The following is a 288,358-nucleotide window of genomic DNA, read 5'->3' as shown; positions in this document are numbered from 1 at the left end:
TGTTTATAAAATTATTTTATTAGTGTCATGTCTCATTTGTCAAGTAGCCAGCTTCTGACCATGAAATCATGATTTTATGACATTAATTGTATTTATTCAGATACAAGAAACGTGTAGTTTACCTTCCTTTTGTCAGCATTGGAAACTCCAAAGCCTTCCTTCGTCTGACAGACGCCCACATTTTATTTTTGACAAGTTGCATATATTTTTAAGGTGCTATATTATCCTCATTCATGTTGAAACAAAACTTTATAATATAATAAATTGTATACATAAAATTATTTTATTAACGTGTCACGTTTTTTTGTAGTCTTCGTAATAAAGACTATTTAGATCAATACTTGATCATCAAGCAATATTCAAAAACGGCTGCAGTAGTATAATTTTTCTGATTAACTTTTATTAGATTTTAAAGAACAGACAAAATTACTAAAATAAGGACTAATTCTGTCATGTGACCACATTTATTTGCATTAAAGCCCTTTTTCTCGACAAAAAAATAGTTTTTCGAAACATTTGAAGTATCTACATGGAATTTATACGCCAAAATTAAAACGAAAAAGATTGTGTCGACATTTGCTAAATAAATAAATAAATAAATAAGATTGATAATTGCCATTTCTATCAGCTATATCTGTAAACATTTTGATGCGCTAAACCTTTTTTTCTAGCAAAAAAAAAAAAAAAAAAAAAAAAAATCCTTGAATGGAACTACAATAGTTCTCTTTTTCAAATGTAATATAGTCCAGGTGATATGTGCTGAATCTGAGGTGAAATGTTCAGTTTTTCATAAAAGCATGAAAATTGGTACACTTGTACAGTTTGGGGCCCTGAACATGTTCAGAAATGGAGCCATCACAAAAACGCCTCGTGGTCACCATAGTGACCATTTTACTTTCCGCCATAACCAAATTATGTATTTTGTATCATATCTTCTGAATCAAACATGACACAGGAATATATAACACAGAAAAGGTGATGTCTACCCCTATGTTTTGATGGTCAAGGATTACAATGATACCATATGAAACATAATTTTTATATAAACTGTTCAGGTGAATAGTTAATGGTGAATTCAGTGACGTGAGAAGGAAATCACAGTATCTGAGAACCTAAGCTAGACTTTATAATATCATGTCTGTTGCATGCGTGTTGTGTAGAGTTTCAAAAGCTTAATCCTTTTGTTCATTAACCCTGACAATACAGTGACTGTAAAGAGTAGAATATTCAATATGACTTTAGCAATGTAGCTTAAAAAGAATTTCAGACACAAAGATTTACTTCAAAAAATCTATTTCAGGATCACATTTGTTTGATTTTGTTGTTGAACCTATTCTTCAGTCTTCTTCACAGTGTCCTCCACATTGACACAGAGCTGTGCACTTTAAGGAAGCTTTTTTTTTTACATTTGCAGTGCCGACCGGCAGCCTTTCTTGCAGCCACAGCTTAAGAGTTCAAGGATGGTCTGGCTTGGCTGTGGAAGAGTTGACCACAATGGTTTCCAAATGCTTGGGTTCAACCAACCCCAGTCCCAGTTGGGGGGATTTAGCCTCTGTTGTCATGTCATCTGCATTCTGCTGTCTTCTTGGCCCTGGTTGCAAATGTATATGCTGTGTCACAGCCATTGAAGGCATGAAAACAGAGGCCTTCAGTGCCCTGTCAAAAGCTCCAAAAAGCATTCCAGAGGAGGTGATTTCCACTTCACAATTCTCCTCTATGATTGCACCAGCAGCCAACTCAACATCGATCAAGCTCATCTTGCTTTGTTGACAAAGAAAGGAAGAGGAATGGAACAAATCCCCTCATCTAAGGATGCACTGGTGCAGCACCTCAAAAGAACAGTGTACCAAGGAGGACACTGTTGGGCACTTTAGGTGGAACCAAATACGCCATCTCAGTCTGGGGTTGGATGGACATAAGAGATTGGAATCCATTGTGGTCAACACTTCCACAGGCAAGCTAGTGGCGTGACCACATAAAGGGGATTTTTATAAGGCTGCTTGCTAAATTCATTGTGTATATATACAGTGGTGGTCAGAATTATTGGCACCCTTGATAAATGTGATCAAAGATGACTGTAAAAATAAATCTGCATTGTTTATCCTTTTGATCTTTAATTCATAAAATTAGCAAAAATCTAACCTTTCATTGAAGGAAAAGAATTGAAAGTGGAGGTAAAATCACACTATGAAATAAATGTTTTTCTCCAAAACTCGTTGGCCACACAATTATAGGCACCCTTTTATTCAATACTTTTTGCAACTCCTTTTGCCAAGATAACAGCTCTGAGTCTTCACCTATAATACCTGATGAGTTTGGAGAACACCTGACAAGAGATCAGAGACCATTCCTTCATGCAGAATCTCTCCAGATCCTTCAGATTCCCAGTTCCATGTTGGTGCTTCTTCTCTTCAGTTCACTCCACTCATTTTCTTTAGGGTTCAGGTCAGGGGACTGGGATGGCCATAGCAGAAGCTTCATTTTGTGCTCAGTGACACATTTTTGTGTTGGTTTTGATGTTTGTTTTGAATCATTGTCCTGATGGAAGATCCAACCACAGCCCACTATAAGATTTCTAGCAGAAGCGGTCAGGTTGTGTTTTTTTATCTGTTGGTATTTGATAGAATCCATGATAACATGTATCTGAACAAGATGTCCAGGACCTCCAGCAGAAAAATAGGCCCACAACATTAAAGATCCAGCAGTATATTTAACCGTGGACATGGGGTACTTTTTATCCATGTGTGCACCAAACCTATCTGGTGGGTTTGCTGCCTTTTTTTAGTTTCATCTGACCATAGAATCAGGTCCCGTTTGAAGTTCCAGTTGTGTCTGACAAGTGAATATGCTCTTGAAACCCTCCCGAACAACTTGTGGGGATGTAGGTGCTGTTTGATAATTTTTTTTAGGCTTTCTGAGACTCAAGACTCAACTAATCTCTGCAATTCTCCAGCTGTGATCCTTGGAGAGTCTTTGGCCACTCAAACTCCTCCTCACCGTGCATTAGAATGATTTAGACACACGTCCTCTTCCAGGCAGATTTGTAACATCTTTAGTTGATTGGAACTTCTTAATTATTGCCCTGATGGTGGAAATGGGGATTTTCAATGCTTTAGCTATTCTCTTACAGCCACTTTCTATTTTGTGAAGCTCAACAATTTTGCTGCACATCAGAACTATATTCTTTGGTTTTACTCATTGTGATGAATGATTAGGGGAATTTGGCCTTTGTGTTTCCTCATGTTTATACTCCTGTGGAACAGGAAGTCATGGATGGACAATTTCATGTTCATGATCACCCTGGTGTGCTAAAAAAAATGTAAATATGAATGGGAATATACTTCAGAAATATTTTACTCATAAAAAATTCTAGGGGTGCCAATAATTGTGGCCATCGTGTTTTGGAGAAAAACATTTATTTCATAATGTGATTTTTCCCCCCACTTTCAATTCACTTTTCAATTCCCTTCAATGAAAGGTTAGATTTTTGCTAATTTTATGAATTAAAGATCAAAAGGATAAACAATGCAGATTTGTTTTTATAGTCATCTTTGATCATATTTACCAAGGGTGCCAATAATTCTGACCACCACTGTATGTATATATATATATATATATATATATATATATATATATATATACCTAAAAAGATTGTGAAATTTGCTCTCACCAGCCTGTTTCCATCTAATTGTCCTTTTACCAATAAAATGGTGTGTGTAATGACGTCATCCCTAAAAAAAATGAGCATTGTTGCATAAGTTTCGTTGTGTCGCAAAAAAAATCCCTCAAGTCGTTAATTTCTCGTTTATCGCAAATAGGCCTACTGCTTACTGTTTTCACGAATAATTGGCCTACCCGAGTATTTGTGTTCCTGTTTTGTCTCACGAGAATTCCGCCACAATGCGCCAGGGAATCCCAGTGACGTCACTGGGATCAGCTGATTTTACATTTCCTATAAAAGAAGCGGACTTACTGGCGTTCTGGAGCAACGCTTAACAAGCTCAATTTTGGATTTAGCAACCAATCGCGCTTTACCCTTTTGGCTGTCTTTGTCTGTGGCTGCTGTTTCACATATTTTGGTAAATAAAGAATTTTTCAGATTATTTTCACATTGGGGATTTCATCACAGGACAGCGCTGTTCCTCTTCATGCTCCCGGACTCAAACGCTTCACCAGTGAGGCCGAACCATAACACACACACACACACACACACACACACACACACACACACTAGACTTTTATGGACAATTTACTCACACATACATTTTTGTATATATTGTATATATTGTTTTTTTTTTGTTTTTTGTTTTTGTGTGTGTGTGTGAGTGTCTTCTTGTATAATACACTCTGGGTTGGTATTTATTCTTCGTTTTTGTGGTTATTTATTGTGTCTGCACTTATTCGAACACAATTTTAGGAGGGAAAAGAACATACTTTATTTGTGTAACCTGCCTTATTTAGGCTGAGTGTTACATATTGGTGGCCCATACGGGGATCCTCTATTGTTGTGTTTGGATTTGTATAGTTATCCTTATGGATGTGACAAACGCTGAGACAGTTACTGATGTTCAAGTAGTGAATACCGAAAACCCATGTACACCTATAAATGACCAAGATAATGTTGAGCAGCCAGATATGGATTTTACAGCAGGCCCATTTGTAACAAGGCACAATCCCACAGCAGCAATAACATCTAAGCTCAGTTCATTGTACATTTCTGACTCTAACCAGTCTGATGATGATGATGATGATGATGAAAGAAGTTGTATTTTAAATGTTGGAATGGTACAAACAATGCAAGATGACATAACCCAGGTAAAAGTGGATTTATTGGCTCTGAATCAAAAAGTTTGGAACATGATTTCAAACAGTCAATGGACAGTACATTAAACCAGGAAACCAGTTTCAGGCAGGCCATGGACGCTAGCTTGGAAGATTATTTTGAAGTCCCTGGAAAAATTAGAAAAGGCCGTAAAAGATTGTTTTCTAAGGAGAGTGCTAAATGGGAAAGTCAAATGAAAAAGTTAAGACTCACTAGCACCTCCACACTCTCCAGATTACGGGCCTACTTACCAGCTTCCTCCCACATTTCTGCTGTCCATTATCCACAGACCCCAGTGCCAGTATCTAAAGACAAAAGTCCGACACATAAAACTCATAATGCTACTTATGACATTCATCCTCCTGTGCATATTCATCCACCTAGTGTGCTTACCTCCTCAGTTATGGCTGGTTCATCCTCATTCTGTGCTCGGCTTCCCATCCGCCTTGAGTTCCCCTCTTTCGCGACTCCTGCGAGACAGCAGATGTGTTAAACTTCATCGAGCAGTGTGAAAACTTCCTGGAGATCAGGCCCCTTCCCAGCGTCGAGCTCATCAGAACCCTAGCACGGTCCTGAAGGGACCCGCTCAGAGCTGGTGGAAAGCAGATAAGGTTAAGCTAACTGACTGGCAAACCTTCAAAAAGGCATTTATGGCTGTTTTTCTTTCAGACGATTACCTCTCAGAAGTGGAGGAGGAGTTGAGGACATTGGTCCAGCAGCCGCGACAACGTCTGATGGACTTCGCCTATGACTACTGGGCTCTCTGCTTGAAGAACACCGTGGAGTAGCTGGTGAAGGTCGGGTCAATGGTGGAAAAGTACTGCATGGGAGCAAAAGACTACTGCCAAAAAGTCGGTACTCAGAGTAGCAAAGACAAGCCCAAGAAGTCTGCAGAATGTACCAGCAACAAAAACCTGGCTGGAGTAACCCTGGCACAACCCCATCCAGTCACAGTGCAAGAGCTGTGGTGGTCTGCAAGCAATTAAAATTCATATAAAATTCATCAGACTTATTTTAATTATTTAAAATAAATGTGCAAGACAATATGTTTTAAATGTTTTGAGAATTAGTGACAAGATAGAATTTTCATATTGGCTATCCACATACCCGATCATCAACAAAACACCTCAAATATCTCTGCACTTTTTCAAGTGCAGCGTTTCTGAAACTTTCGAGACAATAAATGTCCCACATTTGACTTGGAAAATGGATTTCAAATTGACAATTCAAATAATTATGTTTAGTTATTTCAGCAATATTTTTTAGTAAAGTGAAGTGAATTTGGTGTTCTTCAGATAAACACACTGACACAGGCACTGAGAGTTTGAATATTGAGTTTAATATTGAAGAATGAAACAGTTTTCAATAGTTCCTCTATACAGTATGGCAGATCATTGTGTGTGTCTGTTATTAGAGAAGACAGACTGTTTTCTGCATGTGGTTAGTCATCAAATGGGATCAGAGGTTCACTGGCGGTTTTAGGGTGCTGGACTCCAGTCACAGTCAGTTCGCCTCCATTGCAGGGGAGAGCTTGAAATATCATCACATGAACGCACTTATCCACTCCAACGTACACCTGAGAGAGAGAGAGAGAGAGAGAGAGAGAGAAATCCACACAGATTTAAAAGGGATTTCTTCCATGTAAAACTGTTCACACTGATAGCAAACTAAATGCATTCATTTTTTCATGACCGCAAGCAAATTTCTGTGAGTTCTGTTACAGTGACCGTTGCTGACTAGATTTGTGTGTCCAGCAGCGCTACAAAGTTGAGAAAAGTTTTCTCTTGTACAGATGCAGAGAAACTTTAAACAGCGACATGATGCATTTTACCTTTCAGAGAGGACGGGAAAATTACTGGACACATCACACCCGTTTAGGACACACTGCCATTGTTGGCTTGCTGATATTAGAAACATACAAATTGTGCCTTGGAAGACTTTCAGTGATGAATTCACAAGCTCAAAATTCATAAAAAACAAAATAAAACACTCTCTTACCTTCGCCAGATAGTTTGTCCCTTCCGCAATCTGAGAAGCAAAGCTTAAAGGAATGTAAACATCAAAATTGGTTCCAGCCTTCTCCTCTATGTCTGACTTCACCTGAATAAACAAATGCACATTTTATATTCATCTATATTATTATTATTTTAATAAGATTGAATTTATTAGTCTCTAGAGAGTCACATCTATCATTCAGAAAACTTATGTAAAAAGTATTGTGACAACAAAAATGACAACAAATAATTTCCCCAACACATTTTACAGCACTAAGATTATTTTACTGTTTTAACAAAAACTCCATTTACTACATTTCTGTCTCATACCTCACGGCAGATCTTCTCCTCCTCTGGAGTGACAGGCTCCTCTGGGGTAAAGCCACCACATATTGGCATTGCTGCAGTATGCTGGTGATCAAAGCTGGTGATAAAATAACTGTCCCCAACAAAAACTGCGTTTACTACATGAGTGATTTTCTGTCTCCTACCTGACGGCAGATCCGTTGTCTATATTCACACATTTCTGCAGTGTGCTGGTGATCAAAGCCTGGATGAAATAAACTGTATTATCAGGCAGTCTGTCTCACAGATTGATTATGATCCACTATTTATGCTCCCAAAATCACATGACATGAGTCGTCATTGGAATACCATGTGATCACATCAAAGGAGCTGAATGAATAGGCGGAGTTTCACTTTGGGGCTGTTGTGTAATATTCAATATTGTGTAATATTCAAAAGCTGTTCCAATGGGTATACTTTAATATTTATGATATTTCCCTTATTGTGGGCGTGTCCTTAAGACAACGCGTAAACGAATGGAGCTGAAAATATTAGTGCACACTCCTCAAATCGCAACTTGTTTAGGCTAATGGATTATTTCTAAAACAGTATAATAAAGTCTCAAGTTTCCACCCAATGTTTGCATTTTATTTATCGACAAAGTGAATATACCTAAAAAGATTGTGAAATTTGCTCTCACCAGCCTGTTTCCATCTAACTGTTTTTTTTACCAATAAAATGGTGTACGTAATGACATCATGCCTAAAAAAATAAGCATTGTCACATAAGTTTTGTTGTGTCGCTAAAATAATCCCTTGAGTTGCTAATTTCTCATTTATCGCAAATACCGTTTTCACGAATAATTGGCCTGTTACTAAATTATGAAATATTAGGAAATCAGATCAGGGTGAAGTGGGACAGCTTGTCTGACAGGACTGTATGTAACTGCATTTATGTGATGAAGCCCATGGGTTTGGACTCAGGGCTGCTCATTTGTCCTGTATGCGAAATTTTAGGATCCATAAAAAAGATTGATACGGTGAAATGTTCGGTCATATGCAATCTTTAACGTATAAGCCTTGAACAGTCAAGCCAGTCGTGGTTTGATGTGGCCGAGAACGCATATATTCAGATCATACAAACAAACAAATTAAAAAAAAAAGTTATTTGTTCTGGTTTCAGAGTTCAAAACGATGAAAAAGATCAAATCTCTGGTAATTTTTTTTCTCAGAGACAGATGCAGCTGTGACCTACACAACCCCCCCACCCAAAAATTACAAAAACGAACTTCATTAAATTGAGAAAAACTTTTCCACGAAATTGAATTACATTTTTCCAATAAAATCTAATTTGTTTGAAATAATTTGTTGTAATTTTGTTGTATGAATTTAAATTCCTTTAGTCAAGACTAAAAAATGGTGTCATTCCTACTAAAGTTTTGCCATGCCTAATAGAGAAAATTAGAACTGATGACCATATGAAGACTGTAAACGGTGTGCTGGCCCTCAGACTACACTGTGTAGTTTCAGTCAATGCAACAGAAATTATTCATGTAGTCCCAACACAAATGGTTTAAGTTAACTTAACATTTAACAAATGTAATTTCATTTAAAGCAATAAAATTGAGTGCAAATGACAATTTAGTAAAAACTAAAGATTTGTGTTGTTTCAGCTTATTTTATTTAAATAAACTGAGCAAACAACTATATTTAACATTTTTAAATGCTTCATATCTGCCTTCTTAACAATTCTAAAGTTCGTTTAGAGCTTTTTGGATTCAACCCACTTTTTATCCTTAATTTGTTTGTGATCAAATTAAATGACATGTTAATAAATTGTTTATAAAATTATTTTATTAGTGTCATGTCTCATTTGTCAAGTAGCCAGCTTCTGACCATGAAATCGTGATTTTATGACATTAATTTTATTTATTCAGATACAAGAAACGTGTAGTTTACCTTTCTTTTGTCAGCATTGGAAACTCCAACAGCCTTCCTTCGTCTGACAGACGCCCACATTTTATTTTTGACGAGCTGCATATATTTTTAAGACACTATATTATCCTCATTCATGTTAAAACAAATCTTTATAATATATTAATACATTGTATAGGCCTACATAAAATTATTTTTATTAATGTGTCATGTTTTTTGTAGTCTTCAAAATAAAGACTATTTAGATCAATATTTGATCATCAAGCAATATTCAAAAACAAGTGCAGTTGTATTATTTTTCTGATTAACTTTTATTAGATTTTAAAGAACAGACAAAATTACAAAAATAAGGACTAATTCTGTCATGTGACCACATTTATTTGCGTTAAAGCCCTTTTTGTTGACAAAAATATTTTTTTCGAGACATTTGAAGTATCTACATAGAATTTTTATATATATATATATATATATATAAAGTTTTAATTTAAACGGAAAAAGATTGTGTCAACATTTGCAAAAAAAAAAAATAAATAAGATTGATCATTGGCATTTCTATCAGCTATATCTGTAAACATTTTGATGCACTAAACCTTTTTTTTAGCAAAAAAAAAAAAAAAAAATCATTTTACTTTCCGCCATAACCAAATTATTTATTTTGTATCATATCTTCTGAATCAAACAGAATAACAGAGAAAAGGTGATGTCTACCCCTATGTTTTCATTGACAAGGATTACAATGATACAATATAAAACATCATAAACTGTTCAGGTGAATAGTTAATGTTGAATTCAGTGACGTGAGAAGGGAATCACAGTATCTGAGAACCTAAGCTAGACTTTATAATATCATGTCTGTTGCATGCGTGTTGTGTAGAGTTTCAAAAGCTTAATCATTTTGTTCATTAACCCTGACAATACAGTGACTGTAAAGAGTAGAATATTCAATACGACTTTAGCAATGTAGCTTAAAAAGAATGTCAGACACAAAGATTTACTTCAAAAAATCTATTTTAGAAACACGTTTGTTTGTTTTGTTGTTGAACCTATTCTTCAGTCTTCTTCACAGTCTCCTCCACATTGACACAGAGCTGTGCACTTTAAGGAAGCTTTTTTACATTTGCAGTGCCGACCGGCAGCCTTTCTTGCAGCCACAGCTTAAGAGTTCAAGGATGGTCTGGCTTGGCTGTGGAAGAGTTGACCACAATGGTCTCCAAATGCTTGGGTTCAACCAACCCCAGTCCCAGTTGGGGGGATTTGGCCTGTTGTCATGTCATCTGCATTCCAGGTATCCACTGCGGTCTTCTTGGCCCTGGTTGCAAATGTAGATACTGTGTCACAGCCAGTGAAGGCATGACAACAGAGGTCTTCAGTGCCCTGTCCAGAGGAGGTGATTTCCATTATGAACCACTTTACAATTCTCCTCTATGATTGCCAACTCAACATCGATCAAGCTCATCTTGCTTTGTTGACAAAGAAAGGAAGATGAATGGAACAAATCCCCTCATCTAAGGACGCACTGGTGCAGCACCTCAAAAGATCAGTGTACCAAGGAGGACACTGCTGGGGTCAAGCACTTGAGGTGGCACCCAGGGGCGCAGGAGACATTTTCAAAGTGGGGGGGGACCAAACTGTAAGCAAAAGCCCAGATAGTAAGATCAGATTTCCAGATATCAGATCACCACTTCAGGCTCACCATTGGACCACCATCATATATTAAACTTGCCTGATCATTAACCTCATAAGCACTGGGACCATTTTGGGGATTTCCACCTGGATTTGGCATACCCAAATTGAAAAGCTTCCCATACCCACATACAGTGTTCCAGCTGCTGCTGCTGCTCACTAATCTTCAGAAACTGAAACAAAGAAATTACTGTTTTTACACAGTTTTTGCACTGTAATAATACTCATTTCACAATATCAAAATGTAGATTTACTGAAATGGTAATTCTATTCAAGTTTGCAGCCTTGCCATATCCCAAACGTATAGTTTTGACATTCTTTTTGGTCAAATAATAGTTTATCATATTGGTTGCTGTTCTTTCACATTTTAAAATAATAATAATTCAATCAAAAATGAGTATAAGCATTGTAAATGCAGTAATAGTTTATACATACCAAAACGCAGAGTCCTCTCCTCCCAATTGTGTCGCTGGGCGAGGCAATAATCACTTTTGTTTCGCTTTCAAAGATCTCTTTTATCGATGGCATCGATGCTTTTCCGTTGCTAGATGTGATTATCGAAATCAAAACAGTCCATAAACTATAAATCCTCATGAAAACTGTAACGAAGCGGGACTCAGGGTAGGATCCATTTGCAAGCTTTATTAAACAGTTCGTAGTCAAACAGGCAATGGTGGAACAACAGCAAACAGGTATGGCAGAGAGCAGGCAGAATCGTAGTCGAGGAACAGGCAATGGGTCAGGGCTGGCAGATAACAATCGTAAATCCAAAACAGAGCAAATAGTCCAAAGGGCAGGCAGCAGAGAATCGTACACGGGGAACAGACAGGATCAGTAACAGACAAGCAAACACAATGAAGAACGCTCAGAATTGCCACAAGAGTAAACAAGACCTCGCAAACTGTATGTGGATGTGAGTGACTTAAATAGTCCAGGTAATGTGCTGCAGCTGGGTGTGGTGATTACTGATGGGTGGAGTGAGTGCAGGTGATTGGCAGGGAGGATTATGGGAACTGGAGTCCGGGAATGACTGGAGCGTGACAAAAACTCACAAATACTATAAAATACTTCAAAAACATGACTTCAAGACAGCTTGCGCGTCAACCGGAACTGAATGGGAGAGATCAGCCTGTGTCAAATTTCTCTGTCTCTGAATGGACGGTTGGCTTGATTGACGTCCCCACGCAAGCTAACTTTCGGGCATGATTTATATACCATTGACATGTCCTCAGAAAATTTGCGTGTTTCATTCTGCACATCCACGACAAAACAGTTATTATTCAGAAACGTGAAAATGGTCTCATTTGAAAGAAAATATCCTAAACTAGTTTGTAGCTTTTTTGATACTGTTTTAGTTTGATACTGACTTAAGCAGCCCTTATCAAAAGTGCAGGGGTCAATTTCTGTCTTTTTAAAACTGCGGGGGTCCTGACTCCCCTGTCCCCCGTGCCAATTTTTGGCACCAAATATGCCATCTCAGTCTGGAGTTGGATGGACACAAGCGATTGGAGACCATTGTGGTCAACACTTCCACAGGCAAACTTGTGGCATGACCACATAAAAGGGATTTTTATAAGGCTGCTCGCTAAATTAATTGTACATATATAAAAAATTGCTGTAAAATTACAGCCAATTTCCAGTAAAATACTGTTATTTCAATAAACAGTTAAATCATGTAAATTTAAAGGTAATGGTCCTTAAATTAAGCACTTGCAGTAAATTTACAGTATTTAACAGTAAACCGAAAAAAAAATAAGGATGTACTGGAGGCAACAGACTGGGGTTGGTTGAACCCAAGCATTTGGAGACCATTGTGGTCAACTCTTCCACAGCCAAGCCAGACCATCCTTGAACTCTTAAGCTGTGGCTGCAAGAAAGGCTGCCAGTCGGCACTGCGAATTTAAAAAAGCTTCCTTAAAGTGCACAGCTCTGTGTCAATGTGGAGGAGACTGTGAAGAAGACTGAAGAATAGACAATCAAACAAATGTGTTTCTGAAATAGATTTTTTGAAGTAAATCTTTGTGTCTGACATTCTGTTGCTAAGGTCATATTGAATATTCTACTCTTTACAGTCACTGTATTGTCAGGGTTAATGAACAAAAGGATTAAGCTTTTGAAACTCTACACAACACGCATGCAACAGACATGATATTATAAAGTCTAGCTTAGGTTCTCAGATACTGTGATTTCCTTCTCACGACACTGAATTCACCATTAACTATTCACCTGAACAGTTTATGATGTTTTATATTATATTACTGCAATCCTTGACCATCAAAACATAGTGGTAGACATCACCTTTTCTGTGTTATCATGTTTGATTCAGAAGATATGATACAAAACACTTAATTTGGTTATGGCGGAAAGTAAAATGGTCATTATGGCGACCATGAGGTGTTTTTGTGATGGCTGAAAATGTTTTTCTGAAAATGTTCAGGGCCCCAAACTGTACAAGTGTACCAATTTTCATGCTTTTATAAAAAAAGTGAACATTTCACCTCAAATTTAGCACATATCACCTGGACTATATTACATTTGAAAATGAGAACTATTGCAGTTCCATCCAAGGATTTTTTAATATAAAAATTTTTAAATAAAATAAGCTGAAACAACACAAATCTTTAGTTTTTACTAACTTGTCAATTTTATTATGTTAAATGAAAGTACATTTGTAAAGGTAAAGGTAACTTAAACCATTTGTGTTGAGACTACATGAATCATTTCTGTTGCATTGACTGAAATTACACAGTGTAGTCTGAGGGCCAGCACACCGTTTACAGTCTTCATATGGTCATCAGTTGTAATTTTCTCTATTAGGCATGGCAAAACTTTATCTAGTAGGAATGACACAATTTTTTAGTCTTGACTAAAGGAATTTAAGTTCATACAACAAAATTACAACAAATTATTTCAAACAAATTAGATTTTATTGGAAATCTTGGAGAATGGACCACAGAGGAGCCTGTCACTCCAGAGGTGGAGGACATCTGCCTTAAGCTAGGAGACAGAAAATCACTCATGTAGTAAATGCAGTTTTTTATTAAAACAGTAAAATAATCTTGGTGCTGTAAAATGTGTTGGGGAAATTATTTGTTATTTTTAATAGAACAGTTTTACTTTTCACTTAATGTCACAATACTTTTTACATAAGTTTTCTGATATCTGAACGATTGACGTGACTCCCTAGAGACTGAATTAAATCTTATTAAAATAATAATAATATAGATGAATATAAAATGTGCATCTGTTTATTCAGATGAAGTCAGACAGAGAGAAGAAGTATGGAATCCATTTTAGATACACTCCTTCAAGCTTTAGGACTCTAAATCTGCTAGGAGGAACACACTATTTAGTGAAGGTAACTGAGTGTTTTGTTTTGTTTTTTATGGATCTTTGAGCTTGTGAATTCATCACTGAAACTCTTCCAAGGCACAATTTGTATGTTTCTAATAACAACAAGTCAACTATGGCAGTGTGTCCTAAACGGGTGTGATGTGTCCAGTAATTTTTCCCTCCTCTCTGAAAAGTAAAATGCATCAAGTCACTGTATAAAGTTTCTCTGCATTTGTAGCCTATAAGAGAAAACTTTTCTCAACTTTGTAGCACCGCTGGACACCCAAATCTAGTCAGCAATGGACACTGTAGCAGAACTCACAGAAATTTTCTTGCTGTCATGAAAAAAATTAATGCGTTTAGTTTGCTATAAATGTGAACAGGGTTTTACAAGGAAGAGATTACTTATAAATCCATGTGGATATTTTTCTCTCTCTCTCTCTCTCTCTCTCTCAGGTGGACGTTGGAGGAGATGTGTGCGTTCATGCGATGATAGTTGCAGCTCTCCTCCGCGATGGAGAGGAACTGACTTTGCTTGGAGTCCAGCACCCTAAAAACCCCAGTGACCCTCTGATCCCCTTTGATCACTAACCACATGCAGAAAATAGTCTGTCTTATCTAATAACAGACACACACAATGATCTGCCATACTGTATAGAAGAACTATTGAAAACTGTTTCATTCCTCAATATTAAACTCAATATTCAAACCCTCAGTGCCTGTGTCAGTGTGTTTATCTGAAGATGTGAACAACACCAAATTCACTTCACTTTACTCAAATATTTTTATGCTGAAATGATAAACAAACAATAATAATAAAAAAAAATTCTCATTCCAAATCTTTTTTTTTTAACTTTTTTTACTTCCAAAAAAGTAAAATAAAATAATGTAAAATAATTTTAACATTTAGTTGACTGTCTGCATGACTTTTTTTAAAACTTTTTGTAGTAACCTGTAAAATGAATCAAACTAGCCTAATACAGTGTTTTAGCATTAGCCTATTAGCATAGGTTATTCACTTATTGTTTGTTGTTTCCTTATTTATCTAAAATACCTGTAACCAATCAGGTAAAACAGCTCAGAAAATATATTACAAAATGTCTCAGGTTACGCATGTAACCATGGTTCCCCGAGAACAGGGAACGAGATGCTGCGTCAGAGCGCTAGGGGAACCGGCTCCACGGGAACCGGTGTCTGAAACACATATCCAATCTCGGCAATATTATATTGACCGGCGCCAGCCCATGACGTCATAACTATGAGCCCCGAAAGTATATAACGGGTACCCAGATAACATATCATCCACTTATCGTCTGAAGGGACTGTATGCAGGCAGGCCCTGAGGCATGGCTAAGAGACGCAGCGTCTCGTTCCCTGTTCTCAGGGAACAATGGTTACATGCGTAACCTGAGACGTTCCCTTTCGAAAGGGAACTCGCGCTGCATCAGAGTGCTAGGGGAACGATATATCCATGCCGCCATGCTGAGGGGAACAGGACTCAGCAAAGTGCTATCAACCCTTGCAAGCGAGGGGAGTAACTCTGCTCAATCCTAGGATCTACAAAGCACATATGTTTCAAGGTGCTAAGGAGGCCGCGCACTCTAAAAGGGAACCCTCGCGAGGGGAGTGCTCACAGCCTAAGGGCTGATCTAACTGGGAGACCTCGAGAGAAGCCTTCAACCTCTGACCAGACTTGGGGAGCTAAGTACTCAAATCTACCCCAAAGTAAGGGGAGTCAAAAGCTCGACCTATTAGATCGACCAGGCTATAGTTTAGAAAACAAAGGTGAACTAGGTTAGCCAAGCCAGCAACACATAGTAGCGTGCGGTCTCAGGGAGGCCGGAAAGGCCAACCACCTGAAAACAAGACTTTGCTGACCGATACCCAACTGCTGGGGACTCGCATCAGGGATGCCTACAGTGGCCAGCTACCTGGTATCAAGTCTTGACTGATAGAGAAGTACCCACGCTGTGAGGGAATTCACCTTCAGAGAGGCCCAGTAAGGCCAAACACGTTGATGGCAAAATTCACTGTCTGAATGTAGTCAACTGCCATGCATCCACTTATTGGGGGCTGGCTCTCAGGGAGGCCTGCTGAGGCCAGCTACCTGATAGCAAGACTAGCTAGCTGTCTAGGGCCTGCAACACTGGGGCTCACCTACAGGGAGGCCTGCTAATTCTCAGAGAGGCCTGCTAAGGCCAACAATTGAGAACAAGCATTCGCTAGCTGCCAGAAACCCACACAACTGGGGACTTGCCCTCAGAGAGGCCTGCTGAGGCCTACTATCTGAAGCAAGTCTACATGCACCTACCAGAAAACCCATTACTGCTTTGGACTAGCCTCCAAGGTGGCTCACTAGGGCCAGCTGCCTGGCAGCCAGTACTTCATGGCTAAATACAGCACCCACACTGCTGGGGCTCGCCTTCAGAGAGACCTGCTAGGGCCATACAACTGATAGCAAGCCAATGCTAGCTGCCAAGTACCCAAATACTGGGGATTCGCCCACAGGGAGGCCTGCTAAGGCCAACTACCAGAGCAAATCTTCTGGCTACCAAGTTCCAGCAAGATGGGGACACTGTTGGGGACTCGCTCACAGAGAGGCCTTCTAGGGCCTACTTATCCAATAGCAAGTCATTGCTAGTTGCTAGCTGCTAAGAGCCCCAAAAACATTGGGGGTTCGCCCACAGGGAGGCCCACCAAGGCCTGCTACCTGACAGCAAACCTCTGCTAGCTGTCACATACCCAAAGTGCTGGGGTTCTGAGTCAAACAGCTCAAGCCATTGATAAAGCTGCCAAGTCATTGTGTGGTCACTACTGTTGAAATAAAATGCTTTTATTGCATGAAAACATCACCGTTATTTTATATAAGATACAATAATAATGAAGTTAAGGAAATGGGTCATTGACATTACCTGAGCAGTTTCAAGATGCACATTTATTGCATGGATGGAGCAAACATAATGTAAGTGTCTAAATGCATACGCACAGTTCAATGAATGATAAATGAAATTATGAACTTAATGTCGTTTAACTGAATATGTCAAGGAAACTGCTGAAATAACTACAACATTAACAAGAATGACATAAGAGTGCGCAGTTGAACTAACATTAACAATGGACAAAAGTTTTTTTGTTTGTTTGTTTGTTTTTGCCCTTACTCTCTGACCTCCTGAAGGCTGCTGTGTAATTCTTACCCTGACTAAGACGCATTTAGGGAAGCATTTCAACAACCCTATGAATGCATATTAAAATGCAGAATCGAATCGAATTTGACCCGAACCACCAGGCCCAAATGCTGAACTCTCTTCCCTCGAGAAGAGACCCAGACGAGAACGGAGCATTCTTAAAGGAAAATGCTCACAGTTTGCACAGGCAGCTCCCTCGAGAACTTACCGTGCGTGCTCTTCCCTCCAGACAGAGGGTATTGGCATGAGAGTGCCAGATAATGAGGACACGGATCCACACACCTAATAAACTTCCTAATTTCTCTGTGCGTTTCAAAATTGCCACGATAGTGTTTCACACATAACAGTCCCTGAAGACGAAAAGAGGATGACATGTTATCTGGGCACCCCTTATATACTTTCAAGTCGCATGGTTAGGAGGAGGGGCTTTGTAGAAATGAGCGGTTTCAGAAGGAGGGGCTTTGTAGAAATGAGCGGTTTCAGACAGACTGGGTATAGAGAAGCTGCAATATGTCAGAAATAATGTGTTTTTTGAACATTAAAGCATATTAACCTATTCTATTACACCCAATAATCAAAATTATGAACTTTTAAAATAGCATCATATAAGAGTATAATTGTATAAGTAAGGCAAATCTACTGTACGTCTGCTAAAAATAAGAAAGTGGATATATGATAAGGGCAGGAAGTGACAGCTAGCAGGACGGCCTCCTCAAGATCTTGGAGAAGCAGTAAACTTGATAAACTCGCCATTCTAGAGAACAGAAAGAGAATGTGAGCATTACATGAGTTGTGCACCTCAAATGCAACAAGTTATGCAATGTATATATATAAAATATATATATATATATATAATTAGTTTTTGTTCCCTACCTGAGTTTGATATTGAGCCATCTGTTTGGTACTGAGCCGCCCAAGAACTCAACAGTCTACTCACATCCAATGGCCCTTGCCTAAATGTGAGAGAAGCCCATTAATAAAAGTTTACAGCATGGGTGTCCAATCCTTCTCCTGGAGGGCCACTGTCCCACAAACCCTGCGTTCTATTCAGAAGGGCTCATTCCTATGCCCTAATCCCTTCAAAGGCTTTACCCTCCAGAGTGAGAGCTTCGAAGGGATGAAGAGGGTAGGGGTCAAAAACAATCTTTTTTTGGAATGCACTTCTGCGTCATCTTAACGAGACAATCAAGGAGTAGATCGTGCAAGCTGCGCCTTTTGTTTAACGTTAGTTTATTTATTTATTTATTTTTGGTTTATCGCAGCATATTGTATATTGCGTCTATGTATTTGAAACATTTGCATGGACTGATAAAGGGAGCTAAAGTATTTTTGTTGTAGTACAATGTCGTTTTGACCATAATATTGTACCAAATCTAACTCGTATAAATATTACAGTAGTATAGAAAAATACTATACATACATTTATAGGTAAAATTGAACTCTGAACCTCCTGTACCCATTCTGTGATGACAAACAACTTCCCTGTGCAAAGGATCATGGGGGCCTGATGTGTCCATCAGTTGTACCCTTTGAAATCCTTCATTCCGAAGGGCCCTTTGAAGTGGCCAGTTTTGAGCACTTCGGTTTGGAACGGCCCTTCAATATGGCAGCCATGATTATTTTCACTCTGTAGTGCCCTTCGGAGGGCGATATATCCCGTTTGGAACGCAACAAAAGTTTAGCTCCAACCCCAATCAAGCACACCTGAACCAGCTAATCAAGGGCTGTGTTCGAAATCGACCCCAACACCCTTAAATAGGGCACTGTTTGAGGAGACAGCCAAATGTAGTGGTGTCCGAAAGCACAGTGGATGTTATCGAGTGCACTCATTCAATCCCATAATGGACCAATAGAATGATTTCTAGAAACTTCCAGGCAGGTGTGTTGAGGCAAGTAGAGCTAAACTCTGCAGGACAGTGGCCCTCCAGGACCGACTTTGGTCACCTCTGGTTTACAGGAAGCATCTTTAAAATATATTGCCATTTTTGTCATTGCTTTAACAATGCAGAACTCATTTTTTAAGCCAATGCAACACTGGATGTATCTCCATTCAAACAGTTATAAGAATAAAATGTCACCGGAGGCATCAAATGTTTGGTTATAATTCTGTATTCCACACAGATCTCCATCATTAACTCACCACTTCAACCCCAGCTAGCTGCAAAATCTCCAATCCTTCCAAGTCGCTACTCTCTGCAAGACTGTAAAACACATTAAAATTTCTAAATGGGCAATCATCGACCTTAACACAGGAAGTTCGTAAACTGAAGACAAACAGTTCTGGTATGTGCTCAATACACAAAACTGTACATACATTCTCAATTGAAAAAAAAAAAAAACCCCAGATATGCTCATATTTGTGACTGCACTTCTGTTGAACTTTAATGTGCCATTTAAAAATCCACCTCAAGCTTAATTATATTACTTAATGGAAAAATTGTAATGAAATAAATCAGTACTACAAAAAAGTACCACTACTGCTACTACTACTACTAATAATAATAATAAAACAGACATGGGTGTGTCAGGGACACAGACGGAGGCAGGCAGGTAAGTGTTAAACAGGTAGTTTTATGGAGACAGAGGCACGGACAATGGCAGATGGAGAATGCAGGTGAGTGAATGAATAAGCACTTTGGAGCAGTCACTTAGCTGGAGTGTAACAGATGATGTCTTTGTAGGTGAAGGATCCACAGGGAATAGAGAACAGACGATGGAAGACGAACGGATGAGGATACGGGAATCTCAGGTGAGTAACAGGTAAGGAGTCCAGGTAAGAGAGACGTAGTGCTTTCCATAGACGTTGTGCTTTCCATTGACGAGACCAGACAATGTGGTGGAGTGAACATGGGGCTTATGTAGTGGTGTGCTGATGAGTGTTAACAATGGTGATAGCTTGCAGGTGCAGGTGATTGGTGAATGAGTGCAGGTGAGGAACCAGAGGGATGCTGGGAAATGGAGTCCGGGGAAGGTGAGACAGACGGTGACTGTAACAGTACTCTCCCCTCCCGGTAGGTGCATCCTCGTGCTGTAGATGGAACAACCAGGGAGGTAGGGTGGGCATCCTGGAGTCTTGACAGGAAAGTGACGGTGCAGGTAGATATGAAGACTCCAGGACGGAGCCATGGCGGTGCTGGCCCTTTGGGAGGCCACGGCGGTGCTTCGGCCTTCGCCATGGCCTTGGCCCCCTGGACTTGGGATGAAGGAGAGAGTCGCCTCTGGACTCTGGTAAGGGACTGGAATCATCACAGGACTGAGGTCAGGGACAGGAACCAGGATGAAGAAGAGATTCATAGCTGTGGCGGCGGCCGTCGTAAATGAAGGCTCAGGTGAAGCGGCGGCCATCTTGACTGAGGGCTCAGGCATGGCGGCAGCCAAACTGACCGAGGGCTCAGGCGTGGCGGCGGCCATCTTGACCGAGGACTCAGGCGTGGCGGCGGCCATCTTGACCGAGGGCTCAGGCGTGGTGGCGGCCATCTTGACCGAGGGCTCAGGCGTGGAGGTGGCCATCTTGACTGAGGGCTCAGGCGTGGCGATCATGGTGACAGGAGTGGATGAGGGTGACTGTGGTTGAGTGGCGGTGGTGTCTTCATCAACCTCACCGACTGTGAGGGAAGAACCACTCAACCACAGCACATAATCAACATACTGTGCCAGGGAACATGTTGTAGCTGCTGCTGGGACCTGCTGGTATAGTTGGTCGTCTAACCCACCCCAAAAGACGATCTTCAGTGTGTCGTCGTTCCAGGACACCAAATGAGAGAGATCGAGGAACTCCATAACATAATCCTCAATAGGGCGGTCATCCTGGAACAGGGTGAGCAGACAATGAGCAGGCACGGTGTGACATGCGGCAGATGGGACCGATGGTCGATCCACACCAGAGTCTGTGGAGCTCTGCATGGGGTCTGGTCTTCTGTCAGGGACACAGACGGAGGCAGGCAGGTAAGTGTTAAACAGGTAGTTTTATTGAGACAGAGGCACGGTATTTGGCAGATGGAGAATGCAGGTGAGTGAATGAATGAATAAGCACTTTGGAACAGTCACTTAGCTGGAGTGTAACAGATGATGTCTTTGTAGGTGAAGGATCCATGGGGAATGGGGAACAGACGATGGAAGACGAATGGAAGAGGATACAGGGATCTCAGGTGAGTAACGGGTAAGGAGTCCAGGTAAGGAGCCCAGGTAAGGAGCCCAGGTAAGGAGCCCAGGTAAGGAGCCCAGGTAAGGAGCCCAGGTAAGGAGCCCAGGTAAGGAGCCCAGGTAAGGAGCCCAGGTAAGGAGCCCAGGTAAGGAGCCCAGGTAAGGAGCCCAGGTAAGGAGCCCAGGTAAGGAGCCCAGGTAAGGAGCCCAGGTAAGGAGCCCAGGTAAGAGAGACGTAGTGCTTTCCATTGACGAGACCAGACAATGTGGTGGAGTGAACATGGGGCTTATGTAGTGGTGTGCTGATAAGTGTTAACAATGGTGATAGCTTGCAGGTGCAGGTGATTGGTGAGTGAGTGCAGGTGAGGAAACAGAGGGATGCTGGGAAATGGAGTCCGGGGAAGGTGAGACTGACGGTGACTGTGACAGTGTGTCATTTATCAAATTGCTGTGTCCACAAGTTTATAAAAGCAATAAGAGAAGGACTGATTGAGAAGAAATGTGTGTATATAAATGAGACCTGCGCAACTTCATTCCAGCATCAACCATTTCATCCCGGGAAAAATGAGCTCCAGTCTTCCTCAGCAACTTCACAACATCCTTGTGCCTACAGACATAGAAAAACAACATATACAGCAACATGTGTTTAATTGACTTTACAAGTTGTACTGGTGCTCATCAACGGCAGCTGTCACATTTGCTAGGCCATCCCATTTAACAATGCTCATTTCGACCTTCGTGGACTTCGAAATAGAGTTGTCAAAAGTACTGACTTCGGTACAAATTGGTACAGACATTTTAAAAATGTGACGCTTTGAGCGCTGTTGAGTGGATTAGTAAACACGTCTGATTGGCCATTGTGTTGATGAGCTCATCGGATATGTCTGTGATTGGCTACAATGATCAACGCACGGGAGTGTTCGAAAGCACACGGAAGTGTTTAAATTTGAAAGCGTTTTGAAAGCAGGAGTCTATCAATGGACTGGTCCGTGATAGATGTCTGCTTTCCAACGCTCCCATGTGTATCTGTGTAAGCGCTCGGTGAAGAGCGTCATTGATAACTATTTACAACGTTTTTGAAGCATTGATCATTGAAGCCAATCACAGACATATCCGATGAGCATGTGAATACAATGGCCAATCAGAGGTGTTTACGAATCCACTCAACAGCGCTCAAAGCATCACATTTTTAAAATTTCAGTACCGACTAGTTACCGAAGTCGGTACTTTTGACAACTCTGCTTCGAAGGTGTGGCCTTTGAACTTTGGACTCCTCTAAGGATGCAGTCTCTGAACTGGAACACAGCTATTGTTTTGGAATGAGGGTGATTAAATTCTATGCTAACTATAAATTATTATATGGTGAGTTGTATCAGAACAGACTTGTGACTAGGGATGCACAATATATCGGCCACCATATCGGTATCGGCTGATATATGTTCATTTTTAATGTTATTGTTATCTCCCAATAGGAAAATTTGGCCAATAAATAATGTATTTCCTTCAGCTGAGACACTTCAGATGCACACTGTTCATTATAATGGTTTTGAATTACTTGAAAAATGACTGAAATCCCTTCAAAAAGTACAACATGCAGCACAAGTTTGTCATATTGGCTACTTAAAATTATAATTGGGTGCTTGGGACATGGCTTTTAATGATGAGACTTTTGTTTTTGTAATCAGGCTCTTAAAAATATAAAAATGTGGATGTAAGTTTATTTGAAAATAAAGAATTATTATTATCCCTTTATGGGTCGCAACTACCAGTTTAAAACCAGTGGTCTTGTCTAGTTCACCTTAAAGACTGTTTGTATAAATTACGTGGCAAATAGTTAACTCAAAACTTTTGGTGGCCCTAAAAAGTATTTGGACACTTAAATCAGTACTACCTGAAGAAAACAGCACTGCGAAGTGGTGTATCACCAAAGCGATCTCTGGCGTAGACTGTGGCCCCTTTACTCAGCAGATACTCCACCACTTTCAGATGACCCTCACATGCAGCGACGTGGAGAGGAGTGCGGCCATCATAGTCTGCCATGCTCAAGTCAGAGCCCTATATAGAAAGATATGAATCATAACCCGTATCCTGATTTTCTAGACTGCATCTAATACTGCAAACCAGCAAAGCTGACTTGTTCGCATGCTCCATTTTTAATATAATAAAAAACATTCAAATACAAAAAAGTTGCAGGCATACACCACCACAAACTGTAAAAAGTTTGGAATAGGCTGCATTTATTTGATTCCACTTTTACAGGCAGTGTTTGCCCTTTTAAATGGGTGTCCAAACAGGTATCAATATCTTACCATTTCCCTTATGGCCTCCAAAGCTTCGATGTCTCCAACCTTAGCAGCAGCACAGGCCAGAGAGGGAGTTAGTGCATCTCCTATGGCATCAAGTTCCTGTGGACATCAGTAATATTATAGTTGATCTGTACATCTGAGTTTCTTCTGATTCATTATATGGTTGTAGTTGTACAATTTTGTCATCATAGTTTACACTAAAATGCAGTCCACCAAACTGGCACAACTGTTTAGTGAAACCACTCCCAATTAGGGGTGTACACTATATAGGGGCTGTGTAGCATTCAATAACGTCAACAATGCCACGTTTAAATAAATAAATTAAATAATAGTTCAAAGGCGACCTCTTATGCCCCTTTTTACAAGATGTAAAATAAGTCTCAGGTGTCCCCAGAATGTGAAGTTTCAGCTCAAAATACCCTATGGATTTTTTATTATACCATGTTTTAACTGCCTATTTTTGGGTGGGAGAAAAAATGTGCTGATTTGGTGTGTGTACTTTTAAATGCAAATGAGCTTGTGCTTCCCGCCCCCAAGCTCATGATTCCAATACACCAAAGCATAAATAATACAGGAGAAGCTCACACAGCAAATATAACTCTCAAAATGGATCATTACAAACTGTTTGTGATGCAGCATATCAGATCATGTAGGTATGGCATGTATTTTGTGGATGTTTGCTAACATTCGATTCTGAAAGAGTTTTGATGGCGTGCTGCACGGCTAACATGGCTAAAGCTACACACTGTTGAAGAGACTCAATAAGAATGGAGTTGCATTTATGAATTATACATACTGCAAGCGTTTTTAGGTTAAAAATGAAAATAATGACATGGCTCTGGTCTCCGTGAATACAATAAGAAACAAATGGTAACTTTAGCCAGGAATGGGCAGTATTTATGATACATGTATTTCAAATATAAAATAGTATTTTGTAATTTGTATTTGATAGGGTTGATGAAAATGGCTTCATATTTTGTATCAAAATACTTTATAGAGTAGGGTCTAAAATACTATTCGGTATAGTGAACCTGCTTGTTATTTCTCCCTAGTCGAATCGATAAATCTTGTTCTTTATCTAAACGCTTCTAATTTTGAAGTTGAAGAAGTTAAAGTAAAAAAGTATCCTCCTCATCCAGTCCCATCAGAAACAAACAAGGGCTATCCGTCCCCGAACTTGGTGGCCAAGCATGGGGTCTGGGCCAAGGCCACGGAACCAAAGGAGCCTGACCCGCCGTGGCGTCCCGAGCAGCCAGCGCCACTGTGGCGTCCCGAGCGGCCAGCACCTTCCCTGCACCTGCACATCCTCATCAGCACTCCCTTTAAAGACTCACTCCTCCTGCACTCCCTTGTCTGTCCTCGTCAGTGTTTAGTTGGTTGTTTTTGTTCCTGCTCCTGAGTGTTTTGTGTTATAGTTATTGTCAATAAACCTTTGCTGCTCAACTAGATCCTGCATCCTCACTTCGTTGGCAACCAGCCCTGACAAAGGCTAGATTACTGTAACGATGTACTGGGTGGTTGCCCTGCATGCCTAATAAACAAACTCCAGCTGGTAAAAAAAAACAGCAGCTAGAGTTTTTACTATAACCAGGAAGTATGACCATATTAGCCCGGTTTTGTCAACACTGCATTGGCTCCTTATTAAACATTATTTACATTTTAAAATCTTTCTAATTACTTACAACGCAATAAGTGGTTTAGCTCCTCAGTACTTGAGGGAGCTCTTAACACATTATAGTCCTTCACGTCTATTGCAATCTCAAAATTCTGTTAGTTCCTTTTGTGCAGGGTTAGACCCTACTCTGAAGTAGAAGCCAATTTAGTTCCCCAAAAGGCGTTCCTATAGCTAAAATCATTCCCAGTTCCTGCGGTGCAAAGACACCAAAAGCCTGTACTTCTGCCAAAAGTTATAACACTATGTACGAAATACAGCGGTTTTGTTACAAAATGATTCAGTGTTTTTGAACGAAACATTAGAGTGAATGACTCAATGACCCGTTTATAAAGACACTGCATCCAAAATCGAATAGGCCTAGTTCCCTACAATAGTATGCAAAAATCAGTAAGCCAACATAGTAGCAAGTCCAAATACATAGTATTCGAAAAACTAGGCGACCCGAATGACTTACTACTTCCATTGAGATTCTGTAAAGCACATTCGATGGACACTTTACTATCTCATGATGCTACGGGAGATTTGTGAATGGCAGTGAAGCTGACACTAATGAAAATATGGTTAATGTAGTACATCCAAATTTCATTCATATTACACACATACTATACAAAACATATTAAAAGTACGTTTCTAATTAAATGTGGCGAGTGACTTGCTCAGTTTCTGAACAAATCAGTCATTTTGAACCTAATGACAGATTTAGTTTCAAATTTTAAAATAACATTTAATTTTTAAAATTATTTCATATTTTCAATATTCAAAATTCTGTTTTTAAAACACCATAGTATCTTATTATTCTAATTTAATTTATTGAATAAATGTAAGAATTTGACATAAAAGATCATGTATATGTCTAATAAGGTTAGAAAAAAAGTTGCATGTATAAAGTCCATTTAAAATGGAATTCAGTTTAAATATAAAAATTAATTTTGGTCACTGCTCTGAGCTTACCACTGCACAGAATATGAATGGTATTTCTGAATATTTTCAGAAGTCAGCAGTCCACGACACACCTAAACCAACCAAGTTACCAGCACAAATAAACACTAAGCTAAATATAATCCAATTACTGTTTTCAGCAAAATCCCCAGAAAAATTGGGGACAAAGTTAGAAAGAGAGAAAGTCCAGGTTACATTACCTCTTTACAGCAGCTGCTGAGGGACTTGGCGATGACCTGAATAAAGCGACTGTCGCTGAGAGAAAGCTTTGGACCGACCAGGTCATCTGTCATCTCACCACGCAGATTTTGACTCATCATCTTATGAACAAATAACATGTTTAATTAATAAGTGATCTAAAACAAGTAATAATTATCTCATTATTATTATTATTTACAATAGAACTACTGCTTATTATTATTATTATTATTATTATTTGAATTAAACTCAAATTTAAAGCTGCTGTCTGTAAGTTTTGCCTCTTTGTTGCTATCTCTGTTTGAAACTAGCAATTGCAGTTATTTGCAGAATTATCATCTTTACGTGGGTTGTGCATCGGCACGGCTCCTCAGAGTTGATGAATCTAATGTTTGCCGTCAGTCACCACATCGGTGTGGATACTGTACTTCAGAATCACAGACTGTAGTCTGGAAGTATGACCAAAATAAGGAATTTTAAACAGAAAATATCATCTGAACAAGTAATTAATAAATCTGCCACTTTTATTCTGACCAACTGAAAAAAAAAAAAGCATTACAATAAATTGCGCTACCAATGGTGATTAATCATCAACTCATATCACATCAAACCGTGCAAATTATTATTATTGTTATACTTTGTTCTCAAATAGTTAATGTTAACAACATCAGCATTGCGTGACTATGTGTATTTAGCATGTATTAGTGTTACCTGTAGATTTCCATTTCTGTATCCACTCCAAAGTCCGAAGTCTTTTGCTTTTGACTACGGGTGAATCTCCAGATGTCACTGATGATTGTCATTTGGACCTTTCTGAATTACGCTTCTGGATCATGCTTGAATTTCCCACAAAAAAACCCCCACCAGTACCGATTTTATTAGAAAACATTATTACAAGCTTACCGTTGTGAATCAGGCTAGATAAGGAGATAGTTTTGAACACTGGCTGGTTATGTACTTGCTCAAATTGACTTTGGATCATTTTTAAACAAAAAAAAGTTACGGACTGCAGCTTTAAATCAAATTCATGTGTTACAACTAACAAACTACTAACAAAAATAATTAAAGAAAAGGTAATAAAAATTAGCTTGAAAAATATATTGAAAACATTTTAATTTTAATACTTGGCATCTGCATTTTATATTTGATTTTTCAAAAAAAAAATTTTTACTAATACACTACCGTTCAAAAGTTTGGGGTCGGTAAGATTTTTTCAATGAAAGAAGTCTCTCCCGCTCACCAAACCTGCATTTAAATTGCTCAAAAAATATATTAAAACAGTAACATTATAAAATATTATTATATTAAAAAGTAAAATTTTTAAATATCACGGTTTTCAGCTGTGATATATTTTAAAATGTAATTTATTCCTGTGACGGCAAAGCTGATTTTCAGCTCCAGTCTTCAGTCACATGATCCTTCAGAAATCATTCTAATATGGCGATTTGGTGCTCAAGAAACATTATTATTATTATCAATGTTGAAAACAGTTGTGCTGCTTCATATTATGTGGAAAACGTGATACAAGATTGATTACTGACCCCAAACTTCTGAATGATAGTGTATATGTTATTGACCCAAATGTGATTTTAATGTATTTTTAAGAGACATTTTTCCATACCTTCTTCTTCTCTTCTGTACTGAGGTCTTTTGCCAGCACATAGGAGAGTTTTGAAAGAGCAGCTTCTGGGGTCATATCACCTCCAGCGATCACACCGGCTTTATACAGAGCCTGCGAGGGAAAATTAAATTACACACTCCTGGAATCCACCCACATAAGGCCTTTCTTAAGCAAACTCCCAAACCTGGCCAGTTTCATATGTGCCTTTGACCGTGCCCCGGAGGCACTGGGTGCAGTTGATGATGATGACTCCTCTATCGGTCGCTTTTTTGATCTCATCCAGCAGGTCATCGCGGTCAGGAGCATTACCGGTGCCGTAAGTCTCCAAAACGATCCCGTCCATAGGAGGCTGCAAGAAGGCCTTGACCTGATGAGAGAATGAATCTCATTTTAAACATCTGAAACTCCCAAAATTTCGGCTGAAAATTAAACTGTCAGTATTTACTAAACACTGTAAAAATAATGAACATTGTTATGGACAGAATGAAGAGATTTGGGAAAAATGTGTGGCAAATAAAGGCAGACTTAACCACATGGCCTTACCGTATCAGTAGTGATTCCTGGGAATAGTCGCAGGACACCCACATTACTGTTCAATTCTGTGCTGACAGTGAATTTGTCCACTGTACAGGATCGCCACACAATGTCCCAGTCAACTAAAGAGTAAGAAATTAAGCATAATCCTCAAAATAACATGTCTGAATGAAATAAATAACACTACTTGAAATTTAATGTCAACTCCCTTATTAGTGATGCTGCAGTGTCCTGTAACGTAACATAATATACTTCTCTAAAAATTAAACTTTTTTTCTTAATCATTTGTTTATATGTAGTTTTTATTACATATGAGACACAAAGGGCTTTTTTCTGGTCCTTTACTCAATTTAAACTGTTTTATAATTATTTTTATAACAAAAATTATGTCATAGTTTACTCAACCTCAAGTTGTTCCAAAACTGAATTGATTTTCTTTCTTCTGCTGAACACAGAAGAAGATATTTTGAAGAATATGGTTTGTTGTGGGGCACCATTAACTTATATAGTATGGAACTATGAAAGTCAATAAAGCCCATCAACTGTTTGCTTATAAACATTCTTCAAAATATCTTCTTTTGTGTTCAGCAGAACAAAGAAAATAAATTCAGGTTTGGAACATCTTGAAGGCAAGTAACTGATGACAGAATTTTCATTTTTGGGTGAACTATCCCTTAAAAGCCTCAGTTCCAAATCATTGTAATTGCATAGAAAAGAGCAACCAGTACATACTGAATTTCTATGGCAGAAAACATTTGTGTAAATTTTCATTTTTTAGGAAAACTAGTCTATAAATAGACTTATATGGCACTAAGATTGTGTATAGATGTTGGCAGAACTGTAATCACTTATGATGTCGACTTCAAGACTGGCTAATGGCCGCAGGTTTGGTGAGGTAAATGCGCCAAAGCTTTCAGCGTCCACTTTGGTGACACGATTGCCCCTGTACAACTTTTGATAAAAATACAGGCAAACCTGTGAAGAAAGACACAAAGGGTTTTTTTCTGGTCCTTTACTCAATTTAAACTGTTTTATAATTATTTTTATAAGAAAAATTATATCATAGTTAACTCAACCTCAAGTTGTTCCAAAACTGAATAGATTTTCTTTCTTCTGCTGAACACAGAAGAAGATATTTTGAAGAATATGGTTTGTTGTGGGGCACCATCAACTTATATAGTATGGAACTATGGAAGTCAATAAGGCCCATCAACTGTTTGCTTACAAACATTCTTCAAAGTATCTTCTTTTGTGTTCAGCAGAACAAAGAAAATCAATTCAGGTTTGAAACAACTGATAAATGATGGGTAAATGATGACAATTTTCATTTTGGGTGAACTATCCCTTTAATAATGCCCTTTAAAACTATTTAATAGCCAACATTCTCCAAAACATCACAACTATTTGAAGGTATCTTGCACATACTGCATTTGTAATGGCTACAAAGGGTCAGTCTCACAGAGAATAAAAAAACTCACCTCAGGGATGATATACTGTCCTGCTAACAACAGCGCCCCCAAGAGGTTATCCCTCCCATCATTCCTCAACTCATAGATGGGCACCTGCAACATATAAGATGGTTGAGAAGCTAATAGGGAATTTAACATGATGTGTCTTTTGATGACCACTAGATAAATGTTAATATTGGAGGTAACTTTAAAAGGGGTCCTATTATGCATTTTCAACTTTCTTTAGAGCGTAATGTTGCTGTTTGAGCTTGAAAATGTCTGCAAAGTTACAAAGTACAAAGTCACTCCAAAGGGAGTTATTCTCTATATCAGTAAGCACCGATTCTGAACTCCCTGAAATGCCTCCTTTGTAGTCTTGATTTTCTTTTGAGAACAAACATGTCACCATATCACTCATTTAAAGCCCCCCTATCCTTTAAAACTAATCTTTGATCACTAAAATGACATATTTAAAGTTTTTTTTTTTTTTTTCATGTGAAAACATTTCTTCATGCTTTAAAATAGCTTGAATGTAACTTTACACCCTTGCTTCATTTAGTATACCATGAATACGCTAATTAGTCCTGCCTCCACTCACACGCATGAGCTCAGAGATCCACTTGGTCAACTTACTGAGGTAAACACTGCACACTGGTATCGTTTTTTTACAGCATCGGACACATAACGGTAATTAATATGATTAGCCTTGTGCTTGACTACATTATCAAACAGCTAATAATGTGTTGCTAATGTTAAAATATACCAGGATAACCTGGCTTCTTGAGACTCCCCTGCTTCACAGCACAGTTCATGATACGCTAAAGCCCACCCGCACGTTGATGTGATTGGTTACAAGGTAGCTTTCTGATGTAAGAATCACCAACAATTTCAAACCGTGTTTTTGAGACTGTCTTCAGATCACTGCAGTTTTAAAGAGAAAATACTCAGCAATGGTGCTGACTTATGAATTTGCACATGGTTTGTCTTAAAGCATATTAAAAACACCACATAGACATATAAACAACATTAAAAACTTGATTTTCACCACAGGGGGAAATAATTCATATAATTCAAGATATACTCAAAATAAAGGGGTAGGGCCTGGTTGAGTTAGTGTGTTGAAACTCGTGGTTATGGTAAGGGGCGGGACATTTTCCAAAAACACACTCAAAGCAGTTGACCAATCACAACACACTGGTCTAGTATAAATAGTCTGAAATGCTCAATATGTGCAACACAAAGGTGAGTAAATGATCAATTGAAAATGTCACATGTTACCTGTGAGCCAGTGAGGACGACAGGCTTTCCCAGATTCTCACACATGAAGGATAAGGCAGAAGCGGTGTAAGCCATGGTGTCTGTGCCGTGCAGGACGACAAAACCATTGTATTGCTCGTAGAATTTCTGTGAACACAGGGAACAAACTTTGAAAATCTCAGTAGTGATTTTGACATGCTAACTAAAGAATTGTTGAACTGTTCACTGATCTACCTTCAAGAAATTCAAAGATTATCTACAATTACAAATTTACAAAAAGTTCATGTTTTGTAAAAAACAAAAAACAATTTATCAGATCAGTTCTGTTCACAAATCAGTATATTCAGTCATGTCTCAGTACTCGACAGTGCGACTGTTTTATATCAGTTTAAAAAAAAAGCCCTGAAACTCATAAACATAAAGATGGTTAAAAGGGAAGCACCTCAATGTCTTTTCCAATTTTAGCCCAGTCATCTGGGGTCATATTAGAGGAGTCGAGGAGGGGAGAGTACTCTAAAATGGTATATACAACCCTTGGTTTCTGTTTGGAGGGTCTGGGGTGAAAAAAAGAGAAAGAACATGTTTAAAATACAGCAAAATCTTTAAGTTTATTCTAAAATAAAATCACCCAAGCACTGAAACAAGCTCTAAAAGTAAAGCAAAACTTCTTATTTAAACCAGCAAAGACCATTGGGCACATATGGGTTAGTTTAGCTAAATTAACTAAAAAAAAAAAAAAAAGATATATATTATTTATTGACAGTGAGATTCTGTTTGGTTTCTGGGGTGTCTCCTCTATTTAAAAGTAAAACTATTTGTGCGTCAACAGATGAGTAAATGTTGTGAAGCAGCAGACTTCAGACTTCGCTCATCAATCTGTGGAAACATGGTGTAGCCTAGTTAGGAGTAAGGAAGAGGGGATAAAGAAAGTTAATAAATAAATCAGTTAAATAAGTAATAAGTTAATAAATAATAAAGCTAATACATACAGAACTAAGGCATCAAACATAAAATTGACTTTCTTGCTCCTTTCTATGACAATAATCTTAACCCATACACTTGTAAAATATAGGCTGGTATATATGCAACATTTCAAATTCAATTTGCTTACATAATATACACTGATCAGGCATAACATTTTGACCACTGACAGGTGAAGTGAATAACACTGATTTTCTCTTCATCACGGCACCTGTTAGTCGGTGGATATATTAGGCAGCAAGTGAACATTTTGTCCTCAAAGTTGATGTGTTAGAAGCAGGAAAAATGGGCAAGCGTAAGGATTTGAGCAAGTTTAACAAGGGCCAAATTGTGATGCTAGATGACTGGGTCAGAGCATCTCCAAAACTGCAGCTCTTGTGGGGTGTTCCCGGTTGGCAGTGGTCAGTATCTATCAAAAGCGGCCCAAAAAAAGGAACAGTGGTGAACCGGCGACAGGGTCATGGGCGGCCAAGACTCATTGATGCACGTGGGTAGCGAAGGCTTGACCTGTGGTCCGATCCAACAGACGAGCTACTGTAGCTCAAACTGCTAAAGAAGTTAATGCTGGTTCTGATAGAAAGGTGTCAGAATACACAGTGCATCACAGTTTGTTGTGTGTGGGGCTGCATAGCTGCAGACCAGTCAGGGTGCCCATGCTGATCCCTGTCTACCGCCGAAAGCACCAACAGTGGGCACGTGAGTATCAGAACTGGACCATGGAGCAATGGAAGAAGGTAGTCATAATGTTATGCCTGATCAGTGTATAAGGTTTTAAAATAAAGTTATAAAACCTGTGGAACCATATATATATATATATATATATATATATAATTCATGTAATATTACTTATTCAAAAACTGTGGTGCATGTAACTGTGGAACATGTAACAAAAACACACGTATTTCATGTATTAAACTTAGTACATTAATATTATATTGAAGGTCGAAATGGCCACTGTGCCCTTCTGTGCCTCCACTGTGTGATTGTGCCGTTGTGATTTAATGTGCTGAGTGAAGTCATTTTTCCCACATGTCCGATATTAAAATCAGTGTGACACTCTTTGCAAAAGGCGTGGGCATTGTCAACATGGCTTCGAGATATGAAACTAAATTCTTCCGACCAGCTGTTGTTAAATTTACATGTATATTTTACAAATACCGAGTCTTCTCCCTTTCATTTCTATCATTGATGCTTGATTCAACTTCCTGCGTCTACTACCTGCACAGATATCAACAGCGCAACTGGGCTGTAGGTTGCCAGGTTGATGTCACACATGGGTTGAAATTTGTATGATGTACCGATAGGTTGTTTGCAATCACGTGGTTCTGGTGACGCACAAATTTAATGTGGAGGGCAAGCAGTGAAAATTAGAATGGAAGAGATGGTGTAAAGTCCATACTGTGCTGGTGTAGAAAGGTATAAACAGAAAATCACAACATATTTTGGATGTGAACCTTATGTTATTAAGAGGAGCAATTTTTCTACTGAATTGAAAGACTTGACTGCCATCGAGGTGGTAGATATACACTGCGTTCCAAATTATTATTCAAGTGACATACCAGTAAGATTTAAGTACAAACCCGATTCCAAAAAAGTTGGGACACTGTACAAATTGTGAATAAAAAAAGGAATGCAATGATGTGGAAGTTTCAAATTTCAATATTTTATTCAGAATACAACATAGATGACATATCAAATGTTTAAACTGAGAAAATGTATCATTTTAACGGAAAAATAAGTTGATTTTAAATTTCATGGCATCAACACATCTCAAAAAAGTTGGGACAAGGCCATGTTTACCATTGTGTGGCATCCCCTCTTCTTTTTATAACAGTCTGCAAACGTCTGGGGACTGAGGAGACAAGTTGCTCAAGTTTAGGAATAGGAATGTTGTCCCATTCTTGTCTAATACAGGCTTCTAGTTGCTCAACTGTCTTAGGTCTTCTTTGTCGCATCTTCCTCTTTATGATGCGCCAAATGTTTTCTATGGGTGAAAGATCTGGACTGCAGGCTGGCCATTTCAGTACCCGGATCCTTCTTCTACGCAGCCATGATGTTGTAATTGATGCAGTATGTGGTCTGGCATTGTCATGTTGGAAAATGCAAGGTCTTCCCTGAAAGAGATGACGTCTGGATGGGAGCATATGTTGTTCTAGAACTTGGATATACCTTTCAGCATTGATGGTACCTTTCCAGATGTGTAAGCTGCCCATGCCACACGCACTCATGCAACCCCATACCATCAGAGATGCAGGCTTCTGAACTGAGCGCTGATAACAACTTGGGTTGTCCTTGTCCTCTTTAGTCCGGATGACATGGCGTCCCAGTTTTCCAAAAAGAACTTCAAATTTTGATTCGTCTGACCACAGAACAGTTTTCCACTTTGACACAGTCCATTTTAAATGAGCCTTGGCCCAGAGAAAACGCCTGCGCTTCTGGATCATGTTTAGATATGGCTTCTTTTTTGACCTATAGAGTTTTAGCCGGCAACGGCGAATGGCACGGTGGATTGTGTTCACCGACAATGTTTTCTGGAAGTATTCCTGAGCCCATGTTGTGATTTCCATTACAGTAGCATTCCTGTATGTGATGCAGTGCCGTCTAAGGGCCCGAAGATCATGGGCATCCAGTATGGTTTTCCGGCCTTGACCCTTACACACAGAGATTGTTCCAGATTCTTTGAATTTTTGGATGAAATTATGCACTGTAGATGATGATAACTTCAAACTCTTTGCAATTTTTCTCTGAGAAACTCCTTTCTGATATTGCTCCACTATTTTTCGCCGCAGCATTGGGGGAATTGGTGATCCTCTGCCCATCTTGACTTCTGAGAGACACTGCCACTCTGAGAGGCTCTTTTTATCCCCAATCATGTTGCCAATTGACCTAATAAGTTGCAAATTGGTCCTCCAGCTGTTCCTTATATGTACATTTAACTTTTCTGGCCTCTTATTGCTACCTGTCCCAACTTTTTTGGAATGTGTAGCTCTCATGAAATCCAAAATGAGCCAATATTTGGCATGACATTTCAAAATGTCTCACTTTCAACATTTGATATGTTATCTATATTTTATTGTGAATAAAATATAAGTTTATGAGATTTGTAAATTATTGCATTCCTTTTTTATTCACAATTTGTACAGTGTCCCAACTTTTTTGGAATCGGGTTTGTACAAACATTCAGATTTTAGTTTTTCTAAAAATGAGTCTTCATGTATTTCTAAACCCACTGTAAATGTTTCTCTTTGTGAGGTTTGGTTAGAGGTGGCTGAAATGCAACTTTACACACAACTGCCAGCCTGCATGGAGAGCTTCTTGAGACTCCAGAGACACCAGCAGCTTCAAATACCTGTTTGCTGCTCAACACTGGCTTTTTTTTTATAGCTGCCCTTTTAATACAATTAATTTTTTTGACAGGAACTTTCATTAATAAGCCTTTATCTGACCGAGTTCTGCTGTGCTCTAAATCACTCACAAATCTTATGATAATTCGATAATCTCCATTCAGTTTTCACACAATATTAGTTGTTTACATGCCTTTTGCACAACATTGGACCATTTCATGCTTTTCATCTTCAGAAAGATCTTTCTTCCTCCCCATATTGCATGAGAACTGTGACTTGCTTAATAATGTGGAACAACCTGTAAGTAGGGTTTCCATAGACCTGGCAAATTATTTTGTCTGAGATTGATACCAGTTATCTAAAAAGACATGGATAAATAAACAAACATTTTCTTAGAAAAACTAAAATCTGAATGTTTATTGTACTGAAATCTTACTGATATGTCACTTGCATTATAATTTGGAACGCGGTGTAGAGAATGTGAAGCTGCCGTCACGCCATATTCAGTTCTAGTCTGGATTGTTTATATCGCACTGCCTTTCTGCTAGTTACATTAAGGGCAATATTTTTGATTTTCTGTCGTGATTGTGAAAAATGTCGCCATTGTAAGTCATTTATGCTGAATCGAGAATTGCAACAGGAGCTCACTTCATCGTTCAGGGAAAAAACTGGACGGTGTAATACAATTTTCGTCTTTTCTACGTGTAAAAGGACACTAAGGGAAGCAGTTTGAGGAGGTGATGGGAAGACGCTGTATAGCAAATCTAATTGAACCCAATTTCTATCACTCAATAAAATAATCACATATTGAGTGTTTTTGAAAGTGTTGTATTTTGTTTGGTTTAATGATCAGTGAGTATCAGTGGTGGAGCCAGGACTTTTTCATAGGGGTGGCCAGGCAGGGGCCAGCAACCAGTCTGGGGTGGCACAGAAATCTTCATTATTTCAACATAAAAATGAGTCTGACTATAATGTACTGGACTGTGCCTACAACACAACTGAATACAGTTAATTTGTAGCCTACTTAATTGTAATTGAGATAGTGAATTAGAACATGGAATGCTGAGTGAATTCCTCATTCCTCACTTGCAGGCATATTAATAAAGGGCATCACACTACAGCTAAATTTCAACTTGTTCAGTCAGTTCTGGTTCTCAAAACCCCCAGTAGCTTGTTCTCCATTGTTGCATCTTCATGGATGAGACATGTAGATAATACTGTAGTTCAAAGACTATTTAACCTTCATTGAATTTTATGTATAATCAATGAACTTCAACAATTCTGAGTTTGTCTGTTTCAAAAACTAACCAAAAAAAGTAAACGCTAGATGTTTAACTTTCTATATTGTCAAAATAAATAATTGCAACAGTTCTATCATACCTAAATTAAACTCAGTACAAAAAAAAAAAAAAAGTGTTCTCTTTTGAATTCCCATTTGCTGATGCGGAAGCCAACAGCACATAAATGCCAGAATGTAAATTAATTATTTTATGCATTTAAAATGTGATACATTTGTTTTGTACTTTATAAATTAAAGCAAAATTAGCATTTTCTAGTACAAATGCACTGTAACAATACTGAGAGACGAGGCAGAGAGAGAATCCACTTGCACACACATTTAATGACAAAACTCCACATGAATAAACAGGACCATCAGACCCAAAATACAAACATGCTCCACCAACAGCATACAGCGACTAACAAAACATAACTGAAAACCAAGGTCTTAAATACACAGAACAATGAGTAGCTAATTAACCGCAGGTGTGTTCAATGATGGTAACTATAACAACTAATGACCGCAGGGGGAGACAGAAATCAAACAGGAAAAGAACATGGAAACAATGATAACAGAGAAGACACTTCAACATAAGTCCATACAAAAACAAAAGACACAGAACTGGGATTTTGACATAGCCCCCACTCAAAGGAGTGGCTTCCAGACGCTCCTAAAAACCAGATGTCCAGCGGAGGTGGAGCGGAGGCGGACCTGGGGGCGGGATGGAGGACTAGGCCCGTGGAGCAGAAGAGACTGGAGCAGAGCGGTTGACCAGCAGGCTGGGCAGTGGGCCTTGCAAACGGGCTTGAAGACCCCCACGGCGAAGCAGATGACCACCACAGTAGTGCAGTCAAGGCTGAAGACCTCCACGGCGGAGCAGAAGACCACCACAGTAGTGCAGTCGGGGCTGAAGACCTCCACGGTGGAGCAGAAGACCACCACAGCAGTGCAATCGGGGCTGAAGACCTCCACGGCGGAGCAGAAGACCACCACAGTGCAATCGGGGCTGATGATCTCCACGGCGGAGCAGATGACCTGGACTGGAGCTGTCTCAAGAGCGGATTCATGGACTGGAGCGGGCTCTGGAGCGGATTCAAGGACTGGAGCGGGCTCTGGAGCGAACTCTTCAACTGTAGCACAGTGCACAGCCCAAACACTCCCAATGGCTGTGGCTATAATGGCCAGTGCTGCAATCTCTGAGGGCTCAGGCGTGGCAGCCATCTCGGCTGAGGGCTCAGGCGTGGCAGCCATCTCGGCTGAGGGCTCAGGCGTGGCAGCCATCTCGGCTGAGGGCTCAGGCGTGGCAGCCATCTCGGCTGAGGGCTCAGGCGTGGCAGCCATCTCGGCTGAGGGCTCAGGCGTGGCAGCCATCTCGGCTGAGGGCTCAGGCGTGGCAGCCATCTCGGCTGAGGGCTCAGGCGTGGCAGCCATCTCGGCTGAGGGCTCAGGCGTGGCAGCCATCTCGGCTGAGGGCTCAGGCGTGGCAGCCATCTCGGCTGAGGGCTCAGGCGTGGCAGCCATCTCGGCTGAGGGCTCAGGCGTGGCAGCCATCTCGGCTGAGGGCTCAGGCGTGGCAGCCATCTCGGCTGAGGGCTCAGGCGTGGCAGCCATCTCGGCTGAGGGCTCAGGCGTGGCAGCCATCTCGGCTGAGGGCTCAGGCGTGGCAGCCATCTCGGCTGAGGGCTCTGGAAGATCTGCTGAGACGTGATGAGGCTCCGGAAGATCTGCTGAGACGTGACGAGGCTCTGGAATGGTGGCCATCTTGGGATGAGACTTTGAGGTGGTTGCTGTGACAATTGGAGACTTTGGTGTAGCGAGTAGAGTGGATGTCACATTCCTCCTCCACAACATTGTGAGCCGCTTATTTGTAATGCCAAATTGATATAATGTTCCAGAGTCCAATTTGGGTCATGTAATGGCATAACCGAGTTGAGCGGCTCAGAAAGACCACCACGAAAAAAAATCATAAGACATACCATGTCCATTGAAGTTAAGTGTGCCAGTTCAATAAAATCCATGGTATATTCCTCAATTGTCCATTTCCCCTGACGAAGGCGCATGATCTGTGCGGCTGGATTCATAGTTGGTTAGTCGTTCTGTAACAATACTAAGAGACGAGGCAGAGAGAGAATCCACTTGCACGCACATTTAATAACAAAACTCGACATGAATAAACAGGACCATTAAACCCAAAATACAAACATGCTCCACCAACAGCATACAACGACTAACAAAACATAACTGAAAACCAAGGTCTTAAATACACAGAACAATGAGTAGCTAATCAACTGCAGGTGTGTTCAATGATGCTAACTATAACAACTAATGACCGCAGGGGGAGACAGAAATCAAACAGGAAAAGAACATGGAAACAATGATAACAGAGAAGGCACTTCAACATAGGTCCATACAAAAACAAAAGACACAGAACTGGGATCGTGACATGCACAGTTCCCTCATGTATTTATGCATTAAAAAATTACATATCAGTTTGTGCCTTATATTGTGATCTCACATAGCAGAATATATAGGCCTACATACATGCATGCACAGTTTTAACGCAGCTTTAATCACCTTTTTTGGTTATTTCATGACTTAATGGACGTCAGGACTACGACATTGCATGCTTGTAGTTTCTCTTGCGGTTCATTTATAGTGCGTAATATACAGCGCTATATTTGCGCGTGATTGAAAAGTGCACGGTCTCGCAACCCACTAGTTCAGAAACATTTATGTAAGCTATATATAATGTTTGCCGTTCACTGTTGTTCTGCTGAAGCTCATTCGGCACCTGTATCATTTCCGCGTGCGTTTGACTTGCGCCTGGTGCTGAGGCGAAGTTGGAGTGCGCGTCTGAAAAGTCTCCCGTTTTTTGTGGTCTTAAAGAGATGGTTCTGCATTTAAATAAACGCAATTCTTGTCAACAAAAAAAGTAGACAGAAACAGCAGTTGTGAGCGGGGTGGCCAAGATTAGGCCACGTTTTATTAAAAGTCCCCCCCATCCCCCGTGTATTCTACGCCCATGCTACATCCGATCCCGCATGGGCAAACATTATGCTACCAGCATGAAACAGAGGATCAGCTGAACGAGTGGACTTCCTGTCAAAATACTATACATTTTTACTGTCTGTAATATTCTCAGATGTGTAAAAATGAAAGAAACACCATCCTCCATGGGCTATATAATACAATTTCAATAATTTCTTTACTTTATTTTCATTTTTAATAAATTTTTAGATTTATATTATAAAACAGCACGTAAAAAAATGAGGGCAAGTAATGACAGAACTTTCATTTTTGGGAGAACTATTCCATGAAAACTGTAATAAAATTAGAAACCAACAATTCAAACCGTTTTTATTTTTATTTTATTTTTACAAATAGATCAATTCCAATATTGTCTAGATCTATAAATAGGAAAACTTCTGATTTGATCGCATATGTGTGTGCATCTGCGTGGAAACTTACGGCAGCACCAGCGTGAACTCCGGATAGCGCTCATACAGTTTTGTATCTTCCGCGTACTGCTCATCATGCAGAATAGGGAGTGTGCGAAGAAAATAATAAAGAGCATTTGGTTCTGGTTTCAGACCTGCAAATATAGAAGAAAAGCCTGTAAAAAGTTGCACCAAATATATATGCACACCACCATACAAACTTATGGATTTTCATGTTTGCATCCCTCGGGTTCTGTTGACCAGAATTCAGCACAGCAACGAAGCCAAAAAGACCATATTTTGATCAACATTCCCTTTTACAGTGTAGAATAAAAAAAATATTTAGTTTTCCTAATTATATATTATTTATGCTGGGAGTTGAAAAAACGGTTTACATAATCACATTTTGCCAGTCAATATAATATAATTAATAAATAAATAAATAAATAAATAAATAAAACTGTACACAAAGTAGGCCTACATAAAGACAGTCAAAGGTCTTCCTTCATACAAAATTAAGGTTTGTGGGTTTAATCAGACTGTATTATTATATTATATTATATTCCCAAGTAAAAAAAAAATGTATTAGGCTTAAAAACAGCGGATTTAAGCAGTAGCCTAGACTATTGGGCAGGAAATGGTACTAAAACCCACTGTCGGAAAAGGCTAATTCGTACGAAATTGTACGACCTCACTCGTACAAATTCGTACATTGTTTTGCCAAATTCGTATGAATTTGTACAAATGACCTATCCCTAACCCCACCCTTAAACCTACCAGTCACTGGGGTTTAGACAAATCGTATGAATTCGTACGAGTGAGGTCGTACGAACTCGAACGATTAGCCACCTCGTAAAATACAGAAGAACTGGTCATGAGATAGCGTTGCAAAAGATGAACTGTTTACAGCAGGCAAATATTTGATCATTCTATTCATAGAATTTCCTAATTAAGTCATAAAACAAGATCAGCATCCTCTTCAAGCACTCTTCCCATTCCCATTTATTACTTTACATAATCAAGTCACAATATGTGCATTATTCAGAGTTTCAGCTGTGTAATCCATTCCTGTTTTTAATATTCATTCATAACCCGATAATGCTTAATAAGCCGACATTGCACGTGATCATGTAAATGTGTTAACCCGTTTTGCTTTATCAGAGTAAGGTCATAAACAGCATAAACCGATCATCACAGCTAGATTTTTGCCCCTTTCGCCGATTTTGCCCAGCATGTAGGCTAAACACATTAAAGTGCTTTCTTTCGGTTTATTGAAGTGCGCATGTGAGATATGTGACAGGAACGAGCGAGATACAGACAGAGCGAGCGTTTTGAATTAAGGGAGGAGGAAATATATCGCAAACTAAGACTATTTCTTCACCCCCCAAAAAAGTAGGCCTATAAAAGTGTTCTCATCTTGTGCAGCTTTTTCGGTTTTTAATGCTTTATTTAACATCTCAATCCACATAAATTAAATACTCGGTGTCAGAGTTTTTGACGTCATTACAGGGATAAAAAACCTGATTTAATAAAAAAGTCATATAAATTCAGTAAACCTTTTACTGCAAGTGTTGTTGGGTTATTAGTTTGCATGTAAACCCGGACAACAGATTATTTCAATAAGCTGATATTTTACGAGTTACTGGTACTGGTGTGCATATAAACATGCTCATTGATATACATCCTTCTACACTGTTAAAAATAAATGTAATTTTACAGGTAATGGTCTGTCATTATACAATAAAATACCTGTTGTTTTACAGATATTTGTTGTAATTGAAATAAACAGTAATATACCGTACAACACAATGCATTCTGGGTAATATTTGTTGTTTTCGAGAAAGTAGCCTACAGCAGTATAACTTGAATTAGCAGCACTCACAGTCGACACTCAGAGGCTGTGTCCCAAATCACACCCTATACCCTCATTCACTATTCCCTACATTAGTTTACTAATAAAGTCCACTTGAGACAGTGAATTACACTGATGAACACCTGCTGTTAACAAGCAGAATCAGTGAAGGGAAGAGAAGAAGCACAAGGAGCAAATTCCAAACTGAAGTGAGCATACCTGTGCCCTACTCTCTTTGAAGGGCAGAGCCCTTGAAGCGGGGACTTTGGAGTGAGCAGGGCACTTTTGTGCCATTATGTAGCTATTTGGAATGCACTTGGCGAAGTGAGCAATGACAGACAATGGAATTTCCTCATTATCTTCACCTGGGATGTTCCCATGACAATACCATCAGGTGATTAGCTGTTCTTACAACTGAAATTTCTTATTATTGCTGTTATCATAACTGTTGCAAATAAAGATAGGCTACATATATAAAAAGTTTTAATATATGTGTTATTATCTGTGTGTGAGAGTGTATTTCACTGCTCTCAACTTCAAAACTTGCTGTCTCATCTTTTGGACCCTGCATTACCTAACACATTTCTTACTTATTTAAACATAGGTCTAACATGACAAAAATGTGTGAAATATATCACCAAAAAAAACAACAATTTGAATTGCTCTGGGGGGTATTCCAGAAAGCAGGTTATGTGACATACCTGGGTATGTTTAAGAGTAAGCAGATACCAAAACAGGGGTAACTTTCAGGGTATGTAAGTAGCCATAGCAACTTGCTCTCTGAACATAACCTGCTCTGTAGTAGCAAGTAGGTTATGTAAATCGCCATTAAAGAAAAGAAGAAGAAGGAAGTAGAATGGCACGCTTTTTCTTAGCGTCTGTTTCCATGGTGAATAATCGATTCGTCGCTCGGTTGAGAATGTCGTGTGTGTTAACCGGGAACATACTCTGGGCTGGCTGAACTTATTCCCGAACGCGTTTTTGGAACCAGCATACCTCGAGTATATACCACCCACCCGTTGCTCACTTTCGTTTGGAACACTCCTCAAATGGCGTTCCCTTCCCAAAGTGCCCTTGAAGGGTGCAAAAATGCCTTTTGGAATTTGCCCAAGAACTGCAGCTGACTTCAGCCACAGCCTTGGATGAAATCAACTGAAGAGGAAATAATACATGAAAAGTTTCAAAATCTGATTAACAACTCCACAAACAGCATTACCAGCTTCACTTATTATTAACCAGACTGACTTTATTTTTGTCAAACATCTACAGAAGTTCTCATTAAGATTTAACAGAGGTTTAGATATTGATGTTTTATTTTATGTTACCATTGTGGTAGTCAGTGCTTTCTTTGGTTGGGCTCTTGACCCTTGACTTTTCAACATTAGTTTTTCCTTGTCTGTTGTAACTGTGTGTTTAAGGTACATGTGTTATAGCAAAAAAGCACAAAAAAAATGTGATCAGATGACATTGGCTGTTTATTAACAGTCACAGTCATCTAATGGCCTGGTACACTGATATCTCTTTCTAATCTGTAATTATATGGGTGATGTTTTATATTTTGATATTCCTGTGATTCTACAGCATGACGTACATCAGTATCATGACAATCAGATAATATGAAACATTTTAAAAACAGCTTGTACTTAAAATATTTTGAACATCTGTAACATTCAGGCACACACAGACATCAAGAATCAGCATGAATCTCAACAATGGTGACAAGCCATGCTGGGTACCAGCATAATACAAGACTCATTCATGACTCCCAGCATGCATTGCAGCATGAATAAATTATGCCGCTGAGTTGTCCTGTTATTTTCTCTTAAATCTTACTATTTGCTTTTGTTTTTTGCTGTTGTTTTTGTTATGACGTTTTAGTAGCTTGTTTTGTGATATTCAGAGCTAATCTGTTTATCTATTTTGTCGATTGTCACCATCGTTGAGATTCATATTCTGATTCTTGATGTCTGTGTGTGTCTAAACAGCACAGTAGTTCAAAGTTTTTATTTTTGTGAATGTGTTTAAAAGCCTTTCATAACTGGTTGTTTAAAGACTGCTTTTTTATTTTTTTGCTGTAGAATCACAGTGGTGGTAGCAAGATAAATTTAAGGTGTATTAATTAAACACTTTTGCTAAACATTCAATGAAATCAGTGAATCATGCTTTACAACATGGTTATGTATCAGAACATAACCTGAACACATTTCTCCTTGAGCTTTTGCTACAACAAATGTGTCTCAAAAACACACAGACACAGCAGCCAAACAAAAACTAATGTTAAAAGTTAAGGGTTAAAAGCCCAACTAAAGCAAACACTGATCATAAAAATGGTAACTGAGGATTTTGTTGTGGGGTTAAAGGTGTAAGATGTAAGGTGTAAAACAGGGTGAATGGTAATTTAACAGTAATCAATTGTAAATTAATTTATGGCAATAGACTTTAGAAAAACAGTAATTTACGGGTGCCCCTGCTTACCGTAAAATCAAGGAAAAACAGTAATTATTTTATTATTTCCATGGCAACACGTCACTGCTTGTCACGTGACACTGCAGCAACAACAGCACTGGATGACTGATGGATTGCTTTTATGTAATTTTTTCTTTTTTTATTTAAAATATTCACAAACTTGTATGTCATGAAATAGCTGATCTTCCGATTGTCAAATATGTGTAAGTGAATGTATTTTGTTGTTTGAACACCTTTATAATGATCGCGTTAGTTGAGCTGTAGCCTATGCGCGATGGGCGCCGCCATGTTTGTTTATGCCGCAGTTCAGAGACTCGGATCTGAAACGTGAATTCATCCGCTTCTTTCGAAATACATGAATGTAAGTGTCTGGTGAACTGGGAGAAGAACAGAGTAAACTTTACAGTTGCTTACATAATACGTACCTGATGTTAATATAATGCGTCGTCTAATGGAACGGATTATTTTTGCTGCTTCCATAGACATAAAATTATGTTTTGATTATTTCCCTGTTACACATTCAGTGTTTGCAGTTCAGTTTTATGTTAAGAAATAATCCTTTTCATTGGATTCAAATGAAATAACTTGACAATTCTAACAACATATAAATACTAGTTTATTTTTTAATGTCATGTGTGTTACCATGATGGTGTTTAGTGTTTGTGTGAATGACACTGTGCACCTTCTATTAATGTACACACTTTGGAAAAGCTTGTGATGTGCTTTGAGTCATCATATGACTTTCTCATTACCATTTGTTGTTGGTGATTTTATGTAGGATTATACTAACAGTTATTATAGGATAAGAAATTATTGTATTTTATATAGTGTATTTTATATATTATATATATTCAGTTTATCTATGTTTTTTTTTTTTTTTTTTTTTTGACAGTGTTTTTCTGTTTTTAAACAGACATTTTCTGGCACCACTGCTGCTGTTTTCTTTTACAGTGTAGCCTACATCCACATTTTATAAAAAAATGAATAAATAAAACAAAAATGTTGTCATCAATAATCATTAAAATCATTAGACAATGGCAATTTAAAGATGAAGTTACCAAATCATCCACCAAATTAATGTATAGCTTAATATAAAAGGTTAATGAAAATCTCAAAAATAAGCAAATAATCCAACACAGACTATCCCAAAGAATACTTATGTAAACATAAAAACACATTTGTGCATAATCAAGTGGCATTTATTGTAAGATATATAATATGTTCAAAAATATTCTGAAAATAAATAAGTAAATAAATAATATATTTTAGTTATATTAAAAATAATCTTGGTACAGGTTAGTTAAGTCATGGCATGCTCAGAAAATTAGATCTAGAAATGCCGAGCATCATTTATTTACTGATGTCAACTGGTTTGAAATGTATCACATATAGTGGCATTAATATATTCTAGGTTCATCCTAAATATATTACTTTCCAAAGACCCATACATTAATATTTACACCGACCATTTAAACTGCCCCCTCTTAATCAGTTTTTATATATATATATATGAGATCAGCAAACAAATAATCCCATAAACGTCTTATACAACATAATTACACAACATAATACTGCGTAGTGCACAATATTATTCGTATATAAACTCTCATGCAGACAGGTGTGTGAGCGCTGCTGAAAGTGTTTACCTCCTCCAGAATCCTTCATTCCAATGGTTCCGCCGGTGTATATGACCAGGACACTCACCTCCAACTCGTAGAGCGGAGATTTCAGCGCCCGAATCGCATCAGGTCGACTTAACCTGCTTCGAGAAAGAGCTTGACCCAGAGAAGACATGCTTGTTGAAGATGAAGCCGGTGTGTTTCCATTCTGCCATATCGGACTCACTTATATGGTGGTGGCAAACACCTCCCTCTGAAAATCTCTAAGACCGCCCTCAAAAGTCTCAATTGTTCAAATATGAAAATAAAGCACAAAGAAGTCTCCATATGTGTAGCTTATATATATTAGGGTGAACAGACGTCCCCGTTTTCCGGGGACAGTCCCGGTTTTTGATGGTCTGTCAATGACTGTAGCTGTCCCCGTTGTACAGCACGTTAACTATGGAATTCCAAGTCTGCCAAAATTAAAAATAAATAAATACATAAATAAATATACAAAGAAATGTAAAAAAGCAAAAATAAATAAACATAGGAAAGCAAAAAATATTTATAATAGCCTATTTATTTTTTTCCACATTTATTTATTTTTTCTTTTATTTATACATTTATTAATTTCGATTTTTATTTATTTCCACATTCATTCATTTATACATTTCTTTTTTTTTTTTTTTTTTTTTACATTTATGTATTTCTACATTTCTTTATTTTTACATTTATGTATTTTTACATTTCTTTGTCCGTATGGTAATGAGGAGGGCGTGGTTTACCTCAGACATAGCAATCGAGCTCAGAGTAGGCGAGAGCGAAGCGTTGAGGCCACAGTGACACCTTGTGGTGTGCCCGAAATACAAGAAGTGTAGCCTACTGACGTTGATACTGTCTGTGATGAATGACTTGGATAGGTGTATGACCAAAATCTTATATCACGTGTTAAGTAATATCACCCTAACTGTACTGTGTGACATGGATAGGCTACTCTTTATTCCAGACATGGCCGTATAATATCATCTGGTCTGGATTTAGCTATAAAATGTCCTGGGCTGGCAAACAGATCTGATAACAGGGACTCTGAAATGGAAGCGCTTGTTATTTCCCATTATTAATCATTTGAATGAATGGGCTTGTGTACACAATACACAATATACCGTAAAAACAAATTTGTTCAGTTTACTTAATTCAAACTTGTTGCCTTAATTCAATTAAGTAAGCTTTACTTAATTTTATTAAGTTGATCTTACTTAAACCATTTAAGTTTTGTCAACTTAATTCTATCTGTGATCTAAGTACTCCCAGAGTGCATTGCGGCACAAATAAAGTAAACGCTTTGTTTTACTGTTTGTGGCTTTATTTTAAAATTTTATTTGCTGTCTTGTGTCAGTATTACCCCAACAACAACAGCAAACAAAATTGTAATGGTCTTATTAATTAAAAAAAAAAAATTAACTGTTACCATTGTTGTGTTTTGCATGCGCATGCAAAACACGGCAGTTTGCTACTTTAAAAAATATTGCCTTGGTTTTACTCAAAAAAATTGAGTTTGCATCAGACTTCTAAGTATTTTGAACTCATCTAATTTGTGTTTGACCAACTGGCTTTTACACGTCTTCAACATGCACCCTTAAGTAATTTCTACTCAATTTTCCTCATAAAAATAACTAATAAACATAAATCAACTGAGTTTACACCCATATAACTCCAGTAAACAGACCACAAATCATCATATATAAACATAACTTTTTTAATATGTAATAAACAGTTTGCTATACATGCAAACCGCATTACAGTTTTAACATTAACAACTTCTCATTAAGTAGAGTAATTCATATGACGCGTTACATTAACCTGTCGTCAAGCTTACGTCAGGCTCCATTCGTCACCACGACGGTAACTCCCAAAACTCCCAACATGACAAAAAAACTTTTCTAAATCCCACCTTAATAGAACATTAAACAACAAGACTTTTACTTGTTTATCTTGCTTAAAAACACATGAAAATAAACAAATTCAACATTTTCTCTTCGAATTAAATCCCATGCAAAGCATTCTGGGAACTAGAACCCCAATAAGTAGATTATAAAATTAAGTAAATGTTCATTTAAATGTAATATTGAACAAGCAGCAAACATCCTCGTTTTAAGTGAGTGCTTCCATTTCAGTAGCAAAACTAAAAAAAAAATCCATGACTTTCCAAACAATGAAATAAACAAAGACAAGATTACAGCAAAATGCGAGTAGCAAATTGCGACGCGTCAAAAGCAAGACACCATTACAATCAGTGAACTATTACGATGCGGTGCAGCGCGATGAGACAGTAAACGGATGCCCTGTATACCTGAGGTAATGCACAGTTGCGAAGCTTCCAACAGCAGTCAGGATTTGTAAAGTTCGCATTGATGCGTTGCACCGCTATAGATGTCTATGGATGGACCGCTTCAAGCTGTTGCGGTGCGGCGTGAAACAACTACGGTCACGGCTGTTGTTGAAAACGCTGTTAAAAAATTACCCTAAAATATGAAATATGAGAAAAATTGCTAGATTTATGTTGCATTGTAAAAAAAAAAAAAAAAAATATGTCGTCACTATGTGAAAAGGGTTCGTTGCATCAGCCAAATCCAGCAGTAGCCTAAATATTTTAAGTAGGCTAAATAGTATGTTGGAAATGCACATGTCTACAAAGCCTTGTCTAGATTACTCAAGATAAGACGTGCGATATATATCTATACAAAATATGTTTTTGCTACAAATCCAAATTAAGTGAGCTACTCAAGTTATCCAAGTAAATTAACAAACAAATATTTATTTGTAAAAAAATAATGAATTTTTTTATGTTACACTTACAGCCTCAATGATTCATTTTTATCAGTACTTACGTGACGTTATCCCAAACGTTTTAGTTGTATCGATAATTTATGCAACTAAAGAAAGATAACTGCAGAAGTGGAGAAAATGAGTGAAAAGTCTATAAGAATTGCCCCGCCTTAAAAACCTGTTGCCCTGCCCTTTTTTCTTTCTTTTTTTTTTTTTTTTTTTTTTGCTTGACGAAGTGGTACTCAAACCAGTCAAGTAATTTTTACTTGGGTTTTCTGAGTAACAAAGCATAATTACTAAATTGTTTTAAGTAAGTTCAACAAATTCTCGGACATTAAGTAAAGTTTACTAAAAAGGGTTAGTTAGAACAACTGTTAGGTTTTACAGCGTAGGCTACAGTGAAGTCGACACAAGCATATTGATCAATGCATTTGAAACGAGACCAAAAATTCACTTCACATTCATATTTCCTACTTTTACATGCCAACATGTGACAAACGCTAATGCCACGCTAATTCCAGTCGATAAATTCAGTTAGATGACAAGGCTGTAGGGCAGTTACCAGTAAAATGTAATCAGAGCTTTATCAGAGCCATCAATACAGAAGAGAAGTGCATAAACATGTTATGAGATACCTAAATGTTTTACATTTTGAAGACAGAAATATGACATGATGGAATCAATGAAATGATACGTTTAATATGAAACTAAAACAGACAGCAGGTGGCGGCATGTCACTGTCTTCACGAGTGAGTTCAGTCCATTCGTTTGATTCCTTCAAATACGCTGATTCAAAAACAACACAACGTGTTGCAGCGGTTCAGCTGTAGATTTGTTTCTGTTTCTATTTAGGCCTAATGCGTTATTTAAAAAAAAATACATGACCAATATTCAAAAAGGGGGCAGAGAGAGGTCATGTTCGGGGGAACAACATACACTCAAAAAAATGAATTGTTGGATTACAAATAACAATTTAGTTGTATGAACAAAAGATATTCAAGGAAAGCTGACAAAATTTCTTGGAGTAAATACAAATCATTTGAATTTGTCACTGTTACATAATATTAATATGTGCAGTTTACTTAATAATGTTATGTTTATTATTTAAGGTGAACATGTTTATTTACTTCATTTACCTCATTAAATGAACTATTTGCTCTACAAAATGCACTCAAAAAATAACTCACTGAACAAACGCAATTGAATTGAGAGCAGGAATTCCATCCTAAACAAGCTATATGAGTGCGCACAGCCTAAACACAGGCACCACTCTTCTGCATAATAGTAACAAAATTCAAAAACATTACAGAAACTCCTCTAAATGTACAACATAACATAACATCTTTCCCTTTACTGAAAAACATAAAATAACACTTTAATCCCTAAATTTACTCTCCTAATGCAGTCCCTTGCAAAGCATGCTGGGAACTACGGATACACTGCCCAGTTAGTTATGTCAACATTAATTTGTGCATTTCACTCAGCAATGTTAAGTTGACTGAACAAACACTTATTAAGTAAAGCTGACAAAACTCATTTTTAGTAGAAACAACGCAGTCAAATTAAGTTCATATAGTTACATGAGTTTTTTAAGTAATGTGAACAAGGGTGGTTTAAGTGAAACTAACAACAGCGAAAGTAAATTGTTTTGAGTCTAATTGTTGATAGGCTATTTCTCGTGGCCATGAGTTTAATGCACAAACCTGCGTGACCATAGCAACTATTCAGAAATGGAAATTACGAATGCATTAATATTTTGTTTTGAATTTCAGAAAAGTCGATTGAATATCTTCTTCTTCTTACTATTAGGCTATTGTTATTATCATCGTCATACTGCCCAAAATAAAATTAAATAGACTATATGAAATAGGCCTATAGCCTATGTTAAATTCCTGTTAAATTCCTTCTTTTTGCTAAGTGAAATATATTTCACTTAGCAAAAAGAATACTAAAAATTATTTTATTCTGTTATTTTTTCTTAGTTTAGAGAACGCAGGTGCGTGCATGTGATGTGTGAATTATATATGTTCTTTGCGCATGTAGGCCTAAAAGGATATAAAGCAAAAAAAAAAAAATATATATATATATATATATATATATATATATATATATATATATATATATATATATTTGTTTTTAATACACTCATCCATTCAAGTCCAACTCTCTGACCATTAGGCCTTGTAGTTATTGTGAATTTACACAAATAAAAAGACGCTTTACAGTTGTGTTTTGAATGTCTTATCTGGATGACCATAAATGACACAGTATTAAGTCGTTTCTGCTGCTGAGGAAAAAAAAACAAGCGATCGCGCCGATGCGCGCTTTACGCGCTCACGCAACAAAAAGCCTATATCAGCTAACTAGCATTGCTATGCCTTTCATCCTGTTCATTATCAAAACAAAATACAGTCAACCGAACATATAAGTTATTCTGGTTAATTTCCCTTGTCAAAAAATCCTATTGGAATTTCAGTTTATCCTGTAGGATCTTATTGGATTCTTAGAATAGCCTACTATTGGACATTCAGATGTTTTTTAGTGGAATTTCATGGAAACAAGATAATAAGTTGTAGCCACTAGATTATTTTGTTAATACGTTTTCGCGATAAAATCTTTGTCAAACTTTGTCATAATTTGTGTTCCAAAGATGAATGAAGGTCTTAGGGGTGTGGAACGACATGAGGGTGAGTAATTAAAGGATTAGTTGACTTTCAAATGAAAATTAGCCCAAGCTTTACTCATCCTCAAGCCATCCTAGGTGTATATGACTTTCTTCTTTCTGATGAACACAATCTGAGAAATATTAATAAATATCCTGACGCATCCAAGCTTTATAATGGCAGTGAAGGGGATCAACGAGTATGAGCTGAAGAAAATGCTTCCATCCACATCCACCCATCCATCACTCCACACGGCTCCAGAGGGTTAATAAAGGCCTTCTGAAGTGAAGAGATGCGTTTGTGTAAAAAAAAAAAAAAAAATCCATATTTAAACAAGTTTTGAAGTAAAATATATAGATTCTGCCAGACCGCCTTCCATATTCAAGTTACAAAGAAAGTGTAAGCTGGCATTGCGTCAGTTACACTTTTTACATAAGTTGAATAGGGAAGGCGTAGGACGTAGGGTAAGCTTTGTGAACTGCAAGAGTTTTACACTTTCTTCGTATGTTGAATACGGAAGGCGGTCTGGTGGAAGCTCGATATTTTACTTCATAACTTGTTTTAAATATGGATATTTTTTATGATGGATGGATGCGGATGGAGGCACTTTCTTCAGCTCATACTCGTTGATCCCCTTCACTGCCATTATAAAGCTTGGATGCGTCAGGATATTTATTAATATTTCTACAATTATGTTCATCTGAAAGAAGAAATTCATACACACCTAGGATGGCTTGAGGGTGAGTAAAGCTTGGGGTAATTTTCATTTCAAAGTGAACTAATCCTTTAATGACAGAATTTTCATTTTTGGGTGATATGACCCTTTAACTGGCATTTAAGTAATATATTTATCATTTAAATGGGTTCAATGACCCTGTAACATAGTAATAACATTGTTGCCTGTTAGCTGAACTAATAACAGTAACAATTGCTTAAATGTACATTAAAAGTTTAGACTTGTTGCACTGCAGTGACTAGGCTTTATTATTATTATGTATCCCAGTTAACTTCGCCAGTAGTAGGTCAGTAGACTGTTGAAGTGATGTGGTAAACTTAACATCTGTATTAGTATTAGTATTATTATTATTTTTTAAATTACTATTTTTATACTATTAGATTTGTCAGTAGATTTTTCGAACGGTTTAAAATGTTCTCTAATCTAGCCTTACAAGTATTTTTTATATATTATTACAGATTAAACAGCTGGTGATCTGTTGGTTTAGAATTTTGGGAAATGTTGAAATGTTGTCTTATTCAATTTTTTTTTTCTCCCCCTTACCAGCTGAGTTTACTAGGTTATTTGCAGTGTAATAACCAAAGCAGGACAAGGCGACCTGCAAGAAACACACATTCACTTCACACTTACACACACACATTTTGTTGCCTTGGACGGAAAGATACAAGTACTGTGCCAAGTAGGGTTGGCAAAGACCAACTCCAAAGATCGGGGGTGGGGGACAAGCGCCTAGTCTTTCGAGGTTTGTCTTCTGACAAAATGTATTTAAAAACTGGTCACCGCTGGGATATGTGATTTAGACATAGATCATTACCTAAGTGTAATGTGAAAAACAAATATAAAACTAAGTTGACTTGTCTTTACAGGCAATCAAGACAGTTCATCAGAGTTCATGGAGTTCATTCTCTCTTCTTACCCAAAGCTGAGAGATGCAGGTGGTTTTGAGTTACTTAAGATATCAGGAACTACTCGTAATCATCATCTGTCCTTAATCCCATGCCCTAATCAGGGTTACACTGTTACATACCTGAAAGATCCTGTTCTCCTGGTAATTCATATTATTTACATTCGCCCACTGCAGAGAAATCTGAATATGGAGAATATAAGTCTGCATTTACTTTTTTACTTTTGGATGAAATGCTTGTTTGTCTGAAAAACAATGATACATACAGTTATTCTATTTCAAAATGTGTGTTCTTGTCAGTAAGGTTTTTGGTTTGGTCTGTGTGATCCCGCCCACTGCCAATTTAGCCAACAGCATTACAACAACCCAGATTGCCAGTTCATGGAAAACAACGTGTGTTGCAGCCATGGAAGCCAACAAACAAAGTGGATCAGAGATTGCAGATTCTACCTGACCTAAAAAGCCGTGGCATTTGTGAACATAGCTTCTAAACCAAAAGAGTAAAAAACAGATAAATATTACAGTGTAAGGCTTTTCTAAAATCTTCACTCACGCAGGGTATTATAAACGTTTCTTCCTTTTGTTCGCTTTTAGGCCTAATATATTCGCATTCTTTACTGTGGTGAAGTAGAAAGAACACTATAGGACAGAAACCTTTTTGCTGGCATGTCAATTTCTATTTAACACAGTTTACGCTTGTTATTAGACTTTATAAGGCGCGTCAAGTTTATTTGTATAGCGCGTTTCACACACGCCGTGATTTTTAGTTTCGCTTTCTCTGGCAGCGCTAAATCAAATATAGCCTGAATGTCTTGCCCCTGCTGAAGATAAAACTCGCTCTTCAGACCTTTTACAACAAGTGTCAGTTGCTTGTAACATCAGGAGATAACATGAAGATATTATTAAAGAGAAATGGTCTCTTTTCTGCTCGTGTCCCTCATCCCTCTCAAAGAGCAGAGCGGTAGGCTATATGATGCATCTTTGCATGGAAATAAAAAACTAATGTTTTTTAGAATAGTACTTCACTTTCTTATTATTTAGGTTACCATTATTTACCGATATTTATTTCTTAGTTTTACAGGCTGTAGTGTGTCGTTTCACTGAAGGAATAGCTCAAATAAACATGCACGCCTGTTTCAAAATGGATGTTTGAGCATTTGTTTATTTTTATTTTTTATATTTCAGAATTTATTTCATTGAGGTATATATATACACACACAAACATAAACACACACCCTCCAAATATTTATATGTATGATAACCATCATATTTAATATGTTTTTTAAATATAGGCTAGTTCAATAAAATAGTAAAATAGTTCCAACAGATTTTCCTGTGGTACCGAAATTGGTATTGAGAACCGTAAAATTTTACTGGTAGGCTATTGGTACCGACTACTGGAATTTTGGTACCTTGACAACACTAACAATAAACATTATTAGCTCCATTGGCACAACGACAAGTCCCATGATTCCACACTCATGCACTGCATCGTCAGTCTGAGTTTATTGTTTTGAATCGGTTAGTAGCGGAAAATTACATATTGTGCATTTAACATGAGTTAATGAAAATATTACTAAGTATTTCACACAATGTATTAATATTAACAAATGCAATTTTTGATTTCAATAATGTATTAGTAAATGTTGAAATTAAAGATTAAGAAATGCTGTATAAATAGTTGATTATTAGTTCAAGTTAATCAATGTAATTAATTAATATTAACTAATGTAACTTACTGTAAAGTGTTACCTACTTTTTCTTCTCAGGAGTGAAAACTTTGCTCTTTGAGGGAGAGCAGGACCATCTCATTCCTTCCACCTCTAAGGCGCTTTTGGAAAGCAATTTTTTTTTTATTGTGGCTGTACGCATTATTGCGCACTGTTTTTTGAACCGAGGCCCACATTTTGCTGGACTGAGCCCTGCAATTATGCATGTGTTATTCGGGGGAGAACCAGAGACCGCAACAATAACAGAATCGGACTGTGTGGACCAGGATGTCCGGGAAGTTTTACAGTTGGTCTGTTGATGTTTTTTTTCCCCCCTAATTTATAAATATCTTATAGTTTTTATCTTTAGTGTACATACAAATCCCTTGCAGATTATGCAGGATGTTTTTTTTTTTTTTTTTTTTTTTTTTAAAAAGAGGGATCATAAAACATTTATTATATCTTGGCAAAGCAATTAAGGATGTACTCACACTAGGCACTCTGAATCATGCCCGAGCGCGTTTGACCCCAAAAGCCCGGTTCGTTTGACTAGTGTGATCTCTCCGAACCATGCCCGGGCAAAGTAGTACCTGAATTTACACAGATGAACCAGTTCTTAAGTTTATATGCCATTGTTTCATCAGTAAACAATCTGAATTGAGAAAAGCGCTATATAAATGATGACTTGACTTGACTTTCATAACATTGTTTGTCCTCAAGCATCAGTAATTGTTTGTAGCCTTGCGTGATAGCTGGGTATGAATCTTTGGGCAGTGAATCTGTTCAAGGATTTTTTTTTTTTCACAATTAGCTAGGCTACTCTATCTCTGTCTTACATGTTCTGCTTGTTTGAGTCTTCAACCACATGATGTTTGATCCAGCTTTGCCACTCAGGACAATTGAGTCAGTAGGTTCAGATATCACACTAGGTTGCCAGTAGTCATTTGTTTTCAACGAGTCAACATATTTTCTTAAGACTGTTTTGTTTAAATACATGGTATGTAAACCTGCATAGAACAATTAAATTGTTTTGTCTTGTGAAATGTATGTAAATATCTGTTATTGCATGGTAAGGCTCTGTTTTGATTGAGCTCTGTTTTGCACAGTTGGAAGAAAACAGCAACTTCTCAGAGGAACAAAAGGCAAAAGTTCTCTCTGTGACCCCCCCTTGGGATCTCCCCGGTGTTACGGCAGAAAACAGATGGTGGCTGAGGAAGAAAATTCTTCTTCACTCTGTAAGTTTATCCTTCTACAGTAGAGCACAGTGAATGTAAAGTTGTAAGAGAAACCAGGAAAAAAACACGTTCCCTTTCAGTCGGTCACGTTCGACATACGTCAGAAGTGAACCAACGAATTGGGATATCGCATGAGAGCCCTATCACCTTTGAGTGTAACTAAACGAGCCAATGGACATTGGCGTGCGAGCTTTGCATCACACGCACCGCCCCCGTGAGTGGGTATAAATGTGATCTTTCGCTGAGGAGACGAGCATGTAGCCCGAACTCAGCGGTGGCACAGGAACTGTACGTCTCTGTTCCCTCCTTCAGGGAACGAGTGTCACATATGTAACCAAGACGTTTTACAGCATCAATTTAAAACGTGTATATGTGTGTTCGTAAAGTGTGTGTGTGTGTGTGTGTATATATAATGAATTATAAATAAAATAATATAGCCTTCAAAATAGGTAGTATTTCTTTATTAAAGGATTAGTACACTTTCAAATAAAATTTTCCTGATAATTTACTCACCTCTATGTCATCCAAGATGTTTATATATTTCTTTCTTCAGTCAAAAAGAAATTAAGGTTTTTGATGAAAACATTCCAGGATTATTCTCCTTATAGTGGACTTCAACTGGCCCCAAACAGTTGAAGGTCAAAATGACAGTTTCAGTGCAGCTTCAAAGGGCTTTAAACGATATACAGCACGCCAAATACGCTTATTATTATTATTATTGATCGACTGATATTGATTTTTTATAACCGATACCGGTAATTTGTGTGTTTATGTGCCCGATAACCGATATGCAGAACCGATATTTATTTACTGTTATACTTCTGTTTTTGACACAATTACAACACCACTGAACTGAACAAACCATTTTATTTATAACGATCACTCCCTCCTTGCATACAAATCAAAACAAATCTTATTTATACACCAATAAATAGAGGGGTATGAAAGTGCAAAAAAAAATTAAAAAAGTGCACTGTTACTAAACTGTTTTTGTTGAAAATTAGTAGTCTTTCATGTTAATTTTAATCTTCATATTACAAAAATAATTTTATTTATAAAAAGCATCAGCAGCAACACTAACGTTAACAATAAGCAAAATAAATGTACAATGTCTAATGTTTTCAAATGAAGAAAATAAATTAAAGACAGGAGTCATATCAACTTTGCAGAAATGTATTACTTCATTTTAAACTACAGTTTTAGTAGATTTATAAGCTGTTTAATGGGCTAAAGAATGAAGAATAATTAGCTGGATAATGTTAAATAACTGAATAATATTCTCTGGAATATTGGAATATAACAAACAAAACATCGTATCTTATTGCATTTCTCAACTGGTATGTTATAGCAGAATTATTAATAATGTTTTTGTCATTCTAGATTATGAATAATCTGCTGACAAAGCGCTGTTTATCTATGCATTTACACAGAACTATTCTTAAACTGCGACCGCTCGCAGAGATAATAAATAATTAATTTCCAGAGAGTTGCGTTTACTTGGATGTTTATTCGCGAATTAATGGTTATATACACCGCATTCCAAATTATTATGCAAGTGACATATCAGTAAGATTTCAGTACAATAAACATTCAGATTTTAGTTTTTCTAAGAAAATGTTTGTTTGTTTATTTATCCATGTCTTTTTAGATAACTGGTATCAATCTCAGAAAAAATAATTTGCCAGGTCTATGGAAACCCTACTTACAGGTTGTTCCACATTATTAAGAAAGTCACAGTTCTCATGCAATATGGGGAGGAAGAAAGATCTTTCTGAAGATGAAAAGCATGAAATGGTGCAATGTTGTGCAAAAGGCATGAAAACAACTAATATTGTGTGAAAACTGAATGGAGATGATCAAATTATCATAAGATTTGTGAGTGATTTAGAGCACAGCAGAACTAGTTCAGATAAAGGCTTATTAAAGAAAGTTCCTGTCAAAAAAATTAATTGTATTAAAAGGGCAGCTATAAAAAAGCCAGTGTTGAGCAGCAAACAGGTATTTGAAGCTGCTGGTGTCTCTGGAGTCTCAAGAAGCTCTTCATGCAGGCTGGCAGTTGTGCGTAAAGATGCATTTCAGCCACTCCAAACCAAGCTCACAAAGAGAAACATTTACAGTGGGTTTAGAAATACATGAAGACTCATTTTTAAATAATTTTATTCACTGACTAATGCCGTACTACAATGGATGGTCTAAATGGATGGATTTCTGCATGGTTGGTGAACGGCTACCACGTTCCAACAAGACTGCGACGTCAGCAAGGAGCTAGCGGGTGATGATTTGGGCTGGAAAGCAGCAAAGCAGCAGACGTGCACGCCGTTATCTTGTCTCCCCTCAGATGTGCTGTAATGGCGATCCTGCGTGCAATTTTCAAAACACCCACAATATGGCGGCGTTTATTGGTAAATTGTTATGGTAAAATGCTTAAATATCAGGGAAAATATCGGTAAATCGATATATCGGTCAATCTCTAATTATTATTATTATTATTATTATTTATTTATTTTTATTATTATTATTATTATTTTCTGCAGTTTATTGCAGTTATGAAGAAAATGTTCAGCACCCAAGACTCTGTCACTACGGCCAGTGTCTTTGGGCAGATTGCTGAGGTGAATTGGCAGCAACGGGGATTAGGGGGATTAGGATTGCTTGTGATTTGGTCTTAGTGATTTAGGAGTCCTCTTGACTACTCCTGACGTTTCACAGATTTAGGAGCTAGTTTTAGCGCTAAAATGCTTTGTGAAATACTCTTAAAGCAAACATTTAGGAGTCCTAAAATTAGGACTGACACGCCCATTATTTTTAAGAGTTTCTCCTAAATCGGCAAGTTAGACGCTGCTTTTAGCCTTAAGATGTTTTGTGAATACGGCCCCTGATCTTCACTAAAGTCGCAAATACCAACAAACACACTATTTTTAAGCTGATAAAACACAAGCAATCATGATCTTTCATGTATTTATTGAACACACCCATTAAAGGTGCAGTAAGCGATTTCTGAGAAACGCTGTTGAAAGTGGATCATCAAAACACACTTGTAGCCAATCAGCAGTAAGGGGTGTGTATACTCATGATGGGTGAGGTGCCTGTGCTGCAGAGCATGATAGTGAATTCGGGGGTGGAGCTATCAAGATAGCAGCGTGTTTGTTTTTGGTGGTTTCAAATATCAACAGCATTTCTCAGAAATTGCTTACTGCACCTTTAAACATACAAAGTAATGGTGGGAAAAGTAAGTGAAACCGTGCTTATAATAACTGGTTGAACCACCTTTGGCAGCAATAACCTCAAGCAAGTGCTTCCTGTAGCTGTGAATTAGACCTGCACAATTTTCAGGAGTAATTTTGGACAATTCTTCCTTACAGAACTGTTTCGGCTCACCCATGTTCTTAGGATGTCTGGTATGAATGGCTCTCTTGAGGTCATTCCACAGATTCTCTTTTGGGTTAAGGTCTGGACTGGGCCACTCCAAAAGATGGATTTTATGTCTCCAAAGTGTTTATTTAGTAGATTTTAAAACAATGTTTAGAGTCAATATCCTGCTGCATCACCCAGCTTCTTCTGAGCTTCAGCTTGTGGATAGCCACCATGAGATTATCCTGTAGAATATCCTAATAATCTTGGGAATTCATTTTCCCCTCCACAATGGCAAGCGGTCCAGAGGCAGCAAAGCAGTCCCAAAGCATGATGCTCCCTCCACCATACTTCACTGTTATGGATCATATTAGTATGCTGTTTTCTTTGTATGGCATACATAAAGCTGCATGTTCTTTCCAAAATGTTCTATCATTTGTTTTAGAGTTGTGGAGTGTGAAGGTGGTCTTTGGCAAACTTTAAGTATGCTGCAGTGTTTTGTTTGGAGAGCAATGGCTTCCTTCGTGGTGTCCTTCCATGGATACGTCTATTTAATGTTACCGCGACCGAGAAGACCAACTGAAACTTGCCAATTTTGAAATGGCGACACCTTGATTCTCATTTTATTGATTGGACTCCCGGTTTGCTAACACCTTACTCCAACTGGAATTTAGTGACACCAGAGGCCTAGGCTTTATCCCAAATTCCCAATATCCTCATTCACTATTCCCTACATTGGCCCACTAAACATAGTTCGCTTGATGGAGTTGTAAGACTTGATTTTCCTGCTAAGACAAAAACTGAGATCAAGCACCCTGCAATAAAGCAATAAAACTCATCTGGAGAGAAGATCTCAAAGAAAGAGCATAGGACAACGCCTTGCCCTCACACATCTACAGGATGCAATAGCCCTCCCCCCAACACACACACACTGTAAAAAATATTCCGTAGTTTTTACAAAATAATTTTGGCAGCTGTGGTTGCCAGAATAATTTTGTAAAAAACACAGAAAAATTGTAAACACCTTTACAGAACAAACTGTCAATTTTACAGTATAAAACTGTAATTTACAAACAAGAAAATTTGAATGTAAACAAGTAAATTCAACAATGCACACTACTACTAAAATCTGTTTTGTACCTTTAACATATACTGACAACCACCATAATAATGCAGGTGGTAAAGGAGAAAGCCACATGAAGAATCAGAGTTCATCACAAATAGCTTTTCCACGAGCTGAAGTATATACTAATGTAAAGAGGGTGCAAAGAGTCATTCACGCAAACGCAAAACACCATCATGGTAACCCACAACACTTACATAATGCAATAAACATTCATTAAACAACAGAAGATGTAACATAAAACCCTAATGTACATAACTGATAACAAAAACTATTAAGAAACTTGATTTTTTTAAACAAAATACTTTCAAATGTGGAGTGTCACACAGGGAATTGTGGGAATATCAGTTTACAGTTTTTGACTGTAAATTATACATTGATTTGTTCTTTTTTACTTCTAAAAATTGTAAAATTTACAGCATTTTACTGTGAAAATTACATAAAATGTCTGGTAAGAGCTTTTACAGTTTTTCCCTGTATATAGTACTGGAACTTACTGTTAACCTATTTACAATTTTTTTCCGTAGCGTTTTTACAATATTTTACTGTTAAAATCACATTCATTTTTTATAGCTATAGCTATTTTTGAGTTCCAGCTCTGTGGCCTGTTGCACAAAGCCGGTTTCAGTTTCTACCCAGGTAAGTTCAAGATTAGTTTGAGTAAAATATGTTTTTTTCGGGCTTATGAAGGGGGATTGGTTTTTAGCGGGTTTCATTGCTATGGTAACTTACACTACACGGCTAACCTGCTCAGGAGCAGGTTTTATTCTTGTCATGAATATGGCTCCCACGGAATATTGACTCTCTGCCATTCGGACTCCATTTCCCATAGGCCCTCATTCCTGGGACTGATTGCACTCTCACCTGCACTACATCACGCGCACACTATTTAAGACATGCACACACACCATATCTTTGCGAAGTTTTGATTTGCTATAGTGGTCATTTCTGAGCGTTAGTCTGTGGACTGATATCTTGTTATTACCTGGACTGTTTGTTATCTGTGAACCTTTGCCGCCTGTCCTGAACTTTGCCTGTACTCTGGACTGTGATTGTTTGCCACCTGTCTTGATCCTTGCCTGTGACCCGTCTCTGATTCTTGCTGCCAGCCTCGACCCCTGCCTGTCCCTGTTTACGGTATTGCTCTGTCCTTGTCTGTATCTCTGCTATCGTGAATAAAGCTGCAAATGGATCCACTTCCTGTTGACCCTTCATTACAATTCTAGGTTAGAGATCGCAAACCCAAACTGGACCAATCAGCTGTGAGTAAAGTGACATGTATCTGATGCAATAAAGCCACTCCCCCTGTATCTCTTGCTCCAAATTAAAGCAGTTTATAGTGAAAACATTTTAGAGACAAAATTGCTCATCTTTTGCTGCTAATTATTTATTAATTTATATTATGAATTATGTATAATTCATATAATAGTATATTCATATAACTATTATTATTTGACAATTAATATTTAACTTTGCTTTTAAATTGATATAATACATGCATCGGTATATAAAACTTTTAAACAAATTAAGCTTGTGAATTCATTTGAGCTCTTTGTGAATCTAATGTAAATTACTACATTATAAATTATTAGGCATATTTCTTTGATTCACATGCATTGACATAGTCAGATATTTTCTGTCAGCTGCCTTCTCAAACTTTCACTGCAGCAGTGTTTATTCCTGCCTTGTAAATACATTTAATTTCATGATATTTTTCATAACGATCTAATCTTCAGAAGAGAAGTGACTCAAACGGACACTCTGCATGTTCCGTGTGATTGGCTGTTTGCCGCACGTGTCACGCTTTCAGGTGCACACGCTTCAGAGTTAATCGCAAACTCTGGATTAAACCTGAGTTGACAGAGAAAGTTTATACCGAGCGTTGTGCAACATCTGATCCTGATCTTAACCAGTTTGGATTTATCTGGATTTGTCAACTCTAAACCTACTCTGAAACTCAGAGTTTGTTCAACTAGCTTCATGCAACAGGCCACTGGTGATTGTATTAAAATGTTCACTGAACAGAGTTGCTCATGAGTGAAGATGGCAGGATTCAGGTCACACACCTCTAGCTGAGCACCTGTCTTGATTCTAATCTGAAACTGCAACAGTAGAAATTGAAAAGATGAAAGACTGTATTTCATGCTCATTTTAAATGTGCACATTTAACATTATTTAAACTTCCAGCCTTCCATGCAATCTTTACAATAAATCATAGTGCATGAAAGTGACAATCACTTTGAAACAACGTGTACTGTGAAACACGCTACACAAATAAACCCGAAACTCTTTCCAGTGTTACCATTTGTCAGTCGCTTCGGAGAAAAGTGTCTGCTAAATGATCAAATGTAAATGTATTCAGTGCAGTCAGTATCAGTCCAGTCATTCAGCTCTAAGCCACATTTGGCATCAATAAGATTATGACTTAAAAGATGTTCTGTTGACAAAATAGACATCATGTGATCACTTTAAAAATGATCTTCATCTTCTGCAGTGCCAAATTTAAGTGTAAACAATACATTCCATGGCAGTTTGGAGGCATTGCAATAAAAATATTACACTTACATTGAAAGGATTTTTAATTTAAGTCTAACTTATGAATTAAACAATAAATTCTCTCCTGTTACACCGTGCTTGATCCTTTACTGCTTCCTGTACCCAGTATTACTAAACTCTGCTTAGGGTGTGTCAGACATTTCTATTTGACCACCCATTTCAAATGCGTCCAAATCCAAGAAAAAAAAAAAAAATGACTGGAGCTCTGGATTGACCAATCAGCATCCAGGAACACAACTATCAGTTTTGTAATAATGAGCATTTGCGCTGTTTGCTATATATCAAATGACCAGGACAAAACCTTATTTATCAAGAGCCCTTTATTATTCATTGGAACAGAACCAATGATAGGCAAGAGTGCAATATTTGTTAAAGTAATACATATATTTTTAATCTGCAATTACTGTTGTCATACATGCAATCCAGTCTGTTATTGCTGATTTGATTATTAATGATCAGATATTTATTGCTTAATGAAGGTCAATCGTGAAGAAACAGATTGAAACATGCAGAAACATTTTCAACATTAAACAGAAATGAAGCGCAAACTTTATCAATCTCTGATGCTGTTATAATGGCACACAAATCACATTTTGCAGAAAAGGTAATAATGCTGATCAATGTTAAGAGATAGAAAAAGAAACGAAACACCATTTATTGTTAAATCAACTACATGCAGATCAGTTTAGTCTGTATTTAGATACATCACTGTCATGTTGTGTGTAAGCTTTTCTTTTTTTTTGCTCAACGATTGCACGAATCACTTTCTCCAACTTTTCTTTATTGTTTGCAATGTTTTTTCCAGCTTTGTCCATAAGATCAGTGATCATCTCAGCACTGTAAGATCCTTGAAAAGTCTTATATTTGCTCCTGCTCTCCTCAATTTTATCTGATGGATCAGTAACACGTTTAAATCAGAACACAGTTGATATTTCAGTTTTATTCAGGACATTGTAAGATTTTAACTTGCCTCCACAGTTGACCACATTAAAGAGAGGGATGTGTATCACAGTTGGAACATTTTGGCCTTTGAACACATAGAAGTCCTTCAAGTCCCCAGGGGGTATGATGACTTCAGGGAAAGGGATGTTTTGTTCCCTGCACATCTCAGCAGCTTTCTTCACTGTCTGTAGTGAAAAAGCATTGCAGTGTCACTCAGTTAAAAGTATTGCAGCATCACTGTGGAAGTACTAATGAGTCAGCCGAGAAACTGCCACTGAGATGAATGGGAATGCTAACAGATAGCTCTCTCCATGTATTAGATTTTTGTATATACCATGTAAAGATGTTTAAATTTAAACATATTTAAATGGTTTTCAGCAGGATTCTTCAAAAAAATCTCCTTTTGTGAAGGGTTTGGAACAACTCAAGGGTGAGAAAATTATGACTGAATTTCCATTTATTGGGGAATTATTTCTTTAAAAGAGCTTATATGAGAGTATGTGTACATTATTAAATTAGAGAGAATTATATATAATACCATGAAAGGATCATCATCACTGAAATCCAGGGAAATGATGAGGTCAATCTTTCTATCTTTTCTCAGCACTGAGAAGTAGGGTGAGTTGAGCAACAGTCCAGCGTCTATATAGTCCCTCGTCTCACTTTCCAGTAGAGCGACGGGCACGGGTTCATCTGACAGTATTTGAGTGAGAGATCACAGTGCAAAATGAGTCACATTGAGTCACATTTATTATTCACACTGAAGTGCAAGTTATCAGCAAGTCTCTTCTCACCTGTCATGATGTGGAGAAAGTCATATTTCCTGCCCCAAATCCACATAGCCATGCATCTAATAATGCTCAAGCAAAGATCTGTACAACAAATACATTCTTCAAAATAAAGTTTCTTCAGTGATTCTTTGGTTCCCTAAATGGTTCTTAGGACAGTCTTTGCCCATATAGGGTTCTTGACTTGACTATAAGTCTCTTTGGAGATTAAAAAAGTTACTGATGTTTCATTATAGGTTCTTCAGATCCACGTTTTGTTTTTGTTTTTGCTTTAAAGAACTACATAGCTGATTTTCTAAAGAACTAGCAACATGAATCAAGTCTTATGATTCCTTTACTGATGAACATTGCAAAGCATAAAGAAAGGAAATATGCGTTAAAATGCCCCAGTGAATGTTTGTGTAAGCGTTCTGTGAAGAACATCAAAGGTTCTGTAAGAAATTTTAGTCTTCCTCGACCCAGATTCCACTCCAAAGTATCATCCAAGTAACTCATCCCTAAAATAGCTTAAAAATCATAGAGAAGAATAAAGTCAACAGTTATATTGTTTCTGCATCATTTGGGTAGATCACATCCTGAAATTTTAATTTTAATGTTTAATGTGTTACTTTGTTCTTTGTTACTATGATATGTCCTGAGAGTGATTATTTTGTATTTAATGAATAAACAGTTTTTTTTTTTTTTTTGCATTCATTTTGGATATATTGTCAGCACTTGGCTCGTAGTTCACATAGGTAGGGTACTTTGTACTGTGTGTGTTTGTGTGTGGATGATCGTGTTTGTCCACCACCACCAAAGACTATTTTTGACCCAGGAAAAACCCTGACAATCCTTATGCTGATGCAATGAAACTGAAAAGTAGCCATTCTCAATCTAATGATATGACAAGGAAAACGAAAATGTTTACTAAAGGAGAACAAATGCAGGTTTTTCTCCTCATATTTACCTAAAATGTATTCTCAAGATAAATAATACCTCTCTAGGGTCCTAGTATGAGAAAGTTTGGGCATTAGGAATTAAATCACACTGGTTCAAACTAGAAGATCAGTTATGGTTGTGTAAAGTGCTTTATGCATTAATCTGGCTTAAAAATTAAAAGTGAACTACATTGTAGGCTAGGCTATATATCAGTTCAACCTACCGAATGGCCAGAGTTTGAACCAAACACTCAAATTGTTGGATACATCCATGGTGTAATGCTCCATATACAGTTTTGCAGCTTCTTTATCAGTAAGATTCAGTTCTCCCACTGGAAAAATCAGCTGACTTTCGCCTCCAGCGAGATCTGTATAAAACAGGAGAACATTACTGAGTTCTTCTTATCTAACAACATATAGTTCTAGTCTGTGTAACTACAAACATAATTTACAAACAATTAATTTTTTTGTTGGCCAAAACAGTGGTTTTGTGAAAAAGGCTACTTTCTGTTTGACCAATCAAAATATGCATCGTCACCACTGATTCAGGAAGTGGAGCAGAGGTGCTGAGCAGATGCAGTGAAAGTGAACTGTATCCAGATTCATCTGCTTCATCTCATGTTTGTTGGCAGCATCTTGAGCTTACTGATGTAATATAGTGTGCGTGCATATAAAAATCACACTTATTTGCATTTGAATTATCATCAGTAAACTTATTGAAAGAAATTCTGGGGTCTGCACAATGAATTTCCTCAACTTGATGTCTTTACAAAGTTCTGTCTGCAGGGGTTCAAATCAACAAATCAATTTAATGCTTAAATTAAAACCTCAATCACAGTTTTGATATTTTTGCATTTGCCATTTCTGCTGTTGCACGAATTCTTTGTTTTGTGTAATATTTTTGTTGAATCAATTTTGATTTAACAAATAATCAATTTTGTTGAAGAAACAGTAAATGTAATACATTTTAAACACAGTTATGATGTGAAATAGGGCCAATTTGAATTGAAATTGTATTTCATATTTCAAAAAATAAAAGGTATTCTTCTTAAATCAGTGTTAATAAACAAAATCTCAAGAAAACATGCACTCTGAAAATCTGACAGCATAATCACTGAACAGATTGTACGTCTGTCCCTAACAGCCTCATTTTCATTGGCATCAATATTAAATATATTTGTTGGGCAATAACAGATCAAATGTTCAATGTTTGTTTGTGTCTCTTCAAAAATAAATTTTTAAAAATGGAATGCCAAGAAATACATAATTTCTAGCACACTTTAATAAAAGGTTTACCAGTCAGCGTTTTTCTGATGGATTCATCAAGAGCAGAAGGATCTTTGCCATCCAAAACATAGAGATTCATGTCCACAAGGTCCGAGACCACCTGGCAAAACTTGTCTGCAGGTGGAGAGTCTGGATCTTCTCAAGAAAACACACATTGAACAAACATGAACACAATGAAAAATGTTTTTATCAAATATTTTACTACATGTAATCAATAAATAAAAGCAACAAGAAATGCATTACCTTTCCCCATTTCCTGAAGCATTTTTTTTATTTGAGTAAACAAACGTTGAAAGAAATCTGAAGAGAAAAAAACAGAATTCATAATATGACAATGACAACCCCTACCCCCCCTCCCTTATTTCAATGTTGTTTTAACTTTTGTGGATATTTCAGCTAACAGTTTGCTTCGTACATTGTTTAACAACATTAAGTTAAACTTACCTCATGTTCTCAATTCATGCATTAAATGCATGTCCTTAAAAGAGAGCATGCAGTTTTCTAACGTAGGCCTACTTTGACTTCTCATGTAATGTCAAAGGTAAGACCCATTTCAGATGCGGCCAAAATTACAACAACAGTGGCTGCAAATAAATATATTTTAATTGTTTGAACAAAATTATTGCTAGGGACAATTCAGTAGTCACTGCATATTGGTGGGGACATGTCCCTAGTGTCCTTTATAAATTCAGTGCCCTTGATGAATTGACTGACAGTTTTAGGCAGAAGTGAATCTTTAGAACAAATGCAACTGCACCTTTTATCTTTTGCCAGATGAATTTCACAATCTCTTCTCCATCAGCTAAAGCGCTGCCACACAGAGCTGCAGAAAACACACAATATCAACAAACAGGAAGTTTAAAATAAAAGGAACAAAGGCCTAACATTTTTTTTTAAATAAATAATATACTGTATATATGTATATGCTTGCATTTATAAAGTTTCAACACATTTATTTAATAATTCTGCTTGACTTTTCATCAGAACAATTGTGACATTTAATCAAATTTTAAATGATCAATTGTTTTTGATCTGTGAATTGATTTTAAGTTGGACATTAAAGGTTTTGGTAACACTTTAGTATAGGGAACACGTATTCACTATTAACTATGACTTTTCCCTCAATAAACTCCTAATTTACTGCTTATTAATAGTTAGTAAGTTAGTTGTTAAGTTTAGGTATTAGGTAGGATTAAGAATGTAGAATAAGGTCATGCAGAATAAGGCATTAAAATGTGCTTATTAATTACTAATAAGCAGCTAATATTCTAGTAATATGCATGCTAATAAGCAACTAGTTAAAATACCCTAAAATAAAGTGTTACCAAGGTTTTTATGTCAGTTTGTTAATCGGGGATATATAATGCATTTAATCCCAGTTCACACCATTTCTCAAGTGCAGGCAAGACAGGACAGAGAATTTCTGGAGCTATATCTAGCGTAGCGTCAGTTCTGGCAGGTCACGTCAGTCAAGCTCGCATCAGCTGACTCCCAGGTGACTCACGTCTACCTATAGGAATACGACGCCTATCACAGCATCCATATATAAGTTTCTCAGTATAGAGGGAATGCATCGACGTCACTTTCCCGCCGGAACACGCTCCCTCAGCTGAACTGAGTGGTAAAAGAACCTGCTGCATGACTGGATTTAATAGGGGAAACTGCGAAAACGCGAGTAAAACAAACGATTACTCTAAACCTTGGGCTCGAAAGTGTTCCTTATAACAAAGAAACCTAATCCATGGATATTGATATGCAGCCAGGAATCGTGTTTACTGAAATTTATATGTGCCTGATTTCGACACTGGGGAAATACATAAAGCAAATCTGCCAATGAAAGCCTTATATAACTACAATATAGGTAGGTCTAAATTGGAGTTATGACTTATATCAATGTTATATATATTGTCATATCGTCCAGCCCTAAAACTTGTATAGTTTTTGTCAGTGTTTATTTAAAAACACCCAATTATGCACAATATGAGATGGTAAATAGTTAATTGATGAGTTGTCAACACAATATATAACAATACAATATATATGGTATGATTTTACCGCAAAATCCAACATTTTGACACAAAATGATAACTGCAAATTCATGTTTCACTCCCTGGAGTCCAGTTGTTTCTGTAAATTGCAGTGACCCATTCGCTTCTTTTTTTCTGTAGCTTTCGGCAGTCTGTAAAAATATACCTCAGATTTTGTGTCAAAGTTGTTTGTACAGTCAATCTAAAAGCTCTTTCCCGTTTTGGATGTGTTTGTGTGTTTTTTGCAGCATTCACGCTAAAAACCAATGCTGCCACTCAGTCTTTCTGCCACTCAGTGGGCGTAACCGCAGTCATGATGGCCGTCGGTGACGTCGCGTGCATACCCTCTATAGAGGGAATGCATTGATGTCACTTTCCCGCCGGAACACGCTCCCTCAGCCGGACTGAGTGGTAAAAGAACCTGCTGCATGACTGGATTTAATAGGTGAAACTGCGAATACGCGAGTACCAGACTACCACTAGTTTAATACTAGTCTGTGATTTACAACATGCTTGTTGTATCAGATTTGCTGCTGCTAGGGGTGTAAGCTTGCCCCATTTTTAAAAAATAAAATAAAATAAAAAAAATCTGGGTTTTTACAGGCCTGGGCTCATTCAGGTAACTGCATTAAGGAAACATGGCATTCAGTTTTTCGCAGTCAGTTTGTTGGATTTCAGCATATGATTTTGTTTTTGGGGGGTTATTGCTGCTCTCCCTGCTCTTATCTATGCTAGGCTGCATGGATGCGCAGGGAGCTCTTGCCCAAAACAGAACCATACCGCCAATACAAACTCTATGTAATTTTCAATCATATTTGACGATAGCGGTCCTGACAGGATTCACTGTTCTATATGATTTGTTTCTGACCACATACATGGATTTAATAAAATTATGCGTGGAACAGAAACTGTCGTCAGTCTTAGTGTTTGATTCATACATTCTTAGTTCTCATTAAGGAAACACTTTACGGTACGGATGCACTAATATGCATTAATTCATGCTAAACTAATGCATAGATAATCTTGAGTTAATGTATGTGTCACATGTTTGGACTTTCAGTTTGTAGTTTGATTCGTTTCTGTGCTCCTTTGTTCAGTTTCCTGCCGCTACTTTGTGTCCACGGTTACCATCATCATTAGTTTAGTTGTTTCAGCTGTTCGTCATTAATAATCTCATTTCTGTCAATGATTTAACCTTCACTCTTTCCTGCACTCTTTGTCCTGTCTCTGTTATCTTTAGATGTTACTTTGCCTGCCTTTGAGTTGAATTATAGCTTTTGAGTTTTGAATAACCTTATTCCTCTGCCTTCTTTGGATTCCCTGCATACATCGTTACAGTATGACTCATGAAAAACTAAGCCATTCAATAATGACTGCAGCATCAGCAAATACAAAAGAGTTTGAATCTGATTAATAGATTGAAATAGCAACATATTTCAAGTTCCAGCTGTCTGTTTTAATGAATCATTAGCTAATGATTTGCAAAGATATCATTATATTAAGACTTGTTGAGGCACATGACTATTGGACCAAAGCCTTTCATCTCTGAGCCCTCACCACGAGAACACCACTTCTGCTTTACTCCCCTATTTTTAACTTTGTTTATTTTATGTTCAAAGAAATGCCTGTCTGAGGCCTGGTGCCACCCCGCAACAGGTATTAAATATTATTTTGATTTTGATCTTTGGTGTAAGAGGCTATTCTGTTATTGAATTGGTCTGCCATTATTTGACTATTTAACTATTTTGTCAAAATACATACATTTACACAGAATATTTGATTTACTATTTTACATTAATTACACACATTTAAAAAAAAAAAAAAAAAAAAGCCATTAAAAGCATATATGTATTTTACATATTCTATAAAAATAATTGGGATAAGTTTACCCCAGGTGGCTTCTTGCCCTAGGTAGGATGTTAGTTTTCCCCATTAGTGGGGCAATATGGCCCCGTTTTGAGTTCAATTTTGTGTAATTATTAAATTAGCTAAATTACCAAATGTTTTCATTTATTTCCCCTAATAATATAGTGGACATACTAAACTCCTCTCCAAATACTTAATGTGCTGTTGAAACTGATGTCAAACGATTTTTGAACATTTCTGGTCATAATGTTATTGTTTACATTTCAGTTTTGACTTGGAAATGAGTAACTCCTATAGACCTGATCACCGGATCAATACATAACAAAAACTATTGATCTATTAATTTGTTACCTTGCAGGTACAGCATGTCAATTTCAGGCTGCTCGTTCATCATAGAGCCTTTTTTAAACTGACTGCCAAAGTTGGAGACTCTCATAAAGGCTCCAATGAGGGAATAACCTGCCTCTTGTGGAGTGAACTCGAACCAGGGATCTGCAGACAGAAACAAGTCCATATAACAGCTGACACAAGCACTTTAACTGTCTGTCTCTTTTTTTCACACAAACAAACAGACCTGCTTCCTTTTTCTGTTTGCACTGCTTGTCGATCACTGTGTAGATGGGAAACGGGTCTTTACTCTGCTGGTTCCACTGCTCTGTGAGAGTGTGTTCATCGATCTTAAAGAGGACGCATTTCTTGTATGTTATTGTAGAGGAGACCAGGGGTAATTAGAACAGTTTCTTCAATCACAAATGATTTCAAGCGATAAAACTTACTCAAGTTATCTTTTCTTAAGAAAAGAATTTAAAGTAAAGGCTCTTGTAATTACTTAAAAATGACTCAATATAGTATTTTAGTGTATTACTGTTGTACTTGTCTCTGGTGTCCCCAGAGTGTGTGCAAAGTTTTAGCTCAAAATACCCCACAGATAATTTTTATAGCATTTTAAATTTGTCACTTTTTGAGGGTGAGCAAAAACACTCCGTTTTTGTGTGTGTCACTTTAAATGCAAATGAGCTGCTGCTTTCACGAAGAGGGCGGAGTTTCAAGAGCTCCTGTTAGCAGCGCCGATTACCTCATGCAGAGGTATTACTGTGTATTACTGTTGTACTTTTACAATGCATTTGCTTTGATTAGCGACCTAGAAGTGCACAATCTAAAATGTATAATCTTATATTACTAATGTTATTTTACATATTTATATTTATTTGAAATGACAAAACTTTGTTTATTTCCAGGTTAAAATTAGATTATGAATCCCACATTTTCATTTTGTTTTTCTTGCATGTATATTTCCTTTACCAAAGTATGGCAGGTTTGTAGTACTTTGTAATCTGAACAATGTTACAATATTCATAATATTAAAAATATTCAACACAACTTTGACCTAAATAATGACCACCTCATAAATCATGTAAGTCATGGAGGGTGTGTTATGAAGAGTTACAGACCTCTTTCACAAATGTCGTGACGACCATCGCTGCCCAGAAGTCAGTCAAGCTGAAGATGTCTTTCTCATAGTAATATTTCTTCAGTTTGGCAAATGCATCTGTCCAGCTGACTTTAGGGCCGCTGAGTCTCTGGATGATCTTGTCTTTCACAGTCTCTAGTTTGGTGGACCAGTCTGGTTCTTGATATAAGGAGGCCATGCACCTACAGAGAACATACTGCTCTCATTTTTGACATTCACCCCATCTTTGTGTGTGTGTGTGTGTGTGCGTGTATGTGTACAGGTTTACATTATATTGTGGGGACCAAATGGATTAAACCATTACGTCTATGGAGAGTCCCAAGGATGGTGAACCAGACATTAGGGATGCACGATATTGGATTTTTGCCGATATCCGATATGCCGATATTTTTCAACTAATTTTGGCCGATGCCGATTGAAAAAATGAGTTAGCTGTTGGTAGCACATTCTCATTGCAGTATATTGCTGGTTAGGTTTGAAACCCACCACAGGGTGTCCGGTAAGAGACTAGGGCAAAGATGGTTGAAATATGGGAGTAACCCGTTTATTTGTCACCACAACAACTCAGTTATTAGTAAAAAGTTGAAGAGTCGTCTTAGTTGGGTATATTCAGTATGTGTGTGTGTGGTTTTTTTTGAATAGACGCACAACACCCGAACAATGAATAAAACTATATAAGATATATAACGTAAAAGTTCAGCATCCGCGTCAGCGCTCCGCCGGACTCGCTTTCAACTTTGCACTAAGCGCTATGGGCGGGATGATCGCCTGCACGTCGATCCGTGAGCGCTGATTGGCTGCTGTGCTGGATGCTGCGTGCCAATCAATCTCGGCAAAACAGAGAGAGATTTAAATCAAAAGGCATATTATTCTTATGAATATAATGGCCTTTTTAACAGCCGCCCCCAGATTCTGGGGACAGAATCTGTACAATTACAAAAAGGGCCTCTAAGTAACATATTGGTGTACAATCTTACATTACTCAGAAATGCTAGGCAATTGTATAATACGTGCTATTGGGCGTGTGTATGTCTTTTCGCCCACCTTAATATTAGCTGTCCTCACTCTACCGTCAGCCCCAGGGAAGACTTCTGACACTCGTCCCACTGGCCAAAGTGCTCGAGGCAACTGTGGGTCGACGATCATCACTGTGGTGCCAACTTGAATGTCAGATATGTCCCCTTGCCACTTCTGACGGGTTTGCAGACCAGGAAGGTAAAACCTCAGGAAGTGTCTCCAGAAGTGGTCTGCAAGAACTTGGCTGTGGCGCCATCGCCGCCTGCTTATAAGCTCAGACTCTGGGTATACCACTGGAGGTAGAGTGGAATCTGGCCGCCCCATCAAGAGAGAGTTTGGAGTGATGGGGTCTAGGTCCGCAATGTCAGAGGAAGTATAACCCAAGGGTTTTGAGTTTAGAATTCCCTCAATCTCCACTAACACCGTTTGTAGCACGTCAAAGGTTACTGACTGAGCTCCGATGGTGGCGGTCAGTGCTTGCTTGAGAGAACGTATTTCTCGCTCCCAGCAACCTCCGAAGTGAGGAGCATTTGGGGGGTTGAAACGGAATTCAATCTGTTGTCTGGCTAGATGTGCCTGAAGTTCAGGGGCAAGAGCTGCAAAGGCTTCTCTGAGTTCCCTTTCTCCTCCCTTAAAATTGGTACCCTGATCTGATATGAGTTCAAAGGGGGTTCCGCGCCTGGCAGTGAAGCGTCGGAGGGCCATGAGGAAAGAGTCAGCATCGAGGTTATGTAGAACATCAATGTACACTGCTCGAGTGGTTAAGCACTTAAAAATGATACCCCATTTCTTCTCAGTCCTCCTACAAACCTTGACAGTATAAGGGCCGAAACAGTCCATACCTGTAGAATAGAATGCAGGTCGGAATAAGCGTAGTCTGGCTGGAGGTAGGTCTGCCATTTTGGGGATCTCTGGATTCTTCCTCCATTTCTGGCACTCTACACAGCTCCGTTGAAACCGCTTAACAGCTTCCCTACCGCGGAGAATCCAGTACTTGCGTCGAAGTTCAGCAAATACTCTCTCATATCCTGGGTGGTGGAGTTTGGCATCATAACTTTGTATGATGAGCTGTGTGATTGGGTGCTTTGGATCAAGAACGATGGGGTGTACAGTGTCTCGCTCAAGGTAGGGACTGTGACGTAGGCGACCTCCAACTCGAATTAGCTGGGTCTCACTGTCAAGTTCAGGTGCCAAAGCTTTTAAGCGACTGTTATGAGAGAGAATTTTACCAGCCCTTAACTGTTCAAGGTCTAAGGGGAAAGACTCTTGTTGGGATTGTTGTAGAAGAGTGACTTCAGCATCTCTGTAGGCACTAGCTGTCAGGCTGCAGGCGGCCGCCCCGTGAGAAGCCTTGGACTCTATCAACTCTTGGAAAGTCTTATGACGATCAGGGTTAAGGACTGATGTGCTGGTCGTGAAGCATGCAAGTGTGCACAAACCTGTTTTGCGCAGCTCATCTCCATTTACCTCCACAGGAGGTGGTGTTTCAGGCCACGAACTGGGAGAGCCTTTTAAGAATGATGGTCCCTGATACCAGTGGCTGTCTGGACCAAGCTCATTCAATGTTCGTCCCCGCGTGATGTCATCAGCCGGGTTACTGGAGGATGGCACAAATCTCCATGTGTGCTGATCCGTGAGATCTTGGATCTCTGCCACTCGGGTGCCGACAAAGACCTTAAATCTACAAGACTCAGACTTGAGCCAGGTAAGGACGGTGGTTGAGTCAGTCCACAAAGTGATGTGATGAATGGGCAAGGTTAACTCAGAACTTACAACTTTGGCCAGTTGAGCACCAGTTAGCGCAGCGCAGAGTTCTAGGCGGGGTATGGACTGCTGTTTTTTGGGCGCTACTTTTGATCTGGCTGTAAGGAAAGAGACCTCCACATCCCCCTGCTGGTCTTCTGTCCTTAAATAAGCAACTGAACCATATGCCCGTTCAGAGGCATCACAAAAGATGTGGATGTCTTGCTGACTTGTTTCTTTGTCTTTAGCCGGACCAGTGTAGGATCTTGGGAAGGCAATGTGCGAAAGAGATGGTAACTCTGCCTCCCACTCTGTCCAAGTTTGCAATAGATCAGGGGGAAGGTTTGGATCATCCCAGTCCCTTTTTTTGTCCCACAAGCGTTGGACTATGAGTTTTGCCCTGGTGGTGTATGGAATGAGGTAGCCCAGGGGATCATATTGACTGGCCAGTGTTCTGTAGATGTTACGCATAGTGATCTCAGTACTCTCTGTGGGACGATACCTATAGGAAATGGTGTCTGTTTGATGGTTCCAAAGCAGTCCCAGAGCAGATTCTTGTGTATCTGTCTTGCCATGAGAAATCCAGAGCTCGGCACTGGCCGATTTCAACTCTGAGGGCAGGTGTTTTATGGTTGATGGCTGATTACTAGACCACTGTCTCAATTCGAAACCACCATCTGCCAGTAAGGTCCTGAGTTTGTCGACGAAGCTTTTAGCTTCTTCCGTCGTAGTGAAGCTTTGCAGGCAATTGTCGACATAAAAGGACTTCAAGACTGAATGCCTGACATCTTCTTCAGGTCTGCTGTGATCAAGGACATGCTTTTGAAGGGCGTACACTGCACAACAGGGACTGCAGGTGGTCCCAAAGGGAAGGACCTGCCACTCAAAAACATTAGGTTGTTCCTGTACCTTGAGATCTCGCCAGAGAAAACGCAGCAGTGGTCTGTCCTCTGGGAGCAACCTGACCTGGTGGAACATCCCACGTATGTCACTGCTGACTGCAATGGAGTGTTCCCGGAATCGGAGCAGAACAGCTAGTAGAGACGGTCCCAGTACTGGCCCTGGGAGCAACAGCTCGTTGAGGTTTTGGCCCTGATAATTGAAGGAGCAATTAAAAACTACTCTGTTTTTCCCATTGTGGTGGACAATATGGTGTGGGATATACCATGAGTAAGCAGAGTCCTGTTCAGCATGCTGATCCAGCTTAACAGCATAGCCTGCTTGGTCCAGTTTGTGGATTTCTGCTGAGTAAGCAACTGCTTGTTCTGGATTTTTAACCAGTCGCCTCTCTGTAGCTCTCAGCTGTGAGATCACTGCCTCTTTGGGAGCTTTCAGCTGTGGCATATTTTTGACCCGCAACAGAGGAGTGGCATATCTCTTTACCCCATCTACTTCAACCCTGACCGTCTTGGCATCAAGGAGCTCGATTGCCTCACGGTCTTGTTTGGATCTGGTGCTGGTCTTCTCATTGCGCCAGGGTAGCGCATCCATCTGCCACAGTCTTTCAACATGCTTAAAGAGATCTGTCTCAGGAGATGAAGTTGAGGTAAAGAAACAGTGTTGTTCGTTGGTTTCCCACTGGAGATGCTGCACAGGCCCCTGCAATGTCCATCCAAGCCGCGTCTTAACAGCAGCCGGCCCTCCTGGAGGTCCAAGGCGGACCGGTTCCACTGGAGTAATCAGATGGGGGTAGTCTGAACCGATGAGGAGCACAGGACGCACAGTCTCTAGGTGTCGTAGTGGAAGACCCCTCAGGTGTTGATATTTCTCCCTTAAAGCTTTGACTGGATGTGTATGTTCAGCCAGGCTTAGCTGCTGGGCTGTAAATGCACCTTTAATGTGAAACACCTTCTTGGGCTGTGACAGAGGAGAGATAGAGAATGACACCGCTGCACCACTGAGGACTTGGAGCTCCTGTCTGACTGTGCGGAGCGGTAGGTCTTCTGGTTTACCTTTGAGGCCAAGCTGTTGAGCAGCACTGTGAAGAAGGATGGTTCTTTCTGACCCGTCATCTTGGATAGCATAGGCAGTCATGTGGTGTTTTCCATTCCTGAGTATTACTTTACTTATCTTCAGCAGGACTTTTCGGCTGGCAGGAGGCTTACGAATGAGAAGAATCTCGTTCATGGTATTAAGAAGGCAGGAGTTGGTTGCAGGAGTGGAAGCAGGTTCAATTGGCACAGTCTGTGAGCTCTTAGCACTTTTCACTGTAATGTCGTGAAGAACTAGCAGATGTCGACCGTTACACTGCTTACAGCGCATTTTCAGACTGCATTCCGTTGCTTGATGGCTCCTGCCACAGCGCCAACAGCGATTGTTCTCCTTGACCCAGTTACGCTTCTGATCTGTAGTGAGTTGCTTGAAATTTGAGCAGTTATTCAAAGAGTGCTTATTTTGTTCGCAGTAGGGGCAGTAGGGTTTTGGAACAGTTTTCACAGTAGGAGCTGAGGTACTCGTGTCAAGCAGGGCTTTCTCAGTGTTCAGCAGAATGTTTGCATTCTTGTTAAAGGACTTGTGGTCTTTGATTACCTCTCTGGTCCGTGCAGTGGGCCCTCTAGGTTGGCTGGTAACAAATCTTGACGTGTCCTCCTGTACTTGGATTTCATACTCCAACCATTCAGAAAGATCCAGAAGTGTTGGAATTGGAACACGGTGTGGATGTGCAAACCGGCGAAAACTTGACCTAAGATCATGTGGTAATTTCCCCAATAATCTGGAGACATGGGAGCCACACTGCAGTTCAAAGGTGCCCTTCTTTCCGAGCTGCCCCAGCATGCCAACGAGCGACCAAACTTTAAGTGCAAACAGTCTGAATGCTTTTATGTCCCCGCTGCTGATATTTGGGCCATCCATAAGTTCTGCTATTCGTTGTAATGCAAGCTGGTGTGGCTGACCATACTGCTGGTCCAGCGCAGCCATCGTTCTTGTGAAGGGGTATTGAGAATGGCTGTACGAATCAGCGATGAGTAACGCTTCTTCTAGCTTGAGATGGTCTGTAAGAATCTGAAATTTATACCTCTCCGTGGCACTAGCAGGGAGTGTGTTCTCTAAGGCGATCTTCAACCGTGAAAACTCTCTCGGGTTTGGATGTACAAAGTCTGGTATGGTGGGAGTAGGGCCTCTGTACATTGACTCTGGCTCAAACTGAGGCACTTGACTTGGTGAACTATGGGGCATTTTGTGGCGCCAGCCAGAATCATAAGGTGAGGAGGTTTCATACTCCCGCTGGTATGAGGGATAATAATCACGGTCATGGTGGTAGCATTCTTCCTTTGGGGCCCCCCAACTGGGTGGCTGGGCACTTGGAATGTCATAGGGGGAGTACATTTTGTCTCTGGGAGCAGCCACCAAAGCTGGGGATTGTTCTTGACTTGAAGAACTGTCTCGCCTGAAGCGCGGTGCTGGTACTGGCCTGAAGCTTCTCTCCGCAGACTGCACGTGCTTAACATGGCGTGGTGCCGGAATAGGTTTGCAAGGATGAGGTTGACGGGCAGGAATAGCAGATGGATGGGGCTGAGGTTGTTGTTGATCAACCTGAATTTGTAGCTGCTGCATTTGACGCTTAAGCTGTGAGAGCTCTTGAGCAAACTGCTGATTTGTCTGCTGCAATGCATCTCTTTCCTGTTGCATCATCTGTACAGTGTGACGCATGTTCTCATTTGCATGGCGGAGATTCCTGTTTCGTTGCTGAAGTATGGCATTCTCAGACCTGCCTGGGTCTGTGTCGGACCACTCTTCTGAACTGTGAGGCTCATCACCTGGAATCGGCGGAAGACTGAATGCCATTGCACCCTCCTCTTGGTCTTCACCTTCTGACAGGTTGGAGGGTATCTGAGTGTGTGGTGACATGGGTTCTGGATACAACGTAGGCAGGGCAAAGCCAGTGAGATCATAATCCTCATATCGGGCGGGAAGGGCAGTCTTCCTTCTGACGCGCCCAGTTGGCTCATCTACTGCATATGTTGACATCTTATAAGCCTGCAGCAAGTCTCAATCCGGCTCGAAGGACCATGAAAAAATGAGTTAGCTGTTGGTAGCACATTCTCATTGCAGTATATTGCTGGTTAGGTTTGAAACCCACCACAGGGTGTCCGGTAAGAGACTAGGGCAAAGATGGTTGAAATATGGGAGTAACCCGTTTATTTGTCACCACAACAACTCAGTTATTAGTAAAAAGTTGAAGAGTCGTCTTAGTTGGGTATATTCAGTATGTGTGTGTGTGGTTTTTTTTGAATAGACGCACAACACCCGAACAATGAATAAAACTATATAAGATATATAACGTAAAAGTTCAGCATCCGCGTCAGCGCTCCGCCGGACTCGCTTTCAACTTTGCACTAAGCGCTATGGGCGGGATGATCGCCTGCACGTCGATCCGTGAGCGCTGATTGGCTGCTGTGCTGGATGCTGCGTGCCAATCAATCTCGGCAAAACAGAGAGAGATTTAAATCAAAAGGCATATTATTCTTATGAATATAATGGCCTTTTTAACACCGATATAGATTTATTTTTTCCCTTTGTTTGGAAACAACACCAAGTCTCTCCTGAGCAATAATTATAAATGCATTATTTCTGAGGTCTCCTTACCAAAATGTTACTTGTTAAAGATAAATAAATGTTAGTACAATTATTTTTATAATAAGTGTACATTAAAAGCTCTGAAAATAGCAATAATAAAGTCATTTTAAAATAATAAAATAAAAACATTTTTCCCTCAGACAGATGCATTTGTAACCTAAATATTTTATTGTTGGATTTAACATTTGTAGATGATCTAGAGTAATGGAGTCGTCAACACATGAAGTGCGGGTGGCATGACTTCAGTTGATGCTCTTTAGCATCAAATAAAAATTCTAACAATTATTTTATTATATAACAATTATTTTAGAGCTCCTTGGATTCAAGTTATTTTCATCATCCATTTGATTAAATTTTATTACAGATGAATAAACTGTATATAAAATTATTTAATTTACAAGTGTCATGCTTGTGATTTTTGACATCAATTACTGCATTATTTATTCCGAATCAGGAGTAGACTAACTTCAAGTTATTTGTGTATTCTTCATTTTATTAGTATAACAACAGCACCCCCACCAAATAAATATAACATGGGTGGGCACTAGGACCTGGAGGGGGCTCTGCTGCTGTGGAGGCTGCTGCACGTGCTAGAGAGTGACTGTTGACGGTATCGCACAACGGATGCGTCTTTCTGTTCTCACATTGACAAATTCAAGGCAGCAATCGAAAACTGTGAATCTAATCACCATACATGCAAAAGTTCACTTTAAAGGGGTCATATAATGACTTTTACAAGATGTAAAATAAGTCTCTGATATCCCAAGAGTGTGTGTGCAAAGTTTTAGCTCAAAATACCCCACAGATAATTTTTATAGCATTTTAAATTTGTCACTTTTTGAGGGTGAGCAAAAACACTCCGTTTTTGTGTGTGTCACTTTAAATGCAAATGAGCTGCTGCTTTCACGAAGAGGGCGGAGTTTCAAGAGCTCCTGTTAGCAGCGCCGATTACCTCATGCAGACTCACTGAAAATGTCAGAAACTGTTTAGCCTTTTGTTTAAGCCGGAGTCGGACAATGATGGAGAGACTCAAGAAGAAGTGACAACATGTAGAATGTAACAGGACGTTTCTGAACGGTTAGTTGATTAATTTATGTAGCTGATGTGGAGTTAACTATCTTAAAGTCATTGATTAGCATATTCTGTCATGATAAACTATAAATCGCTTGTGTGGGAACTGTTGTAAGATCCTACAGAGTTGGAGAATTTACGCTGCATGAAGATAGAACAGGTATAGTTTAGTTTAATTACTTATGTTGTCATCTTGCTTTTATGACATGATATTGCATTTGTGTTACATACTGTTTTGCAATAACATGGCCTCACCCCTTTGTTGTGTGTTCTTGGGGGCGGGGTTTATGTAAATTTTAGGGTTAGTGATGTCACTAACCCAGGAGGAAGCTCGTTGTAGTCCCTACCATCCATTTGTTGTAGTCCTTAAACAAAGAATTCTTTAAAAGAAAATACCTCCCTTTGCATTGAACTTTGAGCGTCGTAACTTTGCAGATGTTGTTTATGCTCCAACAGCAACATTACACACTAACTAAAGTTAAAAAGTGAAATCATAATCAACCACCCCTTTAAGAGTAACCACACTGCTGACGTGATCGTATCGCTAGCACTCCTTACACACGCGAGTTATTGCAGGTGCATATCAACACAATATCGTATCTGTAAGGCATATCGGCATATTTTTTCATATCGGCCGATCCCGATTATTATATTTTAAGCCTTTATTGGCCGTTTCCGATGTCGTGCCGATAATATCGTGCATTCCTACCAGATGTGTGTATGTGTGTTTATTTGGGTTCGTACCAGGTTGATCCAGAGACTCCGCTCAGATAAAGGATGGAGTCCAGAAGTCCCACTTTATGGAGCTGAACCAGGGATCCCAGCAAACCCACCATGGCTCTTTGTCCTCCTCCAGAACCCAGTAATGCAATGTTTGGCACATTATCCTGAAAAACAAATGGTTTGCTTTTTAACAAACATTTGATGTTCAGCTGCTACAAAACCATTTTGTAGGTTATTTCAAGAATGTACAGTCAGACAGATATATGAAGTATAAGATGTTTTACCAGACTGCAGTGTATCCTATGCTTCTGCAGGCATTGCTGAACAGTGTTTCTCCTTCTGAATATAAACTCCTCCTCATTCTTATTCAGAGAGTGTTTGATTCTCACCTCACTGTTGGTGACAGACCATGAACATCATTACATACTGCTATTTAAATTATTTGGCTTTCATTCCTGATTTGAATATAATTTAATCTAATGTTCATTCTGGACAGTTATTCCCTGAATGATCCATTTTGTTATAGACTTAAATGTAAAAAGAAAAAGTAATGCAGCAGTACTATGTAATGAAGTGCACTGCTTCAATAATTGCAGGAATCTGAGCAGGATTACCTTTCCTGGAGTTTGGATGCGCTCATCTATAAAACATTAGAGTTACAGTTTTTTCTTAATTGTTTTGGCGCATGTTGGTTTTCCATGTTTTATGGGGACTTTCCATAGACATAATTATTTTATACTGTATAAACGGTATATTCTATCTCCTACCCCTAAACCTACCCATCACAGAAAACTTTCTGCATTTTTACATTTTATAAAAATATCATTTCATATGATTTATAAGCTGTTTTCCTCATGGGACAAAAAAAATTGCCCAAACAAGGTCTACAATTACTGGTATTACCATCCTTGTTGGGACATTTGGTTCACAATGCAGTGTTTACTAGGACCACACACACACACACACACACACTTTAAAAATTGTGGTAATCATCTAAGATAAATTGCTTATAATTCATTACATTTGATTGTCCATATCGGAAATTGCAAATAATTTCTATAGAACATATGCCTATAGAATCAATATATATATAGAAATCTATAGGTGTACCAAATGATCCATTGATTAACCATTAAGTTCAGTTGGATTAAATAATAGACAAATGTATTTAACTGAACAAAAAGAGATGCAAATCAAAAGTTTGATAATAATAGCATTATGAAAGGCAGTTACTGTGCATGAAACATTTATATAGATGAAACGCTTTGTGTAGTGAAAAGGATACTTTGTGATTTTGTGTATTGTACTAAAACAATTGAAAATATGCTGAAATGTTTGGAAAAAAAAATGCACTTTTGATGATCTGTTGTGATATTAGTACTAAGAGTTTTGAAAATGTACACCTTACTTGTGAAAATAGTACCAAAGCAAATTAAAAAAACTGTAATTGTTTTGGCGCAATTTTCACAACCAAGTTTACAGTTTTTTTTTTTTATTTGCTTTGGTACTATTTTCACAAGTAAGATGTATATTTTCAAATGCCATCTGTCTCCTTTCTTCTGATGCATCTTTGATCAATCTGATGTTATACTGTACAGTCGTTGACTGTTTCTTTTCCCTTGTACTCTGTCCTGCTCTGTTTGCAAATTTCAAATCCCTCTGTATCTGTATCTGTTAGGGGTGTGCACAAATAGTCGAATATTAGAATATTCGATCTGTAATTAATATTCGAAAAATAAAAATACTATTCGAATTTTACTATGTTGCTTTGCTTGCCGTGAATGCAGTGAATCCATGATAAATCCTAAGCACTAAAACTCGCAGTTATAACTAAATGCACCGGGTGGCGCTGTGGAGCTCGTTTAACAAGTTAATTTTATTTGATCATCACATAATGTTGTCGAAGTTTGGAATTACTTAGATGAAAATGATCCTACAAAATGGAATTAGTTTTGATCAAATGAATTAATGAAACCGAGTTATCATAATATCACCACCATATTGAGAAAGCACATGAAATCAAATCGAATGAGGAAAGACAGCTGTCCATCACTGCATTCACGACAGGTAAGCGCAGCTGTCCCTCCGAGTGAGCCGAGAAGATAATCTGATAGCAAAATGATTTTGAGACATATGCTTCCTTTAAGTTTCGTCGAGGGAGATATATTTGCGAACAGAAAACACAAAGTGCTGCTGTTAGAAACTTAGCTTAGCATACCGTTATGTATTATCGTTATCTTTGTGTTTCTGCAACGTCTGTCAGCGCAGCGCGTTTTCTCACCGGACCATGTGGATATTGTTTTTCTCAACATGAACATGTGAAACAATATGAAAACGATAACCATATACTGACTCGAGTGTATTATGTTTACGATAACTGACACTGTCTGCTTTATTGGCGTTTTTCCCGTTCGCGCTGCTTGAGCTTAAATGCTTTTTGTTCTTTATATATATATATATATATATATATATATATATATATATATATTTGTTTGCACATATTGTTTAATGCTTTGAACTAAAAGAAAAGCTTAAGATGTAAGCTTGTTGTGTATATTGCCTAATCGTAAGCTTGTTCAGAAATGGTTACAAAATCTTGATGAATTTAAAAAAATAAAAAATAAATAACGTCCTTCTCATTTAACCTCATTTAAATAAACGAATATTCGAATATTCGTTTTTTACAAGCCCAAATATTCGAATACAATATTTTGGAAAAATGCCCATCCCTAGTATCTCTCTCTCTCTCTCTCTCTCTCTCTCTCACACACACACACACACACACACATTAATTTTTCCATGTTTTATGGGGACTTTCCATAGACATAATGATTTTTATACTGTATAAACGGTATATTCTATCCCCTACTACTAAACCTACCCATCACAGAAAACTTTCTGCATTTTTACATTTTATAAAAATATAATTTTGTATGATTCATAAGCTGTTTTCCTCATGGGGACCAAAAAAAAATGCCCAAACAAGATTTAAAATTACTGTTATTACCATCTTTGTTGGGACATTTGTTTTCACAACACAGTGTTTTCCAGGACCCCACACACACACACTTTAAAAATTGTGGTTCTCATCTAAGATAAATTGCTTATAATGTAAAAAGTATTCATTACATTTGGTTATCCATATCAGAAATGGCAAATAAGTTCTATAGAACATATGCCTATAGAATCAATATATATAGAAATCTATAGGTGTACCAAATGATTCATTGATTAACCATTAAGTTCAGTTGGATTAAATATTAGACAAATGTATTTAACTGAACGAAAAAGATGCAAATCAAAAGTTTAAGAGTAATAGCATTATGAAAGGCAGTTACTGTGCATGAAACATTTATATACTGTAGATGAAACACTTATCTGTGTAGTGAAAAGGATACTTTGTGATTTTGTGTATTGTGCTAAAACAATTGAAAATATGCTGAAATGTTTGAAAAAAGTGCACTTTTGATGATCTGTTGTGATACTAGTACTAAGAGTTTTGAAAATTTACCAATTGCTTGTGAAAATTGCACCATAGCAATTAAAAAAAAAAACTGTAAATAATAAAATTTTAGTCTTCAATGACAACAAATAATTTCCGCAACACATTTCACAGCACCAAAATAGATAATTTTACTAGGCGGTGTTTTAACAAAAAAACTCATTTACTACATGAGTGATTTTCTGTCTCCTACCTTAAGGCAGATGTTTGTCACCTCTGGAGTGACAGGCGTCACTGAAGTAAAGCCACCAGGCATTGTCATTGCTGCAGTGTGAAATAAACAAAACAATCAAAGCCTGGATGAAATAAACTGTATTATCAGGCAGTCTGACTCACATATTGATTCTGTTTCACTATTTATGCTCCCAAAATCGCATGACGTGAGTCGTCATTGTAATTCCATGCAATCACATCAAAGAGACTGAATGAATAGGCGGAGTTTCACTTTGGGGCTGTTGTGTAATATTCAGTTCCTGTGGAAAAACTGTTCCAGTGGCAGTGGGTATACATGAATATTCATGATATTTCCCCTATTGTGGGTGTGTCCTTGAGAATTGCAACTTGTTTGATGGATTATTTCCAAAAGATAATGAAGTTTTGATGTTAAGCATTAAGGGCAACAGATCACATTTTCAAATGTAATATGTAATATTACATTTTGTAATGCACAGTAAAATCAGCAGTGTAAAAATTGCAGTGTTAAACGTTATTATTACCCAAAGAGTTGAATTAACAATCTACAGTGTTAAAGTACTCCTTTTCAGTGTTACAGGGTGCTACATGGTGTAATTTTATTTTTACACTGAAAGTGCAAAAAAAAAAAAAAAAACGCAGAAATGTCTTGACTCCACCCTTTGATGACTGCTGCCTCGCAAAACGCCGCCGCTGCTATTGTATCTTCGTGCGACCAAGACGGTAAGTTTGATTGGTTTTCTCTTCCTAAAATTAAATAGGAAATATATTCCTTTAAACATTTTTAGTTAAAATAAGTGGTGGTGACCACATTTTAGAAATGACTAACTAAATGTGTTTTTTGTCAAGGTTAAGGGCGCTCGTTAAAGTTAAGTTCATGAGAGGCAGAGATGTACAGAATAATGTAAAGCTTCTCATGCCGTTTTGATTTCCTGGATGAAGGTGATTTATGTCACGAATACGGCTCCCGCGGCTCCTCCTCCCGGCCGCCAGAGGGAGCCATCACCTGAGTTCTGAGTCACTTCCTTGTGGACTACGTTACCCATAGGCCCTCATTCCTGGGACTGATTGCACACACCTGCATTACATCACACTCACACTATTTAAGACGCACACACGCATCCATACACTGTGAAGTCTTGATTTGCCCCGGTGATCACTACTGAGCGTTTTCTTGTGGACTGTTATCTTGCTATCGATTGGACTGTTTATCATTTGTGAACCTCTGCCGCCTGCCTTGAACCTTGCCTGTTTCCTGGATTACGTTTGTCTGCCGCCTGCCCTGAACTCTGCCTGTTGTAAGTCTCTGTTTGTCTGCCGCCTGCCTCGACCCAAGCCTGTCCCTGTTTTCTGCTACTGTCTTGCCCTTGTCTGCCTTGTGCTTTGTTGTCACAATAAAGAAACTGCAAATGGATCCTCACGCTGTCAGCCCTTCATTACAGAAGACTTCGCCATCAAACGATCCAGCAGTTCTCCTGCAAATCTCCACCGAACTCTCAGCACAGGCCTCTCAGCTTGCCGCGCACCAGCACCAGCTGACTCGTCTTGCGTCACTCACCGAGGAGCTGGTGAAAACCCTGCAAAGCCTGCGACTTCCCTCTCCTGAAGCCATCACGCCGCCTCCCGCTATCAATGTGAGTCAAGCGTTTACTTCTCCACCCGCTGTAAATCCACGCCTCGCTCTACCCGAGAAATTCGACGGCAGTCCAGCCAAATGCAGGGGCTTTCTCCTTCAATGTTCTTTGCTTATAAACCAGCAGCCTTCGCTGTATCCCAACGATACCAGTCGGATATCGTTTGTATTCTCCCTACTCACGGGCAAAGCACTTGACTGGGCCACAGCAGTATGGAGAGAAGATAGCTCTGTGTTCCCCACGTTTACGGCCTTTCTGCAAAGCTTCAAGGAGGTGTTCGAACATCCAGAGGGCGGCAAGAGCGTCGGCGATCAGCTGCTTTCCCTAAACCAAGGTAAATCTACCGCCGCCGAATTTGCATTGCAATTTCGCACATTGGCCGCACAAACTAACTGGGTGGAGGATACACTGAAATTACTGTTTCGCAAGGGCCTGTCTCTGGAGCTTCAGGCCGAGCTCGCTTGCCGTGACGAGGGGAGATCGCTGAACGCGTTCATTGAGCTGGCCATTCACATCGACAACCTCATCCGAGGCCGACGACCCGTTCGCCAACTCACGCCAACCTCTGCCGTTCCTGAGCCCATGCAATTCGGATATACTCCCCTCCTTCCAGAGGAACGAGAGAGAAGGCGCCAGCTGCATTTATGCCTATACTGTGGCCAGGCAGGACACATCAAGCTCAACTGTCCCATTCGACCCAATGCTTCTAATCCCAAAGCGGTGAGTTCAGCCCAACATGTCGACTATTTGCCCAACTGCCTTAAAATCCCCATCCAACTGACCAGTGACATTCAAACTATATCTACCTATGCTCTTCTGGACTCTGGTGCAGCAGGCAATTTCATGTCAGACACATTCATCCGTCAACACAATATACAATTAACCAACTGCAACTCTTCATTAACAGTGGAGGCGCTAGATGGGAAACCTATAGGAGGAGGAAGAGTGGCGCACATTACCTCAGCGCTGGGTCTACAAGTCGGGGCGCTGCACCATGAGCAAATTCAGTTCTACGTCATCCATTCACCTAACAACCCTATCATCCTCGGATTACCTTGGCTTCGAACACACAATCCGCATATTTCCTGGAAGGAGGGTCAGATCGTCCAGTGGGACCCCGCCTGTCATCATCGCTGTCTGAGTCCCGTTACGCCATTACCCCTCCATACCATCTCTGTCGACAAGACCCCAACCGACCTCGAACCTGCTGTACCAGCCGAATACACAGATCTGTCCATCGCTTTCAGTAAGTCCAAATCCACGGAACTACCACCTCATCGCCCCAGTGATTGTGCAATCGAACTATTACCTGGTACCACTCCGCCCAAGGGCAGGATATTCCCTTTGTCACAGCCCGAGGATGCAGCCATGAGATCTTACATTGAGGAGGAGCTGGCTAAAGGATTCATTCGGCCCTCAACATCACCAGCTGCATCCGGGTTCTTCTTTGTCAAGAAGAAAGACGGCGGTCTACGACCCTGCATTGACTATCGCGGCCTGAATGACATCACTGTAAAATTCCGCTATCCGCTACCACTGGTCCCTGCAGCCCTCGAACAACTACGTCAAGCCAAGTACTTCACCAAGCTGGATCTACGCTGCGCATACAACTTGATTCGCATCAGGGAGGGTGATGAATGGAAGACCGCTTTCTCCACTGCCACTGGCCACTACGAGACCCTTGTCATGCCCTTCGGCCTGTCCAACAGTCCCTCAGTCTTTCAATCCTTCATCAATGATGTCTTCCGAGATATGCTCAACCGCTGGGTCATCGTGTACATAGACGATATTCTCATTTATTCCAACTCCTACGACGAACACATTCAACACGTTCGAGCGGTGCTGCAACGTCTAATACAACACAAACTTTATGCCAAGGCTGAGAAGTGCGAATTCCACCGCACCTCAACATCCTTCTTGGGCTACGTCATCAGTCGAGATGGAGTGGCAATGGACGATAGCAAGGTAAAGGCGGTGTTCGAATGGCCACAACCACGCACACTAAAGGAGCTACAGCGGTTCCTGGGGTTTGCCAATTTCTACAGGCGGTTCATCAGAAACTTCAGTGGGGTTGCCGCTCCCCTAACGTCCATGACTAAACGCCAATCTTCTCGACTCGTCTGGTCACCCGAAGCAATAAGTGCGTTCCAGGAATTGAAGGAACGTTTTACGTCAGCACCCATCCTACGTCACCCAGACCCCAAGCTTCCCTTCATCGTGGAGGTGGACGCCTCCAGTACTGGCATTGGCGCAATCCTTTCCCAAAAGCAAGGTAATCCGGCCAAGATGTTCCCCTGTGCCTTCTACTCTCGCAAACTATCAGCGGCAGAACGTAACTACGATGTGGGCAACCGAGAATTACTCGCGATGAAGGCGGCGCTGGAGGAGTGGTGCCATTGGCTGGAGGGGGCAAGACACCCGTTCACTATTCTCACTGACCACAAAAACTTGGAGTACCTGCGCTCAGCCAAACGCTTGAATCCACGACAGGCAAGATGGGCAATGTTCTTCACACGCTTCCACTTCACTGTTACTTACAGACCCGGCTCCAAGAATGTCAAGGCGGACGCACTATCAAGGCAAGCGGAGGAGACAGGACGGAGTGAGGGTACTGAAAACATTCTGCCTGAAGCCTTGTTACTCGCTCCAGTACAGTGGGATGTCATGACGGAAATTTCACAACTCAACGAGCAAACCGCACCCCCAGTAGCATGCCCTCCAAACCGCACCTTCGTCCCCAGTCAGCTCAGGGATAAACTACTCCATCAAGTCCATGATTTCCCGAGTTCTGGCCACCCAGGCATCACAGCAACGTTGCAACTCCTCCAAAACCAGTTCTGGTGGGAGACCATGCTCGCGGATGTCACTAAATTCATCAACAACTGCATCGCCTGTCAAACCACCAAAACCTCACGTCAAGTTCCTGCCGGTCTGCTTCAACCTCTTCCCATTCCCCAACGTCCTTGGTCCCACATTGCAATCGACTTTGTCACGGATCTCCCCGAATCCCAGGGCCACACCACAATTCTCACAGTCGTCGATCGCTTCTCCAAAGCATGCCGCTTACTGCCACTACCCAAACTACCCACAGCTCTAGAGACCGCTGAACTCTTGTGCAACTCGGTCTTTCGTTTCTACGGCCTGCCGGAGGATATAGTGTCGGACAGGGGTCCTCAATTCACCTCCCGTGTCTGGGCCGCCTTCAAGCAGCTCAATGTTAACATCAGCCTTACCTCTGGGTACCACCCCGAATCCAACGGCCAGACTGAACGCTTGAATCAGGAGCTGACACGATTCCTCCGCACCTACTGCCATCAGAACCAGGCCGACTGGAGCCGATATTTAATGTGGGCGGAGTATGCTCAAAATTCCTTACGGAAACCTGCCACCGGAATCACACCCTTCCAATGCGTGTTGGGCTTCCAACCACCTCTCTTCCCTTGGTCAGGGCAACCATCTGACTTGCCCTCAGTCACAGAGTGGATGCGTCGTAGCGAGGAGACCTGGGATCTGGCTCATCACCATCTCCAGCGCGCTGTAAGGCGACAAGAGACTCAGGCAAACCGGCATCGACGTCCCAATCCTCACTACTACGTGGGACAGTGGGTCTGGCTGTCCACCAAGGATCTTCGCCTCCGACTTCCATGCCGCAAGCTCAGTCCCAGGTTTGTAGGGCCTTTTCAAATTCTTAAACAAATCACTCCTGTATCATTTCGACTCGATTTGCCTGCTAATTATCGTATTTCTCCCACCTTCCATGTATCTTTGCTGAAACCCTCCGGGGGTCCGAGAGAGGAGCCAGTGGGAGCTGAGACCCGCAACCCCCCACCCCTGATCATCGAAGGCGAGGAGGCTTATAAGGTTCGAGAACTGCTCGATTCCAGGCGCCGGGGTGGAAGGCTACAATATCTGGTGGACTGGGAGGGGTACGGCCCGGAGGAGCGATCTTGGGTCAACAGGGATGATATTCTGGACCCATCTCTTTTTGAAGAGTTCCATCGGACGCATCCGGAGAGACCGGCCCCTCGTCCACGTGGTAGACCTCGGCGCCCACTCCCTCGCGTCTGGAGCCGCTCGCAGGGGGGGGGCTCTGTCACGAATACGGCTCCCGCGGCTCCTCCTCCCGGCCGCCGGAGGGAGCCATCACCTGAGTTCTGAGTCACTTCCTTGTGGACTACGTTACCCATAGGCCCTCATTCCTGGGACTGATTGCACACACCTGCATTACATCACACTCACACTATTTAAGACGCACACACGCATCCATACACTGCGAAGTCTTGATTTGCCCCGGTGATCACTACTGAGCGTTTTCTTGTGGACTGTTATCTTGCTATCGATTGGACTGTTTATCATTTGTGAACCTCTGCCGCCTGCCTTGAACCTTGCCTGTTTCCTGGATTACGTTTGTCTGCCGCCTGCCCTGAACTCTGCCTGTTGTAAGTCTCTGTTTGTCTGCCGCCTGCCTCGACCCAAGCCTGTCCCTGTTTTCTGCTACTGTCTTGCCCTTGTCTGCCTTGTGCTTTGTTGTCACAATAAAGAAACTGCAAATGGATCCTCACGCTGTCAGCCCTTCATTACAATTTACAAGTAAAATAAATTTGTTGGAATGTCCTTACAATTTGTTACATATACTTTAAGCGTCTTTCATTTTGGCATTTCCGCCTTCAGTCACGCCGAGGCCTGGTTTTACTACGAGTCTGACACTGAGGCTGATGAGGAGGTCTGAAGCACCACATTTGGGTGTTTTTCTGCGCAGATGAGAGAATTCATCAAATGGTAATTTTATACTTGTTTTTGAAAGCACTAAGTGTGGCATTATGGTGTGCCCATGCTTTGAACACTGTAAAAGTGGCACTGTTATACATTCACACATTATCAATTCCATTTTTTTGACTCATACTCATTAACTACACCGTGTTTAAGAGTCTTGTCGCGCACAGTGCAAATAAGAAATGCAGTTTTTCTGCAGACTGAGGTGGGGAAGTGTAGAACGTGGAATTGGTTTGCGGTTACCATGCAAGTTGCGTTATCTAATGCAAAACTATGAAGTTAGAGCATTGCAATGCTTCCAGGTTCTACGTCAGAACGCTGGCTCAGTATTAGCTGGCTCCTGTGTCAGCATCAAATGCATGTGTTGTGCTGCTCATGTGACCAGAGCCGGCCAATACTGAGCCTGCGTTTGGACATAAACACAGAAGCTCTGCAACGTAAATAGCTTAGCAGAATGACAGGGGAGAGACGAATTTGTTGAATAAAGTCATTATTTTTGTTTTGTTTTTGCGCACAAAAGGTATTTTCATCGCTTTATAATAATAAGGTTGAAACACTGTAGTCACGTTGACTGTTTTAACAAAGTTTTACTACTTTTCTGGACCTTGGTAATTACGTTGTAAGTATGTAAGTAAAACTGAACATATGGAGCTGGTTAATGATGCAAACTCCAAAATATGTTTGTTTACAAATCATGCACTATGATAGTGTTTTGAGGTCATAACATAATTGTGCAAGGAGCTGTGTGAAAACAAGTCTTTACTGATCCATAATCTGCCCCAGTAATCATAATTGTGTGCGAAAACGATCAAAAGTGCTTGCTGTTTTACTGCCTCTAGTGTTCATTTCTGTTGGAAACTGCAGTGATATGTACATATTGGTACATATTTTGCGTTTTGCAAAAATGTTGCCACAGGTACGTTTTTCCAGTGAGCTTGTGTTGGCCGTTTTACCACTTTTAGACAGGATGATGATGTTCTCTGGCAGAATGCCTTGCTTCCGAGAAAACGCAGTGAACTTGTCCAAAACAACTTGGCTCAGGTGGGGTGTTCTGCCTACAAAAAAAAAAAAAAATACAAGCACATCAAAATGTCACAGAAACAATTCTGACTAAATCAATGCAAACTGCAGTAAATAATTTAATTAATTGAGCTAATGTTTTTTACAGTACACATTATAGGCTGAAATTTAAGTAAGATTAGAAACGGCATTCATAATCCATTTACTTCCGTAACATGATGTTTCAGAGAGGAATAAGATGTTCAACAAGAAACATTTTAAATTAAATTAATTACAAGAAGTAAAAAGAATTTCTCAGGGTGCAACATTAAAGGATTAGTTCACTTCTGAACTTTCCTCACTTTCTGAAAATTTCCTAATAATTTACTCACCCCCATGTCATCCAAGATGTTCATGTCTTTCTTTCTTCAGTCAAAAAGAAATTAAGGTTTTTGAGGAAAACATTCCAGGATTTTTCTCCATATAGTGGACTTCAGTGTGGTTCAATGGGTGGAAGGGCTCTACACGATCGCAGACGAGGAATAAGGGTTTTGTCTAGTGAAATGATCGGTCATTTTCTAAAAAAAATAAAAATGTATATACTTTTTAACCACAAATGCTCGTCTTGCACTAGCTCTGCGATCCGCCACGCATGACGGAAGTACAGATTTAGTGTCTACAAAGCGAACGTGCAAAGACTAAGTCAAATGGCCTTTACAAAAAAAAAAAAGGTAAAACAACGATATTGGTTGATTTTGAAGTTGGAGAATCGCTAGATAAGACCTTTATTCCTCGTCTGGGATCATGTAGAGCCCTTTGAAGCTGCACTGAAACTGACATTTTGACCTTCAACCTGTTGGTAGCCGTTGAAGTCCACTATATGACTTTACAACCAGCTGGCAAAAACTTGGCAGGAGAATAGCTATGGGGTGCTCAATTTTCCCCATTTTATTCACAGCAGCCTTTGAAGTCATCCTGATTGGAGCAAGGACCATGGCGAGGGGATTAAAGGAACAGTGCAGGATTCAGGTTGCCTCCCCTCCGGTGCTTCATGGATGATGTCAAAATCCTGCTCCAGACAGCGGCATGCACACACAGCACAGCTCATCAAGAGGCTGGAAGAGCTGCTGAGCTGGGCCAGGATGAAAATCAATTCGGCCAAGTCCCGTAGTCTCTCTATCCGCAAGGGAAGGCGAGTGTACACAATTTCTTTCCAAGAGGCAGGGGAAAGAATTCCAGTGCTCTCTGAACAACCAATAAGAGCCTGTCAGAGTAATTAGCTGAGCTCACAGATAAGCATATGGCAACCACAGTTACTGAATGAATGAATGGTATATTTATATAGCGCATTTCCTATGTACAACTGTATACCCAAAGCGCTTTACAATCATATCAGGGGGTCTCTCCTTAACCACCACCAGTGTGCAGCATCCACTTGGGTGATGCGACGGGAGCCACAGTACAACGGCACCAGTGCGCTCACCACACACCAGCTGTAGGTGGAGAGGAGAAAGAGTGATAGAGCCGATTCAGTGGATGGGGATTATTAGGAGGCCATGATTGGTAAGGGCCAATGGAGGGAATTTGGCCAGGACACCGGGGTTACACTCCTACTCTTTACGAGAGTTAGTGCAGAAATGCCCTAGTTAGCATAAACCATCAATCCTGGCCATTGGCAGGGACTGATTATTTTGAGCAGACCTGGACAGGCGGCTGCAGTTCTCCGCTTCTATCGCACAAACCACATTGAGACCAAACAACAAACTGCGATGCATTGTGTATTCTGACACCTTTCTATCAGAACCAGCATTAACTTCTTGAGCAATTTGAGCTACAGTAGCTCGTCTGTTGAATCGGACCACACGGGCCAGCCTTCACTCCCCACGTGCATCATTGAGCCTTGGCCGGCCATGACCCTGTCGCCGGTTCACCACTGTTCCTTCCTTGGACCACTTTTGATAGATACTGACCACTGCAGACCGGGAACACCCCACAAGAACTGCAGTTTTGGAGATGCTCTGACCCAGTCGTCTAGGCATCACAATTTGTCCCATGTCAAACTTGCTCAAATCTTTACGCTTGCCCATTTTTTCTGCTTCAAAATGTTCACTTGCTGCCTAATATATCCCACCCACTAACAGGTGCCGTGATGAAGAGAAAAGCAGTGTCATTCACTTCACCTGTCAGTGGTCATAATGTTATACCTGATCAGTGTATAAACGATATAGAAAAAGTTAAATCATACAGTCCTAGCAAACAGTAATGCTTAAACACATTTGACTAGCTAGCTGATAAAACCAACAACCAATTAACTATCAAGACTGACTGGCTAACACTGTTTTTCTCATTTGCCAATGCTCTTTTATTCCTTCATTTTAACTAAAGGCATATCTGAATGATGTTCGTTTTAACCTTCATCAACAAGTAGAATCAACCATGACATCGTAACCTTATCCTATTCCTTTTTAACGCAGATAATTCACTCACCCAATCAATGCAACCCCATGAAAGTTGGGGTTGGCCGACTTGAACTAGTTGATACAGGAAATCAGCAGCCTAATAAAGGCTGACTGGCATAAAGTATTCAGAATATAAAAAATAATAAACTTAAATGTATTTGAATCAAATACACATGTACTGTATCTGAAATACTGCCCCACCCTGCCCGGGGTTAAGCGCAGCGTGAGAAGTCATGCAAAACAAAGCTGAACCAAACCACGTGCAAACATTAAATTCACAGCCTGCTACAAATTCAAGTTAATTTTAAGGTGTGTAAATGCTGGAGCTGTTACCGCAGAGTTTGCTGACCACTGTAGTGGAGTTGTCCTTGGTCTTGACAGTGTGGATCAAAGCATATTCATCATACTTCACATCAACAAAAGTTATGTTGTAAGTCTCCCAGCCTGTGGAACAAACATTTTTCATTTGAGTCCTGTATAACCCACTATACTGTATTTCATGTCTAGGTGATCATATCTTCCTTACATTCACTGCAGTAGCTGAATATTCCAGGAAAATCAGACTTATTAACGAATTGGTTCATCCTCCAGCATGTGCCATCAGGACTGGAAAGACAGAGGACAAATGGGTAAAATCTTTGCATTATCCAACATGGGAAAGTTTCATTCATAGTTTCTTATTTTTAGTGATCAGTTTATCTTACTTGAGACTGGAATATGCCATCTCCAGATCTCCTTCATCAGTCGGTGTCAGCATGGCGACTCCCATCTTCATGTCTGCCTTACAGGTGACAAACCACTCAGCACTGGTGGCAAAACCAATCAGGTACCATTTCCCAGCCATCTATATAAAGGACACAGACATCAACATTTTCCAAAGGATATTCTGGTCTCTAAATATAGTTCATGTCCCTGCATCATTACAAATCTGTGGGCTACACATATAGGCTAGATTCCTCCTCTCAGCATCTTGCAGTCTTACACTCTTGATTTTGAAGTCGGGCTGTGGCGTGACACCAGAACTAACGGCAAGGGCACAGAGCAAAACTCCCAACAATCCCAGCATGGTGGTTGGCATGACTACTGCAGAGCTCAGTCCAGAGTGTGTGGGAATCTGGGCCTCGAGGGGTGAACTCTGAGCGGAGTCCCACGACATGCCCTTATATAGCGCAGCCCTACGTTACATAAATACATGCCCCTTACACATGCACACACCAGAATGCACTTCAAGGTTACTTTGAAAATGTAATAGGTTACAGATTACAAGTTACCCTATTTAAAATAGTATCATTACCATTTCAATTACTTTATCAAAGTAATGTAACTGATTACATTTGATAATTTTTCTCAACATTTCTAACAAATGTTTTCAACTGTTAATCATTTTCAAACATTTAAACCAGGCAGGGTAACACCTAACAGTATAGTACTCAAGACTGATTACTGTCAGACTTTCAAAATCCTTCATCACTTATAATAATTTAATTTTAAAGCACAGCCACCACAGAATTAGACTTTAGCACCTCTTTTTACTTTGAGATCATTCTGAGGTTAAATACAGATTTAAAATCATAACAAGAAATTGTTTAATATCTATGATACTGTTTTTGAAATCAAATCTTTGCATAGCTATGACAGGAAACACTGGAATCTAACAGTGCCTTGGAAAAACAGTTAATCTTAAAAAATAAAGCATATACATAAACTCAAGTAAATCTGTTATTGAATACACTTGTCCTATTCTGTGTCCTAAACTCCTGAAACATTGGTGTCTCATATTTGAGAGCAGTCAGTGCAGTTTGGGAAAGAAATCAATTAAACAAATAAACATTATTCAACATATCCTATAGCTGTAGATGCAAAGTCCTAGATTAACTTCACTGAACTCATCACATAAGTCAGTCAAAACAATTCCGTAAACAAGTAAGAGTTTAATTGAAACACAAAAATACAAAAATATACAAAAATCCTGTTGATTCTTGTATCCTGTGATATTACACTTGTTAAACCTTCATCTTGTGTTTCCTTAGTTTAAACACAAGTTGTATCCATAAAGGACAGCAAAACGGTAAGAAAACTGTTTCTCCCTTATTTCCCTGCCTGAACCTGTTCAATCTTGCATAACAACAAGTGGGCGTCATAAAACAATTTTAGTAAAGTGAAGTGAATTTGGTGTTGTTTACGTCTTCTCACAAACACACTGACACAGGCACTGAGGGTTTGAATATTGAGTTTAATATTGAGGAATGAAATCTCATTGTGTCTGTTATTAGATAAGACAGACTATTTTATATGTGGTTAGACGTGTTCAGAAGCGGATCAGAGGGTCACAGAGGGATTTAGGGTACTGGACTCTAGTCACAGTCAGTTTCCCTCCATAGACGGGGAGAGCTTCAAATATCATCGCATGAACACACACATCTCCTCCGACGTTCACCTGAGAGAGAGAGAGAGAGAGAGAGAGAGAGAGAGAGAGAAATCCACACAGATTTATAAGTGATCTCTTCCATGTAAAACTCTGTTCACATTGCTAGCAACCTAAACACATTCATTTTTCATGACAGCATGCAAAGTTCTGCTACAGTGACCGCTGCTGACTAGATTTGTGTGTCCAGCAGCGCTACAAAGTTGAGAAAAGTTTTCTCTTATAGGCTGCAAACGCAGAGAAACATTATACAGTGACTTGATGCATTTTACCTTTCAGAGAGGACAGAAAAATTACTGGACACATCGCACCCATTTATTATACACTGCCACAATTTCAAAATCCATAAAATACAAAAACAAAACAAAACACTCTCTTACCTTCACCCGATAGTTTGTCCCTTGCACAACCTGAGAAGCAAAGCTTAAAGGTGTGTAAACCTCAAAATTGGTTCCAGCCTTCTCCTCTATGTCTGACTTCACCTGAATAAACAAATACACATTTTATATTCATCTAAATTATTATTATTTAAATAAGATTGAGTTTATTAGTCTCTAGGGAGTTACATCTATCATTCAGACATCAGAAAACTTAGGCTATGTCAAAAGTATTGTGACATTAAGTGAAAAGTAAAGCTGAGTTCTCTTTAAAATGACTTGAAATTAAGCTTTGTCCCCGTTGTGGCTGAATCACAGAACTTTAAAGAATATATAAACCTATAAAGAATACTTCAGTTACATATACATCACTGGACATTTATGCATCATTTGCTACATTGCACACACACACTCCTGTACCAAATATTGCTCAACCCATGTCTCTCCTCAGCACACCTATACAGACACACCCTGACTTCACAAAATATATTATACAATTTAATTATGAACATTAATAAAAAATAATAATACTGAAAATAACATTAAACAATAAAATTTCAAGTCTTCAATGACAACAAATAATTTCCACCAACACATTTCACAGCACCAAAATAGATAATTTTACTAGGCGGTGTTTTAACAAAAAAACTACATGAGTGATTTTCTGTCTCCTACCTTAAGGCAGATGTTTGTCACCTCTGGAGTGACAGGCCTCACTGAGGTAAAGCCACCAGGCATTAGCTTTGCTGCAGTGTGAAATAAACAAAACAATCAAAGCCTGGATGAAATAAACTGTATTATCAGGCAGTCTGACTCACATATTGATTCTGTTTCACTATTTATGCTCCCAAAATCACATGACATGAGTCGTCATTGTAATTTCATGTGATCACATCAAAGAGACTGAATGAATAGGCGGAGTTTCACTTTGGGGCTGTTGTGTAATATTCAGTTCCTGTGAAAAACTGTTCCAATGGCAGTAGGTATACATGAACATTCATGATATTTCCCCTATTGTGGGCGTGTCCTTGAGACAATGCGCAAACGAATGGAACTGAAAATATTAGTGCACACTCCTCAAATCGCAACTTGTTTGATGGATTATTTCCAAAAGATAATGAAGTTTTGATGTTAAGCATTAACTGCAACAGATCACATTTTCAAATGTATTATGTAATATTCAATTTTGTAATGCACAGTAAAATCAGCAGTGTAAAAATTGCAGTGTTGAAAGTTATTAATACCCAAAGAGATGAATTAACAATCTACAGTGTTAAAGTACTCCTTTTCAGTGTTACAGGGTGCTACATGGTGTAATTTCATTTTTACACTGAAAGTGCAAAAAACCCCACCCCGAAATGTCTTGACTCCACCCTTTGATGACTGCTGCCTCGCAAAACGCCGCCGCCGCCGCAATTTTATCTTCATGCGACCAAGACGGTAAGTTTGATTGGTTTTCTCTGCCTAAAATTAAATAGGAAATATATTCCTTTAAACATTTTTAGTCAAAATAAGTGGTGGTGAACACATTTTAGAAATGACTAACTAAACGTGTTTTTTGTCAAGGTTAAGGGCGCTTGTTAAAGTTAAGTTCATGAGAGGCAGAGATGTACAGAATAATGTAAAGCTTCTCATGCTGTTTTGATTTCCTGGATGAAGGTGATTTTACAAGTAAAATAAATTTGTTGGAATGTCCTTACAATTTGTTACATATACTTTAAGCGTCTTTCATTTTGGCATTTCCGCCTTCAGTCACGCCGAGGCCTGGTTTTACAACGAGTCTGACACTGAGGCTGATGAGGAGGTCTGAAGCACCACATTTGGGTGTTTTTCTGCACAGATGAGAGAATTCATCAAATGGTAATTTTATACTTGTTTTTGAAAGCACTAAGTGTGGCATTATGTTGTGCCCATGCTTTGAACACTGTAAAAGTGGCACTGTTATTCACACATTATCAATTCCGTTTTTGTGACTCATACTCATTAACTACACCGTGTTTAAGAGTCTTGTCGCGCACAGTGCAAATAAGAAATGCAGTTTTTCTGCAGACTGAGGTGGGGAAGTGTAGAACGTGGAATTGGTTTGCGGTTACCATGCAAGTTGCGTTATCTAATGCAAAACTATAAAGTTAGAGCGTTGCAATGCTTCCAGGTTCTACGTCAGAACGCTGGCTCAGTATTAGCTGGCTCCTGTGTCAGCATCAAATGCATGTGTCGTGCTGCTCATGTCAAGTCAAGTCAAGTCACCTTTATTTATATAGCGCTTTTTACAATGTAGATTGTGTCAAAGCAGCTTTACATTGATAACTGGTACATTGTTTGGCTGCACAGCAGCTCTTAAAGAATAGTGTCAATGCATGTGACCAGAGCCGGCCAATACTGAGCCTGCGTTTGGACATAAACACAGAAGCTCTGCAACGTAAATAGCGTAGCAGAATGACAGGGGAGAGATGAATTTGTTGAATAAAGTCGTTATTTTTGTTTTGTTTTTGTGCACAAAAAGTATTTTTGTCGGTTTATAATATTAAGGTTGAATCACTGTAGTCACGTTGACTATTTTAACAATGTTTTACTACTTTTCTGGACCTTTAATGTGGTAATTATGTTGCTTTAAATGGAGAATAAAATTTTTTTTAGATTTCATCAAAATATCTTAATTTGTGTTCCGAAGATGAACGAAGGTCTTACCGGTGTGGAACGACATGAGGGTGAGTAATTAATGACAGAAATTTCATTTTTGGATTAACTAACCAGCTGAGCTACTAAGCAAGCTTAGTATGTAAGTAAAACTGAACATATGGAGCTGATTAAGTGAACTCCAAAATATATTCGTTTACAAATCATGCTGGTTAAAAGTGTTTTGAGGTCATAACATAATTGTGCAAGGAGCTGCATGATTTATTGATCTATTATCTGCCCCAGTAATCATAATTGTGTGTGAAAACGATTAAAAGTGCTTGCTGTTTTACTGCCTCTAGTGTTCATTTCTGTTGGAAACTGCAGTGATATGTACATATTGGTACATATTTTGCGTTTTGCAAAAATGTTGCCACAGGTACGTTTTTCCAATGAGCTTGTATTGGCCGTTTTACCACTTTCAGACAGGATGAAGATGTTCTCCGGCAGAATGCCTTGCTTCCGAGAAAACGCAGTGAACTTGTCCAAGACAACCTGGCTCAGGTTGGGTATTCGGCCTACAAAAAAAAAAAGTAATGTCACAGAAACAATTCTGACTAAATCAATGCCAACTGCAGTAAATAATTTAATTAATTGAGCTAATGTTTTTTACAGTACACATTATAGGCTGAAATTTAAGTAAGATTAGAAACGGCATTCATATCCATTTACTTCCGTAACATGATGTTTCAGAGAGATGTTCAACAAGAAACATTTTACATTAAGGTTATATTGGTCAACATGATTTAACATGAATAACATAAGCTAACAATGAGAAATACTTCTAAAGCATTTATTAATCTTAGTTCATGTTCATTTCAATATTTACATTATTAAGATCAAGTTATACCTGTTAACTTGAGCTAAATGAACTAACAAAGAGCAGTTTAACTAATGTTAACAAATAAGAAATAGGCCTGTAACAAATGTAGTGCTCATTATTAATGCATTAAATAATGTTAACTTAATGGGACCTTGTTTTAAAGTGTTACCAGAAAGTCATTTCAGAGTTGAACAAGTTATTACATTTTGACCAAATTGATGAAAGAATAACACGAATAATTTGCACTAAGAGCAGGAACGAAGAAGTAAAAAGAGTTTCTCAGGGTTCAACATTAAAGGATTAGTTCACTTCTGAATGAAAATTTCCTGATAATTTACTCACCCCCATGTCATCCAAGATGTTCATGTCTTTCTTTCTTCAGTCGAAAAGAAATTAAGGTTTTTGAGAAAAACATTTCAGGATTTTTCTCCATATAGTGGACTTCAGTGTGGTTCAATGGGTGGAAGGGCTCTACACGATCGCAGACGAGGAATAAGGGTTTTGTCTAGCGAAATGATCGGTCATTTTCTAAAAAAAATAAAATTGTATGTACATTTTAACCACAAATGCTCGTCTTGTACTAGCTCTGCGATCCGCCACGCATGACATAATCACGTTACAAAGGTCACACGTGACGTATGCGGAAGTACAGATTTAGTGTCTACAAAGCGAACGTGCAAAGACTTTACAAAAGTCTTTACACACACAAAAAAGTGCCAAGCTGTACTGAAACCGACATTTGGACCCTCAACCTGTTGGTAGCCGTTGAAGTCCACTATATGGAGAAAAATTCTGGAATGTTTTCCTCAAAAACCTTAATTTATTTTCGACTGAAGAAAGAAAGACATGAACATCTTGGATGACATGGGGGTGAGTAAATTATCAGAAAATTTTAATTCTGAAGTGAACTAATCCTTTAATCTGGGACCAGATCCAATTCGCTAAGAGGGACGAGAAGGATCTTAATGTTGTCTGGCTGGATTTGGAGAAAGCCAATGGCTCTTTTCTCACATTGGTTGATTGACTTTACCCTGGACTTTTTCCACGTGCCTGCATGTGTCAATACCATCATCCAAAGCTATTTTGTGGATTTGAAGATCTGCCACTCATTACATGACTTTACAACCAGCTGGCAAAAACTTGGCAGGGGAATAGCTATGGGGTGCTCAATTTCCCCCATTTTATTCACAGCAGCCTTTGAGGTCATCCTGATTGGAGCAAGGACCATAGCGAGGGGATTAAAGGAACAATGCAGGATTCAGGTTGCCTCCCCTCCGGTGCTTCATGGATGATGTCAAAATCCTGCTCCAGACAGCGGCATGCACACACAGCACAGCTCATCAAGAGGCTGGAAGAGCTGCTGAGCTGGGCCAGGATGAAAATCAATTCGGCCAAGTCCCGTAGTCTCTCTATCCGCAAGGGAAGGCGAGTGTACACAATTTCTTTCCAAGAGGCAGGGGAAAGAATTCCAGTGCTCTCTGAACAACCAATAAGAGCCTGTCAGAGTAATTAGCTGAGCTCACAGATACGCATATGGCAACCACAGTTACTGAATGAATGAATGAATGGTATATTTATATAGCGCATTTCCTATGTACAACTGTATACCCAAAGCGCTTTACAATCATATCAGGGGGTCTCTCCTTAACCACCACCAGTGTGCAGCATCCACTTGGATGATGCGATGGCAGCCACAGTACAACGGTGCCAGTGCGCTCACCACACACCAGCTGTAGGTGGAGAGGAGAAAGAGTGATAGAGCCAATTCAATGGATGGGGATTATTAGGAGGCCATGATTGGTAAGGGCCAATGGAGGGAATTTGGCCAGGACACCGGGGTTACACTCCTACTCTACGAGAAGTGCCATGGGATTTTTAATGACCACAGAGAGTCAGGGCGTCGGTTTAACGTCTCATCCGAAGGACGGTGCTTGTTACAGTATAGTGTCCCCGTCACTATACTGGGGTGTTAGGACCCACACAGACCACAGGGTGAGCACCCCCTGCTGGCCTCACTAACACCGCATCCAGCAGCTACCTAGTTTTCCCAGGAGGTCTCCCATCCAGGTACTAACGTCCCTGAACATCTTGGTTTGGCATGCAGGTGGATCATTTCCTTGTTGTACTCGCTTAGAGCATTAATATGTGCATGTTTTTTTTTTGTTTTTTTGTTTTTTTTGATGAACTGTATGAAAATAGCCAGGATCTGCTCTTTATTTCTCCCAGTGTGCACATTTTTAAAGCATTAAAATTTTTTGTTTTGTTAACAAAATGTGTATTATAACAACATTTGCTTAAGTTAAAGAAGTTAGATATCAGTTAAGAGGCTAGTTTGCTAACTTGAACTGTCTGAAAAAGCCAGCATCTGCTGTTCTTTTCTCTCAGTGTGAGTGTGCACATTTTATAGCATTTATGGTTTCGTTTTGTTAATTAAATGTGTATTACCAGCGTTTGCTTAAAACCTGTTAACACCCAGCACACACTTTGATTACATTATTTCAAAGTTACTACTAGGTTTAATGTAAGTTATAAATGTAACTTGACAGACTATGCATTATTAAAAAGGTCTAAGACTCAGCTTAAATTTTTGACTTCTGTTTTATTCAACATATCTTTTAGTGACAGAAATTTTTTAATTTGTGTAAAAAAAAAAAAAAAAAAAAAAAAAAAAAAGTTTAAAACATGAAACCAAAAAAGTTATAGAAGTTTATGAAAATGATTTATGAACAATTTTTTATATAATATTTATTTTATAAAACATGTATAAAACATGGGACAATAATATAATTTATAAAAGTAAACAAAAAAAATCATCAACAGCATAAAATCTTGCACAATGACAGAAATAAACAGCAGATTTCAGGCTATTTCAGGAGTAGCCTCAAAGACTTTAACCAATCTCTGAGTATTAAAAGCTTTTAATACACATTTAGTTAACAAAACAAAACCATGCACATTTTAAAGTAAAAGTGTGAGTACAGCAAGAAAATGATCCACCCGCATGCCTCTCAGCCATGATGCCTTGATCAGTTGTTATCTGCGTCTCGAGCAGATGACGTCACTAGGAGGGAGGTGTGGACAGGCCCACTGAACACGCCCCAGTTTCTTGACTCCACCCCATGTCAAAACAATGCCATGAAGTGAACGCACTAACTTATTTAATACTTAATTCTTCTGCAAACATATGTGGCATTATATTGACTCCACACAAAACTGCTTTGGCTCAGGGCCGCTATAAGTGGTGCCATGACCAGGTGAGGAAGTTGGCAGAATGCACAAAAAGAGCAAGAGCGATGGCAAACAAGAGGCCCCAGAGCCCTAAGAGGCAGCCTGTCCAATTTGTAAGAGCAGGTCAGTTAGTGCAGAAGTGCCCTACTTAGCATAAACCATCAATCCTGGCCAGTGGCAGGGACTGATTATTTTGAGCAGACCTGGACAGGCGGCTGCAGTTCTCTGCTTCTATTGCACAAACCACATTGAGACCAAACCCTGTGTTGTGGTCCGAGACGAGTAAGCGGGTAGTGCTAGTGGAATTCACAGTGCCCTGGGAAGAAGCAGCACAGGATATGAGGCATATGAGCAGAAAAAGTCACGATACACCGACCTGGTAGCGGAATGCAAGGGAAAGGGATGGAGAGCAACAACTTAACCAGTGGAGATAGGCTGGCTTCGTTGCTCAGTCGACCTGCCACTTCCTGAGGCACATCGGCTTCAGCTCTGGCGAGGTCAGTAAGAAGTAAAAGATCTTGCCGAAGAGGCAGAGAAAGAAAGCTTTTGGCTATGGCTGAGGAGGACTGACAAGAGCTGGGATGCTGAGAAGCCTCAAGGCATAAGAACCTGAGATCTAAGTTCAGCGGCAGGGAGACGTCCCTGTCCGCTGCCCCACTACCCTGAGATGTTCTGGGACATAAGGGGCGAAACATCGGTGAAGGGTGGCTCCCAGCTGATGACCCTGCGGCTGGCAGTTTGGCACCAGCAGCGGTGCGTCAGGCAGTAATGCCCCGCAGGTTTTACCACCAACCTGTTTCCAATTTTACTGCAAGTGTGTCGCTCAAGCGCACAGGGGCACCATTACGGGGGTGCAAAGTATGCCAGGCATATGGGCCCAGGTTGCTAGAGGGCCCCAAATCATGACTTTGGATTTTTTTGTGGGTTTTTTTTTTTTTTCTTTCATTAACAAATATTTTATCTAATAATATTGTAGTAAAATAAAATAAAATCAGTGAATTATAGAAAGTAAGAAGTGTATGGAGGACAAAACCTGCAAAAACAATAAATAAATAAATACGTAAATAAATATACGAAGAAAATACATCAATATACAAGGAAATGTAAAAAAATAAATAAAAATAAAATAAGTATTTATACTTTTATTTCCTTATTTAAGTATAATTGTATTTTTTTCCCACATTTAGTTATTATTTTCATTTAAATAATGTTCATTTTAGGCTGCTGTAACTTTAAGAGCTTATGCACGGACCCAATATATTGATATACATCAAATTCTCCCATTTGTTTACCTTTACTCAAGACATAAACTGGCCGTGTTTATGCAAATACTCAGATTTTGACATTTTTGTGTGCATTTGACTGTTTAGCCGTGCACAGAAAGCTGCCTGTCAGTATGCGAATACTGAATATTAGTTCTTATTTGTGGAATTTTGCACTTTCTTTTTTAACATTAAGCACGTCCCACTCTTTATTACTCATTTGTTCATGTTTCTTTTTTGCTCTAACGTGTCAATAACTCCTGCTCGCTAAAACTTGTACGGACATGCATATGCGTGTATATGCGGTGTATAACCGATCAGGCATAACATTATGACCACCTTCCTAAAATTGTGTTGATCCCCCTTTTGCTGCCAAAACAGCCCTGACCTGTTGAGGCATGGACTCCACTAGACCCCTGAAGGTGTGCTGTGGTATCTGGCACCAAGATGTTAGCAGCAGATCCTTTAAGTCCTGGAAGTTGCGAGGTGGAGCCTCCATGGATCAGACTTGTTTTTTCAGCACATCCCACAGATGCTCGATTAGATTGAGATCTGGGGAATTTGGAGGCCAAGTCAACACCTCAAACTCATTGTTGTGCTCCTCAAACCATTTCTGAACCAGCTTTGTGGCAGGGTGCATTATCCTGCTGAAAGAGGCCACAGCCACCAGGGAATACCGTTTCCATGAAAGGGTGTACATGGTCTGCAACAATGCTTAGGTAGGTGGTATGTGTCAAAGTAACATCCACATGAATGGCAGGATCCAAGGTTTCCCAGCACAACATTGGCCAAAGCATCACACTGCCTCCGCCGGCTTGCCTTCTTCCCATAGTGCATCCTGGTGCCATGTGTTCCCCAGGTACGCACAGGACGCACAGGGCCATCCATGTGATGTAAAATAAAACGTGACTCATCAGGCCAGGCCACCTTCTTCCATTGCTCCGTGGTCCAGTTCTGATGCTCACGTGCCCACTGTTGGAGCTTTCGGCGGTGGACAGGGGTCAGCATGGGCACCCTGACTGGTCTGCAGCTATGCAGCTCCATACGCAACAAACTGTGATGCACTGTGTATTCTGACACCTTTCTATCAGAACCAGCATTAACTTCTTGAGCAATTTGAGCTACAGTAGCTCGTCTGTTGAATCGGACCACACGGGCCAGCCTTCACTCCCCACTTGCATCAATGAGCCTTGGCCGCCCATGACCCTGTCGCCGGTTCACCACTGTTCCTTCCTTGGACCACTTTTGATAGATACTGACCACTGCAGACCGGGAACACCCGACAAGAGCTGTAGTTTTGGAGATGCTCTGACCCAGTCGTCAAGGCATCACAATTTGTCCCTTGTCAAACTTGCTCAAATCTTTACGCTTGCCCATTTTTTTCTGCTTCAAAATGTTCACTTGCTGCCTAATATATCCCACCCACTAACAGGTGCCGTCAGTGGCGCAAAAATGGGGTATGCAGTATATGCAGTGCATAGGGGCGCCGCGCGGAGGGGGGCGCCATTGTGCCAAAACTTCTTTGAAAATCTTTTTGAATAAAACGTTTAAAATAAACTTAAAAATTATGTTTGTTGAAAAATAATGTTTGTTTAGCATTTTAAATTTGTAAATATATATATATATATATATATATATATTATATTAAGTGATATCAACTGCTCACCATTTCGACAAGAGCCGTTGCTCTGTTACGGACAGTCACATCTCCAAAATGGACAGAGGAGGGAAGCGATTTGGGACACAGAACAGAAAACGTAAAAAAGAAATTGAAAAACAGTGTCTTAAAATGAGGACATCGATGTCCATGTGGATAACAAGAAATTGGTAAGCGTAACCTATATCACTGTAAGTCTTTGATGTCTTACACCGGTCGGTCTGTGTGTAGCGCCGCTTCAAGTCTTTTATGAATGATCCGCTGAATCACTTTTGTTACGTTCAAAACGCAGATTCAGAAATGAAACACTGCTGTGTGTTGCGTGGAGATGAACAGTTCTGCTTTGTCTTTATAGTTTCACTGGCAAATTTGAACAAAACAGACAATATGTTGTCTAAAATAACACAATATAAACTTATTTTAAACACGTATAAAATAAGTATTGCATTTTGCACTCATTTTATTTGGGACAAAAACAGCACTCGTGTAATATTGAAATCCATTACTTTTGTGATACTGCTTAACTCATATGATAAATATGAGACAAAAACTCAATAAGGGGCATTTTTGCTCCAATATCTTGAGTTTTATAGACATTCTAACTGCATTCTGTAAGCTCTATCCATCGCATAGTGAGCTGTTGCCCTGCATTATATTCCTTATATTCCATCAGATGACCTACATTGGTTTGGGGCGGGGCAAGACAGGGGATATAGTGTGGCAAGAATATTGAATAATGTGAGAAAATGTGAATCCTTTGGATTTTCTGGATTAACTGATCATATCAATTGATCAATGTCATATTCATTAAAGTCACAAGTAGACAAAACACAATGTAGTTAACATAACATACAAAAATAAAATTATGTCTTTATTTAAAATCCCATTAATCTTTTGAAAAAAGCAGGCCTAAGTGAAAAGTTTAGATTGGGCAGTTTAACTGCTCAAGACAAACAAGGACTCATGAACAACAACCACAACAGTAAAAAAAAACACGTGGGTCATCCTGGTTAAAAAAAAAAAAAAGTCACAAGTTCTGTTCAATAAAGGCATTAAAGAAAATTATTGTTTGTGTTGTAGTGTGTCACATTGTGTTTCGTCTATACGTGTGGTGTGACTTTGATGAAGATCAGATAACAATTTTATGACAAATTAATGCAAATTAATGTTTTCTTGCCACTGTACTACAGAATATATATATTGTGTGTGTGTATGCTAGTTCCTGGTAATATTATATAATATGTAATATAATTAGGCTAATATATACGATTATATACCTTTTGTTGTTGTTGTTGTTGTTTTTTTGGGGGGGGTATGGGGGGGGGGGGGGGGGGATGGGGGGGGGCGCCAACAATGATCTTGCATAACCTTCAGCAAATGTGCAGTTGCGCCCCTGGGTGCCGTGATGAAGAGAAAAGCAGTGTCATTCACTTCACCTGTCAGTGGTCATAATGTTATACCTGATCAGTGTATAAACAATATAGAAAAAGTTAAATCATACAGTCCTAGCAAACAGTAATGCTTAAACACATTTGACTAGCTAGCTGATAAAACCAACAACCAATTAACTATCAAGACTGACTGGCTAACACTATTTTTCTCATTTGCCAATGCTCTTTTATTTCTTCATTTTAACTAAAGGCATATCTGAATGTTTGTTTTAACCTTCATCAACAAGTAGAATCAACCATGACATCGTAACCTTATCCTATTCCTTTTTAACGCAGATAATTTGCTCACCCAATCAATGCTAGATGTCGTACAGCTGCAGCTCATGTGCATGAAAGGTAAGGTTGGTGGTCTGAACTAGTTGATACAGGAAAGCAGCAGCTTAATAAAGGCTGATTGGCACAAAGTATTCAGAATATAAAAAAAATAATTAACTTAAATGTATTTGAGTACTTTTTTTCAAAGGCTTTAAAATACAAAATAGTATTTTGTTTCTCAAATATGCATGTACTGTATCTGAAATACTGCTCCACCCTGCCCGGGGTTAGGCGCAGCATGAGAAGTCATGCAAAACAAAGCTGAACCAAACCACATGCAAACATTAAATTCACAGCCTGCTACAAATTCAAGTTAATTTTAAGGTGTGTAAATGCTGGTGCTGTTACCATAGAGTTTGCTGACCACTGTAGTGGAGTCGGCCTTGGTCTTGACAGTGTGGATCAAAGCATATTCATCACACTTCACATCAACAAAACGCATGTCATTGTCATTCTTCCAGCCTGTAGAACAAACATTTTTCATTTGAGTCCTGTATAAACCACTATACTGTATTTCATGTCTAGGTGGTCATATCTTTCTTACGTTCACTGCGGTAGCTGAATTTTCCAGGAATATTAGTCTTCTTAGCGAGTTGGTTCAACCTCAAGCTTGTGCCATCAGGACTGGAAAGACCTTTGCATTATCCAACATGGGAAAGTTTCATTCATAGTTTCTTATTTTTAGTGATCAGTTTATCTTACTTGAGACTGGAATATTCCATCTCCAGATCTCCTTCATCAGTCGGTGTCAGCATGGCGACTCCCATCTTCATGTCCGCCTTACAGGTGACAAACCACTCTGCGTTGCTGGCAATACCAATCAGATACCATTTCCCAGCCACCTATATGAAGGACACACATCAACATTTTCCAAAGGATATTCTGGTCTCTAAATATAGTCCATGTCCCTGCATCATTACAAATCTGTGGGATACACATATAGGCTATATATATATAGATTCCTCCTCTCATCAGCATCTTGCAGTCTTACCCTCTTGATGTCGAAGTCGGGCTGTGGCGTGACCTCAGAACTAACGGCAAGAGCACAGAGCAAAACTCCCAACAATCCCAGCACGGTGGTTGGCATGGCTACTGCAGAGCTCAGTCTGTGTGGGAATCTGGGCCTCGAGGGGTGAACTCTGAACGGAGTCCTATGACACGCTGTTATATAGTGCAGCCCCCCGTTACATAAACACACAAAAACATTCCCACACAAACCAGAACGCACTTCAACATAATACTTAACCAGTGTTGGGAAGGTTACTTTGGAAATGTAATAGGTTACAGATTACAATTTACCCTATTTAAAATGTAATAAGTAGTGTAACCATTTCATTTACTATTAAAGTAATATAACTGATTACATTTGATTACTTTTTTAGTTTAATATCTATGATACTGTTTTTGAAATCAAATCTTTGCATAGCAATGACAGGAATCACTGGAATCTAATAATACCTTGGAAAAACAGTTAATCTTATATAAAGCATAAACATAAACTCAAATAGGAAATAAATCCGTTATTGAATAATCATGTAATAACCTATTCTGTGTCCTAAACTCCTAAAACATTGGTGTCTCATATTTGAGAGCAGTCAGTGCAATTTGGGAAAGAAATCAATTAAACAAATATACATTATTCAGCATATCCTAGCTGTAGATGCAAAGTCCTAGATTAACTTTACAGGTATTACAGTGGCAGGAAAAATGGGTTCTTACTCATCACAGAAGTCAGTCAAAAATCTGTAAACAAGTACGAGTTTAATCAAAACACAAAAATATACAAAAATCTTGTGGGTTCTTGTATCCTATGATATTACACTTGTTAAACCTTTATCTTGTGTTTCCTTAAACGTTTAAACACAAGTTTTGTCCATAAATGACAGCAAAATGGTAAGAAAAGTTTCTCCCTTATTTCCCTGCCCGAACCTGTTCAATCTTGCGTAACAACAAGTGGGCGTGGCTGTTAAAGAAACAGTACAGAAATTATACATCAGAAAACAGGAAAAAATACTGAAATATACAGAGCCCCGTACATGACATGCAGGAAAAAAACAGTATGCTAAATCGTGCACACGATTTATTAATTCGTTCCCTCGATTTACTAAAACGTGCGCACAATTTAGTAAATCAAGGGAACGAATTAGTAAGTCATGCACACGATTTAGTAAATCGAGGGAACGAATTAGTAAATCATGTGCACAATTAAATTTTTTTTCTTGCATGTCATGTAGGGGCTCCATAGAAATATATATATATATATATATATATATATACAGGAAATATCAGAATTGCTTTAAGTTATTACTTGCAAATCAACACTCTAAGCAAACAATAATAATATACAAATTATTGACATATTAAATTGGCTCTTACATACCAGCCCCTAATTGTCTTTGTTCAAAAAAACAATTACCAACCTATTTATACCAAAGAGCCAAACAAATTTCTTAAAGATAACATATAGTCTTGGCTGAATCTCTGAAAATGAAATTTGTTCCATTGTCAGGTCTGATTGTTTGAACCTGACCCCTTCTAGAAATGAATCTCCTCAGTGCATGAATGAACGAGTCAGTATCCAAAGAGCTAGCAATCTCAATGCGAACAGCTCTTCACGTCAGGCAGCCACAGATGACAAACAGTCATCCACATAGAAATTCCCAAGGACTGTCTGAATTACCTCTGATCTGTGCTGTGCACTGTTGTCTTTTGCACAGCTTTGCAAAGCGTAGATTGCACAACTTAGGGAGGATGTAGCACCAAATAAGTGAACAATCTTTCTGCATTCCTCCATTTCCTGAGCAGTGTCCCCTTTTGGTCACCAAAGGAATCTCAACAGGTCTTTGTCTTTAGCAGGAACTCTGATCTGATGAAACATCCCTTACACATCTGCTGCAAGGGCTATTGGCTTATGTCTGAATCTCATCAGCACACCAATGAGAGAATTATTCAAGTTGCGTCCTTATAACAGTTGAAAGTTGAGTGATTTTCCTTGATAGGTAGCTGTGCAGTCAAACAGCACTCAAAGTTTGTGTTTTTGTGGGTGATACACCCCGTGGTCTGGGATGTACCAGATTCTGCCAGGGTTTGCTTCAATTTCACTTGCAGGAATTTTTTCAGCATGACCTTTGAGTAACATGTCCTCCATGAAACTACAATAGTCCTAGTGGAAAGCTGAATTTCTTTTGAATTTCCTTTTCAGAAATTGAGCACGCAGAGAAGTAACAACAAATGCTACATCCTTTTTCTTCAATGGAAGGTCAATGTCCATCAATAAGCTCTATGGACTGTGATACAGACTGTGATTAGGATAGGCAGTTTATACATACATAAACTGCCTATCCTCTATAGACATTTTCATTTTTTTTTTGCTTGCTTACACTCAGGTAAATCATAACTCAATTGCTGTTGAATTAGGTTCTCCAGGCTTACCACTGAAATCCTGTTTGCCATCACCTGTGGCCATCCTGTGTTTCTGTTAGTTTGGATGTTTTCTCTCTCCAAAAGCCATTTACAATCCAGCCAAAATCTGCCAGCAAACAATCCAGCTGTGAGAATCTGTTCCCCACCCCCATGATGAGAGATGACAATGTAGTAGCTAAAAAGATGCTGATTCTATTCAGTGTGTGGATGGAGTTTAACGAGCATCAGTTTGATAATGCTAGAACCTCACTGTGTAAGAAACAGGGTGGGAAAAAAATCTGCCAGAAAACAATCCAGCTGTCAGAATCCGTTCGCCACTCCCATGATGACAGATGCCTTTTATTGTGATAGGACAGTATGTAGACAGGAAGCAAGGTGGGAGAGAGAGAGGGGGACAGGATCAGGAAAAGGCCACAAGCTGGGATTTGATCTCAGGTTGCCCAAAGCACAAGGGTGCTATAGGTCAGCGTGCTGCCTACTAGGTTATTGGCATCAACTAGCCAGGCTCAGTTTGATAAATATTAGAACCTCATTGTGTAAGATCCATGTGGGGAACAGTATCCGACAGGAAAAATACAGCTGTCAGAATCCGTTCCCCCACCAATGTGATGAGAGCGGTTGATGTAGTGACTTAAAAGATGCTAATTCTATTCTGTGTGTGCATGGAGTTTAACCAGCATCAGTTTGATAAATATTAGAACCTCACTGTGTAAGAAACAGGGTGGGAACAAAATCTGACAGCAAACAATCCAACTGTCAGAATCCGAAGTACTACTGAAGCACAGAGGTTTAAATAGACATGTTAACAATGGGCTGATAAGGGACAGGTGTTGGTGATTTGATGTCATGGTAACTAAAGAGGGTAACTATAGCGACACACAAGGTACAAGGCAAAACAGGAACCAAACTCAGGAAGTGAAGACAGAAACGAGAACTAAGATTACACTTCAACATAAAAGTCCTACAAAACACAAGACAGCACAGGGATCATGACAGTACCAGTCAAAAGACTATTAAAAAGACTACTATTATAATATTTTTAAAAGAAGTCTCATGTTCATCATGCTGTATATCAAAAATACAGAAAAAACAGCAATACTGTGAAATATTATTACAATTTAAAATAATGGTTTTCTATGTTAATATACTTTAAAATAGAATGTATTTCTATGATGCAAAGCATCTGAACATTCATGTTACCTCTATGGCACTTCATATAGGCTTTTAGCTTAAAAGCATGCATATTTGGAGAAATATTGATGGATTATCCTATGTTTATGTCAATTTTCTATACAGATAAGTAATATTTATTCACTGTTTATTGTCATCACTATGAGCGCTGGATACTGTGTTTTCAATTCATATTTGCAGCCGGAGGGCGCTCTGTGCATTTAGTCCACAAACAGATCACGCATCATGTTAGTTTTCTTTATTTTGCAAAAAGCAAAACATTTTGTTTTTACTCTGAGTGTACACAAATAAAAGAAGACATTCTATAGTTTCAATTGATATATTACTTCTGTCTCTATGACAAAAAATGACTCAATGAGTATTTTAAGTCTGTTTTGCTGCAATGTGAAAAAAATCCTGCAAAACGCGCCGGTGCGTTTCCCGACTCCAGAGGGTTAACCAACATCAGTTTAAAGATTTATTTTTTGCTGTTTTTGGCTTTTATTGTGATGGGACAGTATGTAGACAGGAAGCAAAGTGGGAGAGAGAGAGGGGGACGGGATCAGGAAAAAAACACAAGTTGGGACTTGAACTCGGGTTGCCCAAAGCACAAGGGTGAAATATGTCAGCGTACTGCCCACTAGGCTATTGGCATCGACTAACCCGGTTCAGTTTAATAAATATTAGAACTTCATTGTGTAAGATCCATGGGGGGAACAGAATCCAACGTCAAAAATCCATCTGTCGGAATCCGTTCCCCCACCAATATGATAAGAGATGTTTATGTAGTGACTTAAAGATGCTGATGCTGACAATATATACTTCTCCCTCTATCGTCCTTCAGCAGTGTGTTCCAATCCACTCAACCTTAATGGGACACACTCATCTGGACAGAGTACTTCACTTCAGAACCTGAATGGACATGCGGTTGACACATCCCACAAGGACAATGATAACACCATGCAGCCACAACAACCCCTGCTCACAGACACAATCCCGGCTGAGCCTGGCCCACAGAGCTCACCACAGACAGACTGTGATGTATTAGAAATGCTCCAAGATTCATCACCCAAGGACTACTTTCTGGAAAACAGCCAGGGAAGCCAGAACAACATACTATAGCCTCCGGTAACACCAGAGCCACAGCCCTTCTCACCAAACACATTATCCCTCTATCCAGCATCCCCACTTCTGAGCATCTCAGAGAAAATGGAGGAATTGGTATATGCTGGAATCAAACTCTCCCACTCTTTTGCTGTGAGCCATGAGCTGGGACTTGAACTCAGGTTGCCCAAAGCACAAGGTTACTATATGTCAGTGTGCTGCCAACTAGGCTATTGGTATCGACTAATCAGGCTCAGTTTGATAAATATTAGAACCTCATTGTGTAAGATCCCTGGGGGGAACAGAATCCAACAGCAAAAATCCAGCTGTCGGAATCTGTTCCCTAACCAATATGATTAAAGATGCTGATGTAGTGACTTAAAAGATGCTGATTCTATTCTGTGTGTGGATGGAGCTTAACCAGCATGTCTTTCAAGATTTATTTTTTGGTGTTTTTGGCTTTTATTTTGATAGGACAGTATGTACACAGGAAGCAAAGTGGGAGAGAGAGAGAGGGGGACGGAGTCAGGAAAAGTCCATGAGTTGGGACTTGAACTCGGGTTGCCCAAAGCACAAGGGTACAAGGCAAGGGAATCAACCTCAAGCTCATCTCTAAATGGAAAGCACATGAATGTAGTGACTGGTTCAAGTAAAGCAAAGTTTTGAAAACATTTGTCTGTCCTGATCTCTTCAATTTGCTCAATGTAGCACTCACTGTTAAGTTGTGCAGGTGTAGTCATATAGGTTCAAGTAGTCTTATCTATGTATTGTTGTTGTTATTATTATTATTAGGTATAATTTATTAAAGGGCACCTATTATGCAAAATCCACTTTAACATGGTGTTTGGACATAAATGTGTGTTGGCAGTGTGTGAAAAAAAATCCACCCACTCCTTTTTTTTTTTAATCCCCATTAAACCAAAGCAGTCTCATTAAACATGCCATTTTGATTCTGAGCAGTGTGATGTCACACTGCTCAGGCCCCTCCCACAGACGCTGACTGACAGTCCCGCATTACCATAGTTTCCGCCCTCTGTCTGCCATTTTCTCCGCGCTCGAGCAGCTAAAGTGTCAACAATGTCTCATAAGCAATCCCGATTTTCTGCTGTTGGATGTAAGATTGAACATACGAGCCCTCATTTTCTCCCAACATCTGAGCCACTGAGGACACAGTGGATTAGTTTGATTTTTTAAGGTAATGCGCTCTAAAATCTATTACTTAAATTTGTTTATGTCTGTGCAAATCATTTCACTCCAGATTGCTTTGTGAACGAGGGGCAATACAAGGCAGGCTTTGCTAAAAAGTTGGTACTCAAGGATGGATCTGTACCAACTGTTTATGATCCAGTTTCACACTGTTTATTTTTTATGATTTTTGAGCAAATCACTGTTTCAGTCGATGTGCCTGTTAGCCAGTTCCACAACAAATGCGGCTAAAGCTATTGTTGTCTTAGAGACCATATGTCTGTTGTTTATTTTAAACCTTGTTTATATATTGTATAACCACACTTTTGTAAAGAACAGTGTAAAAGGTGATTGTCTTGAAAAACTGTGTACGTTTTCTGTAAAGACAAGAAATTAAAAACGCTATGTTTATTTTCAAAGGCCAGCATATTTATCCACTAACCATTCAGAAACATCCAGTTGCATTCTAAAAGTTAACTTCTTCCTGAGTCTCTCCATCAGTGTCCGACTCCAGTTTGAACAATGTAAGGCTGAACACCATTACTGACAATCATCATTTTGGCTGCGTGAGATTCTCCAGCTTTGTTGTTGGTGAGTATCCAAAGAACAAGCTGATAAAACTCTGCCCTCTTCTGGAAAGTGGGCAGGGAGCAGCAACTCATTTGCATTTACAGGGACACACACAAATACACTGTGTTTTTGCTTACACCCAAATAGGGGCAAATTTGACAAATTATAATAAATTATTTGTGGGGTATTTTGAGCTGAAACTTCACAGACACATTCTGGGGACACCAGAGACTTATATTACATCTTGTGAAAGGAGGCATAATAGGCGCCCTTTAAGTAGGCTATACTGATGTCTATTTTAACATCACTTAAACAAGTGATACAAGTAGCGAAGCTACTAGCTTAACTACATTTTTCAGTAGCTTGTCAGTAGCTCAGTTACAGTGTAAACAGTGTAGCTTTTCCAGTAGGTAACTACTTTTTTTCCAGCAAGTAGCGGTGTATTGCAACCAAAAGCTACAATCCGTTTTTTATTCTGACCATAGACTGTAAAAAAAGATGGACAACGCACCTTCACTCTCTTCCATTGTAGTAAAGTGAACCTGCTATTGTTCCAATATGGCGCTGACATCTTGGAACCTGAGTCTGCTCAGTAGTCTGCGCAGTAGTGAGCATGAAGTTGAGCCGCGGTATCAAGACCGCGCCCACACTCCTGCAGAATCGCCCTTACAAAAGATTACTGCAGTTTTTACATATAGAAAACTGCAGTTTTTTGGACACGAAAAAACTGCAATATTGCAGTACAGCTGCAATACAACTGCAGTTTTACTGCATTATACTGCAAATGTATGGTTGTGCTTAATTATACTGCAGTTATACTACTTTGTACTACAGTTGTACTTCAATATACTGCAGTTCTTTTTTTTAAGGGCAGTTAGTACAGTTTACTGCAGAACAACTCATTATGTTGGTGTGAAATAAACAGTTGTGGGAATGTAGAAATTAAAGTTAAAGCTCCAGTCTCCTCCCAAAAACCCAGAAAAAAGTCTGTTGGTGCCTCAGTGACTACTTCGCTCAGAGAACTTGTCAATCTCAGCTGTCAATCATGATGTCACACCCCCGTTTTAATAGCATCAAATAACTAACTAAAACCAAACTTTTTTTTTTTTTTTTTTTAAACGAACACTTACATCAGCATGATAAAAACTTCCTAAAATGACTAAAACCATCTTTGGAAAAAAAAAAAAAGTAATTTGAAGTGTAATTTGATTGTTTAGTTTGTCTCACGTCCCATTAGATTGCATGGAGAGGGCGGGGTTATGTATGTATATGTAGGGGTTATGTAGTCTTATGTATGTATTGTTGTTGTTATAATTATAGTTATCATTTATTAAGTATACTGAAGTTTATTTTAACATCACTGAAACCTGCGTATACTGGCGGGTGGCGCTAAGGGGCGGTGGTGTTGGGGAGTAGCTAGCTACAAGTTGCGACGCTACTAGCTTAAAGGGGATGTCTAATGCTATTTCATGCATTCTGACTTATTTACACTGTTAAGAGTTGGATTCTCTTGCTAAACATGGCCAAAGTTTAAAAAAAACGAGTTGGACTTATAACAGAGTATTCTGTGCCAAATACACTTCTTCAGGGTTTGTATACGTTTCATAAAGTTTTTTTCGAGTATGGCCCTGTATGATGTCATAAAGGACGGAATTCCTTGTATGGGTACTTCTCCGGAAAGAGTGCGTGCACACATCAACCAGAGCGAAAGAGCAAGAGCACGCCCATCAACGTGCTTTGTTCGGGTTACGGAAGTCGTCGGGAGTGCTGCACAGGACTTACTCAAGAAAGATTTGTCACTTTGTTTTTAGACCACGAAGTCAACAATGTCACCAAAGAAGTGTGTTTTTGGTTGTGAGGGAAAGATAGCCTTGCTTCCCAAAGAACCCAGTGTTAAGGGAACAGTAGAGCTGAGAGATTTGTACTCACCCATTACATTGATTCGCTCTCGACATTTGTCATTAAAATAATCATAGAAACTGCCTGAAATTAACTATCAAAATAAGGATAAAGTCGTGTCTAGTAGTTGCAATCACTTTTTTATTGGTTAAAATGAATGGAGAATATCTTGTGTTTTCTGTGGCTGCTAGAGCCCTCAGGATCAGCGCTTATGGTTTTATAAACAAAGCCCAGTTCTACGCTGGATTTACAGATCGTTTGAAACAGAAAGATGGAACGGTCCCAGCAATAAAAGATCCCGGTCATGAGTCAGAACCGCAGACGGTAAGTAAAACTGCATCAAATGTCTGTTTTTGCTGGCAGTCGGCGCCTAACTACATATAATGTAAACAACATGAAAGTATAGTGAATCAAAAGCAATCCAGGGATAATGCGATGGTGTATTGTGTGTGTTTAAATACATTTGTTTAGCTGACTATCAATAACCAGACGATCGCTACGCAAAATCTGTGCGTGCTCGTGACTCTTTAGCTTCACCCACCCGCCTCCAGGCGCTCAGCTGTTTTCGGAAAGAATTGGTACAGCGTATCTATCTTTTAGAAATCTGATAAAACTAAAGACTCTTCGGAGATATGAAGGATGCAATGCTACTCTATAGGTACTCAAGATTAACATGAGATTGGCAGAAACTGTGTACCCTTTAACTACATTTTTCAGTAGCTTGCCAGTAGCTCAGTTACTTTTAAAACAGTATAGCTTTTCCAGTAGCTAACTACTTTTTTCAGCAAGTAGTGGTGTAGCGCGAACAAAAGCTACATTCCGTTTTGTGTTATGACCATAGACTGTAAAAAAAGATGGACAATGCACCTTCTCTCTCTTCCATTGTATCTTGAAAAAGGCGGTTGCTAACAAGTGTCTAAATGGGACATTTAGCACACTGAACAGGAAAACTCATCTACTCACTCGTGTTTATAATCACACTATTGCAAACTATTATAACTCAAACTTTCAGGGAAAATATTTTTTAATGAAGCTTAGTGATTGTGACGTTGAAGTCATGCGACTTGGTGTAGTTTGTTTATAGCCTACATTTAGCTTTTTACTTCTGGCGATTGTATTTAGGTTTCAAAATTCATAAAAAGTGTATTTGTGAAGATTATACAAATCATAAACTTTTGTTGATCACAGAGATTATTTTCTGCAGTAATCCAATAGTCAGTAGAAAAATCTAATTGAGTTTTTGTTAAGGGAACCAGGGTGACTTCTGAGTTGGCCTACAAAAATGTTGTCGTTGCAGAAGATGAAGATAATTTTTCAAGAGATCGTATGATGTCTATTTTGTCAGCAGAACCTTATTTTTCAAGAGTACTTTATTAATTCATTGACAAGAATACAACATTTGTAAAAGTAATACAATATATTTATTTTAAAAATATTTTAATCTGCAATTATACTTGTAATCCAGTCTGTTATTGCTGATTTTTTTATTAATGATCAGCTATTTATTGCCTAATGAAGGTCAATCATGGAGGAACAGATTGAAACTGAATGCAGAAACATTTTTAACATTAAACAAAAAAGGAGCAGAAACTTTACCAACCTTTGATGCGCTTGTTATGGCACACAAATCATATTTTGCAGAAAAAGTAACAATGTTTTTTCCAGCGACCTCCATAAGATCAGTGATCATCTCAGCACTGAAAGAACCTAGTTGAAATGTGGTATATTTGCTCCTCCAGTCCTCAATTTTGTCTGAAGAAACAGTAATGCACTTAAATCAGAACACAGTTGATATTTCAGTTTTATTTAGGACATTGTAAGATTTTAACTTGCCTCCACAGTTGACCACATTAAAGAGAGGGATGTGTATCACGGTTGGAATGTTTTGGCCTTTGAACACATAGAAGTCTTTCGGCTCCTCGAAGTCCTCACTGGGTATGTTGACCCCAGGGAAAGGGATGTTTTGTTCCCTGCACATCTTGGCAGTTTCCCTCACCGTCTGCAGTGGAAAAGCATTGCAGTGTCAATCTATTAAAAGTGGAAGTACTAATGTGTCAGCTGAGAAACTGCCACTGAGATGAATGGGAATGCTAAAGGATCGCTCTCTGCAGGTATTAGATTTTCTTTCTATATACCATGTAAAGATTTGTTTTGATTTGATTAAAACATATTTAAATGGTTTTATTTCTTTATTTCTTGTTTATATAACAACACTCTCCAACAGCAGAATGTTATTTCAAGAAACTAATTCCTAGTCAAATTAGAATATCTTAATTTTACCCAGAGCCATTGAAAATCAGTTACGACACTCCCATTGACTTCCATAGGAATTGAAGAATGCATGTTTCTTTAACACACTTGCTGGTGTGTTGATGAAATTACAGAATTTTTGACATTTTAACACAATAATTGACCTCTCAGGAATCTTGCCAGTAGTGGTATTTTTTTTTTATTGCTTTTATAGTTAATGTTTATCGTTAGATAATAGATAATAGACTTTAATTGCACTTAGTGTGAGCAGCACTTCAGTAATTACCACAACCAGATGCTATTGTCATATTTCTAGTTGTCAGTCTTTCTAAAAACTGTTAAAAATATGCATTTGCATTCATTAATATTCACTTGTTGTATATGCTAATGTGAGTATCATAAAATAACATTAGGATGTGAGTAATTAAATGTGACATTTAAAAAATCTAAACATAACAACCTAGTGTTTGATAATGTCTAAATATATAATCAAATGCAACACCTAAACAAAAGTATGCAAATATGATGAGCAAAACTCTGAACAACTAGTGCTATATACATGCATAGCCTCTTTAACCTCATCTAGTGGTTAAACCATGGCATTACATATAATTTTTTTTTTTTTTTTTTTTTTCCGGCTACCAGATGCATCTATAATTTGCCTCTTTCTGAATTGGTATTTAAAAACTTTTTCATCTGGGAGCCCCATCTCATCAATAGGACACCACCTCTGCCTTGACTTCCGTATTTTGAACTCTTGTTTATTTTATGTTTAAATGAATGCCTCTCCAAGGCCTGGTGCCACCCCACAACATGTGACAAATATTAGTTGGTGTATGTCATAATTATGTTGTGCAAGTTTCATTTTCATTGACTTTTAGTTTTGTATTTCCTCATTTACCTGTTTGCTGTGTTGTCATGGTGATTCATTTAATATGCAGAGCTGTCTTCTTTTCCCTCAGTCCCTTAGTTTGCTTCAGACGTTGTCCAGTATTGTTCGTGTTAAGTTTGATGCATGCTGTCTCATTCAGTTTGGAAGCTACCTGAGTTTTGTTTAATAAATATCTACTTTTTCTTGTGATTTTATCCTTCTTCATCTTCATTGGACTAAAGTGTGACAGAACACTGAACCAAGAAACAAGGATGGATTTGCCAGGGTGGGACTTTCGAATGGTCTTTGATGACGGGACCCTGAAATCGCTGTTCTGGGTTGGGGCGAACTACCACCAACCAAGAGACCTTCCAAACATGTCAACAGGGACATGGAGGGAAGCGATCCTACGCTGTCTGGAGAGTCTCTACCCCCAGTTCATACCAGTGTCTATAACCCAGAGCCCAGCCAACCATCACCCCGCACCACAGAGACGAAACCAGAGCCCACCACAGATGGAGAGCTTCTGCCACTTCTGCCCTGCCTGTGAGGATTACAGCACCGACCAGAGCCGAAGCCCAGCAGTTAGTCTGACCAGGTGTCCCCTCATAATCACTGGTTCTGTCCAGCCATGAGTCGTCTTTGCCCTCATCGTTGTTGGTCTTGTCCCGCACAAAGACTATTTCATCACCGTGTATTGACATTGCGTCATCATAGCTGGTCCTGCCCAGCATAGAGTTTGGGTGTACTCACACTAGTTGTCACACTAGTGACTAAACTTACTCAACAAGTTATCTTTATTAAGAAAAGAATTTAAAGGCTTTCATTGTAAAAAATTTTAAAAAAATTCTCATTTGGGGTTCCTCAGATCGCCAGACAAGTGAAACCCTCTGAAGAGGAACATCTCTGAGGAACTTGTCCAAAATCTCCATATATGTTTCTGCAATAACTCTAAAAAATGTCAACATTAATTAATATGTACTTTATAAGTATGGTCCCACTTTATATTTAGTGTCCTTTACCATGTACTAACATTACTTTTTGTAAATACATTTCTGTAATTATATCTATAATTACACTGTTGACCCTTCCCTTACACCTTAACCCACCCTTAAACCTACCCATACCACCAAACCTGTCCCTAACCTTACCAGTATCCCACCTTCAACCCATTTTGGCAAACAAAATGAATACAATAAGTACATTTTACTTTTTTTTTTTTTGATGTACAGTAAGTACATAGAAGTTAAGGACACTTAATATTAATTGGGACCATAAGTACTAATACACAGCCAATATCCTAGTTATATGCATGCTAATAAGCAACTAGTTAAGAGTGAGAATTGTACCCCAAACTAAAGTGTAACCAAAATATTCAACAAATAGAACTTGTTAAACCTGAATGTAACCACCTCACAAATCAAGGAGGCTGTGTTATTAATAGTAACAGACCTCTTTCACATATGTCGTGACAGCCACCACTGCCCAGAAGTCAGTCAAGCTGAAGATGTCTTTGTTATAGTAATATTTCTTCAGTTTGGCAAATGCATCTGTCCAGCTGACTTCAGGACCGTTGAGTCTCTGGATGATCTTGTCTTTCACAGCCTCAAGGTTGGTGGACCAATCTGCTTCCTGATATAAGGAGGTCATGCACCTTCAGAGGAAGAACATACTGCTTTCATTTTTGACATTCACCCCATCTGTGTGTGTACCTCTGTTTGTTTTCTCAGGGTTCGTACCAGGTTGATCCAGAGACTTTACTCAGATAAAGGATGGAGTCCAGAAGTCCCATTTTATGGAGCTGAACCAGGGATCCCAGCAAACCCACCATGGCTCTTTGTCCTCCTTCAGAACCCAGTAATGCAATGCATGGCACATCATCCTGATGCAAAACCATGTTGTAGGTTATTTCAAGAAGATTTAGCCAGGCAGACAGATATTTTAAGTATAAGATGTTTTACTTGACTGCAGTGTATCTCATGGTTCTGCAGGCATTGTTGAACAGTCTTTCTCCTTCTGACTATAAACTCCTTCTCATTCTTATTCAGAGAGTGTTTGATTCTCACCTCACTGTTGCAGCGACAGACAGACCGACCATGAATATCATCACGTACTGCTATTCAATATATTTGGATTTCATATATTCTTGATTTGAATACAACTTAATCTAATGTTCATTTTGGACAGTTATTCTCAGACTGATCCATTTTGTTATAGATTTTAATTGTGTAAGTAATGAAGCAGTACTATGTAATGAAGTGCGATGCTTTAATTATTGTAGGAATATGAGCAGGATTACCTTTCCTGGAGTTTGGATGAACTCATCTATAAAACAGTAGAATTAATCAGTTATTCAAAATAGCAAATCAGAAACTTCTGAAAGAATGTTTTCACAGGACAAAAACGTTTGCTGTTACTAAAAGATAAACATGATATGAAATAATTAAGGTGACTTTTAAATATAATATTAAATGGCCATAATAGAGCTTAAACTCGTCCATTCTTGGTTCAAACTTGCAGCAGTATGTTTCAGACAGTTATTTATAGAATATTTAAGTAATATTGTACAGATGCTGCAGGGAAATGAGAAATTATGCTTATTTTTCACCCTCATACTGATCATGTATTTATGCACATTTGTTTGTGTGCAGATCATTGATGTTATTTAATTGGTATTAAATCTAATTACTGAAAAAATCTGTATGGATTCATTCAAGCTACTTGTGTCACATTTCAATTATATGTTAATTACCCTACTATTGCTGAAAAGACATAAGCTACATAAAGCTTTAAATAACATACTCACAATTTTTGTAGTATTGTAAAAATCCTGAGACTTTATGAGTAACACGGCAGCCGTTGTCTCTCTGACAAGACAGACGACACCCTTTTATAGGGCTCTGAAACTAAATTGCATCATTAGGGGTGGAGATTAAAAAAACCTTAAAAAAACATACATAGAGTAGGAAAAGTTTGACATTACTTCTTTGTAATTTACTTTGTTTGCCGCATCTCACTTTAAATTTGATATACATGTAGCCAATTTGCAGTAGAACACGTGGTAAATTGTTGCACTACATTTAACATTTAAGTCAAACCACCTTTATTTATATAGAACTTTATACAATACAGATTGTTTCAAAGCGGTTTTATAGTGATGACAGAAAAATGATTCAATGATGCAAACAGTTCATTTCGGCTGTACATCAGCTCTAAAAGAAAATAGTGTCATTGTTCAGCTGAAGTCAGTTCATTGTTGATTCAGTTCCATTGTAAAGATCATCGATTAAATTAATTTCATCTATAAAGCAGTTCTGCAGAAAAAAGTAATGTCATCATCCAGCTCAGTTCAGTTCTCATCCAATAGTGTTGGTGCAGTCAAATCAATAATACTGTTAAATAATATATAGTATTTACATTATCATTTATACTATAGCTACATTTTTATGTCCCAGTGTAACGTGGCTGGTACAGACAAGAAGTGTTGGATCCAAATGCAGTTGAAATTGATTGAAATAGGGCAACTGAAATAACTTTAGACAAGGAACAAGATAAACCCAGGCACATGAGCATGAAGCTGCAACAAACACACACGATACAACCATATATCGGCAACGCTAGACAAAGAACATAAGAAACACTGGGGTATTTATACACAAGGGGTGATTGGCAAACAAGAAACACCTAAGAAACACCAGAAAAATTACAAAGGACTACAGAACATGTCACAAGACAGAATATAACACAAAAGTCCTCACACAAGACATGGGAACACAGGCTGGGATCATGACACGCATTGTTTATTTCAGCTTTTGTCTTTTTGTTAAAGGAAAGTTACAATACTGTCTTGGAAACTTGTTACCTTAATCCCTTTTTTTCTGTTACTTTAAACTTGTCTAGATTTTATTTTTTTACCCTTAAAAATCATAAAATCATAAAAAAATGACATTTTTAAAACTCTGAACAAAAAATAAAATAAACATGGCATAATTAAAATAATTAAAATTGAATGGCATAATTTCCACAAGCAACAGTTTTGCCCCTAATAAAATTTTGCGTCTCACCAGTAGGGCTGGGTATCGTTCAAAAATTTTCGATATCGATACCGATACCAATACCTTGACTTCAATACTGATTCCTGAACGATACCTTTTTCGATACCAATTTTATCAAATCTGTTTTAAAAAGATTACATTACCTCAAAAATCTTTGGTTTTATATTTGTTGACTTTTTTTTTTACAGACTCAAAGACTCATCCACTGCACAAAGGAATAAAAAAACACAAATGAACAAAATGTAACCAACACAATAAATCAGTGCAAATAGTTTTAATAAAGTTCAAATAGTTTTCAATGCAAAATGAACAGTTTCAAGTCAGTATGTGAGGCGATATACCCGCAATCCGCGCATCATTATCGAACAGTTCGAGAATGGACACAGGCCCACAACAGAACCGTGTCGGTGGAAAAAGGGGAATCTGAGCACGTGATTGCCTGTCTGAGTTTTTTCAACAGGCGGAGGTGGCATGAAATTTGTAATTCTCTATGCAGGAAAAACCCTATATATATGTCAGCTTTTTCAGGAGAAAACCGTTTGAAAATGTCCGCTCTGAGGGTGTGGATGATGCTTGCACACAGTGGCAGTATCAGGAGGATGCTGATACCCCTTTTCCACCAGAATTGTTCATGTTCTGAAGCCAGAATGTGTGCTCATGCAGGCGAACTAGAGCCCGTCACGAACCGGTCGTGTGTTTCCATAGACTTGAGGAACGAACGCTGATGTAACGCTGCTGTATGTTGTACCTGCCCATAACTAGTCTAAAAAACTTTGCACGTCCCGCTGTTTGTGCAGGCAGTGCGGCACTTCTGTTTTCTGTTCACAGTATCTGGAGTGACTGTAGTGAACCTACTGTTCACATAAACAGCAGGTACTCTCACCTGTCCTTTTTGGAGATAAACTGAAAGTAAAACCATTGATTCACTCGCTCTCTCGCACATAGGGTCTCTCTCGTGCGCATAGTTTTATATATTTAAATATAAATAACAATGTAGTGCAACGTTATTACATTGCTCAATAATACAGCGACAGCATTTCTCTGCCCCCTCTCCCTGGCTTCGCTCGGAGGTATCGAAATTTGGTACCGAATGACAAGACAGTTTTTGAAACTTGATAGTATCGAGGCAAAATACCTAAAAAGTATCGAATTCGATACCCAGCCCTACTCACCAGCCTGTCTCAAAGCCTGTGCTGTCCAGCTGTCATCCATCTTCACACTGATCTTCAACATCTGGACAAACCAGGGACTTATGCTAGTCCTGTTTGTGGACTTCAACACCATCATCCCAAATACCCTCCTGAATAAACTGACACAGCTCTCTGTACCCACCTCTATCTGTCAATGGATCATCAACTTCCTAACAGACAGGCAGCACACTGTAAACCCTAACTCTAAAAATAGTTAATCAGTTTGAGTAAGACAAACTTAAATTTAACAAATAAGTTCAGTTAAATGAATTTTTATGAGTATTTAGAACTTTCTTTTTCTTTTGAGTTCACAGCACTGACATATTTCAAGTAAATTGAACTATTTCATCATTTTGAGTTGTATGAACTCATTTATTTTAATTTATACTAACATAAGTTTAACTAAAACTGGGCTGGGATTTCAATTTCCCAGCATGCTTTGCCCATGGCACTCGAAAGGAAGAGTAAATGCTAAAATTAAGTGTTATGTCATATTTTTTTGTGCAAGATTAATGGTAAGGGAGATTTAGTAGTGATTAATGTTTTGTTATGCTAATTTAGAAGAGTTTCTGTTAATGTGTTTTTTTTTGGAGAGTTACCATCATGGTGACAAGTGGCACATGCTGCTTGGTTTGAGAACAGGTAAGTTACATGTTTTAAGTTGTTGTACTCATTCAGTAAGTGCTATACCATGCTATTGTTAACATGCTAGAAAATTAGCAGGTTAACTTTTTCTGAATTTTCTATTAGGGTTTACAGAGAAGTAAATAACTCATTTAATTTGCAAGAACTCAAAATAAAAAAATAAAAAGTTAACTAAATATTTTATGTTAATTGCTATCAAAATGTATGAGTTAGCTAACTCAGTACTTCAATTTAGGAGCAGTTACCATGCATGTACTACAAACTCAAAACTTGATAGTTCTGCTTACTTAAAATTGGGAACATCATAAGTCAAAAAATTCGATGTAACTGATTACCTCAAATTTTTTGAGTTAGCCCAACTTTGTGTCTTTGTGTTGAGCAGGGCTGGAGCTGAACTCTGCAGGAAGGTAGATCCCCAGGAACAGGGTTGGGCACCCCTGGTGTAGATTATGAATCCCATATTTTCATTTTTTGCATGTATGTTTCCTATACCAGAGGATGGCAGTAGGATTTGTAGTACTTTGTAATTGGAACAGTTGCGATATTGATACTATTAAATATTTATATTACAACGTATTAAAAATATTCAACACGTAGAACTTGTTAAACCTGAATGTGACCACCTCATAAATAACGTAAGTCATGGAGGCTGTGTTATGAATAGTAACAGACCTCTTTCACATATGTTGTGACAGCCATCACTGCCCAGAAGTCAGTCAAGCTGAAGATGTCTTTCTCATAGTAATATTTCTTCAGTTTGGCAATTGCATCTGCCCAGCTGACTTTAGGGCCGCTGAGTCTCTGAATGAGCATGTCTTTCACAGCCTCCAGTTGGGTGGACCAGTCTGGTTTCTGATATAAGGAGGCCATGCACCTTCAGAGGAAGAACATATTGCTCTCATTTTTGACATTCACCCCGTGTGTGTGTGTGTGTGTGTGTGTGTGTGTTTGTGTGTTGTGACACAGCCCAGAAGATCTGCTTTATGGAGCTGAACCAGAGATCCCAGCAAACCCACCATGGCTCTTTCTCCTCCTCCAGAACCCAGTAATGCAATGTTTGGCACCTCATTCTGAAACACACACAGTTTGATTTTGCAAACATTTGATGTTCAGCAGCTACAAAACCATTTTGTAGGTTATTTCAAGAAGGTATTGTCAGAGGTCGTGTTAACCGAAAGTTTTCCGCCATTGACAGAATTTTTTTAGCAGACTAAACATCACATACTATTTAGGATGGATAGTATGCACATTGGGATGTAGGCTGCATCTCATTTCGAAGGCTGCATCCTCCGGAGGTCGCATTTGTTGGCTGCACACGTCTTCGAGTAGGTCTCATTTAAGAAAATCAGCCGTTAGATTGCAAAGTAAGAAAGAAATTACAGTATTTTACAGCTCACAAGGAATAACAGTCAATTTTATTATGGTTACTTTTCTTAAATAAGACATTGTCGATGATGTATGCAGCCTACAAATGCGACCTCCGGAGGATACAGCCTCTGAAATGAGACGCACCAGAAAAGTCTGTCCAGGCTGATGCATTTGATTACATACAGGTGCGCACCCAGTTCATTTTATAATAAAGTTATAATGCTTATACTTACATAATTAAGTTCCCTTTCGAAAGGGAACTCACGCTGCGTCAAAAACGCTAGGGGAGCACCTCCGCGTGAACCAATGTCTGAAACACTTATCAAATCACGGCAATATCATATTGACCAGCGACAGCCCGTGACATCATAATGGTGCGACCCGAAAGTATATAAGGGGCGCCTAGAGATTCTTGGCTTTTCTTGGGCACTCTCTCTCTCTAAAATGAAATATTATTACAAATTAAAATAGCTGTTTTCTATGTGAATATATAGTAAAGTGTAATTTATTCCTGTGATCAAAGCTGAATTTTCAGCATCATTACTCCAGTCTTCAGTGTCATGATCCTTCAGAAATCATTCTAATATGATGATTTGATGATCAAGAAACATTTCTGAATATTATGTGTTGAAAACAGTAGCTTAAAATTGTTGTTATACATTTAATTTTTCTGGATTCTTTGATGAATAGAAAGTTCAATGAACAGAATTTATTTGCATTTATTGTCACTGTCACTTTTGATAAATTTAATGCATCCTTGATGGATAAAAGTATTTCTCTCTTTTGTTTTAATCTTACCAAAAATGTTGAATGGTATCATGGTTTCCACAAAAATACAAAGCAGCACAACTGTTTTCAACATTGATAATAATCAGAAATGCTAACAAAAACTGCAAAATAACAAGTAGAAAAAAACATTTGCAAATGCACAAAAGGCACTTATATGGAGATTTTCCATCTACAGGTTTTTCCCTGACCTTGTTTTCTCAGTAAAGTAAGGGTGCACGCTTTTGTCAGATGTCCATATGAACAAAGACACAGATTTAGCAGTCAGATATGACCTGTTGAGGTGTCTGTTTTTACAGAGGCGTGTTTGAAAAACTTGAGCGCCGCTGAGTGCAACAGTCAAACAAACACGTTTCCATGGAAAAACAGCGCAGTGGAATGCAAAAACGAGTTTTCCATGAAAACAAACTAGACACTCGCGACTGCCGCGTCCTGTGTGAAACTAGCTGCGAGCGTGCACCATTTCGCGCTGTCATGTTTATATTTGCACCAGTGGATTGCGGAAACTGAGTGCATTTGCACTTATTCTTCCAAACTGTCTGTAGTTGTCAGGAAAACACTATGACAACTCGAATGGCACATTTTTCTGCCTGTCGATGTCAGCTCTGTATGAGCTTTCGCTCATTGGAGAGCAGACGAGATGACAGAGGCAGCACGATCAGCAAAATGTCGGTGACATTTATTTTTGTGTAAACATAATGGGCAATATATCGTGTCACCAAAAATTATTGAGGTCATGTCCATATATCGTGCGATAAGTCGATATATCGACTATCGCGACAGGCCTACCAATAAGGTCTATACTATATTAGCCAATTGAGCAGCCTTTTAAAAGCGTTTTCTTTATAATTGATTTCTTTAGGCGGGTGCACACTGCGATTTATAACAGCCCTTTACGATTTTTGCTTGTCAGACTGTACGAACATGATCCTCATGTCACACTGTGGGATCTCAGCTGTCATTTATGTCAGACTGTATGAAAGTGAATATGCGTTAAAAAGGGACGTGCGCATGAAAACTTGTCTGGAGTTTTACATCATCAACCCATACAAGTTCAGTGACTGTGAGCTGCATTACATGTGTGCCTGAAATGGTGGCTAACAAAGAAATCTAACAAAGAACATGGTGGCTAACAAAGAAATTTTGATCACGGCTTGTCTTGAAAAACAAAGTCAATTTGACGCTCATCGAAGAAGTCACACTGCAGGACTGTGCGCCAAATCTTCTGACACTGCCAGAATTTTGTCTGAGGTAAAATTTGATTGCAGCTGTCATTAATCGACACAAAATGGGGGAAAATGTTTTCGATTTGAATCCCATTTCCTGCATTCACATACATTTAGAGACTATGGTGATACAAAATCCAGGAAAATTAAGTTGATTATAATGATAAATTCTGCCAAAAAGAATAGTAGTCTAATAAACTATGCATGAAAAAAAGATTCTGTTGTTTAATAGGGGCCGATCGCCAAGACTTGAGAGAATCATTTTATAAAGTCAAAAATGATCACCATTAATGTTTGGCAGCGGCTATTTGCACTAAGTGAAAATAGCATATTTTCTTAGCGATAGATGCTATTACACTAAGTGCAAATAACAATATATTCTATTTACCCTAAGTGACAAAAGTGTGTGCGGAATAAGAATTATGCACACCTGAATATAAGGCGTTTTTCATTTCCAGCCTTCATGAACAATTATATATCACTTATAAATTATTATATACAAAATTAATAGCAGTTATTAATATTGATGTGGTTTGGAATTGGTAAAATGTGCCTGGAAAAAAAATATGATCAGAAAATCAACTTGCCTAATAATTCTGTCAGTTTTCACACTTTCGTGTGGGGAAAAAAAAGCTTCAAAAATTAAATATTTATTGTGCACTTTAGTTAGATTCATTGAATAAAACGTGAGTTTTCACAAGTGTGCTGAAATCATTGAGCTTGCGCTACACTGACTGACAGCTGCTGTGATTACAAAGAGAGAGCATGGTGCTCGCTTTGTGTAATTCATTCACAAAGAAAGTTATTGTTTTTCATGAGATTTTGTGAGTACTTCATACTTCACATTGACAAAATGTATTTTTAAACCTAGTTATTTTATAATGTTTAATATTTATTCAAAAGCGAAACTAAGTGAAAAACTATTACAGGAAATGGCTAATATGCGCAAATAAAATGGTCCTCTGCCGCCACCTGCTGGTTATAGTGGTAATTAACTTTTTTTTTTTTTTAAATAAGTGTTTTCTATCAAACGTTGGATTTCCTACATTTTGAAACGTTCGGTTTTACAATGGGGACAATCTCAGAAGGATGAACAAGTAATGTTTGTGGTCATCACATTAAAAATAACATTTGAAGTGCTGGGAAAAAAAATGTGTGTGTGTCTAATTACAGACACGGCATTTCTTAAACGTTCCCAATAGCTTTGTCTTTATTGCAATCAATAAAAACTGGTTTATTGGCAAATTAGGTAAATGTGATAACTGCATTAAAATATGAATACAAGATTAAAAAGTCAACCACTGATGGTTTTGTGTCAATGTACAACGAGTACAGAATGATCAGCTAACAGTTCACCGGAAATGCCCGAGCTTGCTTAGCAACAACCAGGAATTAACCGTGCATATAGTCAGTTGTTTAATTTGCATAAGTGGCACGCAAATCACCATAGGCGCGTTCACCAGCGTGCTCCAAAAGTGTTAAGATTTGCACAAGCCGTTCCATGCGACGCTGATGATAAAATATGCAACCCATTTGAATTCTATTGAGAATATAGTAAAACGCTACGGAGAAAGTCGAACATGATCTAAAGCCACTAAAATGACTGATGAAAGACAGGAAAACATCATCCTGCAAGCTTTTTAAACTCATAATGACCACATTTACTAGAATTTATCACGTTCTATTTTATTTATTGTGGCAAAATTTGACTAGTTGTAGAATTTATAATCTGTTAAGGGAATAGATTTTTCACTAAAGATTTATATTACAACTGTGGCTTGTTATAGCTATAGTTTCTAACTGTGTTGCTATTTTTCACAACAAATGTTATAGATAAAAAGAAAGAAAAAAGGTAATGAGGAGCCTGTAATTATCTCTTACCTGTAATTATATCCTTATTGTAACAAATGCTATAGTTAAACAATTACAAGAACTATGTTACTTTTAAGGCCGAGTACAAGTTAGAAAGAGCTTTAAAATATGGACCTTCTTGAATTATTGACTAAACAATTGGTTTTGTTTAAGAATGTTGCATTTTCTATGAATATTTGATTACTGTACTGTATTTTTCTATTACATTTATATTTGCATAATAAATCATGCTAGTTACAACCATGGTAGGTCTCTGACTAAATACTGTTACCTAGTGATCAAAAGCAATAGCAAAAGTAATAGATCAGTATTATTAAATTGCAGACAAAAATTTTGGATAGCTAGGTTTGCTTGTATGTTTGGTGTGGAATGGGTGCAGTAGGGGGCCCAACCTCATATTCTTTCACAGGTTCCAAAATTGCTAGCGGTGCCCCTGGTGAATTCTGAAAGGTGATTGTGGACTATTATATTTTTAATAATGAAAATGTGTGTGAAATTATTTGAATTGAAATATTCACCGCTTAAATATACGACCATGTTGAATTTTAGCCCATAAAAATATAAGGCCTAAAAATACAAAGCATTAAAATGCAAGCACTGTTAATGCAGTGCAATTCACCAAGCTTTTTTGTGTTTGTTTTGAATACATTTGTCATTATTTTACTTCCATATTTGGAAGTTTGGACTCATTTTTATGTTAGTAACTTTTGAACCATAAAGGTTAGAAAAAAAAAATCTAAATTGTCACCTCTGATTCCTTGGCTCCAGATGATTCGATTGCACCCTATGACGTCATTTTCCGTCATGAAATTTTTTCTGCCATTTTTAATTTTCCCAAAAAAAAAAAAAACTTTTTAAAACTTCTCCTAGACAGTTGCTCTGATTTTCACAAAAATTTAATCAAATCATCTTCAGACCATGCCGACAAAAAGTTATGGAATTTAAGTTGATTCGTCAAACCATTCTCAAATAATGTACAAATTCATCAAAGAGCATGCCAAAATGAATGTGAGGCTATCTCCCCAATGCTTTTGTGTATTCTGACCAAACTTGGTGTGAGTTATGACAACCATGACCTGAGGATACCTGCACATTTTTGGCACAGTGCCACCTAGTGGGCAGGAGATATGGAAAAATAGGCATTTTTCTTATAACATCTTAACATTTTGGCTAAAAATAACAAAACTGATCTCTTCAGCAGCATGCCCAGTCAAATGACATTTTCCCAATTTTCCCATATCTGCATTTTTGGGCATCGGCCATTTTGAATTTTGTCATAAAATGCTATTTTTTACGTATGCATTAGTGTATCGTTACAAAACTCTGTAAGTGTCTTCAGCAGGGCCGGATTAACATAAGGGATAGGTGAGGCTGCAGTGTGATATTAATATTTAACACATTTGCAGTATATTAAAAATATCTATTATTATTTGTTTCTGTCCTTTATTTAGCTATTCATTGATTTATTCCAGTGTAAAAAGCAAAACATTAATTTATATTTAATTTCAATATTTAAAGTAAACTGTTTAAAAGTAAACTATTTAAAGTAAACTTGTATTCTCAAAAGTTTCTGCTTTTTCCTGTTTGCTTTGACTTCATATCTGGTGTTAATGTATTTATGCTGTTAATGTGTTGCAGCCTGGAATATACAATAGGCCTGCTTATTAAAATGAAATATTCATTACATACCCATTGTATTTTTGTGCATTGAAGATGTTGTGGCACCAAGATAGGCAACTATGAAGCTATGACCACTTTGTGGACGAAAGTTTTAATGGAATTTCCAAAAATGCTAATAATTTTTTATTTAAATTAGCCTATTGTTATGAAGCCTATTGTATTGTACTGGTCTTAATAGATTCCTTGGGTCATGCTGAGAACATAGATACCAATTTTGCCACAGTCAGACGAACTTCCTGTCCGCCATTTTGATTTTCTTTAAAAACTTGTCTTTTCATACTCCTCCTGTCACATAACATGTAGTGGAAACAGCACGAAGACGAAGGAGAAGGAGAACAATAATAACAGGATTTAATGACAAAACGCAGAATACTCACACATCTAACACTGACAAGAACGGACGAGGAATGAGGGAGAACACAGGGTATAAATACATGGAGCAAACAAAGGGAACTGATAAGGTAATTAACAGAACAGGTGAAGGTGATCAAACAATCAGACACACTGGGAGACTGGGTCACAGGGAGACACGAGACATGAGAACTCTGACACCTCCTAGACCATTTGACTGGTTTTCGCCAAATTCGAGACAGATCATCTCCAGACCATGCCAGTAAAAAAGTTATGGATTTTGTGTCGATAGACAAAATACCGCATCAACGAATTTGATGGCATGATGCCAAAATGACTCTGAGGCTGTATCTCTGCTGTGTTTTTATCATATTGACACCAAACTTTGCATGTGTCATTGTCACCTTACTGTGAGCACACCACATCAAATTGCACCACCTATTGGTTGAAAGTGATAAACCATTAAATCATATTACTAGTGACTGTAAATGATTTTTCAGTTTGTAAAAGTTCTAATGAAATTAAAAAAAAAAAAAAAATGCTAATAGCTTTGTAAGAAATTAGCCTATTATAATGAAACTGGTCTTACTAGATTCTCTTGGTCATGCCGAGAAAACAGATACCCATTTTGCCATATTTGGCTGAACTTCCTGTCTGCCATTTTGATTTTCTTTCAAAACCTACTTTTTCTTAATTGCATTTACACTCACAGTTAAGACACTTACGATTTCTATTATTATTTCTATTATTATTATTATTATTATTATTAATAGAAAAAAATAACTCTGATGTTTAAACCCATCTTTGCCATGTTTCTGCCATGTTTCCAACACCTGGCCCCACCTCGATGCAATGATTGACACGACGGGGCGGGGACGTGATCAGCTCGGATTGCATTTTCAATTCCGAATTGAATCTTGCTACATTCATTGCGGGACATTTAATGAAAATGCAATTGCAAGTGTCTTAACTGTGAGTGTGAATGCAATTAAGAAAAATAACAATATAAATGATCATTTTGCAACAATTTTTGCTTGAACATGTTAAAGATCATCATTTCTGTAATACATTTTCATTTTAATTTTGCAACTTATAAAATGTTAAAATATATTTTTAAATTATATGTTAAAACTAGTTAAGGAAATAGCAAATGTAAATTATATTACTGAATTTGAATTAGCATTTTGCTCCAAATGATGCACATTTGGTATGGAAAATGTAAATTTGAGAACTACATTGCCATTTTACATATTGCATTGCCATTTTGCATATTACATTTCAAATAGAAAATTGCTACCCATAAGTTTCCATAATATTTAACATATAATTTAAACATATATTTTAACATTTTATAAGTTGCAAAATGAAAATGTATTACAGAAATGATTATGTTTAACATGTTCAAGCAAAAATTGTAGCAAAATTATCATTTAAATGTTATTTTTCCTAATTGCATTTACACTCACAGTTAAGACACTTGCGATTAGATTTTCATTAAATGCTCTGCAATGAATGTAGCAAAATTCAATGCGAATTGAAAATGCATTCCGAGCCGATCACGTCCGCGCCCCACCGTGTTAATCATTGTATCAAGGCGGGGCCAGGTGTTGGAAACATGGTGGCAGCAGAGCTATTAACAGCGAGACATTTACTGGCAGATGAAGTGGAGCAAGAACAGAGAAATGTCAATGTTCCTAAAGATTATGCACGTCCGTCAGTGAACCAGTACGTTATTATAACCATAGATATTTATGGTTAGAACGTCTCGCAGAGAACGCACCTGGTGCACCTCATAGCGCAGTCGTGTGTCTGTTGAAGCACTGAAACGGCCGCGGCACCACTAGCGAGCGGTGCTATAAAATAGGTTTCTTTACTCATAGAAATAATCTTAGACAAGCTGTCAGGGATTATTGCTTGCTCTATCAGTATGTATGGTTGTATGTTTTTTTGTTTGTGGTTTACTATTCTGATTGTTTTTATGCTTGAATTATATTATCCAAAAGTGTCCATCTGGATGCTAAGTGTTATTTACAATAATAATAATAGGCCTCATAATAATAATAACAACAATAATTTCATAACTCTGGAGATGTCTAAATCCATCCGTAAAAATCTGCTAAACATTTGAACATTTTAATTGCTGATATTAAAAGATGAACATGATCTGAAAATAAGTTTATATTTAAAAGTCACCTTAATTATTGTTAAAATAAACTTTTTCAGATGGACAGAGCTGTTCAGTTGTGATGTCATATACTCATCCATGCCAGTTGTGGTCTTTAACAGAGTCAGATAAATTAATACATTTTAAAAATTCTTCGACTGATTTATGTTCTGATTATTGGTTCAAAATTGCAGCAGTATGTTTCAGACATACAATTATTTATAGATTATTTAAGTAACATTGCACAGGTGTTGATGTATGTAAATGTGTTATCCTGAGAATAAAATCCTCCACAATATTTTTCATCCTCATACTGATCGTGTATTTATGCACATTTGTTAATGTGCAGATCATTGTTATGTTATTTAATTGGTATTAGATCTAATTACTGAAAAATGCTACATGATTTAATTCAAGCTACTGCTGTCACATTCCAGTTATAATGACATTAAGCCTTTTAAATTGGCAAATGTATAAATTTACAGCGCAATAACACAATCTTACAATTTTGGATTTAACCCAAGGAAATACTCAATACATTCAGTAACAAAACTCACTTAAAGTGTGGGCCCACATTCATGCTCTCACTCACACACCCACCCTACGTTGCAGGCCTGGGTAGGGTTGCACCAGCCGTTCGTAAGTTCTTTCTTAAATTGTAACGTAAAGTCCACACTAGTGGCTTAGTAACTACTAGCTAGTTTGGAACTAACTCTGTACTATTCGGTTGCACCATAGTAGCTCGTAAGGTCTCCGTTGTCACAGACACGCCAGGCTCCACCATCCACCAATCATAGCGCACTCCATCTCCTGAGTTCTGATCACCGGCACCTGCACCTCATCAGCACCCCATCACCACCAGTATAAAGAACACTCACACTCACAACCACATTGTCCGGTCTCGTTTGCATCTAAACTTACCTGTATGCTTACCTCAAGGACTCCTACCAATCTACTTACCGGTCTCCAGCGTCTCCTGTTCTCCTCGTGTGATCTCCAGTCTGTGTGTGAGTGTTCTCATTGTCCAACGTCCATCTTCTCCAACGCCATTCAAGATCTTCACTTCTACAACCACAAAAGGACAGTATCACTTATCTTCACTCCAGTTATTCACGTTTACGTTGCCTCATACTCACCTGCACTGCTGTTTTACTCTGCTGGTATCAACAAACATCCCTGTCTGTGATCTCCTGTCTCCGACCCTTCTGTGTTGTAACATCCGTAAAGTAATGCGTAGTCGCATAATATGACGTTTACCCTCAGTAATCCTTCAAATACATGAGCAGAAGTTGTTGAAATTCCGTGAATTTCAGTTTATCCTTCATTCCGACTTATTTTGCCTCACGTAGCTAACAGTAAAAATAAGTTTCCATTAAATATAATAGCCTACTACTTAATCATGAATGGTTTTTATATGTAAATAACATTCAGAAACTGTATTTGAAACGAAATTAATAAGGATCAATAAATAAATACTGATACAAAAAAACATAAGAAATGACATTTATTGATTATGACTGATTTTATTTGACATGCACAACACGGAGTGATGGGACCGATGCGCACAGCGGCGCGCTGTTTAGGACGGGTTCGTGTTGAAGAGTGGCTAACAAAGTAATCTTTTCACATAATGTTCTCTTTCTTAAAATGTAAGAGAGTGTAAATGTCAGCAGCATCATATATTTGTAAAGAATGAAGTCTGTCAGGTAAAACAAGAGATTATTGATGCAGTTCAGTCAGTCTGCTATTTTATTCCAACCGTTACTCCTGATAGGAGGCTTCCGTAAATATTTAGTGTACACGTAGAGTTACGCTTTAACTAAGTTTAATGGTGCAACACAAAAATATTTAGTAGTGCGTAAGTTGTAACTTTGTGCCCATTTACGTCAAAACTAGGCTACGCTGTAACTTACTGTACCACACTTTGAGAACCACTGCTGTAGTGGAAGAGAAATTGCGCGATAGAGCATCAGCATCAATGTTGTTTTTTCCAGGTTTGTACTGTACATTAAAGTTGTATGTTGACAGAGTAGCTAACCACCTGTGACCATCTGCATTGAGTTTTGCAGTGGTAAGTATGTAAGAACAGACCCTCTTACTTACGGTAAATCGTGCACCATACAAGTAGTCATGAAACTTGTCTACCACTGCCCATTTGACTGCTAAAAACTCAAGTTGGGGGACAGGGTAACGCTGTTCAGATGCTTTCAGCTTGCGGATGGCAAATGCTACGGGCCTTAAGCCTTCTGTGTACTCCTGGTTTAAAACCGCTCCCATCCCATTCTGGCTGGCATCTACATGCAGAACGTAGGGCTTGGTTGGATCAGCAAATGCCAACACGGGTGCGTTAGGAAGACACTGGATGATTTTCTGGAATGCCTCTGTACATTCTTTCGTCCACCTATCCCCAAAAGCTTCAGACTCCTTGAAGTACATCCCTTTGTTCTTTACAGCTTTCTTACCATGCTGGGTAGGTAGATATTCCTTGGTAAGTTCAGTAAGGGGTCTGACTATAACGGAGTAATTAGCTATGAAGCGCCTGTAGTACCCGCAGAATCCCAAGAATGATTTCAAGTCAGTGGGTTGCTTCCAATTGGTCACAGCTTCAACCTTAGCTGGATCGGTGGCAATACCCTTCTAGGAGATTATATGCCCCACATATTTTACCCGAGGCTGACAAAACTGGCACTTGTCGAGTGAGACTTTTAATCCACTTTCTTCAAGTCTATCGAGGACTTTTAACAGACTATCCTCATGTTCTTCTAGTGTTTTGCCGAACACTATGAGATTGTCCAAGTACACAAGTACTTCCAGCAGATTCATGTCCCCTATGGCCTTCTCCATTAATCTCTGGAATGTAGCAGGGTCTCCAAAGATTCCTTGTGGCATCCTCTCAAACTGATAGAACCCAAGCGGGCATATGAAAGCAGTCTTGTCCTTGTCTTCATCAGCCATCTTGATCTGATAATAACTGCTCCGTAGGTCTAAAACGGAGAACCACCTGCTGCCCGTAAGACAGTCTAAAGCCTCGTCAATCACTGTATACTGATCAGGGATGGTTCTTGAATTTAGGGTTCTATAGTCGATACACATGCGCACCATTCCGTTCTTCTTCCTAGCCACAACAATGGGGGAAGCATATGGACTCCTGTACTCTTTGATGATTCCAGTAGCCAACAACTCAAGAAGATGGCGGCGTATATCATCAATGTCAGCAGGTGCAAGTCTACGGGATCTCTCTTGAAAAGGTGTGTTGTCACTCAGGCGAATGTGGTGTTCCATTCCTTTAGCAGATTCCACATCCCATTCATGGAGTGAAAAGACATTCAGTCTCTCAGAGTTTTTGGGATAACCTGGACCTGGACCTGGCCATTGAATTTCAGCCACCGCATCTTCTTGGTCTTCTTGTTCTCTGACTTCCATTTCAGATGTCTTTGACTTCTGAAGATTTACTGGCATTGTGCAAACAATGTCTACTCCAGCAGACCCTTTACAAAGCTGGGCTAACCTCTGGAACAAACTGGCATTGGTACCGATGAGTAATGGGACCTGTTTAGGTCCATGAGGCTCTGGGCACACTAAGGCCAATTCACTGATGGATTGCTGCACTCCTGTCAACTATGGAGTGAATTTTTTGCCATAATTAAACAAACAAATCCAGCATTTTGCAAACAAACTCAATCTGCTTTGCAAAGGGAAAACTCGACTCGCAAACAAACAAAGGTCAGTTTGAGCGAGAACGCAGAGGAGTAACAAATGTATTGTGCTTTACAAATATAAATAAATAGAGATATAACTATTTATATAAAGAAAAGACTCGCGCTCCGTGCTGCCGCCTGAACTGAAGCGTTACAGCGATCTGACACGTCACATATAAGAGCATCAAAATGCCATTTATTGTTTGAACTTCATGATAAAATGGACAGAATTTGAAAACTGAAACTTTTATTATTATCAGACGTATTTATTATTGGATAGAAGGCGCTACATATAATATTTGATGTAGGAAAAAAAAAAGCAGACCTGGCAACCCTGGCTTGAACTACGGGTGATTCATAGGGTCAAAAAGAGCCTACTTTAACGTCACTATTTTTAAACTGTTCATGCGTTAAAATTCAACACAAGAGTGATTTTCTTCACACACAGTATGTATGAGTTGCAGTTTGAACACGTTTTTCCGCACCCTTTTGATTGACAGGATATAATCAGCCCTGATCATCAGCAGTTTTTAAACAATTGGCCGATAGTGATAATAATAGCTTTTATCGGCCGATACCGATTGTTGGCCAATACATTGGTGCATCTCTAATATATATATATATATATAATGTATGTACGCTTGCGTATATACTGCCTATCGGCCGCTGGGCACTCCTTATGTGTGTGCATGTTCTTTATGGGAAGATGCTTATGCAATTTAGCTTTTTGGGTTCATATTCTGGTCGCATCTGCTTGCTGGTATATAATATGCATCATCAAAAACAGTGTAGTTTAGAGCAGAAACAGCGACAAACAATCGTGGCACCTGGCATGAACTCTGAAAGCTGTCTGCAAGACATGGCAAACTCTGGCAGCTGATTCATCATAATAATAATAATAATAATAATAATAATAATAATAATAATAATACACGTGTTTGCCTCATTATTTTAAAACACCACCGCACGCCACTGAGAACAGTGTAGTTTTTACAGAGCAAACAGCAGAAACAGCGACAAACTCAGAGGAAATTCGTGGCATCTGGGGATGCCACTGGAAGTGGCGCTGCTCTCTCTCTCATTCAGTGCTTCTCCTGGGAGACTAGTGCTAAATTGATCCCCTAGCATAGCGCCATCTGCTGTTTTGGAAGAGGAAGTTGCTCAACTGCATTTGTGAGAAAATCTGCCGGGACACAATTTTGAGAAAATCGAGCTGAGAGATCTCATAAAAAGGCAAGTGTCTCACAATCGTAATGGACAGGTATGCATTTATATGCTATAGGTTTGGTATTTGTTCACAAGTTATATGCAATTTGTAGGATGGTTTGTATTTATTTATGAAATATTTATTTATATTTGTAAAGCACAATACATTTGTTACTCCTCTGCGTTCTCGCTCAAACTGACCTTTGTATTTGCACATTGCTTTCTGTTTGTTTGCGAGTCAAGTTTTCCCTTTGCAAAGCAGATTGAGTTTGTTTGCAAAATGCTGGATTTGTTTGTTTAATTATGGCACAAAATTCAATCCACCGTCAACTTCTCCGGAAATTGCAGCTCTACTTCCACATAGCCACGATAAGGGAAACTGGAATCACTCAAGCCCCAGACAGCTAGTCCAGAAATGGGTTGAATCAGAGTGTCAGTCTGGTGTTTATTATACCATTCCTCAAAGATAATGGTTACTACAGATCCACTGTCCAGTAAAGCTTGACATGGCGTTCCATTTACCTTCACCGGAATAACCAAAGATGGTCCCACTAGTCCTTTAGGAATACTTGTGGTTGGTTTGTCTTGAACTGCGCTTCTTTTCACAGAACGGTTATGTTCCTCTACATGAGCCTCCTCATTCTTCTGTTTTCCTCTAGCTTTTTGCAGAGATTGAATGAGTTTCTGAATCACTTTTTACTCATTTACCGGAGCTCTGCATTTTGAAGCAATGTGTCTGTCACCCCCACACCTGTAGCAGAAGAAATCTTCTGAGCTTTTAGAAGATTCAGATACTTTTGACCGGGTGAACTTCACTGGACATGCTTGGTTTCCCTTTGAAGCCATTTCTTTCTCTGCTTTAGATGTTGGTTGTACAGCCAGCACTTTCACTTTCTGTCTGAGTTTTTTCACTTCTTTCTTCAGAGCTTGTACTTCATAACTTTCATCAGTGAACTCTGATGCTGGCTGACTTTTCTGTTTCTTTCCAGAAATCGCATCATCCTTTGACTTAACAGTTAACTCTGCCAAGTTTGTATTTGTCCTTGATCTCAGTTGCAAGCTCTTGAAAGAATGGGTCTTTGGAATTTTCACTTCCAACTTGCACTTGACAAACTGTTGGATTAGACTTTCGTCTTTCAGCTTCTCTTACCTCCTCTTCCTAAATCTCATGTAGCAGATCTAGGAAATCAGGCGGGTTATTATTTCGTTCCCTTAGGCGTAACTGAAGCAGCATGATGTCAGACTGGGTTGCTCCTCTGATGAGTTGCTCCAGATGTGCTTTTCCAGCCAACTGGGCAGATAGGCCTCCTCTTTGTACAACTCTGATCAAGATTTTCTCAAGTCTCCTCAGGAAATCCAACAAGCATTCTCCATGACATTGTGGTAATGCTCTGAACTTGAAATACAGATCTTCACCAGACTCTGAGATTCCAAAAGCACTTTCAATAGCTGCAAGATACTCTTTTGGAGATGCTTCTGAGTTTGTAAACCTTACCGCTTGGATAATCTCCAAGGCTGGTCCTTGCAAACTCTCCACTATCCTTAACTTCTTTTCTTTTTCGGAACAATCACTTTCCTCAACCATGAGCATTGCTTGTTCCATCCAATTCTCTAAATTATCCTCTCCAGCTGGAATGGGAGTGATACCTGAAAAGGTCTTTAGACGTGTAAAGGAACTGCTATCGCTTGAGATTTTGGTGATTTTTGCAAGCAAATCACCTACCGCTCTGATGATAGACTCGGGCGTAGAAGCATTCGACAAGATTCTTGATGTTCTTCTCTTTGCCCAGATTCGTCAGGCGAGACAAAACTTTCCCCTCCACCATCTAAAGCAGTACCCTATATTCTATTAGCACTCCGGATCCATGGGTCCGATCCATCAGAAGGTAATACATCAAGAGGGAGTCTCTCTGCATGCACCTTCTCTAGACATTCACAGAGCACTATCGGAGACTGTGACTCTTGGCTATACATCCATCCTCTTACCCTGACTCTTCCAAGGGCTTTGATAGAATGCCTAGTTTCTTCAATTTTAGAAACATCTGATTCTTCTGGAATTCTACTCACAATGATGGCATAATCTGGGTCAATGCCTTCACCTCAGCACCAACTTTTCAAGTCAATGAGCAATAGCTAGAGCTGAGCCACTTAAACTGTTACTTTGTACTAGAAAATTTAAAATGTGTGTGTGTGTGTGTGTGTGTGTGTGTGTGTGGTTTTTTATTTTTATTTTTAGTTACTATTGCTGCTGCTGAAATAATAAGGGAAATGGATCCCAGCGGTGCCTCCAACTTATGTAACCCCAGTAACGACACCCGCTATGTTAAAGCTGGGGCCTGGGTAAGTATTTATTTCACTGTTATGATTAACTGTAATAGTCAAATATTTTTTTTCTTTTCCCTTCAGCAGCAATAAAGACTATAAAATCCAATACTGGTTGTATGAGTATTTTTTTATATATTTAAATAACCCAATGAATTCAGTAAAGCAATGTAAAAATAATAAAAATGTGTAAACAAATCTTTTTTGGGAATTTAAAATGAAATACAATGTCAAATTAAAGTAAATCCTTTTAAAGGAGTGACAATATGAAATAAACCTTTATATTCACAAGTGTTAACACACACTTCAGGGGCCGTATTCACAAAACATTTTATCTTACCACTAAGAGTTCTCCTAAACAGCAGTAAAAGTTCTTAGTTAAGAGTTTTCTCTTAAAACCTATTCACAAAGCTGCTTTTACTAAGGAATAGACAAAAGTCTTAAGTTAAGAGCAGGAGTGGACTGGGACAAAAAATCAGCCCTGGCACTGTAGCCACACCAGCCCACATTACTAGACTATATTGCAAGTAGCATAGCATACAGCAGTCTGTTTACCCTAAATCCCACCTAATCTGCTGATATTTCAGTCATGGAATGTAGTAACAGGCTAGCTAACACTTGTAACCAATTATCACGAAGCAATGACATTTTAAAATATACGGGGGTTGTATGCTACGCTTACAATTGTTTAATACAAAAAAAAAAAAAAACACTGAAGCAAACTGACAGAAGTAGCGTGAATTGCGTGAAAATGACTTGAGCTAGCTGTATTTTCTGTTTTTTCTTACCTTTACGGCACTGTCCTCCGCTGCAACAGCCGAATTTAAATGCTTTGATAAGAGTTCGGTTAATTTTAGGCATTTGGCAGCGTCGGACTTAAGAGCCCTTTTTTTGCTTTCTCGAACCTTTTCTGCACCGCCTTTCCTTTTTTTTCTAACTTTTACTGACAATTTGCTCGTGTTGCGCTCTCTCTCTCTCTCTGATGATGTGCTTTATTTTGACTGAGTTTGATTGACAGGCGATCTAACCAATCATAACGCTGTATCCACATTTATGTCCGACAAAGCAGTTAGATTAACGTCGTGGACTTGAATTTGAAAAATGTGTAGTGTCACGGGCTGCTTGAACTGAGGTGCTACAGCAATCTGTCAAGACACATTAAAGAGCCACAAAAATTTCTCTTCTCTGTCTACGCATACAGTGTCCTCTTTGTTACAATGTATTTTTCACTCTGAGAGAGTATGATGTGTGGCGTGAGAGCGGCATGTTTTGTCGGATATACATAGCAACAGTAACTAAAGTGGGCGGGTCAGTCGGCCCATCTCGGAACCGGGCCGGCCGTTGCCGACTGTGCCAAATGCTTAACATTTATTATTAATAATATTATTATAATCATAGTGAAATCGTGCTAACAATAAAAACCCGTCCTATGCGCTGTCGGACTGTAAAAACTGTTTATTTATATATATTAAAAATAAAACTGACCGGCCCACATTTAATCATATAAATATTGTAGAATGAGGTATCATGTTTCCATATTAAAATAATGGTTTTAAAAACAAATGTTGCCCTATTCAAAAAGATTGTTTAATAAAAAATGTTGCTATATTCAAATAAAGGTTTTAGAATGTAGGCTAAGTGTCACTAATTAAACTAGTAGCCTATATGTTCAGCTAATTGTCGGCCTCCTACATGTCTGCGTCTCGAGAGATTCAGAATTCAAGCAACAAATTATGTTTTATAAAGTTTGGGAGGAGCGCATTCAAATGGTCTGTCTAATCAGCTCGATTGAAGGTATATATACACAGATGAGAGCCGACTCACCTATAGTTACCTCGACAGTTTTCTGCATCCCTCCGCAACCCCGTTCCTTACTTACTCTCGGCTGCGATACGAGGCAGAACTCTGGGTTTGGGCTAAATTCCAAGCTCGGAGCCCTCCATTTGTGAATACGGCCCCAGAGAATTAAACATGATATTTTACGCTATTTACAACCCGTTTTACTTCTGTGAGTCGATTACATTTTACTAAAAGATTATGACGACTATAATGTACTCTAATGAATTGTGCACAAGACCAGAAACGTGTATTATGTGAGTAAATAAGGTCCACTTTGATTTTATGTGACTACTCCAGAGCAGCTGTTATAAGCACTTATTACGCGGCTCTCTGAAATGCTTGATTCTGATTGGTCAGTAATGACATTCCGCGGTCTGTTATTCCATGATAATGATCATCGTCAATTGCAGCGCTGTACAGTGACCGCTCATCCGGGTATTTAAGGCGGCGCTTCTTTCATGTCTCTCGTATCACACTGTGGACATAGTGGCGCCTTGTGCCTCAATTATCAATTGTATTTGCTGTAAAAGAAGGACTTCAGTTACAATATTACAGTACGCCTACTATTAATACTTAAGTGTTTGTCTTGTTGCTAGAATTAGATGATAAGATAATAAACAAGTACGATTTTAAAACGGTTTCTTCTCAAATCAATAATTTCATGTCCCCGTCATTATTTACTTGGTGAAGAGCTGTGAAATTAGTGATACCACACTATACGTTCCTTAAATGTTTGAACTTGTTCATTTCTCTATGCTGAAAGCTGCTTACTAGGAACTGTTTTTCTTTGTGGAAGCTTTGCGTTTAGTGAGCTAATAAATTTCAACTCAAATCCGTATCTTTGTCTAATTATTTACTTATGTGGCAAGTATCCGTGTAATAAGCAGGATAATGTACATCTTGTCTTGATAATGTAATGGATGTTATCCAAAAAAAAAAAAAAAAAAAAAAAAAAAAACCTTCAGGGTGATGCAAGATCCCTCCACTTCACATCGGGGTCCTGATTACCCTGTCGGAGTTTATTTTGCCTGAACTTGAGACAGGAAGGGTGGGCTCAACACAGGACCATGTGGGTTACTGGGCATCTCAAACTGACTCTTTATGTAGTACTGCTCTGGACCCGGGACACCCTATAAACACACACACACACACACACACACACACACACATAAAGATGCACACATAAGAAAAAGAAAGCTTATTTGCAGCACAACAGAAAAGCATTCATGCAGAAATACATCTAAGCTTGAGCTCAAGTCTTGTTGCAATAGTGCCCTCTACAGGCTAAACACAACCTCTACATGTCAAATTTACACACGTCAGTGTGTTAGGGACAGGGGTTTTCAATCTTTTAGATGCCACGGACCCCCAAATATGATCATGCTTTTGTGTGGGGGGGAACCCATCCTAAATTTTAAAAGGCATCTATCTTTTAATCTTCTAATAAATTACATTATTATATTACATTTTTATAATTTTTTATAATTATATTCTCATGAACTGCGTTGTTTTATTGTTTTATAATGTTTCCTGGGTTGCACTTATAATGTTAGTATGCTTTTTACATCTAAAATTGTCATAACTTAGAAATAAAAGGCATGATTTCATCCCTCTGTTTTGAACGCTCTGTTTTAAGGGGCGTGTCTGCTGTGAGACTTCAGTGTAAACGCCCACTGCTGTGATTGGCTGACATCTTTCCATTTGAAATAGCTAAGTATTACTCTCTCTTTTAGCGCGTTTTTACTATTACAGCTTTCAAGGTTAACTAATTGTGAAAAGTGTTGCATTACATTTAGATCTACAGCATTATATTTAGATGGTGGCATGAAAGGTTGCAGTGATGAACACTGTAGTCAATCACAGACATGTTGTTGAGCGCATGAAAGCAGTGATCTCATCATTGCAACTCAATTTCTGTACACTAACAAATGCTTTCATCTTCACTAACAGTGCAAACGTGATATAATTAAGAGATTCATTGAATAAAACGGGAGTTTTGCGCGTGTCAGTCACTGATAAACTCGCGCTGTTTGATTGACAGCTCTAGCGATTGTAAAGGGAGCATTCTTTGATGCTTTCTTTATATAATTTAATCACCGTTAAATAACATATTATTTTCATCCTACTAAGAGAAACAACGTGAAGTTGTTGTTTAGTCACTGGTTTGATTTACTGACACATAGACAAAGAACATCTGACTGTACATGAAACATTACATATCAGATCAGGCATTAGAATTAACACAGTTACTTACATGTTGCATTACTGTCGAGTCCAGGCACTGCACAATATTTTGTAATCCTCAACGGCATGTTTATTGCTTGGTGGCTCAATCTGGTTTAGCACTACGTAGGCCTATGTTACTTAGGCTACCTGTTCTATTGCATGTCATACGCGAATCGGTGGGCTGAACAGGCAGTGATGAAGTAGGCGTTGATCTTCTTCTGCAGAGGCGGTGCTTGCTGCCCTTTGACGTCATAGATCCCCACTTTGAAAAACCTGTTGTTTGCTGGGTCTGGTGTCAATAAAAGCTTTTATTGACAGGATATTCTTATAGTATGATGACCTCTTATATGTCAAAAGCTCAAGGAAAAGTTGATTTCTCAATTCATCACCCCTTTAACCTTCTTTTTCTTCTGCAGAGCCACCAGCTCATGGTAGGGAGGGATGACCACAAACTCAATCTTTTTTCATCAGTAAAAAAAACAGTAAAATACATCAGTAACTGTGCTTTTTAAAAAAAACAGTTGCTAACAAGTGTCTAAATGGGTCTACTGAGGTTGTCGGTGACATTAAAGGTCTTCATACTGAACAGGAAAACTCTTCTACTCACTAGTCGATTTCACAACCTCGTTGTGTTTATAATCACACTCTTGCAAACTATTTTACCTCAGACTTTCAGGGAAAATATTTTTTAAATAAAGAGTTAATGAAGCTTAGTGATGATGACGTTGAAGTCATGTGACTGTGGTGTAGTTAGCCTGCGTTTAGCTTTTTACTTCTGGTGATTGTATTTAGGCTTCAAAATTCATAAAAAGTGTATTTGTGAAGATTATCATGATGGACAGTGTGTGTACGAATCATAAACTTTTGTTGATCACAGAGCTTATTTTCTGCAATAATGCAAAAGCGATTAGAAACATCTTACTGGGTTTTTGTCGAGGGAACCAGGGTGACTTCCGTGTTGGCCTACAAAAAAATGGGTAGCACTTTATTTTACAGTCCTGTTAACTATGTACATTTATGTACTTATTACAGTAATTATAACAACTGGGTAATAACTAGGTACTAACCCTGAACCTACACCTAAAACTAATCTTAACCCCTGTAGTTATCTTATTACCCAGAATTTTCTTAGATAAGTACACTGTAAGTATATGTAAGTACACATACTGTAAAATAAAGTGCAACCAAATTCCTCAAAAAGCCTCGAAAGCATATTATATCAGCCCAGTACCTGATATTACTTACTTCCATTATTTGCAGAAAAGTCAGTCAAGCAAATTAGATTTTAATAGATCAAGGAAGTGCATTTGAGTTTTGTGTGCAGTATGCATCAGACGATCAGTGAACAGACTGTGGGTCAAAATGAGACCATGACACGAGATGTCCGGCCTGACATCTTCCCGAACTGTACACCTTTATACTTCTGAGAGGATGACAGCTCCTCCTGCAAAACATCAAAGATATAAATATATGTACTTGTGTGTGTGTGTGTGTGTGTTCTTGTATATATGGTTTATGAGGACACAAATGTGTATAATAACATGGGTATTACAACGTAAACATTGTTTACGGGGACACTTCCTGTGTCCTCGTAAACCTAATGGCTTAAAAAACATACTAAACAGTGTTTTTTTTTTTTAAATTCAGAAAATGCAGACAGTTTCCTGTGATGGGTAGGTTTAGGGGTAGTGTAGGGCAATAGAATGTACAGTTTGTACAGTATAAAAACCATTACGTCTATGGAGAGTCCCCGTAAACCATATATACAAGTGTGTGTGTGTGTGTGTGTGTGTGTGTTTTCTTCTTCATTTAAATCCTTTCACATTGAGTGTTTTGCACTGTATTGTGTCTGAGCTCAAATATTAGTTCACAATTATCAGCATTTTTACTGGACATAATAATACAGATTTATGTTTTGATAGTCAAATGTCATAGAGCATACTTTAACATTCAAAGTCCAATTATTGAAACTAAGCTGCAAATAAACCCAATTCATTCAGAAATAATCATGGTTTTGTGTGTGTGTGTGTGGTCCTGGTAAACCCAATGTTGTGGGGACACAAGGATAGTAATGCTAGGAATTTTTGACCTTGTGGAGCCAATTTTTTTTGAAAATGTAAAAATGCAGAACGTTTTCTGTGATGTGTAGGTTTAGGGTTAAGGGATAGAATACACAGTTTGTACAGTATAAAAATCATTATATCTATGGAAATTTCCCATAAAACATGGAAACGTGTGTGTGTGTGTTTTAATATATAATGTATATGTACAAAAAATAACATGTTGGTAAAAGAATTATATATATGTGTGTGTATGTGTGTATATACAGTGCTGCTTGAAAGTTTGTGAACCCCTTGCAGAATCTGCAAAATGTCCCTTGTTTGATCTGAGCAGTTAAACTGCCCAGCGTTCTTCAGAAAAATCCTGCATGTCCTGCAGATTCTTTTATTTTCCAGCATCGCCAAAAAAACAAAATAACGACTTATATAGTGATGGCCGATTTCAAAACACTGCTTCATTAAGCTTCGGAGCGTTATGAATCTTTTGTGTTGAATCAGCGGTTCGGAGCACCAAAGTCAGCAGTTTCAGCAGTTTGGCGGTTTGACACGCGATCCGAATCATGATTCGACACAAAAGATTCATAACACTCCGAAGCTTAATGAAGCAGTGTTTTGAAATCGGCCATCACTATATAAGTCGTTATTTTGTTTTTTTGGTGCACCAAAAATATTCTCGTTGCTCTATAATATTAATATTGAACCACTGTACTCACATGAACTGATTTAAATATGTTTTTAGTACATTAATGGATCTTTAGAGAGGAAATGTCATTGCTGGCTATGCAGGCCTCACTGAGCCATCAGATTTCAACAAAAATATCTTAATTTGTGTTCTGAAGATGAACTAAGGTCTTACGGGTGTGGAACGGCATGAGGGTGAGTAATAAATGACATTATTTTCATTTTTGGGTGAACTAACCCTTTGAAGTCCCTGTGAACCGGAAGTTGAAAACGACTTTTCTCCAGTGTTGTGACGTATATTTCCAAGTGAAACGGAATATTAAAAAGAGGGCAGGGTTTTACTTTAGTGCTCCTCCTCTCCATCTCTCGCTCATAGAAGACTAATGGTTGGGGGGGAGTGGTTTAAGCGTGTTCAACCCAAGCCGTCAAACTGACGTCATCAGGGAAGGAACGCCATTCCAGTCTGGAAGTAACTTTTCAGATTTTGATTAAAGATTACCACGACAAACAGTTTTTTTTTCTGTGTATTAACTTGCACGGATTATTTGTTCACCACAAGACTAGTAATATGCGCTTACAAAGTAAATAGGGTCAATTTTGATTTCATGACGACTTTAATACTTTCTGTGCACAAAAACAAAACAAAAATAAGGACTTTATTCAACAATCTCTTCTCTTCCCTGTCATTATCCTTACGCAGGTGACGCAGTAAGCACAGTGAAGGCTTCCGTGTTTACGTCAGAACGCCGGCTCAGTATTGGCCAAAGCTGATCACGTGATCAGCACGACACATGCGTGTGATGCTGACACAGGAGCCGGCCAAAAATCAATCGCCGTTCTGATGTAGAACCTGGAAGCGCTGGATGTAAACAACGTATGAGAATGACACAGAAGAGAAGATATTATTGAATAAAGTTGTTATTTTTGTTTTGTTTTTGCGCACAAAAAGTATTCTCGTTGCTTCATAAAATTAAGGTTGAACCACTGCAGTCATGTGGACTGTTTTAACAATGTTTTTAGTGCCTTTCTGGACCTTGAAAGTGTTGATTATATTGCTGTCTATGGACGAGTCAAATATCTCTCAGATTTCATCAAAAATATCTTAATTTGTGTTCCGAAGATGAATGAAGGTCTTACGGGTTTGGAACAACATCAGGGTGAGTAATTAATGACAGAATTTTCATTTTTGGGTGAACTAACCCTTTAAGCTTTAAAAAAAATGACTTTATTTCATGTCAAAATGAAACTTACTGCTTTTGCCGCTCAGAGACCTGCTGATATAAGATCCTGGTCCAATTTCAGAAGTGGTGTCGCTTGAGCTCGATCATACATGTTGATTAATTACTTATATATTGTACAATGATGAAACTTGTTTAATTAACTAATGTAATATTGTGAGAGCAGTGAAACGTATTTCAGTCATTTCACAAACTCCAGTCACTGGAGCGTGTCGCAGCGTTGCGACGAATACGTTGATGTTCATGAATATTAATTAGGTAATGGAGACGGACGCCAATTACGAACGAAAGTATAGGCAAAGTCCCTTTAAGACAAGTCATTTCACTCGGCGGCCATCTTTGAAACGCCTCTCGGGCATTCAAGTGCAGCTCCTATCTCTTTGAATGGGGAAACATCAAGTTCTCCAAAGCTGTTGGCCAAGCTTTCGATTAAATTTCATATTTGAAATCACCAATGAAATCTGACAACAACTGTCTCATAAATTTTGTTTCTAAATGCTCGATTCTAGTGATGTCCGGTTCGTGAACGAAACGTTCTTTTGAACCGGTTCTTTTAAGTGAACCGGTTGAACCAGTTCACCAAATCGGACTGAATCGTTCGAAACAGTTCGCATCTCCAGTAAGCAAACACTAATCCACAAATTACTAAAGTTATTCACTTTTTGACATGCCTGACACTCGCTCTGACTCGAAATAAACCAACATCCTGGAGTTATTCAGTTACTCCAACAGTACACTGACATAACCTGCTGTGAAGAACTGATGATGATGAGCACGAGCAGCAGAGCAGCTGATATACTGAGTGAGCATGCACGGCGTACACGAACGAACGTACACGGCCTGTCACCGTTCTCCTTCTCGAGTCAAGAATCGGTTGCAACGGTTTTCGGATCACCAGTACACAACCGAGAACTGCTTCTTTCGGACATGTCCGATTTGAGAACCGATGAGCTGATGATACTGTGCATGCGTGTAACTTTTTAAGAGAACGAAAAGCACGTTAGTCAAGTTTTGTTGAACATTGGAAAGTGTGATAATATAAAACATACTGGAAATATGTTTATGACTTAATTCAAAATACAAAAGGTGTATTGTGCTTTTCCAAATACACCATAACAGATTAATAGCATACAAAATACTGTACATAATACTGTACATGAGAAACTACATGCCAACATGAACATAAATATTTTGTACACAGATCAAACTATCTAATGTTCAGAAATAGTTCTACAAATGTCTTTTTCTATATTAATGTTATTTAAAAAGCATTATTGTAAAAGTTGTGCAGTTGTGCTTTCAAGTTAATTTTTTTTTAAAGATTGGAAACAATTAATTGTTTGTAAAACTATCAAACTAAACATTTATTTGTTTCATAAATAATCCATGGACAGCTTATTTAATTTCTAAACAAGGCGATATAAAGATAAAAATGACGTAATCAAACTACAGCGAGAGCAAACAAGCGACTCCTTTTGAATTGCTCTCGCTCTCGCGGTTCTCGAATCTCAATCTCGTTCTCGAGTAGAATCGGTTGCAACGGTTTTCGGATCACCAGTACGCAGAACTGATTCTTTCGGACATGTCCCATTTGAGAACCGATGAGCTGATGATACTGCGCATGCGTGATTCAGCGTGTGATGATCTGAAGCTACCGAACAGTAATGACTGTCACAGCACCGGTTAATTAGGACAACTGATGCGAGAGGACTCGAATGAGGGGCCAATCTGGCGAAACGTAAGTTTATTTAATTACAAATTAATCGTAATGTAAGAGGATAATGGTTTCTGCGCTGATGAAGACTAATTTATTCACTTTATAACTGTAAAACTTCCTTGTTTGCACATCACTGCCTGTATATGTGTTTGGATGCTTTAGATGCAAAACTAAATTGTAAGAAACGTTTCAGATTATAATGATGTTTTAGTTGACTGATGTTATGATTACTGACTTTATATATTTGAATGTGTTAAGTGTTTTTTCATCCCTGCCCGCGATAGACGACGTCATCGCGGTTGACGTCATTACGTCGGAGCGTAAAATAACCGTTTTTTTCAACCGGTTTATTGAAACGAACTGTCCGAAAGAACCGGTTCGCGGAAAAGAACCGAACTTCCCATCACTACTCTTGGGTTCTATACTCTTTGGTATTAGCTGGCTCCTGTGTCAGCATCAAATGCATGCGTCGTGCTGCTTATGTGACCAGAGCCGGCCAATACTGAGCCTGCTTTTGGACATAAACACAGAAGCTCTGCAACGTAAATAGTAGGGCTGGGTATAGACTTTATGTAGCCCCGTCCCTTTTCAGCGCTGCGCTCGTTGTCTTTTGACTTCCGGCTTGTATTTCCACAGCGATCTTATGTATTTATGAAAGAACTGCTCATTTTAAAATCTTCCCGGTCTACTGACATTTGTTAAGACATCTGCTTTAAACATAACAATGCTCATGATAACTTTCATTAACTCTACAACAGGTAAATCCACTTCACCAGCTAATTATTCTTCAACAGCGATGCCATAGAAATATACAGAGCTACCGCAAAAACAGAAGTTCAAAGACAATATTCTAAAGATAGCGGCGCGCTTGTTTCTCTGGTAAATAAGGTCTATTGACAATTTTCACGATTCGATTTGATTACTATTCACATGCTTTCGATTCGATTACGATTTCGATTTGATATGGATGTAGTATTTCAGTTAAAGTACATGGCAAATTTTCTAGAGGAAAAAAAATCTCTCAACTAATGCTGTAAACTACACATGTAAGTCAGTTGGTACTACTATAATAATATTAAAGGTTAAATTAACTTATGTATATACAAACACTTAAATTACACTCAATTAGCCTATGTTTTTATTATTTACATTTACATTTACTCATTTGGCAGACGCTTTTATCCAAAGCGACTTACAAGTGAGGAATACAACAAGCGAGTCGTCATGACGAGGCAAATAGACACAAAAAGTGCTCACAATACAAGTCTTAGGTAATGCTCAGAGTATCATAAGCTACAATAGAGAGGGATTAGAGAAAGTGAAAGGATAGGTATATATATATATATATATATATTTTTTTTTTTTTTTTTTTTTTTTTAAGATGAGGTTAAGTGCTCACGAAAGAGATGAGTTTTCAGCTGTCTTTTGAATATTGCCAGGGATTCTGCATTCCGGATAAAGGCAGGAAGATCGTTCCACCAGCAAGGAACAGTGAACGAGAATGTTCTGGAGAGTGATTTTGTGCCTCTCTGTGATGGTACCATGAGCCTTCGCTCCTTTAGTGAGTGTAGGCTTCTGGTAGGGATGTAGACTCGTAAGAGTGAGTGGAAGTAGGAGGGTGCATAGCCTGTGGTAGATCTGTAAGCAAGCGTCAACGCCTTGAATTTGATGCGAGCAGCAATTGGTAGCCAATGAAGAGAGATGAAGAGAGGCGTGACGTGTGCTCTTTTGGGCTCGTTGAAGACGAGACGTGCTGCAGCGTTCTGAATCATTTGTAGAGGCTTGATTGTGCATGATGGCAGTCCAGCCAGAAGAGCATTGCAGTAATCAAGCCTAGAAATGACCAGGGCCTGGACCAGAAGTTGTGTTGCATATTCTGTTAGAAAGGGCCTGATTTTCCTGATGTTGTATAGTGCAAATCTGCATGACCGAGCGGTCTTTACAATGTGGTCTTTGAAGGTCAGTTGGTCATCAAGGATTACTCCAAGATTTCTGGCCGAATTTGATGGGGTAATAGAAGATGTGCCTAGCTGGATGCTGAAATCATGATTTAGAGTCGGATTGGCAGTGAAGACGAGAAGCTCATTCTTTGCCAGGTTGAGCTGTAGATGATGTTCCTTCATCCATGCCGAGATGTCCGCCAGACAGCTTGAGATTCATGCAGCTACTGTGGGATCATCTGGTTGGAATGAAAGGAAGAGTTGTGTGTCATCAGCATAGCAATGGTAGGAGAAACCATGTGCCTGAATGATGGGACCAAGTGATGTAGTGTAAATGGAGAAGAGGAGGGGTCCAAGCACTGAACCCTGAGGAACCCCTGTGGTCAGTTGATGAGCTTTGGATACCTCCCCTCTCCAGGCAACCCTGAAAGACCTTCCTGTGAGATAGGATTCAAACCAGAGAAGTGGAGTACCTGTGATGCCAAGTGATGAGAGGGTGGACAGAAGGATCTGATGATTCACCGTGTCAAAGGCAGCAGATAGATCGAGCAGAATGAGAACTGATGATTTGGAATTAGCCTTTGCAATCCGCAAGGAACTGACAGTAGTGCAGTCTCGGTCGAGCGGCCACTCTTGAAACCAGACTGATTGACGTCCAATTGGTTGCTCTGTGAGAGGAAAGATGACACCTGGTTGAAAACAACTCGTTCAATTGTTTGTGCTATGAATAGTAGGAGAGAAACAGGTCTGTAGCTGTCTACAAGAGACGTGCTTAATGTGGGTTTTTAAGCAGTGGGGTTACCCGAGCCTGCTTGAATGTGTTAGGGAAAATGCCAGTGTGGAGAGATGTGTTGAAAATGTGTGTAAGTGCTGGTAAAAGTGTAGGAGCGATGGCTTGTAGAAGGTGTGAGGGATGGGATCTAGAGGGCAGGTGGTGGGATGGCTGGAGAGGAGAAGTTTAGATACTTCTGTCTCAGTGAGGGGAGAGAATGAAGAAAGGAGGTGTGTGGCTGTGTGTGTGATTGGTCTGAGTTCCTGTGTGTGTGGAGCGGAGAACTGACTGCTGATGGTAGATGTTTTGTCAGTGAAAAAATTAGCAAAATTTTCAGCAATTAGTGATGAGGTGGGTGGTGGTGGAGGGGGACAGAGGAGAGAGTTGAATGTTTTGAAAAGTGTGCGTGTGTTTGAAGCACTGTTGATTTTGTTGTGGAAATAGGTAGATTTAGCAGCATGAATTCCAGCAGAAAAGGATGAGAGCAGAGATTGATAGCAACCTAGGTCATATTGGTCTTTTTGATTTGTGCCATTTCCTCTCCGCAGCCCTGAGTTTGGTCCGATGTTCATGAAGAACATCTGATAACCAGGGATTAGAGGGAGTAGCACGTGCAGGCCTGGATGACAGAGGACAGATACTATCAAGAGATGAAGTTAGGGTGGAACATAAAATGTCTGTTGCTTTATTCACATCCAAAGATGAGAACTGTGTGGGTGAGGGAAGGGAGGATGACACGACAGAGGAAAGATGAGAAGAAGAAAGAGAGCGCAGGTTTCGTCTGAAGGTAACTGGTAGAGGGGTTGGTGGTGAACAAATAGGGAGTTGTAGATTAAAAGTAATGAAGAAATGATCGGAAATGTGCAGAGGTTTTACCAAGATGTTGTCAGTGACGCAGTTGCATGTGTAAATGAGGTCAAGTTCGTTGCCAGATTTGTGAGTACTTGTGGTGATGAGCCGATTAAGATCGAATGAGGCTAGAAGAGAGTGGAAGTCTGAAGCATAAGGCTTCTCTAGATGAATGTTGAAATCGCCAAAAACTACAAGTGGGCTACCATCCTCTGGGAACGAGGACAGCAGCATGTCCAGTTCCTCTACAAAGGTACCCAGTTGGCCTGGGGGGCGATAAATTAGTACGATATGAATTTTGGCAGGATTTGAGATTGTAATAGCATGAAACTCAAATGAATTGTTGTTGCAAAGAGAGGAATGAGTCGAGTATTTCCAATTGTCAGAAATGAGAAGACCTGTGCCCCCACCCCTCCCAGACTGGCGAGGGGTATGAGAGAAAGTGAAGTTGACTCAGCAGGGGTTGCTGAGTCCTCTGGACGAATCCAGGTCTCAGTTAATCCCAAGATATTAAGAGAAGAATTAGTAGAAAAGCCTGGAATGAAGTCAGCTTTGTTAACTGCTGACTGACAGTTTTCATAGACCCACAGAGACAGAGAGAGGAGTATTAGTGTTAGAAGAGGAGTAAATAGGGCGCAGGTTAGAAGCATTGCGCTGCCTTTTACGTGGGTTAGTGGAGCGTTGCCGAGAGACAACAGGAATGTATTGAAAGCACATGCTGATGATGAAGGAAAAGTGTGAAAGGAGGAAGAAAGTTAAGTGCCTACCGGTGTCGTTGCTCGGTGGAGTCGCGCAGGTAGAGTCGCAGGTCTTTACCCGAGGAGGCTGAACGCTCCCGCTGACGCTTCCACGACAGCGCACACACACAATAAATATACAGCTTATTAACACGTGATTAGAAGAGCTACGCCCGCCTTGCAAATTTGCGCTGCAAAAGCCTAAAGCCCGTGAATGGCTGCGAATCTAAACGAAACTCTGCTCAATTACGAGCAATAACACCAATAAAGTCTGCAAACGTGCCTGTTATTCTAAACAAGTGCAATTAAAATACAATTAAAGTCAAGGTACAAAATAGGACAAACACAGATACGAATTTAAATCCTTCCTGGTAGCAAATAATAAACGAAGCTAATGACCCACAACAGATATTAAGCAAAACACTTACGCGCTCCTGCCGTCACCACTGCCAACTCGCTACTCTATAAATAGAGTAGCGAGTAGCGAAAATAGAGTATAAATAGAGTTTAGAATTACATAATCATATTTCTACTCCAATTCGTTTTTTTGAAATATAAACATTTGGCTGTCATAACTGATTTATTCAAACATGCAGTAAATATTGAAGAACATTAAAAATTATAATGAATATTTAACGGTGCATAGCTATATTTATCAGAATTTTGCTTTCTAGAGTACACTTTTCTAGCTGACTAATGAGTTTATGGTCACTGAATATGTTATGAATGTGACGTTACGTGACATTGTTTACAAGCTGTTTTATTGACGTCTTTCCGAGGTTGAAACACTGATTGAGCGATTACACAAGACATGATACGGATTTCGGTAAGTTGTACTGTATATTTTAACATACCTTCAGATGTTTATTCATGTTTATTTCACGCTGTAACTGGTATTAAAGCGGAGGAGAGGATGTTCACATGCACTCCGTGCTGCCGCTTCTCTTTAACTGAGGCGCTAAAGCGATCTGTCACGTCACATTAAACAGCGCCAAAACGGTATTTATTTTTTGAATCTCCTAATAAGATGGACGTCATTTGAAATCTGAGACTTTGCTTCATATCAAAAGTAACAAAGCACAATAAAAATGAGAATGGATTAAAATCGAGAAATCTATTTTTTTTTTTTACCCAGCACTAATAAATAGCTTTGCAGAATGACAGGGGAGAGACGAATTTGTTGAATAAAGTCATTATTTTTGTTTTGTTTTTGCGCACAAAAAGTATTTTTGTCGCTTTATAATGTTAAGGTTGAATTGATGATTTACTACTTTTCTGGACCTTGGTAATTACGTTGCTTTCAATGGAGGATAAAATAAATCTTTCGGATTTCATCAAAATATCTTAATTTGTGTTCCAAAGATGAAAGAAGGTCTTACCGGTGTGAAATGAGGGTGAGTAATTAATGACAGAAATTTCATTTTTGGATTAACTAACCAGCTGAGCTACTAAGCAAGCTTAGTGTAAGTAAAACTGAACATATGGAGCTGGTTAATGATGCAAACTCCAAAATATGTTTGTTTACAAATCATGCACTATGATAGTGTTTTGAGGTCATAACATAATTGTGCAAGGAGCTGTGTGAAAACAAGTCTTTATTGATCCATAATCTGCCACTGTAATCATAATTGTGTGTGAAAATGATTAAAAGTGCTTGCTGTTTTACTGCCTCTTGTGTTCATTTCTGTTGGAAACTGCAGTGATATGTACGTATTGGTACAAAAATGTTGCCACAGGTACGTTTTTCCAATGAGCTTGTGTTGGCTGTTTTACCATTTTTAGGCAGGATGGCGATGTTCTCCGGCAGAATGCCTTGTTTCCGAGAAAACGCAGTGAACTTGTCCAAAACAACTTGGCTCAGGTGGGGTGTTCTGCCTACAAAAAATAAAAAAATAAATAATAAAAAAAATACAAGCACATCAAAATGTCACAGAAACAATTCTGACTAAATCAATGCAAACTACAGTAAATAATTTAATTAATTGAGCTAATGTTTTTTACAGTACACATTGCAGGTTGAAATTTAAGTAAGATTAGAAACGGCATTCAAATCCATTTACTTCCGTAGTATGATGTTTCAGAGAGGAATAAGATGTTCAACAAGAAACATTTTACATTAAGGTTATATTGGTTAGAGGTACAATATGTAATAATTTTGTCCGCTAGAGGTCGCTAGAAGGCTATTCAAAACAAAGGCGTAGCTTGATGACGCCAAGTTTTAGAGCGGACGGTGCAAAAGAATAGGGATTGGAGTCGGGAAGAACTCATGTTCATGGATGAGATTATTAACGTTACTGTAGTATGAAGCAGCGCAGGACCGAGCGTTGTTGGAGTTGAACGAGGCCGCTGGAGTGATTGCGCAACACACGTCTCACGAGCAGCAGAACTTTTATTATGACACAGTCGCCGGCGCTGCTTCTGCTTTTCCGGTCATGAGTATGAGGTAACAGCTCTGTTTATCATTTTAGATACATTTGAGAGTGTTGAAAATGATGTTATAACGTTACTCTGAGCGTTCGCTCGGTGGCTGCTGTGAGACACTGTTGCACAGTGCAGTAAGCTGATCGATTTTAGAATATAAAATATTGGATGTCTTGTGTTGATAAATGGCATGCAATTAATTTTAAAACGTATGATGAAGAAAATTATGTATTACTGTTAATAAAAATATAGCTGCATCTGATTATGCTATGTTAGCTATTTGACAAAATAGTGTTTTTCTCTGAGGCATGGTAAAGCATGGTACTCGAAAAAAAATCAAGAAAATTGATTTAAACAATAAGACTAAACGTGTTGAGCTATATAACAATTCGTTTTCTGTCTATAAATATATCAAAACAGTTATATATTAAAGCGTCTTTGGTGTTTCCATGGTTTCTACAAAATAAAACCGGAAACTGAGGCAGACCGAGGGTTAACCGCGGGTATGACGCAATTGACAGGCGACTCCTCACACGTCCCGGAGCCTTGGTTAAAACTGCAATTTTCTCACGATTTACAAATAGTTGAAAACATTTGGGATATTGTAAGTACTCAAGTGAACAAAATATATAACACTGGCCTAGTGGTTTTTTGGATATTTTACTGCAAAAATATTACATATTGTACCTTTAACATTAGTTAACATGAACAATGAGAAATACTTCTAAAGCATTTATTAATCTTAGTTCATGTTAATTTCAATATTTACATTATTAAAATCAAGTTATACCTGTTAACTTGAGCTAAATGAACTAACAAAGAGCAGTTTAACTAATGTTAACAAATAAGAAATAGGCCTGTAACAAATGTAGTGCTCATTATTAATGCATTAAATAATGTTAACTTAATGGGACCTTGTTTTAAAGTGTTACCAAAAAGTCATTTCAGAGTTGAACAAGTTATTACATTTTGACCAAATTGATGAAAGAATAACATGACTAATTTGCACTAAGACCAGGAATGAAGAAGTAAAAAGAGTTTCTCAGGGTGTAACATTAAAGGATTAGTTCACTTCTGAATGAAAATGAAGAAAACGACTGAAGAAAGAAAGACATGAACATCTTGGATGACATGGGGGTGAGTAAATCAGGAAATTCTAATTCTGAAATGAACTAATCCTTTAATCTGGGACCAGATCCAATTCGCTAAGAGGGACGAGAAGGATCTTCATGTTGTCTGGCTGGATTTGGAGAAAGCCAATGGCTCTTTTCTCACATCGGTTGATTGACTTTGGCCTGGACTTTTTCCACGTGCCTGCATGTGTCAATACCATCATCCAAAGCTATTTTGTGGATTTGAAGATCTGCCACTCATTACATGACTTTACAACCAGCTGGCAAAAACTTGGCAGGGGAATAGCTATGGGGTGCTCAATTTCCCCCATTTTATTCACAGCAGCCTTTGAAGTCATCCTGATTGGAGCAAGGACCATAGCGAGGGGATTAAAGGAACAATGCAGGATTCAGGTTGCCTCTCCTCCGGTGCTTCATGGATGATGTCAAAATCCTGCTCCAGACAGCGGCATGCACACACAGCACAGCTCATCAAGAGGCTGGAAGAGCTGCTGAGCTGGGCCAGGATGAAAATCAATTCGGCCAAGTCCCGTTGTCTCTCTATCCGCAAGGGAAGGCAAGTGTACACAATTTCTTTCCAAGTGACAGGGGAAAGAATTCCAGTGCTCTCTGAACAACCAATAAGAGCCTGTAAGAGTAATTAGCTGAGCTCACAGATAAGCATATGGCAACCACAGTTACTGAATGAATGAATGAATGAATGGTATATTTATATAGCGCATTTCCTATGTACAACTGTACACCCAAAGCGCTTTACAATCATATCAGGGGGTCTCTCCTTAACCTCCACCAGTGTGCAGCATCCACTTGGATGATGCGATGGCAGCCACAGTACAACGGCACCAGTGCGCTCACCACACACCAGCTGTAGGTGGAGAGGAGAAAGAGTGATAGAGCCAATTCAATGGATGGGGATTATTAGGAGGCCATGATTGGTAAGGGCCAATGGAGGGAATTTGGCCAGGACACTGGGGTTACAGCTCTACTCTTAATGAGATGTGCCATGGGATTTTTAATGACCACAAAGAGTCAGGACCTCGGTCTCATCCGAAGGACGGTGCTTGTTACAGTATAGTGTCCCCGTCACTATACTGGGGTGTTAGGACCCACACAGACCACAGGGTGAGCACCCCCTGCTGGCCTCACTAACACCGCATCCAGCAGCTACCTAGTTTTCCCAGGAGGTCTCCCATCCAGGTACTAACCAGGCTCAATCCTGTTTAGCTTCAGTGGGAAACCAGTCTTGGGCTACAGGGTGAAATGGCTGCTGCTCTGATGAAAGATGGCCTTAAGAGAACTGATCAGAGCTGCCTCCCTGAGCATCTTGGTTTGGCATGCAGGTGGATCGTTTCCTTGTTGTACTCGCACATAGCATTAATATGTGCATGTTTTTTTTTGTTTTTTTTTGGTTAACTAAATGTTAAAAGATGAACTGTATGAAAATAGCCAGCATCTGCTCTTTATTTCTCTCAGTGTGCACACTTTTATAGCATTAAAATTTTTTGTTTTAACAAAATGTGTATTATAACAACGTTTGCTTAAGTTAAAGAAGTTAGTTAAGAGGCTAGTTTGCTAACTTGAACTGTCTGAAAAAGCCAGCATCTGCTGTTCTTTTCTCTCAGTGTGAGTGTGCACATTTTATAGCATTTATGGTTTCGTTTTGTTAACTAAATGTGTATTACCAGCGTTTGCTTAAAACCTGTTAACACCCAGCACACACTTTGATTACATTATTTCAAAGTTACTACTAGGTTTAATGTAAGTTATAAATGTAACTTGACAGACGATACATTATTAAAAAGGTCTAAGACTCAAGCTTAAATTTTTGACTTCTGTTTTATTCAACATATCTTTTAGTGACAGAAATTTCTTAATTTGTGTTAAAAAAAAATTAAAATGTGAAACCAAAAAAGTTATAGAAGTTTATGAAAATGATTTATGAACATTTTTTTATATAATATTTATTTTATAAAACATGGGACAATAATATAATTTATAAAAGTAAACAAAAAAAAAATCACCAGCATAAAATCTTGCACAATGACAGAAATAAACAGCAGATTTCAGGCTATTTCAGGAGTAGCCTCAAAGACTTTAACCAATCTCTGAGTATTAAAAGCTTTTAATACACATTTAGTTAACAAAACAAAACCATGCACATTTTCAAGTAAAAGTGTGAGTACAACAAGGAAACGATCCACCCGCATGCCTCTCAGCCATGGTGCCTTGATCAGTTGTTATCTGCATCTTGAGCAGATGATGTCACTAGAAGGGAGGTGTGGCCAGGCCCACTGAACACGCCCCAGTTTCTTGACTCCACCCCATGTCAAAACAATGCCATGAAGTGAAACACACAAACTTATTTAATACTTAATTCTTCTGCAAACATATGTGGCATTATATTGACTCCACACAAAACTGCTTTGGCTCAGGGCCGCTATAGGTGGTGCCATGACCAGGTGAGGAAGTTGTCAGAATGCACAAAAAGAGCAAGAGCGATGGCAAACAAGAGGCCCCAGAGCCCTAAGAGGCAGCCTGTCCGGAATGCCAGGGAAAGGGATGGAGAGCAACAACTTAACCAGTGGAGATAGGCTGGCTTCGTTGCTCAGTCGACCAGCCACTTCCTGAGGCACATCGGCTTCAGCTCTGGCGAGGTCAGTAAGAAGTAAAAGATCTTGCCGAAGAGGCGGAGAAAGAAAGCTTTTGGCTATGGCTGAGGAGGACTGACAAGAGCTGGGATGCTGAGAAGCCTCAAGGCATAAGAACCTGAGATCTAAGTCCAGCGGCAGGGAGACGTCCCTGTTCGCTGCCCCACTAACCTGAGATGTTCTGGGACATAAGGGGCGAAACATCAGTGAAGGGTGGCTCCCAGCTGATGACCCTGCGGCTGGCAGTTTGGCACCAGCAGAGGTGCGTCAGGCATTAATGCCCCGCAGGTTTTATCACCAACCTCTTTCCAATTATACTGCAAGTGTGTCGCTCAAGGGCACAGGGGCACTATTACGGGGGTGCAAAGTATGCCAGGCATATGGGCCCAGGATGCTAGAGGGCCCCAAATCATGACTTTGGATTTTTTTGTGGTTTTTTTTTTAATTTTCTTTACTTTTTTTTCTTTCATACACAAATATTTTATGTAATAATATTGTAGTAAAATAAAATAAAATCAGTGAATTATAGAAAGTAAGAAGTGTATGGAGGACAAAACCTGCAAAAACAATAAATAAATATATACGTAAATAAATATATGAAGAAATGTAAAAAAATAAAATAAATAAATATACGTAAAAAAAAAAAATTAAAATAAGTATTTATACTTTCATTTCCTTATTTATGTATAATTGTATTTTTCCCCCACATTTATTTATTATTTTCATTTAAATAATGTTCATTTTAGGCTGCTGTAACTTTAAGAGCTTATGCACGGACCCAATATATTGATATACATCAAATTCTCCCATTTGTTTACCTTTACTCAAGACTGGCCGTGTTTATGCGAATACTCGGATTTTGACATTTTTGTGTGCATTTGGCCGTTTAGCCATGCACAGAAAGCTGCCTGTCAGTATGCGAATACTGAACATTAGTTCTTATTTGTGGCATTTTACACTTTTATAAACTCTTTTTTAACATTAAGCACGTCCCACTCTTTATTACTCATTTGTTCATGTTTCTTTTTTGCTCTAATGTGTCAATAACTCCTGCTCGCTAAAACTTGCACGGACATGCATATGCGTGTATATGCGGCGTTTTGAGTTTGTTTTTGATCTGTTTTCATGCTTTTTCGCTGTCTTCAGTTTCATAGTCAATTTTCTAGTTTGTTAATTGTTTCAGTTTGCCTGCATGTTTGTCTCCTTGTTTACTGATTAATTAATGTCTTCAGTTCAGGTGTGTCTTGTTAATTTAGTCTCGTTAACCCCTTGTTTGCTGTGTATTTAAGCCCTCAGTTTATGTCTGTCCTTTGTCTAGCTTTGACTATGTTATGTCAGTTGCGTTTCTACTGTCACTTCCGGGGCTTGATCGTGCCTCGTCGGGGCTTCCTCGGGGCCAACAGCCAGGGTTTTTCAGCTCACCGAATACCTTGGTCCAAAACGGGCCAGCTCGGGCTTGAGGGAGTGGTTACGAACAAAGGCGTAGTTTATCTGTGTGTGGAGACGGAGGCGCCATGGATGATTACATAGGTTACCAGCTAACATCAGCATTAAAGACTTTTAAAAACATTTTAGCTCAAAGCTCACTTTCAGACAGCAGCAAGTGTTTGAAATAACTTCTGTTTGTGATCCGATGTGGATGCTGATCACCAAGACTATGCTCGTTATTACCATAGTAAACATGGTAAATACGACGGCTTGAAGAAATCAGACAAATCATATACGTAGGCTATCACAATCATGTATTTATTTTATCTGTCAGCACGTCTCGTCTCTTAACGGACTGTCTGATATCCATATTTAGCTCCGCATATTTCTTAAATTAAAGCAACTCCAGTTCCCTTTCGAAGGGGAACTCTACTCTGCGTTTACCGCTATGGGGAACCGTCACTCGTGACAGGTGTCCGAATGCCAAAGAATCACACTACTCCAATCCTATTGGCCAGCGACAGCCTATGACGTCATCATAGCGCGAATCCGGAAGTATAAAAGAGCGCCTGGGGAAACAGTATCTTCTCGTCTTTCGGGACTGTTCTGTCTATGCCTTTGTTTTCTACACTGGTAAGTAATTACTCTACAACATGTCTGACAAACGTTTCAGGAAGTGTGCTGATCCTTGTCCTAGGTTTTTAACACCGGAGGACACACACAACCTGTGCGTTTTCTGTTTGGTCAAGGAGCACGCGTGGACAGTGCTTGAGGGCGCTGTCTGCACTAACTGTGAGCATCTTTCCATGAAGACGCTCCGTTCTCATCTGGCCCTCTTCTCGAGGGAAGAGGCATCAGCGCCTTTGCCCTGTGGTTCCGGCCCTGCTCATGCTGAGGCAGAGCGGCGGCTGAAATCATGGGGCTCTCAGGTAGAGCTCGCTGAGGAATTTGAGAAGGGTATAAACCTGTCTCAAACCGAAGCGGCTGACGAGGACGCACTCCTGGATGACGATGACGTTTTGTCTTTGACATCAACGGGTCCAGGAGCAAGCGGCAAGCCCCAGAGAGCAGGAGATGGCCGTGGAGGAAGAAGCGGGTGAGCCCGCGGCTCCTTCCAGGCCGCACTGCCCAGCGTATGCAGAGTTATTGAAGGTTATGGAGCGCGCTTCGGGCAGGCTGCAGCTGCCTTGGGAGCGCGTCAGGAAAGAGACCGTGCGCGGCAGGCTTGACAAAGCGGTGGAGGTATAGCGAGGGTGAGTTGCTCCCAGCGTTTCCCTGAAACTGCTGGACGTTTGTCTAGTCATTTGGCATGCACTCTCCTTCAGCATGGCGGAGTGGGCATTTCGTTCCCCATAGCGGTAAACGCAGAGTAGAGTTCCCTTTCAAAAGGGAACGTCTCAGGTTACGTATGTAACCATGGTTCCCTGAGAACAGGCAACGAGACTCTGCGTTGCCTTGCCATGCTTCAGGCTGCCTGCTGAACAGTCCCTCAAGACGAGTAGGTACTGACTGTTTCCCCAAGTGCTCTTTTATACTTCCGGGTTCGCGCTATGATGACGTCATAGGCTGTCGCAGGCCAATAGGATTGGAGTGGTGTGATTCTTTGGCATTCGGACACCTGTCACGAGTGACGGTTCCCCAGAGTTTCGTTCCCTGTTCTCAGGGAACCATGGTTACATACGTAACCTGAGACGTTTTTCGGGATTCCTCTGTTTCTCAGACTGAAAATATAACTGTTGGGACTGTCACTGGAGAGAGTGCTAAAGCTCCTCAGGTCGTATTTTTGGTGGAAAATTTGTAGAAATTATCATTCTTTGTAAATGTGATGTAATCATATGACTACAAATAACATGACTACAAATAAACAGAAACAGACGCAACTGAATAAGTGCACGTGTCCTCTTTCTTTTGTGAAATAACAGTAAATACCACTTTATTTCTGTGACTAATGTTTAATCTTGACACACATTAATTCATTATGATCAATTTGTTTGGTAAAACATTGATGCTTGGGGTTTAAATCTTTAAGTAAACAACAAAATGCCAACAAATGCCTGCTTTTATCATGTTCACTTTACGATCTCGCTAGTTTCCAGTTTCCAGTGATTTATTTTTTATTATTTTTCTGATAAAACTTCCATTTGTTTGTGAAATGACGGGTTTGTGTGACGTTGTTCCAGAGAGGCGTGTCACGGGCGGGTTTTAGTGAAGCGCTGCGGAGCTTCTGGTCCAATGGTGGAAATGCAGCTTGATTTTGGGATCGGTGCTACAAGTCCGGGGCTATTAGCCTAGCCTGGCCCGATGGATCGGTCCATTTCTGTCTACTGGCATTCCCCCGTGCACGTAAATGGGTGTCCAACATTGTTCAGCGCTGAAGTCTGCTTCACTCCATCCATCTGCAGTTCCTAAGACCATCTGGGTCCTCAGTCCAGAAAATAAGATTGCCACCATCCCAGAGACTCGTCCCAAGATGGCCGCCATCCCAGAGCCTCGTTCCAAGATGGCCGCCATCCCAGAGCCTCGTCCCAAAATGGCGCTGCTCCTGAGTCTCGTCCCAAGATGGTCACTGCCCCTGAACCCTCAGCCAAGATGGCCGCCACGCCTGAACCCTCAGCCAAGATGACCGCCACGCCTGAGCCCTCAGCCGTTATGGCCACCACACTTGTGCCCTTCGGCATTCTAGTGGAGTATGAGGGGATGTCTTGGGGTCCAGAGATGGCTCCAGCCCTTGAGTCTGCTCCACTGCCCCAGCCCCTGACCAGTGTCCAATGATGGCTCCAGCCCCTGACTAGTGTCTAGTGATGGCTCCAGTCCCCTGAGTCTGCTCCAGAGTCCACTCCAGCCCCTGAGTTTGCTCCAGAGTCTGCTCCAGTCCCCGAGTCTGCTCCAGAGTTCGCTCCAGCCCCTGAGTCTGCTCCAGAGCCCGCGCCAACCTACGAGCCTACTCCTGGGTCCATTCCAGTCTAGAAACCCATAGCTATGCCCAAGAAAATTTTGCAGACGGGGTACCTGTCTATGGCCAAGGAGGCCACCCCTGAACTGCCGGCTTTGCCATGGCCCCCTTAGCTGCCGGCACCACCCTGGGCCCCAGAAATTCCTGCACCTCCCTGGATCCCTGTACCACCAATAGCGCCCTGGAGGCTTCCCGCCTTGCCTAAGACTCTCTTAGTCAGTCTCCAGGGCACCCACCCTCCCACCCATTGGACTTTTGTTTGTTCAACGGCCTCCTCCCTCCCTCCCTCCCTCCCTCTGTTGGACTATCTTTTACGGTGCGAGGACGTGCCTTTTTCAGGAGGGGGCGTACTGTCACGTTTTGAGTTTGTTTTTTATCTGTTTTTATGCTTTTTCCCTGTCTTCAGTTTCATAAGCCGTTTCTCAATATGCGTTCTTGTCTGTACTTGTGTTCTTGTGGACTTGTGAAATGTCATCAGTCGCTGCCTAAATACTGTTCCAATTCAAAGTTCACATCTAGCCAAGTACAGTTCAAATCCCCGGATATGTTCTTGATCCGCCCCTTTTATCGAGGATGCATCGAGAGGTGATTTGTGCGGACTTGAGACAGCCAGGAATCCCAGAATGCATCTTGCACTAACCAGCAAGCGTCAATAGTAAAGGAGAAAACCTGCGTAATTTAAACATATTACTGTTACGTCATGACATGTAGTTTTAAGAGTTTTCAGGTGAGAATGTACTGGTTTAAAGCTCACATTTGTGGTTTATTGATAAAGATGGCGCCTTTCTGAAATTTTGATCTGACGTTGTCGGAGTTGTGAGATCCAGGCGATCAACGGGTGCTCAGTGCTCATGTACCCTGCCGAGAACAGCCTTACCTCGGCTAGTCCTTCTGACGTTTGTCGCTGGCTCTGATGTCTCTGTAGTGGTTTAACATGACATAATTCGTCTTTTGTATATCTAACGGCAATCTTTGGTCTCATGAATCTATAATTTGTTCATTTTGGCTAAGGGCAAAGTGACGTTTCATAACTTTATTTAGGCTATTTAACTTTACCGTTGTAGCCTACTAAAGCACTAATTTTGTACGTTTGACTGAATTGTTTGCTTTATTTCTTATTGTATATTCTTATACCTTTAATAATGGCTATTAATTTATAATGGATCATTAAAACTGACATTTTACAAAAAGAGACAGGGTTGTGTTTTAGTCTATGTTATATTTCATTTTATTACTGTGAAGATCAGAGTATGCACATATCTTAATGTTTAATATTTTTGAAATGTAAATGAAAAGAGGCAGGGTTGTTTAATATTTCGTTTTGTTATAAATACTGTATGCAGACATTGAAGATGAATGCATTTCCTGAACCACATTTGTGATGCTATTAATGTTGTTTTTTTTTTTGTTTTTTGTTTTTAATAAAACGAAAAGAGGCAGAGTGGTGTTTTATAACCCGTTTCATTTTAATGTTGCCTAAAATATACATACAGAGATAAACGGAGTAGCCAGAGCAAGCTGAGTGATGTTATCAGGCACGCTGCTATGCCATTTGCAGAATCACCGGGCTTGCGTCCTCCTGTCCACCGGAGTCCGTTTTCCTGAGTCAAACTTAACAAGTCCTAACTACCAAGGACGTAAGTCCGAACTTTGCGAACTTAGTATTGAGAAACGCCTCTAGTCAGTTTTCTAGTTTAATTGTTTCAGTTCTCATTGTGTGCCTGTCTGTTTGTTTCCTTGGTTACTGATTAATTAGTGTCTTCCGTTCAGGTGTGTCTTGTTAATTTAGTCTCATTAACCCCTTGTTTGCTGTGTATTTCATCACACTGCCTCCGCCGACTTGCCTTCTTCCCATAGTGCATCCTGGTGTCATGTGTTCCCCAGGTAAGCGACGCACAGGCACCCGGCCATCCATATGATTTAAAATAAAACGTGATTCATCAGACCAGGCCATCTTCTTCCATTGGTCCGTGGTCCAGTTCTGATACTCTGGTGCCCACTGTTGGCGCTTTCGGTGCTGGACAGGGGTCAGCATGGGCACCCTGACTGGTCTTCGGCTATGCAGCCCCATACGCAAACTGTGATGCACTGTGTATTCTGACACCTTTCTATCAGAACCAGCATTAACTTCTTGAGCAATTTGAGCTACAGTAGCTCGTCTGTTGAATCGGACCACACGGGCCAGCCTTCGCTCCCCACGTGCATCAATGAGCCTTGGCCGCCCATGACCCTGTCGCCGGTTCACCACTGTTCCTTCCTTGGACCACTTTTGATAGATACTGACCACTGCAGACCAGGAACACCCCACAAGAGCTGCAGTTTTGGAGATGCCCTGACCCAGTCGTCTAGCCATCACAATTTGTCCCTTGTCAAACTTGCTGAAATCCTTACGCTTGCCCATTTTTTCTGCTTCTAACACATCAACTTTGAGGACAAAATGTTCACTTGCTGCCTAATGTATCCCACCCACTAACAGGTGCCGTGATGAAGAGAAAAGCAGTGTCATTCACTTCACCTGTCAGTGGTCATAATGTTATACCTGATCAGTGTATAAACAATATAGAAAAAGTTAAATCATACAGTCCTAGCAAACAGTAATGCTTAAACACATTTGACTAGCTAGCTGATAAAACCAACAACCAATTAACTATCAAGACTGACTGGCTAACACTGTTTTTCTCATTTGCCAGTGCTCTTTTATTCCTTCATTTTAACTAAAGGCATATCTGAATGTTTGTTTTAACCTTAATCAACAAGTAGAATCGACCATGACATCGTAACCTTATCCTATTCCTTTTTAACACAGATAATTCGCTCACCCAATCAATGCTAGATGTTGTACAGCTGCAGCTCATGTGCATGAAAGGTAAGGTTGGTGGTCTGAACTAGTTGATACAGGAAATAGTATTCAGAATATAAAAAGAATAATTAACTTAAATGTATTTGAGTACTTTTTTTCAAAGGCTTTAAAATACAAAATAGTATTTTGTTTCTCAAATATGCATGTACTGTATCTGAAATACTGCCCCACCCTGCCCGGGGTTAGGCGCAGCATGAGAAGTCATGCAAAACAAAGCTGAACCAAACCACGTGCAAACATTAAATTCACAGCCTGCTACAAATTCAAGTTAATTTTAAGGTGTGTAAATGCTGGTGCTGTTACCATAGAGTTTGCTGACCACTGTAGTGGAGTCGGCCTTGGTCTTGACAGTGTGGATCAAAGCAAATTCATCACACTTCACATCAACAAAACGCATGTCATTGTCATTCTCCCACCCTGTGGAACAAACATTTTTCATTTGAGTCCTGTATAAACCACTATACTGTATTTCATGTCTAGGTGGTCATATCTTTCTTACGTTCACTGCGGTAGCTGAATTTTCCAGGAATATTAGTCTTCTTAGCGAGTTGGTTCGACCTCAAGCTTGTGCCATCAGGACTGGAAGACCGAGGACAAATGGGTAAAATCTTTGCATTATCCAACATGGGAAAGTTTCGTTCATAGTTTATTTTTAGTGATCAGTTTATTTTACTTGAGACTGGAATATGCCATCTCCAGATCTCCTTCATCAGTCGGTGTCAGCATGGCGACTCCCATCTTCATGTCCGCCTTACAGGTGACAAACCACTCAGCACTGGTGGCAAAACCAATCAGGTACCATTTCCCAGCCACCTATATGAAGAACACACACATCAACATTTTCCAAAGCATATTTTGGTCTCTAAGTATAGTTTATGTCCCTGCATCATTACAAATCTGTGGGATACACATATAGGCTAGATTCCTCCTCTCATCAGCATCTAGCAGTCTTACACTCTTGATGTTGAAGTCGGGCTGTGGCGTGACACCAGAACTAACGGCAAGGGCACAGAGCAAAACTCCCAGCAATCCCAGCCCGGTGGTTGGCATGGCTACTGCAGAGCTCAGTCCAGAGTGTGTGGGAATCTGGGCCTCGAGGGGTGAACTCTGAGCGGAGTCCCACGACATGCTCTTATATAGCGCAGCCCTACGTTACATAAATACACGCCCCTTACACACATAATACTTAACCAGTGTTGGGAAGGTTACTTTGGAAATGTAATAGGTTACTGATTACAAGTTACCCTATTTAAAGTGTAATAAGTAGTGTACCCATTTTAATTACTTTATTAAAGTAAAGTAATGTATCTGATTACATTTGATTACTTTTTTAGTTTAATATCTATGATACTGTTTTTGAAATCAAATCTTTGCATAGCAATGACAGGAAACACTGGAATCTAACAGTGCCTTGGAGAAAGATTTGCTCTTAAAAAATAAAGCATATACATAAACTCAAATAGGAAATAAATCTGTTATTGAATACACGTGTCCTATTCTGTGTCCTAAACTCCTGAAACATTGGTGTCTCATATTTTAGAGCAGTCAGTACAGTTTGGGAAAGAAATAAATTAAATCAATATTATTCAAAATATCCTAGCTGTAGATGCAAAGTCCTAGATTAACTTCACTGGTATTACAGTGGCAGGAAAAATGGGTTCTTACTCATCACAGAAGTCAGTCAAAAAATCTGTAAACAAGTACGAGTTTAATCAAAACACAAAAATATACAAAAATCCTGTTGGTTCTTGTATCCTATGATATTACACTTCTTAAACCTTTATCTTGTGTTTCCTTAAACATTTAAACACAAGTTTTATCCATGAATGACAGCAAAATGGTAAGAAAACTGTTTCTCCCTTATTTCCCTGCCCGAGCCTGTTTAATCTCATGTAACAACAAGTGGGCGTGGCTGTTAAAGAAACAGTACAGAAAACATAGGAAATAATAGGTGCAGGCCAGCGGGGGAGTGGGGAGGGTTGAAAGTTGAGTGATTTTCCTTGGTAGGTAGCTGTGCAGTCACACACAACTCGAAGTTTGCATTTTTGTGGGTAATACACCCTGTGGTGTGGGATGTACCAGATTCTGCCAGGTTTTGCTTCAATTTCATGTCCTCCATGAAACTACAATAGTCCTAGTGGAAAGCTGAATTTCTTTTGAATTTCCTTTTCAGAAATTGAGCGTGCAGAGAAGAAACAACAAACGCTACATCCTTTTTCTTCAATGGAAGCTCAATGCAGTGATGTCCATCAACAAGCTCTATGGACTGTGATACAGACTGTGATTAGGATATACATACATAAACTGCCTATCCTCTATAGACATTTCCTATTTTTTTTGCTTGCTTACACTCAGGTAAATCATAACTCATTTGCTGTTGAATTAGGTTCTCCAGGCTTACTACTGAAATCCTGTTTGCCATCACCTGTGGCCATCCTGTGTTTTGTTCATTTGGATGTTCTCTCTCCAAAGGTCCATTTACAATCCAGCCAAAATCTTCCAGCAAACAATCCAGCTGTGAGAATCCGTTCCCCAATCCCATGATGAGAGATGCTGATGTAGTGGCTAAAAAAAGGTGCTGATTCTATTCTGTGAGTGCATGGAGTTTAACCAGCATCAGTTTGATAAATATTAGAACCTCACTGTGTAAGAAACATGGTGGGGAAAAAAATGTGACAGCAATCAATCCAGCTGTCAGAATCCATTTCCCCAACAATGTGATGAGAGCGGTTAATGTAGTGACTTAAAAGATGCTGATTCTATTCTGTGTGTGCATGGAGTTTAACCAGCATCAGTTTGATAAATATTAGAACCTCATTGTGTAAGAAACAGGGTGGGAACAGAATCTGCCAGCAAACAATCGAGCTTGTCATTAACATCTCTTGTCATGTTCCCCCATCCCCATGACAAGAGATGTTAATGTGGTGGCTAAAAAGATGCTGATTCTATTCAGTGTGTGGATGGAGCTTAACCAGCATCAGTTTAAAGATTTATTTTTTTGGTGATTTTGCTTTTTATTGTGATAGGACAGTATGTATACAGGAAGCAAAGTGGAAGAGAGAGAGGGTGACAGGATCAGGAAAAGTCCACTAGCTGGGATTTGAACTTGGGTTATTTGGAATATTTGCTTTATAACTCGTATACATCCATAGATACATTATGACCAGTTCAGATGGGAGGGTCTGAAGCTGACTAGCTGAAGACGGTACTGTAAGCTTTCCCCATTAATATTCACGGTAGCCTACTTCATTGAAAATAAAGTCCAGCACAGCGCTGCAACAACCATAATAAAAATGAGCCTTTCAGATAGATAATGCTTAGGCTACACTGAACTCTGTCAGAGAGCTACATATGATATGCCAATTTATCTGTTCAATAAAATAGCTTAATCACCTGTTGAGTAATAAAAACGCCATCTCCTGTTTTTTACAAAAAAACAGGTGATTCCAGAGGTTTGAGGTTTCTCGTTTGTTGTGACAACTAACAGGCAAATGACGTATCACGCAATTTCCCGTGAAAACAATCCCGCCCGGTCTAGAAACACTTATAATAGTCTTACCGTAGTAAACTAATTTGAACAAAACAAAGTTCGATTTTTATTAAATAAATAAAAATGAATATCAATAAACTGTACAGATCTTTATAGAACTGTATAACAACATCTAACCCTCCGGTTTAAATTAAAGGTGGACTCAGTATTATTTCAAATACACTATTTGGAAGTTAGTCTGGCCGATACCAACAACAAACTTGTAACCAATTTGCATTAGGGGGCGTATGGCGGTCGAGGAGAGAGAACAAGCTAGAAGGAGATTTGAAAATAAAAAGAAAAAAAACTGCAGAACAAGAGATGGGAGACCATACAAAACAGCTCAAAAGAATAACACTGGAATGAAGGTTTATGACTGGGCAAGTGCTTTAGGACCCGCGTTTATATTAGAACAGCTTTCCAGCTAAGTGGGAAGGCCTGAAAACAGGCTGCTTTGATTCCTTATCATGTGCGTAACACTGGGTTTTGATTGTCTGGAGCTGATGTGCTGTTGGCGATTAACAACAAACCCTTGTCTGTATTTACTCTGGTGTACTGTACATTCATTTTTTGTGCTTCCTTGTCATTCGTTCATCATTTGCGCTTTATTTTTCGGGAAGCATTTTGTTGTGCGTCAGCTGTAATAAACAGACATCCACTTGCATTGCGTGTGTAACAGTGGCCAAATAGTGAGAGTTTTGCAGTTATACTACTGCACACTGACGACTGTTAGAGAATGAGGTGTTCAGCGTCAATAGCTATGTTTCCATCCACCTATTTTAATGTGCATTTTGGAACATCACATAAAAAAACGTTGAATTTCTTGATGCGCATCAAAAAAGACGTGACTTTGCAATGTAACAGCATAACTGGACCAACCAGCGGACCGATCTCGCTGCACAGCATCTGAAATGCTGTTTTTGGTCATTCTGTAATGCCTGAGCAAAGTCTGTCATTAAAGTGGTTCGGTTTAATTCCCTCCAGCGCCTCACACGATTGCGTTCACAAATACCAGGCATTTGAATGCAAGATAACATGACAGTGTTTATTGTGTTTCATCTGCGCGGTCTGAGCATAAATAATTTATTATAAATGAAAATTATTATATACAATGGCTTCTTTTGCAGAAACTTCCCTTTTTCCTAGTGATATTTAGCGCCAGTGTATCAGGAAGTGACGTTTTTGTTCTCTTTGACTCATTGGATGGAAACACTGCTTTATTCGCAAATGTTTTTTGCGATATTCAAAATTTGCGCATAAGTTAAAAATGCAACTTTGGATGGAAACATAGCTATTGATAATGCATTTGCCTCGCATGCCAGCAGCGATCGGGCCGGGGTTCGAGACCATTCCACAACATATTATCCAGAGTGAGTTAAAATACATGAAAATAAATGAATAGCCTAACAACAGCCAACATGACTTACTCTCTGCTTCTTCACCTAATTCTCCTGTAACTGCATTTTCCAAACACAAACATCTTTTTATCACTGACCTACTGTAAATTCACTTTTAGAAAGGTTTTTACACCTTGTATCTTGTGCTTGTATCTACTGATATCTGTCAAGTCAAGTCACCTTTATTTATATAGCGCTTTTTACAATGCAGATTGTTAAAGAAAATGATGTCATTGTCCAGCTTAAGTAAATTCAGTATTGATTCATTCCATTGTAAGAATCAATAGTTATTAATTTAGTTAATTTATCTATATCATATTTATATCTATATTTTAAATACCCAGTTATACAAGTAATATGAAGAATACAAATTATTTCAGGAAAATAAAATATTTGCCATATGCAATTCATATATGTGTACATTTATTCTTCTGTTACATCATATTGATATTCATACTGGCATTTATGCCATAGTTTAATGGGTACATTTATTTATCACTGAGATAAATTCAACACACACACACACGCACTATTAGGCTTTTATTTGAGCACTTCCGACGAAGCTTCTTTCACAGAGTTTTGCCTGCTTTATTTTTTACTAAACACCAGATGGCGCTGTTTTCGTTTTGAATCTTTTCCCGAAACAATGAGGGAGAAGCCTCAGTGCTTCATGAGGCTTCATTTGCCCATCACTAGTTAGCATTGCTTCTCGCATCGCTGCAACTGGACTAGAAGTTGACTGACTCAAGAACAAGTTCAGATGGATCTGCACTCCCCGCATGAAGAAGGTTTCAAGAGAAGATCAAGCATCCACGTCACAGCCGGCTATTTCACTCTCCTTCATCTCTGAATGCTAAGCTAAGTTCCTTTTAATGCTCATTGTTTTAAAGCTATCAGGTATTGGCAACATGCTGTTGCTAAGGCTGTCAGTGTTGCTTAGGCTTCTAGTCATTCTCAGTAAAAATGTTTGTGCAAAGAATTGCGATCGTATTTGGCAATGTGCGTTACTTATCTGTTGTCATTGAGGGGGGGAGGGGAGAGGGGGTGAGCAGGGACGATGTATTTCTTTGTTGACCACAAAAACCTTTATACCATCAAGAAATATCAGTCTGTGCAATAAAAAGAAAAGCAACCAGAAGTACTTTTTGCCTCACCTATATTTTATTTATGCGTCACCAATGAAGTCCCTGTCTGAGTCTCTCAGCAGCTTTTAGAAAGGACATAGTAGCCTCTATATTATGTCAACAAATAACATTCTCAACGGACGCGCCAAATGGATTAAACAGGAATCTCAAGATGTAAATGTTCCTGATTCACAGTCTAGCCATGCTGTTGATCCTCTTTTTGAGGTCAGCGCTCAACAACACAGAGTTTCTGCTACCGATGATCTTAAATCATCCGCCCAAGTAATGCCTAGTCATTCTACCCCTTGCCATGTTAACTTTATACCTGTGTCATCAGTAATGCCTTGCCCTGTATTACCTGCTGTACACATTACTGCTTCAGTAGCTGAACCCCCATTCAGTTCTGTCACCTCAGCTGCCGAGGTAACCCAGCCCAGCATAGTTACAAGGTCATCGGCTTCGCTAGTTATTGCACAGCCCACCTTAATGTCTAGGCCAGATTATGCTGCTCCTTTACCCTTTAACCCAGCTGCGGTGGCCAGACCGCACCATTACTCAGACATCTCTGTCACCTATAGTCAGACACCCTTTGTTAGTGTCCTACCTACAGCTCCACCTACAGTTCCTGTAACGTTAGGGGCTCCCTTACATACTCAGTCCTACCAAACCACGAATCCTAGCCCTCATTGGACAGCAGTACCGTATCCTGTTCCCCCGCCTGATGCCTCTCATAGTCAGCCAGCATTGTACCCCTCCCCAGCCCAACCACCTGGTCTGGAAATGCTAGCTGCCTCAGCTTATGGTGTCCCAAAGCCAGCTATCCCATACTTTGACACTGGCAGGGAAAGTGACTTTGCACTACTGAAGATGTCCTTAGACAATGTAATGAATAACCAGCCTCATTTGAGTGAACATTACAAATATCAGGTCCTTTTAAGTCACTTAAAACTTCCTAGCGCTCTACACAAGGCCATACACAACTGCATTACAAGCACAAGCAAAATATGGCCAACCTAGTCAGCTGGTACAGTCCGAATTAGGTGTCATACTGAATGCACCAGCAGTCAAGTTCGGTGATGCAGAAGCGTTTGACTCCTTTTCCTTATCTATCCAAACACTAGTAGGGATGCTCAGAACTTTGGAGGGCCCAAACGGATACGAGCTGCGCTGTGGCTCTCATGTTGATCGCTTGTTAAGCAAGATGCCACCATCATATCGCGATGGGCTCGTTGAGTACTGTTTCAGCCGAGGTATTCTGCAAACTGACACAGACCGCACTTATACATTACCTGATCTGTCTGCATGGCTGCAGATGAAGTCACAGGCGAAGCGCATCTCCAATAAAGCAGCTACATTGTATCAGGCTGATACTGCTAGATTTGCCAAGAAAGATCAGCAAAGGTCACTACCTTCTCGCCCAATCGCCCAATCTTGTATTCAGCTGAGGCTAGTTCAGTCTTGCAGGGACAGATGAAATCTAAGACCCCTTCTAAGATGCAACCCTTCTGCCCATACTGTAACACCAAAGACCACTTCCTTAATGCTTGTCCCAAGTTCAAGAAACTGACCACAGAGCAAATAGTACAGTGGATATCCAAAGAGAAGCGCTGTTGGAAATGTGGGCGAATGCATACTCCAGACAGTTGTACTCTGAAAAGAACCTGTACAAATTGTAAAGAGTTACATCTGACCATCTTGCATGATGCAGCCTTACAGATCCAAAAGAGTGTGCTGTTGGTTAATGTTCCAACCCCTCAGGTCTATTTAGACCAGCCTAACCGATCTCAAAGGGTAATGTTGAAGATAGTCAAGGTCTTACTGCACAATCAAGAGAAAGTCATGGAAACATACGCAGTGCTGGATGATGGTTCAGAGCGTAGTATTGTTCTGTCACAGGCTGTAGACCAGCTGAATCTCCCTACTGAACCTGAAACACTCATTCTATGCACTGTCCATCAGGATGTAGTTAATCTGCATGGAGCCACTGTTTCCCTTCATGTGTCACCCTTGCACAAACCAGGCCGGAAATACCTGATTCATCATGCTTTCACCGCAGATAACCTGAGACTTTCCGAACATTCTTACCCTGTGTCTGCTCTTCAGCACAAGTATGAGCATATTAGGTCCTTGCCATTACCCTTGATCGACCGAGCCCAACCTCCATTGCTCATTGGGTCTGACATGCCTCACCTGCTTACTCCTGTTCAGTCAGTGTGCGTGGGACCCGCCAAAGGACCGATTGCTGTCTGTACGAGACTTGGTTGGACCCTCCAAGGTCCCATTGGGCTCAGTCAAACCAATCTTTCCTCCCCACGGTGTTTCCACATAACCACAACCACACAGAATACCGAGTTATTCAAGAATGTGGAACGCCTCTGGCAAATTGATACTCTGCCATATGTTAATGAGAAGACAGCCGCTCGTTCCAAACAAGACCAGTATGCCCTTGCTCTTCTCCAGACACATACAACAAGGGTAGAAGTCAGCGGAGTTATGCAATATGCCACTCCCTTGCTTAGACGGCCCAATTCTGAACTTCTTAAAGCCCCAAAAGAAGCAGTAATGGTGAACCTTCGAAGCACTGAGCGTAAACTTGCTAAAGACCCTAGGCGAGCTGAGTCTTATTGTTCTGAAATGAGAAAACTGCAAGAAGCTGGCTATGTGGCAGAGATATCAACACAAGAAGCTGAGTAGTCTCCTGAGTCATGGTACATCCCTCACCATATGGCGACGCATAACCACAAGGACAGAATAGTTTTCAACTGTTCTTATTCATACCAAGGCCAAGCTCTAAATGACATCCTCCTGCCTGGGCCCGTTCTTGGTCCGTCTTTACTTGGTGTCTTGCTGAGGTTCCGCGAATACCCTGTAGCCATCAGCGGAGATGTGAAAGGCATGTTCCACCAGGTTTGCCTCTTGCCAAGTGATAAGCCTATAGTGCGCTTTCTGTGGAGAGACATGCAGAGGACAGAACAGCCTAAGATCTACAAATGGCAAGTCTTGCCATTTGGCACAACGTGCAGCCCGTGCTGTGCCATATATGCACTCCAGGAAATCGCTCAGAACCACCCGCAAGTAGACCCAGCTCTGGTCAGAACAGTCAAAAGTTCCTTTTATGTAGACAACTGTCTACATAGCCTTCATACAGTTGCTGAAGCTAGAGCATTAGTAGACGACCTACGGCAACTTTTGCTCACCGGTGGATTTGAGCTCCGCCAATGGGCCAGCAACAGACCCGAGGTAATCCAGCATCTTCCCTCTGAAGCAATATCACAGAATAGTGAACTCTGGCTATCACAAAAGAGTACTGACCTTCTGGAAGGTACACTTGGGTTACTGTGGAACTGCCTCAGAGACTCATTCAGCTACAAACCCAGTCAATCCGGATGCCTTGAACCCACTCTGCTTAATGTCTACAGAGTTTTGGCATCACAATATGATCCCCTGGGTTATCTAATTCCATTTACTACCTGAACCAAAGTGCTGGTCCAGGATTTGTGGAAGAACAATCTTGGGTGGGATGACCCAATCACATCTGACAGCCTGTTAACCAGATGGCAAGACTGGCAACAAGAGCTCCAAAGTTTGAATCAGATTGCAATCCCAAGATGTTACATTTCATTTGAGGAGCATGGGGAAATCCTCAATCGGGATTTACATATATTCTACGACGCATTGGAGAGGGCTTACGGCTCAGTGGCCTACATGCGCACAGAAAACAATGAAGGATGTATGTGCATGTCTCATTTGTGTTACTCGTTCACGAGTGGCACCTCGTAAGCAAATGACAATTCCTCGGCTGGAGCTTAGTGCGGCACTTACCGGAGCGCAGGTGGCTAATATTCTTCAAGCTGAACTAACTGTTGACATTAATCATGTCATTCTCTGGTCAGACTCATCTTCCGTCCTCTAGTGGCTTAAATCTGACTCATGCAGATACAAAGTCTTTGTCGGGACATGGGTGGCTGAAATTCAGTCACTTACCGATATTGATTCTTGGAGGTTCGTTGATTCAGCGAACAACCCTGCTGATTTCATAACAAGAGGTCAGCCATTAAAGGATTTAACCCCACCTTGCCGTTGGATTAATGGACCAAATTACCTGCTTCAGCCAGTGTCATGTTGGCCCACTTTGCCAGCAGATGAACCTGAACCAGAAGCAGAGTTGAAAAGGTCAGCAATTTGCCTGCATGTATGCACTAGTTCAGACATTCCCCTTCCTGATGTAAACCAATTTAGTACCTGGACTGAGCTACTAAAGGCTACAGTGACACACAGTGACCCTTCATGGGGCGGCTATATCTTCCACGCAGTCAACAGATGATTCAGATAGTTACATCTCAGCAGAGAAGCTCCTACTACAAAAGGCTCAGAAAGATTCCTTTCCTGATGAGTTTAAGGCTCTCGCCTCTGAGCGACCGTTACCATACAACAGCAGATTAGCATCCTTATCCCCCGAGTATGACAAAGAAAGTGGACTTATCAGGGTTGGAGGGAGACTAAGACATGCTAAGCATATGGAATTGGATGCAATACATCCCATTGTGCTTGATCCGCAACACAACCTAACCAAGCTTCTGATCAAGGACTATGATGCCTCCCTTTTACATCCTGGACCAGAAAGAGTCTTTGCTGAGCTGAGAAGACGATACTGGATTCTGCGAGGAAGGGAAGCTATCAAGAAGCATCAATATACGTGTATGGACTGCCAGAAATGGCGTGCCAAGCCTAATATACCCAAAATGGCCGACCTCCCACCAGCATGTCTGTACAAACCCCCATTCTATTCCACTGGAATGGATTGCTTTGGTCCATTCACAGTGAAGATCAGCCGGCGAACAGAGAAAAGATTGGGAATAGTTTTCAAATGTCTGACCACCCGTTGTCTCCATCTTGATCTCTTAGATAGCCTTGACACAGATGCATTCTTGATGTCTTTCCGCAGATTCATAGCTCGAAGAGGGAAACAATTTGAGCTTCTTTCCGATAATGGTACCAACTTTGTTGGAGGAGACAAAGAGATGAGAGCAGCCTATGAAGCCATGATGCCTCAACTAAAGGAACAACTCGCAGAACAACAGATTTCATTCAGATTTATTCCACCTGGTGCCCCTCATTTCTGGGGAGCTTGGGAACGGGAAGTTAAGTCAGGAAAGCAAGCCCTAAAGGTAGTACTGAAGGATCAAACAGTGACTGAAACTGCACTGTGTACTGTGCTCACTGAGGTAGAGGGCATCCTAAATGCCAAACCTTTGGGATACGTGTCCTCCGACGTGTCGGATCCAGACCCAGTTATGCCTAGCATTCTCCTAATGGGCCGACATGATTCCTCACTCCCACAAGTGCTCTATGATTCAAGTAATCAATTGGGAACCAGAAGATGGAAACATAGCCAGGTACTTGCTGACCATTTCTGGTCTAGATTCATCCATTACTATCTCCCGAATCTGCAAGAAAGACAGAAGTGGCGTAAAGATGGAGGAGAAATTGGTCTAGACCAGGTGGTACTGATAGTGGACCCACAACTTCCACGTGCATGTTGGCCAGTAGGTAAAGTGACGAATATTTTCCCTGGACTTGATGGACGTACCAGAACAGTTGCAGTTCAGGTACACAATCGCACATATGTGAGACCTGTATCCCGTATAGTCCCACTCCCTAAGCTTTCTGATGATCACCCTTTTGAGCCTACTAATTAGTTAGGGTTTCTCACTGTTTCAAATGTCCTTACTCACATTTGGGGGCGGCTATGTGAGAAAGCCCTAACACGCCCCCTAGTGGAATGTAGCATACACAGCTCATTCAGGCGCAAACGTGCAGAGTCGGTAGCTGAATTGCGAGTATGAGTCAGGCTGGCTGGACTGTTTATTCCACTTTGTGTATGTTTTCTCCAGTGCGTGAATGACTGCTGGTGAGTTTTCATCTGTATTTTGCCTTTGTGGTTGATATTGTTGTTCTGAATGTTGATATTTGCCCGTGGATTGAGCGCATTTGGAACTGCGTCACAAAGTGAAACCAGGGTGTTTTCATATCGGACTTTGATCTTGAAAATAAGAGTTTTTCCATTGAAGTATGGATACTATGTTCACTTACTGGTTGCATATCGCCCACTTTGTTCAGTGTTGTTTGAAACTGTTGAATTTGATGACGTTGCATATATTCCTTGTAATATTGAGCATATGTCATTGTTTATTTAATTATTAAATATAATCAGCACACAGTTAAACAATTTATGTTAATTAATATATTACTTAATAACTGAATGTTTATGTCATTTTACTGATATATTTACAACTGTTTTCCTTGTTTCTCTTCTGTTTATTATAGACCACATGTGTGAAGTAACATATACAAACCTCCTTTGATTAAACAAGTTAAACTGGGATTCCCTCTCGTGTTTTTCTTACCGGAAACACACACACCCCATCTTAGGTGCACTACACCTGAACCCCCTGAGCGTCCCATACGCTCGTATATGCATGAAAGTAGGCTAAATTAAGTTATATTAAGTTACTATGGAGATTTGCTCCAGAGCAGGCTAACAACCAGGCTAAGATTAATCCTAGTGATTTATCTGTTAGTTCTGCTGTCAATCCTACTAGAAATTAATGTGTTTTACAGTCACTCCAAGGTCTTCTGTAAATATGTTGCATCATTTTAATTATCCTACATTAAAATACTAGATATACTGTCAATCATATTATTATGCCTACTGTTATTTTACTGTTATTATGAAGACTGCTGTTCATATTGCTGTCAGAGGCTTGATGAATACATATATTATTACAGTTTGTTTTGATTTAGCCTATCCTTTAATAAAGGATAATGTATGTCACTCTTTCATGTGTACATGCATTTTATTTAGCATTGGTAGCAGTTTATCTTCCCAAATTCTAGTTCCACTTCACTGGATCAATAACTATGTAGTGTACTGGACATTCATGAAAAAGGTAGGAAACCACAATGTTTTTGGAATTTTTTTTTTATTTTTTTATTTTGCTGTCGTCACTTGTCAGCTTGGAGCTTTGGAGAGAAAAAAAAAAAAAAGATGATTAATACATTGTGTTACAGTCATGGTTCAGTGTAAATATGAGCCTTTTTTTAAAATGCTAAAATCAGTACAGACAATAAAATGTGTCAGCAGACACTATTCACCTAATTTGTACATTTTTACACTTACCAGCTTGCAAAATGTTCTTGTACTTAATCTTGACTTGCTGCCAGGTCCTATTTGTCCAGACATGTTTGTTCTTTAAGAAGGATAGATAGATAAGAGAGATAAAATAGATAAATGTTTAGATAGATATAAATAGATCAAATTGTCAGATTATAGATTGGATGAAATCAATTAGGAAAAAAACCTAAATAGATAAAAGAGTAGATAGATGAGATAGATTAAATAGATAAAATAAACTACACAAATAAAAAGCACATAGTGGATAAGTATTTGCAATTAATCTTCATGATAAATTTCCTGAATAACATGCATGTCCACTGGTCACATTTAAGGCAAAGTGTACAACTGTTAATTTGTGGAAATTACAAGTAACTCCTTGAATTGTAATTATGATGGTTACAGTGGAGCACTGGTTATTTAGAGCGTGTTTTTATCTTATACCTATAATTGTTGTTCAGTTAGGTACACTGTAAGGTACACTTTTTTTTTTTTTTTTTAGAAAAACAGAAAAGATTCTGGTAATTTTACTAGTTAAGAAAATACATAAAATGTAATTCTTCAAAAATGTGTAACTGTTCAATAATTCAATGTTGAATTTAAAAATACAAATATCTGATCATAAAGATGTTGTTTATATTACTTTTACAAATAAAATATATTTTTATATTATTTTTTATGAACAAATCTAAATGAACATATTACAAAATCATATTTTTTATGTGTATACTACGCAAAAACACTACGCAATGACGTGGTCTGTTTAAGAATGCCGTGAACGTGCACTTATCCCAACTGTCTAAACCTGGCTTGACATAGCTGCACGTATTCATCCTGGCTCAGCAAACGTGCAACGGACTAAGCCAGGATGCGCTGATTAAACTAGGTCAAGCCACACTTTTTCTGTTATCCTGGCTTTCTTAATTCTTCTTTTGTGCAATACATGTCACCAAGTCATTAATGACAGAAATTTAATTTTTGGGTGAACTAACCAGCTGAACATATGGAGCTGGTTAAGTGGTGCAAACTCCAAAATATATTCGTTTACAAATCATGCACTATGGTAAAATGTGTTTTGAGGTCATAACATAATTGTGCAAGGAGCTGCGTGAAAACAAGTCTTTACTGATCTATAGTCTGCCCCTGTAATCATAATTGTGTGTGAAAACAATTAAAAATGCTTGCTGTTTTACTGCCTCTAGTGTTCATTTCTGTTGGAAACTGTAGTGATATGTATGTATTGGTTTGTATTTTGCGTTTTGCAAAAATGTTGCCACAGGTACGTTTTTTCCAATGAGCCTGTGTTGGCCGTTTTACCATTTTTAGGCAGGATGACGAAGTTATCCGGCAGAATGCCTTGCTTCCGAGAAAACCAAGTGAACTTGTGCAAGACAACCGGGCTCAGTTCGGGTGTTCGGCCTACAAAAAACAAACAAACAAAAAAACAGTTCAAGCACATCAAAATGTCTGAAACAATTCTGACTAAATCAATGCAAACTGCAGTAAATAATTTAATTATTTGAGCTAATGTTTTGTACAGTACACATTACAGGCTGAAATTTAAGTAAGATTAGAAGCAGCATTCATAATCCATTTACCTCCGTAATATGATGTTTCAGAGAGGAATAAGATGTTCAACAAGAAACATTTACATTAAGGTAATACTGGTGTTACATCTGTCAGCTGCGGATGCAATTGTTTACCAGCAGATGGCAGCCTTCCTTATTGTCACACTGTGTTATTCCCGGACTCCATTTCCCAGAACTCTCTGTTCATTATTAGTTTATCAGTCTCAGCTGTGTCTTGTTCATACCATGTAATTAACTCTGTCTATTTATACTCCTTTACTATGAAGTCTTGTTTTTGTGTTTCATGTTACTGACAGTTTTCTGAGTGGTTTTGTTGTTCCTGGTTCTGTTTTCTGCCTTGTCATGGATTTGGACTGATAATTTGTGCTTTGACCCTCTGCCTGGTTTTTGGACTGACTGTGGATTGTATTTTCTCATTAAACTGCATGTGGATCCTCACTCTGTGCTCGGTGCTGTCATTTCGTAACAATTGGTTAACATTAAATCTCATTAACAATGAGAAATACTTCTAAATCCTTTATTAATCTTAGTCCATGTTAATTTCAATATTTACATTAAAATCAAGTTATACCTGTTAACTTGAGCTAAATGAACTAACAAAGAACAGTTTAATGTTAACAAATAAGAAATAGGCCTGTAACATATGTATTGCTTATTAATGCATTAACTAATGGGACCTTATTTTAAAGTGTTAACAGAAAGTCACTTCAGAGTTGAACAAGTTATTGCATTTTGACCAAATTGATGAAAGAATAACACTGCTAATTTGCATGACTAGGAATGAGGAAGTAAAAAGTTTCTTAGGGTGCTCAGAGCATGCAACAATAAAGGATTAGTTCACTTCTGAATGAAAATTTCCTGATAATTTACTCACCCCCATGTCATCCAAGATCTTCATGTCTTTCTTTCTTCAGTCAAAAAGAAATTAAAGTTTTTGAGAAAAACATTCCAGGATTTCTCTCCATATAGTGGACTTCAGTGGGGTTCAACAGGTGGAAGGGCTCTACACAATCCCAGCCGAGGAATAAGTCTTGTTTAGTGAAATGATTGGTAATTTTCTAAAAAAAAAAAAAAATCACGTTACAAAGGTCACACGTGACTTATGCGGAAGTACAGATTTAGTGTCTACCAAGCAAACTTGCAAAGACTAAGTCAAACGCCCTTTACAAAAAAAGATAAAACAATGATGTCTGACGATTTTGAAGTTTAATAGGAGAAAATGAGATGGAGTTTTTCGCCCTACCGTGGTACTTCCTCATACTTCACACGTGACCTTTCCAACCTGATTACATAATGCATGCGCATTGCAGAGCAGTGCAAGATGAGCATTTGTGTTTAAAAAGTATATAAATTTTTATTTTTTTTTAGAAAATGACCGATCGTTTCGCTAGATAAGACCCTTATTCCTCGTCTGGGATCACAAGAGCCCTTTGAAGCTGCACTGAAACTGCAATTTGGACCTTCAACCTGTTGGTAGCCATTGAAGTCCACTATATGGAGAAAAATCCTGGAATGTTTTCCTCAAAAACCTTTTTCTTTTTTTTTTGACCGAAGAAAGAAAGACATGAACATCTTGGATGACATGGGGGTGAGTAAATTATCAGGAAATTTTAATTCTGAAGTGAACTAATCCTTCAATCTGGGACCAGATCCAATTCGCTGAAAGGGACGAGAAGGATCTTCATGTTGTCTGGATGGATTTGGAGAAAGCCAATGGCTCTGTTCTCACATCGGTTGATTGACTTTGCCCTGGACTTCTTCCACATGCCTCCGTGTGTCAGTAACATCATCCAAAGCTATTTTGCGGATTTGAAGATCTGCCACTCACTACATGACTTTACAACCAGCTGGCAAAAACTTGGCAGGGGAATAGCTATGGGGTGCTCAGTTTGCCCATTCTATTCACAGAAACCTTTGAGTTCATCCTGATGTGAGCAAGGACCATTGCGAGGGGAGTAAGGAATAGTACAGGATTCCGGTTGCTTCATGGATGATGTCAAAATCCTGCTCCAGACAGCGACATGCACAGCACAGCACAGCTCATCAAGAGGCTGGAAGAGCTGCTGAGCTGGGCCAGGATGAAAATCAATTTGGCCAAGTCCCACAGTCACTCAATCTGCAAGGGCAGGTGAGTGTACACAATTTATTTCCAAGTGGCAGGGGAAAGAATTCCAGTGCTCTCTAAACAACCAATTCACAGATCAATCACAAAAAATCACATATAAGCATATGGAAACCACAGTTAATGCTCAGCTGAAAGATGGCCTTAAGGAAATTGACAAGAGCTGCCTCCCTGGTAAAAACAAACTGTGGTGCTTCCAGTTCACAGTCTACCAACATGTGATGTCGCAGCTGAAAATGTCTGGAATAACAGCAACAACAGTGGCAAGGCTGGATGCCATTTCCAACAGCTATATCCACAAATAGCTTGGGCTGCCGCGATGCCTTTCTGATGCAGCACTGTTCGGAAGAAATGCTCTTCAGCTTCCACTAAAGAGCATTTCACTTGTGCACTGGCGGGATAAGACCAGGCTGGTACTCGAGCTTAGACAATCAAGTGAGCATTTTGTACGAATTGTTTGTGCCAAGGTTCAGACCAGCAGGAAGTGGAAGGCAGACGTCTACATCGACAACACCAATGCCAACCTAGAGCACCAAGAGTATGTTGGGAGAACCAAGCAGGAAAGATAGGGTCTTGGCTGGGGAAAGCCACACAAATTCTAGTCAAAAGCATCTATAAAGGAACGGAAAAAGCTAGTGGTTACAGAAGTGACAAGACTGGAAGAGGAAAAACTTGGCCAAAATCTGTTGGCCAAGGTCAACAAGGCCAGTGGACAAAGTGGACAGACATCCTGCCAAGGTCAGTCAGTTGGAGTGACCTTTGAAGAATTCCTCAAGCCATGTTAAGTTTCATTATTAGAGCCACTTACGATACACTTCCTAGCCCAGTCAACCTGGCACGGTGGTTTGGGTCTGAAGAAATCTGCAGCCTGTGTGAAGCGGCTCTGGGAACCCTCCACCACATTCTGTATGGGTGCAAAACTATGGAGTCAATATAATGCCACATGTTTGTAAAAGAACTAAGTATTGCAAAAGAAAATAAAGAATTGCAAAAGAAAAGTAAAGTATTGAGAGAAAAAAATAAGTTTTGCAAACACAAATAAAGTTTAAGTAATAGTATTATTCCAGTACTGATAATAAGTACTGGAAAAATAAAAATATAATTAATTGCAAAAATCAATTACAGCTGTAAAAGAAGCTTAAGAACTTTGATCCTATTTTCATTTTTCTGTGCGTTTCAGTTCATGGCACTGTTTTGACATGGGGTGGAGTCAAGAAAGTGGGGCGTGTTCAGCGGGCCTGGCCACGCCTCCCTCCGAGTGACATCATCAAGGCACTTATCAAGGTACCATGGTTGAGAGGCAAGTGGGTGGATCGTTTCCTTGTTGTACTCACACTTTTACTTTAAAATGTGTGTGGTTTTGTTTTGTTAACTAAATGTGAATTAAAAGCTTTTAATACTCAGAGATTGGTTAAAGTCTTTGAGGCTACTCCTGAAATAGCCTGAAATCTGCTGTTTATTTCTGTCATTGTGCACGATTTGATGCTGTTGATTTTTTTTTTGTTTACTTTTATAAATAATATTATTGTCCCCACGGCTCTGTTTAGTTTCAGTCTCTCCTGCACATATATGGCTCTAATATTCTTTAAAAAGAAAGATTGAAATGATGTTTAATGACGTCACACACAACTTTTTTGCTCAATACTTTGTTTTTCTTTTGCAATTTTTTATTTTGCTTGCAAAACATTGTTTTTTTGCTCAATTTTTTATTTTTATTTTGCAATTCTTAATTCTTCTGCAAACATATGTGGCATTATATTGACTCCACACAAAACTGCTTTGGCTTAGGGCTGCTACAGGTGGTGCCATGACCAGGTGCTAAGGAAGTTGGCAGAATGCACAGAAAGAGCAAGGGTGATGGCGAACAAGAGGCCCCAGAGCCCTAAGAGGCAGCCTGTCCAATTTGTAAGAGCAGGTCAGTTAGTGCCAGGGAAAGGGATGGAGAGCAACAAGTTCCCCAGTGGAGATAGGCTGCCGTGACTGTGTTGCCCAGTCGCTCAGCCACTTCCTGAGGCACATCGGCTTCAGCTCTGGCGAGGTCAGGAAGAAGTAAAAGATCTTGCCAAAGTCCTAAGAGGCAGAGAAAGGAAGCTTGTGGCTATGGCTGAGGAGGAATGACAAGAGCTGGGATGCTGAGAAGCCTTTAAGGCATAAGAACCTAAGATCTAAGTCCAGCTGCAGAGAGCGGCAGGGAGACGTCCCTGTACACTGCTCCACTACCCTGAGATGTTCAGGGACTTAAGGGGCAAAACATCGGTGAAGGGTGGCTCCCAGCTGATGACTCAGCAGCTGGCAATTTGGCACCGGCAGAGGTGCGTCAGGCAGTAATGCCCAGCAGGTTTTACCACCAACCTGTTAATAATACTGCAAGTGTGTTGCTCAAGGGCACAGGGGCGCCATTACGGGGTTGCAAGTATGCCAGGCATATGGGCCCAGGATGCTAGAGGGTCCCAAATCATGATCTTTTTTATGTGTGTGATTTTTTTTTTTTTTTTTTTTTTCTTTCATACACAAACATTTTAACTAATAATATTGTAGTAAAATAAAAAAAATCTGTGAATTATAGAAAGTAAGAAGTGTATGGAGGACAAAACCTGCAAAAACAATAAATAAATAAATACATAAATAAATATACGAAGAAATGTTAAAAAAAAAAAAAAAAAAAAAACATAAATATATATACAAGGAAATGTAAAAAACAAAACAAAAATAAATAAGTATTTATACTTTTATTTCCTTATTTATGTATAATTGTATTTTTTCCCCACATTTATTTATTATTTTCATTTACCTAATGGGTAACACTTTATAATAACTCATGCTATTAAGCATTAGCATACTAATATACATTAGTAAGCAGTTTATAAATACAGCTATAAATGCTTTGTTCTTATAAGCATATCTATAATGTGTTTAATGTGTTGTCAGTGGTTCATAAGATCATTTAGAAAGTGTAAGTAAATGATTAATAAACTATTTAAATGTACATTTTTGCATCTTATTATTTAGACATAATAGTTACTCAGTGTGTTAATAAATGCTTTATTAACACATATTCCTACTGTAATTCATGATTAATTCAGGCAGTTATAAAACATTTAGAAGTGGTCAGTTAACTATTTTTGTGAGCTCATCTAAAGTGAGGACTGTTTATGCCTTGTAAAGCTTTTAAAAAGGAGATTTAAAGGCTCAGTTATTTTCTGCACTGCTGTTCTTTAATGTTTTAAAGTTAGTACTGAGGTAGTTTTGACACTGTGAAATATTTTATTATCTAATTATTGTTTTATTAAAAAAAAAAAAAATATATATATATATATATATATATATATATATATATATATATATATTAGTTGTATTTTGGCACTCCTGTAATCCAGTGTTGGCACTGGTAAATTTTTATTCAGAAATGTTTACACTTTACAGAAATTTATTTTTATATCAGACTGCAAAGGCGTAGTTTCATTTTACTGCACAGTTATGTATTCTGGAGGTTTACAGGAATTTTTATTTTTTGTGACATTGCAAAGGTTTACTTTTAATTTTATATCAAGTTACTTTAAAGTGAGGACTATTTATGCCTCATAAAGCTTTTATAAAGGAGAATTAAAGGATACAGAACAGAGAAATATTTATTTCGAGCAAAAAATGAAACTTTACGATGGGTAACTTGATATCAAATTAAAAGTAAACCTCTGCAATGTCACAGAAAATAAAAATTCCTGTACACCTCCAGAATTATCCAGCTTATCAGCTGCTGTTCTATGCCAAAGGCTGAGAGTGAGAAATATAATAAATCAATTAAGAGAAAGGGGGAGGAAAGAAAAGGAAAAAAGAAAGAAAGAAAGAAAGAAAGAAAGAAAGAAAGAAAGAAAGAAAGAAAGAAAAGACAAGATAGGGTGCCAAAGAGCATACAATATTAATAATCGCAGTCATAATAATTTAAAAATAATAAAATAAATAAATCTAAAAAAATAATAGAAATTTTTTACAACACCAGTAATAAAATAAGTGTAAAAAGGGGGTCAGAGGGAGTGAAGTACAGACTACGGATCGAAGACGAAATCTACTACATAATTATTTCCTTTGCACCCACAGTGGAATATTGTGTGGGTCTAAGTCAGACACCCAGTATATGATTTTCTGAATATTACTTGCCCAGTAATAAAATAAAAAATTGGGCAATGCCATCCCCCAAGAAATTTTCTTATACAAGGGGTTTTGTTTTCCCATAGGAAGGAAGAAATTAAGCTGTCTAATTTAATGAAAAAGGTTTTTCTTATAAAAATAGGAATATTTGAAAATAAATACAGGAAACAAGGTAGGACTGACATTTTAACTAGGTTAATACGACCTGCTAATGACAAGGGTAATCTGGACCATTTGGTAAAATCATCTTTGCAACGACCTAAAAGCAGGGAAAAAATAGTAAATCAAAATAAACAAATCAGTAAATGATCATGTGACTTGTACACCTAGGTATTTAAAACCCTCATGAACTATTCTAAATGGGATAAGGGAAGTATCTATGCAGAGAGATGATTTGATTGGGAATAATTCACTATGCATGTTAAGCTTATAGCCTGAGAATTTACCAAACTCTTCTAAGACTGAAATAATATGGGGTACTGATAAATCAGGGTTAGAAACATATAACAAAACATCATCCGCATATAATGCAATCTTATGCTCAATTCCATTCCAAGTGATACCCTTAAAGCTACCAGACTGACGAAGTGCTGCAGCCAAAGTTTCAATCAAAATTGCAAATAGCAAAGGGGAGCGGACATCCCTGTCTGGTACCTCGTGCAAAGGAAAATATTATTTGTGCACACAGAGGCTACTGGGAAAGTATATAATAACTTAATCCAAGAAATTAAATCTTCTGAAAAACCAAAATGCATAAGAGTGTTAAAGAGGTATTTCCACTCTACCCTATCGAACGCCTTTTCAGCGTCAAGGGAAATTATAACGTCCTGATCATCTTGTGTGTTAGTGTACATTACATTATAAAGGTGTCGCAAATTACTAAATAGATTGCGTCCACGAATAAATCCTGTTTGATCATTAGAAATTATAGTTGGAAGACCAGGTTCTATACGCATTGTAAGGCTAATATTTTAAAATCAACATTTAAGAGTGAAATTGGCCTATAAGACTCACAAAGAGTAGGGTCCTTTTTTTCTTTTGGAAGAAGAGAGACTGAAGCTTGTGTGAGTGTCGGAGGTAGGGTTCCATTAATAAAAGATTCATTATAGACTGCTACAAGAAGAGGGCCTAATAATGTTGAGAATTTCTTATAAAATTCTATAGGAAAGTGTTCTGGCCCTGGAGCTTTACTACTCTGCATTGCTGAAATAGCATTTGTCACTTCTACTTGCATTATGAGTTTGCCAAGATCAGAGTTAAAATTGACATTTATAGTTGGTTGATCCACTTTTGTAAAAAAGGAATCTATAATTATTGAATCATTAGGATATTCTGAGGTACATAAAGCAGCAAAAAAATTAACAAAGCTATTGTTAATATCTTGTAAAGAATACAACAGTGAGCCTGACAGGGACTTAATGTGAGTGATCATTTTCAAGTTATTTGATTGACAAGCTTGAAAGGCCAACAGTTTACTGGCTTTGTCCCCAAATTGATAAAATGTATATTGAGTTTTTAACAACCTTTTCTCTACATATGAGGTAGATAGTAGATTATATTCAGTTTGAAGTCGCAGTCTCTCTTTATATAGATCAGGTTTAGGAGATGTAGCATACTGCTCATCCAACCTGCTAATTGCAACTGAAAGATCCTTGAGCTTAATGGTTACTTGTTTTTTAGCATAAGAACGAAAAGACATAATTTTGCCACGTAAATACGCTTTCAATGCTTCCCATAATGTAGATCTTGAAATATGAGGTTGATCAAGTGAAAACTCTATCTCCTTATTTAGATAAGTAACAAATTCTCCATCTGCCAAGAGCAGAGGGTTCAGCCTCCAGGGTTTAAAGGTTGAATGTGGGGCAGGCAAACTAAGTAAAAAAGAAAAGGGAGCATGATCAGAAATAACAATGCTGTGGTATGTACTTGTTATAATAAAGGGTATGAGACTCTTATCTACTAAGAAATAATCTATACGACTGTAAGAGTGATGCACAGGTGAGAAAAAGGAGAATGCATTAGAGGAGGGGAAAAGAAATCTCCAAGGATCTAACAACCCATATTGCTCACAAAAATTCTTAATGTTTAGAGCAGCCTTAGAGGGCTGTATAACTTTGGTTGAGGATCGGTCCAAAAATGTGTTCAAAACACAGTTAAAATCCCCACCTATGATTAATGCATATATAGTGATGGCCAATTTCAAAACACTGCTTCATAAAGCTTCGAAGCGTTATGAAGTCACGTGATTTCAGCAGTTTGGCGGTTTGACACGCGATCCGAATCGTGATTGGACACAAAAGATTCATAACGCTCCGAAGCTTAATGAAGCAGTGTTTTGAAATCGGCCATCACTATACAGTATAAGTCGTTATTTTGTTTTTTTGGCGCACCAAAAATATTCTCGTCGCTTTATAATATTAATATTGAACCACTGTACTCACATTAACTGATTTAAATATGTTTTTAGTACATTAATAGATCTTGAGAGAGGAAATGTCATTGCTGGCTATGCAGGCCTCACTGAGCCATTGGATTTCAACAAAAATATCTTAATTTGTGTTCCGGGGCAGATCTACCGGGGTGGCACGGGGTGGCAACTGCCACCCTAAGAAAAAGCTTTGCCACCCCATCTGCCACCCCAAAATGATCACAGAATAAAATATAAATGCAAGCATTGTTTCAAGTACTGCTTTTCAGCAGCGGCGCTTCAATGTGATGACCAAAAAGACAGCATAACGCAAAATAATGGCAAGAAAACACATCTTTCAATAAACTGTGCATGATGGTTGCACGCGCACGCAGCTCGCCCAGTGTAGTCAGCTTTATTAACAAATGACTGTTATAAACCGGTTCTTTGTGAGTCAAAAACACACAGCCTAGTTCACTTACGAATTGTTTTTCCATTTGTTTGTGAATCAGAAAATTACTGCTTCCTGGCTAACTTAGAAGTCCTTCGAGAAATGTAATCCCATCCAAATATGTCTGAGATTAATTTTCATAATTTTTTGGCAAGCTGATTCTCTGACTGCCCGCTACACTTTTATCATGGATAAAGGTCTTTTTGCCATCCACAAATTTTCAATAACATAAAATCAATAAGAAGATCCCGATCACAGAAAATAATAGCAGAGTTAGGTAAGAACCAAACGTATTTTAGCTTTTCTCGATTGCTAACACATTATAAGTGATTCATTTGGCCCAATTTCCCAAACCATTCGTTCAGACACATTTCTTACAAAGTTTAACAATGACAACATTAGGTAGCAAAACTGATGACACACCAGTCAAAATCTGAGAGAGAGCTGAATGAATAATTTACACACAGTACCAGTACTGTAGATGAGGGAAATTTCACTACTCTATGTACAGTAAACTGTAGCACATTGTACACCCTCAAACTTGTGATTGTCAACTTTCTTTGTAGCCATTTTTTATGTGTACTGTATTTTTGCAGAACTGAGAAATGACTGCCTAGGGATATAGTCTTGTGTCAGAAGACCAATACATTGCAATAGCACTGTATATACTGTAATGAAATTTGGCCAAGTGTGCAGAAGATTCTGAATTTACTTTTACTGTAATTGACAGTATACTGTATTGTGTTGCATACCAAGTTCATACTTATTTTTCTCATGCTTTTCATCTACTGCAAGATCAATTTACAATAGTAAAATGAGAAAAAAAAATTCCCTCCAAAAGTTCATTGCTGTATTTTACTATATCTGCATCTAGTTTTGTATAGTGTAGTAAACATTGAGCTGCAAAATAATTCCTGAATCCCAGTAAGAGGTTTTTGTTACAGTGTTATATGAATTGATCTCACTAGTGTTCACTGGGCAGTGCAGTAGTCTGTGTATTTGTTAAGTTTTGTGCGTCATCTGATGCCAAAGTTTGATTTTGTCAGATAAGAACAAGTTTTTGACTAGAACATTTTATTTTGATCTGGAAGTTTGAGGTTTGTGCAAGTTGGTGTATAGTTTTAAGATTGCGTTTATAGTTGTGAGAAAATGTTGAATTGTTTCATGAATTATGAAACAATAATTAGCAATCAAGAAAAACAATAACTAGACTGAAAAGTTTGAAAGACAAATTTATGCTGGCTTGTCATAAAGCCAACTTAAAGTCTTGTTTTAAAAAACGTAAATAGTTTGGTCAGTTAGGCCAGAATATAGATGTTCTGGGTGATTGCTAAAGTGTTGCTAGGTGGTTGCTAGGAGATTCTGGGTGGTTGCTAGGCTCTTGCTATGCAGTTGCTGGTGTGTTGCTAGAGTATGTGGTTGATAGGGTGCTCTGGGTCAACACACATTCCCACCTCTGTTAATAACAGAAACTCAAAAATTGTTTGCAAAAAACAAGTTTTTGTTGCTCTTTAACTTGCACTAAACATGTGATTTATACCATAGAAGTAGCCTATGTAATATTAATAAAACTGCTCATCTTTAGTGATACAAGCTCAGACTCATTTAGAATCTGTTAATGTTTTTCATATAGTGTCTTGACTTGGTGCTATGATGCATATTGAAATCTTGTTATTTATTTGTAATTTTAAACAGTATAGATGACTACTTTGTGGTAATGCAATATTTGTGAACACAATTGTGTATGTCAGGCCATAAACCTCCAAAAACTATGCATTGGCGCTTGCTTTGGTGTCAGACCTGATGCCACCCCTTTGCCACCCTATAAATAATTTTCTAGATCCGCCCCTGCCGAAGATGAACGAAGGTCTTACGGGTGTGGAACGGCATGAGGGTGAGTAATAAATGACATTATTTTCATTTTTGGGTGAACTAACCCATTAAGTTCAGTGAGAATCTCTGCTCTGAGTGCCGCTACTTCAGATCTTATGCCTCCAAGGAATTCTCTAATATCGTCTCCCTGGTCCGAGGCGCCCGCAGCTCCCTCCGCACCTCGTGTAGAATCATCGACATCCTCTGCGATATCGACCGTTTTTTTAGCATTAGCTCTCTGCGTATTGTGCTAGTGAAGTTCTTACTTTATATTTTCGGGGCGTGTTGAAAAATGTCACTAAGTGAGTAGTTAAATTAAAGAAATACCCGGAGCAGAGAACTTCATGACTTTTCACACCGCCATCTTACCGGAAGTCACAGCCTGCTACAAATTCAAGTTAATTTTAAGGTGTGTTAATGCTGGAGCTGTTACCGTAGAGTTTGATGACCTCTATAGTGGAGTTGTCCTTGGTCTTGACAGTGTGGATCAAAGCATATTCATCATACTTAACATCAACAAAAGTTATTTCATTGTCAGTCTCCCAGCCTGTGGAACAAACATTTTTTTCATTTGAGTCCTGTATAAACCACTATACTGTATTTCATGTCTAGGTGATCATATCTTCCTTACGTTCACTGCGGAGGCTGAATATTCCATGAATATCAGTCTTATTAGCGATTTGGATCGACTTCCAGCATGTGCCATCAGGACTGGAAAGACAGAGGACAAATGGGTAAATTCTTTGCATTATCCAACATGGTTAACAAGTTTCATTCATAGTTTCTTATTTTTAGTGATCAGTTTATCTTACTTGAGACTGGAATATGCCACCTTCAGATGTCCTTCATCAGTCAGTGTCAGCATGGCGACTCCCATCTTCATGTCCGCCTTACAGGTGACAAACCACTCAGCATTGGTGGCAATACCAATCAGGTACCATTTCCCAGGCACCTATATGAAGGACACACTCAACATTTTCCAAAAGATATTCTGTTCTCTAAATATAGTTAATGTCCGCGCATCATTACAAATCTGTGGGATACACATATAGCAATAAACAAAAAAGAACTGCAGTATATTGAAGTACAACTGCAGTAAAACTGCACAACTATAGATTTGCAGTATAATGAAATATAATCACAGTACATTGAAGTTCAACAGCAGTAAACACGAAACAACATGAAAAAACTGCAGTTTTCTATATGTAAAAACTGCAGTAATCTTTTGTAAGGGAAGCTATATATATAGATTCCTCCTCTCATTAGCACCTTGCAGTCTTACCCTCTTGATGTCGAAGTCAGGCTGTGTTGTGACCTCAGAACTAACAGCAAGGGCACAGAGAAAAACTCCCAGCAATCCCAGCACAGTGGTTGGCATGACTACTGCAGAGCTCAGTCCAGAGTGTGTGGGAATCTGGGCCTCGAAGGGTGAATTCTGTTTTATAGTGCAGCCCCCCGTTACATAAACACGCCCCTTACACACAAAAACACTCCCACACATATACAAACCAGAACGCACTTCAACATAATACTTAACCAGTGTTGGGAAGGTTACTTCGAAAATGTTATCGGTTACAGATTACAAGTTACCCTATTTAAAATAGTATCATTACCATTTCAATTACTTTATTAAAGTAATGTAACTGATTACATTTGATTATTTATTTTTTTTTATTTCTAACAAATGTTTTCAACTGTTAATCATTTTCAAACATTTAAACCAGGCGGGTTAACCTAACAGTATAGTACTCAAGACTGATTACTGTCAGACTTTCAAAATTCTTCATCACTTACAATAATTTAATTTTAAAGCACAGCCACCACAGAATTAGACTTTAGCACCTCTTTTTACTTTGAGATCATTCTGAGGTTAAATAAAGATTTAAAATCATAACAAGAAATAGTTTAATATCTATGATACTGTTTTTGAAATCAAATCTTTGCATAGCTATGATAGGAAACACTGGAATCTAACAATGCCTTGGAAAAACAGTTAATCTTAAAAAATAAAGCATATACATAAACTCAAATAGGAAATAAATCCATTATTGAATAAGCATGTGTCCTATTCTGTGTCCTAAACTCCTGAAACATTGGTGTCTCATATTTTAGAGCAGTCAGTGCAACTTGGGAAAGAAATCAATTAAACAAACAAACATTATTCAACATATCCTATAGCTGTAGATGCAAAGTCCTAGATTAACTTCACTGGTATTGCAGTGGCAGGAAAAATGGGTTCTTACTCATCACAGAAGTCAGTCAAAAATCTGTAAACAAGTATGAATTTAATCAAAACACAAAAATACAAAAATATACAAAAATGCTGTTGGTTCTTGTATCCTATGATATTACACTTGTTAAACCTTTATCTTGTGTTTCCTTAAAGATTTAAACACAAGTTTTATCCATAAATGACAGCAAAACAGTAAGAAAACTGTTTCTCCCTTATTTCCCTGCTTGAACTTGTTCAATGTTGCATAACAACATGTGGTTGTGGCCGTTAAAGAAACAGTACAGAAATTATACATCAGAAAACATAGGAAATAATACTGAAATATACACTATATTGCCAAAAGTATTGGGACACCCCTCCAAATCATTGAGTTCAGGTGTTCCAATCACTTCCATGGCCACAGGTGTATAAAATCAAGCACCTAGGCATGCAGACTGCTTCTACAAACATTTGTGAAAGAATGGGTCGCTCTCAGGAGCTCAGTGAATTCAAGCGTGGTACCATGATAGGTTGCCACCTGTGCAATAAGTCCATTTATGAAATTTCCTCACTACTAAATATTCCACGTTCAACTGTATTATAACAAAGTGGAAGCAATTGTGAACAACAGCAACTCAGCTACGAAGTGGTAGGCCACGTAAAATCACAGAGCGGGGTCAGCGCATGCTGAGGCGCACAGTGCGCAGAAGTCGCCAACTTTCTGCAGAGTCAATAGCTACAGACCTCCAAACTTTGTGTGGCCTTCAGATTAGCTCAAGAACAGTGCGTAGAGAGCTTCATGGAATGGGTTTCCATGGCTGAGCAGCTGCATCCAAGCCTTACATCACCAAGTGCAATGCAAAGCGTCGGATGCAGTGGTGTAAAGCACGCCGCCACTGGACTCTAGAGAAGTGGAGACGTGTTCTCTGGAGTGACGAATCACACTTCTCTGTCTGGCAATCCGATGGACGAGTCTGGGTTTGGCGGTTGCCAGGAGAACGGTACTTACCTGACTACATTGTGCCAAGTGTAAAGTTTGGTAGAGGGGGGATTATGGTGTGGGGTTGTTTTTCAGGGGTTGGGCTTGGCCCCTTAGTTCCAGTGAAAGGAACTCTTCATGCTTCAGCATACCAAGACATTTTGGACAAGACAAGACAATTTCATGCTCCCAACTTTGTGGGAACAGTTTGGGGATTCCTGTTCCAACATGACTGTGCACCAGTGCACAAAGCAAGGTCCATAAAGACATGGATGAGCGAGTTTGGTGTGGAGGAACTTGACTGGCCTGCACAGAGTCCTGACCTCAACCCGATAGAACACCTTTGGGATGAATTAGAGCGGAGACTGTGAGCCAGGCCTTCTCGTCTAACATCAGTGCCTGACCTCACAAATGCGCTTCTAGAAGAATGGTCAAAAATTCATATAAAAACACTCCTAAACCTTGTTGAAAGCCTTCCCAGAAGAGTTGAGGCTGTTTTAGCTGCAAATGGTGGGCCAACTCCATATTAAACCCTACGGATTAAGAATGGGATGTCATTAAAGTTTATGTGCATGTAAAGGCAGGCATCCCAAAACTTTTGGCAATATATACAGGAAATATCAGAATTATTTATTACTTGCAAATCAACACTTTAAGCATACAATAATAATATACAAATTATTGACATATTAAATTGGCTCTTACATACCAGCCCCTAATTGTCTTTGTTCAGCAAAACAATTACCAACCTATTTATACCAAAGAGCCAAACTAATTTCTTAAAGATAACATATAGTCTTGACTGAATCTCTGAAAATGAAATTTGTTCCATTGTCAGATCTGATTGTTTGAACCTAACACCTTCTAGAAATGAATCTCCTCAGTGCATGAATGCATGAGTCAGTATCCAAAGAGCTAACAATCTCAATGTGAACAGCTCTTTACGTCAGGCAGCCACAGACGTCAAACAGTCATCCACATAGAAATTCCCAAGGACTGTCTGAATTACCTCTGATCTGTGCTGTGCACTGTTGTCTTTTGCACAGCTTTGCAGAGCGTAGATTGCACAGCTTGGGGAGGATGTAGCACCAAATAAGTGAACAGTCTTTCTGCATTCCTCCATTTCCTGAGCAGTGTCCCCTTTAGGTCACCAAAGGAATCTCAACAGGTCTTTGTCTTTAGCAGGAACTCTGATCTGATGAAACATCCCTTCTACATCTGCTGCAAGGGCTATTGGCTTATGTCTGAATCTCATCAGCACACCAATGAGAGAATTATTCAAGTTGGGTCCTTATAACAGTTGAAAGTTGAGTGATTTTCCTTAGTAGGTAGCTGCGCAGTCAAACAGCACTCAAAGTTTGTGTTTTTGTGGGTGATACACCCTGTGGTGTGGGATATAGATACAGATTCTGACAGGGTTTCCTTCAATTTCACTTGCAGGAATTTTTTCAGCATGACCTTTGAGTAACATGTCCTCCATGAAAATACAATAGTCCTAGTTGAAAGCCGAATTTCTTTTGAATTTCCTATTCAGAAATTGAGCAGAGAAGTAACAACATAGTTGTTGGGAAACACTACATCCTTTTTCTTCAATGGAAGCTCAATGCAGTGATGTCCATCAACAAGCTCTATGGACTGTGATACAGACTGTGATTAGGATATACATACATAAACTGCCTATCCTCTATAAACATTTCCTATTTTTCTGCTTGCTTACACTCAGGTAAATCATAACTCATTTGCTGTTGAATTAGGTTCTACACAGGCTTACCACTGAAATCCTGTTTGCCATCACCTGTGGCCATCCTGTGTTTCTGTTATCCATGATGAGAGATGCTGATGTAGTGGCTAAAAAGATGCTGATTCTATTCTGTGAGTGCATGGAGTTTAACCAGCATCAGCTTGATAATATTAAGGCATCTTTACACAGAAAAAACGGCACAGAAACCAACTCTGAAGCGGCATAAAATCACAAAAATCTGCATTTACACAGACTGTTTAATGCTTCTCTCAAGCAGCATAAATGCATTTACACAGAAATTAAAATCGTGGGAAACAATGCTTTGAACATAACTATTTTAAAACTACAGTTTTAACAAAATGAATTTAAAAATAATGAAATAATAAACAATGAAATAAAACTCGAAATAAAAAAAAATACAACATTTTAAATTAATTTCCTCTGTGTGCTATAGCTATCTCACGATGTTTGTCATAATTCTGTGGTACTGATATTTATTTTATAAATACTGATATTTAATAATACTGATATTTCTTAATAAAAATTGTTACAGTTGGAACAAATGCTACAAAGAAATTATTCATTATTACACCAGGTAGATCACCACAGGATTAAAAGAGGTCGAACATTTTTTTTTTCTTTTTTTTTTTTTCCCAAAGAGCCAGAAACAACAAATGATGCTAGCGTTTGCGTGTCAGGCAGGACAGCAGATGTCACCAGACCGTCGTGTGTGGGTGAAATATCGTCCTCAAGGAGATATAACAATGCATTGTGTTAAGCATTTACCGTATCTGAGAGAAATGTAGCAGCGCATTGATCTGACAGTCTCTTCATAGGAAGATTACAAACGGCGAAAGCCAATTGATGACACACAACGATTCTCTGCTGTTATTTTGGTGGTTTGCTTCACAATGTGAGTACAGGACTCTTTTACTTCACTGCCCCTTGTTGGTAGACATTTTTTTTTAATTTGCCCTATATGTTTCGTCCCCTGCTTCTTGAATCTCGCGCCGCCTGAGCTGACTGGAATGCTTTTGGTTGTCATGACAATGACGTAGTTTAGTGTGGCTATATTTTGCGTTCATTTACACTGAACCAGAACAGTATCAGATTCGCCTTTGATACTAGGGCCTGAGGTGGGTGAGACTCGGCGTATTTTAGGTCTGCTTTTATGCGGCATTGCGTCTTTACACTGAATTCTGAGCAGACGCAGAATCGCTTTAGAGCAGCCATAAATCGGCTGTGTAAAGATGCCTTTAGAACCTCACTGTGTAAGAAACATGGTGGAGAAAAAATGTAACAGCAAACAATCCAGCTGTTAGAATCCGTTCCCCCAACAATGTGATGAGAGTGGTTGATGTAGTGACTGAAAAGATGCTAATTCTACGAGTTGGGACTTGATCTCTGGTTGCCCAAAGCACAAGGGTGCTATATGTCAGTGAGTCGCCCACTAGGCTATTGGCATTGACTAGCCTGTTTCAGTTTGATAAATATTAGAACCTCATTGTGTAAAATCCATGGGGAGAACTGAATCCAACGGCAAAAGAGTTGGATTTGTTCCCTCACCAATATGATGAGAGAGGCTGATGTAGTGGCTTAAAAGATGCTAATTCTATTCAGTGTGTGGATGAGCTCAACCAGCATTAGTTTAAAGATTTATTTTTTGGTGATTTTGCTTTTTATTGTGATAGGACAGTATGTATACAGGAAGCAAAGTGGAAGAGAGAGAGGGTGACGGGATCAGGAAAAGTCCACTAGCTGGGATTTGAACTTGGGTTGCCCAAAGCTTCCAAGGCTTTTAAAGCATTTAAAAAAACACACAGTTAATAATAATGTTGTCAGCTTTACCTTATCAGTTCGGGCCCGAGTCAGATTCAATCGAAACCAAGAAAAAAACCTCTTTGTGGGAGAATATTTGCTTTATAACTTTGCAGATTTGTCTAAACATTTAAATGGTGGCTGTCATAAAACAGATTTATACATTTAATATTGAAGCAGGTTAAAGTACAAATACAATGAATATGCAATAGCCTATAGTGCAAAATGCTCCTCTCTAAGTTCATTTTTGTAGCTGATAATGAATTTTTGGACATTGAACGGCTTTTCTGAGGTAAATGTGATGGTAAATGTGATATTTTTACAAGCTGTTTTATTGACACGTTTTCGCGGTTGACACGCTGATTGATCGATTACATGTGGCATGATATGGATTTCGGTAGGGATGCACCGATACCACGAGTACGAGTACCGATACTTTTTTTCTGGTACTCGCCAATACCGATACCGATGCCTATACATTTATTAATTTCTCTCTCTCTCTCTCTCTCTCTCTCTCTCTCTCTCTCTCTCTCTTTTTTTTGGGTGATGTTGCAGTTTTCCCAAGCCCAACACATTGAGACTAATGAATGTAGTACAGCTTCTTTATTATTACTCTAATATAAAAAAGTAATAATTTTTATGTGCTTGTCACAAACTTAAAAAACAGAAATTTCACAGTGTCCAATAACCTTCAAAGGGCATAATTACCAATATATATAACACTTGTTTTTCAGATACAGTGGTCATTATTTACCATGTATACATTTATTTAACATCTTTTGTTGTTTTATTAACGTTAATGACAAATATAGGCTACGGTCCCTTTAAGACCGAATCCATGGATACTGACACATATCCTGTTTTCACCCAAATGTTTACGTCCACTTAAGGACGTAAACACGCGCTGTCTGAGAGAACTGGGATCGCATGCAAGAAAGAGAGAGAGAGAGCGCGCTCGAGCGCTTCTAGTCTGTAATTCAGCGCGAATCCACCAACCTGAGGATGTTCATTCATATTTATTTTGTGTTGTAACTAGTAAAGCGGAGGAGATGGTCCGTTCAAGTGCGCTGTGAGTGAACTGAAGCGCTACAGCAATCTGTCACACCACAGACCGCCAAAAAAGATTGCGACACCTCGGGAAACGTCTATGGTCTCACTCCAGTCTATGGGAAAGTAGCCCATTTTCAATTCTTGAGAGGTTTATTGTGCTTTTCACCCCGATCTCCCTCTGAGTTAGTAGGACTCGGTTGCAGCTGGATCTCAACCACACGTTTTCCAAAACCCGCCCCATTCTACTATTGATTGGCTAGTAATATTAGTTTGGTTAAGAGTGAAAGCTGTGTTCCTCTCATACCATTGGTAGGGGAACTCATGAACTCGAACGTGATATTTTTTTTTTATTATTATTATTTTGTTTTTTAAATGTAGGACTCTCTTTTTTCTCCACAGCCAAACGCAGCACGCCGAAGATCCAGCCCGGAATGTCTCTGGTTACTGGCGTAACCTCGGTTCCCTGAAATGAGGGATGATGATATCACTGTTTACTCCAGTACTAATTTACTTAAGATGGATACTGACACCATTTTCTTTAAGAGCTGCTGTGCAACCAAAATTATATACCAGTTATCACTGTAAAGCTGCTTTGACACAATCTGCATTGTAAAAAGCGCTATATAAATAAAGGTCACTTGACTTGACTTGACTTGACCAGCCTCTCAGAGGTTCAGCGTTATGGATTGGTTAGGTGGCGGCAACGCCAGCGCCGACCAAATTTGACGTGTATGTTAGCGGACCTGGTTGAAACACCACATCAAAAGAAAGGGGGGAGGAAGGGGGCCTTACTCATCCGCCCTAAGCGCGTTCATCGAGCAGTACCAGTGAGCTTGTGAATGTTGTAAACCACAACCATATCTCGCTGATGAAAAGGGGTCAGTGACCGCTTATTAAGAGACAAAAGAGCGACAAAATGCGCTTATGGAATAATAAATTTGACTAGTTGGATCGGGCCAATGTCAGACGGTTTAATGACAGTCGCATCCAACTGATACGGAGGCGGCACCTGGTCTAACTTGACACATGCAGTCTATGTTACACAGCCGAAAGATAGTTTGCCAAAATGAAGCGGTTAATCCCAGTTCATTAGTACAAATTAATCAAAGATCAACTTACGCCAACACGATTCCCTCATTATATTTTATTTATTTTAGAAACATAAATCAAGCAGTTTAATCCATCTTATGGTGATTGCAAAATGAAGCGGCGAGTCCCAGTTCATTAATACGACATTAGGGTTGTTACGCTATGCCAAAATGCAGGGATGACGCAACGTAACATTAGCTGGAACCCACTCCGACAGGAGTATAACTGGGTAGTTAAGGCGGCAGCAGCGCCGGCGCTACTCTGCTGTGAAAAAGGCAACCTAGCGGACCTTGTTGAAACACCGCACCCATGAGCAGGGGACAGGGTGTGTATACATGCAGCTCTGTACTCTGAAGCAGCATAACGCTTGGTGTATAGCAGCATACAGCAAGCTGAATGGGCCACATATTAAACCTAGCTCTCCTGTACAGACAGAAATCGAGAGGCTATCGAAGAAACATCCAGATTGTAGAATCTGGCAAAAGTGTCCATCTTGCTGCAGAAACCCTCCCTTTCTGCAGCAGGATGGGCTTCATTGAACACTTTTCCCCCATCACAGGCTCACTAGAGACAAAAGCTGATTTATAACCTTGCAGTCACCCGGGCCGCAACATATACTTTGAGCGTAGAAGGCGCGCGGCCACAATCTAAGCGCTCTTGCAAGAAAGATAATATTATAGTATAATAGTCCCTCGTTGAACGAGGATTTGTTTTAATGTAATCATTCTGAATGAGCGCTTTGCCATTGCCACGCCATTGAAACGGGGTGGTCTGCGAGCAAATTGCAGTGTATCCCTTTTCTATGATATTCAATACCCACCTTGACGCGCTTAGCAGCGCTCTCCATTTCTCTGCGTAGAGTGCGAGAGGTGTCATTGTGAAGTGATGTGACAGCTCGTTTGCGGGGGGCAGAAAGCCGTCCGAACAGTGAGTGTGAGTGGCAATCGGAAGAGGAAAACAGCTCTTTTTATGAAGTTGAACATTTTTTATTGCACAGCAAACAACAACAGAACATTTCACAACACTCTCGACGCCTGCAACAGGCAGGGGGACGAGCGAAACTGTCAGAGGATTTAAACAGGCACATTTTGATGCCAGCTCATGTGCAACGCTGAGCTGCAGGTTCCTCTTCCTTACCGGGCCATCCGGAGCGCGGCTGGGCTCTCGGGGCCGAGACTCCTGATGGGCGAAGACCTTGCCGTTTAGGAAAGGGGTAACGAACAGCTCGGGGCTCCTTGGGCCTGACTGGAAGCTCCAGCTCCTTCCGTGGCTTAAAGGCGGGGGCTGGTCTTTGGCCGGGTTAAAGAAACCACTCGTCCAACCTGCTGTGTTCTGGTTCGACGGGAGAAGCCCACTCCAGCTCGAGTTCCTCCACTGCCTTAGAGAGAATACGAAGGAGTTCTTAATCCGCATAGGCAGCCTCACTACGATGAGATGTGGAATACTCCATGGGGCTGCCTGCCCAATCAATTGAGTCGGACGCAGCCATTGACATGGCATCCTCACGCTTCTCACCGGGAGCCCCAAACGACACGAGGATGTCGGCACCAGAAGTCACGTCCGTCCGGGAGCTCAATGGGTCCCACGCAGACGTTGCAAGGCCTTACTGACATTTTCGATCTCACCGGAACGCTTGAAGAAGATATTTCTTTTCAGAATAAATCCACTTGTTCGGCAATGAATCTATGTTTATACCTATCTATCTATCTATGGTTATACCTGGCCACACATTTGTACTTCCTAGGACAGACCAGAGCTAAACCCTTCTCTTTTGCAGGGGAAATAAAAAATACATGTTCATGTTCATATTTTGTGTAAGCATTTGTGGATTTTGATCATTTCATTTTCAAACTGCTCCTCTCATGAAAACTGACTGAAGAAGAGAAACTGTACAGGTTTGGAATGACGTGAGGTTGAGATGAACAAGATTTCAGTTCATATCAGTATAAAAATACAGTTTGTATATTAAGAAATGTTTTAAAATTACATTCATTTAGACAAAAAAAATAAAAATGAATGTCATTCATGTTTTACTTTTTTTTTCTTTTCTTTTTTTAAAAAAAACTTTTTTTTCCCCCTTAAAAGTCATTCAGACAGTCAATTAAATCTTACAATTAAAAAAATAAATGTCATTTTGCATGATTTTATTTTACCTTTTGTTTATAAAGATTTGGAATGAGGATTTTTTTGTTTTTAAATGTTTTTTATGTTTATTATTTCTTTCAGCATAAAACAATTTTAGTAATGTGAAGTGAATTTGGTGTTCTTCACATAAACACTGACACACTGAGGGTTTGAATATTGAGTTTAATATTGAGGAATGAAACAGTTTTCAATAGTTGTTCTATACAGCTCATTGTATGTGTTTGTTATTAGATAAGAGACAATTTCATATGTGGTAAGACGTGTTCAGAAGGGGAACAGAGGGTCACTGCGGGATTTAGGGTACTGGACTCTAGTCACAGTCAGTTCCCCTCCATAGCGGGGGAGTTGAAATATCATCGCATGAACACATTTATTTCCCCCAACCTTCACCAGAGAGAGAGAGAGAGAGAGAGAGAGAGAGAGAGAGAGAGAGAGAGAGAGAGAGAGAGAGAGATCCACACAGGTTTATGAGTGATCTCTTCCATATAAAACCCTGTTCGCATTGATAGCGAACTAAACGCATTCATTTTCCGTGACAGCAAGCAAATTTCCCTCGAGTTCTGCTACAGTGACCCTAGCTGACTAGATTTGTGTGTCCAGCAGTGCTACAAAGTTGAGACAAGTTTTCTTTTATAGGCTACAAAGAGAGGACAGAAAAATTAGTGGACACATCGCACTCATTTAAGACACACTGCCACAGTTGGCTTGTTGATATTAGAAACATACAAATTATGCCTTGGAAGAGATTCAGTGATGAATTCACAAGCTCAAAAATCCATAAAAAACAAAACAAAACAAAATAAAACACTCTCTTACCTTCACCACATAGTTTGTTCCTTCCTGCACAATCAAAATTGGTTCCAGCCTTCGCCTCTATGTCTGACTTCACCTGAATAAACCAATGCACATTTTATATTCATCCATATTATTATTATTTAAATAAGATTGAGTTTATTAGTCTCTAGGGAGTTACATCTTTCATTCAGATATCAGACAACTTAGGCTATGTAAAAAGTATTGTGACATTAAGTGAAAAGTAAAGCCGAGTTCTCTTTAAAATGACTGTAGACTTGAAATTAAGCTTTATCCCCATTAAGGTTGAATCACAGGACCGTACACCAGTCATTTTGCCAAGAGATCTCTTATTTATTATTTTTATATGTCAGACATAAAAAACTTATGTCTGACATATAAAAGATTCTGACATATAAAAGACATATTAAGAGTTATTGTCTTCATTCCAGCTGTATGTGTTTCTACTTCAGTTACATATGCATCAATGGAAAACATTTTCTACATTGCGCACACACACTCCTAAACACACACTACCAAATATAGCTCAACCCATGTCTCTCCTCGGCACACCTGTACAGACATACCCTGACTTCACAAAATAAATTATACAATTTAATTATGACCATGAATAAAGAATAATAATACTGAAAATAACATTAAACAATAACATTTTAGTCTTCAATAACAACAAATAATTTCCACCAACACATTTCACAGCACCAAAATAGATGGTTAGAAGTATAATTTTTTATTATAATTTTACTAGGCTGTGTTTTAACAAAAAAAATTTACTACATGAGTGATTTTCTGTCTCCTACCTCAAGGCAGATGTTCTTCACCTTTGGAGTGACAGGTGTCACTGGGGTCCAGTCAAGTATTGAGAAGCCTGGATGAAATAAAAATGTATTATACTACAGGGCTGTTGAATGCTCAAATATGATTGGTTGACCAACGTTCTAAGGTGTGCAATTATTTTCAGGGAAATGCACAGCTAAAGTAGTTCTAGGCAGGTCTTGGCCGTGTTACAGTTCCATATCACTTCGCCAAATGATTTTAGTTATTTCAATAGGTCCTACAGCATACAACCGCAAAAGAAACAAAACCCACAACGACACCGACCAACCAAATAAATATAGTAAACAATGGGATGAAACTGACAAATTATTGACATATTTGCCACAAAATATGTTTTACTATGTCCTGAAAGCGCATACTCTCTCGTGTGCTCATGTAACCGGTCCGTTGCTGACCGCCGTTACTATCATCTGCGTTGTGTTTAAGAAGACTCAGGACACTTCTAATGCAGTTCACCAAAAGGGATTTTAATGACAGCCACGGCCAGCATTAACTTCACTCCTGTGGATTAACATGTATAAAGTTCATATCTCACTCTGGTGGGCGTTTCACGAGACAATCCTCTCCCCAGCATAACCAATGTGAACTCATTTTGTGTAACAGTTGAGAAAATAACATTAACACTGAAACATTATAGAATTAACACAGTACAAGAATATAAAAGAACATGAAAGACAATAAAAGTGAAATACCTGTGGATTAACATGTATAAAGTTCATATCTCACTCTGGTGGGCGTTTCACGAGACAATCCTGTGTAATATAACATTTGTTAGCTAATTGATGACTCAAAACCCAGCGAATAACATATCATACGGCCCACACGATATAACTTCACATTCCTAATCCACTCGCATATAAAACATACAACAGAACACTGCAAATAGTCTCAGTACCATTTACAATAAGATATTTAGTCGATTTATACACTTTGTAAACTTATTTCACTCATAAAATGAAGAGCTCCGAAAAACGCTTACCTCTCCCCAGCATAACCAATGTGAACTGGCGAGAGGCGCGCAGTCACTTGAAAATGGCGTCAGCAGAGCGCCAGAAGAAAATGTCAAAATAAAAGTCTAAATAGTGAACAGTAGAATCAACATATATTATTCAAAGAAAAACAGAAATAAATAAATACAAAATACAATAGAAGGATTTTAGTGAAAAAGCAATGTGTTACATTCAACTTGTATTTACTTTTAACTCGTTACACTCACTCTCTCTCTTTCAAACGTACAGTAGAGTACAGACACACATTCACACAGAAACATTTTGTCAGCACTGCTCTGAATCAGTAAAATAGTTTAGCAACTTAAAAGACATGACATTTCTCACCAGCGAGGTAATAACTGTGCGGTTCTTGAGGTAGATAAACATATAGTTTCGCTATTAGTAGAGACACTGCTGTCATAAGAGACGCACAGACTCAGGTAGGCTAATTCTCTCAACTGCGTTATCAACTGTATTATTCTGCTGTCAATTGGCTCAAGCCTCCGTTACTAGTTCTGAAATGATGTTTTGGAATTAGCAACGGAGGCTTGGGATGAGATGCATAAGAAATTAGTCCCAGCACAAGAGTGTTTTAAGGACAAAAATCTAATACAACCTAATACAACATCACAACAGTGTCTTGAGGTGTGGTAACTAGTATAAGCGGAATAATTGACTCCGGGCCGTTAGAAAATAATGCACACCCGAGGTGGTAATGCAGCCATGACGTGAAGCAGGTGTGCATTATTTTCTAAGAATTCACATTGTCAGTTATTCCTTACTTATCAGGCAGTCTGACTCACAGATTGATTCTGTTCAACTATTTATGCTGCCAAAATCACATGACATGAGTCGTCATTGTAATTCCATGTGATCTAATCAAAGGGGCTGTTGTGGGGCTGTTTTGTATTCAGTTCTAGTGAACAACTGTTCCAATGGCAGTAGGTATACATGAATATTCATGATATTTCCCCTATTGTGGGCGTGTCCTTGAGACAATGCGCAAACCAATGGAACTGAAAATATTAGTGCACACTCCTCAAATCGCAACTTGTTTGATGGATTATTTCCAAAAGTAATGGCATTTCGATGTTAAGCATTAACTGCAACAGATCACATTTTCAAATGTAATATGTAATTTTAAATTTTGTAATACACAGTAAAATCAGCAGTGTAAAAATTGCAGTGTTAAAAGTTATTAATACCCAAAGAGATGAATTAGCAATCTACATTGTTAAAGTACTCCTTTTCAGTGTAGTTACAGGGTGCTACATGGTGTAATTTTATTTTTATGCGTCGTGCTGCTCACGTGACCAGAGCCGGCCAATACTGAGCCGGCTTTTGGACATAAACAAGGAAGCTCTGTAACATAAATAGCGTAGCAGAATGACAGGGGAGATGAATTTGTTGAATAAAGTCGTTATTTCTGTTTTGTTTTTGCGCGCAAAAAGTATTTTCGTCGCTTTATAATATTAAGGTTGAATCACTGTAGTCATGTTGACTATTTTAACGATGTTTTACTACTTTTCTGGACCTTGGTAATTACGTTGCTTTCAATGGAGGATAAAAAAAATCTCTTGGATTTCATCAAAATATCTTAATTTGTGTTCCGAAGATGAACGAAGGTCTTACCGGTGTGGAACGACATGAGGGTGAGTAATTAATGACAGAAATTTCATTTTTGGGTGAACTAACCAGCTAAACTACCAAGCAAGCTTAGTATGTAAGTAAAACTGAGCATATAGAGCTGGTTAAGCGATGCAAACTCCAAAATATATTCGTTTACAAATCATGCACTATGGTAAATAGTGTTTTGAGGTCATAACATAATTGTGCAAGGAGCCACGTGAAAACAAGTCTTTACTGATCCATAATCTGCCCCTGTCATATCAATCACAAGTTCAATATGGAGTACCGCAAGGCTCAGTACTAGGACCGTTGCTTTTCACTCTGTACATGCTACCCTTGGGAGATATCATTAGGAAGCATGGCGTTAGTTTTCACTGTTACGCTGATGATACTCAGCTCTATATTTCTTCGCACCCTGACGAAACTTACCAATTCAAAAAATTAACAGAATGCATAGCTGATATAAAAAATTGGATGACTAGTAATTTCCTACTACTAAATTCAGAAAAAAACAGAGATTATAATTATTGGACCAAAAACTTATGCACATAATAACCTAGAATACTGTCTAACACTTGATGGCTGCTCTGTTAAGTCTTCATTGTCAGTTAGGAACCTGGGTGTGAAGTGTCAACTATCCCCTGCGAAGGCCTCTTTCCCTTTCTTTTCCCTATGTATAGATAAAACGTTATCAAAATTATTACAGTTCGCACAGATCCGCGGACACACCTCATTTTTCTGTATTATGCGGACCAGACAAGTAATTTGGCAATGCCACTTTGTAAAAAGACCAAGCGTCTGCACACTTACACATTCAAACACGTAAATGAACGACAAGAATGCATTAAAGGTCTTCGGTTTTCAGTAGGAAAGGTGTCATTTAAGTGGCCCCTAAGTTAATAATTAACAATTTTTACAACGGAAGTGATTAGATCAAAAACCTACTTTAGCTCGATAATAATATTTTCTTAGAGCTGCTGTAAAGCCAAAACAATCTGTCAATTAATTTTCCTATTATCACTGTGAAGCTGCTTTGAAACAATCTGTATTGTGAAAAGCGTTATATAAATGAAGATGACTTGACTTAATCCTAATTGTGTGTGAAAACGATTAAAAATGCTTGCTGTTTTACTGCCTCTAGTGTTCATTTCTGTTGGAAACTGTAGTGATATGTATGTATTGGTTTGTATTTTGCGTTTTGCAAAAATGTTGCCACATGTAGTTTTTCCAATGAGCCTGTGTTGGCCATTTTACCATTTTTAGGCAAGATGGCAATGTTCTCTGGCAGAATGCCTTGCTTCCGAGAAAACTCAGTACAAGAAAACAGTACAAGCACATCAAAATGTCACAGAAACAATTCTGACTAAATCAATGAAAATTGTAGTAAATAATTTAATTATTTGAGCTAATGTACACATTACAGGCTGAAATTTAAGTTAGATTAGAAACGGCATTCATAATCCATTTACGTCCATAACATGATGTTTCAGAGAGGAATAAAATGTTCTACATAAACATTTTACATTAAGGTTATATTGGTTAACATTAGTTAACATGAACTAACAATGAGAAATACTTCTAAAGCATTCATTAATCTTAGTTCATGTTAATTTCAATATATACATTATTAAAATCAAGTTATACCTGTTAACTTGAGCTAAATGAACTAACAAAGAACAGTTTAATGTTAACAAATAAGAAATAGGCCTGTAACAAATGTAGTGCTCATTATTAATGCATTAAATAATGTTAACTAATGGGACCTTGTTTTAAAGTGTTATCAGTGTGTTGAGCATCAATAGTGTAATACTTAGTTTATAATCAGAAAATAGTCCTTTAAATAGTCAGGCATTGCATTAATTTAGTTATTCAAATACCAAAGTTATTTATACCAAATCCTTCAGTTATTTCAGTTATTGGTTATTTATACCAAATCCTTCAGAAGGAATTACTAATTATTTGGATCAGTATTCTAAAGTGAGAAACATTATTAACTCTCTAGTAACTACAGAAGTCATTGTAAACTTTTGAGATTTTTGTACAGTTTTGTACAGTAATTCCTTCTGATGTATTTGGTAACACTTAAGTAATTACTAGTGGGTTACCATGATCTTCACTTTAGAATACTGATCCAAAGAAGTAGTAGTTCCTTTAGAATTATGTAGTAACTCTTGAGTTATTACTATCCAATACTTTAAAAAAACCTCAAAAGTTGACAATGACTTCAGTAGTTACTAGAGAGTTATCATGTTTCTTACTTTAGAATACTGATCCAAATAATTAGTAATTCCTTCTGAAGTATTTGGTAGTACTTCAGTCATTATTAGTGGGTTACCATGATCTTCACTTTAGAATTAATTATACATTATGCATTATTCATGTTAATTATGAACCTGTAAATAGTAGTTCTTAGTAGTTCTCTGGGAGGTATCAAAAAATAGCAGCTACTGATTAGCTAATAGTGAACTACCACATTCAACTGAGCACTATTACTTACTAATTCATTAATCAGAGTTTCTTGTTAGTTAATAGTAGTTACTAGAGTGTTAATAATGCATTACTCATTTGTTCCATTCATTAATGAAGGATCAGTTTTCTAAAGTGTTACGTCAAACGCCAAACACCCTTTACAAAAAAGGGGTAATACAACGATATCGGACGATTTTGAAGTTGGAGGAGAAAATGAGATGGATCATTTGGTACTTCTATAGATATTGATTCTATAGGCATAGTTTCTATAGAACTTGTTTGCATTTTCCGATATGGATAACCAAATGTAATTAATTCTTTTTACATTATAAGCAATTTATCTTAGATGATGACCACAATTGTCAAAGTGAGTGTGTGGGGTCATGGTAAACCCTGCGTTGTGAACCAAATGTCCTCACTAGGTCTAAAATTACTGGTATTACCATCATTTTGGTTTGGTTGGACATTTGGTTCACAACACAGGGTTTACCATGACTTTTTTTCTCTTTTTTTTTTTTTTTTTTTTGGTCCCCATGAGGAAAACGGCTTTTAAATCATACAAAATTATATTTTTATAAAATGTAAAAATGCAGAATGTTCATGAACATCAGACTGATTAGAGGCAGTACCATGGTAGAGAGAGACTGCCTCATTATTGTAACTCACCCTTCATTTACTGTATTGCCAGCACACTCTGTTCTACACAAAACCTCATGACTGTGTCTTACTTCAACACACCATTTGATAACACACTGAATAAATACTATTACAAACATTATGGATTTTATGTCAATTATATAATTTAGGTAATGTAAGTGCATTTTCTAATGTGGCATCTGAAGCCTGTGTAACTGTAATTAACTCAGCAACAAGGGTGATTTGAAACATGTATCTTGCATTGTTTGCTATTGAATTAACTGAATGTTAAAAGTACTAAACTGAAAGAAGATCATACTGTTGTGTTTCAGTGATTAAACCAAATGTTCTCATTACATATCACAACGATCTTGTGTTTTGAAACAATGATTATGTAGAATGAAAATATGTACAACTAGAATGAAAGCATGAGATCAGGTTTTGAAAGAACGACTAGCTGTGTTAGAAGTGTGATCAGTTTGGAGTTTTGTACTAAGAGTTTTGAAAATGTACACCTTAGATGTGAAAATAGTACCAAAGTGAATAAAAAAAAACTAATGACTGTCCTACTACAGGATTTAACAGAGTAGCAGCTCAATACCAGTTACAAAAGACACTGCAACAGTCTGTCACAGGCAATTCTAGTTGCATTTTTCAATTAATTTCTTAAATTATACTTTGACTATGTTCTGGCCCGCCATCTATTGGGGAAATTTTTTTTTTGGGCCCAATGCCAAACTTAATTGCCGACCCCTGGTGTATAGGTTAAATAATAGAGGACCCAAAACTGAGCCTTGAGGAACACCACGAGAAATGATGTTAAAATGTATTAAGCAGCATTTGTTGTCACCCTGCTTAGCCCAGTTATCATTTGAGCAAGGAAACTCAACTCAAGCACATTTAGCAAGTCACTTGTATTGTGTGTTTTTAGTTTGAAAATGTGATCACATCAAAGGGGCTGAAAAACGTTTATTGGTTCCAATTCCATGGAACTGTTTCACTCCAGATGACTTGAAGGTTAAAAATTAATTAATTATCTCTCACTGAGCTTATCTTTTTGCTTTTCACTGGTATTTTATCACTAAAAGTGTTCAGCACTTTCTCATAGACTAATATAATGCATTGTAAAGATTGCTTGCAAGAGTGAGGGAAAATATGTTTAAATTGGTCTTAAAAAATAGGATTTAAATAAAAAAAAAAAAGGATTTTAAATTCAATCATTAATGGTGCTTGCCTCTGGCAAATTCTTCCACACAAAATGTCGGCACACTACTCCTCCCTCACCGTTTGTCATAGACCCATGAATTAGGTGTCAAATCTTGTGGATTATTGAGGAATGGTGTGCTATGACTTTTTATAAGCGATCGGGTGTATGATGTTCCCCCAGCGGGCGAAAAAGTAGCCGAAAAAGTCCCATAGACTTTGCATTGTGACAAACTTTCACGAATCATAGCTCTTAATGAGGATTTCATAGAAACATGTGGGTTACCACGTTTGAAGAGGCTGTCAGACCATACCTCGCAATGGGGTGTAATTTGTGGGCGCAAGAGCTGCCCAAATTAATTATCGGTGCAGCCGAGTCTTCTCTGGTAAAATGCAGCTCGGGCTTTGGCCCTAGGGAATTAGTCATGACAGCCGCTGGTGTGTACCTCAGGGATGGGGACTCCTTAGAGTCTTTTTTTTACTTGATGTCAGCCGATAAGGCACTCATCCCGTTGTACCCTCGAAAAAATTATCTCGTGGCCACAACTTATCACGTTCCCACAAGTTAATATGTCATGGCCACGACAAAACTAAGTGAACCGAACATGTCCCCTCCCGGTCACTGTACTAATCTGAAAATGGTGGCTTTACCTTTAAAGTGTTAAAGCTACCAGAATGACTGGAAAAGACCATCTCATTTCACATTTTACACATGTAATGCATAAAAACTCTAATACAACTTATAATTACAGATATTGACAAATAGCTTTACTTTAGTTGAGTCAATAACCTTTTTTTAATCATCAAATTGTGATGATAAAATTCCAAAGAAAGGCAGAATGTGCTGACTGCACCTCAAATTGGAAAAAAAAAAAAAAAAAAGAAAGAAAGAAAGAAAAGAAAAGCTCAGTGGAAAATGACCTGTGAAATAACCATGAGTGTAGGCTAATGATCTACGAGTGAAATAGTTCCATAGAATTGAATGACAGCACAGGTCATGTGATTTTGGCAAGATAAATACTGAATCAGGATCCATCTGGCAGTCAGACTTTCTGAGAATACATTTTTATTCGTCACCACCAGCACACTGCAGCAATGTCAGTAAACGCAAACTGGAGCCAAGAGGAGCCTGTCACTCCAGGGATGAAGGATTTCTGCCTTGTGGTAGGAGACAGAAAATCACTCATGTAGTAAATGCTTTTTCTCTTATAATGTAGTAGTAAGAGGATCTGTTTTGGTGCTGTGAGATGTGTTGGGGAAATTATTTGTTGTCATTTTTAAGAGAACTTGACGTTACTTTTTCACTTAAAGGTGCAATGTGTAAATTTTAGCGGCATCTAGCAGTGAGGTTGCGAACTGCATCCAACGGAGCTCACTCCTCCCTTTTGGAGAAGTGACGATGCAAGCTGCCTCTAAAAACCATAGCCTGTAAAAAAATAAATAAATAAAAACACGAACAATTTAGAAGAAGATCATAGTGACGAAAATATAGTTGAAAATAACATTTTTGTTTATTTATTCAGGTGAAGCCAGACATAGAGAAGATGGCTAGAACCACTTTTGATGTTTACACTCCTGTAAGTTTTGCTTATCAGGCTCTGGAAGGAGAAATGAACTATGTGATCAATGTAAGTGAGTGTTTATGGATTTTGAATTTGTGAATTCATCAATGAAACTCCTCCAAGGCACATCTTGCTTTCTTTCAATATCAGCTGTGGCAGTGTATCCTAACCAGGTGCAAAGTGAAACTGTATCAAGACACTGTATCAAGTATTTTGTAGTCGTTTAAGATATTTTTTTTTTCTCAATTTTGTAGCATTGCTGGACACACACAAATAAACCTCATGTTGCCTGTTATGAAAATTTTTACATCAAGGTGTTTAAAGTGAAAGAAAAATGTTTGTGCATATTAAACCCACATGGATTTCTCTCTCTCTTAGGTGAATGTCGGAGATGTGTGCGTTCATGCGATGGCATCTGAAGCTCTCCCCCATGGAAAGAAACTGACTGTGCTTAGAATCCAGCACCCTAAAGTCCTCAGTGACCCTCTGAAACCCTTCTGAACACGTCTAACCGCATGCAGAAAATAGTCTGTCTTATCTAATAACAGACACACACAATGATCTGCCATACTGTATAGAGGAACTATTGAAAACTGTTTCATTCCTCAATATTAAACTCAATATTCAAACCCTCAGTGTTTGTGTTAGTGTGTTTATGTGAAGAGCACCAAATTCACTTCACTTTACTAAAAATGTTTTATGCTGAGATAACTGAACATAAATATTTTTCACAATTCCAAATCATCAAAAATAACAAAATAAAATGACCGCTTTTTAAAATAAAGTGAAATGATTAAAGATTTTGAAAAATAAATGAACAAACCCACAAACATTAACACATTTACATTATATTTACATTTATCAAAAAAAAAAAAAAAACTTATGTTGCATTCAAGGTATATATTTTCATTCCTTTTCTTTTTTTATCAGTTCATGTGTTCCCTTTTATTTGAACTTTTTTTTTTTTTCATTCTTCTGAGAGGACAACAGCTCCTCCTGCAGAACATCACATGTATATATATTTTGCACTGTATTGAGTCTGAGGTTAAATATCAGTTCACAATTATCATATTCACTGGACATAATAATACAGATTTATGTTTTGATGGTCAAATTTCATAGACCATACTTTAACATTCAAAGTCCATTTATTGAAACTAAGCTGCAAATAAACCCAATTCATTCAGAAATAATCATGGTTGTGTGTGTGGTCCTGGTAAACCCATATTTTGTGGGGACACAAGGATAGTAATAGCAATAATTTTTGCTATAACTCATGAGGAAAAAGGCTTATATAATGAAAATGTAAAAATGCAGAACGTTTTCTGTGATGGGTAGGTTTAGGGTTAAGGCATAAAACGTGTGTGTGTAAAGTATAATGTATATGTACTTTATTTGTGTGTGTATGTGTGTATATATACATATATATATATGTATCTCTCTTTCTCTCTCTCTCTCTCTCTCTCTATATATATATATACACATACAGTCAAACAAAAATTTATTCAGACACCTTGAACATCCATCCTTCTCCATTACTTCTCCCACACCCGCTGCTTTGCCTCTCTCATGGCAGAAGCTGCAGCTCTTCGAGCCTGTTGATACCTTGCAACCGCCTCCAGAGTCCTCCGGGATAACATATCCCGGAAGGACTCCTTCTTCAGTCGGACAGCTTCCCTGACCACCAGTGTCCACCACGGTGTTCGAGGGTTACCGCCCCTTGAGGCACCTAAGACCTTGAGACCACAGCTCCTCGCCGCAGCTTCAGCAATGGAAGCTTTGAACATTGCCCACTTGGGTTCAATGCCCCCAACCTCCACAGGGATGTCAGAAAAGCTCTGCCGGAGGTGGGAGTTGAAGGTCTCAGGACAGGGGCCTCCTCCAGACATTCCCAGTTCACCCGCACTACCCGTTTGGGCTTACCAGGTCTGTCCAGGGTCTTCCCCCACCCCCTGACCCAACTCACCACCAGATAGTGATCGGTTGACAGCTCTGCCCCTCTCTTCACCCGAGTGTCCAAAACATATGGCCTCAGATCAGATGATACGATCACAAAATCGATCATTGACCTTCGGCCTAGGGTGCTCTGATACCACGTACACTTATGAGCATCCTTATATTCCTTATGCCTAGCACAGAAGTCTAACAACAAACATCCGCTCGGGTTTAGATTAGGGAGGCCGTTCCTCCCAATCACGCCTCTCCAGGTGTCTCCATCATTGCCCACGTGTACGTTGAAGTCTCCCAGCAGAACTACGGAGTCCCCTACTGGAGCCCCATACAGGACTTCATTTAGGGTCTCCAAGAAGGCCAAATACTCCGAACTGCTGTTCGGTGCATATGCACAGACAACAGTCAGAGTTTTCCCCCCCACAACCCATAGGCGTAGGGAGGCAACCCTCTCATCTACCGGAGTAAACTCCAACGTAGCGGCGCTCAGCCGGGGGCTTCTGAGTATCCCCACACCGGCGCCAGCCTCTGCCGCCCGGGTCCAGTGCACCCAACCCCCACGGTTTCTCCCACAGGTGGTGGGCCCATAGGATGGAGAGGGGGGTGCCACATCACTTCTTCGGGCTGTGCCCGTCCGGGCTCTGTGGCAAACCCGGCCACCAGGTGCTCGCCGACGAGCCCTCCAACTGGGCCTGGCTCCAAATAGGGGCCCCGGGTTTACTCTGGGCAGGGTAACTCCTTCTCTTTTTTGTTGTTTCATGGGGTATTTGAACCATTCTTTGTCTGGACCCTCACCTGAGACCACTTTGCCATGGGAGGCCCTACCAGGAGCACCAGGGAACCATCACCTTATCGTGGTGGAGAGGTTTGTGTGTCCCTATGAACCTGAGGGTAGTGATGGCCGATTTCAAAACACTGCTTCATGAAGCTCCGAAGCTTTATGAATCTTTTGTTTCGAATCAGTGATTCGGAGCGTGTATCAAACTGCCAAAGTCACGTGATTTTAGTAAACGAGGCTTCATTACGTCATCACTGTTTCGAAACGTTTCAAAACAGTTCGAAATTTCAATGGTTCACCGGTGGAGGGCAATGATAAAGTGAACCCATGAATCATGCAGATTCACTGAGAACTATTGAACAAGTGTCTATGGGCTTTACCCTATGGTTTTACCTGATCTCTGATCAGTTTTATACATTTGTAGATGTTTTAATCAGACATTAGAATAATTAAAATGAATAATGGTAGTTATTAATCTCTTATTTGCCTGTTTAGCTTGAGCCATGGAACAGAGAAACAAACCTTGAAAATTGAAAAAGAGCACATATTATACAGACACTCTATATTTAATCGTATTAGATGATTAGTTAATTGCATTTGATAGATTTTACTTTCAATAAAACGTTTGCAATACATTTGTAAAAGGTGTTTTTATGCATGTTTGGCCTGAGTTTTGTTGCATTTGCACTGTTCTGACCACTAGGGGGCACCGTGGAGACGGGTGTCAGATTGTTTCGAAGCCTCGACACATTATGGCACATTTGCTTCAACTGCTTCAGTGTTTCACGAAGCCTCGATCTGCCCATCACTACCTGAGGGCACCTTGAACATTTCATTCATTAATACAGTTTATTCACTGTAGTTTAAAAAATTGTAATAAAATATAACAAGATCTCAGAGTTAAACTGTGTCAGAAAAAAATTAATCTTAATTATTTCAGATAACACTTAAGGATCACACCCCTATCTTGATAGCTCCGCCCCCAAATTTAAGAACACGTTATAGAGACAGCGACACGCGTCATAATCTGAAAGCCACGCCCACCGGGGCCTCCTTGTCATTTCTGGCTTATAACAAAAACAATTTTTTTTAATAAAGCATAAAGAAACAAAACAGTGAAGGAAATTGTTGCTAATACAATGCTATATCAGATATGTACAAATGCTATATCAGATATGTACACAATAACAATTTGTAACGCAGAGTTAAAATGTTGTTGCCCAGAAAAAACGAAAGTGTGGAGCTCGAGGAAATGATGCACGTGAGGCGAGGGCTGGCGTGTATTTTCCCCGGGGTTTAATAAAATGACTTGTACATTGTCACACTCGTCCGCATACATGGGGATGAGTGAGAGAAAAGGATCCAAATAAACATTCAACTTAGGTCACAAATAGAAAAAGGAAAATAAAAGGGAAAAGAGTACAAAGTCGATAGAGCGGTTATCTCTTCTCCTGCTCACCGTTCACGTTCTCTTACAGACGCACACACTCAGTGCACATGCGCAGTTCACAATCTACCACAAATTATTGTAAATGCTCTAAGTGACCGTTACAAATTGTAGAAAAAAAAATAACATTACGATGTCCAGAAATCAATTTCAATAGTATATTGAGAACTCATGTTTAATGTGATAGTTTCATAATACAATATATTGTTAGTTCTGAGATTCTTCAATTTAGTGAATAAATATATAGATTCAAAGCTAATGTTTGAATTCCCTTGTGGCCTAAATGCACTCTGTCTCTATGCAGCACAGGGAAATCCCCCCTCAAGAGTAGACACGCCCCCTTACTGCTGATTGGCTACACGTGTGTTTTGGTGCTCAGTCCGATCCACTTTCAACAGTGTTTCTCAGAAATTGCTCACTGCACCTTTAACTGGATATCTGCATTAATTGCTCAAAAAATCTCATCTGATCTTTAACTAAACCTTGTGTTTATATTGAACACAGTGTCTAAATGTTGTTAATTGGTGATGTACGTAATTGTGCGAAAATGTCACAATTAAAAAAAGATCCCACAAACATACACTACCGGACAAAAGTTTGGAAACTTTAACGTTTTTGAAAGAAGTCTCATATGCTCATCAAGCCTGCATTTATTTGATTAAAAATACAGAAAAAACAGTACAATTTTGAAATATTATTACAATTTAAAATAATGGTTTTCTGTTTTAATATACTTTCTGTAATGCAAAGCTGAATTTTCAGCATCATTACTCCAGTCTTCAGTGTCACATGATCCTACAGAAATCATTCTAATATGATGATTTATTATGAATGTTAATGAAATTAATACTTTTATTCAGCAAGGATGTGTGTAAATTGATAAACAATGATAGTAAAGACTTATTATCTTTTTTACAGTCTATGGTCTGACGAAACAATGCTAAACACAAAATTAATAATAATTTTTATTAAATGTAAAATGACGACAAAAAAATCCATTGTTTCATTGCATTTTCAATCGACCTCTCGTTTATATATTTGAGCAAGTAATATACATTTACTATATAATTTATATTGCTTAAGCAAGTTAGCTCATGTGTTAGATAAAAATCCTTTTGAATTCATCATTCATAGCCTATTTATCGTGTGAACACAAATACTCACATGTATTCATTTAGCAGTCCTTATTATCCAAAGCGACCTACAAATGAGGAAAAACACAATTTAAAAGTAAAGGAGCCAACAATTTTATCAGCGTCACGATATTTAATTTCAATAAAAAAAAAAAATTTTTTTAAAAATCCTAACTGACCCTTTTCACATTTCCTGGTTTCTCAGAAGCGGAAGTCGTCATAGTTGGGTAAACTTTACAGCGGGGAATGAGAGACTACATTAAATATATTTTTTTGTGTTTCCATTTGCGCAAATAGCAAAAGAAAAACTACACAATAGTGTTGTCACAACTTTCAAAAAGAGGGGGAAAATAGAGAGCGATTGATAACGGCGGTCAGAAGAGAGAAAGATGTCGTTTTTACCGTCACTCCCATAGCCCTCACAGCAGCGTTAACTAGTTTTTTTGTAATTTGATGCAAATGTAATATAATACTAAATATAGTGTTATAAATGTACATACATGAAAAAAAAAATGTAAATATAAAATGAAATGAAAATATAAAAACAGACAAAATATTTTATCACAGTCTGTGATAAAAAAGCTTAAAGCAGAAGTGAAATTACAAAACCAGAGAAAATACATTTTTAAAACATTTTTTAAGTGCCGTTAATTTATGGTTACAGTTCATATTTTGGCTGCTCAAACGAAAACAGTTTGGCAGTTCATCCGCGCCGGTGTGTAGCGCTGTGTGCGCAGATCAGCTGTTCACTAACCTGCGCGAGGATCCCCGAAGAACCGTAAACAAAGAGATCCAGTAGAACAGGGTCACGGAACCACAGCTGCCGCTGCTATAAACATCAACTGTAAGTTTAAATACATTTAACACACTTTATAAATGGCATATTGTATTTCTGTGCACTTAAATACAGTAACAGAAGAGCTTCGCTGTGACACTTTTGTTTGTTTGTTTATGTGTGTCCCGCAGCGAAAGCAGGACACGTTGTTGGTCGAGCATGCCCAGTAACGCAGCTCAACTCTTGGAGTCAGACGATACTGAACCGGACCTCCCGGTACTGGTACAGAACCTGAGCGGGTTGAGCCTCCGGGATGAAGAGAGTCTATCAGAACCACGTGATACTTCTCATCTGGGTGTCCTGGGTGCGGTGTTGGACCTCCAGCCCCTGTCCCAAACTGGATCAGAGGAGGAAAACAACAACAACAACAACATTATCAGACATGATGCTGATCTGGACCAGCTGAGGGTCCTGGCCCTCACAGGCATGGAGGCAGCAGGGACGGGTGGGCTCTTTCAGGATGGGCTGGGCGAGTCCCAAGGCTACCACCAGGTTCAGGGGAGGATGATGATGGCGGCAATGATGATGATGCAGGAGGGTGAGAGGTGTGCACTCAATACCAGGAGGAAGAGCGTGAACACAACAGAGTGCGTGATGGTGCCCACATCTGAGCATGTGGCGGAAATAGTTGGCCGACAGGGTGGGTTTGTTTGCTTGTGTCATGTTTGATATTCTAATATTCTGTGACTCATGTTGTCTCACTTTTCAGCCAGAGCAGGGCTTAACATTAAGGATTTTTTTTTGTGCTGGTGCCTGTTGGATTAGTGATTCATATTTGTACTCGCCCTGCTGATATTTTCATAGACCTCATCTTACCTCTCTCTCTCTCTCTCTCTCTCATATATATATATATATATATATACACAAGATATGACATCCAAAGTATGTAAAGTCATACAATTAGATCTCTTTTATTGAATCCAAAAGGTTTTAATTATATTTTGCTACATATAAAGGTATTTTGAAGTGCCAAAAGGTCATTAGGTTTAACCATCCAAAGGCCAATACAGCCATTTCATTTGTGATTAAAATATTTTAAAATGTAATAAATGTATATATTTTTTTATTTTGGCATGATTTTATAACATCATATTTCAACATAGTGCAAAATGGTATTAAAATTTGTGTAGAAGTCTTTGCTTTGTTATGAGAAAGAATGTCCGGAAAAATGAATTTCATTGATGTCATTTGGAGTAACCAATATAAAAGGACCATTTTGGATCAAGTCATGTGGTCAATACTGTATCATGTGACATCATTAAGACACCTGCAAAGGACCACATGGTCGTGAAGCAAAGTAACTAACTTTTCTTTTTAACTATTTGAAAAATTCATGTTTTCACTTGCTCATACGCATGTCCCGAAACATCAGGTCATTCAGTACAGCCGTTATAAAACATGGAAAATGTTGTAATATTTTAAAAACTTGTATTAAATATAAAATGTTTGTCCTTTTTCTAGCTAGCTAGTGATCAGCCTGTTAGCATTGTTTGAAAATATCGTCATTCGGTATAACCAAAAGTGTCATTCAGTAAAACCGAAATTTTAGCTAAACCAAATTACTTTTTGGTGACAAATTTTGTCTATCTTGTAAAAAATGACAAAAGCAGTGTTAATTAATTCTAAAAACCACATAATCTCATTGATAACACTTAATAAAACTTCAAAATTAATTATATCTCCATTATGTTTTTTTTTTTTTTTTTACACGTTTAAAAACCTTATTCGTCAATGACCAATGACCCATACACACACGCATATGTGTGTATGTATGTATGTGTGTATATATATATATATATATATATATATATAGATGAGATGAGGTCTATGAAAATATCAGCAGACCGTATATAATAACAATAGTATAAGTACATTTATAATGATACCTTGATGAAAATGGTGGTCTAAATATATGCTCTAATTGACCTCACTGAACTGCATGTGTTCACTATGGATTATAACTGCCCCACTTATCTGTGATGACGTGATGTTCCTTCACTGCACTGTATGACAACAAGTTGTGTAATACTAGTGAACTAGCACATTGACAACACCCCTGTTATCTTAGTACTGACCAATCAACATCAAGGACTTCTCTAATTACACCTGAGAGGAGATCACTTGTCTATCATTGTGATTGACTGATTGATTGATTAATGTCTTTTTAAGCTAGCAATGTGTTGACTTGTCTTTGTATTTCTGCTCTCTTCAGGCTGCAAGATCAAAGCTCTGAGAGCAAAGACCAACACTTACATTAAAACACCCGTTAGAGGAGAAGAACCAGTGTTTGTAGTGACCGGACGGAAGGAGGACGTCATCATGGCCAAGCGTGAGATTCTGTCAGCGGCCGAGCATTTTTCCCTCATCCGGGCATCTCGGAACAAATTGGCGCCAAACGTTGGGCACAGCAGCGTCCCTTGCCATCCGGGACAGACAACCATCCAGGTTCGGGTGCCGTATCGAATGGTAGGGCTCGTGGTGGGACCGAAAGGAGCAACTATCAAGAGGATCCAGCAGCAAACCCACACCTACATCGTCACACCAAGCCGTGACAAAGAGCCAGTGTTTGAGGTGACTGGCATGCCTGAGAACGTGGATCGAGCTCGGGAGGAAATCGAAGCCCATATTGCTATGCGTACCGCAGGAAACGTGGACACCAGCGTAGACGATGACGACTTCCACTACAATGGCACCGACGTTGGCTTCGAGTCGGGCAGCAACCGAGCCTGGCTCTTCTCCGGCTTCAACAACGGCAGCTTCCACAGCAACGCCGCAGGGTACCGCAACGACAGCTCCAGCTCACTTGGAAGCAACTCAAGCGAGTCCTACTACAGCGGGAAAGGAAGCGGAGTGGCGGATCTCAGTCCCGGCAGCACCGGCGGTACGTTCTGGTTTGGCGATACCCAGCTGCCCTTGGGGTCCGAAGATTCGGCCGGATACGACGGGCTAACGATGACGGCCCCGTCCACCAATCCCTTGTGGAGCACCTTTGATCGGGGAGGCGCGAGTTTGCCGACTACGCCGAGGCTCTCTCCATCCCTTCTCACTCGTCTGTCTCCATCTCTTCCGGAGGCACTGGATCATCCGCTGGTTCGGTTGGTGCAGGAGAATTCCCAGAGTCTCCCGGCCTTTGGCCCCGCGTTTTCCCCGTCGAGCGACAGCACGGGCTCCAGCTCTCCGCCGGACATGCGCACCTTCCCCAAACACAGCCAGGTTCCTCCGTGCGTACGTTGCGGAGACAATGTGGCGGCGCTCGTCCTGGGTGGGCAAAACCTCGTCTGTTTGGAGTGTTCCAACTCCATCCTGCAAAGCGCGTAGAGAGCGAGAGATTTGGGATCACAAGGAGTAAACTGGTTTATTTTTTACATTGATAAATACTTCTTCCTTCTTTATTATGTTTAAATAACTGGGAAATGCAGGTTTTCAATTAAGTTCATCTCAAAGAAAGATTTCCCCATTTACGTTTAGCTGCTACGTCGTACTTACGGCAAGCAGTGCTGGGGTTTAGCAGCGCTAAATTGCCATCACCTACGTGTTTTTTGTTGGTTTGTTACTTTGTTTTCAAGGTATCGACTCTGTGTTTACATTTTCATGTGCCTGACTCCATGACGGTAGCGGTGCACACTGGCGCTGTTGCTGCAAAAGCATCTGTGGCCTTGAGTTTCTGTTTTGCAACACTAGAGTCAAGCAGCATGCAATCATACAAGAGCCGTCCTGACCTCCACGACCCTGACACCTGCACTTTGAACATCGCCATAAACATTTAAGGGGTTGCACATCGCCATTAAAAGCTCATAAATCCGTTCCTGCATAAATTGTTGCAATAAATTGAGTCACGTTACACACAAAAAGTTTTTAGTCAAATTTAAACATTTGTATTGCATGAATAAAACCCAATTTCGTGTTCAAATCATTCAGTAGCTGTGTTTCCATCCACATATTATTATGTGTATTTTGGGATATCGCATAATAAATGCTGTATTTAAAACGCCAAAATGCATATAGTCTTAATGCGTATAAAATCGTATACACTCATTTGAGGCGAATTTTATTTTATTTATTTTAATTATTATTATTGGTAAGAAAACGTGCACATAATAAACTATGATAGAAACAAATTTACTAGATAAATTCCTGATTGCGAAACAAAACAAAAAAATCATGTGATTGGATAACTGAACTAACCAGTGGATCAATCTCATTGCACACCATCTAAAATATCATTCTGAAATACCTGAGCTAAAGTCTGATGTCAAAATGATCTGGTATAATTGCCTTCCAGAACTGTTTCACACAATCACATTCCCAAACATCAGGCATTTTAACATGAAAATAACATGAAAGCATTTGTCATTGTGTTTCGTCTGCATGCTCTGATGCAAAAGTAATTCATTATGTTGGAAAGGAGTCATAGGCTTCCCCGGTTGCAGCAATTTTTTACTATTTTATTAATACTCTGCACCAGTCTGACAGGAAGTGAAGATTTTGTTCACTCGAACACAGCAAGGAAACTGTTTTATTCACAATGTTTTATGCGATATTCCATTTTTTCGCGCAAGTTCAATTCGCAACTCTAGATGAAAACACTATGGAAGCTCGTTTCCGCCACTAAATAAAAAATGTAATTGCGTCTTTTTATCTCACAGTTATGACTTTTTTTCTCGCAATTGCGAGTTTATATCTCACAATTATGACTTTTTTTCTCAGAATTGCGTGATATAAACTCACAAATTTGAGTTATAAAGTCAGAACTGCATGATATAAACTCGCAAATTCGAGTTATAAAGTCAGAATTGCACAATATAAACTCGTAATTGCAAGGGAAAAAAGTCAGAATATACATAAAATATGTACGCCATCTCATGACCAATTCGTACATATTTTATGAGGTGGCTAATTCGTACAACCTCACTCGTACGAATTCATACGATTTGTCTAAACCCCAGTGACGGGTAGGTTTAGGGGCGGGGTTAGGGGTAGGTCATTCGTACAAATTCATACGAATTAGCCACCTCGTAAAATACGTACAAATTGCTGTAAGATCGGGTTGGATATACCAGTAAACTCGCAATTGCAAGAAAAAGTCAGAATTGCGAGTTTATATGTCGCAATTGAGAGAAAAAAAGTCAGAATTGTGAGATAAAAAGTTGCAGTTATCTTTTAAATTGTTTAATTGCTTGGCAGAAACAAGCTTCCATAAAACACCGGTAGAGTGGCAATGTACATAAAAAAAATATGGTCGATTGTTTTACGAATGAGGCCCTTTTCGTAAGTTGCATTACGATATATGTCCGTAAAGACTCCTCTCATTGCCTTAACTGACGGGGTCGTGCCGGGCCAGCACAGGGTGTCGTACCGAGAGGAACGGGGCGCTTAGGACCTGAGAGGAGTGATTCTGTTGACGAGAACGTGCTGTATACAATCCCTTCTCAAAGTGCAGGTTGACACGGCTAATGACGTCTATTTCACAATCACCACTAAACTCAGAGAAGCTAAGGCATCAGAGATACATAACCTCTCAAGATTCACTTTGACTTTTTTTTTTTTTACAAATTTGTAGTATTTCTGTAGTTTATATTTCATATAATACATATATATATATATATTAAGAATAAATGTAAGACTATTTGGCAAGCAGTCGGCTGCTGGTTGCCGTAAGTATTAGCTTGTAGAGTATTGACGTTAGGTACTATAGAGCAGGAAAGAGCACACCTGCATGATTTATTATCTAACGATTCCTAAATCGCAACAAAAAGCCAAGGATCCAATATATATATACGCTGCATTAGGTCTGCATACTACCACATTATGAACAAAATAAAAGTCCTATGTTAAACATAACTAGGAATTTTGTTTATTTGAGGGATTTTTACCATCACACTGCAACAATGTTTCTGTATTTGATAATTTTACTGTTCTTTTATTATGTATATACACATATGCAGGGACATGATGGCATATAAGTTGTATTAAAATTTAAAATATATTTTATGATATGGCCTTACTGTCCTGTGGCCAAAGCACTGATATTATATATTTGCTGTAAAAAAGAATTAAGATTTTTATTTTTCTGATATTAAAGTTCCTTAATAAATTGATTCCTTTAAAACTCACTTACCTAAGTGTATATGTGTGATTTGAGTTTTTCCTTCAGCCAGGTTTATCCATATTTTTATGGGCATCAAGCTCCAGTCAAACTGGCTTTGCGAGAAAGAATCTGAATAAAATATTCTGGAGACATTTGAGGAAAGTCATGAAAAACAAAGTTTGGTAGTATAGTTCTCCGTTATGAAAAATTGCCAGAGTTTCAGCAAAAATGACAAGTTACTGAAGTCATAATTTTCATTTGGAAGCTGTTGGGAGTAAAAACTTGGATTACATTCATTACAGCCTCAAAAGTGCCTCTGATTGTACACAAAAAAGATAAACAATTGTTTAAAAAAAATACAAACCAGATCATCACATTTAATAGTTTCAGAGAGAACGTTTTCATTGTTAAAATTACATTAATGACAAAGTAATCAAAATTATTGTATTCTCATATCTACAGCATGTTTCAGTCATATGGTGATATCAGTCTTCTGTTGATCAGATAAAGTCATTATGTTGATGTACGTGTCAAAAGAACATTAACAGAAAAACTCTAAAAAGTGAAGAAACAGTGGAAAACTTCTCCATCAGCCTGAACAACCTGCTCAACAAGTCACTCATTCACACACACACACACACTTCAACTGTCTCTGGTTGACATACAGTTGTATTCAGAATGGAATACTAGCATACATACTATATACTACATACTGTTCTTTTTTTAAATATGTGAAACAGTTTGTAATATTTCAATGCTAAACATTTAACCAGTGCTCTTCAGTCGTTTTTGACGGAAAAAAAAGGTTACTTTTTTTTTTTTTTTAGAACCATCGGAATGGTACGAAACTTGGTAAAGGTTTTGGCACTTGCTATGTGAAAAAAAAAAAAAAATCATGGACATGATTTGAAAAAGTTAATTGGTCCTGAAAAAATAGTCACACTTGTACTCCTCACGGTCAAAAATGGCCGCAATGGAATTGAATGAAAAACGAATTTCATCTAGTGGAAACGTTTGGTACTGCGGCCAAACAAAATCTTACTAAAAACTAATTTTTTGAGATATCAACCTCAAATTTGGAACACAACTTGTTCAGATTTATGGCTTTGATTTTCTTGGAGTTTTAGAGTAAAACATGTTTTGGAAAATATAGGGTGAATTCAGGTTTATTGGGACACATCTCAATGGCAAAATGTGTCCCTGAATTCACCCCTATATTTCATATAAAAATTTTGTGCATTTTTCATAACAATAAACTTAAATACATTTTTTTACATTCACTTTTTTAAAAACTTTCTTCACTTCAGAAATAATCTGCCAAGTGTCGCCTTTAAAAAGAGACCAAACTTATGTCTGTGCATTTAAGATTTATGACAGTTTAAGTTGGAAATTTCATTTTCAGGCCTATGTTTAAAATTGGATAAATTAAATACCATAAAATCCCCTAAAAATACAAAATATTAAATAAAAAACATCAAAATAAAATGTAGTATATTCATTTCAAGAATTTCAGTCATTTTTGAACGTGAGGAGCACCAGAGGGTTAAAACTGTACTTTGTTATATTTTTGTCAAGTTGAGCCAAGTTGCATGTTTAATTCAGCAAATGGCATCCAGTTATCATCTTGAAAATTAATGCATTTGTAATCTTATTTTATGTAATAATATATTTAATGTGAAAATCATGGCTCATATTATTTCAGTACTTCAATATTACTTAGTCGTACTGAAAATAGAAGGTCAAATTGAGCATTATGCATTATTCATATATGCACTGTGAACAATATACATACTGCAAAATTTCTGAACACACCTTCAGATTCAAAGCTGTTGCCAACTGTTTGATTATCACAGGTTGCTCCGTCTCCATGCCAACATAAACATGCATCATTAAGAAAAAAGATAAACAAATGCACATACAGTTAAAAGAAGACCAGACAAAAGTGGTTTGTACAATAAAATAATCAGTTATTCAAGATATCTGATCTAAACCACCTGAGCTAAATGGAGTTTTATATCAAAGACAAAATATATTTGGCCCCATCTCAAAGAAATCATATTTCATGTCTTCTGATAGTGTCAAACAGACATCTAGAAGCAAGATGAGCCTGTTTTTATTGTGAATGCACTCATTGTCTGGTCTCTGAAAGAATCAGCCATACTGAGACAGAGAAATGATCGATAATGTTGAGATGGAGGCCTGTTCCAGGGAAAACAACCTTTACAAGTGATATAAAGTAACCAAGTGCTTGATATAAATGAGTGAACATTAGTGTTATAAAAAAATAATGGATAGGAGTTAAAACACACACACACAAAGGACAATATTCTGGCCACATACTCACTGAGATTTAGAAGTGCCAAACACAAGCTGAACACATTTTTGTGGAAACTGTTCATAAAAGCCTGTAGACTGTTGCATTGAAGTGTATATGTAAATTGTTAATTGTGTATATATTTAATGAATTGCATATAGAATGGTTTGTAAAAACCATTTTTAGAGTATAGAAAGCAACAATTTACATAACTCTGAATTTTTAGTGTAAATGTTTTGTAAAGCAATTCTTAAAGTTATAGAAGAATGCTTGATCAATCACGAAACAAGCTGAACGAATGTGAGTAAATGTAAATGTGTAAATTCGTATACAACTTGTTGCTTTAAATTGAACGCTATGGAAGCTTGTTTCCACCACTAAATTAAAAAATAAAAAAGGTAATTGCGACTTTTTCAGAATTGCGAGTTTATATTTCAATTCTGACTTTATATCACACAATTCTGACTTTATAACTCGCAATTCTGACTTCATATCACGCAATTCCGACTTTATATCACCAATTCTGACTTTATATCACACAATTCTGACTTTATAACTCGCAATTCTGACTTCATATCACGCAATTCCGACTTTATATCACCAATTCTGACTTTATATCACACAATTCTGACTTTATAACTCGCAATTCCAACTTTATATCACGCAATTCCGACTTTATATCACACAATTCTGACTTTATATCATGCAATTCTGACTATATAACTCACAATTCTGACTTTATATCACAATTCTGACTTTGTCACACATTTTTGACTTTATATCATGCAATTCCGACTTTATATCACCAATTCTGACTTTATATCACGCAATTCCGACTTTATATCACGCAATTCTGACTTTATATCACACAATTCCGACTTTATATCACCAATTCTGACTATATAACTCACAATTCTGACTTTGTCACACATTTTTGACTTTATATCTCGCAATTTTGACTTTATATCACAAAATTCTGACTTTATAACCAGCAATTCTGAGGAAAAAAGTCAGAATTGTGAGATAAAAAGTTGAAATTACCTTTCTTATTTTTTAATTTCATGGCGGAAACAAGCTTCCATAGAATGCAACAATTTACATAATCCCAAATTTCTGTAAATATGAGAACTGCCTCATTAAAGAAACAGGCAGAACAATTTTTGTGAAAATCGTTCATAAAACCATTCTTACTTAAATTACTGTATTCAATTTAATGCAACAATTTACATCATTCTGAATTTTTGTGTAAAACCTTTCAATTAAATTTAAAGAGAAATGGTTTTACAAACTATGAATGACTAGTTGAACGAATTTCTTAGTTAAATTGTTCATAAAACTACATTGTGTAAATTGTTGAGTTCAGATTTTTTTTGCACATGGTTCATCTTGTGTTGCACCTCTGAAGAGGAGTGACATCTGTATTCAGAGTGTACGTGGCCACTGTATAGATCTGACTGATCCAAAGTCATGACACTGGATTAAATGCAATATAATACACATTTCTAAACGTCTCCATTTTCCATTTCTTGTTTGAACATCAAAAGTGAAGGTCTCGTTAAGGTTTAAAAAAGAGTCGTTTGACTGAACAGTTCTGTTTGATCTAACAGTGTTAGTGTTGTTTGATGTATTGCTGGTTTTCAATCTTATGCCAGATGCCATGGCTGAAGTCAGAGGTCATTTGAGTCATTTTGAGCTATATGCACTGTAATGTAAAGGTAATAAATGTTCGAACATCAGTCCAGAGGTTGTGGGTCGGCTACAGGCATGGTGTGCAGAACCTCGTCCAAGAGCTGAAGAGCCCGGTGTAAATGAATTTCTATCCAGCACGGAGTCTCCTTGATGCTCTGACGAGGGTAATCGGGACCCCAGCCCTTCACGAAACTCATGCGCAGAATGCAGAGACGTCGCAGGTCGTCCACACCAATGCCTGCCGCAGCAGACAGACCTGAGGATAGGCAGACGGGATCATTATTAAACCCAGGAAACGCTGTCAGAGTCAATTATCAAACACTGTCATTTAAAATAAATAAATAAATAAATAAATAAAATTAAAGTAAAATTTTTAAAAACTAGAACCGTTAGGCTAATGGAATGTCATGAAAATTATTTTTCCAGTATTTTTTAATGCAGAAAAAGTTCTGACTAAGTTCTCATAATAAGATTTCATGGATTATTCCACAAATTACAATCTTTCAGTTACCAGCCCAGATCGCCACAAGCAGCTCTGTGATTGGGCGTCATTAATAATGGCAGAAAACTGATGTAATATGGATCTATAAATGAAAGACTCACTGATAGCAGGGGCGATGCCCCCCACAGAACCCGGGCCCGGGATGTTTCCAGCCACCGCAGCCGCCTGCGCAGCCGCCGCAGCCTGAGCCGTAGCCGCCTGCTGCTGCATCTGCCGGTGACACTGGCGCAAATCAAACACCTGCAGACACAAGACCGAAACATCAAACCAGAGCAACTTCACGGCTTTGATATTCATTCAGTAGTGGGTGAAGATGACGCAACGGAAGCAGCGGAGACATATGTAGAATTGTTCTTCCGTACGTTTTGTGTTAGTTAAAGCCATGTACAGGACATGACATCAAATATGATGCAAACTTGTTACACTGTACTGAAACGACACAAATACTACGAAAAAACATGTTTACATTTTTTTAATGTGGTGCATGGGTGGCATAAAAGAATTTACACAAATTAATTTTATTAGTTGCATTTAGTGTCCTTATTCTTCTTGGGCCAGATAAAAATGTATGATTGTAAACATAAATATAATACAATTTAATAATTATTTAATATTACTTCATATTATAAATATTCTGATAATAAACCAATAATATGACTTCATATTATTTAATTCTATTACTATTCTGAGAGTAAACATACATAATTATTTAATTTTACTATTTAATGTTAGAAATATTCTGATAGTAAACATAAATATGATTGAATATTATTTGTTATTCAATATTAGTAACAGTACACAAATACTATGACTTAATATTATTATGTAATATTATTAATATTCTGATAGAAAACAAATAATGATTTATTATTGTTCATATATTCTGATAGTAAACATAAATAATGATTTCATTTTATTGTTTAATATTATAAATATTCTGATAGTAAACATAAATATGATCTAATATTATTTGCTATTTAATATTACTAATATTTTTTTAATAAGTAATATGATTAAATCATTTCTTTATATATTTAAAAATATGTCACCTTAAATAGCTTAAATGTTGTTGTTTTTTAGTAGACTAAGTCCCTTTCGAGGAAAATCTGTTCACTCAGTGGCCATATTTGAAACGCATTTTGGGCATCCAAGACCAAGTCCTATCTATTTGAATGGGGGAATCCCAAAAACTGCTTGGCGAACTAACAATTAAATAACATATTTCAAATTCGCAACAAAATCGGACATGAACGGTCCCATAAATGGTGTTTCTTATGCTCAAATAGGCCAGCCCAGCCAATGCGCATATGCAGTCATAAGTTCGCACCTCAGAACAATGACAGTTTACATTTCAACCTTTACCAATCAGCGAGTGTGGCTAAGTGGCTAAGTGACTGGAGTTTGCCTACTTTAAATCAAGAGTAGTGTATACCATAGCATATACCATAGTATTCCCATGCTACTTTAAATGTATACCAGCATATTACCATGCTGCTATGTCAAGAACATAATTTTGTTTATTCGTGAAGACTTCAGTATACTGTAAATAACAGGTGGAGTGGGTGGTAGCGGTTGTGTTACCTTGATGTAGGCACTGGGGTAAATTTTGTGGACGGCGTCACCCGGAGCTCGTCCAGCCTCACGGTCCAGATAATAACTCTGGACAAACACAGCGTGGTCACTAAGGCAGCGCACCCACACGTCGCCCTCTCCTTTACACTCCAGCTGAACACCTTTACCGATATGAAGCCTGGAGGAGACAAGAACAGAGAGAGATTCACTTATTTGCAGTTAAGAGGGGAGAATTATGGGTAGATCTGAAGGAGAGTAACAAATAAATCAGAGCTGCAGAACTGGTTCATGTTGTACCATCCTAACTAGGACTTTCAAAGTGCAAGTTTTTGAAAACGATACACTTATCTTCTCTGTGTAAACTACATAAATGCAAATTAGTGAAAACGGTGACATCATGCGCATGCATATTATGTGTTCAGTCTATAAGCGAGTATTGTTTCTTTACAAAGTGACATCAACATCTACTGGCCTGGCAGCAGAATACAGCGCTTTTAGTTGTTTTCGCCGTTCCGTGTGAACGGGGATCGTTTTGACAATGTTGTCGTCTGTACTCGAAAAACGCAAAGGAAAAACGTGTATACATACCCAAATTCTTTACTTTAATCAAATTTATTTTGTTAGTTAGTCAGTTAAAATCCCTGCACTAGTGATCCAATTAACTAATGGATGTCAATCAATACCTGGCTCTCTCGATGGCCTCGGTGCGATGTACGTTACTCAGCTGGCCGAGACAGAAGCGATCTCCACCTGAAGGGTCCACATAACCGTCCACCGTTACAACGGGACAGTTGGAGGGCACCTTAAACGTCTCGCCCACCTGAATGTCCATCTCAAAGTACGCAATCGAGCACCAGTAATCTGGAGCTGAGAGAAAGACAAAGAGAAACAGCACAGTTACAAATCAATGAGTATAATATGAGTTCTGAAATATGTAGGTATCATATTTAATTAAAATACTATAAATGTTAAACCATGGCTGCATAATATTTTGATTACTTCACTGAAGATGGGAAAGTAAACACATTGCTGTATGTAAGAAGACATTACGGTAGTTGCTGTAGCTCAACTAGAGATCAGTGGCACTAGCGATGACAAGGTGATGATGTACTGGGAAAATGAACTCCTCCTCCTCTGTACTGCAAGGGGTTGTGGGTAATATTAGCCCAAAAAGCATCTAAGGATAGACACTTTTTATCCATACATACTACATGTATAAATTTCACAAGGAATAATGTATAATCCAGGCATCTTTGTCATATTACAATCTGTTGTTGATCTGTAGTATTATTTATATACTATTATAGTTTTTATTAACATTTGAATTAGCTTATATATTTACAGTTTTCATTTAAATTTTTAGTCATTTTTTAATTTGCTTTTGTCATTTCTATTAGTTTTTCATTTTTAGAATATTACTATTTAAGTTTTTCTTCATTTAAGTTTTAGTTATAGTTCAGTTGCATTTAATTTATCTATTATTAGAACTTATTTCCAGTAATTTTACTGTTAAACTAAAATTAGAAATGTTGCCTTGCAATAAGTTTTTCATCTAATATTTCTATTTTATTTTATTTAATCTTTATTCTAATTAAAATAAATGTTTTCAATAGTTATTTTAAGTTAACAATAACAACCCTGACTGGGACAGACTAATTCTTTATCTTACATACAATACAGTTTCTATAGTTTGTGAATCGGAAAGCAGCCTGTTTTATTCCTCACCTGGATGTGTGGATATAGGCGGCTGGAACGCCAGCTCATTGTGGACAGACCCTGAGAAAGACAGAAAGAGAGAAACATTTAGGGTGCTTCACACTGGCAGTTTAGTTCGAAACAGGGCACGGTTTGCATGAAAAATTGGTCATGTGAAAGCTGTCATGCGGACCCGGGAGCGCACCGGGGTACCGAACCCTGTATTCGGTTGCACTGGAACTGTGGAGCGATTTGTGTGAATGTGAAAGTGTGAATGTGAAAGCAACTCAGGTTGTGTCCGAAATCACCCCCTGTACCCTTAAATAGGGCACTATTTGAGGGGACAGCCATTTGTAGTATTTTTAATTTAAAACCAGAGTTATAGAGTGCACTCATTCAATCCCATAATGCACCGCAGTAACAAATTTAAAAACTGATGTACACTCAGCGGCTAGAGAATACCCATAATGCACTGGGAGGGTCATGCCGAATGAATGAGGTCATGCTGAATCATCCATCCATCCATTTTCCAAACCGCTGGTCCAATGTGGGTACATCATAATATCATACAAGTATAAATTCCTTTTTAATTGATTATTAAATTGTTTAATTAAGGTTTATACATGCTAGTTTCCATGACAGAGTTACACGTGACGTAGGAGGAAGTATCATGGTAGGGCGAAAAACTCCATCTCATTTTCTCCTCAAACTTCAAAATCGTCCGACATCGTTGTTTTACCTTTTTTGTAAAGGCTGTTTGACTTAGTCTTTGCACGTTTGCTTTGTAAACACTGGATCGGTACTTCTGCCTTCCGTGGCGCATCGCAGAGCAGTGCAAGACGAGCATTTGAGGTTAAAAAGTACATCTTTTTTTTTGTTAGGAAATGACCGATCGTTTCACTAGATAAGACCCTTATTCCTTGTCTGGGATCATGTAGAGCCCTTTGAAGCTGCACTGAAACTGACATTTGAACCCCAGTGAAGTCCACTATATGGAGAAAAATCCTGGAATGTTTTCCTCAAAGACCTTCTTTTCTTTTTGACTGAAGAAAGAAAGACAAACATCTTGGATGACATGGGGATGAGTAAATTATCATGAAATTTGAATTCTGATGTGAACTAATCCTTTAATGAGAGCAAAACAGACAGTGATGGTAGTTGGTGGTGGTTCTAGTCACTCACAATACTGGCCCGTGTGAGGCAGAGGAGGGTGGTGCTGCAGGTGGCCGTTCTGATGGGGGATGCTGGGGGGGAAACTACTTCCTCTGGGCCATGAGCTGGGGGCATCTAATGGAGGAAAACACACGGACATCAGTCAGTCATAAAACAATATCTTTACACATTGCATTTATCTATGCTTTGTTACTGTTATCACTTTTTTTTGTGCTTAAAACCAATAAACAAACCCGGGAGAAAAATAAAAAAACTATATCATCTACACCAGATCATCATCTTCTCACAATACATGCAAAATTATTGCATGCAAGGTTCTATTTTGCACATATAAACAAAATTTTGAGGAAAGTCTGACTTTAGGCTAACCATCCAATGTGTTTTCTCTGAGGAGTCAAGAGAGGCAGAGCCTCCTCAACAAATCTGGTCAAGAAAAGAAATCAAAAGTACTACAATACAACAAATATGATGAAATATGAGATCAAAGTGAGCATATAAATAACTGATTTTCTAAAGCACAACTGTTTTCAGCATTGATAATAATCAGAAATGTTTCTTGGAACAGTAAATCAGCATATTAGAATGATTTCTGAAGGATTATGTGACACTGAAGACTGGAGTAATGATGCTCAAAATTCAGCTTTGATCACAGGAATAAATGACATTTTACAACATATTCAGATTGAAAACAGTTCTTTTAATTTGTAATAATATTTCACATTATTACTGTTTTTACTGTATTTTTTATTAAATAAATTAGCCTTGATGAGCATAAGAGACTTCTTTCACAAAAAAAAAAAAAAAAAAAAAAAAAAAAAATTGTAATGTTTCCAAACTTAATGAATAATGAAATAATGACTTACTGGTTGGAACGGCAGCCATACTGGTGAATGCAGAAGTGGAGGCGGAGCTTGCGGAGTCAGCTGGAGGCAGGAGGGCGGGGCTGTTGAAAGTGTCAGGCGGAGCAGAGGAAGTGGCAGTATGTTGGATGGTTTGAATACTATGACCTCCATCAGCAGATGAATGTGACGGCTGACCCTCGAACTCATCCTTCACCATGAGCTCTCCACTCGGACCTACACATAAATGTGAAAAATGACTTATTCACTAATCCACAATATACAGTATATTTGATCATTATCCCAAAATAAATACGGTTAGGAAACAAACTGTACATTATCCTGCTTATTTCTCAACTACTTAGCAAATGAAATAATAAATGGACATGAAATAATTATTTGAGTTCAAATTATTTAACTATGCCAGAAGAAATGTGTGAAGTGATATATACGAGAGAGACCCCAGAAGTTAATATTGAGTTATATTTCAGACACAATATTTTCTGTATCTGCTAAATTTCACCAACGATATTACCTGTAAAGCCAGAACAGAACTGTTGTGCGTCTCTAAGCAACACAGCTATTTTGTTTCTGAATGAATCCACATTTTGAGTTAATCAATCGGGTGAACCAATGATTCAATGGCTCCCACACAGCAGGAGACTCCTAGGCGGATCCGCATTCAAGTCGCCAAACCCGCGTGACTGTCACATTCGTTTTGGTGCCGCCCAGAGGATCAGCTCCGCCTCCGGGCAGCGCCGTAAATTCTACTGTCAATCAGCGGATCCTGAGCGGACCCATGTCAGATCCGTGGACGTGCACGTGCCTTTACTGTAACGGTTGTATCAATTTGCGGGTCCCAAACGGACCTGCCGCGGAGGTAAGGTTTTAATCGCGGATGCGGAATGGATGCCTTCGTTGCAGATCCGTCACTGCGCGCAAGTGGACGCCGATACGGGTCCGTTTGCGGATACGTTCCGGAAGCCACGATACCTCCGCGGCCGATCCGCCGCGGAATACTTTTGCTGTGTGGGATCATTCATGAAGAATGCTTTTATTTTTAATATTTGTCATGTTTGTGTGCTGCTGCGCGTGTGTGTAATAAGCAGAATGTAGCGTGTTGTGCACCCGTCTATAGGTGCATATTACTAACGCACCCTTTAAATAACAATAAAATACTGCACTACATTGACTTTAGAGCAGGTTTTTGTTGGTCAATGGTGTAGTCGTTTTCAATTGCCTCAAAATAGCAACACGCCAACAATGCACCTGAACACACCTCGTTTTCAGACCAGTATGCCCACGGGCGAACAGATGGGCGCGAGTGCATTTGCTATTTAAACAACGTGGTGCTGGATGTGAAAGTGATAACTGCGTCGGGCTGAAACTAGCAAAAAAATGGCGTTGCATTACCCCGGGTGTATGATAGGGCCCTATGACTCATTTAGACATTTACCGCCACCTACTGGCAGTTTTAGATTCTTATTGAGAGTATTAGTTCATTAAAAAAAATTTGAAAATTCTGTTTATTTAGCCTACATTTACTCACCCTACATTTACTCACCCTAGGGTCATTTCAAACCTGTATGACTTTCTTTCTTTTGCGTAACAAAAAAAGATATTTTGAAGAATGTTGATAGACAAACTGTTTTGATCTGTAAATATATCTAAATACCAATTCAGATGCAGCTTCTGAGAGAGAGAGAAAAAAATCACAGCCTAAAAGATTATGTATAATAAATTCTATGTTGAATCAAATAAAATATTTCTTTCTAAAGCTACTTTTTGTAATGTCTATTTGTTGCTTTTCTCATTTAACACAATAATGACTTTAAATGATCTTTTGGGGGTAATTTCTCAGCCAAATTTAATGTGCAATTAATTAAATTAATCGGCACATCATTTAATTAATTAGATTAAAATTTTTAATCGCTTCAAAACCTTAATTTTATTATATTATTATCAATGTTGAAAACAGTTTTTGCTGTTTTTTTCTCTCTTTTTTTTGCAGTTTTTGACAATATTTTTGTGGAAACCATTTCTTTCAGGATTCTTTGATTAATAGAAAGTTCAAAAGAACAGCATTTAATTGAAACAATATTTTTTGTAACATTATAAATGTCTTTCATTTCTCCTTTTTGAATAAAAGTATTGATTTCTCTCTCTCTCTCTCAAAAAAAAAAAACCTTCCTGACCTTAAGCTTTTGAATGGTAGTGTATTTGACAAATTGGTTGTTTGGGTTAATCACACAATTAAAGTGCACCCTTACCTGGGCCGCCCAGAGTCAGGACAGAGAGATCTGAAAATGGAAAGACAGAAAGAGACCATATATATAAGAATTATTCAAAATAATAAGAATATGACATGAACATAAGCACTTGCAATAAACTTTTACCATGACAAAGTTTCAAATCACAGCAAGACAACAGAAAACAATTCACCGATGCTCGGAGACACGACCCTCTCATAGTGATATGGGTTCACACACACACTGTCGCATTTCAGGTCAAAGGCAAACTGGCAGTATTTCACATGTTTCAGCTCGTTCTTGTGCAGGTCCGGCCATCGCCACAGCCGTGCGTATATGACATGAGGAAATCCTTTACGACCAGCCACCTGAGAAACAAATAATCACAGTCACAGAAGATAAGATAAAGGACAGAGTTTCATACTAGTAACTTCCTTTTTTAACATCCAAGATAAACTTAAGACAGTAAATGTCAATTATTCTAGAGAAACAGACCTGCAGTCTACCGTCTAGGGTGCGCTGTATAGTCACACATTTACTGGGATGAGCTCCGTTCGTAGTGATGGCAGTGATCAGTGAGTCTAACTCATCTTTCTTCTCTTTCAGCTTCTTCACCAAACTTTCTATGGCTCGTTTGGCGAAAGACTCGCTCTCTCCTCCCTGTCGATGGCACATGAGACTGTGGACGATGCTCAAACAGGCATCATTACTGGTGGGTGTGCTGGAGATGGACATGTTGCTGGAATACACTCAACCACATGCGAGAACGAACAAATCAACGTCCTTCAAACCTCTCGAGCTTCTGACTTTACACCTTGATGCTGAGACGTGATCCACACCGGCCTAAAAAACACAGAGAAACTGTAAGCACAACATAGTCACCATGAAACAAAAACCGACAATTTGTATTTTTTTTTTTAATTGCAGTTTGATCATAAATGATTTATCCATGCACAGCAGCATTTTTTCTAATTCATGTATTTTCATTTAATGAAAATAACTTTCCCTTCCTCTTGCTGTGTCAACCTGTCACTCACATGAAATCGCAGCAATAGTAAACGTCAACGATCCAATCAATTTCCAATAGACAAATTCAAGTCCCGCCCTCTTTTTTCACTTTGATATATACGTCACACAATAGGGAAGAAAATAAGATTGCAACCTCCGTTTCATGCTGACTTTAATATACATTATTTTTGCACTGTGCTATATAAAACAAACATTATTTGTCATACCTATAAAGCACATTACACTTAATATATATATATATATATATACGCACAACATACAAAAATTACAGAAAGACAGATAGATTGATTTTCAAGAAAAGTGAAACGTGAAGTAATTTAATTAACATACCACATAATTAGGACTGACTCTATAAATTGATTTACACAAAATTCTGTTTATATTTACACGGAAATAATGATTAATCAGTTGAATTAACATTTTATTTTTTTTCCTGGCAAACACAGCAATGAACTCATACTCATCTATTAATAAATTATAAACTCATCAAAAGCACATCATTACACTTAATTACTATAACAGTCAAATATGTGAACGTGAATAATAATAAATCACAGTTCACTCTGACAATACAACTGATCTCACTATGAAGCTAACGAGCTAACTAGCTAACAGATACTCCTTAAATATGCGGGGAATGGGCAAACAAAGTGTCTACGCGACTGCTATGGTAAAATAGTAGGTAGAGATTAAAAATAAAATGAGAAAATACCAACAGAAACACTTACGATTCATGGAGCAAAGGCAGGGACATTGTCTCTACGTAAGCGCTGTAATGTCATCGCTCGAGTGACGCCGCGGTGAGCGTAAATATGGCCCCGCCCACACAGATGCTCTTCTTGCTTCATGACTGAAAACTACTAACGTTAGTGTAAAACTGCTGGAGAATAAGTTAAAAGGCCAGTCACAGGCTTAATATGTTATATACTAGGACGATACTTAATCTTACTTACAGCGCCAAGTTCTCAATAGTATACAATCCTACTACTTTCTGCTGTACGTGTAGTATACTGTACACAGTATGCAAATTATCTGTATGCACAGAACTCCTGGAAAACCTTTGTACACTGCAGGGAAATAACGCAACGCATTTGACTATTTCCATTTTGATGAATGAGTTTGAAGCAATATCTGCAGCAGTTTTCACAAGAATCTTCCCTTAGTTTTTGATCTAAGTAATGTGCAGCATACAACTGTTTAAAGCTGCTGTTATATAGCCTACTGCATACTCAAATAATTTTAAAACAGTATGTAGTATACGGTATATACTGTACTGTGCTATAAGCACTATACTGGTGCTGTGAACATAATTTAAGACTTTGGCACTCCTGGACTAGGATTTCTTTTAGTCTGTGGTCCTAAAACGTCTTTAAAACCTGTATGATAGATAGGCATAATCAATCATACTCCTGGAAGTCCATCTTTCTGTATAAAATATTGTAATTTCTGCAGCAGTATCAGCACCAAATGAAACTGAAAATCTGTTTGTGTGCCTCAACTGGGTCAGACATGACATGGATCAAGATACAGTGTGAATATAGAGCAGAACAACCTATTTAAAAGACAGGGGAGGGTTTGAAACTTCATTAAAAAGAGTAATTGTTTATGCAATTTTCTGTGGTGCAGCTAATGAAATTGTTCATCCTGTCAGGCATGACATACAACATACATAATACATAATAGTATGTAGTGTTATATTATAATAGTATTAATAGAAATAATATATACACACATACATATTTTTTAATCAGAATAAGAATAATTCGCAGTATAAGAGAATCTAAGTTTGCATTAATTTTGTAGGCTTTTATGGCCCATTTATGATAAGAATATGGATCTCATACTCGGAGAGGGGAAAAAATAATTCAGAGGCCGAAATGGATAAAAAATATGCAATTTAGTGCAAATGATGTTATTTATAAGGCCAAAAAGTAAGATGAGATTCTGATAGCTTTTAATGCAAATCAATGAGGTCTTTATATCAGTATAGCAGATAAATAAAATGTACAAATATCAGTTGTCACTCAATATCTTCCAATAATGTCTTAAGATGATATTTAAATGCTTAGTTTTATGATCAAAGCTCTGTAGTTTTATTGTGGGCGAAAAACATATAATGCAATGAATAAAATGATGATTTAGAGATGAACAAATAAACGTTCCTCAAAGGCCTGATGGATCATATTTGATACTTGCATTTAATCATGACTTTTCTAATTAATGATATATGGATAATCAAGTAAACCTAAGTTGCTTTAGTAAAGTAAATGTTCATCTTGAAATATTACTAACAATATAAAATTTATTTTTAAGTTTACTTTATAAAAAAAAAAAATCAGTAAAGGTTTCACAGCAAAAAGACACGTGAACCGCGAGCTGAAGGGAGACGTTTTTACAATGACACTAAAAGGCCTTTTACTTGCTAAAAAAGTATATCAACCAGACGACAGAAGACATGTAGTGAATTGGTTTTGATATTAGTAGGCTTTATAGGGTTAATATCATCATCATCATACCCACAGAACACTGAAACAGTTCATTATAATAAATCAGGTCAAACATGACGCATCAAGGTCCAGCAGTCTCTGTTTTTGAAAATACAATGATTAACAATGATTAAACATGTTCAAATCTCACCTGCTCATGGATGTCCAAAAGAGTCTACAACCATTTCACCACGCATGTACTCATGCATTCATGAATTCACCTCTGACTAAATAACAGTGGTTAAAATGACAGACTTTATTAAAACATTTCCTTGCATTAAAATATAATCATCAAAAATTGTATCCATACACAAGTCTTGCAGGAACTACAGCGTCAAATTCTTTTTGAGTGCAATAGGCAGCGTGAGAAAGTCTTCTGCGAGAATGACCTCTGTCCTTGACCCCTGCAGCATGAGCTCAGCTTGTCTCTTAAGCTCTGTCACGTCGTCTTCGCCGTCTCGCCGCAGTGTTTCGGGTTTGTAGCGTTGACTGAAGTGGTGCAGAACCAGCGTGTGCGCCCGACAGGCGAGTGCCACCGCAGCAGCCATGCTGGGAGTGCTGTGCCCATGTTCCACTGCCTTCTCATGCTGCCCGTCCTCCAGCGTGGCCTCGTGCACCAGCACGTCCGCCCCCTGACACGCCCTTTTAAACCCCTCCCCCAGTGCCGCGCTGCAGTCCCCAAAAACACACACCTTACGGCCCTTCAGTGCTGGTTCCAGCACCTCGCTGGCGGTCAACACACGTCCACTATCTAGTGTCACAGACTCTCCATTCTTCAGACGCCCGTATAGAGGTCCCGGTTTCAAACCTACAAAAAGCAAAAGATAATAAGAAATAATTTTACAGTTCAATCAATGTAGTAAAATACTTAAAGGGATAGTTCACCCAAAAATAAAAATTATCCCAAGCTTTACTCACCCTCAAGCCATCCTAGATGTATATGACTATCTTCTTTCAGACAAACTTTTGCACTTTTTTGGGCTTCTCGCCCCCCATTCACTACCATTATAAAAATTGGAAGAGCCATGATATTTTTAAATATATCTCCGATTGTATTTATCTGAAAGCAGATAATCATATACACCTAGGATGGCTTGAGGGTGAGTAAATCATGGGGTAATTTTCATTTTTGGGTGAACTATCCCTTTAACTACTGACATTATATTTTTACTGTATAGCCAGATGTACTATATAGCAAATCTCAACTGCTTGATTGTTATATCATCAAAAAATGTAAACTATATTATCGCACAGCAATATATTAAAAGTTGGATATATAGTACATCCTACTACCTGCATAAATAAAGCAGCACACTCTTGTAAAACAATATATACTATACAGCAAATCTCAGATGCATGATTGTTAATATTGTTTCAAAATCTTAACAGCTCTCTATATAAAGTAGGATAAATATTATATCCAACTTAATATGCATACATACAGTATACTCATGTAAGGTTTTCTATACTAGAGCAAATCTGAACTGCTTGACTTTTATTTTGTTGCATTTTCATCGCAAATGTAACTATATTATCGCCAGCTCTATATATGAAGTTGTATATGTAAGTATGTCCAACATTATCCAGATACATAAAGTATACTTGAGTAGGGCGATATAGTATATAACTGCTCGATTGCTTGTATGTATCGTTGCAAAAAGCAGATTATAGTATATTAACACCCATCTCTGACTTGCTAAATGCGACGCTAAAGGCTCCAATATCCGCGAAGTTCATTTTCATTCTTCGTTTAGGGGTAAAAAGAAGTTGGAAATACCTTTGCAGCGGTATACTGAGCACTGTTGAGCGGACTCTTAAACACCTCTGATTGGACATTGTGTTCACGTGCTCAACAGATATGTCTGTGATTGGCTACAATGATCAACGCTTCAAAAACATGTTGTTCACACAGTGCTTACACAGATACACATGGAAGTGTTTGAAAGCAGGCATTTATCAGCAGATCTCCAATATATCCGCTGATAGATTTAGATTATTAAAATTAAAATATACTAGATTTGTGATGTTGATAACTGTGGGTCATCACAGTGCATGAAAAGGGTCCAGTCTAGTAAAAAAAAAAAAGAAGGATTTTTTACACTTAACGAGTTACCTAGTTCTTTCAACAGGTCTGTGTTTAACCGTCCTGGACGTTCTCTTTCCTCCACCGAGAAGCCAAATGATGGGACTCTGTGGTACAGCTTAAATGCTTTAACCACAAACTGTTTGTCATCAATGAGGTCATAGCAGTCTGTGTCCGGGTCCAGGCATATGGTTCTGCCGGGCCGCTCCTGTGGGTGAAGAGTATCGCTGCTGGAGGTCTGCACAGGACTGAGACGCCCCTCAGCAGGACACTGGTCATCTGATGGCTCCAGTTCATGCACAGCATATGGGAAGAGCAGCTGGGAGCCGGACAGCTCTAACGCCACACGGACAAAGTGTCTTAACCCCCGCGGGCCGTAAATGTCCACGCAGGGAGGAGGCTGATCCGGCTGGGGGTTTGAGTTCAGACTGATGGTGCACAGTAAACCAGGAAGACCAAAGAGATGATCACCATGGAGGTGAGATATGAACACTTTGGTGATTTTGCCTGGGGAAATAAATAAATAAATTTCATACTGTACTGCAGTGAATAGAAGGCTATAATACAATATTTGCATTATACCAGCAAAATCATTAAAAAAAAAAAAAAAAAAACATTTACAAATTAGTAAAAAGTATTTCATATCAGCATAAATTAAAATCTCAAGCTTGGTGGTTCTACAGGGGCCTATTAGCATAAAATAATTTCTTAATTCTTTCTGTTGATTTTCAAAACCGTATTTTTAACAGATTTATGAGATTCACACAGGATGAGGACGAACATACATGATGCAACATGTCAATATAAAGGTAAACACGCAAAAAATACGCAGACGTGCAAATGAATGAGTGACTGACTTGCTTTGAGCGGACTCCTCATTAACTGAGTCTGTGTTCCTTCTCCACAGTCAAACAGCCAATTTTCCCCTTCAGTCCGTAACACGAGCGCAGACGCGCCGCGATTGGGAGACGGATATGCTGATCCGGTCCCGAGAAACGTAATGTCCATGGACATTCTGCTGTTTTGTGCACATTTGACGTAAAAATAAAGTTAACACTGTTAAAATAAACCTCCAACGTCCTCCTACAAGCAGCTGAGCCACAACTGAACATGTGCTCAATCAACATCCGGGTTATGAACTTATTTGCATACTGCATACTGCATACTGCACACTATACTATGCTTTTGTAAATCATAATAATGACATGAAAAGACGAAATTATGACATACCAAGTCAAATTTATGAGATGAAAAATCGAAGTTATGACATACTAAATCGAAATGTCAAAAAATGCAAGTAGGAAGTCATAATTTCGATTTTTTTAATCTCATAATTATGATTTAGTAAATATATGATTAGTCTGACTTAGTATGTACTGTCATAATTATTCATTTTTATGTCACAATTTCGCTTTTTATGTCATAATTATTAAATAAAAAGTCAAAATTACGACTAGATGGGCTTCCATATAAACTTTATATATTTGCATTTTTATTCCACTTTTGTGTAACATTGTCTTCTGGTTTGGAAGTAAGTTCCATCTAATAATAAACCAAAAAGAAGATGTTTAAAATATTTGTTGGGATGTTAGATCCCGGAATACTGCTTCCCAGAAATAAATCATTTCCCAACTTTGACGTTTTTTTGTTTGTTTTTTGTTTTTTGGTAGAATTGTCTTAGACTCCAAATAATTATTCAAGAAAAAGATGTTACAAATTGTGACTGATATTATTCTGGGTCTCGTCAAGTTCTTTATGGGATAAAGTACATTAAAGAGGCTCATTTTCGGGGTTGGTATTCACCGTTCACAGTATGCATACTATATACTACTTCCACATGAAACAGTTACACTAGAGGTCAGCATAACATCACATACTAATCTAATAATTTAGTAATTTAGTCAGAGCAAGGCATCTCTTATTATTATTAATAATATATATAATGTATTTCATATATATATTAATTTTAATCTGTAAAAAGATAATACTTTAATCCGTTCAAAATGAGGGCAGCAAATAGACCAGCAATGAATACTGCAGACTAGACCACAAATGTTTATTCTGCACTTTATTCTCCTATGTTCACACACTAGGCAATATCACATAGCAAATAACCTCTACCCACAATCCACTAGGTCTGAGGAAGGACTGCATTCAGACACATTAATGACATTGTAGGACTGACAGAAACGAAGCATCTCTACGTGTTGTTGGTCCTGGATACGAGAGTGTTCAGTAGTTATTTTGTTCGATATGCTGTTGAATGAGCAGTTTTTAAACTTGTGTGAAAATGTAAATCATGATAATCTATAAATTTGTTGCTGTTGTGATCTACTGCATTTACATTGGCATATAAAATGTAAGGCCTGTTCACACCAAGAACGATAACTATAAAGATAATAGTTTTAAAAATCGTAGCAGAAAATAGCAGCACAACTATAACGATAACGGCACAGAGAAATTATATCGTTGGAATCACTTTCAGAACTTTTTGATATTCTAATTGACAGCCAATCAGAATCCATCCAGCTTTGAAGAGCACGAGCATTTAAAGCGGCAGACGACAATACTGCAGCGCATGCTTAAAGAGATAGTTCACCCAAAAATGAAAATTATCCCATGATTTACTCACCTTCAAGCCATCCTATGGCTATTTTCTTTCAGATGAACACAATTGGAGATATATTTAAAAATATCCTTAGTCCTCCAAGGTTTATAATGGTTGTGAACGGAGGTCCCGTGTTTTGAAGTAAAAAAAAATAATGCATCCATCCATAAAAAAAATAAAAATAATAATAATAATAATAATAATAATAATAATCCATATGACTCCAGTGGGTTAATAAAGACCTTCTGAAACGAATCAATGCGTTTGTGTAAAACTTTATAAAGTAAAATAACGAGCTTCTGGCGTGACAGCCACACGTTCTACACAACACGTTATAGCGTAGTACGTCATGTCATTGTGTACTACGTCGCGGCAGTTAACGCTTTTTGGACGTACGTCAAATACCTATGGCTGTTGTGCCGGAAGCTCATTATTTTACTTTGAAAAGTTTTAAATAAAGATACTTGTCTGACACAAACGCATTGATTCGCTTCAGAAGGCCTTTATTAACCCCCTGGAGTCGTATGGATTCATTTTTTTATGGATGGATGCATTTGTTTTGTCTTTAAAATTTGGGCAGCCATTCACAACCATTATAAACATTGGAGGACTAAGGGTATTTTTTAAATATATCTCCAATTGTGTTCGTCTGAAAGAAGATAGTCATCTATACCTAGGATGGCTTGAGGGTGAGTAAATAATGGGAAAATTTTCATTTTTGGGTGAACTATCCCTTTAAAAAACAGAATGATTATGTCTGATGGTGTGGACGCTAATATAGTTCTCGTTCTTGGTGTAAACGGGCCTTTAACATACGATGAGCGATGACTATATAAAGATATATAAGCAGGCACTTATAATACCACAGTGGTATTTTTTCTGATGGGTCAATAGTCAAATATTTTAATATAATGACCATTCAAATGTATAAATTACTGCTGTTGCATGAAACCTACATACTGTAGCTGATAGTCTTATATCTTTAATATCACTCAACATTCTTCTTCTCACATAATTTGAACTCAAATCAATATTTTTATATATTTATTTATTTGGGAGGTCGCTGTGTAATAAGTTAAAAGAGATGACCATGTTTGGGTTTATTCTGTGATAATGACATTAATTTCCTTTTTTTATATATATAAAGAATGTGTTTGTATTCTAAGCATCCACATATAAGTGTGTAAATATTTGCTGGTAAATCCGCAAAAACTGTCACAGCTACAAATGCATACAATGACTGTAATATTGTGCAATATACTAGAAACCCCGCTAGTCCTTCATGTCCTGTACTTACTCCTGCACTAGGAAATAAATGGATCTTTATGAAATGAATGACTCTTACAGACACAACAAGAAACGAACACATACACAATGAACAAATGGAGTGTGACTTCATTTTAGAAAAAGTTTCATTGCACGCAGCATTTAAAAACAAATGTGAGGAGTGACAAGGCACATTAAACTCAACACAGGAGCAATGGGCAGAGTAAAAAAAAAAAAAAAGAAAAATAATATATATTTTGCTTAAATTAAATTAAGCCTAATTAGACCATTAGGTTACTTTGCATTGTGACATTATTTTCATAACAATTTAGCACTATAATTCCTCATTTTTAATTCCCATTATTCTCAATGGATTCTTATTAGATTCTCAGTAATAAGTAATAAAAATGGCAGAAAATACAACAAAATGCTATGATGTGTAAATACTTTAAAATGTGAATAAAGTATTTTTGCATATTTTATTAAAAAGTGCTTCATCATTGTGAGGAAAATGTCAAAATGCAACAAAATCTTAATGATCCTAAAAACGGGCTTAATTTTCTTTATGCAAAATATTATTTTGCATTTATTTATTTTGATTCTGGAGTGAAATGTGACCTGGAGATGTGCAAGATTTGTAAAATGCATCTGAAAAAAAATTGCAATTTAAACAACGGGCCAGAAATATGAATAAATACTAGAAGTTGCACACACACAAAAAAAGGAGTGCCTAAAACAGAAGAATGAAAGCTCCCTTCAGACTTCCTTGTTTTTGTTCTGTTTCTCTCCGTCTGGTGTTTTCTCATGTGCTCGTCTAGTCTACAATGGGGCTGTGAGAAACCCCGGGCCAGTCGTACATGTCGGGCACGAATGAATCGTAGTTGGTGTTCCACACAATTGATCTGACGTACGCTTCCTTATCCACAGGCTCTGGGTATCGGAACGCCATTCCATTTGAGTACACGTACTCCACCACCTGTGCACAAAAACACACTGTCTTAGCAATGGGTTATGATATACTGAGCAACAATGACATTTCTGTCCCTCATATTTTGTAATAATACATTAACAGTAGATATATAACCAGATAAAGAAGTCACCGTTCACCGTATAATCATTTATAATTTTGACTGGTCTCATTTGCTTAAAAAAATAGTTTAAAAGGTGGAAATGTGAGGTTTACCATTTTATAAAACTTTTTTTTTTTTTTTTCTCCATCAAACCCTGTATTATTTGAACTGTAAAGTTTAAATTGATGTTTTTAGAGCCATTTTATGGGTTGGATGTTACCATAGATAGATACCATTATTAATACCATATGGTATTCATTTTTTCTGTCCCCAAATTTAAGAGCTCTTGAAATTATTTCTCATACAATTTAAGATATTATACAAATTTTTTGAATTTGAGGCTTTTAAAGACTGTCCTAAAACACACACACACTCACCTTGACAGCCATCTGTAGTGACACCTCTCTGATTTTGGACAGCGGTGGATACAGTCGGCCCTGACTCAACTCTTCATCTGTGAGCTGATCCGCCAATGTCTAAAACAACACAACCACTGTTGTTTTATCAAGCCACAATATAAAATATTAACAGAAACAAGTAAAAATAAAGCTACAAGTAGCAATTATCGGGGTTCAAGTGCTTTAAAAGTCTTTAATCATATGCGTAAAAAGGTATGTTTTAATTATCAAGCGTGTACCCATCTTAGTACCATCAATCATAGATGGAAAAGACCATTTACAGCCAATGCAGGCAATTTACCATAGGAAATGTATGTTTTTTTTTAAAGCTTTTTAACAGTTATCGAGGTTGAGCCAAAAACCTAGGACTAGTTCACCAAAGTTGTTTTTTGAAATAATCTCCAATATTTAACGAACGATTCGATGGACAGCGGCGGTCCTAGAGGCAAAGTTGCTCAGAATGAGGAGTTCTACCATGTGGTATGAATGCCGTGGGCATGTGTGAAAAAAATACAATCCCTTACGCACATGAAAAACGCAAAGGCGCCCTCTGGTCCAATTTCTTTGGAATTTCTCACAGGCCTCTAGGGCCGTGGGTCAAACAGGCCCAGCAAGTTTCGTTCTGATTGGCCTCCATTAACCTTGTCTGATAGCTGCTCAAATGTCATTGGTCGTCGCTGGCCGCATTTTTCGAGATACTCAAATGTCCTCAAAGGCAATCTTGGCACCTTGGACAAAGACACCGCATGCCAATTTTCAAGTCGGGTTGCATAGTTATAGCCATTTTTAAGTTTTTTTTTTTCCATGTTATAGCACTACCAAGTGGGCAGTCACCGTGTCCTTTTTCATGTGACCACAGAATGAGCTCTTACATATGTGTGCCAAGTTTGGTGAAAATATCTCATTCTGTTCATGAGTTATAGCCATTTTAGTAAAACTGGCTCCGGCTACTTCGAACGTTTTGGCGGCCCTTAGAGACCGTGAATCGAAATTTCAACTTTTTTTTTGATAATTATTGACAATCAGACTCCAGAGAATCTTGCTGCACTGGTTTGGTTCTGATCAGGCCAAAAGAGTGATGATCAAATCATTTTGTCCGTCTTGATCCAAGGATTCCAACAAAATAAGACACTTGAGCCTACGTCTAACAGTTTAGGAGTTATGAGCGATTTTGTACTTTTCACCACTGTAGCGCCCCCATCAGGCCAATTGGGGCGAGCCTTGGTGACGTTGTGGAGTACTACCAGCCAGACACATTCATATTACAAATAGCCACACCTGCTCTTACATTAAAATTAAGATGGATACTTTGGTCTGTGTATTTACCTTTGCGGCCTCAAGAAAGACGGTATCACTGATGTGTCGGACTCCACTGAGTATAACAGCCAGAGCTACACCTGAAATCACAATTACAACCTTCTGGTCAACACATTTATTTGTTTGCTTATTTGGATAATTGTAGATGTGTTTAGAGCTAACCACCAAAACATCCATTAATATATAAGACTATAATTAGTGTGTTAATACCTGGGAATATATAAGCATTGTTGCCCTGTCCAGGGGTCAGTATTCTGCCATCTTCTAGTGACACCTGTGCAAATGGACTGCCGCTGGCGAACAAACACCGACCCTGTAACAGAAACACTTATATTTCCATATTCATATTCATACGGGTATGACAATCCATGTACACATGAGATCTGTGTATGACTACAGGTGTAAATGTATTTAATCTGTGAACACCTTGCCTTTATGGGGACATGGATCACAGTGAATTTACAAAAACTATGGTGTGTTTGCATACATGGCTTCAAATGTGGCTCATCTAATCTAATTTTAGTGCTAAATTTACTGGTTTAAATCTGTAATTATGAACAAGTTTATTTTTGCATTATGTATATTTTTTTTCCCCCTTTAAAGCCACCTATATCATACACTGCCCGGACAAAAAAAAGCTGCTGTTTGGATTTTAATAGGCAAATAAATAAGTCTATGGATGGATCATTATTAGAGTAATTATTATGTTTTTAGCATGTTATATGTGTGGCAACGGTTCTTTTAACCCTAAAAGATGGAGTGTGTAGCTTTTCATCCCTAAAAAAAATATAAAAAATAAAAACTATATACCTTTTTAAACTACAAATGCTCATCTTGCACTAGCTCTGCGATGCGCCACACATTACATAATCACATTGGAAAGGTCAAACGTGATGTAGGAGAAAGTACTGATTCAGTGTCTACAAAGCGACCGTGCAAAGACTAAATCAAAAGCCCTTTACGAAAAAAGGTAAAACAACAATGTTGGACGATTCTGAAGTTGGAGGAGAAAATGAAATTGAGTGGAGTATTGCGTGTAATGCGTGGAGCATCGCAGAGACGAGCATTTGTGGTTAATAAGTATATAAATTTTCTTTTTTTTTTTAGAAAATGACTGATTATTTAACTAGATAAGACTCTTATTCCTCATCTGGGATTGTGTAGAGCTCTTTGAAGCTGCACTGAAACTGACATTTGGACCTTTAACCCGTTGAACCCCAGTGAAGTCCACTATATGGAGAAAAATCCTGGAATGTTTTCCTCAAAAACCTTAATTTCTTTTCGACTGAAAAAAGAAAGACATGAACATCTTGGATGACATGGGGGTGAGATTTGTCAGGCTTCAAAGCGTTAATGCAGTAATGATATTTTACCTGTGTGAGGTTGTACGCATCTTCAGCTGTGCATTCTGCTTTAGCGGTGGGGTTGCTCAGGGCGAAGATAATCGGACGCTCATTTAAGCTGCCCATTGCTCTGATGACATCATGAGTGAAGAGCCGGCCGGCCCCGGACACACCTGTTTACATTGAGAAAGTGGTCAAAACATTTATACACATACATATATTAATACAGAATTTATGGGTTATGCATGATGCATTCAGCTTTATGCATAAAAAAACAGCAACCCACATTTACAAATGTAAACCTATTCATTATCCAACAGTTTGATGGGAGTATTGTTGCCTATTTCAAATGTCAAGAGGCAAGCAGATTACAACAGGACATTTACATACAGAAGTCTACAAAGCAACAAAAGGAGCTTGTTTAATTGTAGGTCATGAAAAACTAAATGACAACTGTTGAAGTGTAATCCTTGACTAACATTAAAAGGAAACTAGATAAAATTAAGGTTAAACTGAGGTAGAAAGATTGATGTTGGGTTGGATTTCAGTGCAAGACATAGAGAAGCAGCTCATCTTACCGATGATCGCTGTGGGTTTAATAACATTGACTGCGTCTAAGAAGCTTTTCACGTCCCCTGGATCAGAGTGAACAAAAGCCTCCTGATTACTATCCGTCTCATAAGCTCTGCCCTATAAAACAGAGAAACGCACACAGGATTACTGGAGGACTGTGGATGTCAGCCTCAAGCATGTGAAAGAAGAAGTTGGTCAATGGCACAGATTTACTATTCCTGTTTAGAGTTTTTAGAGGAGCTCAGATTACTAAATGATTGAATGAACTGGTTCAAAACCTGGATTTACTAATCAGTGGTTTACATTCCATTTTCATAGTAAAATCTATTTTAATTAAAGCAAGCATTTTATCAAACTCCTAATCACAAGTATTAATCTTTGCCTTATAACTTTGTCATGAATGATAAGAGGTAAAGTATGTTACTACTTTTCCAAGCGATCAGACTTATGCTGGTGCAAACAAATGATGAGATCCAACTTTATGAACCCTATCATAGACCCGGCGCAATGCGACGCCAGGTGTTTTTTGCAAGTTTCAGCCCGACGCAGTTATCATTTTCACATCCTGCGCCACGTTGTTTAAATAGCAAATGCACTCGCACCCATCTGTTCACCCATGGGCGTCCAGGTCTGAAAACGAGGTGTGTTCAGGTGCATTGTTGGCGTGTTGCTATTTTGAGGCAACCGAAAACGACTGCACTATTGACCAACTGAAACCTGGTCTAAAGTTAATGGCGCAATATGTTTTTGTTATTTAAAGAGCGCGTTAGTAATATGTTCCTTTATGCGGGTGCACAACGTGCTACACTCTGCTTGTTACACACACAGGGACGCGCAGCAGCACACATGCCAAATATAAAAAAATAAAAGGATTACAATGTAAAAGATTATTATTGTGTGCATAAAGAAAAATGTTTTGGTGGAATCCGGCTTTTCCCGTAGATGGTCTGCTCACGCGCTTTAACCTCGCACACGAGCAGATACGTTTCCTAGCTAGAGAAACGTTCAGTTTTTCCGCTTGCAAATTTCGCCATGTAAATAGCGAATCCGCCATGGCACGAGCGCAACTGGCTTTTAAAGGGAATGGGAGATGACACTCTGATTGGTTTATTGCACGTTACACCCAAAACACACCCTTTACTCGAGAATAGGGACTACCCTTTTCGTCCATGCGCCAGGCGCGCCTACCATTTTTCCCATCGTTAAACTAGCAAAAGTGGATTTGAACACACCCTAAGTGCACTTGCGCCGTGCACTTTAGACCATGAGCTTAGATCGTTAAAATATGGCCCACTATTTCTGAGCTATTTTTGCAAAGACTTTAATTTAGTGTAATATTTTGTCATGACGTTCAGATAAATACTCTTTATGTAACCATGTCCGCTCACCTTTACTAACAGACCATATTTGTCAAACATCCAGATCTTTTTTCTGGCATCTGCCTGAGACACCCCCGACTCCATCATCGCCATGACAATCAGGTTAGCAATTCCCAGAGCTGCCTAAAAGTGAAAATTGTTTAAAGCTTAAAAAAACACAGGCAGTGCTTAAATTTAAATCTCAAATCAAACCACACAGATTAAAAGACAGAGTTTGCGTCATTGTGGCTTTAAACTGTGTCATGTGTGCTCACCTCCCCAGCCCCCAGAAACAGAACTTTGTGTTCAGTTATTGGCTTCCCTACAACACGCTGAGCCGCCAGTAAACCCGCCAGAGCTACTGATGCAGTGCCTGCCACACACAAACATGATCATTATTCATTATTCAAATTTTTTTAATAATTTCTTATTTTCGAATAGTAAAGCAACAGCACACCTCTCCTCAACAAGACACATTGATTTGAGGAATCTGGAGTACTTGAAGAGTTTAAAATCACTAACACTATGAGTAATAGTGATTCTTGCCTTAGCAAGTACCGGTACTCACCCTGGATGTCATCATTGAAGGTGCAGTACTTTTCACGGTATTTCTTCAGAAAGCGGAAAGCGTTGTGATTGCCAAAGTCCTCAAACTGGATGAGGGTGTCTTGTCCGTACTTGTCCACCACAGCCTCCATGAACTCATCTATGAGATCGTCGTAGCGCTGAGAGCGGTCACGCCGCTGGTACAGACCCATGTAGAACGGGTCCCTCAGTAACTTCTGCACAAACACAAATATATAATCCCCTTTTTTAAGTTTAAAATCTGTGAATGTCGTGTCTCTGTGACACACACACGACTCGTGTGCACAGAACGACGCACCAGTATCAAGTTCTCTTTCGCGCTTGAACAAACAATAACACACAGAATTATGCCAAAATGCCAATTTTGTTGAGTATCCTCATAAGAGCAGTCTTAAATGAGTTAAATAATATCTTAAATGAACTTAGAGTTGTGAGAAAATGAGATGCGCGTCAGATCCGCATCATGTTCGGCAGCAGCAGCTCTTAAAGTGACAGCAGCCTAATAAACCTGTTGCTGTGATGTCTGTCATTAATGTTAATCAAAGAACAAAAGCTAACAGAGAAAATTGTAGCTTTAATAAGGATTAATCTATATTTCATTTATAATTTATTAAGTGAAAACTGTGAAGTGTTTGATAACTTTATTCAATTTCTGTATATTTCCTACTTGTTAGACATGTAGAAAGGCCACAGGTAAATATGAAAGTTATTATAATGGGTTAATGTGAAGGTTGTTTTAAGTTCACTCAAATTAAAAGTTAATTTTTTTTTAAAGCCTAATAAATGTTAAAATTGATAGCTTTCAGTTATACGGTAATGTTAAATGTCTATAAGTAATGTTTTTTTGTTTGTTTGTTTTTAAAAAAAAAAATCAATTTCATAGAGACATCAGTACCAGTACCAGTGATACTGGCCTTTGTTACATCCATAGGGACATAAGTTACTCTATTTTGTATGATTTAACTTGCCATCGTGTTTCCTGTGTATGTGTATACTGTGTTCCTGTCTCTCTTGCTCCTGTTCTCTCTGCTCGACAGGCTAATGAGTGCCACCTGACTCCTGTTTGAGCTCGTTAGCTGGAGTACAAAGGAACCTGCAGAGCTGCAGTCCAGGAAGAGAGGCTGAGGTGTTCCGTCCTTGCAGCTGCCATCTTCCAGTCCCAGTGCTGTTGTTCAGCTGTTGTTTAATTAAGTGTTCATTGATTGCTTTACCGGTAGTGTTAAGGTAAAGTTGTTAAGAGTGTCAATAACATATTAGCGTTATTACAGTAGGTACAGTATTTCAGCCATTGTTGTAACTGCCTAAATAGCAGAGTGTTTCAGCTATTGTTGTAACTGCTTAAGTGGAAAACTTTTGTATGGAGGTGGATGCCATTTATTTTAGAAATTACCTTTTTTTCCTCCTGTGTTTGACTTAGAGAGGGAGTCAGGGAAGTGTCTCTGTATTTTATTTCAATTTCTTTTGATAGGTAAGTTACTTCTTAAAAAGCTTTTTGTTTATTGTGTTGGCCTTTTCCCCTCCTGAAGCATTAATTTAAGTATCTTCTGGTTTATTTGCTTAAAACTGGTGTGCTGAGCTTTCTTGTGTACTGGCCCTGGGACTTGGAGACGGCAGTTCTCTCAGCCTCTCCCCACTATTTTGTTTACCCCTAGCCTTTTCAGAGGGACTCGTAACAAGTGGGGGCTCGTCCGGGATTTGAACCTGGGACCTCTCGCACCCCAAGCGAGAATCATACCGCTAGACCATGATACGTCATGATATTGCCGAAACAGTCAAAGCCCGTGGAGTTCCCCCTGTTTACTGGTGCCCAAGCCAGACTTATCTTTCCGTTTCTGCACAGACTACCGTAAGGTGAATAAAGTCACCAAACCTGACATGTTCCCGTGAATTCAGAAAAGCAGTAGTTATTTATTTGGGGAAACAAGTGGGTCAGGGATGCGTGAGACCTGTTGTTGCCAAAGTGGAGGCTATCTTACAGTTCCCTACCCCCAGCAATAAGCATGAGTTGCGCCGATTTCTCGGTATGGCAGGCTACTACCGAGGGTTTTGCAGAAACTTCTCTGCAGTGGGGAAATTCATAAAAAATGGCATTAAACAAATATTTAAAATATACTGTCTTTAAGTTGTTTCTACATTAATTTGGAGAGTAACTGTGAAATTATTACAGTGTAAAAATATTAAACTCCAATGTTTTTAATCGTGATTAATTACAGAAAAAATGTGCAATTAATTGGTTTATTTTAAATCGATTGAAGGCACTAATGTATTTTAAAAATGTTTAAATTAAACATTAAATTTAATGAAATATTGTATAATATATATTACATAAAAAATATTTATATATTTTATATTTAATTTGTTATATTTATATATAGATATAAAATATTAAAATACAATACTATATATTATGTATTTTTTAGATAGATAGATAGACATCAAATCTTGTTGGTTTGGAAATGAAGGGTTACCAACCTCGTTATCCGTGCCCACATCAATGCAGACCGGCAGGCAACTCTCAGGCCGGATTCCAGCGCAGGCCGTATAAAGACACAGCTTTCCTACAGGAATACCCATACCATACACTCCCAGATCCCCCAGACCCAGGATACGCTCACCGTCCGTCACCACTACAGCCTACACACACGCAGAGATAAATGATCCCTCACTATACCAACAAAAAATCTCTTAAGACATCAAATTAATACATACATCACAGTCTTAAAGGGACAGATCACCCAAAAATGTTGTCATTATATGTGTTTGAAATGACATGAGGGTAAATAAATCACGACAGAACTTACTAATCAAACATGCACTTTAATAAAAATCGAAAAGCACTGGAATGTTGTAATCCAATACCTTGACAGTGGTTTCTGGCCAGTTATCCAATATAGAACGAACATGTCCTTGATCCTTAATGGAGATAAACAGACCTCTGGGGAGAATAAGACAAAAACTTCACTCTCTCTGACACACAAACTGTATTTCTGAGATAATCTCCCCCACAAAAAAGTCCTAACTACATACGAAACAAAACTCGAGTGTCGAAACTCGCGGTTACGGTAAGGGGCGGGACATTTCCCCAAACACATTAGAAGTGGTTGGGCAATCACAACACACTGGTCCAGCCAACCAATCAGAGCACATTGTGCTTTTCAGAAGGAGGGGCTTCATAGAGACAGGAACTAAACAGAGCGTTACTGACAGACTGGGAAGGGAGGAGCTGCAACAATGGAGAATATGAGGAAAATAATGAACATTCAAGCATGAAAACCTGTTCTGGTAGAGCACAAAAACAACATCAAGACTTTGTAAATTGACTTTAAATTGCAATATTTCTGCCATCTTGTACATCTAAAAATAACTTTAAGTCAAGCTGAGAATAAGAGCATGTTGGGCATACAATCAAAGCTGTGATTTACACATAAATGGGTTCAATGTATCAAAGTTAAATAGTTAATAATTAATGAAGCATAGCTTACTTGGGTCTCCTGAAGATGTGTCCATACTGCGTACATGCGAGGCCAACAGTTGGCGTGTAGACGATGGGCATGAGAGCTTCGATGTCTTCCATGAGCACGCGGTAGAAGAGACGCTCGTTCCTCTCCTGAATTCCCATTAGGTAGATATACCTGCTCAAATCATGAAAAGCAGGTTATGATATTGCTGGCTAAGATTATTTGTAGCCACAAAGCCTTAGGTCACAAAATTTCTCATATTAATGATATTTTTTGCATATTATGCATGTTAAAACTCAGATTTTATATGGAAATTTTACATTAAAATCAAATTCAAACAGCTCTTATTATCAGAAATGTGTAGTGATGTGAATGAATGTACTTCTGCAGTGGGTCGGACATCTTCTTCAGGTTTTTCTGGAAACGCATAGCCTGGGTGTCCTGGGTCTCGATCTTTGGTGGTAACAGACCATGAATGCCCAATATCTGCCTCTCCTTCAGAGTGAAAGCCATGCCCTGTGCACACACAAACACACAATGAATGTTTACACAAGATTTTTACTTTTTCACTACAGTAAAACTGTGGGAAATTGTAAGGGCGTCGCTAATGTGTTATGAGTTTCCAAAGTCAAAATAGCCCAATCCAAAGGTTTTGTTCAGCCGAATTTTGGCCTATTCAAATGAAATTGGATTAAAATTTAGAACATTTTAAAAAACGCCAGACAATGGTCAGATCACAAAAAGTTGCATTAAATATATTACATTGTTTTTGCAACAAGTGCAGGATATTTTCTTCTCTATTTATGACAGTAAATGAACAACAACAAAAATAAATAAATAATAATAATTAAATAATATTTTTTTTTTTAAAAATCAGATGTTTACAAACCTGAGCAAAACATTTTATATTTATTTTCATATGTAAAAATAATTTATGGTTTGAAATTATTTTTATTATTTAATATTATTATAAATTATCATTATAAGTATTTTTTTGTTATTTGGAATGTGTCAGATTTTAAGTTGTCATTCAAAATAAAATTAAGTCATAAAATAAAATAATCACTAAGAGCGAAAATAAAATTTAAAAATGTACAAGTAAATAACAACAACAATAATAACAACAACAACAAAAATAATAATCATCAATTATAAAATAAAATAATACAAAATAAAATTATAAATAATAAAAATAAAATTAAATAATATAAAATAAAATAAATCTGATATTTACAAATCTGACCAAAACTACATACATTTGTGGTTTGACATTATATTAATTATTATTATTATTATTATTATTATTTGGAATCAGATTTCAAGTACACACAGTCAGGACTACATTGTCTACAAACAGATACAATTTTATTGGTGCAACACCAAAGTTTATTTAGGGTTAGAAGTTTGTTCAAAGCCCCAAACATAAATATGAGCGATACTAGTGATGCTTGCCTTAGCAAAGGACACAAATTACAGACAAAACCATACACACAAAGACAACTACAGATGGTCTAATCTAATGCATTGTCTACACAGAAGTATGTGACATATGGAGGGCAGACAACACAATAGGTCATACAGAGACTCTGAAACACTGCTTTATGTGTGTTTGGGGGAGAGCTGGAGCAGCCCTGCTCTTTTGTATATTAAAACCATGCATGACTCTTTGACCTGAGGTGCCACATATGTAATGCATACATCCTGTGTGAAGAGGAAACCCAACACAGTGCATCTATAGAGAGGAGATCAAAGCAGAACAGCGACCAATGAGGGTCAGTGAGGGGGGAAACACCCATCTATAACATACAGCCCATGGCGGAACTGCATTTACTTTACATTCCATATGCCTAGAGTGTGTACATATGTTTGTTTGAGCATGTTAGAGGGGTGCTAGACCATTTATAACAGGGCTGGTGGGTTGCAGGTCTGTTCTGCAACAGCAAGAAAAACTATGTTAAACGCAAATAATAAAAATGAAACTTACTATATATTGATGGATAGTTAGGATAGACTTATTAACCTTGAAAGGGAGGAAAAAAACACTTTCTGTCTTTTGTGATTGATGTCAAAGACCAGGCATCCAAACTAAGTAGTATTTTGGTGCAAATAAAATCTCATTTGGTAAAACCTCAAATCATAAATATAGCTGCAAGCAGAGATGACGGGCCCAAACCCTGGTGCCACCGCCACCGCAGTGGCTTAAGGAAACCTGTGCATGGCGGGCAACATACAATCTTTATTTAATTTAAATCAAATAATGATTTTACACGATGAGAAACTTCCTGTTTCCCTTTTTTGTCATTACTTTAATCCCTCACCATGGCAACACTGTTAGAAATATCCTATAATCGTTCGCAATTTAGCATCTTCAGTGATTCATGTTGACCAAGTTTGGTGGTGATTGTATTAATCCCCTACGAGAAGTACTTAAAAAAATCATAGCCTGATTATTCAAAAAATCCACATTCAAACCAAAATATCTGACTTCCTGTTGGTCAGAGCTAATGACTGTAAATTAGAAAGTTGTCCGACTTGATGAGAAGAATATATGTACCAAGTTTGGTGACTGTAGGTAAAACTAACGGACATAACCCCTAACTTTAGACAAAAGGTGGCGCTATAGAGCCCCTCCCCCCCACCCATTTCTACTCGCTGGCGATGTGTCTGATGTGTGTGTCGAGTTTAATGCAATTTGAAGAATGCTAAGTGCCTCAGAAACCCCCATAAAGAATATAAAATTTTAATCAGTTGCCATGACAACAGTAATCAAGATATCAAGAATCCTTTCACAGGTGTGCATCTGCAGTGTCTTGACATTATTCTGACGAAGACCGAAGCTAATCAGGTAAAAAAAAAAAGAGGGCGATTTCAAAGCATTTTGAAAGGGACACACTTCCTGCTGCCAGTTGGTGGCGCTATGACTTTGACTCACAAAAGTCAAATTCATGTAATCAGCCTCCTACTACGAACACACAGCTGAAGTTTCATCAAAATCAGTTAATGTATGTAGAAGTTATAACACACTTCCTGTTTCCTTTTTCTCGCCATAAATTCATTTCAAAGCCACGGCCAAACCATTCGAGATATCAAAAATCCGCTCGCAATTTAGCATCCTCAATGTCTTGACTTCATGCTGATCGAGTTTGGTGGTGATCAGATGATTCCCCTAGAAGAAGTATATCAAATTCCAGAGCATGCGTTTTTCAAACAACCCTAAATAGCTGACTTCCTGTTGGGCTGGCGTATGACTTAGTTTTGAAAGTTGTTCGGCCCGATGAGATCTATAACTGTATGAAGTTTGGTAACTGTAGGTGAAAAGGGGTGCGCTACAGAGCCCCTCAAATACAACCATATAAAAGAGTGTGCTACAGAGGCCCCCCATGACAACTTGTGCCTGGCTCTAATGGCCAATGAATCCTACGTGTTTGCAAAGTTTCAAGAGTTTTAAAGGGACCCAAAAGTGCCCAAAAGGTTGAAAAAAATGTTTACCCAAGGAAAACAATTCAGGGCTTGAGCCCTATCCCTAATGACACGGACATGACTTCAGCTTCAAAAACCATAAACAAAAACTACACAAGGAAAAGAAAACACGACCCAGACTGCATAAAATACAATTGCAGCAAGGATAAACATGGTTTGTGTTGATCACCATGTGTTTTGTGTAGTGGTTAAATGGATCGTTGTTGATCCGTGATCCGTAGGGACCAAGACCCTGTGCACAATTCGGGACGCATGTGTTTTGCGGATCAATTTTTTTTTTTTCTGATCCGAAAAATGATCCGATCTGTGACTTAATAACCGTGATATGATCCAAACCGTGAGTTTTGTGATCTGTTGAACCACTAGTTTTGTGAGGTGAATTACTGGCTGCTGAGTACACAAAGCCAAACATTTTAGCTTACTTACACAGTAAACAATTTGGGTTCTGTGTTGGGTCATCGCTTGATGTCCAAAGTAAAATAAGAGTTTTCTACAGCACAGCAATTAAGAACACCCATGTTTTTCAGGATACATGGCACTTCTGCTGAGTCACTCCACTAATGTTTTCCAGACCAAGCATTCAGACCCTCAATACACACAGGAACAGGGTTAGAAAGTGTGTATGCATTTACGTTGGGGAGTAAATAACTAAAACTAGCAAAAAGACAATAGTAAAGAGTTATTTTGTGTAAATGCATGTGTTCAAGTTTATTGATATCATGGCAATTGAGATCCTCATTGTTTTTGTGGCACTTACATAATTTATTTGATCTGAAAGCAGCAAATTACAGATTCAAAGTAGATTCCCCAACTCTTCTATGGATGATATTGGAAACCAGAATAAATGGTGACTGAAAGAGACATTGAGACAGAACTAGAAGGATGGACAGATTGTATTTAGTCTAACCTTGTTGGTACGTGGGTTGAGCATGAGCGGTTTCCCCTTCTCTTTAGTGTGAACCCATCGGCACACGCTCACACACGGCCTCACACTCGTGCTTAGTCTGGACAGCATTGCTGCAGTGATACCGATACACACCTGCAAAAGAAAATAAGGAAATAAAACATACAAACACACACTTAAAGGGGACCTATTATGCCCCTTTTACAAGATGTAATATACTTTTCAAAATACCCCACAGATCATTTATTATAGCTTGTCAAATTTGCCCCTATTTGGGTGTGAGCAAAAACACGCCGTTTTTGTGTGTGTCCCTTTAAATGCAAATGAGCTGCTGCTCCCGGCCCCCTTTCCAGAAGAGGGCGGAGCTTTAACAGCTCAAGCTTCGGATGTTCAACAGCAATAACAAAGCTGGAGAATCTCACGCAGCCAAAATGAGGATTGTCAGTAACGGTGTTCAGCCTTACATTGTTCAAACCGGAGTCGACACTGATGGAGAGACTCAGGAAGAAGTTACAACTTTTAGAATGCAACTGGACGTTTCTGAATGGTTAGTGGATAAATTTATGTAGTTGCTGTGGAGTTGATTCAACTCATCAACTAGCATGTGCCGTCATGTTAATCTTTTGTGCAAATCCAGTGTTAAATTGACCCTTGTTTTTGAAGCAGTCCGGCGTAAAATGACGGCATGGCAACAACACTCTACTACAACAACTCTTCCTCTTCTCTAAAGCAGCCCAACATGGCCTCACCCCTTTGTTGCGCATTCTTGGGGGTGGGGTTTATGTCAATTTTGTGGTTTGTGATGTGACCAACCTGGGAAGAAGCTCGTTGTAGTCCCTACCAGCCATTTGTTGTCATCCTTAAACAGAGAATTCTTTAAAAATAAATATCTCCCTTTGCATTGAACTTTGAGCGTCGTAATGATGTTGTTTATGCTCAAACAGCAACATTTCACAATAACTAAAGTTAAAAAAGTGAAATCATAATCAAGGACTCCTTTAATGCACCCAGACACACACAGATCATTTAGATCAGAAGCGTCTGATAAAACAGTTCGGCTGTTATTGGGCAATTAGATTGAATTTTTATGATTGATCTATCAGCAGCACTGGATTCTCACACCACAGTCTTCACTGAGAACATTATCACTGAGTCACTGCTGTACTGATAAACATTCATGCCAGAGTCCTTATAAAGATTATCAGAGCACACACAGCACTGAAGAACATCTCTGCAGCCTTTATATAGGCTGTGACTCTGGAGAGGAGAATTAAAGTACAACAAAACCATTCAAATGTAAAATAAAAATAAATAATTTTAATAAAACTAAAAAAAAAAAAAAAAAAAAAAAAACACTTACTAAAAAAAAGATGAAATATTGTATTTTTCACCTGCACATCATGTGACCATTAACCAACCGTGAACATGTGAATGTGTTGTTAAATTGTTGAAATATTAACTTAAGATTTCAGGGGGTAAATTAATTAAATATTTTAGGTAAAAACGGTTTGGCTGTCAAAAAAGCCTTTTTACATTTTAACCCATTTTAACTGATGATACAAACACTGTAGTAACTGTTAGGCAACTAAATGACCTTAACTTGGTGAAATCTGTAAAACAAAAGAATCTGCAACAACAGAGCACATCAATACATGACAGAAAAGCAAATTTTCAATGCATGAAGTTTTCAATGCATAAAAATACATGCACATGATCACTGAACACAAGACATTATTAGGGATGCACCGAAATTTCAGCTACCGAAAATTTTCAGCCAAAACAGCTATTTTCGGTTTTGCGCCAAAATGGTTTTGGAGGGCAAGAAATCAGTGACCAAAACAAACATTTAATTAGCGCTTCTCCGATGACACATTTTGAATGTGTTCAGCATCTATTTCTGCACACAACATGGACAAGTAACAACAGATAAACCTTGTGCGTCCTTATGGACATTTTTGTCTTTTTCAGTTTTGTTTTTTGTATTAATGCCAACTGCATAAATTTTGGCACAAGAGTGTATTTTTATTGGAATTTTACTATTTCACCCCCATTTCCTTTAATTAATCTATTTTACACCAGTAACACAAAATAATTACACTCAGGACCTTAAGGACAAAAATGTCCTCATTGAAACTCATTAAAACGGCAATTTTTAATCCAAGGGCCATTTAAGTATAAAATGATGCAATCTTTGTTAATAGGCTTTCATTCAAAATTAAAATGTGTACTATCTATTTACCAAATGGTGCCATTTTCTAAGGTTTGGCCTATAAAGCAATTACTTACTTTATTCCTGCTTTCTGCTTCTGCATATTATAGAGACCACTGGATAAATTATGCAGCTATAATTGTGTGGGTGTTTTAATATGGATGTATGTGTGTAATAAAAAAAAAAAATTGTGTGTGTGCATGTAATATTTGAGAGAGAAAAACTACAGCGAATCACAAATCCAATTCGTGAACAAAACATTTGTAGCATGCCTGCCATCCAATAATCGCAAAAAGCTTTGTGCTTTGTTACTTTTATTATGAAGCAAAGTCTCAACTTTAAAATTAGGTTGATTTTATTACGAAATTCAAACAAATGTCGTTTTGGTGCTCTTTAATACATTGTGACAGATCGCTGTCGCCGTCTCAGTTCAAGCGGCAACACGGACCAAGCACATATGAATCGATCATCTCATCTCCTCTTTACTACTAGTTACAGCACAAAATAAACATGGGAGAGAAGGTATGTTGAAGATATAGTGCAATGAATCCTTACTCATGTAATCGCCCAATCAGTGTTTCAAATGGGGAAAGACATCAATAAAACAGCTCATTGTCACTTAACGTTACATTGAACTCAAGCAAGCTATTCAATGTCCATAAAATGTCCTAAAAATTAACTCTAGAGCATTTTGCTAAATATATGCACTATATTACATATTCATTATATTTTTACTTAACCTGTTAGAAATGTCTTCATTATTTAATGTATGTTTGAATAAATCTGTCATGAAATCAAGTTATTATGGTTTATTGTCATTTAAATGTTTATATTTCACCAACAAACTGGAAACAAGAAACAATTCTGTTATTAAAAAGTTGATACAAAAACTGCCTTTTGTAAAATTTAAATATTTGTATAACTCAGTTTTAGCTATTTGAGTGTTGATTATTAAATAAGTTTGATTAATGAATTGATCATTTATTTATTAATTATTTATAAGTGCATCCTGAATTATCAGTTTCGGCCCAGAATTTTCAGTTCGGTGCATCCCTAGACATAATGACAATGCAGCACTGGCCCAACAAGGCAAGTGACAGTTCTCGGCAAACAATGTAAATTGTTGCATGAAATATCCCTTTAAGAATACATCAGATTACTTGACTCAACACCATATGAACAATCATCTCCCTTCCCCCATGCACTGACCTTACAGTCCGAGAGACACTATTCCTTTCTCGCCGTCAGCGTCACACACACTTACAGTGATCTCACACTCACAATCTCAGGCAAACACAAGGAATCAAGGAAAATAATGAGATAAACACAGAATTTACTGTCCAAATCAGGCTTTCCCTAAGCACAAACATATTAAACCAGCAAAATTATCCTACGCCTCAAATGACCATTTTAATAGGATGTGGTTGTAATATCACTGATGATTCAATCGAAACAACATAATCAGACGTCTCATGACTGCTGGTTTGTGAACGTCTGCATGTGAGCAGATGAACATAGTCATGTCAGCACTGAAATTGCCTGCTTCGCATTACGTAGAGGAAGTGAAACCTGTACAAACCCAAAGTCAAACCCTTACAGTCACCCACAGTCGCTCTTTATCTGTTTATTATACCGTGTTCTTCTGGGTCATTAAAAAAAGTCAAAGTACATAATAGGGGTAGTGTGCATGCTGATATCTGTTGCTAGGTCAGGGCTGTTTCATCCAGTGTGATTCACAGCAGAGTAATCACAATCACAAGTTTAAGTGTACCGCTCAAGACTGCAACAATCACAGGGCAGGTAGTTCAGGGATCATTCCAAACTGGGACATCTGCATTTAAAGAAACAGTTCACCCAAAACACAAAACATTCCAAGATTATTCAAAGCAAAATTTGCACCATGAGGAACAGACAGTAATCTGCAAGAGAGCAACTACATACAATGTAATTTTACAATTACAACAGAGCTGCGATTTAATTAAGTAAATCCTAAAAGGATCCTGAAGTGCCTAGTTTATATCACAGCTCGGCCAGAGCTGTTGAGCTTGGTAAAACCTCAGTTTTCTTCTAATCTCTAACCATTTCTCCTCCTAATCTCCTCTATATCACTTTAAAATATAGCATTCTGTGCAGAATTCAAATGGGACCAGTATGTTTTGTGGTCTGCACCGACTCGCGCATATGATCCTGATCTTGTGTCTCTGGAACGATAGCGGTTCATGTGACACTAACGTGAAACCAGACTTCATTCTCCTCAATGGAAAGCATATTTACACTGTCTGAATCGTTCCCTATCCCCTATATAGTGCACTATGTGCCATTCACCTTGTAGAAAGTAGCAAATGTGTGAGCAAGTGACTGATTTCAGCCGCAGCTTCAGCATCTATTTATAATGTAGGAGGCAGGACCCTTCAGATTCTAGAAAGCATTTGATTGGACAGAAGATCTGATGAGAAGCTGAAGTCCACGGTGATGTCATGAAAACCTGTGATCCATTTTAGCGGAAGAGAGATAGTAAGTTTTCAATGCTTATATCTCCTAAATGCGAATTTTGTTACTGTTTTGGAACACACCAGTTTATTCATAACCTTAAGGCTAACATATTTATACTAAAGGCTAAAAAAATGTAAATTTTGATTTCAGGTGGACTTTAAATAAAAGTCTTCAGAGTAAAAAAAATTTTTAAAAAAATGTGCTATGCAGATGCGCTCCCCAACAAAATCACCCCAATCATTGTAGATAGAATGATTAATTCTTTCCAAATATAACTATTCAAGTCATCTAGTGAAACTTCCTTTATTTTTTCATATTGCAAAAAAAATAAATATCGCAATGTCTGTTTTTTTTCCCAAAATTGTGCAGCCATAATTTACATTTATACTTTTGGCAGACGCTTCTATGCAAAGCGACCTGCATTGAAGTTATACGTTTTATCAGTTCATGCATTCGCTGGGAATCGAACCCATGACCTTGGCATTACTATTGGCATGCAATACTGTTAGAGCTACAGGAATGCCATATAGCCTGTATAAAAATTAAGTACGTGTAATTAGATTATATAAACGTTTTAAAATACTTGTAATCAGATTTAATGATTACATGATTACATTATTCTCACAACGACAGAAAGTTATTCATAATTCAGTGAATCTCCCTACTACTTATACTGCTTATATACATTCAGAAGTTCTTTCAGGTTTGTGGAATTGCACACACAGACCAGCCACTGAAAACTGAGACCCAAACAGCATTTGATCACTGGATTTACAGAAATCATTTCACTTTTAAGAAGTGTTTTCTCAACATTGCAACACTACATATCTAATCAGCTCCTGACGAACACATTAATTATTATTTGAATTATCGCTCAGTGAGTCATTTAACCATGTATTACTGTCTTTGGAAGGCTTTTGTCTTTCAAACACATTAAAATGTACAAACTGACATAATTTTTTTTACATGCAATGCAGGGATTCCCCAACTTTTTGGTCAGCTGAGCCTCTTTGACCTAATATATTTGCTTGAAGTACCTCCTGAGATTTTGAGTTAATACGTTAGGTCAATGATAATATTAAATCAATAATAATAAATAATAATAATAAAATTAAGTTCACGGTTCTCTGATGTCAGTTAATGGTCACATGACATGCAAGTAAACAAAAAAAAATATTTCATCTTTTTTAGTAAGTTTTTTATTTTGATTTCATTTTAAATTTTTATGATTTAATTACTTAATAGCTTTTCATTAAACTCTGACATAATGCACTTCATGTTGATGATAAAGAATGGAATATATTTTCTTTCTCTTTGTATTTTTATATCAATATGGTACAATATTATCCTATTCAAATCAATCTGATAAAGGAGTTAGGTCAAAAGAAATCTAAAAGTAACCAGATTATATTACCTTAAATGTATAATGTAATGGATTACGTTAACTAACTACAATTTTTGTAACTTTGGAATCAATAATAACCCACTACAATTTGTACGTTTTCTCCCCAGCACTGCCTACAAAATGTACCTACAATTTATTACAGATTACTCATCAATAGGCTACTACCGTAAATGTGTCCCAGAAAACAAGCATTCTTTCTATAAGGCGGTTCCCATGACCTATAACCTTTAACAAGTGACACTGAAGGTTATTTTAGGGACCAAATGGGAAGTCACACAAGATCTGCCTGATGTGATCTTGCTCAGCGAAAACAAGCCAATGATTTGGCAAAGTTGACGAACATCCTGAGCAAGAAAATGCAATGCTTCTGCAATCATTTCTGTAAATTGTGAAACTACATCAAATTAAGTACATGCAAGTGAGTTGATGAAGGGCACGATGAGGACAGGTCATCGATTAAACCTGAAGCCTTGAGCATACTAGCCCAGACCTTAAACCATTAATTCACATGACACTACTCATCAAAGTTCATTTGTGAAAGCAGGATTTTGTAGAAAGTAGTACAAGACAATCAGAATTGTTCATAGATCACTACATTCAGGGTTTGAACTTAAAAACTTTCATTTAGTTACTAGCCTAGATCTTAATGGAATACAAACCTACAAGCTTTCAATTACCAGTCTAGATTTTTAACCTCTACATCACAGAAGCTGAATTTGTAAATATAGTTTAAAAGCCTTTAAAATACAGTATGCACTGTAATTTAAATATATTACACTCAAATGAAGTAAATACATTAGTATTTTGAATGTTTTCTTTCCACTAGTCTGAAAGTTATGGAAGCAAAATAGCCCCAAATCTCAAAACCAGTGGATGAAATAAACAGTGGTTCACATGTAGTGTCTGTAGTGCTGTTACCAGCTTAGATCTTTAAACATAAACCTATTAAACAGACTTAAAGCTCTGAAACCATTAGTTGATGGAGCAAACCCAAAGAGCAACAGGTGTAGAACTAAAATATTGATAACATTAAACAGTAAACACATCCGTTAACTTATTTGACAATCATGTACGTAAACACATTGTAGGATGTGATGCGCGTGAGTCTAACAGTTGAATGAGGTGATCTAATGAAGTGATGACAGCTGCTGTTCAGCTAAGCTAACGCAAAACGGTCAAAACACTCAATTCATCCCCTCCAGAGCTTCCATAAAGGATATATGTCAAACCTTACCTTTTCCTTTAAACGTCTCAGAGTCCGCTGGTCACAATAATACGCGAGTACACATTATATTTAAGATAAACGTACTGGCCGGTAATATGCGCGTCAGGCCGTGCAGAGTGAATGACAGCCGCGAGCGCTCTTGGCATCAGACATTCTAACACACAAGCCAACAGCCAATCAGAAAGGAGGAACGCCAGTACTTGAATTTACCGTAAAGCCCGTATATAAACCGCAGTGAACAACTGACCACAGAAGCGGAAGGAAAATGACGAAATCACCGTAATGACCTTACACAAACCTCATTCCTTTTTTTTTTGCAAGTCAGACTTGAGTTGCAAGTTGTGGAGTCATTTTAGTCGTCTATTTTTAGCCTACTAATAAAATAAGACAGTAATAATAATATTATTAATAATAAATTGATTATTAAATATAATTTTATTAATAATAATAAGATAATAATATATTATTAAATAATAAAATATATATTATTATTATTGATAATACATGTATTATTAGCCTATTATTATTATTAATACACATAAAAATACACAATTCTATATAATAGTATAGTTTTTGACTTACTGTTGATAGAAAAAGGAAGAAAAAAGAAAAAAGGAAGACCTTGTGTGTAGATTTGTTTAATTTCTAATTTGCACATTCTAATAACGTTTGCATGTTTCTATTTAATTATTCTTATTAATTTATTAATTTCAGTTTTTATTCTTTATATGTTCTGAATGACTGTTAATGATTTTGTTTGTTATATTATTGAGTTTGTTGAACACGTATTCAACTGATATTACTGCTCTGAGACGGACATTTTGAGATAAACTAATATCTGCTTGTCTTTATATAGCATACGTAAATGTATTTACATAGGGATCATGACTGTTCGCTCTATGACCAGAAGAGGTCGCAGTTAACTACAGTTGAGTTTCTAGTTTTGGCAGTTAATTTAGAAGACCTGAACAACTAAACCAACCACCGACCATTTTGATGTTTGAGATAGGCCTACTTTATTTACGGGTGTGTTTACCATGCTACAGTATACATAGGTGTAATTTGGTAGCACTTCTTAATATTTGTCATTAACAAGCATTATATTGAGCAGATCAGTATATTCCATGTATATTCCAACATGGATATGTAGGTCAAAAATATATGAATCAAAGTGTAATGACATTTCTAATAACTTGAAATACAATTTACAACTAATGATCTGTTAAGTATTGTGAGACCACATCATTTTGAATAAACGTTCTATTAAAGGCACAATATGTAAGATTTTTAGATTAAAATATCCAAAAACCACTTAAAGTGTTTTTTATATATATATATATATATATATATATATATATATATATATATATTTTTTTTTTTTTTTTTTTTTTTTTTTTTGACTTGTGTACTTACATTATCAGCTTTATTTTTAGTAACAGTAATACAGCATTCTCTCCATCACACAATATGTATGATGACCTCTAGCAGCGAAAAATTACATATTGTGCCTTTAACGTTACTGGAAAGTTTTTTTCATAACCTTTAGAGAACCTTGCCAAACGTTAGCCAAATTTCTGAGAACGTTGGCAAGTGATTTAGTTCTAGTTATACCTTCCGTGGTTTCACCATTAATTAACGTGGCTTCTCCTCCTGGTTTGTGCCTCTTTGAGTAAACATATCTACACTTGATCTGCCCAAGGTTAACCTGTTTTGCCTGTACACCAAAGAGATCCAAGCTGATCAAACAATCTCAATTTTTCTTGATCTGCTTTTATTTCTGTATTACATTATCTTCCATTATGTTATGAAACATCATCTCTCATAAGGATTAAAAATGATTGGGAGAAAGAAATTGGACTTTGGAGAAAATTGCAGGGAGAGGCATTAAGAGACTCCACCTGAGCAGGCTTAAGGTACTAACAATGACTGCGTCAGATGTCTGCTTTCGTCTGTTAATTAATACTCATAGATATAAAGATTGACATATACTCCTTAAGTATAAGGAACAGAATTAATCCTTTCCATTTTGGTGGCTCGTCTGGTAATTCTGGTCTTACTTCGCTTCACGAACGGAACACAGAACAATTTTAGAAAACTGAAGGATCTCAACCCTCCATCTTCTTCTTTATGGTTGCGCTGCAAAATATTGCCATCATTTTACTGCTTCACAAACGAGGGTCATTTCAACGCTGGATTTGCACAAAAGATTAACATGACGGCACATGCTAGTCGATGAGTTGACTTCAGAGTAACTACATAAATTTATTCACTAACCATTCAGAAACGTCCAGTTTCATTCTAAAAGTTGTAACTTCTTCCTGAGTCTCTCCATCAGTGTCCGACTCCGGTTTGAACAATGTAAGGCTGAACACCGTTACTGACAATCCTCATTTTGGCTGCGTGAGATTCTCCAGCTTTGTTGTTGTTGAGCAACCGAAGTGTGAGCTGTTAAAGCTCCGCCCACTTCTGGAAAGGGGGCCGGGAGCAGCAGCTCATTTGCGTTTAATGGGACACACACAAAAACTGTGTGTTTTTGCTCAGGGGCAAATTTGACAAGCTATAATAAATGATCTGTGGGGTATTTTGAGCTGAAACTTCACAGACACATTCTGGGGACACCAGAGACTTGACTCACATGTTGTGAAAAGGGGCATAATCGGCATTTTACTTACTTAATCAAAGTCACCATTAAATAAAAATGGTCAATTCTTGTTTTTATGGAATATTGCAGTATGCATTATAAATGATTTATATATATTTTTAATTCATGTGCCTTCGTAATCTTTCATCAAAATAACTTCCCCTCCCTTTTGCAGCGACATGTCTTCTCTGATGATGTGTTTACTGGCGTGAGGGCGGGGCAACCTGTCACTTAAGTGAGATCCACCAATAGCAAACCACAACCATCCACTGAATTCCCCATGAACAAAACCAAGTCCCATTCTACAATTTTACTTGTTCAAGAAGCCATTTCACTCAGATATACGTCACAATAGGAAACACTATCGCAACTTCGGTTTCATGTTGACTTCAAAAGACTATTCAGAATTCTACTGTGACATCAATGCAGGCTAGGTCTCTTTATCTCATAAAACTTACTGTAAACACTGGATTGCCCTGAATCATGGGATCCCACAGGAAGGAGCTTGCACTGGAATAATTAAATTCTGGAAATTAAAACTTTGTTTATTTTTTATTTATTTATTTTTTTGCCATTCTGCACATCTTTGGACTGCTTTTCGGATGACACTATATTCTGGATCTAACTTATATTACTCTTAATGTTTTCTTCACAGAAAGAGAAAAGAAAAAAAAAGGAGACTGAAAGACAAAACTTATGAGAGTGTCCTTTATTTCATATGTGTACATAAATATCGCATATCAAATAAACATTACTTTTTTATTATCAAAATAGACAAATACTAAGGCAATTATATTTGTTAATAAATAGGTACAAACAATAAGTTACAATAGGGTTTATTATATTATTCTAGTTGCATCCCAAATGACGCACTATACACTTATACACTATGTACTTATGCACTATGTACTTAACCAAGTAGTGTATGATTTCTTTAAGGTTATTTTATCATTCAACATTGGAGTCTGATGCCCCTCCCCCTTCGTTGCGTAATTAAAGCTTCAACAGTCGAGTGCATGAAGTCTCCAACATTTCACACTTTGTATTTTCAGTTAATTAAGTGCATTATCCAGGTATTTAAAGTGGACTTTGTCTTTTTGGTATCTTCTCAGTGCATGCACACTACTCACACTGTTTATACTACAAAAAGGCATAGAATAGTGCATAAGTACGCGAGTTGGGACGCACCTTATGTGCAATATATCTGTAGCGCACTCCACACCAGTGACATCAGTGTGACTTCTACCTGAAACAAAAACAATTTTCCATAAACAACACACAAGGGTTTGTAGATGTTTTATTAGTGGTCTACTACATTTAAGAAGGGACTACAGCCATTCCTAGAGACCAGAATATAATAGAGAAACCATAACATTGTGGCTTTGAGTCTATTTTATATTTAGCAACCCACAAATAAAGACTTGGTCTTACTTTCTCTTCACACCATAATGTTCTTCTTCTCTAGTTTCTCTCTCTCGTTAGTGGAGGTCAGGAAAGCTGCCTGAAAGCGGTGATGTGTTCTATAGCTGGAATGTAAAAACAAAACAACAAAAAATACATTTAGTACACGGTTCTCCAGAATACTCAAATCTACTTCCTTTTTAGCTCTTATTAATTACTCATGTAATCGCTTCCCATTGTACTTTGCTTGAACATTTGTACTGTATGTTGTTATTTCTTCTTGTATGTTGAATTTGCATTAAAGGGGTCCTTGATTATGAATATGATTTCACTTTTTTAACTTTAGTTATTGTGTAATGTTGCTGTTTGAGCATAAACAACATCTGCAAAGTTACGACACTCAAAGTTCAATGCAAAGAGAGATATTTTCTTTTACAGAAATCACTGCGTGAGATTCTCCAGCTTTGTTGTTGTTGTTGAGCAACTGAAGTGCAAGCTGTTAAAGCTCCGCCCTCTTCCGGAAAGGGGGCCGGGAGCAGCAGCTAATTTGCATTTAAAGGGACACACACAAAAACACAGTTTTTGCTCACACCCAAATAGGGGCAAATTTGACAAGCTGAAACTTTACAGACACATTCTGGGGACACCAGATACTTATATTACATCTTGTAAAAGGGCCATTATAGGTCCCTTTAAAAAAATAAATAAATCAAATCTGACTGGTCAATTGCAGAATTGTTCATGAAGGATTCGTTCATCTGTCAAAATGAACTAAATACTTGGGAGGTGAACTAATCATTTATGTTTCTCATAATTTATCTTTGGCTGCATTTTGATTTCCTAATTCAAGCTAGAATGCTAGTATGCGGTTCTGAATTCAGCATAAATATGACCCAATGTGCATATCGATTCCACATCGTATAAGTGTCAAAACTAATCGCACCTGGTTCCCTTGAGATTTTCCTATGGGGTTTTATAATGGGGGTTTTCAATTTTTTAAGTAAAATAAGGCCTGTTGTAAACATAACTTGAGAGGATACTTTGACGTTTGGCTGTACAACATAAACTGCACACACTCGTACCCCAAACGCTCTTATCTAGTAACTTATTAATAACATAGTATTCAAAAATAAACATAACTGCTTCAGAATTTGCATTTTCGGTATAGGTGTGTCATGTATGTAATTTACGTTGTAGAACAAAATGCCTAAGTATCGTCAACCTATGTTTACCACAGGCTTTATTTTACTCATAAATTGAAAAACCCTATTATGAAACCCCATAGGAAAATCTTGAGGGAACCAGGGGTGAAAAGAGTGCAACAGTCGGGTTCTGGAAGTAAAAACTCCATTCATTTTCTCCATAGGGAAACTGATTTTTAACAGTAACTTTTAAACCTTTAAAGACAGCCTGTGCTACAAGGTTGCTAATCAATAGTATTTGCTTCTGTTGAAGTGAAGCCGTCAGCCTGCATTATTTTAACTTATTTTTAAAATAACTGTGTTTAACAGTGGAATTCATGGTGAAAAACGACATTAACCGTGATGCTGTACAGAAAATTCCACCAATCAGTCGAAACAAGCAAAAAGAGCTCTCCGCCCTTTCCCTTGAAGCATCACAAATGACGTAATTGAGATCTCCCTATACACTCTCAAAATACTGTATATATATATACATGCATATATATACTTCCGGAACCAGCGCCACTGAAAAAGTGAGCGGGCACTGTTGCCCTATATTAGTCTTCCGGGTTTTGACGCCATCCCTGCGCCACTATTTATAGCAAATGAGCGCTCTCTTGTTTTATACGTAATACATCTGGCGCCATCTAGTGTCTCAATTGTAGTATAGTGAAAATAACCTCAGAGGACTTTATCACTGTAATATTGTCATGTTGGGGTCCTGATCATGATAGTAACAACTGGGTCACTGCATTCCTTACATATAAAAGACCTTTTGATACACAGGCTTCCGCGTAAATGCTTGAAATTAATTTATTAGACAAATATAAATAGTGCTTACATATGAATTTCTTCACAAAACTGGACAGTGGAGAAAAAAAATAATAAATCAAAGTGTCCAGAATACATGTTAACTCCTTCAAAACCATCCCAAGTTACACCTCGCAAAGTTGGTTTATGAATATCCAGTATGAGCAAATCTGGAATCTAGACAAAGCAGAGGCTCAAACAGGCTATAAGAGAGATTTGTTTCCCACGTTTTGGTCGCTACATAATTTCCATAGGTCCATTTGTGTTATCTCATAGTTTTGATGGCTTAGTATGATTTACAATAATAATGATATAGAATGAGTAGGTGTGTCCAAACTGATGGTGTATAAATTAATGCTGTCACAATAGGCGTGTTTTGCGAGTGAAAGATGAATGAGTGTGTGTGGGTGTACTGAATACTTAGCAAGCGTACTCTGAATGTAATGCCTTTTTGTACGGTACTTACTGTACGCAGACCATAAGCAGGATGGCCAGGCAGCTGATGATCGACAGGACGACAGCCATGATGACGAGAGCGGTGTGGGTCGTTTCAGTGCTGCTGTCATCCCGAGACGTCTCAAGGAGCTGGATCCCACAGCGTTCTCCATCATAACCCCTCTTACATCTGAAACAATCATATATTCATTCCTTTACACAAACTGAATCCAACATTTGCCTGATTTTCATTCATTATAAACTCTTTTGAGATGTGTGTGAGATGTTTCTATGTAGTGTGCATGCAGGTGAGTGTCACTCACACACAGACGGGCTCTCTCAGGCCGTGCAGGTATGTGCAGTGGCCGTGGATGCAGTAGTCCACGTGAGAGGTCAGGCAGGGGTCAGCGGTGGTGCTGTGGCTCCTGTGACTGGATGTGTGATTCGGCTGAACAGGAGTGATAATTTTATTCTTTTTTCGTCCTTTGTTCTTTTTGCGCCCAGAGCGCTTTTGATTCTGCTCGTCTCTACTGACTTGGGTTACTGAAAGATATAAGATACATGAGAGACTTTGATGTGTGTGAGAATATTTATTATTTATTTTTACATTTGAAAATCAAGTTTTTAATGTTGTTTATATGTCTGTGTGGTGTTTTTAATATGCTTTAAGACAAACCATGTGCAAATTCATAAGTCAACACCATTGCTGAGTATTTTCTTCTTAAAACTGCAGTGAAAAAAAGACAGTCTCAAACCCACGCTTTGAAATCGCTGGTGTTTCTGACGTCACAAACTACCTTGTAACCAATCACGTCAACGTGCCGGCGGGCTTTAGCATATCATTAACAGTAAACACGCAGGGGAGTCTCGAGAGAACCCAGGTTATCCCGGTATATTTTTCTGTTATTATGAAAAATCATGTAGATTTATCAATATGGCGGGTCTATGATGTATATTATGATGTTATGATGAACTATATGTCTCTTTCCACTGACGTTCTGAGTTGTTCAAAGCATATGTAAGGATACTGATTGTTAGAAGGCAGCTGTCTGACTCTGAGATGGCGAACGGGAATGGTTTGTGTAACATTAGCAACACATTATTAGCTGTTTGATAACAGTCAAGCAAATGCTAATTATATTAATTTCCATTATGTGCCTGACGCTGTAAAGAGCGATACCACTGTGCAGCGTTTACCTCAGTAAGTTGACCGAGTGGATCTCTGAGCTGCCCTGAGCGAGTGGAGGCGGGGCTAATTAGCATATTCATTGATCCGCATATATTAAATGAGGCAAGGGTGTAGAGTTACATTCAGCTATTTTAAGGCATGAAGAATTTTTTTTCACGGGAAAAAACTTTTAAATATGTCATTTTGGTGAATAAAGATGAGTTTTAAGGGATAAAATAATGGACTTTAACCTTTGTGGTTCATAGATAAAATCCCAAATGGTATTAGTTCAGGTAGTAATTATAATTAGCTTAATCTAAGAAAAATTGACATCTGTGGGAGATTTTCACAAGTGGACAAGTTTGTGAGAGTACCTTTACTAATTTTTGGCCATCTAGCAGTTAAAAATCAAAACCTCATGCAACGACTAAGTCCAAGTTGGCAAAGTTTGGGCGAACCTCCATGCTCCCTGACCCATTCCCCCAGCCCGTTCCCGGTCAAAGTCAGATCCGCGCGCCTTATGGCTGGTGGTTGCGAGCGCAGAGTGGTGTGACTGTGCGAATGAATATGGTTATCCCTAACATACACTATTAGGCTTAAGAGAACCAGATGGAAAGGATCTCAAGCTGACTAGCTGCTGAAGACATTACTGTATCTATACCCATTAATAGACACTTCCAGCACAGCACTAGAACAACCATAATGAAATGACCCTTCACAATAGATAATGCTTTACAAGTTTTATTACAAGCTCTGTCGCGTTCTCGCTCGTTCTGACAACTAACCTATGCCGAGCAACTTTTCTCTATTTACGGGTATGACGAGACGCGCACGGGCGAGTGACGTATGTACGCAATTTCCCGCGAAAACCTACCCGACAGGTCTAAAATATAAACACTTTTTTTTATAAGTTTTTTGAACAAAAAAAGTTAGATAATATACCTTTAAACAAAGATGGATCATTGAACATTCCTGATGGATCCTGATCGTCATCAGATTCCAAATCTTCACCCACGGCACTCTGAAGCCCCTCCCCTGATGATGACATCATGGTCACATGATCCAGTGCAGCTGTGTGAGTGGCTGCTGTTCTTATAGTGAAAACTGCACTGCAAGCTGGACACAGACACACACGCAATGAATCACAGCCTGTTATATCACAGTAGAAATGTAGTAACATCTTATATTGTGAGGAATGCTGTTTCGGCCCAGTTTGCAAATAATAACAGGATCAAAGGCTTCATTATAACACAATGACACGTTAACCTCAATTAGCGAATATAAAGAGAGGTTAATCTGCTAAAGTTGCGGTTGATGTTGAGTCATCCTGTAAACACCCCATGTAGCCTATATTGTACTGAGCAAACTAGCTGTGTATGTGTGTGAGAGAAAATATGACAGTGAAAGACATAAGCGAGTGGAAAACTTGAGGTTATGTGAGGTAACATTGCACCTGCTGCAACTACAATACAAAATTAGAGTCTCCTTTTCTTGTTTGGACACCTGTTACCTAAAAATCTGTTGTATTTACAGATTCGAAAAATCATTTGTACAGTGTACAGTCAATTTCTAGAGTGAAACAAGATATTCAGCTGGAAAAAATGTAGGCTGGGACTTGGTTTTATCCATCAGGAATTGATTGGGATCAAGACAAGTGGGCGTAATAATGCAGAATGGAGTCAGACCTGATGTGAACATGGAGGACTACTCCCAACCTGAAACACAGCCAGCATCTGTTGGCTGAAGCTTAAGCATCCATGGTAACGTTGTTGCATAGGTGGGGTAGTTTTGATGAAAGATTACAAAGACATGTTTTTATTCGGAATAATGTGCAAAAAGACAAGTAACTAGTACGTAGGAACCATTTGATTTCCTCTTAGCTTAGTAATCGAATGTGCCATTGAAAATTGCAGGAATACATTTCACCAACCCTGGGTGTGTGGCAATAAATGTTAATAAATTGATCCAGTCTATCGAACAATAATTGTATTTTTTGCGTGCCATTTTATTCTGCACATATTCTATTCTCCATCGCATTAACTATTAACATATTGCTATCCTCTCCTCGGGTCATTTTGACCCGAAATGAATTTTTAAAAAGATTTAAAAAATTGAGTGTTCATCGGAGTTGTCCAAGACCTTAGGACTTTTGTCGCACTTGAATTTGGAATACACACACACACACACAAAAATTCACTGGATTTGCGGATTTTATTTGGTTGTAATAAAAATAGTAACAAAAGAGTCCCTCGCGGGTCAATTTGGACCCGCATTGGAATGAATGGAATGTAAGGAATTTTTTTTTAATTTGTCAAAAAAATATAAAATATCTGGCACAATCCAGAACAACCACACACACAAATGAAGGCATGAGACTATAGAACATCCCAAATGCAGAACACACTCACATGCATACACACACACACACACACACACGTACATACACACATTATTGGGGGTCATATAATGGGGGCAATGTTTTTCTCTTTTTGTTTCAGTTTTTTAAAATAAAATTTAATGTCACAATGCAGACTGCACGCAGATATGAAGTGGTTAGATTTGAACACATTTACAATGTAGAACACCCCTACCCCCCACACAAATAAAATGGTAAAAAGGGAACAGCTCATTTGCTCCATATAGACTATAAGGCCATCTAGCGGCAAGAGTCATAAAATATCACAGTCACAGAGTCACCCAATATGAGATATTTTGAGCTGAACTAACAGGGTTATGCATGAAATGGTGAGTTATGTTGAATTTAAGTTGAAAGAATGTGCTTAAATTATTATTTATTGATAAAATTAAGTAATTTAAAGGTAAATGAAATTAAAAATTAAAAATCTACAAAAAAAATTGCATTAAAAATAGAAAAAAAAATTCAAAATTAAATGATATAAGCTTTCTGGACAAAAAAAAGTATAATTTTAGGGCTTCGGGTCATTTTGACCCGTGCGAGGGACTCTTTTTTTTATATATATATAAGTACGGGAGCAGAGGATGAGGGTTAAAAAAACCACACTATATTAAAGGTAGGGTAGGCAATTTTCGGAGAGGCTAGCAATAGCAAGCTAGCTTTGAAAGCATAAGATCCCACCCTCCCTTCTCAGTGCTCTCCAAAGTCACGCCTCCTCCAAAACACATGAACGCGCACAGCAGAGTCTGCAAAGCATCACAAGACTAGAGACGGCGTTAAGTTACCTCATGGCTTAAAGCACATAACATTACAATAATAATAAACTTAAACAACTTCCAGAGCTCTTAATTGTACCACCTGACTGCTGCAGATTCATTTCGGCGTTGATAGTGTTGAGATAGAAACGCATAAATTCGAGTCTGAGGACGTGAACAGCTCTGGGAAGAATTACGGTTATGACATGGCATAAGCTCATTGTTTTGGTTCAGGAGGAACTGTAAAAGGCGGCTGCTGTTTGTTTGTGGTTCTCAGTGACTGTCTGTCTACAACTCTGCATAGCCTTATTGAATGCACTGATGACGTGTGATGTCTGCGCGAGCAGAGCAGGGTGCGTGGAGGTATGGAAATACATGTTGACAGGCAGGTAGGACATTCATATCATTGCATTCGGACCGAATTTTTGGTCCTGAGACTTCCACAGAAGATATATGTACATGTTTAAACCACTTCTATTATTGATTGCTATCAGGATGTGATAAGAGTTTCAAACAGTATAACAAAAAGTATTTATATAAAAAATTGCCCACCCTACCTTAACTGTTTTACAATTTAAACTTGATTTTTCTAATAAATACTTTGATATTTGGTAATTCAACGACATTCAACGACAGAAAGTGGCGTATGTGCCCTTCTATCACAGGCATGATCTGGCGACTGCTGCAGTCAAACAAGTCTGCACGGAGAATGTGTGAGTAAACGCATTTGATCTGAACACTCCTACAGACTGGAATCCTACGTTTAATTGTCAAAGAAATTCCTCTCCTAGAAACACACACACACCTATTATTGTGTGCCGGGATGACCTTTCTAACGTTATTTCGGAAAGCTAAATATATATTTAAGACAGCAGTGTGACGCCCTAATCCTCTGTCCTTTGCAATGAACAATAAGTGCTTTGTGACGCTGAACATGACAACAGACAGCTGAGATTTAAACTGTGTGGCGTTTTGGCATACACCTATATGGGAAAAGCCGGAGCTCACAGCTATTCAGAGGCATGTTACTACAAGCCGAATCAATTTCCCACAGCCCAGTCTGTCTGGAGACGTAAACACAATATCTGTACTTCATTCAGCTAGAGAGTTCAAGCTAGTTTTGAAGGAAGTTTACTATCCTAGAGTCACGTCAATTGTCTTTTGTCAATTGTCAAAGTGAAATTGAAATTCAGTAAAAAAAATAAATAAAAAAGCAAATGCAAAAGATTTACACTGAGCATGGAAGAGAATATGTTGCAAATTTCACCTGCTTTCTCATGATTTTCCCACTTGTTACTTTCTCATTAATGAACAAGGATGTTAAAAATTATTTTATAGAATTTGCTATCAATTCTAGAGCATAATTAAAACATATATTCACACACACAAACAAAAGATAACATTTTATGATTTAATTTATTTTTAAGCACTGGAGTTTTTCAGATCTGGAAATCACAATTTTAGTTTTCCATTACTGTGTTGGCCCTTAGGTTGACAGGTCAAGAATAGGATGGAGAAAACAAAACTCACCGACACAGAGCAGCAGAGAGGAGAGGCGCTGTAGGTTCATGGCAGCTGACAGCTGAATTCCGTGTTGAGTTTCTGTTTGTCATGTACTTATCATCCAGGAGGAGCTTTTATAGGGAGGTTTCCCCTTCACACACACAGAGATAATGTGTGTGTTTGTGTTAGTGCGTGTTTGTAGGCGCCTTTTGTAAGGTAAATGATTGACGAGAGTCCATTTGTAGAATTCATCCAATGGTCATTCATACAGAAGTCATTATTTGATATGAGAATACATTTTGTGCTCAAAAACAAAACAAAAATGAGGACTTTATTCAACAAACTCTTCTCTTCACTGTCATTATCCTTACGCAGGTGACGCAGTAAGCACAGTGACAGCTTCCGTGTTTACGTCCGAACGCCGGCTCAGTATTGGCCAAAGCTGATCACGTGATCAGCACGATGCGTGCGTGTGATGCTTACGCAGGAGCCGGCCAATAATGAGTCGGCGTTCTGACGTAGAACCTGGAAGCGCTGGACGTAAACAGCATAGGAGAATGACACAGAAGAGAAGATATTGTTGAATAAAGTCATTATTTTTGTTTTGTTTTTGAGCACAAAATGTATTCTCATCGCTTCATAAAATTAAGGTTGAACCACTGCAGTCACGTCGGCTGTATTAACGATGTCTTTAGTACCTTTCTGGACCTTGAAAGTGGTGATTATATTGCTGTCTATGGACGAGACATATACCTCTCGGATTTCATCAAAAATATCTTAATTTGTGTTCTGAAGATGAACGAAGGTCTTACGGGTGTGGAACGACATGAGGGTGAGTAATTAATGACAGAATTTTCATTTTTGGGTGAACTAACCCTTTAATGCTCAGTTGTGATGATGACTTTACATGCAGTGATAGGTGTTTCAGGTTTTGGGACACAGAGTCACTGGAACTGAATTTGCCCTTGGAATATTTGGGATGGAATATGAGATGTATCATGTCTGGAATGAAAAGAATTAAGGAAAAATGCAATGAACAGATAAAGAGAGAATCCAAAATACCACCAGTACACATACTTGTTCAGTGGAAGTAGCTGCCTGTGTGCGAACACGGCTTCATGGGTCATTAAATATGAATACTGTCCCTGTAATTTGAGGCCAAAAGAATTACGGAGGTACGGTAGCTGTAGGAACGACCAGTTTCTCTGAGATTGCCATTATTAAACGTGTTTGTGCATCTTAAATTCTGCGTAAGCCGCCTGCCGTGCAACATGTCCCTCACATCTGCATGGTAATGAGTTTCTAAAGAGCGCAAAAGGAAGAGAAATACAGCTAATGACCCTGAACCGTT

General features: G+C 38.5%; 10 protein-coding genes and 2 long non-coding RNA genes across 21 annotated transcripts in view; 2 read left to right on the top strand and 10 right to left on the bottom strand.

Moving 5' to 3' along the window:
- The window catches only part of LOC127512138 (cystatin-B-like), a 10,067-nt gene extending 2,603 nt beyond the window's left edge, over nt 1-7,464 (bottom strand). The window contains exons 1-4 of one of the 2 annotated variants that reach the window (XM_051892778.1): nt 7,308-7,464; nt 7,147-7,227; nt 6,821-6,922; nt 6,140-6,398 (exon numbers count right to left, since the gene is read on the bottom strand). In XM_051892778.1, coding sequence (XP_051748738.1) covers nt 6,264-6,398; nt 6,821-6,922; nt 7,147-7,227; nt 7,308-7,340 — 351 coding nt within the window. In that variant the 5' untranslated portion in view covers nt 7,341-7,464 and the 3' untranslated portion in view covers nt 6,140-6,263. Of the gene's footprint in view, nt 1-6,139; nt 6,399-6,820; nt 6,923-7,146; nt 7,228-7,307 lie in introns of those variants that run through there. The other variant, XR_007930129.1, reaches the window with a different exon arrangement.
- Nucleotides 4,812-5,493, bottom strand: LOC127512147 (uncharacterized). Its single transcript, XR_007930139.1, has 3 exons — nt 5,216-5,493; nt 5,074-5,127; nt 4,812-4,950 (listed from the first exon to the last, which is right to left on the bottom strand). It is a non-coding gene; the product is annotated as an uncharacterized LOC127512147 (long non-coding RNA).
- A 9,504-nt stretch (nt 7,465-16,968) lies between the features above and the next one.
- LOC127512122 (60 kDa lysophospholipase-like) lies at nt 16,969-46,706 on the bottom strand. Its single transcript, XM_051892756.1, has 16 exons — nt 46,363-46,706; nt 40,430-40,553; nt 31,800-31,911; nt 31,379-31,504; nt 30,131-30,214; nt 29,501-29,627; nt 28,662-28,774; nt 28,303-28,485; nt 28,119-28,229; nt 26,500-26,619; nt 23,689-23,784; nt 23,271-23,434; nt 21,900-21,986; nt 19,377-19,437; nt 18,110-18,189; nt 16,969-17,990 (listed from the first exon to the last, which is right to left on the bottom strand). The coding sequence occupies exons 1-15, from the start codon at nt 46,508-46,510 to the stop codon at nt 18,166-18,168; spliced, it is 1,680 nt and encodes a 559-aa protein (XP_051748716.1). The 5' UTR covers nt 46,511-46,706; the 3' UTR covers nt 16,969-17,990; nt 18,110-18,165.
- Nucleotides 46,707-63,722: 17,016 nt separating this feature from the next.
- Nucleotides 63,723-199,414, bottom strand: LOC127512115 (cytosolic phospholipase A2 gamma-like). Of its 6 annotated transcripts, none has more exons than XM_051892741.1 (20): nt 199,254-199,414; nt 198,784-198,923; nt 95,936-96,015; nt 95,743-95,853; nt 92,905-93,006; nt 85,546-85,616; nt 82,465-82,490; nt 82,135-82,243; nt 81,872-82,014; nt 72,699-72,900; nt 71,822-71,942; nt 71,599-71,739; nt 68,112-68,177; nt 67,598-67,654; nt 67,364-67,489; nt 66,292-66,435; nt 65,157-65,234; nt 64,901-65,055; nt 64,391-64,547; nt 63,723-64,309 (listed from the first exon to the last, which is right to left on the bottom strand). In XM_051892741.1, the coding sequence occupies exons 1-20, from the start codon at nt 199,347-199,349 to the stop codon at nt 64,101-64,103; spliced, it is 2,334 nt and encodes a 777-aa protein (XP_051748701.1). In that variant the 5' UTR covers nt 199,350-199,414; the 3' UTR covers nt 63,723-64,100. The 6 variants fall into 6 exon arrangements, with proteins under 6 accessions (XP_051748701.1, XP_051748702.1, XP_051748705.1 ...); XM_051892742.1 differs by having other exon boundaries at nt 71,822-71,924; XM_051892745.1 differs by lacking the exons at nt 198,784-198,923; nt 199,254-199,414 and adding exons at nt 172,834-172,973; nt 173,115-173,250.
- LOC127512146 (uncharacterized) lies at nt 85,967-92,898 on the bottom strand. Its single transcript, XR_007930138.1, has 2 exons — nt 91,398-92,898; nt 85,967-86,622 (listed from the first exon to the last, which is right to left on the bottom strand). It is a non-coding gene; the product is annotated as an uncharacterized LOC127512146 (long non-coding RNA).
- On the top strand, nt 183,219-219,778 carry LOC127512139 (cystatin-B-like). Of its 3 annotated transcripts, XM_051892780.1 has the most exons (4): nt 183,219-184,121; nt 190,276-190,379; nt 219,105-219,209; nt 219,522-219,778. In XM_051892780.1, exons 1-4 carry the CDS (start codon nt 184,112-184,114, stop codon nt 219,642-219,644), a joined length of 342 nt encoding a protein of 113 aa, XP_051748740.1. In that variant the 5' UTR covers nt 183,219-184,111; the 3' UTR covers nt 219,645-219,778. The 3 variants fall into 3 exon arrangements, 1 of the variants encoding a protein (XP_051748740.1); XR_007930131.1 differs by lacking the exon at nt 219,105-219,209; XR_007930130.1 differs by lacking the exons at nt 183,219-184,121; nt 190,276-190,379 and adding an exon at nt 217,997-218,745.
- On the bottom strand, nt 199,624-211,865 carry LOC127512130 (uncharacterized). Of its 2 annotated transcripts, none has more exons than XM_051892765.1 (4): nt 211,348-211,865; nt 210,619-210,686; nt 209,822-209,894; nt 199,624-209,389 (listed from the first exon to the last, which is right to left on the bottom strand). In XM_051892765.1, exon 4 carries the CDS (start codon nt 208,358-208,360, stop codon nt 207,443-207,445), a length of 918 nt encoding a protein of 305 aa, XP_051748725.1. In that variant the 5' UTR covers nt 208,361-209,389; nt 209,822-209,894; nt 210,619-210,686; nt 211,348-211,865; the 3' UTR covers nt 199,624-207,442. The 2 variants fall into 2 exon arrangements, 1 of the variants encoding a protein (XP_051748725.1); XR_007930128.1 differs by lacking the exon at nt 199,624-209,389 and adding an exon at nt 209,403-209,642.
- A 5,379-nt stretch (nt 219,779-225,157) lies between the features above and the next one.
- LOC127512123 (RNA-binding E3 ubiquitin-protein ligase MEX3C) lies at nt 225,158-231,399 on the top strand. The gene is made up of 3 exons (XM_051892757.1): nt 225,158-225,295; nt 225,418-225,926; nt 227,499-231,399. Exons 2-3 carry the CDS (start codon nt 225,446-225,448, stop codon nt 228,602-228,604), a joined length of 1,587 nt encoding a protein of 528 aa, XP_051748717.1. The 5' UTR covers nt 225,158-225,295; nt 225,418-225,445; the 3' UTR covers nt 228,605-231,399.
- Nucleotides 231,400-231,731: 332 nt separating this feature from the next.
- smad4b (SMAD family member 4b) lies at nt 231,732-245,313 on the bottom strand. Its single transcript, XM_051892758.1, has 11 exons — nt 245,165-245,313; nt 243,903-244,250; nt 243,601-243,775; nt 243,429-243,458; nt 241,183-241,395; nt 240,329-240,433; nt 239,177-239,227; nt 238,135-238,318; nt 237,461-237,629; nt 235,981-236,119; nt 231,732-235,633 (listed from the first exon to the last, which is right to left on the bottom strand). Exons 2-11 carry the CDS (start codon nt 244,140-244,142, stop codon nt 235,422-235,424), a joined length of 1,518 nt encoding a protein of 505 aa, XP_051748718.1. The 5' UTR covers nt 244,143-244,250; nt 245,165-245,313; the 3' UTR covers nt 231,732-235,421.
- A 1,588-nt stretch (nt 245,314-246,901) lies between these two features.
- Nucleotides 246,902-250,133, bottom strand: elac1 (elaC ribonuclease Z 1). Its single transcript, XM_051892762.1, has 3 exons — nt 249,863-250,133; nt 249,036-249,512; nt 246,902-247,730 (listed from the first exon to the last, which is right to left on the bottom strand). Exons 1-3 carry the CDS (start codon nt 250,017-250,019, stop codon nt 247,249-247,251), a joined length of 1,116 nt encoding a protein of 371 aa, XP_051748722.1. The 5' UTR covers nt 250,020-250,133; the 3' UTR covers nt 246,902-247,248.
- A 925-nt stretch (nt 250,134-251,058) lies between these two features.
- Nucleotides 251,059-274,867, bottom strand: me2 (malic enzyme 2, NAD(+)-dependent, mitochondrial). Its single transcript, XM_051892753.1, has 15 exons — nt 274,707-274,867; nt 267,369-267,500; nt 263,364-263,497; nt 263,006-263,155; nt 262,383-262,458; nt 261,996-262,157; nt 259,507-259,720; nt 259,214-259,311; nt 258,969-259,082; nt 257,586-257,697; nt 257,038-257,180; nt 255,875-255,977; nt 255,674-255,744; nt 254,327-254,425; nt 251,059-253,855 (listed from the first exon to the last, which is right to left on the bottom strand). Exons 2-15 carry the CDS (start codon nt 267,474-267,476, stop codon nt 253,694-253,696), a joined length of 1,746 nt encoding a protein of 581 aa, XP_051748713.1. The 5' UTR covers nt 267,477-267,500; nt 274,707-274,867; the 3' UTR covers nt 251,059-253,693.
- Nucleotides 274,868-278,040: 3,173 nt separating this feature from the next.
- Nucleotides 278,041-287,159, bottom strand: areg (amphiregulin). The gene is made up of 6 exons (XM_051892770.1): nt 287,035-287,159; nt 283,276-283,449; nt 281,489-281,708; nt 281,197-281,355; nt 278,770-278,864; nt 278,041-278,584 (listed from the first exon to the last, which is right to left on the bottom strand). The coding sequence occupies exons 1-5, from the start codon at nt 287,072-287,074 to the stop codon at nt 278,777-278,779; spliced, it is 681 nt and encodes a 226-aa protein (XP_051748730.1). The 5' UTR covers nt 287,075-287,159; the 3' UTR covers nt 278,041-278,584; nt 278,770-278,776.
- Between the last annotated feature and the right edge of the window lie 1,199 nt (nt 287,160-288,358).

The sequence above is a fragment of the Ctenopharyngodon idella genome, chromosome 5 (assembly GCF_019924925.1).
Source record: "Ctenopharyngodon idella isolate HZGC_01 chromosome 5, HZGC01, whole genome shotgun sequence".
In the NCBI taxonomy this organism is placed as follows: Eukaryota; Metazoa; Chordata; class Actinopteri; order Cypriniformes; family Xenocyprididae; genus Ctenopharyngodon; species Ctenopharyngodon idella.
This window is presented reverse-complemented; position numbering and strand designations above follow the sequence as displayed.

Coding starts and splice junctions, on each gene's coding strand:
- LOC127512122 (XM_051892756.1), bottom strand. CDS start 46,510: ATGTCTTCTCTGGGTCAAGCTCTTTCTCGAAGCAGGTTAAGTCGACCT. Junction 40,554..46,362: donor AATGAAGGATTCTGGAGGAG/GTAAACACTTTC, acceptor CTATATTTGCAG/GTCTGAAACCAGAACCAAAT. Junction 28,486..28,661: donor CAGGAATCACTACTGATACG/GTAAGGCCATGT, acceptor TTCTCTCATCAG/GTCAAGGCCTTCTTGCAGCC.
- LOC127512139 (XM_051892780.1), top strand. Junction 190,380..219,104: donor TCATCAAGGCACTTATCAAG/GTACCATGGTTG, acceptor TTATTTATTCAG/GTGAAGCCAGACATAGAGAA. Junction 219,210..219,521: donor AAATGAACTATGTGATCAAT/GTAAGTGAGTGT, acceptor TCTCTCTCTTAG/GTGAATGTCGGAGATGTGTG.
- LOC127512115 (XM_051892741.1), bottom strand. CDS start 199,349: ATGCCAACCACTGTGCTGGGATTGCTGGGAGTTTTTCTCTGTGCCCTT. Junction 93,007..95,742: donor AGTGGTCAGCAAACTCTGCG/GTAACAGCTCCA, acceptor TTTTTTTTGTAG/GCAGAACACCCCACCTGAGC. Junction 67,490..67,597: donor GCTTCAGGAAATGGGGAAAG/GTAATGCATTTC, acceptor TTTCTTGAGAAG/ATCCAGACTCTCCACCTGCA.
- LOC127512130 (XM_051892765.1), bottom strand. CDS start 208,360: ATGCCATGTCAATGGCTGCGTCCGACTCAATTGATTGGGCAGGCAGCC.
- LOC127512123 (XM_051892757.1), top strand. CDS start 225,446: ATGCCCAGTAACGCAGCTCAACTCTTGGAGTCAGACGATACTGAACCG. Junction 225,927..227,498: donor GGAAATAGTTGGCCGACAGG/GTGGGTTTGTTT, acceptor TGCTCTCTTCAG/GCTGCAAGATCAAAGCTCTG.
- smad4b (XM_051892758.1), bottom strand. CDS start 244,142: ATGTCCATCTCCAGCACACCCACCAGTAATGATGCCTGTTTGAGCATC. Junction 241,396..243,428: donor CCTGACTCTGGGCGGCCCAG/GTAAGGGTGCAC, acceptor ATTTATGTGTAG/GTCCGAGTGGAGAGCTCATG. Junction 240,434..241,182: donor TATGGCTGCCGTTCCAACCA/GTAAGTCATTAT, acceptor TTCCTCCATTAG/ATGCCCCCAGCTCATGGCCC.
- elac1 (XM_051892762.1), bottom strand. CDS start 250,019: ATGTCCATGGACATTACGTTTCTCGGGACCGGATCAGCATATCCGTCT. Junction 249,513..249,862: donor GAGGAGTCCGCTCAAAGCAA/GTCAGTCACTCA, acceptor TTATTTCCCCAG/GCAAAATCACCAAAGTGTTC. Junction 247,731..249,035: donor AGACCTGTTGAAAGAACTAG/GTAACTCGTTAA, acceptor TGCTTTTTGTAG/GTTTGAAACCGGGACCTCTA.
- me2 (XM_051892753.1), bottom strand. CDS start 267,476: ATGCTGTCCAGACTAAGCACGAGTGTGAGGCCGTGTGTGAGCGTGTGC. Junction 259,721..261,995: donor ATGTGGGCACGGATAACGAG/GTTGGTAACCCT, acceptor GTGTTTGTGCAG/AAGTTACTGAGGGACCCGTT. Junction 255,745..255,874: donor CAATGCTTATATATTCCCAG/GTATTAACACAC, acceptor TTGTGATTTCAG/GTGTAGCTCTGGCTGTTATA.
- areg (XM_051892770.1), bottom strand. CDS start 287,074: ATGAACCTACAGCGCCTCTCCTCTCTGCTGCTCTGTGTCG. Junction 281,709..283,275: donor TGATCCATCTTTGTTTAAAG/GTATATTATCTA, acceptor TATATCTTTCAG/TAACCCAAGTCAGTAGAGAC. Junction 281,356..281,488: donor CTGAGAGAGCCCGTCTGTGT/GTGAGTGACACT, acceptor TGATTGTTTCAG/ATGTAAGAGGGGTTATGATG.